The sequence below is a fragment of the Erithacus rubecula genome, assembly GCF_903797595.1.
Source record: "Erithacus rubecula genome assembly, contig: scaffold_191_arrow_ctg1, whole genome shotgun sequence".
NCBI classification, from domain to species: Eukaryota; Metazoa; Chordata; class Aves; order Passeriformes; family Muscicapidae; genus Erithacus; species Erithacus rubecula.
In genome coordinates, this window is record NW_027636122.1 from 1 (window position 1) to 228,594 (window position 228,594).

Sequence of the window (228,594 nt, forward strand, 5' to 3'; positions counted from 1 at the left end):
AGGACATTAATGTACACAGAGTGTAATCAAAAGGTATAGTCTTTTCAGGAGACTTTAATTTTTAACTTATAGAGATGTGTCGGCTCACAATGGTTGGAACTAAAATACTTTCTTAGACCCTAGCAGTATTCACAGAGATTTCTTGGCTATTTATTGAGAAATGAAAACCATTAATTTGCTAAATGACATGCATGTAGCTATTCACTTGCAGTGGCTCAAATGCTGAGTAGAAAAACAGTAAGTCATGGCAACTCATGCATATGCCCACTCATAGTGCAGTAAGTAAAGTCTGAGAGTGTATTGGATTTGTGTGGCAACGTTTTGGGGGTGGGGTAGCTATGGGGGTGTGAAAAACGAGGTTCACTTTCTTGGTAAATTTTAAATGTTTATTAAAGACAATAAGAGACAAACAATAAAGCAAAAGGTTATACAGCCAAGTGCCTGACATTCAGACAAGAGTCCACACTAATTTAGAAATCACTTCATTAAATGCATCAACATGTTGCATATTCATAGATCTTCATGCATTGTTCAGAATCGCTACTTCCCCCGTAAATCAACATTTTTTTAGCGGAAGATCAATAAATTCCTTCCCTGAGGGTCTGGTATCTGATAATCCAAGAATGTGAAGAGTTTCCTGATTATCTTTTTTACCATTCTCTAAGTTACGTGAACAAAAGCTTTTTACATCACCATGTTATAGTCCAAGAAAAATATATATTAATCACACTACTATTTCTAAGTTTTGTTAATAGTAGAACTAAAAGAAACTATATCCATACATGTGTTGGTTTCACGTGCTAGGGGGGAGGGGTGGATTCACCTCAGGGAAGGCTCCATGAGGCTGGGGAGTGGGAAGGATTCTCCCGTCTCTGGGAGCTTCCCTTGTGAGCTGCTGGCACTAGTCGGAGAGCTGATTTGGTGATGGACAGCTCAGGAAACCAATGAAAAGTTATTTTGCTTTCACAAATCACAGTAGATCAAGTTAACTAGATTCTCTTTCGGCTTCTGGCCCCTGGGAGGTGAGGTGGCTCTGGCTGGGGCACTGGCCCTGGCCTGGCTCCAGGCTCAGTGGGGGTGAGGGGGGGCCCGGCCCATCACCCCAGCCCCGGTTTGGTTGCGGGGGGAGGCCTGGCCCGTCCGCGTGGTCCTGACCCCTGGCCTCCCCAACCGCATGGCTCTGGGCAACCCCAGCCCTGGCCTGGTGGCCCCTGGCCCTGGCTGCATGGCTCTGGCCCCAGACACATGGCTCCGCCACCGGCTTCGGCCCTGCTGGCCCCCTGGCTCGGCTTGGCTCTCCATGTTGCAGAAGAGGCCTCCAGCTGCCCATGTGGCTTCTTCACGATCTGGATACAATTTTAACTCTTTTTAATGCCTGAATAAGATTCTCGATCTCCTGAACTCCCCTGAATGAGAAGAAATGAAGCATGGAGACTACGGAGGTCAGCGGAATGAAGATAAAGTTCCTCATGGGAAGAGATTGAAAAGATGCAACTGATAAGTAGCTGAAAATCTTTTTTTTTGGGCTAAGGGGATTGTGACTACACTAAAATTCCTTTAAACTGTGAAATATACTTGGGGAGGTTTGGGTGCTTGAGTAGAAGACTTTTTTGCCTTGGGGAAATGGAGCTCTCTCTGTTCGGGGACTGGAATATGAACAGAGACATTTGATAGAGAAGGAGATGAAGAGAATTTTGTTTTTCAGCAGCCTGCCTTTAAAAGTGGTACCCCAATTGTGTAACATAACCCATAGCACAGCTCTGGAAGGACTGTGAAAAATGAGAGGAAAGTCATAATCTGCAATATTTTCCTGGGCAGATGTAGCTTGTGAAGGTAAAGACACCCCCTAAGCCATAACCAAAAAAGGAACTTTTCTCTTTAGAGTGAACTGAAATGATTATTTGGGTGGATAACTGACTGAAGTGTTTTCTGTATGATGTTGTTAAAGAATGTGTAATGAAGGGAAGAGGGAACAATCTAGGAATCTTATTCTGAATTCTTTTTGTGTTATTAATAAATTTCTTCTTGTACCTTTTTAATTTTTAAGCCTGCCTTGTCTCTACTCCCAAATCCTATCTCTAAAAGAAATTAAATATATTAAAATTGGCAAAACCCACGTCACACCGTGACAATACAGCAAAGTTTTCCAACATTATACATATAACATTCATTTTAATATTTGCAAAAAGCCAATAATATAATATGTACTTATAACAGAGGGTGACTTCTTTGAAAAGTTGCTAGATGCTTCCCCTGTTTCCAATAAAGTCAATGCCAGCCGGCTCAAAGATAGACCCACTGCTGGCCAAGGCTGAGCCTATCAGTTACAGTGCACCTTTGTGAGAACATATTCAAGAATTAGGAAAAAAAACAAACCCTGGCAACTTCTGCTGGAGAGACAAGAAGGCCCCAAGATGGCACCCTCCACAGACAAATGTGTGTGGAGAGAAAAAACCAAATATGGCAGCAGCCTTCCCCCCTCTTCTGGCTACATGTGGAGAAAGAGAACAAAGAGAGAAAAAAGAAGACCCAATGCAGAAAACCAAACTTCTGCAAATACAAAAATCTCCCTCTTTCTCCAAGCAATAGCCAACAGGGAACGAGTACAAAACAAAAAGAAAACCTAGAGTCCAAAAACATTGAAATGCCCCTATTATCTCTGTGGTGGCAGCAGCTCTGTTGAGAAAGGCAGCAGAAACACCCTGGAAGCTGGAACTTGGTCAACAGCTAGAACTCATGGAGGGACTTTGTCTTCTCCTTGGGCAGAAGCAGCAGGCAGCTGGCTGGGACAACTCAGACTCTGTGCCTTCCCACTTTGACTTGGCACTGCTGGTGGGTTGAAACAACTGTATGGAGCAAGGCTGTTTGATTCTTCTCAGTAGAATATTGCATCTGTAGAGAGGTATTTGTGGCATTTACCTTGGAGCAGTCTAGGGCCTCTTGGAAAACCCACCTGAAGCAACCCCCTTGGGGAAAAAACAAAAGAAAACCAAGGCCAGCCTCTGCCTGTGCTGCCTCAGTTCTCTCTCTCTGCAAAACCAAAAGGAAAAGAGTAAGAGCCAAGAGCCCAATGCCTGAGCAGCCCTGATATTTAAGAGACCTTCACCTGCTGGTCCTGCAGTTCCGTTTCTTCCCACTGGGTCTTAAAAAGACAGTAACAATTTCAGGCACAGATACATATGGAATACAATAGCATTTTGGGTTACACAGGACATTGCTCTCTCATATTATATCATCTCCCTGATGCCCAAATTATTACCTTTCAGCTATATACATATAGCTATATACAAATGCAATTATTATTTCAGTAGCTACTGACCATTCCCCAGGACATGGATTAAGATAATTTGGTTTATGACTGGTATAATGGGAGCAGTCCATTCTCATTGTCTGTGGTATTTATGACATGCAGTGTGTAAGGTCCCGAAAACTGGCTTGATGACCCTCTTACAAGGGTTTGCAGTTTTTTATGCACCCTGAGTTAGACACATGGGAGAAATACCAACAAAATATTCTCAAGAGGTCAAAACAACAAAAAACCTTTGCTGGCAACTTCACAAAATCAGAGAATTTTGATAAAAGTTTAGACCGGCATTCAATCAACATAAAACATTTTACAAAGCATTATCTTAATCCATTCAATTTAGCAAACTCCAAGCACATCCAATTTTAAGTTACTCAAAACTCTGAGAACAGGGAATTAGAAGAAGGAGAAGAAAAAGAGAGAGAGAAAGAAAGAAAGAAAGAAAGAAAGAAAGAAAGAAAGAAAGAAAGAAAGAAAGAAAGAAAGAAAGAAAGAAAGAAAGAAAGAAAGAAAGAAAGAAAGAAAGAAAGAAAGAAAAAGAAAAAGAAAATATATGGAAAAGAAAAATGCAGCTAGGTTGCAGCAGTGTCTCACCTGATATATAATCCAAGGAAAGGTAGGGTCAAGACGTGCTCTCATGTTCTGGGTTATGTACCTTTGGGTTTCCTGGGCCCTTCCCCCAGGCAGGACTTCTGGTCATTTGGCCACTCTGGGGCTAGATTGGGGCTTCAGGGGTGGGGGGTGGAGTATTGCCTCCAGTGTGGCAGGGATTGGTGGCCAGGGCAGAAGCTGGGTTATAGGCCTGGGGGTTGGGGTGTGCAGAGCAGTGCATTGCCTCACCAGAGCAAGACCTGACCTGCCCCTTCCCCCACACATGCACTAGAAATGTTTCAAGCCAGCAATCCTTTCAGTCTCTCACAATGCCATTCAGCAACCAGTGTTACATATGTAATTCGCCATTACAGGCTGTTCTCACCCGAAGTCAAATCCCCCTGAGGTATGCAACGTTTCCCCTCCCTCTGCATTACCCACCAAGTGTAACCAGGTCCTTGAGCAAAAACAATCCCATGGATGAGTTTGCCTTTGCTTGAGGTGGGATTAATCCAAACCATCTTTCCTAAAACACCTCTCATATGCACCACAGGGACTTTGCTGTATGCAGGGGTTCAGATTGCGCAGGGCCAGCTCAGTTGGTAGAACCTCTGGAGTTGACTAACCAGGTAGCCTTTGCTAAGTGCAGATCCCACTACTTCAAAGTCCCACTACGCATTGCCTTCAGTGTGGCTTTTACCAGTCTGTTGCACTGTTCAAATTTCCCAGGGGCTGGTTCATGATAGGGAATATGATGCAGTCACTAAATGCCATGTTTTCTAGCCCAGGTGTTTATGAGGGTATTTTTGAAATGAATCCCATCGTCTGACTCAGTTCTTTCAAGGGTGATGTGTCACCACAGAATTTGTTTTTCAAGGCCCAAGGCAGTCTTCTGGGCAGTGGCATGAGGCACAGGTTATACCTCCAGCCATCCAGTGGTTGCTTCCACCACTGTAAGCACATAGCACTTGCCTTGGTGGATTTGAAAGAGTGTTATGTAATCTACCTGCCAGGTCTCCCTATACTTATATTTAGACAATTGCCCCCCATACCACAGGGGCATTACCTGGTTGGCTTGCTTGATCACAACACACGTTTCACAGTCATATATTGCCTGGGATATAATGTCCATAGTTAAGTCCACCCCTCAGTCACAAATCCATCTGTATATTGCATCTCTTCCCTGATGACCTGGGGCATCATGGGCCTACTGAGCTATAAATATCTCACCTTATGTTGCCAGTCCAGCTCTACCTGTGACACTTTGATTTTGGCAGCCTGATATGCCTGCTAGTTGTTATGGTGCTCCTCATTAGCCCAACTCTTAGGTACATGTGCATCTGTATGACAGACTTTCACAGTCAGCTTCTCTACTCGGGGAGCAATGTCTTGCCACACTTTGGCAGCCCATATGGGTTTTCCTCTGCACTGCCAATCAGTCTTTTTCTATGGTTCCAGCCATTCGGAGAAACCATTTGCTACCATCTATGAGTAAGTGTAGAGATAGAGTGTTGGTCACTTCTCTTGCTCACTGATGTCCAAAGCCAGCTAGACAGCTTTCAGCTCTGCAGTCAGACTTCATCCAAGTTGTCCCTCTGTAGCTTCCTCAACTGTCTATGTAGGGCTCCATATGGCTGCCTTCTATTTTCAATTTGTCCCTATGATACTACAAGAAGTTGTTATGAAAGGATATGGGGGTTTAGATAAGTCCTTGCCTTTTGGTCAGGCCTCCGGCAGCAGGCAGTAACTTTATTGAGGTGGCTAGCACCCCAGTCATGTTTGCAAGTTCTTTAATAATGACTGATTCAGTCTATTTTAGAATGAATTATTTATTTAATAGACAGAAAACTAACAGACATAAGACTTAAAACAAACTAATACTACATAGGAATAAGGTTTTGTACAAAAGAAAAGCTACTAGTAGATATATACAGTGCAAAGTTAAAGGTACCTATTAATGCTACAGCTAACGAAAAAATAATATAACTTAGGATTCAATGTATCTTACCATCCAATGTTTGGTGAGGCACACTGTTCTGGGTTGATGTTATGACTAGCTCCTCTCCCTGCCCCTGCCATGGAGCTGCTGGCTACCTCCTCCGGGCTGCTTTAGATAGGCTGCTGTTTCTGCTGGCCCTGCTGCTTTTGCTGCTGCTGCCCTCAGCTGCTTCTGCTTGCCCCCGGCTCGCTTCTGCTTGCCCCCGGCTGCCCGTCTCCCTCTCTCCCTTCTTCTCCTCATCTACAAGATTTGCACCGGCTCCAGAGGAGATGGATCTGAACCTCAGAGACTGTCTCTGGAAGTCTGCCAAAGAAGCTCTGCCGCCCTTCCCAGCGAGGATCAACCGAGGTCGTCCCTCTCTCTCTCTCGGTGAAATTTTTTGGTTATCTGGGTCTGTGCTGGGAAGTGTTTCTCTTGTGTTTTTGTCAATAAATAAGTTTTTTCCACTTTCCCTTGAAGAAAATTCTTTCTGAGCCCGGTGAAGGAAGGAATTGTGGGGGGAGAGGAGGGGGGGCTCCTTTGGAGGTCTTTCCCCAAATTTGTCCAAAACTTGGACACACACATTGAGATCCTTTCCCTCAGTTCCCAGGGAAGTAACCACAGAACCTGCGTCCAGACTCCGGGCAGAAGTCTTCTACACTTTCAGGGTGTTTGTGTAGAAGGCTTCTGCCTCTGTGATAACTTGTGTGTCTTTTATAGTTTGTAAAAGAGACTCTCAGTCAAGAATATTTCTTTTATCTCTTCCCACATCTGGTCTCCAGACTAAGATGTTGATTCTTAGCTGAGGTCTGAGCCTTTTTGGTGCCAGACATGACCCCTTGCTGGGCCTATCATCCAGGGTTATCTTTTCATGCACCATCTGTCTGGGGGGGGGGGGGGGGGGGGGGGGGTAGACATCCTGCCACAGAAGGGAGCGTATCACCTCTCACTTTCTGGTAGCTGGTTATGTGGTGGGGCCTTCTGGCACATGTCACCTGCTCTTCTGATGACAGTCCAAATTTTTCACAGTCAGACCAGTTCATGATGACTTCCAAGATCCCTATATGATTTGGATTTCCTATTCGAGTTCACTGTGGGATGAGAGCAATCCACTAATTCCACAGGGCATCAGTGGCATGATGTGTTGCAGGTACTTTCCCTTTGAACATCCAGCCCAGCACTAGCAATTAGGGTGCCAGAAGGAGCTGTGTTTAAGTACCAGTCACTTCTAAGGCAGCTCGACCTCCTTCATAAGTTGCTAGAATCTCTTTTTCATTTGAGGTGTAGTTGGCCTCAGATCCTCTGTATGCCCAACTCCAGAACCCTGGAGGTTGTTCTCGAGTCTCTTTAGGTACCTTTTGCCAAAGGCTCCAGGAAGGACCATTCTCTCTGGCTGCCATGTAGGGCATGTTCTTCACATCCTGTCCTGCCCTGACTGGTCCAAGGGTTACTACATGGTCAATCTCCTGTTTGATCTGTTCAAAGGCTTGCTGTTCTTCAGGTCCTCACTTGAAGTAATTTTTCTTTCATGTCACAAGGTAGAAAGGATTTTCAATCTGGTTCTACTTTGGGATGTGCATCCCCCAAAAATCCATGGCACCTAGGAAAGCCTATGTTTCTTCCTTACTGGTTGATGGGGGCATAGCTATCTTATTGATCACCTCTGTTGGAATCTGTCAGCCTCCATCTTGCCACTTCACTACTAGGAACTGAATTTCTTGGACAAGTCTCTTGACTTTAGTTTGTTTGATGGCAAAGCCTGCTTTCAGGAGAATCTGGATTATTTTTCTCCCCTTTCTCAAAAACTTTGTCTGTCATGTTCCCCCATAAGATGATGTCATCAATGTACTGCAAGTGTTCTGGAGCCTTACCCTTTTCCAGTGCAGTCTGAATTAGTCCATGGCAAACGATGAGGCTGTGCTTCCACTCCTGGGGCATCTGGTTCCACATGTACTGCACCCCCCTCCCAATGAATACCAACTGTGACCTGCACTCTGCTGCTAAAGGAATGGAGAGAAATGCAATAACAAGGACAAAGGTGGCACCACTTTGCTGCCTTGGACTCCAGTTCATAGTGAAGAGCCAGCATGTCCGACAGGGCAGCACTCGGTGATGATGACTTAATTCAGGCCACAGTAGTCCACTGTCAGTACCTACTCTCCATTCTACTTATACACAGGCAATATCGGGCTATTCAAGGGTGAGTGAGTCTTGCTGACCACTCCCTGGATCTCCAGTTAATGGATCATCTTATGGAAGGAGATAACAGAGTCTTGGTTCATGCTGTATTAACAACAATGCATTGTAGTGGTGGTGATCGGTACCTGTTGTTGTTCAACCCTCAGGAGTCCTATTGCAGAAAGGTCTTCTGAGAGAGTAGGCAAGGTGTTCAACTGTCTAATGCCTTCAGTCTCCACAGCAGTTATCTCTAAACCCCAGTGAAATAATTTTGGGTCTTTGGAACACTCACTCTTGAGGTGATATATGACAGGGTGTTTTTGCACCACTTAATTAGTGGTTTGTCTCAGTCTCTTCTGCCATCACTCAGAGCCAGGATTAAAAAATACATGAAGGCAATGGATTTTCTCATGTTTGGGCTTGGTTGTTTATTAAATGATATCAAAAAGTATAGAGCGTTCAGCAGCACTTCTAGCCACCTGCTAGAAGCAAGCAAAATGGAGACAGATCCAGCTGCTACAAGGTCTCTTAAAGTTGAACAGTCCAATAGGGAATGAACACCTATATTATTTATCCTTTTAGCCAAATAACTTCCCATGACCCTCAGTGTGACACTAACTGTCCAACCAGAAACTACTACCTGAAACCTGTGAAGAAGGAAGATGAACACAAAAAGAGACACCACCCAAAATCCTCCATCTTGTCCCATACCTATGTCTATATTATAAAAACCTCAAATTTAAAACCCTTCACCATGTGAAAGCACACACTTCTATTTAACTACACACCCGTGACTTTATCACTCAAATTTGGAAGCCTTCTACAAGGCCTCATGTCAAAAGCAGTGTTCTCCAGGGGGTCAGTGCCAGAAAGCACAGAAAGCTCAAAAACCCCAGGATTCTGTGATACAACAGGAAGAACCACAGGTCAGCTTGTGGGGTGTATCCCCTCACCCTAGCTGAGGGATGTCTGCTTCTGATAACAGGGTGTACTGGTTTTGCATGGCCTGGTTTTTGATAGCAGGGCAGCCACAAAGATGTCTCTTGTGGGAAGCTGCTGCAAACTTCCACCATGTCCAGCAGAGCCAATCCTTGATTGCCCTGAAGATGGAAATGCTACTTGTCCCAGTCTGAGGTTTCTCCTTAGACCTGATATCACCTCAGAAGGACACGCAGTGGTTTAAATCCTGTTTTTTTCCCAAAGCAGCCGAAGAGAGATTGCTGGAGATGGTTTTCAGAGGCTTCAAGGATTTTTTATTGTTTCTTATCTCCGGGACTTTTTGCCCGGCCAGCAGCGGTCTGCTCAGCTGGGCATCCAGGGTGGAATCTGCCTGGTGAAGGCAGGGCTTATCTTATTTAGTCTAAATTATGTGCTACATGTTTACAACAATTTTCCAATACAATACAATTTTGTTAAATGATCCAGTTCTGACCCCATCCAATCTAAATGTGCCAGCATGTCACCTAACATGGATGACATGGAGAAGAAGAAAGAAAAGGTATCCACCCCCCAAATTCTCCATCTTGGCCACATGTCCCTTATAAACATTCCCAAAAGTCTATTTATCTACGTTCTAACAATCTAATTTACACTTTACTAATTTTGGTGGCTTGTTTCCATTTTCTCTGGGTTTGTAATTTCCCCCAGGGGTTAGAATTCAGTGCCTGAGACACTAGGGTCTCACTCAGGGGTCTTTGAGACCTTTGCCAGGGGGGTTTTGAGACCCCCAAGGAGGCCAGGAGAACGCCCTGGGCTCTCACAGCTACTGGCCAAAACTGGGCCAACGAGAAAGGTTGGTAACACCTCTGTGATGACATATTTAAGAAGGAAATAAAGTCACTTGTTTAACTCCTAGTTAGAAAAGGGGAGGAGGTGAGAACATGTGAGGGAAAACAACATGGAGACACCAAAGTCAGTGAAGAAGGAGGGGGAGGAGGTGCTCCAGGCGCAGGAGCCAAGATTGCTCTGCAGGTCATGGTGAAGACCATGGTGAAGCAGGCTGTGCCCCTGCAGCACATGAGTCCACAGGGAATGCAGACATGCACCAGCAGCTCGTGGGGGAGGTACCCATACCAGAACAGGTGAATGCCTGGAGGAGGCTGTGATCCAGTGGGAGACACGGTGGAGATAGATCCTGCTTCCAGGATGGAGCAGCCTGTCCTGGGAGGACTGCACCCTGTGGAAAGAGAGGCACACATCACAGAAGTTTTGAGAGGACTGTTTGCATGTAGGGGAGTTCACGTTGCAGCAGGTGCAATAGGGCTGCTGCTCCTGAGAATGGACCCACTCTGGAGAAGTTAATAGAGAACTGTGTCTCGTGGGAGGGACCCCATGGTCTTACAGGGGAAGGACTCATCTCCCAGAGCAGTGGAAGAAAATCTCAGTGATGAACGGACCAAAACTCCCATTCCCTGTCTCCCTGTGCTGTTGGTGGGAAGAACAGAGGGGCTGGGGGAGAAATGATATTTTAAGGGCTTATTTTACTTCTCATTATCCTCCTCTGATTCTGTTAGTAATAATTTGACTTTGCAACTTTAAGTTGAGCCTGTTTTGACCTTGAAGTGTTTTCTTCTGGTCCTTATTTCACTCGTGAAGCCTTCGTTAATTTATTTTTTCCCTTCTTCACTGCCCAGCTGTTGCAGGGGAGGGTGAGCGAGCGACTCTCATGGGTGTCTGGTGTTGGACCAGTATCAAGCCATGGCACAGGGCCTCTGGTTTGTACTGGTAGAACTTGGAGAAAGTCCTCTTGAAGCTCCTTCCTGAGTTTCTTTGTTCTTTCCTCAATCATCTCTTCCAATTTCTGCATACACTCAGTCAAGTATTTTTTCACGGTGAAGACTTGGGTTCACACCAGGATGTGGGAAGTGTCTTCATATGTCCAGATCCTTCTTATTATAGAACCTACTGTTTCATTTCCCTCATTCCATTGCAGCACCTCTTGAAAGTGCAACTATACTTGTGTCCTGAATCATGCTAGTTTGAGCCACATCTGTATTGTACATTTTACCAGGTCTGGACTCTCAGTGGTTTGGTCATTAATTGAGAAAAGGATCTCTATCACAGCCAGTTCATGCAATTGTTGGATTCTTTACTCCATGGTCTTCCAAGGGCCTTGCTGCACCTGGACATCATCTTGGCAAAGGTATCTCTCCTTCACACTTGTTAAAAGTCGCATCCAGAAGCTGAGAGGTTTGAGCCTCCTCGCAATCCCCTGGTTGATTGTCATATAATGCGACACAGATCCCACGTGCCTCGCCTTAGTACGATCAAAAATTGTACCATCACCTGCAGTGTCTCTGTCTTGGGGTTATTTTATGATGACACCCTATTCCCTGATCATCTATTCTATGCCCAGAAATGATTGCTGTAACTTTAAGGTAGGTCCAGGGGAGGGGGGAACCTTGGGGCTCTTGTGCAGGCTTTTTCAAAGCCTCACTCTCAGGCATGCCTCAATGATGCAGTGTGGACATCATTACTTTGTTGCCTGGCTAGCTTGGGTTTTGTTAGCTTTGGCAAGAAGGGTTTTTTTTTCCCTTTCCCTGGCCTTGGAGACTGCGACAGCAATCCTTCAGCAGTCTTTTTTCCTAAACTGTTCAGTTTGGTTTTGGTCCAAGATCAGAGAGTCAACAGGAGAGTCATCAGCCGTGGACCAGCGGTGAGCCGAGGACCTGCTCTGTCCCAGCCCCAGACCTCGGAACAGCTGAGCCAACAAGAGAAAGGACACCCAAATCGACCAGCTCCATCTGCTGTGAAGAGGAAACCTGTGGGAGTTATTGTCGGGTGGACGGTCATCAGGACAGACTCAGGAGCTCTCTGTATTCTGGTCTTGGAGTTTGTAGTTTATTGTTAGGGCGTGGGTATAAGGGTCCTGCTAAGGGCTGCCAGCCACAACTCATAGCAGGACAGAGAGAGAAGTATGAGAGGGAGATAGTGTAAGAGAAAATAAGAGAGAGGAATAGAGAGAATAAGAGAGACATTTCCCATTTACAATACAATAAGTATTCTTCTATGTTGAATATTCTAATTTCCATTAACCAATCTACTACAAAATACTAATTTCCTAATATTTGCATGCAACCTATAGGAATCATTCTATTACCATGTTTTATGGCTTTTTTATCTATAAACCTTATCTCTAAACCTTTCCTGCCATACTTGGAACAGGATGTCTGTTAGCTCTTTGGTATTTGTGGCATTTGGCATTTATCTAAACAAAGGAAGAGGCCTCAAACCTTCACATGGTTGCTCTCAGCCCCACAGTCGAAAACTGCTATCATTTCTATTTCACTTAGGGTTTCAAAATCTTTGACTAAGCACTCATAAGGTTTTTCTATTTCCTCGTTCCCAACAGAAACCAACATCAGAGATTCACCAGGTTCCCATCTGTTTTTGCCCCAGCTTCTGTGTGAACCCTTTGTTTTTATCCTTCCCTGAGACAAAAGCTGGCACCATTTCTTTTCCCCTCTCCACCATTGTGGCCGTTGTGGTGTTGGTTTTTTTTTGTTGTTTGTTTGTTTGGGTTTTTTTTTTTTTTTTTTTTTTCTTTTTTTTTTTTTTTTTTTTTTGTTCCAGTGTGTGTGGGGGAGGGGGGGGGGGAGTAAGGTCTGACAGTTCAATACCTAGCATTTATTCACCATTTTTTCCTGTGTTGTGTTGGCACTCTTTGTTAATAAACAGCTGGGTTTTTTTCACTTTCATTTCACATACTAGTGTTAATCTCTCATTAGCAGAAAAAGATTGTTGGAACCCTCTTTTAGAGGAAACACTCCTTCCAGAGCGTTTTCTCCTAAACTTCTCTCTAAACTGAGACAGTCCCAGACTCAGATCAACTTGCTCAATATAGACTCATCTGTTTGTTGGGTGAGGTCTTTCCTCCAGTTGCGGAGACTTTCTAAGGATAAAGATTTGGTGCTTATTTGTGGTTCTGATTCCTCTGCTGGATGTGAGGGTCCTGCCTCCCCACTGTCATTCACTGGGCGAATGGATTTGGTCTCTGCCCAGGGATGACTCTTGTTGGCTCAGGCTGCCATTGTGGTTTAGCTGCAGTTTACTGAAAAACCCGGAGTGGTGGCAGAAAAGCAGCGGGGCTGGGCAGCAGCATCCCAGCCCCTCACCACCTGGCCAAAGAGAACCCCCCCAAGTAAAGAGAGTAACCAGCTGCACCCTTCCCCCTCCTCCTTCTCCTCCCCCGCATCTTTTGTTCTTTTAAGTATCAGTAGTTATTTTTTCTTAGCAACAGATGGGACAAAATTCCTTGAAAGAAACAAAAGGAAAAATCCTAAACCCCAGCAGGTGCTAATCTCTGTTATTAATTCCTTCGCTCCTGTTTTCCTTTGAGCAGCTTGAGAAAATACAAGCTGCATCTTTCCCTGAGTCTTCACCAGTATCCACATATGCCAATATATGCTTTATAATTTTAGCTGTGATTGAATTAGAAATTGTGCTTTAGTTGCAAGTTTGTCTCAGTGTACACAGATACTTGTCTATATTACTGGCATTTTCACTTATTAGGAAAATTTATAAAAACATCAAAACCACAGAGCCCCTTTTTTACCACTATTACTTGTTTTTCAGGCAATAATAAATAGCACTATCACCCCAAACATGACATTTACAAAAACATCCCAGAAGTTTGACCAATGGGCAGACAGCAGAGCAAATACAGTTTATGGTTTGGGATTTTCATCTGAAAATCACCTTTCAAAAGTAAGTATGACCAATTACAACTATTTGGCCAATCAAACAACTTAAGAATCAAATACTTTTGCTGGTTGTAACTAGACTCTGCTCACTACTCTTGTTTGAAAATAGTTTACAATAAATGTTCTGTATCCATTCTTATAATGTAAAAAGACAAGACAAAATTGTTATAACACTGTGGCCTATGAATTTTAACTGATTGAGGAGAGTAGGGAGATTCAAGTTATCAGAGTGTATGCTGTTAATTCTTTCTAAGTATTCAGTTGTTAGGTTTAGTTAAGTTTCTCTTTCCTAAAGTTGTTATTTCATTACAGTTTTTCATTATAGAATTTAAAGGATTAGACTATATAGTGTTTCTTCTGTGTTTAGATCTCCTAGAAAAAAAATGCTGATTGTTTTCCAATGCATTTTTTTCTTTTAAGACACATTAACTTTCACTTTTTTTCTGTGTAGTGCATCAAATTACAGATATTACAACATGTGCAAGGTTAAAGTAAAGCTAGTGGGAGAAATATTCAATGTAAAAGAAAACTACATTTTCTTGTTGGAATACAAAAGTCAGCAGTTTTACTAAAAAAACTCAGTTCCGTATGAGTTTTTTTTTTTTAGTCTGCTTGTGCAGGAGGGAAGTCCACCTTAATCCAAGGAAAGCAGTAACTCCTTTTACTTAAAGTCATGGTAGGGGTCCTGTGAGCGCCCTTTCTACAATCCCTATTGTTATTGATACCACTTTGGTAGATGAGTGCAGGAACTTGTAAAAATCAGTGCTGTTTTTCTCCACATGAGGAATTCCATTTTCAGTTTGAAAACGTTTCTACATTAAGCAGAGAATTTTCATCTTTGAAATATACAAAAGATTTCGAATGTATAATAAATGTTTGAGTAATGATTGGCTTTTTATTAAAAAAACAAAATAAACAAAAAAATCATACTGGCCCTTTTGAGAAAGTAATTGTTGCTGTCCAAGGATGAGCATAGGCCTGTCAAAAATCCATTAAAAAATAATCAGTAAATCTGCCTTATTTGGACAGCAAGATATAATTGTAAGACTTCTTCCTTTCATAATCAAATTGCTTTCACTTCTAAGAAGCATCACACACACAGGAAATTCTGAGTGATATGCAGGAAATTCTGAGTGATATTGAGTATATGCATGTGCATTTGTGCATGTCATTGCTTTAGTGAACCCAGAAACTTTGTCATTTATTTAAATTGATGTGTATGTCTCTATTGGCTTGGCACAGCCTGTTTTTTGGTAGTGGGGGGGGGGGGGGGGGGGGGGGGGCAAAGATGGCCCCTGTGAGAAGCTGCTGCAAGCTTTTACCATGTCTGGCAGAGTCAATGGCTGATGGCTCTGAGGATGGACATGATGCTGGCCAAAACTGGGCCAATGAGAGAGAGGTTGGTAACACCTCTGTAATTACATATTTCAGGAGAAAATCAAAAGAAAGTCACAAGGTTTTGCTTCTAGTCAGAGAAGAGAAGAAGGTGATAATGTGAAGGAAGCAACATGGAGACACCAAGGTGAGTGGAGAAGGAAGGGGAGGAGGTGCTCCAGGCACCAGAGCCAAGATTGCTCTGCAGGCCGTAGTGAAGACCATGGTGAAGCAGCTGTGCCCCTGCAGCTCAGAGGATCCATGGTGGATGCAGAGATCCACCAGCAGCCCGGGGGGGAGGTGCCCATGCCAGAGCAGGTAAATGCCTGGAGGAGGCTGTGATCCACTGGGAGACCCGGTAGAGAGAGAGGGCCCTTGCTTCCAGGATAGAGCAGCCTGTCCTGGGAGGATTGCACCCCGTGGAAAGAGAAACCCACATTGCAGCACTTTTAGGAGGACTGTCTGCCTATGGGAGGGGCTCACTTGGCAGCAGGTGCAGTAGGGCTGCTGCTCGTGAGAGTGGACCCATGCTGGAGAAGTTAATGAAGAACTGTGGGACCCTACAGTCTAACTGGGAAAGGACTCATCTCCCAGAGCAGTGGAAGAAAATCTCAGTGATGAACTGACCAAAACTCCCATTTCCTGTCTCCCTGCACTGTTGGTGGGAAGGACAGAGGGGCTGGGGGAGAAATGATATTTTAAGGGCTTATTTTACTTCTCATTATCTTCCTCTGATTCAGTTAGTAATAATTTCGCTTTGCAACTTTAAGTTGAGCCTGTTTCGACCTTAAAGTGTTTTCTCCTGGTCCTTATTTCACTCATAAAGTGTCTTTTTTTTTTCTTTGTCCCTCCTCTGCCCAGCTGTTGCAGGGGAGGGTGAGCGAGCGACTCTCATGGGTGTCTGGTGTTGGGCCAGTGTCAAAAAATGACAATATTCTAGATGCACTTGTTTGCCAACATGCTAATAACTTCTTCAGCATTTCAAAGGATTTGGTATTAATCCTAATTTAGTTTACCTCTCATATTAACTGTTCTTAGCCATTGAATGCTTCTTTGGCAGCAAAGTATCATGCTGTAGCCATGTATAGCCTGTGTTTACCTGCCTTTCAACACTGGGTTGCCCTTGTCAGTGAAAATATTTTGATTGTTTTCATCTGTCTTTTCTTTCACTCTCTCCTTGCTCTCTCCAAGATCTTACCTCCTTCTTAATTGCAGTTGTTTCAGTCTCAGTCTTTTGCTGCCCTCATTCTGATGTCTAGGAGTTTTCGCTATGTCCTTGGCTGAAAACTTTACATTGTTGTTGAAAAAATAATCTGAAAAGCTACAGTATTTTTTCTTAAGTACATGTTTGATTAGCAGTTACTTAGATGGCTGTGATTTATGAAAAATACACAGATTTGTTGAGAAAAATTCTGAGTCACGGGCCTTTTCAGAAGTTTATGGTGATGAATCTTCAGGACCTTTTCACCAAGCTGTTTCTCTTTGTCATGGTTTCGGTTCAACCAGGTAGAAGCACCAACTTCGTGTAATGGTTTTGGTTCACCAATTTGACATTTCCCCGCCAATGCACCACTTTATGTGGTGGATTTAGAGTTGGTTAAATTGCCAGTGTACCCACTATAATTATTTGCTCATTTCCTGCTGTGAGATAGGATTAGGAGGAAGGCAAAACAGGCTCAAACTTTATTACTAGAAACTATAAGAAAAAATAAGAATCAGAATAGAACTTTCAGAACACTTCTGCTCCTCCTAAACCTCTTCTTTTACACTGACAACATACAGAAACAAATTGGTCAGTTTACCATCTCTAAAAATAGTCTTTCTCCATTTTACTTAGGGAGAGGAGTTTCTCTCTTCAGCCAATGGAGAGTTCTCCACAAGAAACAGTTCTCTTGTGACTTCCATTTCCACAAATAGCAGCCACGCAGGAAATCTGCAATCATTAAATTCCTCCCATTTCTTCTGCCTTCCCACAGCTGAATTTATGGGCCATGTGACTTCCATTTCCACAAATAGCAGCCACGCAGGAAATCTGCAATCATTAAATTCCTCCCATTTCTTCTGCCTTCCCACAGCTGAATTTATGGGCCATGTCAACATATGGGGCACACTTTGAAGATTATAGCAGTTCAAACAAAGGCTCTCTTCATCTTTGAAAACAGAGATCTTTCTTCTCCTTCCCTGGAGAGCAACAGGGATCTTCATTCCTCTGTTCAAGCTTCTCATGGGATCACAGCTGCTTCAACATCTGCTTACTTTAGAAGAAATGCCTCTGCTCATGTCTACAGATGGAACATTTCATCCAACCCATAAGCATAAGTTATAGGGAAACAAGAGTATCTGATTTATCAATCCTAATCTTCTCCATATCTTAAGAAAAGAATTTCAGTCCAACGACTCTCCGCATTCCCTTAAGGACCTGATTCCTCCTTCTTATCTGGCTTCGGTGTCTCTATGCTGTTTTCTGTGCATGTCTTCATGTCTGTCCTTTTCTTTCACTTGAGAGAGAACAAAGTGTCTGCAAGTCTCATCTGGCAATGAAAGAGTTAATATCTTGCCCGAGCCTGCAGATGGTCATGTGATCTCTTCTGGGTGGCAGCTGGAGTTATTAATGATGGAGCATTCTTCGGTAGTCATGCTGGGGCTGGTCCAGCATAGCAGCAGCCCAGCCAGAAATGGCAATGGTTACTCTGGCTGCATTCCATTTTAGGGGGGGCATGGCTTGGACCCCTGGGCGCACTGGTCGGGGGAGGGAAGAAACCCAAGGGAGGAAAGAAACCCGACCTGGACTGTGCTACAGCAGAGTCAGGGTCCCCACTTTGCCCCCCTCCAGGTCCACGGGCTGCACGGGCCTAGGCCGGCCCTCCTGCCCGGCCTTGTTGCCTCTTACTCAGGCAGAAGAAAGAAAGAGAAACTTCCATGGCTTTTTGTCTTTACATGTATGTTCACAATGGCACCTTAACTTTTTAATTGATGTAACAGTGTGACAATATTAAAAACCAGATATTGTTTTTTGTCAGACATAAAGAAAGCTGCCAAGGTTCTCACAGGGAATTATTACAGGAAATTAATACAAACCACCACATTATATTATATGATATGTATTATATCTTAATTATAAAATGGTGATTTTCATGTGAATTAAATGTTGATAAACGCTACTAAAATTAATAAAGTAAAACTTTTTGCATTATTCTAAAATTAACAAGCATATTTCATGGAGGGAAAATAGACAATCTCTTCAATTGCTGGAGTTGGTAGATATATTCATTTTCAAATCAGAAAAACTGAATTATAAATCCAGGATTTGCTGTGTAGCTTCTGAGAAATCACATCTGTCTTCTCTTTATTGTCTTGTGTATCTGCTCATATTACTAAGTCTCATTTCTGTGCACTGGCACTATAGTCAGGTTTACCAGAATGCTCCTTAGTATACCTAGCATTGTAGGACATTAAATCAAATAAGGTACTACTGGATATTAGAATTATACTAGCAAAAAAATATATATTATTGGTTTTGTTCAGGAATAGGTTGCTTCTAGAAGTTGCCTTAAAAGTTGATTCTGGAACTTTTTCCTGTACTTGGTTTATCAAAGTCCCTAAGTGAACATCTGTGTTGTATATAATTTCTTTTGCAGCAGCCTCTCTAGGCCCCAATAAAATCTTTCAAGTTTCAGGGAAGGAAAGACAGCATGCAACCACAAAATATGTAGTCTAGTCTGTGTCTGAAATTAACAGGTTAATGAAGCAAACAATCAGAGCAGAGATAATTAGGCATGTCTTCTAATAAGCTTGATGGAAAGGCTGACCTGGAACAGAGACTAGACAGAGCAAAAGGAATAAAATCAGTATTTATTGAAAGGGTACACATTGGCCAGTGCAAAAGACTGGCCAGGGCTACACCCAAGTCAAATTCAAGATGGATCCCGGTCACAAGTTTTTACACTTCTATAAGTTTTGGTTCATTTACATATTGGGGTCAATTGTCCAACCACAGCTCCAGGTTATGAAGTCTCAAGCCCCCGGCTTGTCCCCTTCCCTTTGACGTTTATGCTTTTTTGGTAACGGGTATCCTTGATTCTCTAGCTGCAATGGGATTGTTTTGTATAACTACCCTGTGAAAAGAACTTACAAACACCTATTATGAAATTTCAGAGTTACACACCAAGCAGCAGAGAATCTGGAAAATATAAAAGCTAAAACCCAAGGCATCAGCTGGTTATTCTCAGATCATTGTCTGCTTAGCTATGCCACTCTAAACAAGCAGATGATTTCCAAAGCATATATCAAGTGTTTGAATTTTGGACTATTCCTCTTTGGTTCATGAGCCTTTGTCCCCCTAAACTGTTACTAGGTGTCCAAGTTTAGGACAAATTTGGGGAAAAGACCTCCAAAGGGCCCCCTCCCCCCTTTACAATTCCTTCCGTCACCTAGCTCAGAAAGAATTTTTCTTCAGGGGAAAGTGGAAAAAACTTTTTATTAACAAAAATACAAAAGAAACACTTCCCAGCACAGACCCAGATGAGATGAACTCGGCTGATCTTCACCGGGAAGGGCGGCAGAGCTTCTTTGGCAGACTTCCAGAGGTGGTCTCCGAAGTTCAGATCCGTCTCCTCTGGAGCCGGTGCAAATCTTAGGGATGAGGAGGAGGGAGAGAGAGAGAGGGGCAGCTTAAGCAGCCGGGAGGAAAGCAGCTGAAGCAGCGGGGGGGGGGGGGCGCAGCAGAAGCAGCAGCGAGCGGCAGCGAAAGCAGCAGCTAAAGCCCCCAAAGCAGAAAAACACCCGCCTAGATAAAACAGTCTGGGGGAGGGGCCAGCAGCTCCATGGTGGAGGGTAGGGAGAGGAGCTAGTCAAAACATAACCCATAACACTAGGGTAGAGTGAAACAGTGGTAACCTTTTTCTGGATGACTATTGGGACTGTGAGAATTAGTGGATCAAGATTATCCTGTATAAAGTCACTCTAATCAACTTCATAGGCAAACAGTATAGAAGAAAATTAATTAAGCGTTTGTTTATCTTCATTAGACCTTTTCTCAATGTCAGACCACAAATTCACCTCAAGATTGTTCTATCAGGGGTCAGGCAGAAGTCAGTGATACCTAAAAGATGATTCCTATGTTGAAGGATATTTTTTTCACAAGATGAGGATTTCCAAGCAGAATTCCTCTTGCTGCTGTAGTAGGAGAAACAGAATACCCCATGATATTTGGAGAAAACTGAGGCGAATTTCTGAAACAAAATATAAATCTGTGCTTTGGATAGTATCCAGCTGTATGGAAAGAAATACTCCTTATCAGGACTGCTATCTGTTTTATACCTTTGAATTAGTTGGCATGATTTATTCCAAATAACTTGAGTATGCTAGGTGTCAAAAGGACTAGCACAGGTACTAGTGAGATCCTCCTGTAGTCTCTCTCGACAATTTTTCCACCTTTTCCTTAAATCTTTAATCCTCCAGAGAACCCTTTCATTCATATATTGAGATATCATCTTTGTTATTTAGTAATTTTATCAAGAGATTGCCTCAAGGAATTCTAGTATTTTTAAAAAAAATATTTCCACTACATTAGACTTGCTGGCTCTTTCTTAGAATGTTATCTATTTATCTGTCTATTTGTGGTGGTTTGACCCTGGCTGGCTGCCAGACAACTACCAAAGCCACTTACTCATTCCCCTCTGCAACTGGACAGAGGAAAGAAAATATAACCAAGGGTTCATGAGTTGAGTGAAATAAGGACCAGGAGAGATCCCTCATCAAATACCATCACGGGCAAAACTTAGAGATATTACTTGAGTTTATTACTAACAAAATAAGAGCAGGATAATGAGAAGTATAAAAACACCCTTAGAAACACCATCCGCCCACCCCTCCCTCCTTCCCAGCTCTACCTCCTGTGCCTGCAGCTCAGGGAGACAGGGAATGGGGGTTATAGTCAGTTCATCACTCGTTGTTTCTCCCACTGCTCAGGGAGAGGAGTCCTTCCCCTTCCCCCCCATGGGGGCCCATCCCATAGGAGACTGTTCTCCACGAACTTCTCCAATGTGAATCCATCCCACTGCTCTAGTATGAGTCTTTCCCATGGGCTTTAGTTTTTCACAAACTGCTCCAACGTGGGTTCCTCTTCCATGAGGTGCAGTCCATCAAGGACAGGCTGCTCCAGCATGGGTCTCCCACTGGGTAACAAGTCCTACCAGGAAACCTGCTCCAGTGTGGACTTCTCTCCCTATGGGTCTGCAGGCCCCTGTCCAGGAACCTGCTCCAGTGCAGGCTTCCCATGAGTTCATAGCCCTCTCTCAGGCATCCACCTGCTCCAGGATGGATCTCCTCCACAGGCTGCAGGTGGATGTCTTTATCCCTATGGTCCTCCATGGGCTGCAGCAGCACAGCTGCTTCACCATGGTCTTCACCACAGGCTGCAGGAGAAGCTCAGCTCTAGCACCTAGAGCATCTCCTCCCCTTCCTCCACTGACCCTGGTGTCTACAGAGTTGTTCATCTCACATACTCTCAGTTCCCTCTTCTTTGAGTGCAATTACCTCCATGCAGTTACAATTTAAACTTCTTAAATATGTTATCACAGGGGCATTACCACCATTTCTGATTGGCTTGGCTCTGGCCAGCTCTGGGTCTGTCCTGGAGCCATCTGGCATTGGCTTTGAAAACTTGGCCATGAAAGCCTAATACACTAATAATATTTTTAAGTTTCTACTATTGTGATACAGAAGATTCTATTTACTGCCTTCTATGTCTTCAGGTCTTCTAAGTCTTAGCATCATGTTTGCTCACTCACCAATCATCTGGTCCTAAAGCTAATTTAAATAATAGGTTATTTGTTAAATTTTGTGCTCTATTGTTTTGGTTTGATTTGAGTTTGTTAATTTTTATAGACATGTTTTTTTGGAGATAGGATTTAGGAGTAAAAACAAGGCAGGTTTAAAATTTAAAAGGTATAAAGAAGAAATTTATTAATAACACTGAGAAAATAAGAAATTTGGAATAAGATTTCTGAATCACTCCCTCCTTCCCCCTCACTTTCTATATTTTTTTAACAACAACATATAGAGACACTTTAGTCAGTTTTTTACTTAAATAATTATTTCAGTTCACTTTAGAGAGAATTTTTTTTTTGTTTTAGCCACAGGGTGTGTTTTTATTTTTACAATTTGCATTTGCCTGGGAAAATCTGCAAATCGTGAAACTTTTACAGTTTTTTCAGAGCTCTGTTATGGGTTATGTCACAAAACTCTTGGAGTATTACTTTTAAGGCTAAGCTGTTCAAAGGCAAAAAGGTTATTTTATTTTTTTTTCTATCAAATGTCTCTGTTAATTTTTCTAGTCTCTAGGACAGAGACCCCCATTCCCTCGGGGCAAAGGATTTTTTTTCTTAAGCACTTTAACTTTTCTATGCTTTTTTCACAGTTTAAAGGAATTTTAGTGTAATCTAGTCTACTCTATAGCTTACAAAAAAAGTTTCAGCCAACCTATTCATGACGTCTTTTTAATCTTTTCTCATCTGAAAACTTGGCTTTTACTTACTGACTTTAATATACTTTCTGCTCTATTTTTCTCATTTAAAACAAGTTAAAAATCTGTAGTCTTATTTGAGCATTGGAAGGGTTAAAATTGCACACAGAAAGTAAAAGAAAGCCGAAAAAAGCCCTGCTGGAAAAGTGCCAAGGATTTTTAAGAGCAGCTAAAGAAAATTTTGCCTCCCACAGCTGCTTCGGGCTGGCAGCACAGGCTTTTTTGTCTTTCTCTCTCTCTCTGTCCCAGCCATCAGAGCCCCTAGTTAAAAACAAGAGGGGGCCTCAGTAACTCCCCCACCCCCCCCCCCCCCCCCCCCCGCATGGCCAGGCTGCATGAAGAAAAAGAAGGGCCAGGCTGGGCCAGGCTGGGCCAGGCTGGGTCAAAGTAGCTAGCCTTACCTCTTCAGAGGCCAAAAGTCAAAAAAAAAAAAAGTTTAACTTTATCGATGTAATTCATGAAAGGAAAGTAACTTTTTAATTAATTACTTAGGCCGTCAATCATTAAATCAGCCCTTCAATTAGTCTCAAGAACTTACAGAAAAAGTTCTCATAAAGCAAAATCCCTGTGTGTGTACATCTGTGCTCTGTGCTCCTTCTCCTTTCATGCAAAACTAGCACATCTATCTACAACTCTTAAATAAGTATCATCCAGTTCTGGTCATCTGTTCCCAATTTTATTATCTGTTTTGAGATCGTTTTTGATACTTAGAGTTTCTGGATGGCATATTTTGTCTCCTTCTATATTTAGGAAACATATGCTTTTAAATAACCTGACAGATAAAATATAGGATACCAGTGGTTAGAAATGATACTTCCTCAAAAGCTAATAGCCTACCAGAAGAAGTAGTTTAAATGCAATAAGGTTTTTTATATCTTGAATAGCAAGTGAAGTTCTGGTTGAAAATAGTTAAGGAGATTGAGTCGCACAAAGGTAGCCTTCATCCCTTTTGAATACATGCAGTGCAAAGCAATTTCTTTGTATGCTACTGCTGGAGATATTTAGAAAGTGTTGGTGAAGTTTCCAATGTTTTTGCAGAATAATTTCAGTCTTGAGCTTATCATAATAACATCATGCTATATATAAAAGCAGTAGAAGCCAAAAGGAATGTTTAGTTACTATAGCAGTTAGTGTAGTATCAAGCTGAGATCTATGAAGCCAAATTTTTCTTTATCCAGAGAATCTAGGCCCTGCTCTTAATAAATTGATTTAATTTATCAGTTTTAAGGGAGCATGTATTTCTAAATTGCTGCTTTAGCTATTTTCTGTAAGATGTATGCGTAGCAGAGATATCAAGCTTCATATGGCAGTTCAATGTGAAATTATTGAATTTAGTGTTTGGCATATTTGAGTGTTTATTTAAATGAATTTGTTAACTTGATTCATGTCAATGAAAAATCAAGACATGAACTTGACTCAATATTCCTACTGCTGCTTTCTAAATTAGCTACCAAAATTATAAATGCTGTTAAAATTTTGGAAGAAATTGGTATTATTTCAGTCGTGAAAGAATGAAGCCCATTAAGTGCTCTAGGCTAATAGTGACCATAGTGGATTTCAGAACCAGATCATTTGTTGTCAAGAAAACAGTAAAACCTGAATCTGAAAGTAGCTGTGCAAGGCAGCTTGTAATGATTGTACGCCATATATGAGGTGTTATTTTAACTATCAGCAACAAATTAAACTTTGTTGCATCATAAATTTCCTGTCATATAAACAGAGTACATTATGTCTGGAAGGTAAGTCACTCTGTAGCTATCTTAAATAAGTATCTAATAAGGAGAAAAAAATTTAAAATTCTACTGACAGAATTTGACTTTGAAAAATATTAAGTACAACATTCTGTTCTGCATGTAGTATAACTACTTTGCACCTACTCTTTCTCTTTTTTTTTTTTTTTGTCAAACATTTACCTTCAGTTTGCAGAAAAATTTCAGGAATTCAAAGATGCTGCACGACTAGCAAAGGAAAAATCCCAAGAGAAGATGGAGCTAACAAGTACACCCTCTCAAGTGAGTCTTATTGCCTGATTCAAGCCTAGTACCTCATAGTTTGTGCTGCTTACTATATCTTTCACATGTTGTATTAAAAAGGAACAGAGAACATCACAGTTTACTTGAATCCCTTCATCAGTCAGCTAGAAGTGTCAAGAAGTCAAAAAATGAATTTAATATACTTTGCAGAAGTGCCAAAGCGGCTTGCTTTAATATGAAATTGTCCTTTTGTTTATTCCCATCCCTTTATTTGAGCTTTCCTCAGAAAATATGAGTAAAGATGGTGCGCAGTTATGTAAGTCTGTAGTAAAGACCTTTTATGTTTTTTCTTATTGTATTTATGAAATCATAGGTGATGCACTCATTGCATCAAAAATTGAAGTTAAAACAGCAAATTATATTTACTTATTTCCTCCTGTTGCAATATTCATTTGTGAAATGTTTTGAAGGAAGATGGCAGATTCACATGTGGAATCTGGGGTTTTATTGTTAGCCATGTTGTAACAGAAGAGTTTATAAAAGACATATCAAAATATTAACTGAGTTAATATAGACCGAACAGGAAAATAAATTAATATAGTCAAATTTACATTAGTTATAACTAAAATTATTTTACTTAAAAATAGATGCTTTGAAATTACTTTGAACAAATAAATTTCATGAGGCTTTTATGCTCCTTCCCTCCAGTGTTTCTGGCTGCATGTGTAGCTATTTGCTTTATCTTAGGCAATATAAAATACAAAAATAGTTTATCCTCTTGGAGGATGAAGCAGCTTTAAAACTACAGCAGGGGTTCCTGAGATGAGTAGGATTATTACAGCTGAGTCTTTTTTTTTCTGGGGAGTTGTCTTGGTTTGATAGACAGGTGCCTACCAAAGAATGCAGGAACCTCCCTTAGAATGGAAAATATGACCCACTTCCCTCCAAATTATTAACACCTTGAAATTATGGGGCTTTCAGGCAAAGAAGGAGTAGCACTTCTTTACTAGGATATATATATATATATGTGTGTGTATATATATATATATATATATATATGTATATATACATCTGTAAAACAAAAAAGCAACAACAGCAGCAACAAGAAACAGGAAAAAACAGAGACCCAATAACAGCTTCTCTGGGCTGTCAAGCACTTTCCCCTTTGGTGTAGTTATGGTCCCAGCCAGCAGGGGCGCTGTTGGCTCCCAAACAGGCAGGGCAAGTGCAATGATTCCCCCATGGCTGCAGAGGGTGCTGTGGAGTAAGCTCGGCTGCCTTCTCCACACAGTTCATGGCGGCTCAGCTGGCAGAAGAGAGAAAAGTGGCTTCGTTTGCAAACCGACAGAGGCAGCTGGTCTTGGTGCCCATCCAAATGGCAAAATGGACTGTAGCAGGGACCTTGGAGCAGCAGGATGGAACAGCAGAGACGAGCACACCCGGGGTAGCAAAAAACGTGTAGCAAAAACTCTGAAGCCATAGTAGGAGCCACAGGAAGGCTGGGTGGACATGGGGTGTCAGGTTAAAATGTAGCAAAAACACTGGAAGCAGTGGCAGAGAACAGCAGGGCTGGGCAGTGGCAGCTGGGCTTCTGCAAGCAGTTGGAAGATGCACCCTCCAGAGGGGGTGGGGGTTGGGGTCCCCTTCTCAGTGAGGTTTTTTGTTAAAAAGGCTCCAGTTCAACAGGTGCTCTTACGAGCAAAGGCTCACCCACGATAAGGAGAAGCAGTGGGTGGACAAAAATGTCTGCAGTGGCAGCAAATCCTGTGGGCAGCAACAGTCCAGCACCAAAACCCCACCTGTCTCCACTCCGATCCTGAGAGAGAGCGCAAGGAGCTGAGCCCAGTCCCTCACCCCCCAGCCAAAATCTCGTGGTATCTCAGCCTTTCCTGAGAGAAAACCCCCCAGCTGAGAGATGGTAGCAAACTGCACCCCTTCCCTGGCCACATCTTTTGTCTCTCTTAAGTATCCATTTTACCCATCTCTTAGGCAACAAATGGGAGAAATATTCCATGACAGAAATAAAAAAAGGGAAAAATCCTCACCTCCAACAGGAGTGCATCTTTATTCATTGAATCAGTGCATCTCTTGAGTGCTTTGCACTGCAGTATGCTCATGGTCTTTGACGGAACAAGGATGGCAGGCACTTTGCAACATGCTATATGAATAGGTTTATTGCCACCAGAAAGCTGCATCAGGTGCATTTTCAAAAGAAGTCGGTGGAAATGACAAGAATACAAAATGAACCAACCGCATGTTTTCCTAATAGGCATTTTGCCCACGTCCTAGGTTGGCTTTTGCTGTTAAAGGGAAACTGCTTGATTTTCTGTAAAAGGAGAAAATAAGGCATAGCTTTTAATTAGTTTTCTTGACTGTCTCTAAACTTCTCATAACTTCCATTAATAAATACATAAATAATGGAAGCATTATAACCTAGTGTATGCTTGGACTTCAGAAACATTGAAATGCTTCAGCCAGGCATCTAGTTGCTCAATATTATGGGCAGAACAACGACTGTTTCTCTTTTAACATGATGATTAATAGTCTACACTCAGAAGTTAAATCTGTAACTGTTGAATGGAGTGGCTTATTTGGTTTGGACATAAATTCGAGCTACTCATTCAGAGACAAGATGCTTTTGTTTAGAAGTTGCCCAGGATTAAAGCTTTTTATTAATCTCTATGAGCTATTAATATTGTTTATTTTACAGATGCTCCTTTGTACTTGAAACCTAGCATTTTTTACTGTTGTCAGCTATAGAAATGTTATCTCAAGCAATTGTATAATACACATTGAGAACTGCAACTTATTTACTACGTGGTTAGGAATAATTTCATATTCAGGCCTTACTTTTCATCTCCTGGCTTTTAGCTGTTTTAATATGTTAGTGTGCTATTCTAAAAGATACAGTTAGCTCAAGTGCTGGAACATCAGCAGAGTAGTCTTCACATACTTAATGCTTTTCATTAGTTCTCCAGAAAGAAGAGAGTTTTGAGCAGATGAGAAGTGATGACTTCACAACAGACTGCAGGTCTTCCATAGAGCTGGGGCTTATTTGAAGAAATTTATGTCTAGGCGAAAGACAGGTGCTTCGTACTGGGGAGGGAAGATGGGACCCCAGAGACTTTTGAAGGAGCACTTGCTGTTATTTTGATTATGTGCCAAGACGTGGCTGCAGGGCACGTAATTCCAGTGTCGCCTTTCTCAATCATTTTACTTTTTTCCCTTTTATGTAGTGATCCTTTGCAGAGAGGGGAAGGAAAAAGAGGAAGAAGAGATATTTTCAGTGGCCACTCAAGACTTTGTAGAAGCCTGGCTTTTAACAGAAGTTTTGACAGGAAAGGTATTGGGAGGCAGCATGCGAGTAGTGAGCTCTATAACATTAGTTCAGTTAGCTACAAGTGTCGATCCCTCTGCTGTCTTGAACTTGTAGATATCATTCTGCATTAAATTATTAAAAGGTAGGTATGGCCACTGCGGGTGGGACCAAGCCAGCTGGGAAGTCTGTGGCATAAATATAGAGATAGACAGGGATGATGGAGTTGCCGAAAAACAAAGAACTTTTAATGTAAAAATAACAAATGTAGAAACTACATGGTACAAGGGCAACCTCCAAAGACCTCGAAACCCAGAAAGCACAGAGGTATATAGATGGGGTGGAGGGCATAGGATCCAATCAATAACGAGGATAAAGAACAAAACCATATATGTAGCTGGCAGCCAGCCATCCATATATCAAAACCAAGAACAACATCTTATTTGTCACAAACTGGTTAGCATATTAGTTCCCATGAGACAGCTCTTCTTTCTATTCTCTCACCATGATGTAAAGGATGTCCTTCCTCCTAGCTAGGTGTCTCCCAGGGTTTGAAGCTGAAGCTCTCAGCATCTGCAGGTGAAGCCAGCTCCCTGTCCACCTCAATTTTCACAGGTAGAAAGATACTCCATATCAAAACCTTAAAATATGCTTGTCCTGGTTTGAAAGGACAGGTGTCTGCCAGTAAGGGCAGAAGTTTCCCTTTTTGGAATAGAGACTTTGGTTCCACTCCCCTCCCCCAAGTATTACGATTGTTTGAATCAAGGACTCTGAGGCAGAGATAAGGGGGGTGGGAATAACAGCTCTTTTACTAATATATCTAACTATACAAACAGAAAACAATAACAGTTAAAATTGCTAACAGAACGAAATAGGTAACTCGGTGTCAGTCCCTTGAGATGCAAGCACGCTGTCTCTGTGCTTAGTCCAGAGCCCGGATTTGCCAGAGGGCAGACGGGAACGAACGCAGGAGGGAGGGGGGAGGGGCAGCAGCAGCCACGCCGGTCTCAGGCGGGAACGGGCTCACCCTCACCGAGGGCGGCGGCTCCTCGCTCACCGTGTGTGTCCAGGGAATCAGCTGTGTCCGCAGAGGCAGGAGGCTGGAACGGGGCAGATGCAGGGCAGGTAATCGCAGAGGGTCTGGCTCTGCTGTGCTCGGCCGCGTGGCCGAACGATCCCAGGCGTCCTCCTCCTGGCTCGCTGGAAACGCGAGTGCCCTCCCGGAAGCCTCAGAGGCCCCTCCGGGGGCCGTCCCCACCCACACCTTTGTCTGGACCCATCAGGGACCCTGGGTGTAGCCCGGCCAGCTCCATTGGCATGATAATGGGAAAAATTCTTTCAATTGACACAGTAACAGAAAAACACTCAACCCCGAACAATGCTTTTAAAACTTACATAAAATGTGTTACAGTTCTTATGGTACTGCTTTAGAAATGCATTATTTTGTTCATGTCAAAAACTGCATTTTGCAGTGATAAGCTACCTGTGGTCTATTTTCAGTTACCAACTTGCCTAAGTACTGATAGTGCAGCACTTTTATCTGGAGTAGCATGAATCAATAGGCTGAAAACTGTGTGTGTACCACCTTTTTTTTCCTCCTTTGTTTTTAAAAATAATGTTAATATGTTAATTAGGCTCAAGTACAGAACTCAATAGTGCAAGTTGAGGGGTTTGCACCCTCACCCCATCAGTCTTACAACCATCTGAAGAACTGGAGACTCAACCTCAGTTCTTTTTTTTTTCCTAAGCCAGAATCTTTCTTTAGGTATTACTTTTGACCCTGGTCATATCAGATTAAGAACTCTGTTAATTCCTGAAATCGTGTGGTGAGAAACTAAAATAGTCAAACAAATCAAAATAATTCATTTTTTTCTTCTATGGTTCTGAGATGCTCCTATAATATTAGGAATAGATATTGCCTGAAAAATTTTATTAACAAAGCATTTTTATAGTGCAAGGAAGGGGTATTTTTTGGCAAAATGGTCATGGTTTTATCATCTTTCAGCTTTTTCTTTGAAGTTCTCAATTTACTTCTGAGCCTTTCAGGAAAACATGGGATATTGTGTGAATTGCTATACTGGAACAAATGTTTCAGACATGGCATCTGAATTGCTAGCAGGCAGTCTTATACCATTGCCAGTCTATGAAGAAGAATGATGCCAGGAAAGTGTAAGGAATACTTAATCAGAAACCAATACAATACTTAATAAAAAAAGAAGCTTTAATTCTTTTGGTTTGCTTTGTGCTACAAACTGTAACTTCTTCCTATTGTATCAGTAAGAAGTAGCTAGGTCTAGCATATGAGACAAGCACGAGGATCAAAAGAGTGGCTCTTTGCCTTTTCTTTATTGCATGGTGGTAGCAGGGCAAAAGAGGAAGCGCATCTCAGGTCTTGGCTTTTTCTAGGAAAGGGTCAGGGAGGGGATTTCTGTCCGTCTGCCAATAGGATAGGGACCGGAGGGACAGGTAAGACATTCCTTATACCTCTAGTATCAGATTACAACATCTCACCGTTTTTTGTTTAATTAAGTGAGGGATGGATATTAAATTTCTTTTGATTGAAATTATGATTTTGACCAACATTTGTAATTGGTGGGAGAATTAGATTGTTCTATGTTTTGCATTTTTATGCGATTTACTTCAGAGGTAGAAGGAATGATACCATTAATAGCTTTGAACACTAAGTGACATAGGATTCCGAATGCCCTTATTACAAGGAAAATAATAACAAAGAATAACAAAATTGTTTTAACAATAGAAGTCCACCACCCTGAGAACCCCCAGCCTTTAAACAGTTCATTGAACCAATTTTCTGATTTTTGTTAACAAGAAGACAATTTTGAAGGGGTTCTTTCCGGGGTTGAGTGGAGGGTAGGTTTTCTCTAAAAGGAAAAACAAAACATTTTAAAAATACATTAAAGGTTTCTGTCTGCCGGAAGGTCCTTCTTTATGAAGAATTTTCCTCTTCTTTCTGGCGGAGTCTTCTTTTTGAAGCAATGGCAACTTGCTTCTCACCTTCTTCTGCTGGAGCTGTATTTTTTTGGAACAAAAAGTTTCACCCACTTTTGGGGGATTCACCAAGGGCCTGAGGGAGTGGATATGCACGCATAACCCCTTCCCCAGGTTACAAGCTTATAGGGACCTTTGGTTTGAACAGGGCTTTACAGAGCTTTTGCTGTGGAGACATCCACACAGTGGAACTGCTCTGTCTAGCCAGGACCTGTTTGAGTATCTGGTGAGCACGCTCAATCACAGCTTGACCTGTGGGGGAGTAGAGGATGCCAGTTTTATTTTCCACTCCCCACTGCTGGATAAACTCTAGGAACTCCTTGGGTATATATGCTGGGCCATTATCTGTTTTGATTTCCTTAGGGATCCCCAACACTGAAAAGGCTTGCACTAGGTGTTGTTTAACACGAACAGCCTTTTCTCCTGGAGCTGCAAGGGTGTCTGCCATACGGTTCCCTTCTGTGATCTCACCTGGCAAATCCGTGTGTGACCTCACATGCATCACTTAGAAGGGATGCTCTCTGTGTGAAACCAAATAGATTAGTTTTGACAGCAGCCTAAAGAGCTGCTCATTATTGATGTCTTTGAGCACTGCTTGCTCCACTCTGGACACTACCCCAGCAACATAAGCTGAATCTGTTACCAGATTAAGAGGCTCTGAGAACTTCTCAAAGGCTCTCACAACTGCAGCCAGTTCGGCTATTTGGGGTGACCCCTTCACAAACTCAACATCAGCTTCCCAATGCTGAGTCTGTGGGTTTCTCCAAGTCATCACCGACTTATGAGAGGCCCCTGATGCATCTGTGAACACTGTGAGTGCCTCGAGCGGTCTCCTGCTCCTCTTCTCATGAGGGATGAGGTGGAATTCCTCATTAAACAACTTATGTGCTGGGCTGTGAACAGATATCTGTCCACTGTAGCTATCCAGAGATATCTGGAGGCTGGCATTGCTTTGTAGCAAATGTTCAAACATCTCTTTTGTCAACCTCTCAGGAGAATTCCTCCCTTCCTCAGAAAGTTTAATTGGCAGGTGTATGCATGTGAAATCACAACCGGACAGTTCACGCAGCCTCATTCTTGCTTTTTGAATTAACTGAGCTATCAGCTCCTGTGGCTGAGTGATGGTTTTGAATCTTTGGTGGGAGAGGAAGACCCACTCCATGATTAAGAGTGAATCTTTCTGCCCCTCAATCCACTGGAATATTAGACCATGCAGGTGTGGAAGTTTTCCCAAAACAATGAATTTGAAAGGCAACTCAGGCTGATAGCGGTGAGCCTGCCTCTCTGCTAATGCACAAATAATTTCCAATTTCTGTGGGACAATAGTCCGTGCAATAATTTCCAAGCCCAGATACTTCCAAGGTGGCATCTTTTGAATTTTGTTTTCCTGCAATTGGAATCCAGCAGAGGTTAAAACTTTAAACACTAGGTCAAGTGTGTTTTGGAGTATTAAGTTGTTGGGAGCACACACTAATACATTCAATTTCTAAGGGTGTGTGTGCTGTGTCTCCCACAACAAATACTCACACTCCATTTCCATGTGAAATACTGTCATGTCTACTACGTTGCTTGACAGGTCCACTGTTAAAATTGTCCAGACAGTAGATCTGAAATGAAAACTTTTGGTATTCTCCAGCCTGACACGGCCACAAGGCTGCTGGACCTGGTTAATAGAACATTTGGCATTTAATTCGCTTTGTATACCCACACCTTTTATCCCATCGCCCCCCTTTGTTTTTAAGAGAGAGGCTTTTTCCACGGTAGTACTCGCTGCATTTGTGTCATAGCGCTGAATGTTAAAAGCGAGCTGGCGCTTTCTACTCAGTTTTTTTTTTTTTTGTTTTGTTTTCTTTTGTTTTGGTTTTTTTGGTTTTGGTTTTTTTTTTGTTTTTTTTTTTTTGTTTGTTTTTTTTTTTTTTTTTGGTTAAGAGGGCAGTCTCTAGCAAAATGTCCTTGTTTCTTACACTGGAAGCAGGTGACATTCTGCAGCTGTTCAGGTGACACTGGGTGCTTCCTCGCTTGTGGTGCTTCAGCTGCTGCAGGCTTGGATGGTGCTGGCCTGGGATTTCTGGATCATGGACTTGCCTCTCAATCTGTGAGCGAAGTCTGTCTATGAACTGCAAAAAAATCTCAGAAGCATATTTTTTAACATCAATATACCATTTTTTCTACCCATATAAACTACAGGAGCAATGGAGGGTACATAGTTTTTTAAGTTTTGAGCTTTAGGGATAGGTGTATCTTTATCAGCCTGGGAGGCAATGCAGTTGCTCCCTCCCAAGGGACAGAGTCCCTGCTGTTAAATGAATTTTTTTTTTCCTTGACTGTCGGTAGCCTCCGGGCAGTCAGTCTGGCACTCGCTGTAATCAGAAGGATTAGAAGCTGTAACTTGAGCCGGGAAGAAGCGACTAGCCAAACCTGTTGGTGTAGAGTTACACGGTAGCAGGAACGGGTCAGGAGGGTATGGGGTGTAATAAACGGAGCAGGGCCAAAGCCTTTATTAAATAGCAGCTCTTTTATTGAAGAATTTGGGGGGGTCGCCAGGGGCCGACACCTGCTGCTGCTTGCCTAGGCGATGCTGGAAGGAGGTTCCCGTGCAGTCCTGTCCGAGGGCAGGAATGGGAGTTCCAACCTCACAGGCACGTCCAGAACTCCATTGGGGCTCGTTGGTCCAGGGGTGCCACTCTTCTCAACAGCTCCTTAGTTCATGGGTAGTTAGGACTTCCACTGAAGAGGTGTTTCTTGGGAACTCTGGAAACTTTGCATATGGGGCAATGTCTTTTGATTGACAGGGGGCAGCAGCAGGCGGCCGGATGCGAAGTGAGGGACAGGGCAGAAGTAGGAAGTGATTGAACTAGAACTGGGATTGTTTGGGAAAATACAAACAGATGGCCAACTTGGGGACACAGAACATGCATATCAAGAACAGTAAGTTGCTTAACATTTTAACAGAGGGGACAACTTTTAAAACTATTTGTAACCCTTAATTTTATGGCTGCTGAACCTATTTACCTCAATCCTTCCTCTTTTTCTTTGATCGGGTCTTCAACCCACATCAAGTCACAATTTTTGGCTTCTTGGGAGTATAACTTTTGTAGTTCTAAATACAGGTTTCCACCTTATAATTGATTTTTTTATATTTAAGTACCTTTTTCTTGGCATAGTTCCTACAAATGTTTCATATGGGCTCCCAACTCTTCTAATACATTCTTCTCCAATAACTTTATATTTTAAGTTCCATTGTTCTTTTCTTCGCTTTTGCCCAGGTAATGGAGATGTTTGGTTAGTTTGCTTCCATTTTAGAATTTCTAAGGGGATTAAACTGATTCCTTCCCATGGCCAAATTTCGGACATTTGCGTATTACCGCATACCCAGCAATTTTTTATGTTCAATTCTTTACTAATTCTTTCAACTAAATCTATGAATAAGTTTTTTTCCCAAAGGTACTTCCAATTTGTTTTCTTTTTTGGTATTTATCACTAATTGTTTTTCTTTGATTAAATCTATTAATTTTCCTTGATTATTTTCGTGTTTAAAGCAAAACCAGGCTACCCCTATAGGACACTCTCCAAGTAACCGCTGCCGAAAGGTGGCAGTATTTTTAGCAATCCAATGTTTTTCCACTTTCATTACAGGTGAAAATTTGGGAATGATCAAAACAGCTGGGGTTCACATTAGTGTGAATTCTTATTAGGGACTCTTGGGTTTCTCCATCATATAGCGGATGGTAACACTTGTTGCATTTAGCCTCTTCGCTGCTAACTAGATTATTTGTTAGCAAGGCCAGCAACACTCCTCTCAAGAGTCCAGTATGAACTACTTTTAGTCTCACCCCGGCTTGCCTCTTGGAGGTGGGTATTCTCTTAGGTAAGATCTTACTTTCCCAGAGTTTTTTCATCCCTTTCATATATTAATTTAGGTGTCCTTGGAGAGTGTTCTGCAGGGAAATTAGTTTTTATATTTCGGCCAAATTCTAATTTGAGGATTTAGAAGGAAAATAGAGTGATACTTAAAATTGGAGAAGGATGTATGATACAAAACTGAATTTTTGTAACGACAAGGACTATAGTGAACTGGTGGGAATTTAACAAACTACAACAATTATGTAACAACAAGGTTATAACAACAACTAGAATTGGTATCAACTGCGTTAGAGTGACACTTTATCTTTAAACTGGAACTGTTCAAGTCCTTTAGCTGTCTTTTTCTTTTCGCTTAAAGGTAAGTCAGAGGTCTGTAGATCCTTTTGTAATGGTCCACTTAGGTGCCTTTGGCTGAGATTCTGTGGAGTCTGATTCATCAAAGGGAGGTGGAATTGGTCCTTTAACTTGAGATATGTGAGTCCAATCCCTTTCTTTTGTTCTTACGGCAGTGTGTGTAGTTAGGAGGACCTGGAAGGGGCCTTCGTACCTAGAAGATAGAGATGTGCGACTCAAGGATTTTATGAGAACCCAGTCCCCAGGGTTGATTTGATGAGCATTTGAGTCTAACGGAGAAGTTTGGGGAAGGTATCCTTTTTTTTTTAGTTGCTCTATTGTTCTTCCAATAACTCTTAAATACTCTTGGGTGGCAGCTTCTCCTTCTAGATAACTTGCAGAGCTAGAGGGGGTAATTAAAAAGGGAAGCCCAAACATCATTTCATAGGGTGAAACCCCTATATCTGCACGTGGTCTGGTCCTAATGCGTAATAGGGCAAGAGGTAGACATTTGAGCCAATTCATTTGAGTTTCTTCGATTAATTTTGTTAACACATTTTTCAAAGTTTTATTCATTCTTTCTACCCGGCCGGAGCTTTGAGGATGCCATGGAGTGTGCAACCTCCATTTCATCCCTAGTGCTCCGATGACTCCATGTAATATCTGTGACGTAAAATGGGGGCCTCTATTGGAGTCTATGCAGTTAATTAATCCATATCTGGGGATAATTTGTTCAAGGATTATTTTTATGACCACTTCTGAGGTTTCTTTAATGGTGGGGAAGGCTTCTACCCAATGGGTAAGATGGTCCACGATAACTAACAGATGTTTAAATTTTTGCACTGAGGGCATTTCTGTAAAATCAATTTGAACACTTTGGAATGGTCTTAAAGCTAACTCTCTTCCTCCATATTCGATTTTTCGCATAACTTTTTGGTTAGCTTTTTGGCAAATTAGACACCCTTTAGTTATTGATTTAGCTAGATTATATACCCCAATACAAAAATTTTCTCTGAGGAAGTGGTCACATAATCCCTGAACACCCCAGTGTGTCAATTCATGGATTTCTGCTAATAATTTTCTGGCTAGAGCTTTATTTAAAAACTTGCGCCCATCTTTCATTACCCACTCTCCTTGATCTCCTTGATGTATTGCTAACTTTTTTATAATTTTTAACTCTTTTTCACTAAAAGTGGGCTTTGTAATTTCTGATTTCTCTGGTGTTTCATTTAATTTAAAGACTTCTATAGGCCCTTTGGAACTTAATGAGACTTCTTTGGCTATTTTGTCAGCATACCGATTTCCTCTTTCTTCTAAGATATTTCCCTTTTGGTGCCCTCTTATGTGCACAACTGCGATTTCTGTTGGTTTGAGCAAGGATTCTAATACTGATTTTATTAAGTTTTTATGTACCAAATCTTTCCCCTTTGAGTTTAAATACCCGCATTCTGCCCAGATTTTTCCAAATGTGTGGACTATTCCAAATGCATATTTTGAATCAGTGTAAATGGTTCCTGGCTTCCCTTCTAGTGAGTCTAGCCCTCTTTTTAACGCATAGATTTTGCAACATTGTGCGGACCAATTGGATGGTAGCTTTCTTTTCTCTATTACTTCTAGATCTTTTCCTTTTGCCCCTTTTACTACAGCATACCTGGATGCTCTTTTTCCATCTACTACTCTAGATGAACCGTCAGTAAACAGTATCACTCCATATGGCAGTGGTGTACTCTCTAGATCTTCTCTTACTTTAGTTTGGAAATTTATGAGCTCCAGGCAATTGTGTTCTAGCTCTGGCAAGGGTTCCCCTGAGAGGAATTGAGCTGGATTTATACTTTTAAAGGTGGCTAATTCTATATTATTTGTATTCATTAATATGATTTCATATTTTAGTATTCTAGCTTATGTTAGCCATTGCTGGGCCCCTTGACTGAGGACAGTCTTAATATCATGTGGTGTATATACTTTAAGTTTTCCCTGCAATGTTAGTTTTTGTGCATCTTCTATTAAAATTGCTGCGGCAGCAATTGCCTGGAGACATAGTGGCCATCCTTTTGCTACTGGGTCTAATAATTTAGACAGGTATGCTATTGGCTTTCGACAACCCCCCCATTCTTGAGTCAATACACCATAAGCTACTCCCCTTTCGGTGTTGGTAAATAGTTCAAACTCTTTTTAAAGATCTGGTAAATTTAGAACTGGGGCCGAAGATAATTTCTCTTTTAATTCTTCTAATTGTTTCTCGTCTTGTGCAGTCCAATTTATAGGTTCAGGGTTCACTAATTTTTCATAAAGAAATTTTACACTTTGAGTATATTTGTCTAACCATAATTTACAGTACCCAAACAGGCCTAAAAGTTTCCGAATGTCATGTTTGGTTTTTGGGGTTGAAATGGATAGTATGCCTGAAATTCTTTCGGGGTTTAACTTTTTGTATCCATTTCCAATTATATGACCAAGGTATGTTACTTCTGGTTCAACAAATTGCAATTTGTTTCTGGATACTTTTAAACCTTTTTCTCCCAGGAAGTTAAGGAGTTTGATACTAGTTGTCCTGACTGACTGTTGCTCTTTCCCAGATATTAATAAATCGTCTACATATTGGAGGATTTGTGTCTCATTTTTGGGGGTGAACTGGTCTAATAGTTCTTCTAGAGCCTGTCCGAAAAGATTGGGGGACTCAGTAAATCCTTGAGGTAAACGGGTCCATCTTAATTGTTGTTTTCTCTTCCCTCCTGGGTGCACCCACTAAATGCAAACCAGTCACGGCATTCCTCCGCTAGCGGACATGCCCAAAAGGCATCTTTTAAGTCTATGGTGGTGAACCATGCATGTTCCCTGGGAATTTTATTCAACAGAGTATAAGGGTTAGACACTACAGGGTGTCTAATGATGGTCTTTTTATTAATTTCTCTTAGATCTTGGACTAATCTGTATTTTCTCTCTGCCTTTTTGACTGCTAAAATTGGGGTGTTATGGGGGACATGCATGGTTCTAGCACACCTTCCGCTATAAGGTGGTCTATAATTGGAGGTAGTCCTTCTTTACCTTTTTCTGATATTGGGTACTGCTTCACCTTGACTGGGGTAGTCCCTTCTTGCATTTGCACTTTTATTGGTGTAATGTTTAAAAAGCCAGTTTTTCCTTCCTCTGCCCATACTTGGGGATTGATTTCACTCATATCTTGTTCAGTCAATTTCATAATACGTACAGCCATTTTCCCATTTTCTGGGATAACTGCTATTCCTAACTTAATTTGCAAATCTCTCCCCAACAGATTCTTTTCCAAATGTGGTAAATAAATCATTTCTGCCACACACTGTTTAAAGTTTCCCTTCAATTCCACTCTTTCAATTACTGATGCTTTAAAAGGCATCCCTTCGGCTCCTATTACTTCACATGTTCGATTACTAATATGGACTCCTATTGGAAGATCTTTCAAACTGGACCGATCAGCTCCAGTGTCAACTAGGAATTCAAAACTTAAATTCTGGGGACCAACATTGAGGTTTATCAAGGGCTCATCTAGATGTTTCATTGGGTCCCCTAAGGAATAGAGCCCCTGACACCCCTAATCTTCCCCTTTGAGAATTTTTTCCAAATTTTCTTGTTCCCTTTCTATCTCTTTGTTATGGGTTATGTTTTGACTAGCTCCTCTCCCTACCCCCCACCATGGAGCTGCCGGCCCCTCCCTCGGGCTGTTTTATCTAGCCGGGTGTTTTTTCAGCTTTTGGGGCTTTTTGCTGCTGCTTTCGCTGCTGCTCGCTGCTGCTTTGGCTGCTGCTTCGGCTGCCCCCCTGCCCCCCTCCCCTCTGCTGCTTCAGCTGCTTTTCCCCCTCCCCGGCTGCCTAAACTGCCCCTCTCCCTTTCCCCCCCCATCCCTAAGATTTGCACCGGCTCCAGAGGAAACAGATCTGAACTTCGGAGACCACCTCTGGAAGTCTGCCAAAGAAGCTCTGCTGCCCTTCCCGGCGAAGATCTGCCGAGTTCATCTCAATCTGGGTCTGTGCTGGGAAGTGTTTCTTTTGTATTTTGTTAATAAAATGTTTTTTCCACTTTCCCCTGAAGAAAATTCTTTCCGAGCTTAGTGAAGGAAGGAATTGTAAGGGGGGGAGGGGACCCTTTGGAGGTCTTTTTCCTAAAATTTGTCCCAAACTTGGACACTCTTCATCAATTGCAATCTTTTTGCAGAACATCCTGAGGTGACCTATTTCACCACAGTAATAACACCTGCCTTGAAACTTCCCAGGCTTCTGCCAGGGGTTGGCATTAGGACCTCCTGCGTCTGGCGCAATCTTAGGCCCCTCTTCTCCTGATTCACATGGCTTCCCTGGCTTATTTTTACTTGCATTTATACATTCTTTGGCCACAGCTACCATCACTCGGGCTTTCGACTTTGCTTTTTCCTCTTCTCTCCTCAAATACACTCTTAGAGCCTCTTTAAGTAGATCATTTATTCCTTTCTCCTGTCAGTCCTCCATCTTTTCTAATTTTCTTCGGATGTCAGGCCAAGATTTGGTGACAAAATGTACTCTTAATACTGCTTGGCCATCCGGACTATCAGGATCTATAGTAGAGTACAGCTGAAAATTTTTCCTTAACCGATTTAACCACGCGGATGGAGTCTCATCTTTCTCTTGTACTGCACCAAAGGCCAATTTGGTGTTACTTTGGCGAGGAACAGACTCTCTTATTCCCCTAACTATTAGGGCTCGATAGTCAGTCATATTTCGCCTCCCCTCTTCTTGGTTTGGATTCCATCCTGGGTCTGCGAGAGGTAGTTTATGGTCATCTGGTGGTCCTTGCCTGTTTTTCCTCTCCCATATGCGTAGACCGGCTTCCCTGATCATCCTAACTTCTTCTGGGTTAAATAATATATTTATGACCGAATTAATTTCTTTCCAGGTATAAATGCTAGGTCCTAAGAACTGATGTAGTTGTTCTGCAATACCTACAGGATCTTCCACTAAATTCCCCATTTCTCTTTTAAATCCTCTCACTTCTGAGGCTGTTAATGGTACATCTACAAATCCAAATCCGCCCTCTCTTCCTCCCATAGGGACTTCCCTGAGTGGGAACATCCTTTCTGCCTTTGCTGCCCTTGACCTTGTATTATAATATGGTTCCTCTGTAAACTTACTACCTTGTGCTGGTGTAGGGTTCTGTAGATTACTGGAGGAAGCGCTACTGCTGGATGGAGATAGACTCAGTTCCCAATTGGAGGGAGGTGAAGGAACAGCTACTGGTGGAGGTGCCTGAACGAAGGCAGAAGGAATTGGGGCTTGTGGGGATACCAGGGGTGAAGGCAAGCTGGGAAGTGGAGACATAGGTAAAAGAGACTGGTTTGGAATAGGGGTACTAAAGGAAGGTGGTGATGAAAACTTATGCTAGATGGTTGAAGAGGAAAAGAAACTGGAAATGCTTGAGGAGATGTGGGACTTAGAAACGAGGGTTGGGAGTTGTGGCCAGCCGGAGGAGGAAGAGGAGGACCTTGGGCATTGGCAGACGGAGGAGAGAGGTGGGTTTCAATGGGAGTGACAGATGGAGCAGAAGAAGGAAGGTAATTGGAGGTGTAGGTGGGCGGAGAAGAGGTAGAAGGAGGATTGACAGATGGAGCAGAAGAAGGAAGGTAATTGGGGTTGTAGGTGGGGGGTTTAAAGGAAGTAGTGGGCGGAGGAGGGAGAGGAAGGGGTTGAAGGAGGTTGACAGCCGGAGGAGGAGGAAGTGGGGGATCAAGGGCATTGACAGGTGGGGGAGGAGGGGGAAGTTAATCAAGAGGGTCCCATTTACTTTCATTTTTCTCTTCTTTGTTACCTTGTCCCTTTTTCTCTGCTACTTTACATATCTTTACTGGTTTATCTTCTGCTATATTTTCTCTCCAACAAGCTGCATATTTTAGTTGTTCCACATTTGATTCCCCATAAGTTTTTAAATACTGATTTAGCGTTGAACACATCCATGGATCTTGGGTATCTAACCATGGCCATGTTTCTGGTAGGTTTAACTTTGGCCATACTTCAACACAATAGTGGATCATTTTTATTTTATCTAACTTTTTAGTAGCTTCACAAGTATCCCAGTTATTTAACATTATCGCTAAAGAGCTGTCAGGAGGGATGTTCTTTACCTTTTTGTTCTCTTTTGCTCTACTCTTTCGGCTAATGCAAGCTCCCATATTGATTACTAAAACAGTATGCTTGCTTACACGCAAGACTGCTACACTCACTCTACACAGTTCACTCACTTACACACACTGGTACAGCCAACCTTTGCTTTTACAAACAGAGAATTTACACACACACTCTACTGGAATAGAATGAGTTAGGTCCTAGCGAGGATCGCGGTCCCCTTCCCTAACCGGGTTAGTTAGGTCCTAGCGAGGATTGCGGTCCCCTTCCCCAGCTTTGGGCCTAAGCCCCAAGGAGACGCCTCTTTCACACTCTAGGCCTTAGTAGACGTCACTCGCTTCCCCCTTTTCCCAGCCGGCCCCCTCACAGGAGTCCGGAACCGCGGTACTCAGGGGTCCACACTCGCTTCGGGGTCTGAGCTGCCAGTCCCTGTCTCATTCACACCACACTCGCTGGCCTCCCGTGCCCGCCGCCGCTGTCCTTATCGGCGCTCCCAGCGTTGTCCTGGTCCCGTGCTGCTCCGGGTCCGGGGTGGCCAGCTGACCCAGATGGTCTCTTTGGGGTGGCGCCTTCCCCTCCGATGTCCTCTTCTGGGCATGGCTCATCCCGGACGAGCCCCCAAATAATTGCAATAAACGGAGCAGGGCCAAAGCCTTTATTAAATAGCAGCTCTTTTATTGAAGAATTGGGGGGGGTCGCCAGGGGCCGACACCTGCTGCTGCTTGCCTAGGCGACGCTGGAAGGAGGTTCCCGTGCAGTCCTGTCCGAGGGCAGGAAAGGGAGTTCCAACCTCACAGGCACGTCCAGAACTCCATTGGGGCTCGTTGGTCCAGGGGTGCCACTCTTCTCAACAGCTCCTTAGTTCATGGGTAGTTAGGACTTCCACTGAAGAGGTGTTTCTTGGGAACTCTGGAAACTTTGCATATGGGGCAGTGTCTTTTGATTGACAGGGGGCAGCAGCAGGTGGCCGGAAGCGAAGTGAGGGACAGGGCAGAAGTAGGAAGTGATTGAACTAGAACTGGGATTGTTTGGGAAAATACAAACAGATGGCCAACTTGGGGATACAGAACATGCATATCAAGAACAGTAAGTTGCTTAACATTTTAACAGAGAGGACAACTTTTAAAACTATTTGTAACCCTTAATTTTATGGCTGCTGAACCTATTTACCTCATGGGGAAAAGGGGACAGGGAAGGGGATTGAGGAGAAGAAAGGGTTAAGAGATGAAGAAATTGAAGCGTGGTTGCCACCATTAGGCATGCGGTCCCCCCCCGTGAGACAAAGGAAAGTTTCTTGCCAAACTCTTCTGAGGTAAACTGAGGGAAAGAGACGGGAACACAGAGAATCCTGTAGCAGGCTGTTCAAAATTTTCAGAACTTGGGTATATGCGGGGGGGGAGCTTAGAATTTTCCGGAGGTATTTCTGGTTTTTTCACTATTTCCAGGGACAGGGGATTTTGGAGGACAGGAGGGGGGATGGTTTAAAGAATTTGTTTTTGGCTGTCTTTTATTTTTGGTTTCCAATAAGCATTTGCGTACTTGTAAAAATATTGGAAGAAACACAGCAGTTTTAGAGTCAAATTTTTCTACTTTGGATGTTAATAATTTTCCCACATTATCCCAAAATGAAACTGAATTTATATTTTGTAATTTGCAGTCTGGAATTTTAGAAAACAGCCAGAAAACAAAATACTTTAACCGCTTTTTAGAAACTGTAATTTCTTCAGCATGCAAAATTCCTTGAATTTGAGAAAAAACACTCTTTTGATATGCAGTTAACTCAGCGCCCATTGTTGTTCCAAAGAGAGCTGCACAACGCCTCTCACTTCCACGCACCCCCACACAAACACACGACTCTGTTGTGACCCGAAACGCCACGTGTCCCGCGTCCTGCCGGCCGTGCCGAGCCTGGGGGAACCCTGCAGCCTTGCACTGCTTTCGGGGGGTTTCCCAGTCACTGCACAATGGCTGAGTTGTGAGCAGCTGTGCTCCGAACGGGTTTTTCTTGCGGTTTCCGCGGAAACTGCGGAGGAGACGCCCTGCTGAAATCGCAGGTGCTGCTGAGGCGCTCCAGGGTGCTAGCCTGTCCTGGCGCCGCGCCCGCCACCAGTCTGCATGGGGGAACCCCCCTTCCCCGGGAACCCCCCCTCCCCACTCCTAGGGGCACTGGGGTTCACGCCTCCCACGAGGGACTTTACCTGTCCTGCAGACCTGGCTGTTGTGTGGTTCGTGAAAGCTGCCTGTCTTCAAGCCGACTTACTTCGGCGCTAAAGCAAGCTACCGGCTCTGTCCTCCTGCCTGGGGCTGTATAAACACAGCTACCAAGCACGGAGGTAGTTGATTGAACGAACAAGCGGAAAATCCTGAAACTGGGATTCCAGCTACCTGTGGGTTCTTAATACAAGCCCCAACGTTGCAACGCCAACTGCTACAAACTGTAACTTCTTCCTATTGTATCAATAAGAAGTAGCTAGGTCTAGCATATGAGACAAGCACGAGGATCAAAAGAGTGTCTCTTTGCCTTTTCTTTATTGCATGGTGGTAGCAGGGCAAAAGAGGAAGAGGATCTCAGGTCTTGGCTTTTTCTAGGAAAGGGTCAGGGAGGGGATTTCTGTCCGTCTGCCAATAGGATAGGGACAGGAGGGACAGGTAAGACATTCCTTATACCTCTGGTATTGGATTACAACAGTTTTGTTCATGGTTTGTGAATCATCTAATTCTTCTTTTCTTTTATTCCACATTTAGTCGCTGTTGGGGATTAAAATAAGTTTACTTATTGAATATTACAAATCAGTTGTGTAGGTTTAATTGTAACTTATAGCTTTGCATGAGTGGGCCCTGCTTAAAAGTTACCATAGGTGAACTCTAAATTAACTCTGTCAGCATGAATGACTAAGCAGGGGAGGAAACAGAGAAAGACTGGATATCTTCAGAGAGAGATTGAGACGTTGGAGGGCCCCAAGGCTTCCTCAAATTGAAAGATTAGAGTAGTTAATGGCCTGCCCACATGGACATGGAGGAAGAATCCAATAAGGTGTTAGAAGACCCCAGACCAGAAACACCATAGGACTAAGAGGCATGTGCAGAGCATGTGAAGATCTGGTGCACAGACTGTAAGGGTGTGAAGGTCCCAAGATTTCTTTGTTCAAGGTCCTTCTGGAGACATCCAACTTGAGCTGAAATAAACTGACTGCTTCAGAACCTAGGGTCTGAACTCTTCTTTTACAGTCACCATTATAAGGCAGTTTGATCTGTGCTGTGGTGTCTGCTTGTTTTACTTTAGAGACTGTTTTATGAGTGCATGCATTTTGTTTATGAGATTTTGAATTTTGGGGCATCTTTTGATTGATTCCCCTTTATTGTGCTTAGTTTCTATATTGTAGACAGCTGTCATTCTTATACTGCTTGGCATCACTAGTCCTGGATATATATTAGTAGGGTCAGGGCTCCTTTATACAGTGCAAATGTGTTTTTTAGAACATCTAGTGTAGTTTGGGAAGAGGAGGAAATAACAAAGAAATTCTTGGGTTCAAAATGCCTTTCATTGAATTACAGTGAAAACTTTATCAAATTAGAGGATTAATAATAGACAAACACGTAATTTGTGTAAAATAATTCATGTGCTTAATTATCTTGCCATATCTGCTCTCCTTTGACACTTTAATTTCAATTTAAATCAGTTTCAGTTCAGTAAAATTGTTCTTGAAATATATTTAATTTTGACATCTAAAGTATTAACACAAAGTAATAGTTTTGTGTATAAAATAAGTACTTTCTTCCTGAAAGTAGGTAACAGTTTGCATTAATAAAATAAATAATTTACATTTATATTATAAATAAAACTTTGTGTAATAAATCAGTGTAAATGAATTATTTTTTGCTTTTTAATCAGTAGGAATTTTATAATAAGATGCAAAATGGAGACACTTGTGCACGTGCATTGTATAACTTGAGGAATGCTAAATATAATTGTGGTGGTTTTGGTTCAATGTAACTGGGTGGAATAATAGAACTTGAAGTCATTATTAAAGTTTTTTGCTATAACTCTGTATTACTCAATAATTCAAGTTGTAGAGTGAGATAATGTCTCTCATTATGTGAGAAATACAGTAGAATAAAAGCAAAATTTTGACAATTCTTGTGTTGCAAATGCTTAATATAATTTAAAATGTAATGACTATGTTGAAAAATATTGTTGGTTGTGACACCAGTGCTTTATAGAAGGTAATAATGACATTCAGATCCTATTTTCTTTTAAATAATTGAGTTTTTCCATCTGGTCAAGTCTCAAAGTCAGGACCAACATTTCTTATAGGATCAGATTCAGTATTGGCTTTTTAAAAGCCTTATCCTTGTAAACTAGTTGAAGGCTACAAATGGAGGCTTAAAATTAGACCCATATTTTGTAAGATCTTGATCATCTTCATATACTTGCAATTTCTTCTGAGATTGCTGTTCTTCTTCAGTTTTTTACACAGTGTCAAAGAACTGGGAAGAAGAGCTGCTGGCCTTCCAGACACTGTGCTTTTGCTCCAGTTTAATAACAGTAAATAGCAGTTTTATCATGTCTCCATGCAGGTGGTAAAAGGCTATGTGGCCATAGAAGGTGCTTAGCTTTTTGAAATACTGTAATTCAACCAGTTCTCTGCTGGATAGTCACCCCTCTATGACATCCACTGAACTCTATTAATGAAACTATATTATCTCAGACTTAAATGTTAACACTTGATTACTGAAAGCCTACTGAGACATTTTGAAATTGAAATAAGCTGCTTAGCTTATATGACACTATATAATAGGAAAGAAAATATAAAAATTAAACCACATAAAGGGACTGAAAATCCTATAATGTTCCAACTTAGAATTTGGGCTACACAATGTACTTTGTTTGTTTTTTGGGTTTTTTTTGCTTTCTTTTTTTTTTTTTTTTTTAAGAAGCACTTTTCAGTGATTAAAAATTTAAAAAGTATTTCTTGCCCAAAATATAAATGTATATGTTGACATTATGAGGGCTGATTAAAACTGCACCAGTGCCTTCTGCTAAGAAGAAAGCCAGTAAGTTTTTCAAGTGTAGTTGCCTGGATATAACTGGAGTATTCTCCTTCCCAGATGATACCATGACCAGTGAGAGCTAGGCGAGGCTAACGCCTATGAAAGTCTTGTGAGGACTGTGATGAACAAGTTTTCTTTACAGATGGCTTATAGGCAAAATTGTGAATGCACCATTGATGGCCTGATACAACTGTTCACTTTAGTTAATACATAAAATGGAAGCTAGATTTTGAAACAAATATCAGAATTGTTTGTTTTACCATGTTAGAATGTAAAACAAGAGATAAGAATCATTGGTATCAATAGTTGCCTGTTATGTAGCTGGCTGAGGGCTGCATAAAATATCAGGTAAGAGAGTGAGGTCTGTGATAAGCGTGAGGCTCGACACTTGCAAATAAATCATAGGTCAGTTGTGTTTTGTGCAAGATAATATGAATCCTATAGCAATACTCTTCTAAATTAAATTCACACAATGAAATATGCCCATGAGTGATGCAGGAAATTTGTGAGCCTCACATTATTACTGTCTAAAGTTCATATCTCATATAAGAATTAAAGATAGCACTTATATATACATGGCCTTCCTGAGCAGGTCACTTGATAATTCTAATGTCATTTGTTTGTTTTACTTAAGGAATCAGCTGGAGGGGATATTCAGTCTCCTTTAGCACCAGAAAGTGTTAATGGGACAGATGACGAGAGAGTGATGGCGGAAGTGACACTGAACTCAGAACCAAAGGCTGAGCCAACCCAGAACGCATTGCCATTTACCCATAGGTACAGATTCCATTACCACATCCTGATTAAGTGATACTTATCTCCTTCCTTGTTAAAGGGACCTTCTCCCATGTCATGGCTTCCAATTAGCAAAGACAAGGATTAAATTACGTAATTTAAAAAAAGAAAGGTTTGCAATAGGTTTACATTATAATCTTTGTTTTTTGCAAAAAAAACCATGGGGAAATCTCTTTGAGTAACATTTTGGTGGGCATTATTTTGTAGTTTAATCAGATAAATGCAAGCTCTTAAACAATGGTTAGTGCAAGTGTCCCTTTAACAGGAAGCATTATTTCAATGTTTGAGATCTTAGTAAAGTTGATTACTTCTTAGAATATTCAAATTTAATTATTTTTGCACACATTTTCTTTAAATGAATTATAGGATTGAATGCCAGTGTTTCATGGGTGAGTTGTAGGAAGAAAAGGGACTCTTGCAACACTTATGGATTATAAAATTTAAAGCAGTCTTAAATTAAACAGTTCTTTGAGAGTTGAAAACATTTTTCAACTTCTTTTTGAAGCATAAGATAAGTGTAGTTCTGCTTGAGACTGAATTTTAAATCACTGCATTAGGAATACTGTACTCTGTTCTTTAAGAAAACTATATATTTTAATGATACAAATAATGAGTTAGGATGGGTATATCTTGCCTGTGGGAACAGTTCCAAACACCTGGCATCTTAAACCAAGATTAGAACAAGAGAATGTTGACCCTAAAGACTCTGCTAATCTGTGTGTTTGCTGAGCACGCTGTGGGAAATCACTTCAGTGGAAAACCACTGTATGTGTGTGTGACTTCCTGTGGCCAAAGACAGTCACATGAATGGAAAGCTTGAGACATGTTTTGTGTTACAAAATTAGCAGAGATTCTAGGGTACAATTAGAGCATGGTTGTTTATCTGTAATGGACAATAATAAAGGGAGCTCGCATGAGGGTGTTATAGATGAGTAATGCGATGGTTGGCTCTCACAATTAAAGGAGGAATGTTGTGTCTATGTTAAAATAAATTTTGTGGATGTATAATTATATTATTGTAATATATCCTCCCATAGTTCTCTTTCCCTTCCCCATTGTATTGTTGTCACAAGATGGCTTGGGTAGTCAGGGCATTTGGGGAGGGCTGGCTTGTTACTACACCTGACCTCCAATCAAAATGTAAGAAAGTAGTCTCCACCAATGGACAGCAGAGAAGGAATCTACTGACAAGACTTTGGGCGGGCCTAGGGATATAAAAAGCAGAACATCCATTCTGTCGGTGAGCATATGGTGGTTTAGTTCTGTGCTCCCAGTGCCAATTTTTCTCCTTATTCAGTCTTTTGCTATATTTTTTGTTAAAGTTTAATAAACCTCTGAAATTTAAAAAGTGAGCATAGTTTCTCACAAGGAAAAAGGAAGGAAGGGAAAGAGAAAAAAACCCACCACCTATGGAACTAAAAAACTACACCACTATCATTGTGCTTTCATTGCTGACATCTTGATTTTTTACATTTAGATTTTTTTCTTTGCATTTGATTTCATTACCAATACTGACCTATCAGAAATGACTGTACATGGGACATGCAGTAAAACTCCTTATGTACTGAGATTATGGAGAGTAACTTAAATATTTAATAAACTTTGCTCTAAGTTAGAAATACTAGATTTATTTTTTAAAGTATGATCTGAATCAATTTAAATAGAGTTTAAGAGCTCTTGATCAAAGATTGGGGAACAGTAGGATGTCAGATATGTCATGCAAATAATTGAAAATGGACAGAGATATAATTGTTCAAAACTTCTCTTTTTTTTTTTAAAGAATAATACTATTAAGCATATCTGTAAAAAATAATTTGCATTTTCAAATGAGAAAAACCAAATACTTTTAGCTGAGTGATTGTGTTTATTTTTATACTTCATTTGCGACCAGTGCATCTATTGCATGTTTTACAAGAAATAGTGATTTGTAAGAAAACTCTGTGCATGTTGAAGTAGTATCAAAAATGCTACACATTAGTGTCCTATAATGAGTTAATTTAAACTTACTGTTTTTGCCTTAGAATTCTCTATCAATATTTTTGGGAAAAGGAGTTGTAATAAACTCCATATAAGAATGATGGTGTTTGCTGGGTTTTGTTTCTTAAATGAGATCTTCCCTCCCAGTTTGCAGATGTAAATATGTTTTCTGGTATGCCAGTATAGTAACTATGCTTTCCTATGCATTGACAGTGACTGAAGATATTTTTTGAAACTACCCAGGTGTAATTTTTGATGGTGTAGAATAGAGTTTACAAAATTTTTGCGTGCTTTGCATTTTTATATTTACTTCATGTATGCAGTATGGGTGCCTTGTTTTAGTTTATTGTCCTCTTAACTACCACTAGCTAGAATTCATCTTCCGACAATAACTGCCTTTGAAAGGTTACTTCCCATGATGATTCTGAGACAGGGAATTGAGGAGTAAGGAATAGTTCATCAAAATTAGCTAACCAAGGAAATGAGGAATGCCTGACATTTACTGTGCTTGCAAAATTGTGAGGAGAGGCAGACTGGTTCGCAATAAACAGTCAGAACTTGCAAACACGGTGAGGGGTGCAAGGCTACCAGTAATAAGTGATAAATCCAAAACCTTAAACCAGCAAGAACTAATCTCAAGGCCTGGAATGTGCCCAAAAAGTTAAGATACATGATCTGGAGACAAAGTAGAAAAGTTCAAGTCCCATGAATAATATGGAAGCCTTCATCAGAGACCCCCGATGACCCCTGAATTGGGAAGGCGCAAGCGCAAAAGTACTTTTAGTTCATTTTAATATGAAGTGAAGGTAGGGGGGACTAGGCGAGGCTAGGACATAAATATGTATTAGGCATATTGTGTAATCCTAGGCTTTTAGGGAATAAACAGAGCAGCAGTTTGAAGTTTCAGGGTGCATGCTTTGGGAGGAGTTATCCCCCATGCACCTCAGCACTGAATAAATGCATACCTACTTTATAACTCTCATTTCTCATGAGTTATAGAGTCTTTTTTGCATATCAATTCTGACAAGAATCATTCATCATGCCAATGGCAGCTTCAACTTTGTATGGTAATACAAAGAAACCCCACAAAAACAAGTTTGTTCAAACCCTTTGAAATTAATTCAATTTTAGACTAGATAAGGTTTTTATTAGAAATAAAAAAGACTCATATGGGTTATTTTGGGGTTTTTTGAATAATAAAAAGCTCAAGTGAGGACATTTATATATTATTATTCAATCCAGACAGAAAATGTTTCAGGTGCTTTCTGACTTTTTTTTTTTTTTTTTTAACAGAAATAAAGAATCCTTTTGTATGTCTCAGTGTCAAGGAACACTCAATCAGAAAGAAATTTCCATTTAAAGAAATGTATATTCTAAAGCATTCCAGTTATTTCCCAGGCACCATTGTTTTTAAAATTATGTCGAAATTTTGTTTGGCAATCAGTTGCTTTAATTGAATTTAATTGTTAGTTGTAATGTTTCTCTTTGTTCACTGACCTTTTCATGCTGCTATGTGTTGGTGACACTCTTAGGTTACAATGTAAGATGCAACCAAAAGTATGTATTCTACTACCATCTTCATAAGCTGTTAAAAATAGGTGGGGCTGGGTTCTTTATCTCTTCCATGACTGAGCCCTGATAACTCCCCCCAGGGACTATCTTCTGCTAATGGGCCATCAAGTCTCACTAAATGACTCATAAAATTACATCATCCCATTGTGAAATGCTCCACCCAGAGGGAGGAACAAAGCATTCCTACTTGAATATAATCTGAGGTTTGGAACACCACAAACAGCACTTAACATTGGATCCCCAGAGGAGAAGTGCTCCAGAACAACTACTGGAACTCCAGAAAAGCATCAGACTTCACTACAGAGTCACTGCTTTGACAGAATCACATTCATCACTCCAACATAACTGCAGCCACCATTTGATTGGACTGCTTCTATGTCCTGGTTTGAAAGGACAGGCGTCTGCCAGTAAGAGCAGAAGTTTCCCTTTGGAATAGAGACTTTGGTTCCACTCCCCCGCCAAGTATTATAATTGTTTGAATCAAGGACTCTGAGGCAGAGATAAGGGGGTGGGAATAACAGATCTTTTACTAATATATCTAACTGTACAAACAGAAAACAATAACAGTTAATATTGCTAACAGAACGAAATAGATAACTCGGTGTCAGTCCTTTTAGATGCAAGCACGCTGTTTCTGTGCTTAGTCCACAGCCTGGATCTGCTGAAGGGCAGACGGGAACGGAGGCAGGAAGGAGGGGGGGGAGGGGCGGCAGCAACCACGCCGGTCCCGGGCGGGAACGGGCTGGAGCGGCGGCTCCTCACTCACCGTGTGTGTCCAGGTGATCAGCTGTGTCCGCAGAGGCAGGAGGCTGGAACAGGGCAGATGCAGGGCAGGTGATCACAGAGGGTCTGGCTCTCCTGTGCTCCGCCGCGTGGCTGAAGATCCCGGGCGTCCTGCTCCCAGCTCGCCGGAAACCCCAGTACCCTCCCGGAAACCTCAGAGGCCCCTCCGGGAGCCATTCCCACCCACCCCTTTTGTCTGGACTCATCAGAGACCCTGGGTGTAGCCCGGCCAGCTCAATTGACATGATAATGGGAAAAATTCTTTCAATTGACACAGTAACAGAAAAACACTCAACCCCCAACATTATCCACCCCGAATTTTTTCCATGCCAACATGCTACATCATATTGAAACTTTTAAATTATATACATACATGTAGTTACAGGCACAGTATCATATATAGTTCACCCTAGAACAAGGTCCCCTTGGGGTATGCATCGGGTCTCTCCATCCTTTTGCATCACCCACCAAGTGCAACCTGGTCCTTGAGCGAAAACCACCCCATGAACAGGATTGTCTTTGCTGGAAGCAGAGTTCACCCAGACAGTTTTCCCTAACATGCCTCTCAGGTGTACCACTGGAACCTTATCTCCATCCGCTGCTCCCAAGTAAAATGACTGGGCAGGGCCTGCTCGGTTAGTGGAACCTCAGGTATTCACTAATCATGTGGCCTTTGGTAGATTGATCTCCCAGTTCTTGAAAGTCCCCCCACCAAGTGCCTTTAAGGTGGTTTTAAGCAGACCGTTGCACTGTTCGACTTTCCCAGCCGCTGGTGCATGGTAGGGAATATGGTACACCCACTCGATGCCATGTTCTTTAGCCCAGGTGTTTATAAGGCTATTTTTGAAATGAGTCCCATTGTCTGACTCAATTCTTTCAGGGGTACCATGCCTCCAGAGGACTTGTTTTTCCAGGCCCAGGATGGTGTTCCGAGCAGTGGCGTGAGGCACAGCGTAGGTCTCCAACCATCCGGTGGTGGCTTCTACCATGGTCAGCACATAGCGCTTGCATTGGTGGGTCTGAGGCAGTGTGATATAGTCAATCTGCCAGGCCTCTCCATACTTATATTTGGACCATCGCCCCCCATACCAGAGGGGCTTCACCCGCTTAGCCTGTTTGATGGCAGCGCAAGTGTCACAGTCATGAATAACCTGAGAAATGCTGTCCATGGTTAGATCCACCCCTCGGTCTCCTGCCCACTTATAGGTGGCGTCTCTGCCCTGATGGCCTGAGGCATCGTGGGCCCATCGAGCCAGGAACAGTTCTCACTTGTTTTCCCAATCTAAGTCTATCTTTGAGACCTCTATCTGTGCAGCCTGATCTACCTGCTTGTTGTGCCTATGTTCTTCATTAGCCCGACTCTTGGGAACATGGGCATCCACATGACGGACTTTCACGGGGAGCTTCTCTACCCGAGTGGCAATGTCTTTCCACTCATCAGCAGCCCAGATTGGTTTTCCTATATGTTGCTAGTCAGCCTTTTTCCACCTTAGAAGCCAACCCCACAGAGCATTGGCTACCATCCACGAATCAGTGTAAAGGTAGAGCTTTGGCCATTTCTCTCTCTCAGCAATGTTAAAGGCCAGCTGAACAGCTTTGAGTTCAGCAAGTTGACTCGATCCACTTTCTCCTTTGGTAGCTTGTGCAACCTGTCGTGTGGGGCTCTATACGGCAGCTTTCCACTTCCGGTTCATCCCCACAATGCGGCAGGAAGTGTCGGTGAAAAGGGCGTAGCATGTTTCATCTGCTGGCAGCTGGTTGTACGGTGGAGCTTCTTCAGCTCGGGTCACTTGCTTCTGCTCCTCTTCATCAGCGAGACCAAAATCTTCACCTTCTGGCCAGTTCGTAATTATCTCCAAAATCCCAGGGTGATTCGGGTTGCCAATACGGGCGTGCTGCGTGATGAGGGCAATCCACTTGCTCCATGTGGCGTCGGTGGCGTGGTGGGTAGAGGGAACCTTTCCTTTGAGCATCCACCCCAGCACTGGCAGTCGGGGTGCCAGGAGAAGCTGTGCTTCTGTGCCAATAACCTCTGAGGCAGCTTGAACTCCCTCATAGGCAGCCAAGATTTCCTTCTCTGTGGGAGTGTAGTTGGCTTCAGATCCTTTGTAGCTTCTGCTCCAGAATCCCAGGGGTCGGCCTCGGGTATCACCAGGCACCTTCTGCCAAAGGCTCCAGGACAGACCATGGTTCCCAGCTGCAGAGTAGAGCACATTCTTTACTTCTGGTCCTGTCCTGACTGGGCCGAAGGCCACTGCATGAGTGATTTCCTGTTTGATCTGAGTGAAGGATTGCTGTTGTTCAGGGCCCCAATGGAAATCGTTCTTCTTGCGAGTCACCAGGTAGAGAGGGCTCACAATCTGACTGTACTCAGGTACGTGCATTCTCCAAAAGCCGATAGCACCGAGAAAAGCTTGTGTCTTTTTCTTGCTTGTTGGTGGGGACATTGCAGTGATCTTATTGATGACTTCAGTGGGGATCTGGCGCATCCATCCTGCCACTTCACTCCCAGGAACTGGATCTCTCGGGCAGGTCCTTTGACTTTGCTCTTTTTAATGGTGAAACCGGCTCGCAGCAAAATCTGGATGATCTTCTCTCCTTTCTCAAATACCTCCACTGCTGTGTTCCCCCACACAATGATGTCATCGATGTACTGCAAATGTTCTGGAGCCTCACCCTTCTCCAGGGAAGCCTGGATCAGTCCGTAGCAGATGGTGGGGCTGTGCTTCCACCCCTGGGGCAGTCGGTTCCAGGTGTACTGCATGCCCCTCCAGGTGAAAGCAAATTGAGGCCTGCATTCTGCTGCCAAAGGAATGGAGAAGAATGCATTTGCAATGTCAATGGTGGCATACCACCTTGCTGCCTTGGACTCCAGCTCGTACTGGAGTTCCAGCATGTCCGGCATGGCAGCGCTCAGCGGTGGAGTCACTCCATTCAATGCACAATAGTCCACAGTCAGTCTCCATTCTCCATCAGATTTTTGCACAGGCCAGATAGGCCTGTTGTACGATGAGTGGCTCTTGCTGACCACCCCTTGGCTCTCGAGATCACGGATCATTTTGTGGATGGGGATCACAGCATCTCAATTTGTCCAGTACTGCCGGCGGTTCACTGTCATGGTGGCAATTGGCACCTGTTGCTCAGTCACTTTCAGGGGTTCTACTGCAGAGGGGTTTTCTGACAGTCCAGGCAAGGTGTTCAACTGCTTAATGCTCTCTGTCTCTACAGTAGCTATTCCAAAAGCCCACCTGAACCCCTTTGGGTCTTTGTAGTAGCCGTTCCTGAGGAAGTCTATGCCTAGAATGCACGGTGCCCCTGGGCCAGTTACAATTGGATGTTTCTGCCACCCTTTCCCTGTCAGGCTAATCTCAGCTTCCAGCAAAGTGAATTCCTGTGATCCCCCCGTCACCCCAACAATGGAAACAGGTACCTTCCCCACATGTTCTGATGGTATCAGGGTGCATTGTGAACCAGTATCAACTAACACTTTATGTTTCTGTGGCTTTGACGTGCCAGCACATCGCACCCACACTATCCAATAGATCCTGTCATCCCATGCCTCTCCCTGGCTAGAGGCAGGGCCCGTCTTGCCCTGGTTATTATTTCTTTCCTGGGCATACATAGTAGAGGTTCCTTCCTGGCGATCTGACAGAACATCCTCCTTGCTGTAATACCCTGCACCTTGCTTGTGGGACGTTGAGGCTACCTTCATTTTAGTGCGGTTCCCTCGGTTAGCATTTCCCTCCCTGAGCTGACGCACCCGTGCTGCCAGGACAGAAGTGGGTTTCCCATCCCATTTTCCCATGTCTTCCCCATGGTCTCGCAGGAAAAACCACAGGTCAGCTCATGAGGTGTAGCCTCTGTCCCTAGCTGGGGGGCGTGAAGCTCTGACTTGGGGGCCTGTGAGTCGTACTGGTGCTACGCTGATCTTCCTCACCTCCTCAATTCTCTCTATCATCTCCTCCTTCATATCCCTCATCCTATCTTCGACTTGTTGGAGATCCCTGGCCACGGCAGAGACATTAGCCTGCATTGGGCCATTCATCATGCTCTCAAAATTTCTGAGTTTGTTGGCAACAGAACACACTGTCTCTGGGTGGTTATCAGCATTAATCATTGCTATGTAGGTAGCATATTGAGATGGACCCAAGGTTGCCAGATTCCATAACATCTGCCCTGTGCACTTGACCTTGTCAGGGTCATTGTCATGCTGTCCATCCCTCCCAAAGAGTACCTCTAATACTGCTGTCTCTCTCAACTGCTGGATCCCTTCCTCAAGGGTCTTCCAGCGCATCCTACGGTGGTGCTCCTGCATTCTCTCTCTGTGTACAAACTTCTCTCTCACACTGATTTTAAGCCGGTCCCAGAGGGAAAGGAGGCCTTGCTCCCTTACGAATATCTGGTCCACACCTGAATCCTGAGCCAAGAAACCCAAATTCCTGGCCTCAGTTCGATCCAGTTGTACACCTGTTCCCGTAAGGTTCCAGACCCGGAGTAACCAAGTTTTAAATTCTCACGGCCCTGCCGAGCAATGTCTTTACGCAGGTTACGGAGACTATCGTATGCGAGGGACTCGGTGACAATCTCAACCTCTGGCTCCCTTGCTGGTTGTGAGGACCCTCCTTGCTGATCCCCATTATCTAGGTGCCTCGTTTTAATCTTAGATTTCCTAGTTTTCACAGGAGCAACTGCTGCTGGCTCTGGCTGCTCCTGTGCTCCAGCTGGAAACTGGACAGATACAACATCTACGGGTTCCACTGCAGCACCATCTGACTCTCCCTCTTTAGGGCAGGGGGTGGGTTTCTCACCAGCTGGAGAAAAATACTCCTTCATCATCTGGCTATGCTCCTTCAACATCTGACTCTGCTCTTTCAGCATTTGGCCTATATCCTTCACTAGAGCTTCCACCCACTCTGGGTGGCTCATTTCTGCGGTGGGCTGAGGGGCAGCATCAGGCTCTGGGGCAGCATCCCTAGTCCCTTGGGTAGAGGCAGGTTCTGGGGCAACATCCCTAGTCCCAGGGGCAGGTTCTGGGGAAACATCCCCAGCCTCTGCGGCAGAGGCAGGTTCTGGGGCAGCATCCCTAGTCCCTGGGGCAGGTATCAGAGTTGTCGTCCAAGCCCATATTCCCTTGTTTCTGAATGCTAAGTAAAACAGGCCTATCAGCAACACCAGCCACTGTATAATAGTACTGGCAATTAAAACAGATCTGAAATCCTTGAGAACCAGTGGGGTAGCCTCAAAAAACTGGGTGATGGGTTGGGAGAAAATTTCCCTTGCACTCGTTACCTCACAGTAAGTACCATTACTGAAATAGCCCCAGAAACACGCAGTTAGAGTATGATAGCTCCGGATCCATGCAACCGCTTCCCAGAAAAAATTAAAAACCCATGAATTCCTGACATAATCAATCCACCAAACTAATCGGATAATAGCTACAGTAACTTTGGTGAGGGGGCCCAAATTCAAATAAGGGCTTAGAAATAAGAGGGAGATGGCTGTGACCACATGGATCACAAACCAGATTAAACCAGACAGCATATTGCCAGTTAAGAGAGCTGTTATTCCTGTCTTAACTCTCAACTCAGTGCCCTCTGTCCCATGTCTGGGCACCAAAATCTGTCCTGGTTTGAAAAGACAGGTGTCTGCCAGTAAGGGCAGAAGTTTCCCTTTGAATCAGAGACTTTGGTTCCACTCCCCCCAAGTATTATAATTGTTTGAATCAAGGACTCTGAGGCAGAGATAAGGGGGGTAGGAATAACAGCTCTTTTACTAATATATCTAACTGTACAAACAGAAAACAATAACAGTTAATATTGCTAACAGAACGAAATAGATAACTCGGTGTCAGTCCCTTTAGATGCAAGCACGTTGTTTCTGTGCTTAGTCCACAGCCTGGATCTGCTAAAGGGCAGATGGGAACGGAGGCAGGAGGGAGGCGGGGGAGGGGCGGCAGCAGCCACGCTGGTCCCGGGCGGGAACGGGCTGGAGCGGCGGCGCCTCACTCACCGTGTGTGTCCGGGTGATCAGCTGTGTCCGCAGAGGCAGGAGGCTGGAACGGGGCAGATGCAGGGCAGGTGATCACAGAGGGTCTGGCTCTCCTGTGCTCCGCCACGTGGCTTAAGATTCGGGCGTCCTGCTCCCAGCTCGCCGGAAACACGAGTGCCCTCCTGGAAACCTCAGAGGCCCCTCCGGGAGCCGTTCCCACCCACCCCTTTTGTCTGGACTCATCAGAGACCCTGGGTGCAGCCCAGCCAGCTCAATTGACATGATAATGGGAAAAATTCTTTCAATTGACACAGTAACAGAAAAACACTCAACCCCCAACATTCTATCACCCTGACCAACAGGTTGTCAGGTTGTAGCCTGACTCAGTCAGTTTAAGCCAGTGTTTCTGTGTTATTGCCTTTATCATAATTATCCTATTAAATTGCAATTCTGACTTGGGATCTCCCACTGGTTTGCATTCAAACTAGTGCACACTTCGCATCCAAGTTGCCACACTGAAGTCTTCCTTGTGTGCCTTGGGAACTCCTGCCAATTGCTGAGCCTCTTCTGTGCCCTGTGTTTCAGCAAAAATAAAGTTTAACCAGTACTTCTGTGTGCGAAGGATAATGCTGGAAGGGCATGTGAGCATTTTTTTGTGGATGGTAATTCTTTTTACATATATTTGCTTTTTTTTGGAGTTCTTTATCAATTGCTAGGTGCTTTTCAAAAGATAAGATCATGGAATCATAAATCACTAAGGCTGGAAAAGACCTCTAAGATCATCAGATCCAATTCTTAAACTAACACCACTGTGTTCAGCACAAAATCATGTCACCAAGTACCACATCCACATGCATTTTAAACACTTCCAGGGACGGTGAGTCTCCCACTTCCCTGAGCAGCCTGTTCCAATACCTGATCATCGTTTCAATGATGATATTTTTCTTAATATCTAATCTAAAGCTCCCCTGATGCAACTTGAGACCTGTCACTTGTTACTTGGGAAAACAGACCGACCCCCAACTTGCTATAAACTGCTTTCACGTAGTTGTAGAGAGTAATAAGAATCACAAAACAAAATCACAGAATCATTTACGTTGGAAGAGACTTTTGATCCATCACCACCATGTCAACTAGACCATAGCACTAAATGCTACATCCAGTAATTTCTTGAATACTTCCAGGGATGGTGACTCTACCACCTCCCTGGGCAGCCCATTTCCAATGTTTAACAACCTTTCCATGAAGTAATTCTTCCTCATGTCCAACCTGAGCCTACTCTAGTGCATCTTGAGGTCTTGTCCTCTTGTTCTGCCACTGGGTGCCTGGGAGATAAGGCTAACCCCCACTTGGCTACAATCTCCTTTCAGGTAGTTATAGAGAGCGATGAGGTCTCTCCTGAGCGTCCTCTTCTTCAGGCTAAACACCCCCAGCTCCTTCAGCCACTCTTCATATGTCTTGTGCTGCAAACACTTCCCTAGATTGCTGTCCTTCTTTGGACAAGTTCCAGCACCTCAATATCTTTCTTGTAGTGAGGAGCCTAAAACTGAACACAGGATTCAACATGCAGCCTCACCAGATACAAGGGAACAATCACATCCCTGGTCCTGCTGGTCACACTGTTTCTGATACAAGCCAGGATGCCATTGGTTTTTTGGCCACCTAAGCACACTCTGGCTCATGTTCAGCTGGCTGTTGACCAGCACCCTCATCTTCTGTTCCACCTGGCAGCTTTCTAGCCATTCTTCCCCATTACTGTAGCATTGTATGGGGTTGTTTGTCGCTGCCTGGGGTGTCCCGTTAGGTATGGAATCACCTCCAGAAGGACAATCAGATGGTCTAAAATCCAGGTTTTTCCCAAAGCCGCCGATGAGATACTGCAGGAGACAATTTTTCTGAGGCTTCAATGATTATTATTTCTTATCTCAGGAATTCTTTGCCCAGTTAACAGCGATCTGTCCAGCTGGGCATCCAGAACGGAATGGACCCTGGCAGGGCAGGACTTATCTTTTATACTCTAAATTACGCACTAGATATTTATAATAACTTTCCAATACAATACAACCTTGTTAAACGGTCCAGCTTTGTCTCCATCCAATCTGAAAGTGCCAGCATGTCACCCAGCATGGATGACATGGAGGAGAAGGAGGAAGAGGTATACCACACCCCAAATTCTCCATGTTGGCCATGCGTCCCTTATCACAAGCATCCCCAAAAGTCTATTTATTTACATTCTAACAGTCTAATTTACACTTTACTAATTTTTGTGGCTTGCTTCTCTTCCTTCTGTGTTGGTAATTTTCCCCAAGCATTTGAATTCAGCGCCTGAGACACCTGGGTCTCATTCAGGGGTCTTTGAGACCCTAGACATGGGGGTTTTGAGACCCCCAAGGAAGCCAGGGGAATGCCCTGGACTCCCATAGTTTTGTGATCCAAGTGCAGGACCTGGCACTTCACCTTATTGAACCTCAAACAGTTGGCCTCCGCTCATTGATCCATCCTGTCCAGATCCCTCCTCAGAGCCTTCCTAACCTCCAGCAGATACACACTCTGTCATGGTTTGACTAGAGGGTTTGCCAATTTTAAATATTTAATTTCCTTTAGCGACAGGATTTAGGAGTAAAGACAACACAGGCTTAAAACTTTAAAGGGTACAAGAAGAAATTTATTAAAAACACAAAAAAAAATTCAGAATATGATTCCTCGATTATTCCCTCCCTTCATTCCACATTTCTTAACAACCACATACAGAGAACACTTCAGTCAGTTATCCACCCAAATAATCATTTCAGTTCACTTAAGAGAGAAAAGTTCCTTTTTCTGCTTTAGATTTAGGGGGTGTCTTCACCTTCACAGTCTGCATCCACCGGGGACTTTCAGAACAATGAATTTTCCTCTCATTCCCCACAGTCCTTCCAGAGCTGTGTTATGGTTACTATGCACACATAGGGTACTACTTTTAAAGGCAGGATGCTGAAAAACAAAATCCTCTTCATCTCCTTCTCTAGCAAATGTCTCTGTTCATATTCCAGTCCCCGAACAGAGAGCTCAATTTCCTGATGTGGGGGTCTCTTTGTCGCAGTGGACGGGTTTTTCTGGGACAAACTCAGTCACTCCGCATAGGCTGTTCTGTTACAGCTGCAGTTTATTGTGAGGGCGTGGGTATAGAGAATCTTGGTAAAGGCCGCCGCCAGCAGCTCAGAGCAAGATGGGGGGACAAAGAGAGAGAGTGGGGGCAAGAGAACAGGGAGAGGGGAGTAAGGGAGTAGGAGGGAGAGAGGTGAGACAGACGAGAGGGGGGTGAGGGGAGAAAGGAGGGTGAGGGGTAATAAGAAAGAAAGGAGAGGGGAAAGAAAGGGAGAGAGAGGGAGGGAGAGAGAGGAAGGAGAAAAGAAGAGAGGAAAGAAAATAAGTGAGGAGAGGAGAGGAGAGGAGAGGAGAGGAGAGGAGAGGAGAGGAGAGGAGAGGAGAGGAGAGGAGAGGAGAGGAGAGGAGAGGAGAGGAGAGGAGAGGAGAGGAGAGGAGAAGAAGAGAGTGATTTCCTGTTTACAATACAATAAATCTTCTATTATGAATATTCTAATTTCTGCTAACCAATCTAATACAAGATACAAATTCTATAACATTTACATACAGCCTATAGGAATTTTTGTATTATCATAGTGTGTTATATTTAAACTCTAACAAGATTTTTTCTTGACCTTTGGACCCGCTTCTAGCAGGGATCATTGTTTCATCAAGAGGGGATTGCTTCCAGCTAGCTATCCTATTGTCTTTTAGTTATTTAGTAACTGAGGCTTGGTGTCTCTAAAGTGGCTTTCATTTCAACCTAGCTCTCAGAATTTATGTATTCATATTTATAAGGTTTCACCATTTCATCCTCTCCAACATCTCGAGGCAAAAAAAAGTCTTCATCTCACCCATCCTCCCCAAGCATATTTCACGGTTTAAAGGAATTTTAGTGAAGTCACAATCCCCTCATAGCCCCACAAAAAATGGTTTTCAGCTACTTATCAGTTGCATCTTTTCCATCTCTTCCCATCAGGAACTTTATCTTCATTCCACTGACTTCTGTGGACTCCATGCTTTATTCCTTCTCATTAAGGGGGGTTCAGGAGATCAAGAATCTTATCCAGGCATTAAGAAGTTAAAATTGTATCCAGATTGTTAAGAAGAAAGCATGCGGCCGTTGCCAGGGCCATGCGGCCCTGCCGAGCCAAGCTGGGGCCGGACTAAGGGCTCCCTGCAGAGCCGGTGCAGGGCTGGGATGCAGGGCCGGGCCACAGACCGAGCCTGGAGCTGGGCCGGGGCCCCAGCTGGAGATCCCCCGCACCTCCCGAGGCCGGAAACCAAAAGACCCCCCCCCCCCCCCGCTCCTGATCCACTGTGATTTGTGAAAGCGAAATAACTTTTCATTGGTTTCCCGAGCTGTCCATCACCAAATCAGCTCTCTGATTAATTCCAGCAGCTTACAGGGGAAGCTCCCAGAGACAGGAGAGTCCCGCCCACTCCCCAGCCTCATGGTGCTTTCCCTGAGGGGAAATCCACCCCTCCCCCTGAGCACGTGAAACCATCACACACTTCCACCCAACTTGGTATCATCTGCAAACTTGCTGAGAGTTGTAATAAAGCCCCTCATCCAGATCATTGGTAAAAATACTAAACAGGACTGGCTCTAATACTGAACCCTGGGGACCAGCACTTGTGACTGGCCACCAACTGGATTTAATTTCATTCACCACCTTTCTCTGGGCCCAGCCATCCAGACAGTTTTTTGCCTAGTAAACAGTGTACCCATACATGAGCAGCCATTTTCTCCAGAGGAATGGTGTGGGAGACAGTGTCAAAGGCTTTAATTAAGTCTAGGTAAACATCCACAGCCTTTCTCTCATCCACTCAGTGGGCCACTGTCATAGATGGCAATCAGGTTGGTCAAGTAGGACCAGAGTTTCCTAAGCTCATGCTAGCTGGGCTTGATCCCCTTTTCTTGCACATGTCATATGATGGAACTCAAGATAATCTGCTCCCTGACCTTCCCTGGAAGCTCGGTTAGGCTGACAGACCTGTAGTTCCTCAGATCCTCCTTCCAACCCTTCTTATAGATGGGCATTCTATTTGCTCACTTCCAGTCAACTGGGCTCTCTCCAGTTTACCAGGGCTGCTGGGAAATGATTGGAAGATGCTTAGTGAGCTCTTCTGCCAGCTCCCTCAGTATCCTTGGATTGATCCCATCTGGTTCCCTGGACTTATGGGTGTCTAAATAAGTGGCATAGCAGGTCTCTGACCATTTTACTCCTGGAATATAGCAGTTTCATTCTCCTTCCCATCTATGTCTACCAGCTCATGATGCTGGGTACCCTGTGGACAACTGGTCTTTCTATTAAAGACTGAGGCAAAGATGGTTTTAAGTTCCTCAGTTTTTTTCTTAGCCTTTGCCATTATGTTTCCCTGTGCATCCAAGATTAAGACTGTCCGAGTCCTTCTTTTGCTGCTGATGTATGTGTAAAAACATTTTTATTGTCCTTTGTATTGGCTCTGACTGAGATAGAGTTCATTTTTCCTTAGCATCCCTCACAGTGCTTTGCTTTGCTTTGCATTCGTAGCTGGAAGGGTGTTGAGAACACACCAGCATTTTGGCTACTGCTGAGCAGTGCTGTCTCTCTCTAACATCCTCCCCCCTCCCTCATTAAGGGGCTGGGAGTGGGCAAGATCCTGAGAGGGGACAAAACCAGGCCAGCTGACCCAAATTAACCAAGGGGTTATTTCATGCCATATGATGCCAGCTCAGATATAAAAGCTAAGGGAGAGAGGAGGAATGGGGAGGGAGGAGGGAGGGGGAGGGGGAGGGAGAGGGAGAGGGAGAGGGAGAGGGAGAGGGAGAGGGAGAGGGAGAGGGAGAGGGAGGGGGAGGGGGAGGGGGAGGGGGAGAGGGAGAGGGAGGGGGAGGGGGAGGGAGGGAGGGAGGCAGGGAGGCAGGCAGGCAGGCAGGCAGGCATTTGTTATTCTACAATGTTTACCTTCCAGATGTCACAGTCCGCCCAATTCAAGAGTGAGTAGCGACTGGTTCTTTTATGGATCTTAGAGCGCAAAAGACACAGCAGGGGACAAAACCAGTTTACTTCTACAAAAATGCACTTTATTTAGTGACAACCAAAATGCGATAGTGGGACAGAGAGAGAGAGAGAGAGAAATGAGGGTCAGGATTATAGCTACCAAGACGGGCAGACGAATCCTCGTGGAGTCAGCTGGTAGATGTCTGTTGCCGTCTGGGGAGATCTCAGGGGTCTCCTCTGAGAAAGTCACTTTTATAGTCCTTTCCCAAGGCGAGTGGCTTCTGGCCAAAAGGTGGGAAGATTTATGGACTATTGTATGTGGAGCTCGTTACGCTGGGGAACAGGTGAAAACAGGATGCTTCAAGGCACATCAGACCATTTTTGTCGTCATGAACACACACAGGGCAGCCCATACTGACCAGTCCATTGTTCTTCCATCTGTGGGAGCTTGTTGAGTAAACGCCCCGTGACTAGTTGTCATGAGAAACCAGTCCTGGTAGGCATCACCTGCGGAACAGTCAGTTGGCGTTCCTCCCATCCCTGGCCAGCGCAGGCCTCAGGCGAGGGTCATTGGGCAGAAACAGACGAGAGGCTCAGACGGACTCTCACACCAGAGCAACAGCTACATATGCTGAAGCCCTGCTTCCCAGAAAGTGTCTGAACATTGCTCGCTGATGGGAAGTAGAGATTAACTTTACCCTTTGCTTATGTATGCACAAACTTTCACTTGTCTTATATTTTTTACGTGGAGAGGAAAAAAGGAAAAAGGTTATCACACACAAGGATGCACATAGTTATACTGCAAAGATACATCCAAAAATGTCTGTATGTTGAGCAAGTCTATACAGCACAAGCCAACTTGTGATAATGAAGAAAAATAGGCATGTCATCTCCTTCCAGTAATACCTATGCTGTCACTCCAGCTCCTTCAGCTAGAATTACTCCAGGCCTGGTAACTTGAGATGAGGTGATTGCCTACACAGATTGAAGAGGTTTTGTTTGTGCCCTTTCAGGCTGAGCTTCAACTTGCTGGGGGGTTCGTGGCACCAATAACAGAGTTCCAACTCTGTCCCCTTTAGACAAGGCCTCAGAATTTGCTGAAGATACTAGAAATACAAGAACTTGAGAATCTGGTATTAACAGAGCATGTAGCATATTTGGTTGTTTTAGCAAAGACCAATTCTGACACTGTATCCACAGCAGTGAATACATATCACCACTCCCCTGATGGGGAGAGAGGGCTAATGTAAGCAACTTGCCAAGTGGTCAAAGCCCACTGACCCCACTGTGCTTTCCCCCAGGGCCTATGTAATGCCCTTAAATGCAGCTATGTACAATTAGGCACACTCAATTAAAGCATTCTTGCAGGCATTAAACAACTTTCATCCCAGTCAATTTCTGCAGAGAGCACATCATTACTGCCACGTGTAATGAAAGTTCTCCAGTACCCTGAAAGCCTCAGAAAAGTTTGCAGTTGTGTCACTGTTATGAATGGAGATGAGAGCTTAGACAAGTCCTGCCTTTGACTCAGATTTCTGGCAGTAGCTCTGTTTGAGGTGGCCTGCACCCCATATGGTTCTCGCTCCTGAATTCTTAAGAATGGTCTATTAAAAAATTAATTATTTATTGAATAGACACATTATTAACAGACATAAGACTTTAAACAGACTACTTACTACACAGGATAAAACTAAAAGAACTACTAGTAGATAAAAATACAGTGCACGATAAAAGGCACCTATATTACAGCTAGTGAAGAAATAGTATATATTAGGAATCAATGTAACTTACCACCAAATTGATGATGGAGTACACATAAAGTCCTTTCACTCAATTCCTGGGTAAATATCCACGGAATTTGCATCCAAACTTCCGGGAAAAGCCCTACATTTTTCCAGGGTGTGTGTAGGAGACTTCTGCCTTTGTGAAAGTTTTGTGGAACATTTATAGTTTGCAAAGTGTCTTTCAGTCAGAAATTCCAGCTTATCTCCCCACATCTTGTTCTCAAAGCAAGCTGTTCCTTGTCAGCAGGGATGTTTATTGTATCTCATTTTTCTGGTGTTAGAGATAACTCCCTTACCAGATGCCTGGGTTATTTCATCCATTCATGTGAGGGGGAGAATGCCTAGAACCATCATGCCAGCTGATGGACAGAACAGATAAGCTCTTTTGTGGTTTGGAGGAAGTCCTGCTAGTCACTGTGTTCAGTAGAGGGAATTACTGCACTGTTTGCTGTACTTTGTTTGGTATTTCTCTAAACTGCCCATGCACAGCTACCCACAAAAAATGTCAGTAGTACCAGGGCCCTGTAGTTTCTTTGGACTAATTGCCCAGACTTGCTCCCCTAAGTTGACTTTCAGCAATTCAGCAGCTGCCTCAATTTCTTGTTGTGACTCTGCCATAATCAATAGATCATGAATATAATGGTGAACAGTGATAGCACCTGATCACAGCACTACATAAGTAGCCACCATTTGGTGCCAAATGGAGCAACTCTGGTTACATCCCCAAGACAATACCTGAAAGGTCTACTGCTTTTGTTGCCAGGTAAAGGCAAACTGTTCATGACTCTCTGAAACAACGGCTATTAAAAAAAAAAAAAAAAAATCAAGATCTATTGCCACCCTACAGGGATGTAAAGTTTTGCTGATTTTTCCCATGAGGGTAACCATGTCTGGTACTGAAACTGTGAGGGGGGTAAAGGAGGGAGACTTTATTCAATTGTCTCTAGTCAATAGTCACTCTACAAGCACCATCTTATTTTCAGACAGGTCAAATAGGGTTGTTAAAAGCTGTAGAGGTATTTCTAATGATTGCCACTCCTTGGAGTACCTGAATCATTTGAGTAATTTCCTTTTCTCCCCCCAGAATATGATAGTGCTTTATATTTACCAACTTGGCAGGTGCTGGCAGCACAGCAGGATCCCACTTTGGGAACCCATACAGAACAGTTACAGATCAAATGGCAAATCCCACTCTTGGAGTCCCAAAATGGCCATCCAGTGTTTCAACTTTTCACCCTGCCAGCACATCAATGCCCAAGATATATTCTTCAACTGGGGCAATTAACATCTGCGTGACAATTGGAGTAGCGTCTCCTATTGTTAAAGTAACCTTAGCTTGGAGGATGGGGGTGGAACCACTCTCACAAGCTGCAGGTCTGCAAAGTAGCTTCATTAGGAGCAATATCACCATGTAATATGGTCACTTCTGTGCCTGTATCCATCTGAGTTGAAGTACCTCCAAATTGTTACTTTATAGTCAGAGGAACATGGGGCATCGTCTCCCCCTGATGAGAGGCTACAGTGGCAGCAATTTTGTGGGACCCACCTGCTGTTTTGGCTTTGATGGCTTATCCTCTCTTCATGCCCCCACAGCTGGCTCTGAGGCCATAGCTCCAATGTCCCTCAGGACATCTGTTAAGGCACCTATATTATCAGTAGCATATGTGACTGCTGATATAACCATGGGTTTCAATTTATTAGGTGCCCCCTTCACAAACTGCATTTTAATACTTGTTACTGCTACTTCATCAGGATTAGTTCCTGTGATCATGGCATGTTGCCTCCATCTGCCACAGTAAGCCCATACCTTCTTCCATTGTACACCAGTTCTCAAGGGATTACACTGATCAGCAGGATCTTCATGTGCTGTACACAGCCACTGATACAGCTTAGGCGCAACAATATCCCATCCATCAGGACCTCTGATATTCCATAGCCAAGCATACCCCTGTTGGATTTATTATCGGTGGCTATAGGAGTTAATAGATCCTTTTCACCCACTAAAAAGTGAATAAACACAGCACCACCATTCCAAGCTCGTAAAATCTATGTCAGTATGCTCTCCCCACTCTTCTGCCGATAAGATTCTAAAAACTCCTGTAACTCCTGTGGAGTATAGGTTTGTGTGACCTGTACCCCTTCATCCAGCAGATCCTGCTGTGCCTCCATTTGCACGAGGGATCCTGCTTCTACCACCTCTTTATCTGCCGAGTCTGGCACAAACTCAATCTCGGAGTCCAAGGACCTCATCCAAATATATCCATTCCATTCCTTTGGATCCCATGAATGTTTCTTAATAAGAGCACAAACCTGGGAAGCCGAGACCTTACTTTTCCCATATTTTTGCCTATGCTCATTAGCAATATGTGCCACCAGCCATTCTACAGTGTGTTTCTGCTCACAGCACTACTCCTTTTGAGCAGTAAGTACTTCTTGCACAAATTCCTTTGCATTCCTTAAAGCAACCCTCTTTCAGCTCTCCCACTTGGCCACTAATGCTGTAATTTCATGGTCCAGTGACTAACAACCATCCCAATCTCCCTGGTAACTTGCGAGCAGACTAGCATGCTGCTTTTCACTTTCCACAGTAATTGACACATAGCCAATCTGATCTGCAGAGTAACTGCTGCTAGATCATCAGCTTCAAGCCATGCATCCAGCAAAGCCATTGTCACTAAGAAAGTGGCCACAGGAGTCCATCCCAAAATGCAGGAAGTCATTGTCATAGCCTCCTCAGTCCCCAGCTTTTTCCATAGCAATGGCATGGTCGTTCTCAGTGGTCCCTGACTATGCCAAATGTGTGAACAAAATATATGCAGGTAACACCAAGATGGCCACGATCTACAGCTGAAGTGTGAAGGAAAGATTTATTCCATTATTTCACTGGCAAAACAGGCACACACACTGCTAAGCTTATTTCATTTTAGCAGGGTGTTGGGGGTTGAGTGTTATACTATTACTGTGTCAATTTAGAGAAATTTTCCCATTATCATTCCAATGGAGCTGGCCGGGTTACACCCAGGATTTTTGATAAATCTAGACAAAAGGGGTAGGTGGGAGCGGCTTCTGGAGGGGCTACTCAGGCTTACGGGAGGTGGGGGGGGGGGGGACGGGGACCGGGATGCGGGGGGGGGGGGGGGACGGGACCGACTCGTGTTTCTGGCGAGCTTGGAGGAGGACGCCCCATCTCCAGCACACGCAGCTGAATGCAGGAGAACCAGACCCTCTGCGATCACCTGCCCTGCATCTGCCCTGTTCCAGCCTCCTGCCTCTGCAGACACAGCTGATCACCTGGACACAAACGGTGAGCGAGGAGCCGCCCGCTCCAGACCGTTCTCACCCGAGACCGGCGTGGCCACTGCCGCCCCCTCCTGCCTGCGCTCCCGCCTGCTCTCTACGGCTGCCGGGTTTTGCTCCATCGGCAGCACCGCGACCGAGCACAGAGAGAGTGTGCCTGCAGCTAAAGATGGTGACTTCCACCATGGTCAGCAGATAGCACTTTCCTTGGCAGGTCTGAGGCAGTGTGATATAGTCAATCTGCCAGGCCTCTCCCTACTTATATTTGAACCATCGCCCACCATACCAGAGGGGCTTCACCTGCTTGGCTTGCTTGATGGCAGCACACGTCTCACAGTCATGGATAACCTGAGAAATACTGTCCATGGTTAGATCCATCCCTTGGTCTCATGCCCACTTATAGATGGCATCTCTGCCCTGATGACCTGAGGCATCATGGGCCCATTGAGCTAGGAACAATTCTCCCTTGTGTTGCCAATCTAAGTCTATCTATGTCACCTCTCTCTGTGCAGCCTGATCTACCTGCTCATTGTGTTGGTGTTCCTCATTAGCCTGACTCTTGGGGACATGGGCATCCATATGACAGATTTTCATGGGTAGCCTCCCTACCTGAGTTGTAATGTCTTTGCACTCATCAGCAACCCAGACTGGTTTTCTGTTCGGTCTCTGAGGGTCTCTTTAGACATGAGACCTCCTCAGAGACGACATGCAGGTGGTTAGGAGTCTGGGTTCTCTCGGAGTCACCGGCAAGAAAGCTGCTCAAGACGACCTTGTGTTGTTTCAAGGCTGTTTATTTATCTTATCTTCCAAAATGTTTCAGCCAGCCTGACACAGGTCTGCTCTGCAAGGCAACCATTACAGAACTCCCCTCAGGCGGGCTGTGTCAAAACTTTTATACCTAAAACTACGTACTCAATATTTACAAATTCTTTCCAATGCCATGCAATCTCTTTAAAATGTCCAGTTCTTTCCCCATCCAATCTGTGGCTCCCAGGATGCAGCTCCAACATGGAGGGCATGAAGAAGAAGGAAGAAGAAGCCCACCATACCCAGGTTCCTCTATCTTGACCGCATGGCTCTTAATATAAACAATTAAAAAAGCTACTTATTCTCCATTCTAATATTCTAATTTATACTCTACTTGTTTTCATGTTTTGTGTTTCTTCCCTCAGTGTCGGTAAATTCTCCCAAGGAGCTAAATCCAACCCCTGCAGCTCTTGGCCACAACTTGGGGGTCTCAGAGGGGTCTGCCAGGGGGGTTTTTGCATCCCCAGATGAGCCAGGGAGGTACCCTGGACTCCCACAGTTTTCCTCTACGGTGCCATTTAGGCTTTTTCCACCTTTCCAGCCAACCCCACAGATCATTGGCTACCATCCATGAATCACTGTAAAGGTAGAGCTTTGGCCACTTCTCTCTCTCAGCAATGTCTAATGCCAGATGAACAGCTTTGAGTTCAGGAAGTTGACTCGATACAACTTTTCCTTCAGTAGCTTGTGCAACCTGTCGTGTGGGGCTCCATACGGCTGCTTTCCACTTCTGGTTCATCCCCACGATGCAGCAGGAATCATCGATGAAAAGAGTGTAGCATGTTTCATTGGCTGGCAGCTGGTTGTATGGTGGAGCTTTTTCGGCCCAGGTTACTTGTTCCTGCTCCTCTTCGTCAGCGAGACCAAAATCTTCACCTTCTGGCCAGTTTGTAATTATCTCCAAAATCACAGGGTGATTCGGGTTGCCAATACGGGCGCGCTGGGTGATGAGGGCAATCCACTTGCTCCTTGTGTCATTGGTGGCATGGTGGGTAAAGGGAACCTTTCCTTTGAACATCCACCCCAGCACTGGCAGTCAGGGTGCCAGGAGAAGCTGTGCTTCTGTGCCAATCACCTCTGAGGCAGCTTGAACTCCCTCATAGGCAGCCAAGATTTCATTCTCTGTGGGAGTGTAATTGGCTTCAGACCCTTTGTAACTTCTGGTCCAGAATCCCAGGGGTCGGCCTCGGGTCTCACCAGGCACCTTCTGCCAAAGACTCCAGGACAGACCATGGTTCCCAGCTGCAGAGTAGAGCACATTCTTTACCTCTGGTCCTGTCCTGACTGGGCCAAAGGCTACTGCATGAGCAATCTCCTGTTTGGTCTGGGCAAAGGCTTGCTGTTGTTCAGGGTCCCAGTGGAAATCGTTCTTCTTGCGAGTGACCTGGTAGAGAGGGCTCACAATCTGGCTGTACTCAGGGATGTGCTTTCTCCAAAAGCCTATGGCACCTAGGAAAGCTTGTGTTTCCTTCTTGCTGGTTGGTGGAGACATTGCAGTGATCTTATTGATGACCTCAGTGGGGATCTGGCACCGTCCATCCTGCCACTTCACTCCCAGGAACTGGATCTCTCGGGCAGGTGCTTCAACTTTGCTCTTTTTAATGGTGAAACCAGCTCCCAGCAAAATCTGGATGATCTTCTCTCCCTTCTCAAATACCTCCATTGCCGTGTTCCCCCACACGATGTCATCGATGTACTGCAAATGTTCTGGAGCCTCACCCTTCTCCAGGGAAGCCTGGATCAGTCCGTAGCAGATGGTGGGGCTGTGCTTCCACCCCTGGGGCAGTCGGTTCCAGGTGTACTGCACACCCCTCCAGGTGAAAGCAAACTGAGGGCTGCACTCTGCTGCCAAAGGAATGGAGAAAAATGCATTTGCAATGTCAATGGTGGCATACCACCTTGCTGCCTTGGACTCCAGCTCGTACTGGAGTTCCAGCATGTCCGGCACGGCAGCGCTCAGCGGTGGAGTCACTTCATTCAATGCACAATAGTCCACAGTCAGTCTCCATTCTCCATCACTTTTGCGCACAGGCCAGATAGGACTGTTGTACGGTGAGTGGCTTTTGCTGACCACCCCTTGGCTCTCGAGATCACGGATCATTTTGTGGATGGGGATCACAGCATCTCGATTTGTCTGGTACTGCCGGCAGTGCACTGTCATGGTGGCAATTGGTACCTGTTGCTCTGTCACTTTCAGGAGTCCTACTGCAGAGGGGTTTTCTGACAGTCCAGGCAAGGTGTTCAACTGCTTAATGCTCTCTGTCGCTACAGCAGCTATTCCAAAAGCCCACCTGAGTCCCTTTTGGTCTTTGTAGTAGCCGTTCCTGAGGAAGTTTATGCCTAGAATGCACGGTGCCCCTGGGCAATCCAGTTGGATTTTTCTGCCACCCCTTCCCTGTCAGGCTAATCTCAGCTTCCAGCAAAGTGAATTCCTGTGATCCCCCTGTCAACCCAACAATGGAAACAGGTACCTTCTCCACATGTTCTGATGGTATTATGGTAGACTGTGAAACAGTATCAACTAACACTTTATGTTTCTGTGGGTCTGATTTGCCAGGCCATCGGATCCACACCGTCCAATAGACTGTCATCCCATGCCTCTCCCTGGCTAGAGGCAGAGCCCCTGTTCTAATGGGCCATCAAGGACTCCCCAGAATGACTCATAGAATTATACCACCTCATTGTGAAATTCCCCACCCAGGTGGACCTACCAAACATTCCCGCCTGTATATAATCTGGGGTTTGGGACACCACAATACCACCACTGGATATCCAGAGATTTGACAACCACCAGTCAACCCCCAGAGAAGGACCAGACCTTTCTACAGGATCACCGTTTCAACAAGACCACATCCATCACTCCAACAGGACTGCAAACACCGTTTAATCAGACTGCTACCACCACCCTGACCAACAGGGTGTCAGGACATATTCTGACTTTGTCTGTTTAAGCCAGTGTTCCTGTACTATTGCCTTTTTTGCAATTTTCCTATTAAGCTGTAATTCTGACTTGGAATTTCTTGAAAGGTATTTGGAGATATTTCCTCTCACTGGTTTACCTTCAAGCCAGCACGGACAATCTGGTATATAAAGAAATTGATGGGCTTGCACCTGTTTTCCAATTCCACATTTTAATGGTTGAAAAAAAGGCTCGTGTTCCTTTTGCCCAGGAGCACTAACAACATTAATCTTTTCCTACCTAAATTTTCCTTTACACATATTTAAAAATTAATATACCACTCCAGTATCTAGTAAGAAATCCATTTTCTCACTCACTGGTGTTAATGTAACCAGAGATTCATCTGGGGATGACACCTCTGGTCCTCATCACACATCTTCTAACATTAGGAGTGGTACTGCCTGATCTGGAGCCTTAAGGGGAGTTCAGGTTCCATCAGCTCCTATTTGTCCCTTTCCCCCCAGACATTCCTGCTTCCCTTTACAAATAGCTCACCAGTCTCTGTGTCTGTCTCTACTAATTCCTCTGCAGTGCCCCCCCTTTTTGGGCTTCACTCCACTAACGGAGCTATGAGCTTTCACTCCTGATTATTGTACATTTTCCATGCTGCTTCTAATAACTTACTCAGATTCCTATCAACAACTTATCCAATACTACCAGCATCAAGTACCTTCACAACTTTCTTTGGGTCTTCCCTATAAGTCTGTCCTATTGGACTAAACCCTTTATCGATTTCCAAACCTTCTGCCCATCCATCGCCTCTCATCCCTCCATTCCCTCATGGCTTAACTTTTTTTACAGCAATTTTCCCCACTGCTCCCTAGGCTACTTTTAAAAGAAACATAACTTGCTCGTCAACAAAGACGCTTCAGCAAAATTAATTCATACTAATTCAAAGTGTGAATTTACAGTTAAATTGCTTTACATTCTTTTGTGCATGTTGAGGAATATATCTGGTGCAGGTAGCTGGGTCTGCAAGCTGAAGTTTGAGCTTGGGGTGCGACCCCAAGACAAGAGGCCATGAACTGCGACCCTTTGCATAACAAAAGGCATGAAGACTGGTGGCACCAGTCAGGTGGATGGACATAGAGAGACATAGCAGGAGACTTGGCAGGAAGAGCAAGACTTGTGGGTGCTTGGACTGTGAGGGTATAAAAGTCCAGGGATTCCTTTGTTCAGGCATCAGCTTGGGCTGTTTCTGTGTTACTGCACTGTGAATAAATTGCTTTATGGAATGAGACATCTGAGACTGCTATGGGAAACCTGGGGTTGAACCAGTAAGGAAACCTGGTGTGACTGCGTGTGAGTGAGGTGTGTAGGGAGTCAAGCGGGACACCCACTGCAAAGGGACTTTGGTCCCAGCAGTTAAAGTCTCTCACTCTTGGGAGTGTGACTGCCTGTGAACAGTCACCATTGTAAAGATAATTTTCCATGCAATTAATATAATCTAAGCCTCTGTTGTGAAAGTATTTTTTATATAGCATGATCAGCTGAACCAATAAAACTTGTATTTTGCTGTTATTCATTACAAGACTGTTGGGAGGAAAGGGTTAAAACGAGAAGATTTGTCAAGGAGGAGGGGGAAATAGTTTCCCTCAAAGTGACCTTAATCTGGGAATGCTAAAAATGTAGGTGTGGGGTGGGAAAATTCCCTTTATTATGCCTAGTGCTTTTCATCCTCTGCCAGTTTTGAGACATAGAATTCTTGTGTAGAGATAACACACTCTCTCAAACATGCTTGAGCCTCCTGCTGGGAGAGGGAAAGATCATAAAAGCACAGTCTTGTGATATACTGCATGTGTGTGAAGCCCTTTGATATATTGGGACTGTCAGTGGGCCCCTAGGCTGCCCACCAGGATGAGCTAAGCCTAATGGAGCCTGTGTGCCACATATCTGCCACCCATGCCACTCAGTGTTGCTTGTGAGGTAATGAAGTAAATCTACTCTTTGCATTTCAGCTGTGGCTTGGTAGTGGCCCTGGTTGCCTATATGTGTTGATTCAAACAAAGCCCATTGTTCCTCTTGTATTTGGCAGTAATGTAGTGATGTTCACAAAGCATCTTGTCATATTATTTTCAGATGTTAAGAATTTATGATATTATATTTTTTAAAGCTTAGTGGGGCTTTTTATGCTGAGAAACAGACAACAAGTAGGAGTGTTAAGGATGTTTTTTTTTTTTAAAAGACTGTCTTGAAACTTTGAGTGTGCCTGGCAGTCATTTAAGCAGTGACTTGGAAAAAAACACAGACCACTTCTTCTTCTAGCAGTATCCATCTTTATTGCACACAATTCATGATATATATGTTTTTTCTATGGGAAAGTTTTGGGAAAGTTTAGAAGAAAAGACAAAACAGCTACATCATTGAGCATTCATTAGAGTAGAGGTTTCTGCCCTTATCAGCCATTCACTCAAACATGCCACCTCCCAGCCTTTTATGTGGTAAAAGAAAAACATTCACACATTGTGTTTATGGCTGTAGTCATTCCTCTGGTATGCACCTTTCCCAAGAGAACAGAAAGCCTTTATCAAAGTCAGGATAAAGTGACAAGCTGCTCTTCTATGATGAGCTCTCAGCAATGTCAGTATGCCCTGAGCAGGCCGATGCCTCTTCAATTGATGTTAATTCTGACAGGGCTGAAGATATAACTATTAAAATTTTGACACTACCAGAAAAGGGATGGATAGCTTTCAGAACAAAATAAAATACATGTGCATGTTGCATTATTGCACTGCAGGACTGCAAACATGTATGTGCCTGTGTATATATATATGCCCCCCATGTATATGTACAGCTCTGTTCTTTGTGCCATGGTATAAAACTGAAAGGTGGTCTGGCAGAAGTTGCATTGCAGTTGGATCATTTTGATCACCAAATAAGTGTTGGTATTTCATGTACTTCCTAGAGAAAATAATCTAAGAAGACATGAAGAATAATTTGGGTTTTGTTTAGGTCTTTACAACTGTTAAAATAACCTGACAGAGCTGTGCATTTATTTCCTATGACATAATCCAATGCTTTGAGGGCAAAATCAATTCCTTTGAGCAAAAAACCTTTCAAACAGGAATTAAGTTCAAACAGGAATTTCTCTCTAAGGAGAGAAAGTTACATTCGACCCTCCTGTACCTATCCTGAGGAAGTGTAGTGCAGCTGCTTCAAGATCAAAATTTTGACCATGGGTTCTAGCAGCTGTTGGGAGTTCCTTTCATGGACCTTCAGCTTCTAGACCTGTGCATTTCCAGTCCTGTGTGTTAACCCCAGCATCTTCTCTTATGAGGGAGAATATTCATTTCATACCGAAACTGACTGGACAGAAACTTTCTAACACTATTTAGAATATTAGAAAACAGGCATTTTTTTTATTGCAGTGCTGGGAACTCAGGGGATCCTTCCTCCATTCAAGTGCACTGAGCATCGAGTGAACAGTTTTTATTGTGCACACTGATTACATATTCATTAGCTATCCCCACTTCCTTTGACTTCATTTGGCATAGTTGCACTCCTTATTGGAAGTCTTTATATGATTCTTTGGGGTCTTCTTCAGTGGTCTTCAATGCCCAGTGTCCTTTTTAGGTGGCTGTTCCTCGATCCTCCTTGCTTTTGAGTAAGCACAATATTGTTGTTTTGCATAATTTCTATTTGGCCAGACTTGCAGAGCTGAGCTGGCATCCTGCTTGTGTTTTGCACGACTTCTGTTTGCCCAAGTTAGATCCTTTATAACAGCTCTTTTACTAATATATCTAACTGTACAAACAGAAAACAATAACAGTTAAAATTGCTAACAGAACGAAATAGGTAACTCGGTGTCAGTCCCTTTAGATGCAAGCACGCTGTTTCTGTGCTTAGTCCAGAGCCCGGATCTGCCAAAAAGGCAAGCGGGAAACGGAGGCAGGAAGGAGGGGGGGGGGAGGGGCAGCAACGGCCACGCCGGTCCCAGGCGGGAACGGGCTGCAGCGGCGGCTCCTCGCTCACCGTTTGTGTCTGGGTGATCAGCTGTGTCCGCAGAGGCAGGAGGCTGGAACGGGGCAGATGCAGGGCAGGTGGTCGCAGAGGGTCTGGCTGAACGATCCCAGGCGTCCTCCTCCCAGCTCGCCGGAAGCCTCAGAGGCCCCTCCGGGGCCGTCCCCACCCACCCCTTTGTCTGGACCCATCAGGGACCCTGGGTGTAGCCCGGCCAGCTCCATTGGCATGATAATGGGAAAAATTCTTTCAATTGACACAGTAACAGAAAAACACTCAACCCCCAACAGGTCCTAAAATAATTGTCCTGTTCCACTGTAAGGAGAGTTGAGGATGATTTTTTTAAATAGATTTCTTGGACAAAAATAAAGGCAAATGCAGCAAATGTTATATCTGAAAACTGTTTATTAATGAAGAAAGGGTATTGTCCTGACCGGAGTGGGATAGAAAAGGGAGCAGAGATGGAAAAAGAGAGACAGAGAGATAAATAGAAGACAGGGACAGCATTACCACTAGAATCCCAGGGTGCCCTGTCAGCATCTGCTCGGCAGATGGAGTGTGTGTGCTGCCAGCCGCATCACATCTGTGTGGCTCCGTGGGGGGCTAGGCCCAATTTCCAACCAGCAGCAAGCTGTGTGACTCTTCCATTGGCGAAGAACAGGTGGCTGTGGTTACCGACAAATTTGTGGAGCAGCTGCAGGTTGTCAAGGTCGGGGCATGGCAGCTGCTCCATTGGGGAAACAGCAGAACACTAGATTGTCATGACGACGGGCTCCCTCGGGGACTGCGAACAGGAAAGACAGGCAGGGAAGAAGCAGGACTGCAGGGAGAAAAAGGTGAGCGGGGGAGGGGGGGCAAGCTGAACCTCTGGACGACCCCCCGCTCCTAAGAAATCAAAAACGGCAGGCTAAACTGTGGCGTAGTTAACTGCTTTTATGTGCTAAGACTCCTCCCATAGCCTGATTTCTCAGTCATTTTTTTCCCGGGCATCCGAGGTTCAGGATGCCTCCAGGGGGGCGTCACTTGCAGCTCAGTCATGGAAGTTTTCTCTCCCCTGATTGGCTGTCAGGTGAAGTTTCCCCAGAGACAAGACCCTCCCTCCATTTTCTCCTAGGCGCCTCCTTAACACATGGCATGTGTCAAGGCTCCCAGCATGTGTACAGCCCCTATAGTAATTTTTTACTCGATGTCAGAAAATGGATATATAACATATGTTTAGGCATAAATAAAAATTAAATTGATTCCTCACAATAATTAATTTGAATCCAAATACGTCCCATTTTAACAAAAACAATCCACAAAGCATAATTTTGTCTCGTTTTATGGTGTTGATTCCCAAAAGATAGACTGGAAATAAATCCCCATAGACCGATGTCTGCAAGGCAGGTATTTCTTTATTGCAGTGCTGGAAGTGAGGGGGATTTCTCCTCCTAACTCACCTACCCTTATCAAGTGCCGTGGTATATTTATACAGTAAGTATTGCTTAGTGTTACTATGTCACTACAACATCATCACATACATGCCTGAACTACTTTACATAGTATGATCTCAGTTATTAGATAGTTCTTTTGCACTGCTCTTGCATCTCCTCAATTCAGGGGTCATCAAGGGTCTTTGATGAAGGCTTCCAAGGTCTTCTTCACATCTGAACTTTTCAACTTTGTCTTCGGAGCATATGTGTTCCTTGCTCTATCTGGTCTTAATGGGCCTAAATTCTTTATTTTGTGGCTAATAGGCTTTGCTCTTGCCATTTTTTCATTAGTATTATACTTATCTATCTCTGGAGCTATCCACCTGGCAAGTTTTTTCTTTTTTTTTTTTTTTTTTTTTTTTGTCTATTCATCATTAAGCAACTAGTCAACCATATACTAGCCATTACATTGTATAGCAAGTTATTTCTATCAGCTTATATAGGTATAAAATTTATGATTCAGGTTATATAGGTACCAGGTTATATATATATATCAGGTTATATTGATATCTAGTAACTCAAGCTACATAAGCACCTTGTAACTTCGACCTAAGTTATATAGGCATCAGTGTGATATCCATCACATTATTGCGTTTATGTCAAGAGTGATGCCTTGAGAGTCTACTTAGAACAGAGGCTAGACAGTGTTAAAGGAATAAAGTAGGTATTTATTTAAAAGGCTTTCAAAGGATACACCTTGGGCAGTACAAGAGTCTGGCCATGGCTACAGCCAAGATGGACCCAAGATGGATGCTGGGTCATGAGTTTTCACACTTTTGTAAGTTTTGTTCCATTTACATATTGGGGTTAATTGTCCAATTACAACTTCATGTTATGAAGTCCCATCCTCTGAGATTGGTCTCCTCAATTCGCTGTTGTTTACACTTTTTGGGCCCAAAGCTGAAATGGTGTTCTTGGTTCTCAAGCTGGAAAAGGATTGTTTTGTTTAACTGAACTGTGAGGAGGACTTGCTAACCCTGTATATGAAGTTCTGAGTTATATACTAATGCAGTGCAGAATCTGGAAAATATGAAAGCTAAAACTTAAGGCATCAAGAGAATGTGCAGTTCTCTAAGAAGAAACAGGATAAGCCTAAATAGTTTGGAAGTCGTGCATTATCAGATACAAAACTAGACTAATTTGCATTATATATTTCAATTTAATGAAGTCATAGGAAAATCAGTAGAAAATACAGGAGAAATATTTGTAGAAAAAACCACGTGCTGCAAACAGATAACCTCTGCATTACAGTAGACATCTTCATGCCCACTATGTAGATGCCTTAGGGGTAAAAATATTATTGAGAAATACTACTGGTGCAATCCTATTGAAAACAACCAAAAACAACCAGCTTCAAAAAAACCTTCTAAACTTTTATCTCAGTTTGAGACTAATTAGGGGAAAATATCAATGTGATGAATGTGTCCTCTAATGGAAGGCAGGTTTCGGCAGCCACTCCCCCACAGGTTTGAAAGGAATTCTTTGGAGGAAAGTGAAAAAAGCCTGTTTATTTAAAAAGCAGAGTGCATGCAGGCAGAAGAAAAAAAAATATATTGTTAGATAATAAACCTTCTCATTGGGGGGGAAAATGATTGATTTTTTTAGAGTCCTGCTCAGATGTGGTGTCCCTGCATCCTCTTCCCACCAGGCCATGGCATGGGGTCCTGGTGTTGGTCTGTTTTTTTCGGACCGGAGCAAAGCTGAAGAGTTCCAGAAGAAGCCACAGTCCCAGGGAAACTTCTTGTTTCAGCTAACAAACGAGAAGCTAGCTAAAAGCAAATGTGTTGGTTTCAGTTTGAAACCGGGCAGAAACACCAATTAATGTTGTAGTTTAGATTTGCCAATTTCAATATACTCATTTTTTGCTGTGAGATAGATTTAGGAGCAAAAGGAAGGCAGGCCTGAAACTTATAGGGTGTAAAGAAAAACTTTATTAACAGCATAAATAAATAATAAATTCAGAATAAAACCTTCTAAAACCTTCAGATCGCCCCCTCCTTCCCTCTCTCACACTTTCTTCCCCTTCTTAACAACATACAGAAACACTTCAGGCAGTTACCAACTTAAATAATGTTTTTCAATTCACTTTAGGGAGAGGAGTCTCCTCTTGTCTAGCTATAGGATTTTTTCCACAAGAAGAAAAAAAAAGAGTTCTCTCGTGGCTTCACTCTCTACGAACTCCTCCCATCATCAAAGCTCTTCCAAAAAGATGGGCCATGCCAAACTCATGGGGTATTTACTTTTACAAATGAACTGTTCAACAAGCAAGAGTTCTCTTCATCTTTCTTTCTCTCTGTTCATACTTCATCCTCAGGAACAGAGATCCCCTTTTTTGCCCGGGGCAAAGGATCCAGAACACACGTGATTTTGCTCAATGATCTATTAAGTCAAACACTCCAACCCCCCTGTCTTTTTCCACGGTTTATAGGATTTTTTAGTTCAGTACAGTTCATCTTTATAGCTTACAAAAGTATTTTCAGCCCAAATTCATGGTGTCTCCTCATTCTCCTTCTATCTGGAACTTGACTCCTGCTTTACTGACTTTGGTGTATCCTCTCTGTTCTTCTTCTTCTTGCTCAAGGGAGGATTGAAGGTCTGCAAGTCTTATCTGAGCATTGGAAGGGTTAAAATCAATCATGGAGGATGCAGAAACTGCTGCCTGGCTATGCTGGAACTGCCAGGATCTCAGGACACTCAGGCCACCCTGGGGGGCTGAGTCCTCTGGCATCCGTTCTCCCTCCACCTTGCCCAGCAAGCAAGGGTGTGGAAGGGCTTTGCCAGAACTGGGCTCAGCATGGAAAGGGCCCGGGCCAGTGTTGCCTTGTGAGAGGCCGGAAACGAAAGAGACCTTTCCCGGGGTTTACTTGCTTCAAAATGTTAATTCATGGAGGAGGACTAAGTTCTCCAATTGGTTTCTCAGGCTGGAAACAACCAAACCAGCCTCCAATTGGTCCCATCAACTCTCAGAGGAAGTTCTCAAGGAGAAAGACCTCCATGTATGCCCTCCCCCCAGGTGCCAATCAATGCAAAACCAGCACAGCAAAGAATTTTAACTCTCCGTCTCTCTCCTGAGAAAAAGAGCTGAGAGCTGGGAAAAAAACAAGGGAGTTATATGTGTTTTGAACACAGATTGTGGAAAGAATTTCACCAACTTCCTCCCTCCCTCCTGGACCTCGCTTAAAGGTACAGGACTCATGCCTGGGCATAAAGCAGATGATAGGGGGCACAGTATCATACGTTCACTCCAGGATAGAACCAGGATAGACATAGTAGTAATAGAAAGCTCATGTTTTGTATTTTATTAATTTAATTAATCCTAAATTAGGATATTAACTGTCCTGGATATAAAGCTTTTTATCTGCTTCATTATATCAATATAAAATGTTTTTTCTGTGAGGAAAAATTAGCATTGAGGCACTTTTTGTAAACATGTATACATGTCATGCACACACAGCTACTGGTCATTATCACAGAACTATTAGATGGGATTGCTTGCTTTCATGAAATTGCTGGTGTGGATATTTGCTGGATCAGAACATCAATGAAGAATTGTGAGTATGATAATGAACTAGATTTTTTAGCATGTTCTTTTATGGAATTTTTTTATATGCTGTGTTACTATAAATGAAAAGTAAATCTGATCAGAAAAACAGAAGTTTACACTGTTACTGTCTTATTTTTCATATGTAAGTCAGTGTTCCTTGAAGAAATAGGATTATCATTATTTTTGTTTAGTCATTTAAGTTTTAAAATTTCCAGTGGTGAATGCAAAATTGCTTGAATAGATGATGAAATGTTAATGCAATTGGAAAGAACCCATATTCCTTTTCTGAAAGAATTTTTATTCCTGTTCAAAGGGATGAAATGTATTTGGAAGGAAATACTGGAGTGTAAAAGAATCAGAGGTGTTTTAGTGAAAGAGAAGATGTGATTTAAATTGGTAATGAATGTTCATCAGTGACCAGTTGGCTTTGAACACCTTAGGAGCTTTTATGGGAATCATGTTTTTGAAGTATGCTTTTATGGAATGGATTGTGCATGTGCATGAAGTGGACAAAAGAAACTCGGTGTACAAAATGGTGACATAATGTTTAATTGTTCATATGTACAAAATTCAAATAAACCTATAAACTTGAATACAAAATATTAATGATTAGTAATTAAATTAGGCAGAATAAAATAGATTTTATAATAAATAACTATATTAATTACTACTACACAAAAACCTATATACAAAATTATTTTGGCCATTGTTACAGATCACCATTTATGCCTTTAACAGTAAACTAATTAACAAAATTAATTATTTTTATATGTATTTTCCATATAGTTATGCACCTCACATGCTGTTGACATTGTTAGCCTAGAGACATAATCACAGGATGATTATATGCAGGTGATTTTATTGAAGAGCTCTGGGAATCAGGGGTACAAACCCAAATCTGACTCCATCATGGATTCATGATGGACATGTTTTTATACCCTTTTCGTTATATAACTGTATATAAATTATTAAACCCATATTGTTCTATTGTATACACTGATCTTATCCAAGCATGTATTCTTGTAATTTTCATCAGGGCCCCCCAAACATCCTTTTTTATGATTCTTGTTGCGATTACATCGTTTCTCATGATTCTTATTACAATTAAACAATAATTCTATTAAATTGCCAAACAATCATTATATTTAACAATCGTATTATTTATCATGATGATTACGGAGGTGCAGACAAAGCTCAACATTCGTTCCCAGGGCCTAGTTCCCTTTCCCAGGCCTACCAAACCCAACCTTTCTTTCCACCCCCTGAATCTATTGTATACAATTCCCATGTTTTAGAGACATTTTAACCCTACGCTATCATTATGCAAGTAAACATTTATGAACTATTTGCATACTAATTCATTCAACTGATGTGTCTAAGATGTTTTCCCTTGTATACTGACTGCAAGGATTGGGTCTTTGAATGATGGCAGACCAATTATCTGTGAAAAATATAGCCCCATGTTTCCTCAGAGAATAACTAAACTGTAGGCAAGGATTGTTCCTCCATAGGCTACTTCAAGCGACCCCACCATCAGCTTCCTGTTTGTATTAAAGCAATATCGCTGTAATCCTAAATCTTTGGTCTCTCTGTTGATATTACTGAAGAAAGGCCCATTAACAGTAATATGGTGTTGAAATTCAAGACTTTTGAATTTGTAAGTAGAAATTAAATATGGTGTTTAATAAAGAAAATATATTTCAGGCATAGAAGACTTGCATTTAGGAAACTAAGCTGTAGTTCCAAAAAAACTGCATTAGTTTTCTTTTATCAAGTTGGTGACATATCTTTATTTACAATACATTTCATAAAGTAATACATTAAAAAATACTTGGTCTCAATATGTATATATTAAAATCGTAACTTAGAATATACATATTCTACAATAACATGCTATTGCGTTTGGGAAGCTGATGTGGATTTCATTATCCTTAGCATTTTATTTAAAAATAGGACCCTGATGAACTGGTAGGGTAGAGGTTGTTTTCCACTAATGAATATATCTATATCCAAAAAATCTGTTCATTAATATTTTCTGAATTTAAAATTATGATTATTTGAGCACTTGGATTCTCAATTAGGCATTCAGTTATAGGATTTTTTCATAATTCAATTTTTCTTGGATATTTAAAAAAAGTTATAAGACAGTAAAAAAAGATAAAGAGGGCTCTGACCATTCTCTTTCTGTCTGTGCAGTTTGACAATCAGCAAACATTGGGAGGCAGAACTGGCCACACTCAAGGGTAATAATGCTAAGCTCACTGCAGCCCTGTTGGAGTCCACTGCTAATGTAAAACAATGGAAGCAACAGCTCGCTGCATATCAGGAGGAAGCAGAACGTCTTCATAAGCGAGTAAGTCAAAGCAAACAGAGAGGATCCTTAAAGTTGAAGTACTGGTGACTGTATTTGCTCTCTTTGAAGTAAAATAGCTTGTTGTTGAGGCTTTAGGTTAATTTTTAAGAGTGAAATTAATGATCAATTTAAAGCACACAGGGTTCTTCAGATGGAAAATTCTTTATTTTGTAGCAATTCCTTTTCTACAAAGGGTTTTATTGCAGGAAGAGTTATCTAATCTATTGTAATTAGGACATATCTGCAAGCTTTCACTCTTCATTTGCTGCCAGCTGCGTCATATGTTTTTCAGGACCTTTTCCATGGCATTGAGCTTTAGTCCCTCTTGCCTTTAAGCCCTGTGCTGGTTTGAAGGTAAAACAGTGGGAGGAATTATCTCCACACAAATACATTGCAAGAATTTCCAAGTCAGAATTACAGCTTAACAGGAAAAATACAATAAAGGCAACAGTACAGGAACACTGGCTTAAACAGACAAAGTCAGAATATGTCCTGACACCCTGTTGGTCAGGGTGGTGGTAGCAGTCTGATTAAACAGTGTTTGCAGTCCTGTTGGAGTGATGGATGTGGTCTTGTTGAAATGGTGATCCTGTAGAAAGGTCTGGTCCTTCTCTGGGGGTTGACTGGTGGTTGCCAAATCTCTGGATATCCAGTGGTGGTATTGTGGTGTCCCAAGCCCCAGATTATATACAGGCGGGAATGTTTGGTAGGTCCACCTGGGTGGGGAATTTCACAATGAGGTGGTATAATTCTATGAGTCATTCTGGGGAGTCCTTGATGGCCCATTAGCAGAGATGGCCCCCTCAGGATGGCTGCTGCTTCCCCCGAGGGAGTTATCACAGTTGAGTCATGGTGAAAATAAAGAAACACTGCTCCACCCATTTTAACAGCTCATGTAAATGGTGATAGAATGCATACTTTGGTTACACCTTACATTTTAACCCAAGACAAACACATAGAAACTTCATATCAGATCTGTAAATAAAAGGCACCCTGTTGTAGTTTCCACACATAACAAAGACCAATAGCTTTCTTTTGCCCTTGAACACTGAATGTAGAATCAAGTTAATTGAACATCTGCCACTGATTTAATACAGGAGGGGCAAGATCCGGTTCCCTTTGCTGTAAATTTTCTTTGCAGAGGTCATTTGACAAACCAGAAATTAGAGCACAATGGGGGCAAGAAGTGCCAGTGTTTGAGAGAGGAATAAAGTGTGTGCAAGTTTGAAGGCTGCATTATGAAAAAAGTTTTTAATATTTTTATTTCTTTTCTCTTTTCACGTGTAACTCTCTATATAGGGTAATTTATTCGTCTTTATATAAATTTTTCATAGTAGTTTAGAACAGTTTTAGACAAAGGAAAGGCAAGATTAGCATATGTATGGAGGGTAGATGTCTTTGATGGCATAGTATTAATATTGTTAATATAAGTTCATGTCATAGGGACAGTGGGAGCTTCAGGCAAAGTTTACTAAAGAAGGCCTGCAACTGAGTCTGAAGTGCAGAAAAGGTTCCCCTGGGTGTTTAAACTGCTTCATCGAAAGAGATTTAAATGAAGACAAATCCTTCCTTAGCCTCAGATTTTGGCAACAGTTTAAATTTAAGGAATCACTTTGTCCTTCAAGTTCTAATGCCGGTAAATCAGATATTTTTATATAAAAATGAATTATTTATTAAGACTAATGAACATACAATACATAATATATGAAAGATCTCAATCAGAATTACTTACTTCACAGTATAAAACTGAAGAACTACTTGTAGATTACAGCATAACATGAAGCAGTCCACTATATCAAGGTACCTAGATTAAAGCCAGCAAAATAATTAGTATTGATTAGGAGTCAAATTTAACTTACCACTGAAATGACAATAATGTACACAGATTCCTTCACTTAACCCCTGGGGAGTAACTGTGGAATAGGCATCCCTATTCATGGGAGAAATTCCACACATTTCCAGGAAAATGTTCAGAAGATTTCTGCTTTGTGAAAGTTTGGTGTGGCTTTTATAGCTGTAAAATGAGTGTCTGTCAGTCAGAAATTCAGCTTATCTTGTCAGACCTTACTTCAGCAGTAAGGTATTTATTGGCAGTTGGGAGATGCCAGTTGAGTGTTAACCCCATGGAGCCAAAATAATTCACTACAAGACAGCTTGTTCTGCTTGAGTTATCTGACTGGTAAACAAACAGACAAGCTCTTGTGGGGGATGAGATGTCCTGCTACAGTTAATTTTTAAAAATATCAAGGAGATGAACTTATTTAAGAAATAAAAGCAAACAAAAGCACTATAAGCTTTTTTGGGTGAAGATTGTTTTAATGAATATGCTGACAGGAGTGAAAGTCAAGTAGCAGACGTGTCAGACAATTTGGTTTTATATACCGTACTCCCTTAAATGAAATAACATATGGCAATAACAGTTAGCCAAATCCAGCAAATTAAGTGTTCTTTTAGACCTGTGCTGGATTGTAATACATGAAGAGATGCGACCCACCAGCAGAGAGTGTGTGATTCTAAGTGAACCTAAGGTTTATTCAGAAACATCAGTATATATATCTTTATTTCTATGAGCTTTTTTGGTTGCAGCTTACAGATGTGATCACAGTCCTCCAATAAATCTGTCCTCTTGATATTTTCCATTGTTCTCTCCAAAGGCATGGTAAAGGACCGTGAAGAGTGTGCGTCTATGTTGAGGTAGAAGTAGAAACTCATTCGTTCAGTTCTGTCTCAGATACGCGCTGTGTCAGAGAGACCTGCTGCTGGTGGTGCTGATTCTGCTGCTGTCATTCTCTGTTTGACTCTTTCCTTACACCAACACCTGTTAACCCAACAACTCCCCTGTTTCTATTTTTAGGAGTCATGGACAAAGTGAGTGCAACCATAGCTTGTTTTTCTGTGACTTTAATGGCTCTAATTATGTTGAAAAGGACAAGACAGAAATTTTAAAAAGATATCACTGTAAGACAACGTAATCCAATAAAAACCCAAACACATAAATTTATTCCTGAAAACCAATTTTTTTTTATTTCGCCAAGATCAGTTTTTAAGTCTGTCAATACTTTTTGATCCTCCACAGTTTGCAGATCTGAGTTGATCTTTTAATTGAGTTTAAAGTTAATGGATATCTTGTCTTAGGGCTTTATCAAAGGCTCTTTGGAGGTGGCTTTTGATTGTTTCCCAATTTTGTTCTATTTCATTCCATGAAAAAGGAGTGACACACAAAGAGTTATGTATGTATTCCCAATCGCAATATAGGGATATGTGGGTTTTTTGAGCCTCAGCTTTTTCACCAATCCACAAAATAACACTTTCTAAGGCGTCGTTATTTCTTTGTCAATTTGCTCTTGTGTTTGTAATTCTTTTTTAATACTGGTTAGAGCTTGACCCATGGTGTGGACAGTTAAAGCTGCAACAGCTGCAGAGGCTGTGGTTAAAACTATTAGAGCAGAAATTATGGCAAAGATCAACCAACTGAGAAATTTGCAAACTTGTCTCTTACTCTTTTGGATTTCCTCCTGCAATAGTCAAGCCAGTTGTGAGAGTCTGTCTTGTCCTTCCCGAATCCTAGTCAAATTTAAAGGTACCCAAATTTCCGGTCTTCCCTTAAATGGAAGAAGGACAGAAAAGTTATTAATGTCTTCATTGGTTACACATTATTTAAAAACAGAAGAATTAGCAGACAGAAAAGACAAGCCATTCCTATAATCAATTGAAAGATCATTAGCTAAAGCAAAAACATACAGGTGTGCAGTACAAGTCATTAGTCATTGTTTCTTTAACAATGTCAAATTTGCAATGATAATATTCTTATTCAAGTTCACTTGGTATACGGTATTACTGAAGGCAGGTAATAGCATTTTCCACAGATGCTTATGAACACGTGATTGATTATTATCTAGATAATATTGAATCGAGGGTCTGGCCATTCCACTATCATGTCAAACAATGCTGCAGTTTGCCTTTTGGAAGGGAAGAATTATTTTATTTGTCCCCTTTTCTCTAAGGATACTATGTGATCTCCAATCAATTATTTTCCCATATTGTAAGAATTGCTATGGTTGTTGTTCTATACATGATGTCCATCCAAACACTGTAACTTGGAAATGGACATAAAATAACATTTGGGATAATGAGGTGGGGTGGCATCTACAGAATTGTTGGATATAGACAGAATGGTCGGCAATGTAATAGCAGTCAAATTTTTTTCTAAGAATTCATATATCAAGTGCAATCGCATAGAAAAATTGGCACAAGGTAAAGCTGAAAAGGTACTCATTTGATTCTACATTAAGCAAATAGGTGGCAAATCAGTAACATAAGAAGCATTAGTAATATATATATATACAACATCCTGATCTAGGGGAGGAAGCCAAGTTCCTCCTACCCATTCCATTCCATTGTTGATGAGGGGAGGTTCTGGATCCCACCAGGTCAGAGGTCGAAACAGAGGTGGGTCGAAAATGTGTGCCAAATAGATTCTTTCTTCCACCATTTGATGGCAGTTATAGCAGAAGAAAGACGTCAAGGTTCATTTTTGTCGTCCTTGGCTGTGTTTGATGTCTTGCCAGGAGACAATATGGTCCTGTAGGTAAAGAAATAAATCCATAACTGCTCCCCCAAGCTAACAGTGGAACTGGACCTTTCCATTGACCACTGTATACATCCTTGTATGTAACTTCTGGGTGAACTCCTTTTCCATCACTTGTCTGACCCAGGTGTCTTTGATGTGCCGTGAGGTCATCCCCAGTGGAAAGATTAAAAAAATTTGAAAATAGGTTGCTTTATCAAGCTGCTCCTAAGGGAGCATACCTATCAGATTCCCCCTTTTCTTGTTTCTGTAGAAGGTTTTTCAATGTGTAATGTAGCCTCTTCACTATGGCTTGACCTGTTGGAGAATATGCAATACCTGTAACATGTTTGATCCCCCAAGTGTGGAAAAAACCTTGTGTTTTGCAAGATGTATATGCAGGTCCATTATCTGTTTTTATCTGTTGAGGAATGCCCATAGTAGTAAAGGCACGCAGCCAATGTTAGGTTGCATCTTGTGATTTCTCACCTTTGTGAGCTGTTGCTACTATTAAACCTGAAAAAGTATCAATAGAAACATGCACATATTTAAAAATCCCAAAACTTGATATGTGGGTAACATCTGTTTGCCAAATGTCATTAAGTTTTAACTCTCATGGGTTTGTACCTAACATTTGAAGTAAGGAAAAAGTTGTCTGGCATTATGAATCATCATTCACTGCATGTCGAGCTTGTGGCAAGGTTAAGCCAAATTGTTTTGCCCGTGCTTGGGCATTTTGATGATAGAAATAATGAGCAAGTTTTGCCTGCCCTAACTTTTTCAGCATAGTGACTGTCATGGCGAGAGCATCTGCATTAACTTCCATTATAGGTCTGGGCAGAGTGGTGTGTGACCTAAGGTGTAGGAAGTAATATTCATGAGACCTGTGAAGTAAAAGGTTATACAAAGTGGTTAGTTGACGACGGTGGTAATGAAGAGATGGGGTCTTCACGATATGCCATGAAGCTGTTTATTGATCCACAAAGCAAAGTTTATATACTTTTTTACCTATTACTAAAAATAGCGCACCAATCATATTAGTGTTACTAAGTTATATAACTAAATAACATTGCTCAATCTATGCCTCACAGGTTAAGCACTCCGTACCATCACTTTCTTATCTCTTACATTCCTTCTTCAAAATCCCGCTCAATCTTGCCAAGGCTTGCGGGCTTCTCTGGCTGAGGCTTGTGGTCTACTCTTGCCAAAGCTTACAGCCTACTATGGCTAACACATCCATGTTGGTTGTGACAAGCTGAGCAGTGCTTGCTGTCCTGCTCTCTAGTTGTATTCCCACATCTCCCCCTTTCTGTTCTACCAACAAGATCTTCTTTGCTGACTTGTCAATTCACTTCTGAACACATTGCAAGACACAAGGCAAACATATTACTAAAAGCAAAAGCATAGCTAATACATAAAATCCAGTTTTAACTAAATGCTTAAGCCAGCCACTAAGTCCCCATCCTCCGAGTATATTTCCAAGCCAGTCATTATCATCCATGACTCTTAGTTTGCTAACACTATTTTGGAGGGCCTGTATGTTTGCATGAATGGACTGAGAGTTGTCAGAACACAAATTTCAAAATAGCATAGTTACCAAAAGAGTATCATAAAGGATCACAAGTTGGACAATGGTGACGGGGGCAGCTTGCAACACTGTGCCACCTTTTCTGACACCTGTAACACTGGCACAAAGCCCACACCTGATGCCAATGTTCCTTGCAAATAAAGCAATGTATAGGGTTACATTCAAGTCCAAGTATCCACTTCAATTGTCCCAAATGCCATTCGCGACGATGCACCTGCACTTCAAGGATGTCTTCTACTGTGTCCAGAGTCAGACGACCATGGAATTTAAAGAGCGGTGCAAAGTCAATGAGTCCTTGCATATTAACAAGAAGCTGGTCAAGACAAATGTCCAATGGGATCTGGGACTGGAGCCGAGGATGGCTGGGTCAGGATCTCTGGTGAGATGCCAGGACTACAGCAGTCCTCTTTCTGAGGAGGTTCCAAGGATTCTCGGAATGGTCTCATGCTCTTGGCCGGAATCCACCTCAGGCCCTTCTCTGTGGAAACACAAGCATACCCTTTTCCCCAGGTGACAAGGGGATAGCGTCCCATGATCTTACCTGTTTCTGGATCCTTAATAAGGACTGGAGCTTTCTGTTTGACCTCTAACCGAGGATTGTTACCAAAACGCCTAACAATCAGAGGGTTAGGGTCCATCAGGAAGCAATTTAAAAAGTTAAAAACATACAATGCTTTCTGCAACCTTTTAGCTGGGGTGGCATTCCCCATTCCCCCTTTCTGTTGTAACAAAAGACGCTTAAGTGAAGCGTGTGCTCTTTTGGTGATAGCTTGGCCTGTGGGGGAATGAGGAATCCCTGTTTTGTGTGACACCCCCCAGAGAGCAATAAAATCTGCAACTCTCTGAGAAATGTATGCAGGACCGTTATCAGTTTTAATTTCAGAGGGAATTCCCAAGACCGCAAAAGCACTCGCAAAATTACGACATACATCCTTTGCAGATTGCCCAGTGTGACAACATGCAAACAAGGCACCTGAAAATGTGTCTATGGAAGAGTGAATATATTTAAGTTGGCTGAATTTAGGAAAATGAGTAACATTTGCTTGCCAAATTTGAAGGCTTTGAAGTCCTCTAGGGTTAACACCTCCTGCAAGAGAAGGAAAGGTGTGTCTCTGAAAATTTGGGCACATAGCCACAATACTGGAGGCTTGGCGAGTGGTCAAGCCAAAAGTGCGTGCAAGTGCAGCAGCATTTTGGTGAAAAAAATGAATGACTGAGTTTTGCTTGAGAAAAGCGGTCTGATAACACAGGCTGGGTTGTTTGAACTGGTAAAGTAAGCAAATCTGCTTGACGATTCCCTTCTGTAATAAAATCAGGTAATGTTGTGTGAGAACGAACATGCATTGCAAAATAGGGATGTTGTCTGATATCTAAAAGAAAAACAAGATGTTGTAACCACTGTAACAATTCTGCATTAGGTACTTTCTTAAGTGCTGCAGCTTCAGCTCGCTCCACGATTCCTGCAGCATAAGCCGAGTCAGTTACCAAGTTAAAATGAATAGCAAAGCATTGAAAGGCCCACACAACAGCTGCTAATTCACCAATTTGGGGAGAACCTGAAACAGTAGTAACATCTGAATTCCATCGGTTGAGGTCTTCATCCCACCAAAGTAACACTGATTTGTGGGTACGGCCTGACCTGTCTGTGAAAACAGTTAAGGCTTGCAATGGGACTTCACTCCTTTTGGGCTGCATTAGAAGATTAAAGCTTGTTGCCACAAGCTTGTGCTTCAGAGGATGTGAAGAAAGCAGTCTGGAAAAATTAGCAAGAGCCATTTGAAACACATCAGACTGTTGCAGTAGCCACTGCAAATAAACAGTAGTAACAGGTAAACAGATTAAACTGAAATCCACACCTGCAAGTGTGGTGAGCTTGTCATGAGCTTTGATAATAAGCAATGCTATAATTTCACGTTGAGTACTAATAGTTTTAGACATTTGGTGTGACAGAAAAATTCACTCAATGATTAACAGTGGGTCTGGTGCTTTAGGATCCCATTGAAAAATTAAAGCATGAGATTGCTTAGCTGGATTTAGGATAAGGGGCCCATCAGGCAGCTTGCCTGTTTGAAATAGCATTAGCTACTTTTTGCAGTGCTTGGCAAGCATCTGGCGTGAGCTGACGAGGGGACAGAAGATTGGAATTTCCTTTTAACAGATTAAACAAGGGGCTTAGGTCTGCATTTGAAATTCCTAATAAGGAACGAACCAAATTAATTGTCCCCAAAAGTTTTTGAGCATCATGCAGAGTTCAAATGTTTGTGTGGATTTGCAAAGGCTGAGGGGAAATAGACTGGGTCCTAATGGGCCAACTGAGGTATTTCCAAGGATGTAGTTGTTGTATTTTTTCTGAGGCAAGACTGAGTCCCGCCTGAGTTACAGCAGCAATGACAAGGGCTAAGGTTTTCTCCATTACCTCCCGATGTTCTGCTGCAATTAGGATGTCATCCATATAATGATACAGAAAAGCAGCAGGCATTTTTTGACGAATGGGACTAAGGACCTTCACAACAAACCACTGACAGATAGTGGGGCTGTTTTTCATTCCTTGAGGAAGCACAACCCAGTGGTATCGCTGTAAAGGGAGCTTGCATGTTAGTACTAGGTACAGAAAAGGCAAATTTAGGAGCATCATCAGGATGCAAAGGAATGTCAAAAAAGCAGTCTTTTAAATCAATCACTGTTAAATGCCAATCTCAAGGGATCATGGTAGGAGATGGGAGGCCAGGCTGTAAAGCCCCCATGTCCTCCATTACAGAATTAATTTTGTGGAGGTCTTGGAGCAAACACCACTTGCCTGGATTGTTTTTTAATTACAAACACAGGAGAATTCCAGGGACTGGTGGAGGGGACTATGTGACCCTTTTGAAGTTGTTCTTGGACAAGATCAGTGAGTGTGCGCAATTTAACCAGTGGCAGGAACCATTGATCCACCCAGACAGGTGTTGTGGTTTTCCAGGTTAGTTTTAGGGTGTCACACACCTCAATGGCGCCCACTAAAAATCCGATTGAATTTTGAAACCCCATTGAGAAAGTAAATCTCGTCCCCATAATACCATAGGTACAGACAAAACAAAAGACTTAACAGATGCTATGAGGCCTTCTGGTCCTGTGATTTGAATGAGATTTTGGCTTTGATAGCTTCGACTGCTCCCCCCGATTCTAGTGAGAGCTTGGGGTACCTCAGTGAGGGCCCAGTGAGAAGGCCATTTATCTTGAGACATGACAGTCACATCAGCCCCGATATCTATGATACTAGTGAGTGTTACTTTTTGTCCCTGTAGTGACAGGGTGCATTTGCAAGTGGGATGCTTATCAGAAATTGTCTGTACCCATAATATTTGTGGGGTCCCTGTAAGATCAAATTCTCCCACCCTCTCTTGTTGTTTCCCTGCAAAAGACACTGATTCTTTTGGGAAAGGGATTAACTGTGCAACATGGGTTCCCTCAGGGATGGTACAGGGGTGAAGGGGTGTCCATGCCATGATTTTTATTTCACCAATAAAGTCAGAGTCTATTACTGCAGGGAGGACAAAAGGTCCTGCAAGGTTATTTGAGGATTTCCCTATTAGCAAAGCACCTTTTCGTGGTCCTGGTGTTTCGAAGATTCCTGTAGGGAGTAAATGAATAAAAGAGTCAAATAACGTTACTGTGACTGAGGTTGCCAAGTCCATTCTGGCACTGCCTGTAGTTGCTGGGCGAGAACTTGAGGAGACGCAGCGTGGGACACCTGCAGTGGTGGCACTTGCGATGGCATCTGTGGAGGTGACCGGAGCATTTGTGTTGCAGCGCAGCATCACAGTCCCACGCTCTGGAACTGGTTTCCCTGGATCAGGTGCCCTTTGGAATGTGATCTCACCTGGCAAATCCGTGTGTGACCTCATATGCATCACTTAGAAGGGATGCTCTCTGTGTGAAACCAAATAGATTAGTTTTGACAGCAGCCTAAAGAGCTGCTCATTATTGATGTCTTTGAGCACTGCTTGCTCCACTCTGGACACTACCCAACAAAATAAGCTGAATCTGTTACCTGGTTAAGAGGCTCTAAGAACTTCTCAAAGGCTCTCACAGCTGCAGCCAGTTCGGCTATTTGGGGTGACCCCTTCACAAACTCAACATCAGCTTCCCAATGCTGAGTCTGTGGGTTTCTCCAAGTCATCACCGACTTATGAGAGGCCCCTGATGCATCTGTGAACACTGTGAGTGCCTTGAGTGGTCTCCTGCTCCTCTTCTCACGAGGGATGAGGTGGAATTCTTCATTGAAGAACTTATGGGCTGGGCCGTGGACTGATACCTGTCCACTGTAGCTATCCAGAGATATCTGGAGGCTGGCATTGCTTTGGTGGATGCATGCAAAGTCACAACCAGCCAGTTCATGCAACCTTATTCTTGCCTTTTGAATTAAGAGAGCCATTAGCTCTTGTGGCTGAGTGATGGTTTTGGATCTTTGGTGGGAGAGGAAGACCCACGCCATGATTAAGAGTGAATCTTTCTGCCCCTCATTCCACTGGAACATTAGACCATGCAGGTGTGGAAGTTTTCCCAAAACAATGAAGTTGAAAGGCAACTCAGGTTGATAACGGTGAGCCTGCCTCTCTGCTAATGCACAAATAATTTCCAATTTCTGTGGGACAATAGTCCGTGCAATAATTTCCAAGCCCAGGTACTTCCAAGGGGGCATCTTTTGAACATTGTTTTCCTGCAATTGAAATCCAGCAGAGGTTAAAACTTTAACCACTAGGTCAAGTGTGTTTTGGAGTATTAAGCTGTTAGGAGCACACACTAATACATCATCTAAATATTGCAAGATATTATGAGACAGGATATTTTTCCTTTTATAATCATAGGAGCTATTTCAATTTTTAAGGGTGTGTGTGTGCTGTGTCTCCCACAACAAATACTCACTCTCCATTTCCATGTGAAATACCGTCATGTCTAATACTCTGCTTGACAGGTCCACTGTTACAATTGTCCAGCCAGTAGATCTGAAATAAAACCCTTTGGTATTCTCCAGCCTGACACGGCCACAAGGTTGCTAGACCTGGTTAACAGAACATTTGACATTTAATTCGTTTTGTATATGTTATAAATGAACAAAATGGGCCATAAAGGATCGAATCAAAGTAAAAAATATTTATTAGTTACAGAAGACAAAAGCAAAATCCACAGAGCCGGGCGACAGGGGAGCCTCCAGCTCCGAAACTGCCGCGCCCCCCTCTCCCCGCTCACTCCTTTTAAGTTGTTCAGTTTCCGGGGTTTCATGCCCCTCCTCTAGCAGTTCTACGCATGCTCCTCGGGTTTCATGCCCCCCCTTCTAGTAGTTCCGCGCACGCTCCTTCAGTTGCTAGGGGGTCTTCTTCTGCCTTCTGGTGGTCGAGGGATGAAGGTGAGTAGTCTTCCTCACCCTTGTTTTACTGACCCTTACTAACACTTAAGGCGATAGTTAATTAACGCAAGCAAAGTGAAAATGACTATCAGCATCTTGGCAAGTAGAGCAAAACAATTAGACACATCTTGGCTCACTCTCAAGGTCTTTCAGACAAGCAAAGCAAAATAATTAACAGCATCCTTGCAAGTAAAGCAAAATAGCAAAATTATATCCCAGCCTCCAAGTCCTTGCAAATCCTTGCAAATCTTCTCAAGGTCTATCAGGCGAACAAGAGGTTTTCATCACAACTCCCCCCTTTTTCTATATTATTACTTTTGTTTGCTAAACCTTTGTAATTCTTTCTTACTTAATTCTAAATAGTCTTCTGTTTCTTCCCCATTTAAGGCTTCATATTTTTCTCGTATTAACATGAGGTGAGCTGCTTCTAACCTGTTCTTTACTATGCTAATGATTTTGTTAAAAATGCAAGGGCCAAAAGTGAGTGCTAAAATTAGCAAGATTAATGGTCCGGCTATGGTAGACAACAAGGTTGTTAACCAGGGAGAATAGTTAAACCAAGATTCATACCAACTTTGTTGGGCCTCTCTTTCTTTTTTACGTTTCTCCAGTTGTTTCTGGAGCTCAGCCATAGTGTCAATTACTATCCCAGTGTGGTCCGCATAGGTGCAACACTCCTCCCGCAAAGCCACACACAGCCCCCCTTGTTGTAAAAACAGCAGGTCTAATCCCCGTCTATTTTGCAATACAACTTCTGAAAGAGATCTTACTGATTTTACAAGACTGTCCATTGCCTTCTCTATTCTACTTAAATCCTCATCTACTGACATTCTGAGATTTTTAAATCTTTGCTGTTGGTTCACTAAGGAAGCCACTCCTGTTCCCACTCCAGCACTTCCTATGCCCAGTAATACAGCAACTGTGAGGGCTGTAAATGGTTCTCGTTTTTCTATGTGATGCTTTGAAGGGATTTGATGAGTATATACATAGTCTTTAGGGTAGTATACAATCCGGGGCATTACCATGACCTGAATGCAGTATTCAGATGTTTCATTGAAAATAGATATTGATATACACGGGGTTACCCCTAATGTATTACAAACCCACTTGGTGTTTGCAGCAGGGATTAGCCATTGGGCCAGTTCGTGGGAATCAGTTACGGCCATTTTTACCCGGCAGAGGTGGTCTTTATCTCGAGGTATATTGCCTATACACCTCCCCTTCCCCTTTACCCGAGCCATTGACACTCCTGGGGTGTTTTCTTTTCCCTTTTTCCAAAGGCACAAGGAGGGATTGGTCCCATTTACTCTTCTAGACTTTGCTACAGAACCTAAAGCTTCATAAAAGGGTGGATTAATACTGTAGCATAACCAACATTCCTTAGTCAAATTGGGGTATGTGTCATTCAACAGCCTAAAGGTGGCTTGTAGAATTTTCCATAGAGCTCCTCTACTTGATTGTGTCATGATTGTGGTTCCTATTAACTGTGATTTATTGTTGGCCTTTATGAAATTTTCTTGGGTCATGCTGTCTAAGTCACCCTGATCTATTATTGTGGCTTCTGAGTCTATTATTGCAGGATTTGGTCCAACAGGTTGAGGATCGTGGGGTACAATTTCCTTTTTTATAATAATATATCCTCCCTGGTCTTTCCCAGGTTTCCATATTCTAACTCCCCAGATTTTTCCTATTACCCATCCTGGGTCCTGGGGCTGCGTGACGTTAAGATAGATCCATTTGCAAGTGCCGCTTTTCATCACCCCCCCTAACAGATCTGTCCAAGGCTTTTTGCATCCATGTGGACCTCTTTCAACTCTTAAGTATTTATCTTGGATTTGGACCGGCCATCCCAGGGAAATTGTTTCACAGCCCCAATATCCACAGTAAAATTCTCCGGGGTAATTACAGTATGACCTTCTTGGGTTGGATGCTGGACACATGTAGAATACACTATAGGGGCTAGAACCCCTCCTATCAAGCAGGTCATCCAGGGTTATATTAAAGCTAGGACTTCCCGAAGTAATTTGTGTTTGAATTTCTCTCTGATCTTCCCATCTCATAAGTGACCATTTAAAGGGCTCGTGACTCGCATGCACCCCTTCTAAAACCATTAAACAAATTATTCCTAACTGGAGGTAGCAGCTTTCCCATTGTCCGCAACTTATTTGCCAATGATTTTTTTGATCATTCCAGTGTCTATTTTTCCTGCCCTGGGTTTTGATCTCTGATCTCCTCTTTGCACCTGGGTAACCCTCTCCACAATATTTTCCTCCTCTGCCTCGCCCATCAACTCGGTTGCAACGAGCTATGGGGGGTTCCATCTTCTCGGCAGCAGGAATATTCTTCAGGAGGGGTGCTTGTCCCATGGTTTTTGATTCGTTTTATGTACTTGCTCCACTTACGGGCTTTAATCAGAGGAGTGTAACAGCTGAGTTCAGGTACCCACCGTCTACACAGGGCAGCTACAATTTTGGCTACAAATGGGGTAGGTTCGTTAGAGTGATAACAGTAAAATTGAGGGTTCACTCCCTTTGAAAAGATTTTCCACCACACTTCAGAATCCACCGAAAGCCCACCAGCAGCCACTATGGTGGCTAGGACTTGAGAAGTGAGTTTCCTTTGACTCAAATAACAATTGCAACACACCCCGCTAGGGATGTAACCGTTGCGGCAATGGGTCCACCACTCCTCTTTACAAACTAAACAAACAAAACATACAAATGGATTACAATTTCCCCAACAATTTTCAGCATTACATTTGATTTTAACTTCAGCAGCCAGTAAGCTTTCCCTGCCCTCTAGTGGCGCTCCAGTTTTTCTGTTTTCTATTGTAAAAGAAAAGTATTGTGGGTCCCAAAGTTCAGCATCCATGTGATACAGGTCTCATATCCTAGAGAAAGGAGAAAAAAAAAAGGAAAAAAAGACTCTCAAGGCTGTATCTTCTTTTTCAGTGTTAGTTTCAAGTCTCCAGGTGTGCCTTTCACTTCCCACTCAGGATCGTTGGCAAACTTGAACGGATCTATTGGTCCTTTGATTCGACTTGCATGAGTCCACCCTTTCTCTGCAGTGCGCACCACTGTGTCAGTTGTAAGCAGCACCTGGTAAGGTCCTTCCCACTTAGGTGTTATTGGATTTTCCTTCCAACTTCGGATCAGTACCCAGTCTCCGGGCTGAACCTGGTGTAATACAAGATCTAAAGGTGGTCTCTGAGCCAACATTCCTTTTTCCCACAACTGTTTCCTGAATTTCATTAAGATTACTAAATACTTATTAACATACTGTTTATTAACATTTGGATTTGTCTGTGTCTTTTCCAGACTATAGGGCATGCCATATAACATTTCGAATGGGGAAATTCCTAAATCCGCTCGGGGTTGAGTCCGAATGTTTAACAAGGCCAGGGGAATGCACTTAACCCATGATAACTTTGTTTCTAATACCAATTTAGTAAGTTGTTTCTTTATTTCTCCATTCATCCTTTCTACTCGGCCTGAACTTTGAGGATGCCAACGGAGTATGCTGTTCCCATCTTATTCCCAATGCTACTGCTAACTCTTGAGTTACCTTCGAGGTAAAATGTGGCCCCTTATCGGAGTCAATTGTTTCTGGTACACCATATCTGGGAACTATTTCTTCCAGTAAAGCTTTTACTACTGTCTGTGCGGTTTCTCTGGATGTCGGGAAGGCTTCTACATAATGGGTAAGATGGTCTACTATTACTAAAAGATATTTAATCCTCCCCACCTTTGGCAATTCGGTAAAATCCACTTGAATATTTGCAAAGGGTCGTTTTGCTAAAGGCCTTCCCCCATGGGGTAATTTTCTGAGGTTGCTTCTATTTACCCGCAAGCAGGTAGGACATCCCTTTGTAATATGTTTAGCCATATCGTGGAGCCCGATGCTCATATATTTGGCAGCAAAGTGATCTACCAGCCCCTGGGCTCCCCAATGAGTTTTCTGATGTAATTTATACAGTATCCTTTGAGCTACTGCCTTTGGTAATACTTCCCGGCCGTCTGATAATATCCACTTCCCTGATTCCTCTTTAACCCCCATTCTCCTAAGTTTTCCTTTTTCCTCATTCGTAAAAATTGTATCAGTCTCTTCATCATTATTGACTCCATCCTCGTCCTTTTGCCCCCCTTTTTCTTTTAGGACCATTTCTTTCAGGGCTGCCCGTTTTGCCTCCTGGTCCGCAGCGTTCTTTCCCCTGCTTTTTAAATCTATTCCTCGTTGGTGTCCCTTTAAATGAACTACTGCTAATTTCTTCGGCCCTCTCAGAGCTTTTAATATTTCAACTATAAGTTTTTGGTGTATCAGATCCTTCCCCTGTGAGTTAATAAGACCCCTTTCTTCCCATAACTTTCCAAATGTATGGACTACCCCGAATCCATATCTAGAGTCAGTAAATATTGTCCCCTCCTTCCCTTCAAGAAGTTTTAAAGCTCTTAATATTGCATATAATTCACATGCTTGGGCAGACCATGATCTGTCTAGTGTGCCCGATTCTAACACCTGTAAGTTCGGACCCTGCACTATTGCATACCCTGATCTTCTCCTTCCTTCTATTACCCTGGAGGATCCATCCACAAAAAGTTTTTCACCACTTTCCAACTCTTCTTCCTCCAAATCCGGTCTAATCTTAGTCTGTTCTTCTATTGTAGCTATACAGTCATGGGTTAAAGATTCATGCTCTGGCTTCCCATATAAGAATGCAGCTGGGTTCTGTAGTGTAGTAGTTTCTAATGTCAAATTGGGTGCCTCTATCAGAATCCCTTCATACTTTAAAAGCCTAGCATCTGATATCCATTTTTCTGCTTTTTGCTGTAATACACCCCAGATATTATGAGGGGACATTACTTTAAGATTCCCATTAAAAGTAATTTTTCTAGCTTCTTCCACCAGTAAGGCACATCCGGCCACTATTTGTAAACAAGTTGGCCAGCCCCTACTCACAGGATCTAAAATTTTTGACAAGTAAGCAACAGGCTTCTTTTTCCCTGCCCAATCCTGGGTAGGTACCCCAAATGCAACACCCTCTTCTATGTTCACAAACAAGAAAAAAGGTCTTCTTAAATCTGGGAGGCTTAAGACCGGGGCATGGACCAGACTTTCTTTTAATTCCTGAAGTTTCTCTGTGTCCTGCTGTTTCCATTTCATTATTCCTTCCTGTGTTAATTTTTGGTAAAGAAATCTAGCTTTACTGCTATAATTCTCAATCCACTGTCTACAACACCCAGTAAGTCCTAAGATTTGACGAACTTGTCTCTTATTCTTTGGAATAGGTAGTGACATAATTGCTTGGATTCTTTCAGGGTCTATTCTTTTCTCCCCCTTCTTTAAATAGTGTCCCAAGTATTTTACCTCCTCTTCTACAAACTGAAGTTTAGCCTTAGAAACCTTTAATCCCTTAAGCCCCAAAAAGTTCAATAGCTTTATACTTTCTTTTCTCACATCCTCTTCATGTTCCCCTGCTAAAAGTAAATCATCTACATATTGGATCAAATTGACTCCCGGTCTTGTTTGGTAATCCTGTAAAATTTGTTCCAATGCTTGTCCAAACAGATTTGGAGATTCTGTGAACCCCTGGGGTAACACTGTCCACCTCAACTGTTGCCTCCTCCCTGTATCAGGATCTTCCCATTCAAATGCAAAGTAAAAGTAATTCCGGCTCGCCTCGTCGAGAGGGCAGGCCCAAAAGGCATCCTTCAAATCTATGACACTATACCATAAATTATTAGGCCCCAATTTACTCAAGAGTGTATATGGATTTGCCACCACGGGGAATCGAGCCACTGTGCGTTTATTGATTTCTCTTAAATCATGAACTAACCGATAAGTGCCATCTGATTTGCGCACAGGGAGTATCAGTGTGTTAAAGGGTGACATACATGGTTCTAGCAGCCCTTTGCTTAATAATCTATCTACCTCAGATTTCAATCCCCGTCGACCCTCAGGGGATATGAGATATTGCTTTATTTTTACCGGGACCTCCGGATTTCTAATAATCACTGAAAATGGGGTTATTTTTAGCTGTCCCACACTTTCTGGGTTATACCACACTTCGGGGTTTACCTTTTCTTCATCTTCCACCCTAAGAGAGCAGAGTTTAATTCGTAGTTCATTCTCTGCTACTTCTATCCTAATTCCTAGTTCTATAATCATATCTCTTCCTAATAAATTATATTCAGATTTTGATACTAACAAAAAGTCTCCCAATCCAATTTTTGATTCTGATTCAACTGTCACCCTTTTAATAACCCCCACTTCAAAAGGTTCTACTTTTGCTCCTACCACCGTGGCAGTTTCTTTAGATAAACTAAATCCTTTTGGCAAAAACTGAATAGTCGATCTTTCAGCTCCTGTGTCAACCAGAAAAATTATCTCCTGGCCATGGGGGCCCACCTTTAGTTTTATCAAGGGCTCCTTATGATGTTTCCGGGTCCCCAAAAGATAGAGCCCCTGACCCCTCTAATCTGTCTCAAACTCCTTCTCATCCTGAATCCTGACCCTGCACTCTTTCTTGAAATGTCTTTTTTTTCCACAATAAAAACACACCTTGGTGTCACGTCTCTCCCTAGGCTCCCTAGGCTCCCTAGGCTCCCTTACTGGCCGCTTCTGTGTCTCCCTCCGATCTTGTTCCCTACTTTCTCGTACCGCAGCAACCATCATTTTAACCTGTCGTTTGTGGCTCTCCTCTTCCCTCCGAACATACACTTTTTGGGCTTCTCTTAATAACTCATCTAAGCCTCTATCCTGCCAGTCTTCTAATTTTTGTATCTTCTTTTTTATATCCTCCCAAGATTTAGACACAAAATGTACTTTTAACACTGCCTGTCCCATTTGACCATCTGGATCCATCCCTGAGTAAAGATGGAAATTCTTTCTTAACCTTTCTAACCACTCTGTAGGAGTTTTATCCCTCTTTTGTCTCTCATTAAATGCTTTATTGATGTTCTGGCCTCTCGGGACTGCTTCCCTAATTCCCTGAACTATGATTGTCCTTAATCCTGCATGTGTGCTTGATGCACGGGATTCTGATGATCCCACTGAGGATTTTGAAGGGGCCATTTAATATTAGCTGCAGGACCCTGAGCGTGTTGGGCATCCCAGATACGCATCCCCTCTCTCCTAATAATATTTTTCTCTTCAGCAGTGACCTAAATATTCAGAATGGACTGTAATTCCTCCCAAGTGTACATATTGGGGCCCAAAAATTGGTCCACTCTTTCAGCAACTCCCAGTGGATCTTCTAATAAATGTCCCATTTCCTTCTTAAATTCCCTAACATCCCCTGAACTAAGGGGCACAGATATAAATCCTATTCCAGCCTGAGGTCCCCCCATGGGCATTTCTCTCAGTGGGAACAGGTCTTCCTGTTCTTTCCTTGTTGTACTTCTGGTGACTGGCCCTTGATAACTAGGTGAGTCTGAGTCCGAGTCTTCTGCTTGGGATGGTGCACTCGGAACTGGCACAAATGGTGGTGGGACAATCAAGCTTTCCTCCCTTTTATTTGCCTTCTGCTTTTTCCCTCTGCCCTCTGGTTTTTCAGTTAGTTTGTAAATAAAAGCTTTAGGATGAGCCACCCAAATTTTTGCATATTCACTCTCCTCTCTATTAGGGGGCTTCTTCATGTTGACCCAAAAATTTAACTTTTGTGTTATCCATTTTTCTGTTGATCCAAAAATTGGCCAGAACACATTTTTAAAAATTTCCTTGCCACCCCAAACCTTTACACAGTAATGTATCATCTTGGCCTTATCCTTATTCTCCGTCCCAGGGAAATAGTCCCAGTTTTCTAATATAAATCCCAAGGGACTATCTCTGGGTATGGGTGGGAGCTTAACTTCTGCAGGGGTTTTACTCTTCCCCTGCCCCATTCCTCCGGAGTACCTTCACTCACACCACAAATCACTTTCGTTTCCCCTGTTTCGTGGCCCACGCCCTTGCGGGTCAATGGGAACCGCACTACTGAGGGTCCGCACTCGCTTGGGGAGTCTGGCTGCCAGCCCCCCTCTCACTCACACACCACTCGTCGTACTCCGGGATCCCGACTCCAAACGGATCCCCTTTTATACTCACGCGTCCTGCGTCTTCGTCCGGACTTTGTGCACAAAATTTAAGGGGTCAGCCGGGCCCTCTTACCTTTGCTTTTGCCTTCTTAATTTGGGTTCGTCGGTCGAGGTTGGGATGGGGCCCCCGTCCCGGGGCCACTGAAATGAATCAGTGGAGCGCGCCTCCCCCGCAGGCGGGAAACCCACTCCGAATTCTCGATCCGAGTCACAACACCAAATTGTTATAAATGAACTAAATGGGCCATAAAGGATCGAATCAAAGTAAAAAATATTTATTAGTTACAGAAGACAAAAGCAAAATCCACAGAGCCGGGCGACAGGGGAGCCTCCAGCTCCGAAACTGCCGCGCCCCCCCCTCCCCACTCACTCCTTTTAAGTTGTTCAGTTTCCGGGGTTTCATGCCCCTCCTCTAGCAGTTCTACGCATGGACCTCGGGTTTCATGCCCCCCCTTCTAGTAGTTCCGCGCATGCTAATATTACTTTGTCTTTTTCCTAATTACTTAGGATCAGACAAAGTATCTGCGTGGGTTAGAAAAGGATACAAAAGAGGCTCTTTCAGGTCCCAGGTTTATTTCATGGCGATGGTGTGGCAGGAAAGAGGCAGATCCTCTCTGGGAGAGGGGTATTCAGGAGAAGGTAATGGGAGTGGCCTTGGATGGCAGCCAATGGGGTAAGGACACAGGGGGTAATACAGGAACTCCAGGTGGGCTACAAGGTCACAGGGGAAGGTCACAGGACAGGAAGAAGGACAGGGAGCCAGGGACCAACCGGAAGAGACGGACAGAGGTATGCTGAATCATTCTTTATACCTCATTACAACACGCGCACGCTCCTTCAGTTGCTAGGGGGTCTTCTTCTGCCTTCTGGTGGTCGAGGGATGAAGGTGAGTAGTCTTCCTCACCCTTGTTTTACTGACCCTTACTAACACTTAAGGCGATAGTTAATTAACGCAAGCAAAGTGAAAATGACTATCAGCATCTTGGCAAGTAGAGCAAAACAATTAGACACATCTTGGCTCACTCTCAAGGTCTTTCAGACAAGCAAAGCAAAATAATTAACAGCATCCTTGCAAGTAAAGCAAAATAGCAAAATTATATCCCAGCCTCCAAGTCCTTGCAAATCCTTGCAAATCTTCTCAAGGTCTATCAGGCGAACAAGAGGTTTTCATCACAGTATACCCACACCTTTTATCCCATCCCCCCTCCTTGTTTTTAAGAGAGAGGGTTTTTCCACAGTAGTACTCGCTGCATTTGTGTCATAGCACTGAATGTTAAAAGCGAGATGGCACTTTCTACTCAGTTTTTTTTTTTTGTTTTTTTTTTTTTTTGTTTTTTTTTTTGTTTTTTTGGTTTTTTTTTCTGGTTAAGAGGGCAGTCCCTAGAAAAATGTCCTTGCTTTTTACACTGGAAGCAGGTGACATTCTGCAGCTGTTCAAGTGACACTGGGTGCTTCCTCGCTTGTGATGCTTCAGCTGCTGCAGGCTTGGATGGTGCTGGCCTTGGATTACTGGATCGTGGACTTGCCTTTTAACTTGTGAGCGAAGACTATCTACGAACTGCAAAAAATTCTCAGAAGCATATTGTTTAACATCAATATAATCTTTGGAATTGTCAGGGCTTTGGGGAATTTCTGTTAAAAGAACCATTAAAGAACGTTTCCAAATATTAAACCATAAATCATATTCTGAGGGAGTTAGCTAGCACCTGAAAAGGTCCTTCAATTTATGGGGAACTAATTCATTTGAGGTAAAAGTTGCTTTCATCATGCCCTTAAAAATTTCACTCTCACGGCCAAAATTTTTCTATGATTTACAAATCTTTTTTTATCATGGTAAGACAAAGGTTGATAAACTCTATTACCATTTTTTTTTTTCTACCCATATAAACTACAGGAATAACGGAGGGTACATAATATTCCAAGTTTTGAGCTTTAGGGCTAAGTGTATCTTTATCTATCAGCCTGGGAGGCAATGCAGTTACTCGCTCCAGAGGGACAGAGTCCCTGCTGTTAACTGATTTTTTTTTTTTTTCCTTGACTGTCGGTAGCCTCCGGGCAGTCAGTCTGGCACTCGCTGTAATCAGAAGGATTAGAAACTGTAACTTGAGCCGGGAGAAGCGACTAACCAAACCTGTTGGTGTAGAGTTACACGGTAGCAGGAACGGGTCAGGAGGGTATGGGGGAAAGGGGGCAGGGAAGGGGATTGAGGAGAAGAAAAGGTTAAGAGATGAAGAAATCGAAGCGTGGTTGCCACCATTAGACACGCGGTCCCGCCCCCCCGTGAGACAAAGGGAAGTTTCTTGCCAAACTCTTCTGAGGTAAACTGAGGGAAAGAGACGGGAACACAGAGAATCCTGTAGCAGGCTGTTCAAAAGTTTTAGAACTTGGTTAGCTGGCGGGGGGGAAGCTTAGTATTTTCCTGAGGTATTTCTGGTTTTTCACTATTTCCAGGGACAGGGGATTTTGGAGGAGAGGAGTGGGGGTGGTTTAAAGAATTTGTTTGTGGCTGTCTTTTATTTTCAGTTTCTAATAAGCATTTGCGTACTTGTAAAAATATTGGAAGAAACGCAGCAGTTTTAGAGTCAAATTTTTCTACTTTGGATGTTAATAATTTTCCCACATTATCCCAAAATGAAACTGAATTTATATTTTGTAATTTGCAGTCTGGAATTTTAGAAAACAGCCAGAAAACAAAATACTTTAACCGCTTTTTAGAAACTGTAATTTCTTCAGCATGCAAAATTCCTTGAATTTGAGAAAAAACACTCTTTTGATATGCAGTTAACTCAGCGCCCATTGTTGTTCCAAAGAGAGCTGCACAACGCCTCTCACTTCCACGCACCCCCACACAAACACACGACTCTGTTGTGACCCGAAACGCCACGTGTCCCGCGTCCTGCCGGCCGTGCCGAGCCTGGGGGAACCCTGCAGCTTTGCACTGCTTTCGGGGGGTTTCCCAGTCACTGCACAATGGCTGAGTTGTGAGCAGTTGTGCTCCGAACGGGTTTTTCTTGCGGTTTCCGCGGAAACTGCGGAGGAGCCGCCCCGCTGAAATCGCGGCTGCTGCGGAGGCGCTCCAGGGTGCTAGCCTGTCCTGGCGCCGCGCCTGCCACCAGTCTGCATGGGGGAACCCCCTCTCCCCACTCCTAGGGGCACTGGGGTTCACGCCTCCCACGAGGGACTTTACCTGTCCTGCAGACCTGGCTGTTGTGTGGTTCGTGAAAGCTGCCTGTCTTCAAGCCGACTTACTTCGGCGCTAAAGCAAGCTACCGGCTCTGTCCTCCTGCCTGGGGCTGTATAAACACAGCTACCAAGCACGGAGGTAGTTGATCGAATGAACGAGCGGAAAATCCTGAAACTGGGATTCCAGCTATCTGTGGGTTCTTAATACAAGCCCCAACGTTGCAACGCCAACTGCTACAAACTGTAACTTCTTCCTATTGTATCAATAAGAAGTAGCTAGGTCTAGAATATGAGACAAGCACGAGGATCAAAAGAGTGGCTCTTTGCCTTTTCTTTATTGCATGGTGGTAGCAGGGCAAAAGAGGTAGCGCATCTCAGGTCTTGGCTTTTTCTAGGAAAGGGTCAGGGAGGGGATTTCTGGCCGTCTGCCAATAGGATAGGGACAGGAGGGATAGGTAAGACATTCCTTATACCTCTGGTATCGGATTACAACAACAGATGGTGATGAAAAGACAAATTTAGGTGCACTGTCAGGATGTAGATGTGTCGGGATTGTTGTTCTCTTTAAAAGACCTGAGCAGTTATTAGCTGCTATAAAGTTGTTTATTGTAAAGGCACATCAGTCTCAAAAGGCAAAAGGTCCTAAGTGTTAAAGTCCATGCTAAAAGCTTTCGGCATAGAGTCCCAAATAGATGTCAAGTCCCAAAGAGAAGTAGAAGCAGCTCCTGGTGCAAGGCCTCAAGAAGGTCGAAGTTGCAGCCTAGTACAGAGTCCTGAGCAGAGCCAGAGGCTGCGACCTGGTACAGTGTCTCAAGAGGCAGATGCTCCCCGGTCTTTTGTTCTTTTGTTCTTTTGTTCTTTTGTTCTTTTGTTGTTGTTGTGCTTCTTCTTCTTCTTCTTCTTCTTCTTCTTCTTCTTCTTCTTCTTCTTCATGTGGTGGTAGTGATGATGATGATGGTGGGGGAAGAGAGAACAAGAGAGAGTTCTCACTCCAATACACAGATTCTCCTTTACAAATTACCCAATGAGTTAAAAACACAAATCTAAACCATTTCTTCTAAACCTGTTAGAATTCTAGTTTTTTAGTATGATAGGCATATGGCCTATCTGTTCTACCTGAAAAATGTAAACTGTATTCTTACTATATTTTTATTATGTCTAAAACTATGTTTTTGAGCTCTCACTGAGACTTGTTTTTAAGACTTGTTTTTGTTTTTGGGCTCTCACTAAAACTTGTTTTTCTCACTAAATTCTAAGGCTTTTACTTCTTAAGGCACTTAAAACATTCTTACTTAAACTTGCTTACTTAAAACTTAAACTTACACCTCTATTTCATGTCTGTGTGGCTAAATATATTTTAATTTCTTTAAAAGCTTTCATTCAAACCCTGAATTTTGATCTCTCTCTGAGGAACTCAGAGAGGCCTCTGTTTTTAGACTCTAACATGGAGGAATTGTGAAAAAAGTCTTTTAAATCAATTATCGCAAATTGCCAATGTTCGGGAATCATTGTGGCATTAGGTATTCCTGGTTGTAATGACTCCACAGGTGACATGACTGCATTGACTGCCCTGAGATCCTGTATAAGTCTCCACTTTCTCCATTTTTTAGGAATAACAAAAATAGGTGTATTCTACGGGCTGGTGGAGGGGACTATGTGACCCAATTGTAGTTGTTCCTGTACAAGGATTTGGGCTTGTTGAAGCCACTCATCTCTTAAGGGCCACTGGTCTCTCCATACAGGCTTATCAGTAAGCCAGGTAAGTTTCAGGAGTGGCATTTTGTCAGTGGCCCTTATCAAAAATGTGTTGAAATGATCAAGCCTCATTGAGTCAGTAGATTTCACCCCCACAGAGTGCCCAGGATCGGGACTACATATGGTTACATGGTGGCTGTCGTGCCTTCTGGTCCAACAATGTGTAGTTCTTTGGCTGGTTGCCACAGCATCTGATGTACGCTGACTCCAGCAACAATTGCTGTAGAGGGTGCCAAGGGCCATTCAGGAGGCCACTCCTTCTGCGCTATGCATACATTGGGTCCTGCATCAACTAATCCAGTAAAAGACTTAGAGTCTATTTGGCAGGTGAGTAGTGGTTATTGTGTTCCAATTACCTTGGACCAAATGATCTGAGGAATACCTGTGCTCCCAAAGCTCCCATTGTTTCCTTGCTGCTGCAGTATTGGCACTGAACAAGGAATTGCTGGCAGTGGCATGAGTTGTGCCAAGCGTGTCCCTTCAGGCACAGTGCAAGGGAGGAGTCCAAGCCATAATTTTGATTTTCCCTTTATAATCTGCATCAATAATTCCCAGTAAAACAAACAGTCCAGTTTGAGTAGTAGAAGAGTGACCCAATAATAAAGCATAAGTTTGAAATGGTAGTAGACCAAAACCAGCAGTAGATAGTAGATTAAAAGTCTTTTAAGACTGCTGTAGAGTAGATGGCCACATCAAGGCCAGCAGAACCTGGGGTGCCCCTTTCCAAATCTGAGTTTGTGTTGGTGGATGTCTGAATTGGGTCCCGTTGGAGTGTGGGGCACGGGGCCACTCATCCCTTTTCAAGTTTCCTTGCTTTTCGACTGGGTTGCTATCCTTGTCAAACTTAGAGTGGCATTGGCTACTCCAAGGAAAACTTTTTATGCAGAGAGGACAGGGTTTATTTGTCTTTTTATTATTTTTCTGTCCCTTTGGGCATTGTTTCTGAACATGCTCATCATCTCCACATGCAAAGCACTTAATATTTGCTTTAGCTGCTTGCATTTGCTGGGCGATTGTGGTAGAAAATAGTTCTGCTTTATATTGTTCTTAGCTAATATCAGCACATGCTTTGATGTAATCAGCAAGTTCAACATAGGGCACGGTTGCGTATTGAATCTAAGGCTTTTTTATAGTCATTATTAGCATTTTCATAATGAGGGATTTTAAAACAGCATTGGCTGCTGCTTGCATTTCAATTTGCCATCTGACCGCTGATTGCATTGGTCAATGAAGGTGATATATGGCTCCTGGGCACCTTGACGAATAGCAGCAAATTTTGGCTCTATTGTTTTTGTATCAGGTATTTTCCTTAGAGCATGCAGTGCAATAGTTGTGCTTTGGTCCCAAGCCTGGGGTTGTAATTGCAGCTGGGGATGGGCAGTGGCATACATGCGAGTCCTTGAGATCTGGGGTGCTGTAATATTAAGTGGCAGATTTTGATTACCATTATTCAATGCCTGTGTTTGAGCCAAATCTACAAATTCCATCCACCACACAGAGTATTTCTCCCTGCTAAAACTGATTTAAAAAGAGATTTCCAGTTCACTGGTAGCATGGTATGCAATTCAGCTATAGCATCTATTAAATTCACAGTAAAGGAGGAAGGCAAGCCTTTTTCCTTCACTGACTTGCTTAGTTCTTTAACCATTTGTCCTGGTTTGAAGGACAGGTGTCTGCCAGTCAAGGCAGAGGTTTTCCTTTGAAATAGAGACTTTAATTCCACTCCCCCCAAGTATTATAATTGTTTGAATCAAGGACTCTGAGGCAAAGATAAGAGGGTAGGAATAACAGCTTTTTTACTAATATATCTAACCATACAAGCAGAAACAACAGCAGTTGTTAAAATTACCAACGAAACAAAACAGATAACTCGGTTCCAGTCTTTTCTCAAGCTACAGGAACGCACTCTCTGTGCTCGGTCCCGGTGCCGCAGCTGGAACAAAGCCCAACAGCAGCAGAGAGGCGGGCAAGAGTGGAGGCGGGAGGGGTGGCAGCAGCCACACCGGTCTCGGGTGGGAACGGGCTGGAGTGGGCAGCTCCTCGCTCATCGTTTCTGTCCAGGTGATCAGCTGTGTCCGCAGAGGCAGGAGGCTGGAACGGGGCAGATGCAGGGCAGGTGATCACAGAGGGTCTGTCTCTCCTGTGTTCGGCTGCATGGGCTGGAGACGGGGCATCCTCCTCCGAGCTCGCCGGAAAACACGAGTCTCCTCTGGAAGCACGAGAGGCCCCTCTGGAAGCTGCTCCCACCTACCCCTTTTGTCTAGAGTCATCAAAGATCCTGGGTGTAACCCAGCCAGTTCCATTGGCATGATAATGGGAAAAATTTTTTAAATTGACACAGTAATAGTAAAATACTCAACCCCCAACACCATTTCATAGGACGACTGTTCATGATGTGGGTTTTGATTGCGATATATTACAAGCATAGCTCTTGTAATGCCCTTCTGCAGCAGTTAAGTATGTACCTTTCTGCCTCAGGTTCAGTGGGTAACGTCCTCATCATCATTATCAAAGAGAGATGTGGCATAGGGAGGTGAAAGTGTTGCAGCTTCCTTTCAGCGTGCTCTCTGTAATATTTCTTCCATTTCTGCCTGTCCAAGTTTAGGAAAAATTTGGGGAAAAAACCCCCAAATGGCCCCCCTCCCCCCCCCTTACAATTCCTTCCTTCACCGAGCTCGGAAAGAATTTTTCTTAAGGGGAAAGTGGAAAAAACTTTTTTATTAACAAAAATATAAAAGAAACACTTCCCAGCACAGACCCAGATGAGATGAACTCGGCTGATCTTCGCCGGGATGGGCAGCAGAGCTTCTTGGGCAGACTTCCAGAGGTGGTCTCCGAAGTTCAAATCCGTCTCGTCTGGAGCCTGTGCAAATCTTAGGGATGAGGAAGAGGGAGAGAGGGAGAGGGGCAGCTGGGAGCAAGCTAAAGCACGCCCAGGGCAAGCAAAAGCAAGCCCAGGGCAAGCTAAAGCAGGGGGGCAGCTAAAGCAGCGGGGGGGCGCAGCTAAAGCAGTGAGGGGGCAGCAGCTAAAGCAGTGGAGGCAGGCAGCAGCAGCAGCAAGCAGCAGCGAGCAGCAGCAAAAGCAGCAGCAATCAGCAAAACCGGCCAGCAGAAAACACCTGCCTAGATAAAACAGCCCGGGGGAGGGGCCGGCAGCTCCATGGTGGGGGGCAGGGAGAGGAGCTAGTCACAACATCAACCCATAAAATTCCACCCCTTATTCCATATCGTGATCATTGACACACGATTGGGATACACACTCACTAAACACAATATGAAAACTTCCTCTGACTTGTTCAAACATTCAACACTTACACATTTCCTCCTCACTTGCTCAGGCCTTTGTCACACATTTCTATCTATTCATAAAATCTAGCATACAATGGTGGTAACACTCAACAATAATATTTGTGTATAATTTATCCTATAATCAGATCTCCCTGAGGTACACAGCGGGTTGTTCCATCCTTCTGCATTATCCACCAAGTACATCCTGGTCCTTGAGCAAAGGCAATCCCACGAATGGGTTTGCCTGTACTCGAGGCAGGATGGATCCATACTGTCTTCCCTAGCAACCCTCTGACATGGGCCACTGAGACTCTGTCTCCATCTATTACATTAAGGCCCTCAGACTGGGCGGGACCTGCTCGGTTGGTGGAACCTCAAGTGTTGACTAACCAAGTGGCTTTTGCCAGGTGCTGCTCCCAGTTCTTGAGAGATCCCCCACCCAATGCCTTTAAGGTGGTCTTCAACAATCCATTGTACCTCTCCATTTTACCTGCAGCTGGTGCATGGTAAGGGATACGGTACACCCACTCAATACCATGTTCCCTAGCCCAGGTGTTGACAAGGTTATTCTTAAATTAATCCCATTGTCTGACTCAATTCTCTCAGGGGTACCATGCCTCCAAAGGACCTGCTTTTCCAGGCCCAGGATGGTGTTGCGGACAGTGGCATGGGACACAGGGTAGGTCTCCAACCATCCGGTGGTGGCTTCCACCATGGTCAGCACGTAATGTTTTCCCTGGCGGGTTTGAGGCAGTGTGATGTAGTCAATCTGCCAGGCCTCCCCATACTTGTACTTGGACCACCGTCCACCATACCAGAGGGGTTTTACCCGCTTGGCCAGCTTGATGGCAGCGCAAGTGTCACAGTCATGGATAACTTGGGTAATGCTGTCCATGGTAAGATCCACCCCTCGGTCTCGTGCCCACTTATAGGTGGCGTCTCTGCCCTGATGGCCTGAGGCATCATGGGCCCATCGAGCCAGGAACAACTCTCCCTTATGTTCCCAATCTAAGTCTATCTTTGAGACCTCTATCTGTGCAGCCTGATCTACCTGCTCGTTGTGCCTGTGTTCTTCATTAGCCCGACTCTTGGGAACATGGGCATCCACATGACGGACTTTCACGGGGAGCTTCTCTACCCGAGTGGCAATGTCTTTCCACTCATCAGCAGCCCAAATTGGTTTTCCTCTACGTTGCCAGTCAGCCTTTTTCCACCTTTCCAGCCAACCCCACAGAGCATTGGCTACCATCCACGAATCAGTGTAAAGGTAAAGCTTTGGCCATTTCTCTCTCTCAGCAATGTCCAAGGCCAGCTGAACAGCTTTGAGTTCAGCAAGTTGACTCGATCCACCTTCTCCTTCGGTAGCTTGTGCAACCTGTCGTGTGGGGCTCCATACGTCAGCTTTCCACTTCCGGTTCATCCCCACAATGCGGCAGGAACCGTCGGTGAAAAGGGCGTAGTGTGTTTCATCTGCTGGCAGCTGGTTGTACGGTGGAGCTTCTTCAGCCCGGGTCATTGCTTCTGTTCCTCTTCATCAGCGAAACCAAAATCTTCACCTTCTGGCCAGTTTGTAATTATCTCTAAAATCCCAGGGCGATTCAGGTTGCCAATACGGGCGGGCTGCGTGATGAGGACAATCCACTTGCTCCATGTGGCGTTGGTGGCGTGGTGGGTAGAGGGAACCTTTCCTTTAAACATCCACCCCAGCACTGGCAGTCGGGGTGCCAGGAGAAGCTGTGCTTCCGTGCCAATCACCTCTGAGGCAGCTTGAACTCCTTCATAGGCAGCCAAGATTTCCTTCTCTGTGGGAGTGTAGTTGGCTTCAGACCCTCTGTAGCTTCTGCTCCAGAATCCCAGGGGTCGGCCTCGGGTCTCGTCCGGCACCTTCTGCCACAGGCTCCAAGACAAACCATGGCTCCCAGCTGCTGAGTAAAGTACATTCTTCACATCTGGTCCCCTCCTAACTGGGCCAAGGGCTACTGCATGGGCAATCTCCTGTTTAATCTGAGCAAAGGCTTGCTGCTGTTCAGGGCCCCAGTGGAAATCATTCTTCTTGCGGGTAATAAGGTAAAGAGGGCTCACAATCTGGCTGTACTCAGGAATGTGCATTCTCCAAAAACCGATGGCACCTAGAAAAGCTTGTGTCTCCTTCTTGTTAGTAGGTGGGGACATAGCTGTAATCTTGTTAATAACATCAGTAGGAATCTGACGCCGTCCATCTTGCCACTTCACTCCCAGGAACTGAATCTCCCGAGCAGGTCCTTTAACTTTACTCTGCTTGATGGCGAAGCCGGCTTCCAGGAGAATTTGAATAATTTTTTCTCCTTTCTCAAACACTTCCGCTGCTGTGTTTCCCCATACGATGATATCATCAATATATTGTAGATGTTCCTGAGCTTCACCCTTTTCCAGTGCAGCCTGGGTCAGTCCATGACAGATGGTAGGACTGTGCTTCCACCCCTGGGGCAGTCGGTTCCAGGTGTATTGCACGCCCCTCCAGGTGAAAGCAAACTGAGGCCTGCACTCTGCTGCCAAAGGAATGGAGAAAAATGCATTTGCTATGTCAATGGTGGCATACCACCTTGCTGCCTTGGACTCCAACTCATACTGGAGTTCCAGCATGTCCGGCACGGCAGCGCTCAGCGGTGGAGTCACTTCATTCAATGCCCGATAGTCCACAGTCAGTCTCCATTCCCCATCAGATTTACGCACAGGCCAAATGGGGCTGTTAAAGGGTGAGTGGGTTTTACTAACCACCCCTTGGCGCTCCAGCTCTCGGATCATCTTATGAATAGGAATCACAGCATCTCACGTTGTTCTGTACTGCCAGCGGTGTACTATTGAAGTGGCAATTGGTACTCGTTGTTCTTCTCCCTGCAGAAGTCCTACTGTAATTGGATTCTCAAATAGTCCAGGCAAGGTGTTCAATTGTCGGATACGCTCTGCCATCACAGCTGCAATTCCAAATGCCCATCTTAGTCCTTTTGGGTCCTTAAAATACCCACTCCGAAGGTAATCTACGCCCAAAATACATGGGGCCTCTGGACCAGTCACAATAAGATGTTTCTTCCAATCCTTTCCAGTTAAACTCACTTCTGCTTCCACCAGGGTGAAATCCTGTGATCCACCTGTCACACCAGCAATTGAAACAGATTCTGCTCCCATGTGTCTTGATGGAAGTATCGTACACTGTGCACCTGTGTCCACTAAAGCTTTATATTTCCGTGGTTTTCAAGTGCCAGGCCATCGAATCCACACAGTCCAAAAAACACGATTTTCCCTCGCCTCATCCTGGCTAGAATCAGGGCCCCTCTAAGCCTGTTTCTCCTTCTTTTCTGGAGCATACATCTTAGAAGTTCCCTCGAGATGATCAGACATGTCATTATCAGTATCACGTTCAGCATTTTGGCTGCGAGAGACAGGAGCGGCTTTCCTTCTGGTGGAACTTCCTCTTTCAATCTTTCCTTCCTTCAAATCCCGCACTCATTTTGCCAGAGCAGCCGTAGGCTTCCCATCCCATCTTCTCATGTTCTCTCCAGAATCTCGCAAGAAAAACCACAATTCAGCTTGGGGAGTGTACCTCCTCTCCCAACTGGGGGAACGTCTGCGTTGGGTACCAGGGTTTCTAATCTGTACAGCTGAAATTTGGAGGAGGTCCTCCTTAATCTCCTCCCTGAGTTTCCGATGATTTTTCTCTATTTTATCTTCTAAGTCTCGCAAGCGTGTTTCCACAGCTGCAATTCTAGCATGAGTCGGGCCATGTACTGCATCCGCATATGCACGAAGCTTCTTTGCCATATCGAGTACTGTCTCATACACCTCATCTCTCTTCATTATCGCTAGGGCAGACGCATATTCAGGTGGCCCAAGCCGCACAAGTTTTCTCCACATCACCGGTGTGCATGGTACCAGGTCTGGATTTCTAGTTGTTATGTCATCCGAAAAAATAATTTCTGCTTCTGCCATTTCCCTGAGGTGTTGGACCCCCTGCTCTATAGTTTTCCATCGGGTCTGCTGCATATACAGGTCATCTGCACACAGATATCTTTTTGCCACGCTATCCAGGACCCATGCCTAGAGGCTTTGAGGGTTAGCCTCCCTCATCACGCCTTGGTCAATAACAGGATCGTGGGACAGAGACCCCAAATGTCTCGCTTCCGTGCCATCCAAAACTGTGGCCTCACCTGCTGCATCCCAGAGATGAACTAGCCAGCGGATTATAGATTCATCAGGTCTCCGGGTGTAATCTTTTCTTAAACCACGAAGATCCTTTAGGGAAAGAGATTCATTATTGGTATCTGCTCTCCCACTAGTTGTTTTGATTCCTGATTTTACATCAAGAGGTGTTGAGGGTCCCTCTCCAGCATCATCATCATCATCTTCCACTAGCCTATCAGTCTTCTTGGTGCACTTCCCACTTCTTGTACTGGTAGCCACAGCCATTGGTTGGGGCTTATTATCCAGTTTAGCTGCTGTGTTTTGGCCTAGGGGGTTGGCTGCAACCTGAGTAACTGGGATAGGAGATAATTTATCTCCCTGTTCCCTTTCCTCTGTCTTCTGCTCTATAGTGCCTAGCAGGGTGCGATATGCATGTGCCAGGGCCCAGCTCACTTCAATAATCCTTTTCTCTTTAGAACCATCCTGGCATTTCCCCTTTAAGTACCTTGCAACCTCAATCGGATTTTGAATCTGTTCTGATGGGAATTCCCAAATTATGGGGTCAGAAAATTCCTTTAAAATCTGGCCCATTTTGTCCCATTTGCCATTCCACTCACGATTCCTCCTGCTTAGCTTGACTCCTAAATCAGGAGTCTTCCCAGCCCCTTTAGAAATCTCATCCTTTATTCTATATAAACTGCAAACGGTGTAACAAAGACTTACTAAATTAATTGCCAGAAGGATGATTTCCTTAATATTCAGGGAGATCTGAATGTTTTCTAATAAAGATGTAACTGATTCAGAGGAGAGGAAAGGAAATAAATGCAGGAAATCCTCTTTGCCTGCTTCTCCTCTAAGAAATAACACAAACCATGATTTATACATTATTGAAGCAGATTCCAACATTTTTATAAATCTCCTGTATGCCATTACCACCAAGCCTAGCCTGATGAGTATTTTTGTTAATACCCCTTTAATACAAAAACTTCGTATTAAAGACAGCACCGGAGCTATCTCCGGATAAGTAAACAAACCCAAGGATTACAATGGTATTAACACTTCAAAGAAACCTAACGACCACACATACAGACAGGCTGCCACAACAAAAGACATTCTGGATTCAATCAACATACCAATACCAACAGTTGAAAACAAAATATTATTAGAATAAAGTTTTTTCCACTTTTTCTGGTTTCCCCGTACGGGCCACCAAAATAATTTGTCCAAGTTTAGGACAAATTTGGGGAAAAAGACCTCCAAATTGCCCCCTCCCCCCCTTACAATTCCTTCCTTCACCAAGCTCGGAAAGAATTTTTCTTCAGGGGAAAGTAAAAAAAAATTATTTATTAACAAAAATACAAAAGAAACACTTTCCAGCACAGACCCAAATGAGATGAACTCGGCTGATCTTCGCCGGGATGGGCAGCAGAGCTTCTTGGGCAGACTTCCAGAGGTGGTCTCCAAAGTTCAGATCCGTGTCCTCTGGAGCCGGTGCAAATCTTAGGGATGAGGAGGAGGGAGAGAGGGAGAGGGGTCAACTGGGAGCAAGCTAAAGCAAGCCCAGGGCAAGCAAAAGCGAGCCCAGGGCAAGCTAAAGCAGGGAGGCAGCTAAAGCAGCCGGGGGGGCGCAGCTAAAGCAGTGGGGGGGACAGCAGCTAAAGCAGCGGGGGGGGGGGGGGGGGGGGGGCAGAAGCAGCAGCAAGCAGCAGCGAGCAGCAGCAAAAGCAGCAGCAAGCTGCAAAATCGGCCAGCAGAAAACACCAGCCTAGATAAAACAGCCCGGGGGAGGGGCCAGCAGCTCCATGGTGGGGGGCAGGGAGAGGAGCTAGTCATAACATCAACCCATAACACTGCCATAACATGTATTGGGGTCAAAGGAGGGTATAAATCTGGTTCTTGACCAGGATCGACTGGCCCTGGAATAAATGGATCTTGGCTTGCCGGATCATGCTCCTTAGGAGGAAAGGATAGTGCATCATTCAAGGGGATGTGGTCCAGTTCCTTAAATTGTTGCAAGGCAGAATAGATGACACACCAAATTCACAATATCATTGGGGTGAACATGATGTTGAGTAACCTGGTGAGTTTGTATGCATTCTCCAACTTTTTTTGCCAATGACTAAGTTTATAAAAACCATTAGGGGGTGCCAGGGGCAGTTTTGTCAAATCCATATGAGTAAGGATATAAGTTTCTGAGGTATTACTTAAAATCCTTGCTCCCTGGTAATGTGCAACAGAGAGTTGTTATGGAGTCTTTGAGACTTGGTTGCGCTTTGCCCCATAATCAAAGAAATGTGCTGACCAGTCGCTCGCTTTTTTGCTAACCTGGTTCTATAGCCGCGACAAGAGGAGCTTTTTGGTGATCTTGCAGGCCCAACACAGTGGTTCAGCTGGTGCGTATCACAGGACTGGATCACCATAGCAGTTGTTAGCCCACATTGTAGGGCATCATTTGTGATACATGAAGAGACAAGGCCCACCAGCAGAGAGTGTGTGATTCTGAGTGAATCTAAAGTGTATTCAGAAACATCAACATATATATATTTACTTCTAAAAGTAAAAGGTTACAGCTTACAGATGTGATCGCAGTCCTCCAATAAATCTGTCCTCTTGACATTTTCCATTGTTCTCTCCAAAGGCATGGTAAAGGAGCGTGAAGAGTTTGCGTCTATGTTGAGGTAGAAGTAGAAACTCATTCATTCACTTCTGTTTCAGGTATATGCTGTGTCAGAGACCTGCTGCTGGTGCTGTTGGCACTGCTGCCATCATTTTCTGTTGAACTCTTTCCTTACATCAACATCTGTTAACTCAACACTGCATCTGTCCGATTGGAGGCTAGTAGTCCCAGGAACAAGGACCATATTAATCTGAGGAGGAGAAATTAATCAGACTTCATCTAAACTGGAGGTCTGGAAGAATAGCAAAAATTCCATTGAGCTTGAGAAACCTGGAGAAATGGGTAGTTGATGGGTCTGTCCTATACCTAGACTGACTTGCAGATGAGGATCTTGAAGCCCCAGCCAAATGAGTTCATAGGGAAAAATGACAATTCCCATTAAACTGTAACATATCCCATAGCTGTCTGGAAAAAATACATGAAGTGTAATTAAACTGCTGCTTTTTGCAAAGTGCTGTAATTTAAAAAAATTGCCTGTTGCTGCCAAGATTACTTTGCTTTAGAAATTTTCCAGTCAGAAACAAGTTTGTTATGGGTGTTTGTACAGAGAGAAATTTTCACTTTATCATCTAATTTAAGCTTTTCATATGGAAGGGTGGAAATTCTAACCTGTGCTCCAGATTTGTGAATAGAAAATAAAAGTAATTATTGATAAAATTATTAAAAGTATAACCTCATATCATAATTACTGTAGTGCAGAAGCTAAGGTGAATTTGATCACCAAATTCAGCTTTTACACTGAAGAGCTAAACATGGACATAATGAGGTAACATTCTTCATACCAAAATGTATTAACAGTTTTTGTTGTAAAACTGAAACAATACAGCAGCAGGATTATTTACCTAAAAAACTGAGTTGGGGAAATGTGGGTTTGTTGCTCCCACAACGTTCTGCAGAGATTCTTTCTTTTTCAGAATGAGACAGAGAGACGGGACTTCTAGTTGCTTAAGAAAGTGCAGTTTATTTTTCTTATCTTCTACAGAAAATGTGAGTTCTTGTTACAGGTGTTGAGAGTGTTACCAGAAGTCACAAGACTTAGGGTTACAAAGTCTTTTAAGGATTTATTAACCAATAAAACACTGCCAACAAAGATGTTTATGTTTCTAATCCAATACTAAGAAATTTCATCTAATTACAGTGTGACCTTTCTCAGCCAATCCTGTTCTGACACACAGATCTATTCTAAGACTTTTGTCACCTTTGCAACTACCTTTACTCTTTCTATATCTTAAACTCTATACCTAAACTTTTCTCTATTTAACATGTCTCTGCTTTAAGCTTTAAATCTACATTCTTGCTTCTAGCACCTAAGCTTGGAAGCTTTTCCCAAGGCCTCAGGTCAAATCCTGTGTTCTTTTCTAGACTTTGATTTACAGGCCCATTGTTCTGAGAATTCCTTACATTTTGAATTCCAACAGGGGAAACCCAGTCAGACAAGATGGGAAAGACACTGGTAGAAGATCCCTTTTTTCTGATGTTGCTCTCACTCTTAGTAAAATCTTATTTAAAGTCAGTTATTGGAAAATATATTTAAGGAATATATAAAATCTTAGCATGTCACTTTCCTTGTACTTGATATTACAGTTAATAGAAGTAGTAGCTGAGTCTTTGTAGCTATATTTATTAATAGCTGATTATTTTCTTTAACCTTTGCCCAACAAATTTCCTGCAATTATTTTTTATTGCTGAGGGAACGCATAATCTAATAACATGGGATTATCTTTACTATGCTCTTTTGGTCACCTTTTATGTGCCTTTATTAAATGCTTCTGTGACCTTGGGGATTGCTGATATCATATAATTATAGAATCATAGAATGGGTTGGGTTGGAAGAGATCTTCAAGATCATCTAGTTCAAACTTCCCTACCGTGGGCAGGGGCACCTTCCACTAGACCAGGTTGCTCAGAGCCCCATCCAATCTGGTCTTGAACGCTTCCAGGGATGAGGCATCCACAACTCTAGGCAACCTGTTCCAGTGTCTCAACTCCCTCACAGTAAAGAATTTGTTTCTAATATCTGATCTAAACCTACTCTCAGTATGAAGTCATTGCCCCTTGTCTTGTCACTACATACCCTTGTGAAAAGTCCCTTTCTGTCTGTCTTGTAGCCCCGTTTTAGGTATTGAAAGGTCTCAATGAAGTCACCCTAAAGTCTTCTCTTTTCCAGGCTGAACAAGCAATTCTTTCTCAGCGGTTCCCCACAGAAGAGGTGCTCCATCCCTGTAATCATCTTCATGGCCCTCCTCTGGATTCCTTCCAACAGGTCTATGTCCTTCTTGTGCTGAGAACCCTAGAGATGAATGCAGTACTCCAGGTAGGGTCTTACGAGAGTGGACTAGATGGGGAAGAGCAGAGTTAATGGGGAATATGTCACATAGAACCCCAAATATTATTTCATAGAATCAGAAAACAACTTATCATGGAGGGGAATTTTGGAGGTTATCTGGTCCAATTCCCCACTGAAATCAAGGCCAGCTTTAAAGTTACATCCAACTCCAGTGTTGGATGAGGTTACCTAGGGCTGCGAATCAACTCTTGAAAAATGGCGATCTGACAGTGTTTGTGAAAAATCTGTTCCAATGTGTTGTGGGTTGATGCTAGCCAGATGCCAGGCACCCACCAAAGCTGCTCACTCACTCCTCTCTGCAGCTGAACAGGGGAGAGAAAATTTAAAGAAGGGTTCATGAGTTGAGATAATGGCGAGGAGATATCACTCATCAAATACCATCACGGGCAAAACGGGCTCAACTTAGGGATATGAAGTGAATTTATTACTAACAAAATCAGAGCAGGATAATAAGAAGCAAAATAAGAGCCTTAGAAACACCTTCCCCCACCCCTCCCTCCTTCCCAGCTCTACATCCTCCTCCAGTGGTGCAAGGAGACTGGGAATGTGGGTTATAGTCAGTTCATCACTCGTCGTTTCTCCCGCTGCTCAGGGAGAGGAGTCCTTTCCCTGCTGCACTGTGGGGTCCCTCCCACATATCACAGTTCTCCATGAACTTTTCCAACGTGAGTCCATCCCATGGGCAACAGTCCCCCTCAAACTGCTGCAGTGTGGGTCGCTCTTCCACAGGGTGTAGTCCTTCAAGGACAGGCTGCTCCAGCATGGGAGCAGGGCCCCTCTCCCCACAGGCCTCCCACAGGGTCACAGCCTCCTCTCAGGCATCCAACTGCTATAGCTTGGGGCCTCCTCCACAGGCTGCAGGTGGATCTCTTCATCCACATGGACCTCCATGGGCTGCAGTGGGACAGCCTGCTGCACCATGGGCTTTACAATAGGCTGTAGGGGAATCTTGGCTGTGATGCCTGAAGCATTCCTCCCCCTCCTTCTCCACTGACCTTGGCATCTGCATAGTTGTTTTCACATGTTCTCACTCTGCTCTTCTCTGACCACAATTACAACTGTATCCCAACTTTTTGGTTTTATTTCTTCTTAAAAATGTTGCCACAGAGGTGTTACCACCATTTCTAACTGGCCCAGGCTTGGCCAGCGGCACATCCATCATGGATTTGCTCTGCTGGACATGGAGAAAGCATCCAGCAGCTTCTCACAAAAGCTACCCCTGTAGCCCCCCACTACCGAAAACAGGCCATGCAAACCCAATACACAATGTTAGACCATCTTTCTTGTCAAATTAATTTTTTTCTAATTTATAATTTCATTTTGCCATGCTGCAATTCACATCTATTGCCAGTTAAGAAGAAAAATGTGGCTTGATCCAAAAGAAACTTTATTGAGAATAGCTGAATAGAAATGCTCCTAATAACATTTATTTCAAGGAGAAACAAAAGTTTGGAAATTAATTTTCATGTTCAGTTTTGATGTTGTTGTTGCTTTATGGGGAAAAAATTGACTGTCACAGCATCTTGTCCACGGAAAAAGAAGAATGTGTGTAGGTATGCATGCATTGGAGAGTTACTTACATGAACATAGTCTTTTAGAAAATAGACCAGCCTCCAAAATGAATAAATATACTGGCAATACTATCTGCTGTATTTAGTTCAATTTAATAATTGATTGTATTTTCACTCCTGTTAAAATAAAAATTTAAAGTGGATACTTTTTTAAAGTGCAGTAACATGCAGAAATAAACCATGCTCATTTTACTGGGTGTTTCCTGTGCTACTTAAAAAAATAAATTATAGAAACAGTTATTAAAGAAAAGTCTTTGACACTGTCTCCCGGAGCATACTCCAGGAAAAGCTGGCAGCCCACAGCTTTGATAGGTGCACTCTTCACTGGGTTGAGAACCGGGTGGATGCCTGTGCCCTGAGAGTGGTGATGAATGGTGTTGCATTCAGTTGGCAGCCAGACACCAGTGGTGTTCCCCAGGGATCTGTGTTGGGCCCAGTCCTGTTTAATACCTTTATCAATTATCTTGATGAGGGGATTGAGTCCACTATCAGCAAATTTGCAGATGACACCAAGTTGGGTGTGAGTGTCGATCTACTGGAGGGTAGGAGGGCTCTGCAGAAAGACCTGGACAGGCTGGATTGATGGGCCGAATCCAATGATATGAGGTTTAACAAGTCCAAGTGCCGAGTCCTGCACTTTGGCCAAAACAACCCCATGCAGTACTACAGGTTGGGAACAGAGTGGCTGGACAATGGCCAGCCAGAAAGGGACCTGGGAGTACTGACTGACAGCTGGCTGAACATGAGCCAGCAGTGCATCCATGTGGACAAGAAGGCAAATGGCATGCTGGCCTGGATCAGGAATACTGTGGCCAGCAGGACCAGGGAGGTCACTCTTCCCCTGAGTTGGAGTCAGTAAGCCAGGAATCTCTCTGAATTCTTCAGAGAGAAATCAGAGTTCAGGGATTGAATTAAAGCCTTTGGATGGATTGAAGTATGTTAAGCCGCTCACACATAAAGTAGAAGTTTAAGTGTAAGTTTTAGTTGTAGGATAAGTAAGTAAGTCAGTAAGTTTTAGTATGAGCTCTAATGCTTTTAGTAAGTGAAAGGTTTAGATGCCAGAGTATAAGTGCAAGTTCTAGTGAAGGTTGAAACACATACTAGTGTTTTCAGTGGAGGTTCTAGGAACATAGCTTTAGATATAATAGAGCTATAGTAAGAATACTGCTTACATTTTTCAGATAAAACAAGATAGACTGTATGCGTAGTTTATACATAACCTGGCGTGCTAAGAAACCAGAATTATAATAGGTTAAGAAGTAACTTGTTGGGAAGATTCTATATAAGAGCATGTATTGGGGAGAGCTGGTGCTTTTTGACATTGCTTTTATTATTTTGCTTCTGCTTTGCTTTGCTGGAAACCATCATCAACACCCAAGAAGAATATAGGAGCTACCACAGTAACATTGGCCCCACCAGGACCTCTGGGAGCACCTTGTGCTTCTATCTGGGACTTTTTACCAAAACTTAGCATGGACTTTAATGTCTGTGACTGTGCCTTTTGAGACTGATGTGCTTCTACAATAAACAACTTTTTAGCAACTATTAGCTGCTTTGCTCATTTAAGAAGATAACCTGACAAAGTTAGTGCCCAGAGCACCAGAAGTTTATACTCACACCCCTGTACTCAGCACTACTGAGGGCACACCTTGAGTACTGTGTCCATTTCTGGGCCCCTCAATTTAGGAATGACATTGAGATACTGAAGCATGTCCAGAGAAGAGCAACAAGGCTGGTGAAGGGTCTGGAACACAAGTCCTATGAGGAGCAGCTGAGGGAGCTGAAGGTGTTTAGCCGGGAGAAGAGAAGGCTCAGTGTCATGGTGTGACTGGATTTGCCAATTTTAATATATTTAATTTCTTTTAGAAATAGGATTTAGGAGTAGAGACAACTCAGGTTTAAAACTTAAAAAAGTACAAGAAGAAATTTATTAATAACACACCCCCCCCCAAAAAAAAGAATTCAGAATAAGATTCCTAGATTATTCCCTTCTCCCTTCATTCTACATTTCTTACCAACAACATACAGAGAACACTTCAGTCAGTTATCTACCCAAATAATCAGTTCAGTTCACTTAAGACAGAAAAGTTCCTTTTTTAGTTATGGCTTAGGGGGTGTCTTCACCTTCACAGTCTGCATTCGCCCAGGACCTACAGAACCATGAATTTTCCTCCCATTTACACATCTTTCCAGAGTCGTGTTATGGGTTACGATGCACACATGGGGTACTACTTTTAAAGGCAGGCTGCTGAAAAAACCAAAATTCTTTTCATCTCCTTCTCTTTCAAATGTCTCTGTTCATATTCCAGTCCCAAAACAGAGAGCTCAATTTCCCGAGAAAAAAAGTCTTCATCTCAAGCACCCATCCTCCCCAAGTATATTTCACAGTTTAAAGGAATTTTAGTGAAGTCACAATCCCCTCATAACCCCACAAAAAATGGTTTTCAGCTACTTATCAGTTGCATCTTTTCAATCTCTTCCCATCAGGAACTTTATCTTCATTCCGCTGACTTCTGTGGAATCCATGCTTTATTCCTTCTCATTCAGGGGAGCTCAGGAGATTAAGAATCTTATCCAGGCATTAAGAAGTTAAAATTATATCCAGATAATGAAGAAACAACATGCGGTCGGTGCTGGGGCCATGCGGAGCCAGGGGCCACCAGGCCAGGGCCGGGGCTGCCCGTAGCCATGCGGTCGGGGGGAGGCCATGTGGCCATGCGGCTGAGCCATGGCCCCGCAGAGCCAAGCCGGGGCCAGGCTGGGTCCCAGACCAAGCCCGGAGCTGGGCGGGGGCCCTGGCCAAAGACCCCCTGCACCTCCGGAGGCCGGAAGCCGAAAGAGAGGGTAGTTAACTTGGTCCACTGTGATTTGTGAAAGCGAAATAATTTTTCATTGGTTTCCTGAGCTGTCCATCACCAAATCAGCTCTCTGATTGGTGCCAGCAGCTCACAGGGGAAACTCCCAGAGACGGGAGAGTCCCTCCCACTCCCCAGCCTCATGGAGCCTTCCCTGAGGGGAATCCACCCCTCCCCCTGAGCACGTGAAACCAACACACTCAGGGAAGACCTTATTACTCTCTGCACATACCTGAAAGAAGGTTGTAGGCAGGTGAGAGTTGTCATGATCTGGTTTTAACGTTATTAGAAATGCCTCCACCTGAATTAAGGTGCAAAGGAGACCATAAGCCAATGTCAGTAGTATGGGTTTTAATTTGACAATAAATATAAGAGAGAGAGAGAGAAAAAAAAAGACAAAAGAAGAGAAAAAAATAGAAAATAGGTGGGGGGGACAGAAAGGGAGTGACAGAGACAGAATAAAGGAAATATCATCACTTTGTGGATCCCAACAATGTTCTGTTAAGCCTCTCCAGCTGGTCTCCTTGGTGGTTAAGGTCCCCCTGAAAAGCACAGAATCCAATGGGCTAATATACACTCAGGCCAGGTGGGAATGTTCAGGTACTTCCCCCCCCCCCCCCCCCCACCAGTCCCCGAGGTGGGGGGAGGGGCATCCTGTTGCAGCAGACTCTGAACTCTGGATCTGTTGCATTATGTGCAATCCTGTGGTGCAAAGCCTCTGGGGAGCACTCTGATGGATTACAAAACCCCTCAGCTGCCTCTCACATGAAGGTCCTGTGGATGTGGCATCTGGGGTTAGGGGTTCCACAGATAAGCCAGTTTGTGTAAGGGAGGATGGGTGTTTACTGCCTCTGAGCAGAGGTTACACCACACACCAAAAACCTCCAGCCTCCCCTCATTTCGGGAGGAGTAAAGCTGGTTTCTGTGGGCCATGGTCTCCCCCAGCCCAAACCCAGCCAGGGAAGAATCTCTGCTGCATTTGGCTCTCATGTGGTTGCATTACTTTCCCTTAGCCTTGCTTGTTTGTCTCTAGGCCTGAGATGATTGAACAATAGCGTCCTTTTTATCTTATCTGGGTGGCGTAACTTACAGTCCAAAGTTCCAGTCAGGTATCTTCAGGAAGGCTTCTTTGATTGTAGCTTCTTTATACAGTACTTTTTATAATGGGTAAAACTCTTTCATAACAATGTTTAAGGCATGAATCATTTCAGTCCCTGACTAGGGTTGTTCTCCTAGCAACTAGCAAAAGGACAAGAGAGCACAGACTTAAACTGCACTGGGGAGGTTTAGGTTCGACATTAGGAAGAAGTTCTTCAAAAAAAGGGTGATTGGGCATTGAAATGGGCTGCCCAGGGAGGTGGTGTAGTCGACATCCCTGGAGGTGTTTAAGAAAAGACTGGATGTGGCACTTTGTGCCATGGTCTAGTTGACAAGATGGTATTAGGGTATAGATTAGACTCGATGATCTCAAAGGTCTCTTCCAACCTAGTTGATTCTGTGATTCTGTTATTCTGTGATTGAGTGAAAGCCCATAGGAATAATGAGATGCCATCTGCTAAGATTATCCAAAAAATATATATAGAAAATCTTTGCAGATCCCTTGGCAGTCACCTCCACATTTCCAACAGCTGCATTAATAATCTAATAACCAAAATTTAATTTTGAACATGCAGATGTGTGATAAAATAGTTTTCAGAATCAGAGCCCACAATATGGGCTCCCTACTTGCTGAGAAAATGCTAATTGAACAACTTATTAGATGCATTTTGGGACTACTGTGAATAACTGCTTTTATACGATCAAGGAAGGATATTTTCTAAAAGTGGACTTATGAAATAAGGTGACAGAAAGTTTGGTAAAATAAAATTCTAATTGGTGTCTTGATCCAAAAATGTATTGGCAGTGCACCTTTCACCTATTTTGTTTGATACCTATCTCTTGTCATCCTCACTTTAAAACTATGTCTCTCTTACCCCCACTGAAAAAAATCTTGACTTATGTTTAAATTTCGTTTAAATCATTCAAGAGAGTTATCCAAGTATAACTTCCTTTTTAAGATATTGCAATTAGCATGTGTCTAGATAGTAGTTCAGTACCATTAGATTAATAAAGAAAACAGATGAGCATTTTCCAGGGTAAATACAGTTAGTGTGACAATTTAATCTTAACAGTGGGATTATCATTTTGCTTGCATTTGTCTATGCATTTATTGAAACAAATGTTTATGCCAATGGAGCAATCCTGAGTGCACAAAAAAACTGGACGATTAAATCCTTATTTTTACATATGCAATCCTTTCCCCTGTGTCCTGGTTTAGGGCAAATTTGGGAGAAAACCTCCAAAGGGGTTCCTCTAGAAAGCAGATTCAAGCAGCCCCTGCCCCAACTGGTTCAGGAAAAGATTCCCTTGGAGAAAAGTGGAAAAAAATCTGTTTATTTAACAGGCAAAGCACTCCCCAGCACAAAAATTGAATATTATTAAACAACAAAACGTCTCACTGCTCTGAAGAGATGACAAATTCAGAAAGTCCTTTTTGTGGGTTGTAGCTTGGCTCACTCAGTCTGTTATTGATGCCTAGAGGAGATGGAACAGAAGCTAGACAGAGTTAAGAGGAATAAAAAGGGTATTTATTGAGGGGCCTTCAAAGGCCACACCCTGGCAGTACCAGTGGCACAGTTGTGGCCCTGCCTGGATGGCTCCAAGATGGAAGCAAAAGAGGGCTTGGTCACGAGATCTCACATTTTTTATAGGTTTTAGTCCATTTGCATACAGAATTCAGCCGTCCAATTAATAGCCTCAAATCATGAAGTTTCATCCTCCTTGCTTGCTAGCTTACTTGCTGGTCCTCCTCTTTTCACGTTGTTTATGCTTAGGGCCTGAAGTTTGAAGAGATTGTCCTTGAGTTCCCTGCTGGAATAGGACTGTTTTGTCTTCACCACCCTGTGAAAAGATCCAAGTAACCCTTAATATAAAACTAAAAGCTGCAAACCCAAGCAGAACAGAAAAACTTAAAACTTAAGGCATCATTATCAGTCCCTGTGGCACTGGAAAATGCCGCAGCCTAGGCAAGGCCCCAGTGGGCCACAGGTGCAAACTCCCAGTGCTCCTCTGGGTCCCCAGTCCAAAGCAGATCCAAACAGTTCCAAGAAAAAAACAAAACAGCGTCCAAAGAAATTCTCTGCCTCAGCTAGCTAGAAACTACCTAAAAAGCAAATGAGAGCTCTCTCCCGCTGTCCACTGCAGACAACACTGTCTCTGAGAAGGATGCGGGGAGGCAAGTGCAGTCTCTGATAACAAGCTCTGTGCTTTCTCTCTCTCCCTTCGCTCCCGGAACCAGTCTCAAAGCTGCAAAACTTAATATCCAGCACAAACAGAACAGGCGATTGGGCATACAAGCTATAGTCACCCTAGGACACCCTGGAATTGCAAGTAAATTCTCATTGCTCTAGAGACTCCTGGAAAGGCAAAAAAAAAGCAGTTCATGCCCAAATGAGGTTATAATGTTAAATACTGAACAAATGTGAAGACAGATGTTCTGGAAAGAATTAGGGTTTTCTATATCACAGTAAGATTTGGAAAGGCTAAGTGTTTTAATTGTAATAGTTGAGTTTTTAGAAGATGTGGGAATATAGTGATATTGTTTTCTATTTTTCAAATTACAGTCTCGCCTTTTAAAAGGGTTGATGTTTTAGAGTAGGCTGCAATTATCTGCATGAGGTCTGTTATCCTTCTTACAGTGGAACTAATTTCTAATAAAAAGAAAAGAAACCTAGGGTAATATTTTAAAAATCCTTGAGAAGATAAGCTATTGCAGAGTCTGACTACCTTCTTTGCATGAAATTAAGGGATACCTAAGAAAAAAAATTAGCATTTTATTTCAGGGAATATGTATTTTTCTCTCATAAGTACATTTTTGCTCCTCTAATATCCATGTCAGTTATTCTAAGATCCATATTAATTTTGAAATAGTATATGTTGTCAGTCCTGACATTAGGATATCAGAGCATTTCCTAGAACAGGATTTTTGAAAACTACCATGTATTCTCAGCTCCCTTTCTATGTGTGATTCCTAATATAAATAATACACATCTAGCCTTTATCAAGATTCAACCATGTCAGAGACTAGATAAGTTTGATGTCTTGAAACAATGTATATGTGTGTGTGTGTGTGTGTGTGTGTGCATATGGTTGGGAGTGGTTCAAGCCTTTGCTGCTAGTGAGACAGTGCCCTGCCCCCAGTTCCCCCAGCCTGGCAGAACTGTCAGTCAATCACACACCAGGAGTAGTGCTTACTCAGCCCTGCATAGGCCGAGCAACACGAAGTCCCACCTGAGGTGTGGGCCCACTGAGGTCTCGGGGCTTAAAAGCCCCCATGAAGGAATCATGTGCTGTTGGACCTTGCTAGGACTTTTTGAGTTTTCATTTCACTCATTGTCAGAAAAATTAATCCACAAACACCAGAGGTTTATGTTCAAAAAGAAGGCAGAGGAGTCCTGTAACTTTATTCGAATAAAGGGAGAAGCCATGGGGCATTTCCCTTGGGGTATCTCAAATTTTTAGAGGATGCAGCCTCCTTTTTATCCTAATTTCCTGACCATGTCCCTCTCTCTTTCCCCACTGGCTGAGGTACTTGAGAGGTACAGACTTCCCAAAATGCCTAATACCTATGACCCCCTTCTACTGTATACCCTCTCCCATTTTTCTTTTCCTTATGTCTATCAGTAGAATTCCTACCAAATTTATGGTTCTTCCCATTGTTTTTTTCATCTCTCAGTATCCAACTTTATTTATCAGTAGACCTACAGTTTGTTTGTAAAGACAAATCTCTCTCATTCCATTTCTCAATCAGTGGAACTCATTCTCCCCATTGTTTCTTGTAACAGCACAGCCAGTCTGTAGCTGGGCAAATAATTCAGCCATAAAAAAGAAACCCAGTTTGGCTTGTCTGGTTCAATAAACAGGTCCCTGGGTAAACAAAGAGAGGATATATTCAAACCTAAACAGAGACTTCACCCAGTCACGTTCCATCCTAAGCTGCAGGCTTCTCACTGGTCAGAGAGCTGGGCGGTCCACGATCCCAACCAATCAGCTGTCTAAGCCTGGGAAATTCAACCCCCCTATAAAAAGGGGTGGCCATTATAAACTCAGTGCTGTTTGTTGAGGACCTTTGGTAAATTCTGTCTCCAACCAACGACCCCATCATAACATGTGGTGACCCTGACGTGATTCAACTCAGCCATTTCCTGTGAGCAGAAACACGTGGACCTTCTCCCCTAGGTTAGCAAATCAGCTAGGCCTTGCCACTGCACACCCAAATGTAAACTTTTAGAAATTGGTTCCACACATGCAAATCTTCAGAGCAGTATTTCTCTGACAGGGATCAAATGTGATGATTTGCTTTAAACAATTCTAGTGTAAATATTTCATTATCTAAATGTTCTTGAGGAGCCACATTCCCCCTTTGTTTGTTTTGGTTTTTTTTTTGACAACATGCGTCTCTCTCACTATGAACATGAAGACAACATAAAAATAAGACAATACACGTGGAATAAACTCACACCGAGAAGAAATAAGCAAGGTAATACATGTAATCAGGAGCACACAACAAAAGGATAGTGATTTAAAGCAATGCATCATCAATTGCCTAAATACTGTACCATCACCCAGAGTCAACAATAGCTAGCAAGCCTGCAAAGGCGGTATTATTTGAACTGCTGCCAGCTGCGCAGTTTGTGCTGAGTGGGGTTCGGGTCTCCCTGATTCAGGGCTGTTTCCCAGGGATTTTAGAGGTCCCTTTTCTGTCAGGAGTTGTGCTGCAGGAACAGAAATCACCCTGTCCCCTGGCTGAGTTTTTTTCTGTGATTTTTTAGGTTTTGTCCCCACTTGCGCTGGATCGGGAGGGGGGAGGGATGTTCCCTGCACTCCACCTGCTCTCTTTGTTCCCCGCATCGCTTGTAGCTGTGTGGGCTGCATTTTGAGGATTTCAGTCATGGGAATCATCTCTTTGCTTTCTGCTTGTGCTTGTGATTTGCATTTGCTTGCGATAACTTCATATACTACTCTGCAAGGAGAAAGAAGTTTTGCAGCTGCTGGACTTCTGAGCGTGGCTGCATTGTACAATCTGAGATTCAGAGCGTCCCAGAGAAACAGATTAAACAGATTTTTTGGGTCCTCATTCGGAAATTGTTCCTGGGCCCATTTTAAAAGATCCTTTAATTGGTCTCTAGGGACACGAATTGGATGATCTTTTATCATTAACCCTATTTGTTCTAGAGCATCTTTTTGGGATCTGGACATTACGTTCCCCATTTTATAGATTGCCCTGAAAATAATAAGTTCCTACCTGACTCCTGCAGTCAGCTTCTTCCTTGGATACCTCTGTTCCCACGAATGATCAGCACCACGGGCTCCTGGTTCACCTTTCACAACAATCTAGGGATTCTCCTAGCTCCTTTTCACCCCGGGGACTTTTTCAGCTTCCGGCTACTTACTTTATCTCTTTTTCTTCTGGAAGGTCCTGACTCTGACTCTTAACGGGTGTTTTCCATCCTTACACGGGTTCACCACTTGCAAATGGTGGTTTTGCACCACTTAATTAGTGGCTTGTCTGCAGTTTCTTCTGTCTTCACTCAGAGCCAGGATTAAAAACAGGAAGGAGACTAATTTTATCGTGTTCAGGCTTGGCTACTTATTAAATCTTATCTAAAGTATGGAGAGTTCTGCAGCACTTCTAGCTACCAGCTAAAAGCGAGCAAAATGGAGGCCTGAATCTAGCTAGTTACGAGGTGTCTTAAAGCTAAACAATCCAATAGAGAATTAACACCCATATTATTTGCACTTTTGACCCAATAACCAAACTCCTGTGACCCTCAGTGCAGCACTAACTTTCCAACCAGAAATTACCATCTGAAATCATGAAGAAGGAAGATGAACACTGAAAGGAAACAACACCCAAAATCCTCCATCTTGTCCTGTACCTATTACTATATTATAAAAACCTCAAATTTAAAACCCTTCACCATGTGAAATCACACACTTCTATTTTAACTACACATCCCCCGACTTTAACTCCATCACTCAAATTTGGAAGCCTTCTCAAAGGCCTCAGGTCAAAAGCAGTTTTCTCCAGGGCTCAGTGCCAGAAAGCACAGAAAGCTCAAAAATTCCAGGTTTCTGGGATCCAACACAAGCCCTGTTTCACAATGAGGACCTGGAGAACCATTTCTGGGAAAGGTTTCCAAGTTTGCTGCGAAAGGGGGTCCAGCTTTTATAAGCACAAATCGGCAAGTCAAAGTGAGCTGAGTACATTCTTAGTGCAGAAACACCTAGATCTGTTGGCAGACGTCTGACCAGCTAGGGCCAGTGCTACAAACTGTAACTTCTTCCTATGTATCCATAAGAAAGAGCTAGGCTTAGCATAGAGACAAGCATGAGGATTCAAAAGAGTGGCTCCTTGCCTTTTTTTATTGCATGGTGGTGGCAGGGCAAAAGAGAGAGAACATCTCAGGTCTTGAGTTTTTCTAGGAAAGGGTCAGGGAGGGGATTTCTGGCTCTCTGCAATTAGGATGGGGACAGTAGGGGAAGAGGTAAGACCTTCCTTATACCTCTGGTATCAGATTACAACAATTTTCTGTTTAATTAATGAGGGCAAGATATTAAATTTATTTTGATTGGAATTATGATTTTGTCCACCATTTGTAATTGGTGGGGGAATTAGATTGTTCTATGATTTTCATTTCTATGTGGTTGACTTCAGAGGTAGAAGGAATGATACCATTAATAGCTTTGAAAACTAAGTGACGTAGGATCCCGAATGCCATTATTACAAGGAAAATAATAACAAAGAATAGCAAAATTGTTTTCACAATAGAAGTCCACCACCCTGAGAACCCCCAGCCTTTGAACAGTTCATTGAACCAATCTTCTGATTCTTGTTAACAAGAAGACAACTTGGAAGGGGTTCTTTCCGGGGTTGAATGGAGGGTAGGTTTTCTCTAAAAAGGAAAAACAAACATTTTAAAACACATTAAAAGCCTCTGTCTGCCAGAAGATCCTTCTTTATGAAGATTTTTCCTCTTCTTTCTGGCGGTGTCTTCTTTTTGAAGCAATGGCAACTTGCTTCTCACCTTCTTCTGCTGGAGCTGGATTTTTTGGAACAAAAGGTTTCACCCACTTTTCGGGAATCCACCGAGGGCCTTAGGGAATGGATACGCACACATAACCACGTCCTCGGGTAACAAGCTCATAGGGACCTTTGGTTTCCCAGGTTTCTGGGTCCCTAATGCAAACTGGTGGATGCTGAGACAATTTGAACTGTTTACTGCTGTTAAAGTGACATACCACAGGAGGACTCATATTTTCAAATGAACAATTTAAGAAATTGACAGTGAACAGGGCTTTACAGAGCTTTTGCTGTGGAGACATCCACACAGTGGAACTGCTCTGTCTATCCAGGACCTGTTTGAGCGTCTGGTGGGCACGCTCAATCACAGCTTGACCTGTGGGGGAGTAGGGGATGCCAGTTTTATGTTCCACTCCCCGCTGCTGGATAAACTCAAGGAATTTCTTGGATATGTGTGCTGGGCCATTATCTGTTTTGATTTCCCTAGGGATCCCCAGCACTGAAAAGGCTTGCACTAGGTGTTGTTTGGCATGAACAGCCTTTTCTCCTGCATGAGCAGAAGCATAAATTGCTCCTGAATATGTGTCAATACTCACATGGACATATTTGAGGCAACCAAAACTGGGAATGTGTGTAATGTCTGTTTGCCAAACTTCACAGCTGCCAAGGCCTTGGGGATTTACCCAGTGATGGCATCGCCTGGAGCTGGCAGCTGGGGCAGGTGGCCACAATAGCTCGAGCCTGACTCCATGTTAGCTGGAACTGATGGACCAAACCTGGAGCATTCTGGTGGTATTGCTGGTGGCTCAGTTTTGCCTGTTGGAAGAAGTCAGGGAGGCGTGCTTTCTCAGCTGGGGCTGCAAGGGAGTCTGCCATTTGATTCCCTTCTGCAATTTCTCCTGGCAGCTCTGTATGTGACCTTACATGCATCACATAGAAGGAATGCTCTCTGTGTGAAACCAAATAGATTAGTTTTGAGACCAGCCTGAAGAGCTGCTCATTAACAATATCTTTGAGAACTGCCTGCTCTGCTCTAGACACTACCCCAGCAACATAAGCTGAGTCAGTTACCAAGTTAAATGGTTCAAAAAACTTCTCAAAAGCTCTTACAACTGCAGCCAGCTCGGCTATTTGGGGCGAACCCTCCACAAATTCAACATGAGCTTCCCAATGCTGAGACTGTGGGTTTCTCCAAGTCATCACTGACTTGTGAGAGGCCCCTGATGCATCTGTGAACACTGTGCGAGCTTCGAGTGGTCTCTGACTCCTCTTTTTATGAGGAATGAGCTGGAATTCCTCATTGAACAACCGATGAGCTGGGCCGTGGACTGATATTTGTCCACTGTAGCTGTCCAGAGATATTTAGAGGCTGGCATTGCTCTGGAGCAAGTGGTCAAACATTTCTTAAATTAGCCTCTTAGGAGAGTTCCTTCCTTCCTCAGAAAGTTTGACCGGAAGGTGGATGCATTCAAAGTCACAACCAGCCAGCTCACGCAGCCTCATCCTTGCCTTTTGAATCAGCTGAGCCATCAGCTCTTGTGGCTGAGTGATGGTTTTAAATCTTTGATGAGAAAGGAAGACCCACTCTATGATTAAGAGTGAATCTTTGTGCTCCTCAATCCACTGGAATATTAGACCATGCAGGTGTGGAAGTTTCCCCAAAACAATGAATTTCAAAGGAAACTCAGGCTGATAGTGGTGAGCCTGCCTCTCTGCTAAGGCTTTCTGTACCTTTACAATTGCAGTTTTTGCCTCTGGGGTCAGTTCCCTGGGAGAAACCAACTCCCTTTCCCCCTTTAATAAATTAAAAAGGGGTTGCAAGTCCTCATTTGTGAGGCCTAGCCACGGTCTTACCTAATTCAAAGACCCACACAGTGAGTGGACATCTGCTAGGGTTTTGGGGTTACAAATAATTTCCAATTTCTGTGGGACAATAGTCCGTGCAGTAATTTTCAAGCCCAGAAACTTCCAAGGTGGCAGCTTTTGAACCTTGTCTTCCTGCAATTGAAATCCAGCAGAGGTTAAAACTTTAACCACTAGGTCAAGTGTGCGTTGGAGTATTAAGTTATTGGGAGCACACACTAATACATCGTCTAAATACTACAAGATCATTGCTTCCCTTCTCTGTGCACGCACCAGGGACAGTAATGAGGCTACATACCACTGGCAGATGGAAGGACTGCACCTCATACCTTGTGGAAGCACTTTCCAGTGGTACCGCTTCATTGGGACTTCTTGATTCATGGAGGGAACTGAGAATGCAAACCTTGGGGCGCCCTCAGGGAGTAGGGGAATGTTGGGGGTTGAGTGTTTTTCTGTTACTGTGTCAATTGAAAGAATTTTTCCCATTATCATGCCAATGGAGCTGGCCGGGTTACACCCAGGATCTCTGATGAGTCCAGACAAAAGGCGTGGGTGGGAACGACTCCCTAAGGGGCCTCTGAGGCTTCTGGGAGGAAACTCGGGTTTCCGGCGAGCTCGAAGGAGGATGCCCGGGATCGTCAGCCCACGCAGCCGGAGCGCCAGGAGAGCCAGACCCTCTGTGATCACCTGCCTGCATCTGCCCCGTTCCAGCCTCCTGCCTCTGCGGACACAGCTGATCACCCGGACACACACGGTGAGCGAGGAGCCGCCGCTCCAGCTCGTTCCCACCGAGACCGGCGTGGCCGCTGCCGCCCCACCCTCCTCCCTCATGCTTCCGTTTCCGTCTGCCCTCGGCAGATCCGGACTGGGACTAAGCACAGAGACAGCGTGCTTGCATCTAAAGGGACTGACACCAAGTTATCTATTTCGTTCTGTTAGCAATTTTAACTGTTATTGTTTCCTGCTTGTACAGTTAGATATATTAGTAAAAGAGCTGTTATTCCCACCTCCTTATCTCTGCCTCAGAGTCCTTGATTCAAACATTCATAATACTTGGGGGGGGGGGGGGGGGGGGGAGTGGAACCAAAGTCTCTATTCCAAAGGGAAACATCTGCCCTTAGTGGCAGACACCTGTCCTTTCAAACCAGGACAGATTTTGGCGCCCAGATGTGGGACTGAGGGCACTGAGTTGAGAGTTAAGACAGGAATAACAGCTCTCTTAACTGGCAATATGTTGTCTGGTTTAATCTGGTTTGTGATCCATGTGGTCACAGCCATCTCCCTCCCATTTGCAAGCCCTTATTTGAATTTGGGCCCCCTCACCAAAGTTACTGTAGCTATTATCCGATTAGTTTGGTGGATTGATTATGTCAGGAATTCATGGGTTTTCAATTTTTTCTGGGAAGCGGTTGCATGGATCCGGAGCTATCGTACTCTAACTGCGTGTTTCTGGGGCTATTTCAGTAATGGTACTTACTGTGAGAGAACGAGTGCAAGGGAAATTTTCTCCCAACCCATCACCCAGGTTTTTTGAGGCTACCCCACCGGTTCTCAAGGATTTCAGACCTGTTTTAATTGCCACTGTTATTATACAGTGGCTGGTGTTGCTGATAGGCTTGTTCTACTTAGTATTCAGAAACAAGGGAATATTGGCTTGGACAACAACTCTGATACCTGCCCCAGGGACTAGGGATGTTGCCCCAGAATCTGCCTCTGCCGCAGGGACTAGGGATGTTGTCCCAGAACCTGCCTCTGCCACAGAGACTAGGGATGTTGCCCCAGAACCTGCCTCTGCCACAGGGACTAGGAATGCTGCCCCAGAGCCTGCCCCTGGGACTAGGGATGCTGCCCCAGAACCTGCCTCTGCCCCAGGGACTAGGGATGCTGCCCCAGAGCCTAACCCTGCCCCACAGCCCACTGCAGAAATGAGCCACCCAGAGTGGGTGGGGGCTCTAGTGAAGGATATAAACCAAATGTTGAAGGAGCAAAGCCAGATGTTGAAGGAACATAGCCAGATATTTAAGGAGCACAGCCAGATTATGAAGGAGCATTTTTCTCCAGCTGGTGAGAAACCCTCCCCCTGCCCTAAAGAGGGAGAGTCAGATGGTGCTGCAGTGGAACCCATAGATGTTGTATCTGTCCAGGTTCCAGCTGGATCACAAGAACAGCCACAGCCAGCAGCAGTTGCTCCTGTGGAAACAAAGAAATCTAAGATTAAAATGAGGCAACTAGATAATGGGGATCAGCAAGGAGGGTCCTCACAACCAGCAAGGGAGCCAGAGATTGAGATTTTCACCAAGTCCCTCTCATACGATAGTCTCCATAACCTGCGTAAAGACATTGCTCGGCGGGGCCGTGAGCCTTTTACAACTTGGTTACTCCGGGTCTGGGACCTTACGGGAACAGGTGTACAACTGGATGGAACTGAGGCCAGGAATTTGGGATCCTTAGCCCAGGATTCAGGTGTGGACCAGATATTCGTAAGGGAGCAAGGCCTCCTTTCTCTCTGGGACCGGCTTTTTAATGAGTGTGAGAGAGAAGTTTGTACACAGAGAGAAAATGCAGGAGAACCACCGTAGGATGCGCTGGAAAACCCTTGAAAAAGGGATCCAGCAGCTGAGAGAGACAGCAGTATTAGAGGTACTCTTTGGGAGGGATGGACAGCATGACAATGACCCTGACAAGGTCAAGTGCACATAGCAGATGTTATGGAATCTGGCTGTCCCAGTCTGGGGTTCCTCCTCTGCCCCGAGATCACCCCAGAGGGACACGAAGGTGGTTCAAAACCTGGTTTTCCCCGAAGCCGCCGAAGAGAGACTGCCGGAGACAGTTTTCTCTTTTTCCAAGGACAGTTTATTGTTTCTTATCTCTGGGACACTTTGCCTGGCCAGCAGCGGTCTGCTCAGCCTGGCATCCATGGTGGAATCTGCCTGGTCAAGGCAGGGCTTATCTTATATGGTTAGCACTACGTATTACATGTTTACAAAATTTTACCAATACAATACAATTTTATTAAATGGTCCAGCCCTGACCCCAACCAATCCAAGAGGCCAACGTGTCATCCAACATGGATGACATGGAGAAGAAGGAGGAAAAGGTGTCCACCCCCCAAATTCTCCATCTTGGCCACGTGTCCCTTATCATAAACATTCAAGAAAACCTATTTATCTACGTTCTAACATTCTAATTTAAACTCTACTCATCATTATTTTCTGTGTCTCTTCTCTCAATGTGGGCAGATTCTCCCAAGGAGCCAAATCCAGCCCCTGCAGCTCCTGGGCAGCACTCAGGGGTCTCTGAGGGGTCTGCCAGGGGGGTTTTTGCACCCCCAAAGGAGCCAGGGAAAAACCCTGGACTCCCACATCGCCCCCCTCTGTTTGCACCAAAAAGACCTCCTTCATGGTTTTGTCCAGAGCCCTTTTCACAGCTTTGTTCAAGGCATGCCGAGTGCATGGGATGATGCATGGCAAAGCAATGAGAATAGTAACAAGCTCCACTAATATATAAAAACCTACTTTCAAAATTTCTTTTTACAAAGGTAAAAGATCAAAAAGGTCAAACAGACCATCCAGGCACAATAACTGTGCTAGAACTCGGAAGGATGGTTTGTTTGAGACTACAATATAATTGCTATATGCATTCTAATTCGGAGTAACATCCATTGTTTGGTTCTTTTTCACCCCTAAAACATCACATACAATTCTAAAATCCATTGTTGAACCAAAAATTTCTAATTCTTTTTGTTTGAAAACAGCCACAGGGAGAAATTGAACCCACACATGCCATCCATTCACAGGAGTTGTCACAACTCACATCACCCATGAAGGGATGTTCTCCGGAATGGACCATTCTTTCACTGTCAATCCCACCAGACATGTTGAAAATGGCTTTTTTGCCTGGAATGCCTCAAACAAATTGTTTCCAACCCCACTGTCCATGCTAAACTTTCCCAAACACTCTCCCTTGGCTGCATCACTGGTAAATCCTCTTTTTCACCTAATACAGTTGACAAAAAATAAGATACAACAGCATATCAACAATCATTTTTCACTGTCAGTCCTTAAGTCTTTTAAATCTTGTTTGAAGAGAAGTTCACATCCTTTTTCCTTGATGTCTGCCAACACTCCCCTTGGAATCTTGGCGGCTTGTTGTACTGGATCGTTGTGAGGAGGGTCTCCTGCTAATTCTGCCATGGCGAGGTTAGCATGAGCACCACCTTGGTATTTCTTTCGCAGCTCCTTCAAGGCTCTTCTCCATCTGCGCTCCCATATAAGTCCTTGTGTGTCAGTAAGTATCAATGACACAAGAGATTTCATGTCACATGAAGTCAAGTCATATTCATTGAGAATACCTTTTAAAAACGGTTTAAAATATGAAGATCCCAGTCCATAATCTCTAATTGCCTTAATAAAATTTTTAACTAAATCATGATTTAATTTTTGCCATCTTTGGTTTTGTCCTTGTGGGTCATAATTCACTGGCATGGCTATTTCACCAGTCCCAATTGCAGGACATTTTCTGCTTCTTGTCAAGTCCATTCGAATATTTGTCCAATCAACTAAAGTATCTTGAGCTGCTGTTGCAGGTCTGTGTGTCTCTGTAGGAATTTGTCTGCTCAAATGTATTACTTGTTGAGATTGAGGCCAAGCTGCTGCCTCATCCATTTTTTGATTCATTGGTATTGTAGAAATCTGTGGTCCTTGCCGCATTGTTCATTGAAAAGTCCTTGCCCATTATTGTCATCAACCTTGTTCTTCCCTTTATTATCACTTGTACTGTCATTTCTAAGTCTGTAAGAATTGTCCTTGGAGATCTGTAAGATAGGAAAACCCATTCTATAATTAAAAGAGTGTCTTTTTTGTGTTCATCCCAATGAAAAATCAAACCATATAGCTGTGTTTCTTCTCCCAACACTACTAAATGGAATGGTAAAGAGTCCACGTATCGGTGTGGAGTGGCGAGTGCCACAGTAAGTCCTACTAAAAATCCATTGTCAGGTACATGTTCCACTGTGAAAGGAGATCTCTTCCCCATACAGTGAATGGCTTTTACACGAGTAATAGCTGTCTTCTGTTCGGGTCCTGTGAATGTCATTGAATTTTCGCTTTGGAGGCATACAGAACTTCCTCCAATGCCTGTGATTTGATCCAAAAGTACAATCAAGTTCCATTCTCGAGGTCAGAAAATATATGAAATCACTGTCACGTCCGGTGTTCACCATCCCTGTGATGGTTGTTTTCCTGTTATGGTATATCAAGTCCCAAGTAATAGTTGGCTGTTCACGGGTTATGTACTTCAACCATAACGTGTGTACTTCGACACGGTCATTGTAGTGTGGATGCCCTTCGCCCATCACTGGCATTGCTTGATGCTCCAATGGATGCGATGGCAGAGCTATCGCTTTTGCCAGTTGAGTATTTTGTGCAATTGTCAATGGGGGTCGAAGAGCCCTTGCTAAAATTGTCATCTCTTCGAAGCAGTCTGCTGAAACAACAGTAGGATACATTGTCAGTCCAAAATTGCTGCACCGGTCTCTGCCTATTATCAAAAAATCTTGTCTCTTTCGGCACGGTGCTTTCAGTCCTGTACGTATAGATGCAGATTCTTCATTCAAAAAAACAAGTCACTTTTGAAGCTGACAGGATGTACTGCGTTCCTGGGCAGCAAATCCCTGTCACAGGGGATGTCCCCTAACACCCTGCTGAGGGAGTCAGATTGACGCTCCCCGACAACTGTATTGTCTGTGCCGGTGTTGTTGCTGTTCCTTGTTGCACTGCCATCATTTCTGTCGTAGCACAAGATGGTCCTGCACTTCGTGTTTTTTGGCAGTGGCAATGGTTTTCTGTCCACATCCGTCAGAGAATAACATTCACTTGCCAGATGTCTTCCTTTGCGACATCTAGGGTAAAGTTCTGGTGGCTTGGAAGTCTTTGTGGATTGAGGACAATTTTTCCCAAAATGTCCAAAAATTCCACAGTCATAGCATTGTCCTTTAGATGGATTCTTTTTCTTCTTAAAATTTGCAAAAATCTTTTCATGTTGTTCTTGAAGAACTTCCGTCACTTGCTCCTTGACAACTGAAGCTATATGTTGTGGTGTTCCAATCTTGCTGCAGGCTTCAACCATCTCCGTTCTCTCTCTGTGGAGACACAAACAGAACCCTTCCCCCAAATGCTTACTTTGTAAGCTTTTCAACTTTCTCTATTGTAAATTTTCGATCAAAACTGGAAAATTTTCCCTCAACTATTATTTCAACTATTATCTAACAAAGAAAACAAACCCAATGTTTACAATCTTCTGCAAGTAAACATAATACAATAATTAACAATACTTTAAACAACAGGCATACATTTACAAGATTAGATAATTATCAATTTAAAAAAAACCCAAAAAACTGTGTCATCACCTCAGGGTCTGCAGACAGCTGACAAACCTTGATTAAACGAGGAATTAGATAGTCATCTCCGGAAAATGAACACCAAATTCACTTCAAAGTCAGCTTCAGCTGTTATATTGATAAGTCAAATTGTCAGTCCAAACGATTGGAATATTATTTTGATGCAGAAAACACCTGGGTTTACACAATTTCTCTTTCAGTCAGAATTAAGGCTTGGCCAGAGCCTAAACTCTAATTGGAAGAGAACTCCCTGACATCTTCTTATTAAAGAAATAAACCACAACTCTTAACAACAAAGTTACAATTAAACATTTCAAAAAGAAATCAAACTTCTCTAGCAACTCATTTTCTCTAAAATTCATCTTTAGAGTAAGATACTTTGAACATGGCAAGACACTGCAGTGCTTCTATGATAACAACTCAGGAAAACCATAACATTAAAATTTTTTTTCTGAGAATGAAGCTCAAATAATTTTCTGGAATTCTGCAAAATATTCAAAACCATAAGATATCAAAGTGTCAGGTCACAAAAGACCTGCCAAAATAAAAGAGAGAATTAATAAAAGGAAAATATAGAAACATTAAGTTCACAACTTAGCTGATTATCTTCATACATTTGATTCTAGGACATATCTGGAGGCTTTCCAAAACTTACTTAAAGTATTGAAAGATTTCAAATTAAACAATGAAACAGAAAACAAAATCATTCTGTAATATAGAATTCATACAATCTTATTACAGTGTTTTTAAAATTAAATACAGAAACTAAATTTAAATTTTAAAATCCAACTCAAAATCTATTGATTTATATTGACAATATTGCAAATACTTATAAACTGGCTTTTCTAAAACCATTAACTATAGGAAAATTAAAACTCAATGTTGACATTTAAATAAATGTCCACTCATATCTGACCAATAACAAATCACTAAATATAGGTGATATATATTCAAATAAAATACAAAATACCTTATTATACCTTCAATTATTAAAATACCTAATACTATTAAAATACCTTTACCATTCTTAAAGTTTCAGCTATTTTTTAACAAAAATGCAAAAACAAACACCTTTAGTTTAACATACAAGAACTGAAAATAAAACTGACTCTCTTGTCCTGTTCCCTTGTTCTGTTTGTTCTCCACAGTATAGATAAAAAGCAGCTCTTGGCATCTCTCCACCCCCCATTCCCCTCCCATCTGCAGCACTGGGCCTGTGCAGGCACAGGGGGAGCAGTGGGGGTGCTGCTGGAGCCTCTGGAGCATGGTGGCTGTGCCTCCCCCCCCTCTCTCGGTGAGCCACAGGCTGGTGACCTCACGCTGCTGTGCCTGGGTTTGCTCTGTCCGGCTCTGTCCGGGCAGCTGCCTGCAATTGCTTAAAAGTTGTTAATTTTTTCACCTTTGACTTAAAAAGCATAAATTTCTCTCCCCATTAGAATCTGCCAGTTCTAATGTGGATAACTCAGGTTTCCCTGAAACAGGGCATTCATCTCCTCCCCCAGCATTTCTGACAGCTGGAGACAGGTCTGTCTGTGTCTTTTCACAATTCTCGATTTTCTGCATCCCGGCCATTGCCGCAGGTTGCCCCTCACTGGACATCCCTTGCAGCTAAATGCACCGAATCCGCGCTTTTTTCCTGTTTTTGTCCCGGTTAGTGTGAAGGCTGCCGCTCCCTTCCCCCTTTGGGCTGAGAGCCGCCCACATGGTCCTGTCCTTCTGCGTCCCAGTCCCCGAAGGTTGCCCCTCCCTGGACATCCCTGCGGCACCGAGCCCGCATTTTTTCGTGGTCCCGTCCCCCTCCCCTCTGTCCCCCACGGCCTGGGGAGTCTCCTGTAGCGCCCTCCCGCCTTCTGGGGTCAGGGTTTCTGAAGGGGTGAAATAGCAAAAATGTATGTCCTGCAACTCACTTGGAAATATTTCTAACTTAATTTTTCCCCTGGCCTTGCTGATGGCAAGGCCCTTGCTGATGGCAAGGCCCTTGCTGAACCACCTGCTGCTGGCAAGGCAGTCATAAACTTCCCTCCCCCAGCTCATAGCTAGGTGAGAATCCTTCCCCAGTCTCTGAGGAACTTTAATTGTTTTCTCCGCCTGCTGATAGCAAGGCAGCCGTAAATTTCCCACCCCCTGCTCATGGCTAGGTGGGAATCCTATGATGTGTCTGATTCTGAACCATCTTACCCAAAAGCAATCCGTCCAAAATCGATTCGGAGGTTCCTGAAATCGACCAGCAGTGCACAGGAGCGAGGCTTCCCGGGACACCTCCTCTCCGACTCGCGTCTGGAACTCGGCTTTTCTTGGCAGAGGGCCAGAAATCTCCTCCACAGTCCACCTCAACAGCTTGCCTCTTCTGAAGTTCTGTCTTTTGGGGGTCTGTACCTGCCTTTGCAGGCTACAAGGATCCACCAGGGTCCGTGCCAAATGTCTCTGCCTGGCGGGGGGTCTCCTCCATCTCGGTGCGTCTTCTTGACCTTGCCCTTCTGGGGGTCCGAACCCACCTTTGTGGGCTGTGGTGCATCCAGAGACGTCAGATGTCACTGCCCAGCCAGGGGGATGCCAGATGTCAATGCTCAGCCAGAGACGCCAGGTGTCCCAGTCTGGGGTTCCTCCTCTGCCCCGAGATCACCCCAGAGGGACACGAAGGTGGTTCAAAACCTGGTTTTCCCCAAAGCCGCCGAAGAGAGACTGCCGGAGACAGTTTTCTCTTTTTCCAAGGACAGTTTATTGTTTCTTATCTCTGGGACACTTTGCCTGGCCAGCAGCGGTCTGCTCAGCCTGGCATCCATGGTGGAATCTGCCTGGTCAAGGCAGGGCTTATCTTATATGGTTAGCACTACGTATTACATGTTTACAAAATTTTACCAATACAATACAATTTTATTAAATGGTCCAGCCCTGACCCCAACCAATCCAAGAGGCCAACGTGTCATCCAACATGGATGACATGGAGAAGAAGGAGGAAAAGGTGTCCACCCCCCAAATTCTCCATCTTGGCCACGTGTCCCTTATCATAAACATTCAAGAAAACCTATTTATCTACGTTCTAACATTCTAATTTAAACTCTACTCATCATTATTTTCTGTGTCTCTTCTCTCAATGTGGGCAGATTCTCCCAAGGAGCCAAATCCAGCCCCTGCAGCTCCTGGGCAGCACTCAGGGGTCTCTGAGGGGTCTGCCAGGGGGGTTTTTGCACCCCCAAAGGAGCCAGGGAAAAACCCTGGACTCCCACATCTGGCACCCTTGGGTCCATCTCAATATACCACCTACATAGCAATGATTAATGCTGATAACCACCCAGAGACAGTGTGTTCTGTTGCCGACAAACTCAGAAACTTTGAGAGCATGATGAATGGCCCAATGCAGGCTAATGACTCTGCCGTGGCCAGGGACCTCCAACAGGTCGAAGATAGGATGAGGGATATGAGGGAGGAGATGATGGAGAGAATTGAGGAGGTGAGGAAAATCAGCGTAGCACCAGTACGTGTCACAGGCCCCCAAGTCAGAGCTTCACGTCCCCCAGCTAGGGAGAGAGGGTACACCTCACGAGCTGACCTGTGGTTTTTCCTGCGAGACCATGGGGAAGACATGGGAAAATGGGATGGGAAACCCACTTCTGTCCTGGCAGCACGGGTGCGTCAGCTCAGGGAGGGAAATGCTAACCGAGGGAACCGCACTAAAATGAAGGTAGCCTCAACCTCCACAAGCAAGGTGCAGGGTATTACAGCAAGGAGGATGTTCTGTCAGACCCCCTGGAACCAGGGCTAGAAGGGCCCTGCCTTCAGCCAGGGAGAGGCATGGGATGACAGGATTTATTGGATGGTGTGGGTGCGATGGCCTGGCACATCAAAGCCACAGAAACATAAAGTGCTTGTTGATACGGGTTCACAATGCACCCTGATACCATCAGAACATGTGGGGAAGGTACCGGTTTCCATTGTTGGGGTGACGGGGGGATCACAGGAATTCACTTTGCTGGAAGCTGAGATTAGCCTGACAGGGAAGGGGTGGCAGAAACATCCAATTGTAACTGGCCCAGGGGCACCGTGCATTCTAGGCATAGACTTCCTCAGGAACGGCTACTACAAAGACCCAAAGGGGTTCAGGTGGGCTTTTGGAATAGCTGCTGTAGCGACAGAGAGCATTAAGCAGTTTAACGCTTTGCCTGGACTCTCAGAAAACCCCTCTGCAGTAGGACTCCAGAAAGTGACTGAGCAACAGGTGCCAATTGCCACCATGACAGTGCAGCGCTGGCAGTACCGGACAAATCGAGATGCTGTGATCCCCATCCACAAAATGATCCATGATCTCGAGAGCCAAGGGGTGGTCAGCAAGAGCCACTCACCCTTCAACAGTCCTATCTGGCCTGTGCAGAAATCTGATGGAGAATGGAGACTGACTGTGGACTATCGGGCATTGAATGAAGTGACTCCACGCCTGAGTGCTGCCGTGCTAGACATGCTGGAACTCCAATACAAGCTGGAGTCCAAGGCAGCAAGGTGGTATGCCACCATTGACATTGCAAATGCATTCTTCTCCATTCGTTTGGCAGCAGAGTGCAGGCCTCAGTTTGCTTTCATCTGAAGGGGCGTGCAGTACACCTGGAACCGACTACCCCAGGGGTGGAAGCACAGCCCCACCATCTGCCACGGACTGATCCAGGCTGAACTGGAGAAGGGTGAGGCTCCAGAACATTTGCAGTACATCGATGACATCATTGTGTGGGGGAACACAGCAATGGAGGACTTTGAGAAAGGAGAGAAGATCATCCAGATTTTCCTGGGAACCGGTTTCGCCATTAAAAAGAGCAAAGTCAAAGGACCTGCCAGAGAGATCCAGTTCCTGGGAGTGAAGTGGCTGGATGGACGGCGCCAGATCCCACTGAGGTCATCAATAAGATCACTGCAATGTCTCCACCAACAAGCAAGAAGGAGACACAAGCTTTTCTAGGTGCCATCGGTTTTTGGAGAATGCACATTCCTGAGTACAGCAAGATTGTGGGCCCTCTTTACCTTATTACCTGCAGGAAGAATGATTTCCATTGGGGCCCTGAACAGCAGCAAGCCTTTGCTCAGATTAAACAGGAGATTGCCCATGCAGTAGCCCTTGGCCCAGTTAGGAGGGGACCAGATGTGAAGAATGTACTTTACTCAGCAGCTGGGAGCCATGGTTTGTCTTGGAGCCTGTGGCAGAAGGTGCCGAACGAGACCCGAGGCCGACCCCTGGGATTCTGGAGCAGAAGCTACAGAGGGTCTGAAGCCAACTACACTCCCACAGAGAAGGAAATCTTGGCTGCCTATGAAGGAGTTCAAGCTGCCTCAGAGGTGATTGGCACAGAAGCACAGCTTCTCCTGGCACCCCGACTGCCAGTGCTGGGGTGGATGTTTAAAGGAAAGGTTCCCTCTACCCACCACGCCACCGACGCCACATGGAGCAAGTGGCTTGTCCTCATCACGCAGCCCGCCCGTATTGGCAACCTGAATCGCCCTGGGATTTTAGAGATAATTACAAACTGGCCAGAAGGTGAAGATTTTGGTCTCGCTGATGAAGAGTAGCAGAAGCAATGACCCGGGCTGAAGAAGCTCCACCGTACAACCAGCTGCCAGCAGATGAAACACGCTACGCCCTTTTCACCGACGGTTCCTGCCGCATTGTGGGGATGAACCGGAAGTGGAAAGCTGCCGTATGGAGCCCCACACGACAGGTTGCACAAGCTACTGAAGGAGAAGGTGGATCGAGTCAACTTGCTGAACTCAAAGCTGTTCAGCTGGCCTTGGACATTGCTGAGAGAGAGAAATGGCCAAAGCTTTACCTTTACACTGATTCGTGGATGGTAGCCAATGCTCTGTGGGGTTGGCTGGAAAGGTGGAAAAAGGCTGACTGGCAACGTAGAGGAAAACCACTCTGGGCTGCTGATGAGTGGAAAGACATTGCCACTCGGGTAGAGAAGCTCCCCGTGAAAGTCCGTCATGTGGATGCCCATGTTCCCAAGAGTCGGGCTAATGAAGAACACAGGCACAACGAGCAGGTAGATCAGGCTGCACAGATAGAGGTCTCAAAGATAGACTTAGATTGGGAACATAAGGGAGAGTTGCTCCTGGCTCGATGGGCCCATGATGCCTCAGGCCATCAGGGTAGGGATGCCACCTATAAGTGGGCACGAGACCGAGGGGTGGATCTTACCATGGACAGCATTACCCAAGTTATCCATGACTGTGACACTTGCGCTGCCATCAAGCTGGCCAAGCGGGTAAAACCCCTCTGGTATGGTGGACGGTGGTCCAAGTACAAGTATGGGGAGGCCTGGCAGATTGACTACATCACACTGCCTCAAACCCGCCAGGGAAAACATTACGTGCTGACCATGGTGGAAGCCACCACCGGATGGTTGGAGACCTACCCTGTGTCCCATGCCACTGTCCGCAACACCATCCTGGGCCTGGAAAAGCAGGTCCTTTGGAGGCATGGTACCCCTGAGAGAATTGAGTCAGACAATGGGATTAATTTAAGAATAACCTTGTCAACACCTGGGCTAGGGAACATGGTATTGAGTGGGTGTACCGTATCCCTTACCATGCACCAGCTGCAGGTAAAATGGAGAGGTACAACGGATTGTTGAAGACCACCTTAAAGGCATTGGGTGGGGGATCTCTCAAGAACTGGGAGCAGCACCTGGCAAAAGCCACTTGGTTAGTCAACACTCGAGGTTCTACCAACCGAGCAGGTCCCGCCCAGTCTGAGGGCCTTAATGTAATAGATGGAGACAGAGTCTCAGTGGCCCATGTCAGAGGGTTGCTAGGGAAGACAGTATGGATCCATCCTGCCTCGAGTACAGGCAAACCCATTCGTGGGATTGCCTTTGCTCAAGGACCAGGATGTACTTGGTGGATAATGCAGAAGGATGGAACAACCCGCTGTGTACCTCAGGGAGATCTGATTATAGGATAAATTATACACAAATATTATTGTTGAGTGTCACCACCATTGTATGCTAGGTTTTATGAATAGAAGGAAATGTGTACGTGACAAAGGCCTGAGTAAGTGAGGAGGAAATGTGTAAGTGTTGAATGTTTGATCAAGTCAGAGGAAGTTTTCATATTTTGTTTAGTGAGTGTGTATCCCAATCGTGTGTCAATGATCACGATATGGAATAAGGGGTGGAATTTTATGGGTTATGTTGTGACTAGCTCCTCTCCCTGCCCCCCACCATGGAGCTGCCGGCCCCTCCCCCAGGCTGTTTTATCTAGGCAGGTGTTTTTCTGCTTTTGCTGCTTTAGCTGCTGGTTGCTGCTGGTCGCTGCTGCTTCTGCTGCTTCTGCTGCTTCTGCTGCCCACCCCCCCCCTCCCCTCCACTGCTTCAGCTGCTTTCCTCTCGGCTGCTTAAGCTGCCCCTCTCCCTCTCTCCCTCTTTCTCATCCCGAAGATTTGCACAGGCTCCAGACGAGACGGATCTGAACTTCGGACACCACCTCTGGAAGTCTGCCAAAGAAGCTCTGCCGCCATTCCCAGCGAAGATCAGCCGAGTTCATCTCATCTGGTGTTGTAATGAGGTATAAAGAATGATTCAGCATACCTCTGTTCGTCTCTTCCGGTTGGTCCCTGGCTCCCTGTCCCTCTTCCTGTCCTGTGACCTTCCCCTGTGACCTTGTAGCCCACCTGGAGTTCCTGTATTACCCCCTGTGTCCTTACCCCATTGGCTGCCATCCAAGGCCACTCCCATTACCTTCTCCTGAATACCCCGCTCCCAGAGAGGATCTGCCTCTTTCCTGCCACACCATCGCCATGAAATAAACCTGGGACCTGAAAGAGCCTCTTTTGTATCTTTTTCTAACCCATGCGGATACTTTGTCTGATCCTAAGTAATTAGGAAAAAGACACAGTAATCATAGCAGGTGGCGCCTGACGAGGGCTTACTTTTAAGACCCTACTAGCCTGAAAGTCCCAGGTTTTTTTGGACTTTAAAAGGCCGTCTGTGCTGCTCATCTACCTCTGTGACTTCGGAGCTGCTTTTACCAGCCCCGAGCACACGAGGAGGGGACGGGGAACTCCTCTGAGGTACTAGAGGAGCCGTTTCTGGGTTAGAACTTTCACTGAGTTACTGGTGGGACCGCGCCTCGTCTGAGAGAGGTAAGTGAACCCCAATTTAGCCCCTAGGTACAGCGGGGGGTTTAGACGGGGTGGCTCCAGGCCCGTGGGGGGGGTGTACCCCGCGGGGTGGTAGCGGCGGCGGCAGTTACAGTGCGGAGCAGGGAGCACGTGCGCGGTGTTGCGCAACCCGCCGGCATTACACGTGCTCGGCCAAGCTCTGCCTGGCGTGTCCTGCCTTATTGCTGTGAGCACAGGCGCGGGGCATTCCTTGAGGAGGGTTTCCCCGGGAACGGCTGTGTGGCCATAACGGCAGCCACGTGTTGTGACAAAGCCCAGTACCCCCACACAGAAACATCACCTGGGTTTGCGACTAACTGCTATTGTGTAACTTTTTGCGAGAGTACGGGACCTGTGCATTTTGTTTTTATAACATCGGAATGGGGGGGAATTTCTCTGCACAGCAAAAGAGTATTATTTCTCAGCTTAAAGAAATGTTAGATGCACAGGATGTTGTAATTTCTAAGAAACAGATTGGAAAGTTTGTTAGCTGGTTGTCTCAAGAAATTATAGAATTTCAGAAGCAAAATATCAATTCGATTTTATTTTGGGACACTTGGAAATTTATTAACTTCTAAAATACAGAAAGGTGATACCACTGCTGCTTTATTTTTCCCTATATTTTTAAATGTTCACAAACAATTATCACAATTAGAAAACAATGATCAACCACAGGAAAATTCTTTAAAGCCCCCTATACCTAATTTGGAACCTTCTGTCCCTAAATTAAAAAGTAAATTAGAAATACCTCAAGAAACTACTAATGCTAAAGATCCCCCAAAATATACAGACTTAAAAACTTCTGAACAGCCTGCTACAAACTTGCCACTGTATCCATCTCGGTCAGCCTTGCCTTCTGAGCATGCTAATTTAGAAAATCACCCTTCTCTAGTGCAGACAGAGAAACCTGTAGAACCTTCTTACAATATGCCTTTTTCTCCAAATAATCCGCTCCTGCATCCAGCGCCCATACCTCAGTATTTTTCTGGCTGTTTTAACCCATTCTTCCAACCCTGTAACCCTACACTGTCTCCTAACCCTTCTATTCACACCGGGAGGGAGGAGCCACACCCAGGAGCAAGAGCGGGAGGGGGAGGGGAAGCATGTGTCTCAGTTACACAGCCTCAGACTGCAGAGGCGCAGAATCAATTAACCCCTAACGTACCAGTTAACCCTGAACCTGACCGTATTTTGGATTCAGCCCCGGTTCATTATGTAGGTAAAAATAATGGTAAAAGAAGCTACCAACCATTATCATACCAAGACCGGAAAGAGATTTGTAAATTACAACAAAAGATTGGGAGACAAAGTGAAATATTTAAAGGCATTTTAAAAGCAACTTTTACATCAAATGAACTTGTTCCGCATGATTTAAAGGACCTTTTCAGGTGTTTGTTAATCCCATCTGAATATGAATTATGGTCTAATATTTGGAAACGTTCCTTAAGCAGTCTTTTAATAGAGCTTCACCAAAATCCTGAACATTCTAAGGATTCTGATAATAATGAACTTACATTAAATCATTTATGTGGGGAGGGGGAAATACACTGCCCTGAAAAGCAAACTAAATTGTTGTCTAAATTTATTTTGGATAAGGTTTGTAATGCTGCTGAAAACGCCTTTATCAAATTGCCAACAGTTGAAGTAACTAGTAGTTATGTTAATATTAAACAATATTCTTCTGAGACTTTTTTAAGCTTTGTAGATCGCTTAAAGGCACAGGTGGAATGACAGGTGCATAATCCAGCCATGCAGGCAGAACTGATTAGAGAATTAGCAGAGAAAAACGCCAATCAAGCTTGTCGGAGAGTCATCCTCAGTCTGCCACTATACCCAGAACCAACCCTAGCACAGATGATAGAAGCCTGCACACACAGAGCAAAGATGTTCAGTTCTCCAGAGAGGACCCCGAGTCCAGCACCACCTGAGCCTTCAGCACCTGAACCACCACAGATGAAGAAGCCGCAGATGTCATCACAGCAGCTGAAAAACATCACCTGTTTCCAGTGTCAGCAGCAAGGACATATGGCTAGAGACTGTCCTCAGAACAGGAAACAGAATAAATTCAACAAACAAAAAAACTAGAAATGAGGCGCGGGCCTGTTATAAACACCATAACGCGCCAGGATATAAATTCTGCAGGCTACACTCTAGCAAAAGACTCTCCCTTAAAAATAAAGGGGGAGGAGGGGATGGGCAATGTGGGTATAACAGATAATGTAAATGTTAAATGTTCTCTTGACCAGGTCAGGCAGTCTTGTGGCCGTGTTAGGCTCCAGACTACCAAAGGTTTTCATTTCAGATCTGCTGAGTGGACTATCATCCTGGTGGACGTTTCGAGCCCCCTAATTGATAGGATGGTTTGCCACACAGAGCGTGAGTATTTTGTTGTGGGAGACACAGCACACACACCTTTAGAACTTGAGATAGCACCTATGATCATAAAGGGAAAAATATCCAGTGTTATCATATTAGCACGATGCTCTCAGCCACCTTTCTATTTGCGTGAGGGGCAAGTTCTGGCCCAAGCTTTTCCTATTCCAGGAGATATTACAGCAGATGATAAGTCACCAGAGGTTTACTGGGCAGAGACGGTACGTGAAGAAAAGCCTTCCCTAGCATGCAACCTGACACATAAATCAGACCATCTACATGTGCAAGGTGTTCTGGACACAGGATCAGATGTAACCATTATACCTGAAAGGATGTGGCCTTCACAGTGGGAATTGCAGCCTGTGGCTGGGCAAATTCAGGGTATAGGAGGAGTTAAATTGGCTAAAATAGCAAAAAGCATTGTGAAGATTGAGGGACCGGACAGCAAATTGGCCAGTGTTTGTCCGTTTGTAATTGATTACAAGTGTCTCTTGTGGGGAAGCGATGCCATGTCACAATGGGGAATTAAAATGATAATTCCAAAAACTCCTCAGGATTTTTAGAAGCGGCCACTGTGCAGTGCCGGGTCCAGAAGCTAACATGGCTAAATGATACACCTATCTGGACCACTCAGTGGCCATTAAGAAAAGAAAAGTTACAGGCACTGGAAAAACTTGTAGAGGAGCAATTAGCAAAAAATCACATAGAGGAAACAACAAGCCCCTGGAATTCTCCAATCTTTGTAATAAAAAAACCAGGGAAAGACAAATGGAGATTATTACATGACCTTAGAGAAATAAATAAAGTAATTCAAGACATGGGATCTCCCCAACCTGGGATGCCTTCTCCAACTATGTTACCTAGAGATTGGCAATTGGCAGTATTAGACATTAAAGATTGTTTTTTCCAAATCCCATTACACCCTGAAGATGCTCCCAGGTTTGCATTCTCAGTACCATCATTGAACAGAGAGGCTCCAATGAAGAGATACCACTGGAAAGTGCTTCCACAGGGTATGAAGTGCAGTCCTGCTATTTGCCAGTGGTATGTAGCTTCATTGTTGTCTCCTGTGTGTGCACAGAGAAAAGAAGCAATCATATTATATTATATGGATGATGTCCTGGTGTGTGCTCCTGATAACTTCATACTCCAAAACACGCTTGACCTAGTAGTTAAAGTTTTAATCTCTGCTGGATTTCAATTACAGGATGACAAGGTTCAAAGGATGCCGCCTTGGAAGTATCTGGGCCTAGAGATCACTGCCAGGACCATTGTTCCACAGAAATTAGAAATTAATTGTAATCCCAAAACTCTAGCAGATCTCCACTCTTTGTGTGGTTCATTGAACTGGGTAAGACCTTGGTTAGGCCTCACTACTGAGGACTTACAACCCCTTTTTAATTTATTGAAAGGGGAGAGAGAGCTGGTTTCTCCCAGGGAACTGACACGTGAGGCAAAAGCTGCAATTGAAAAGGTACAGAAAGCTCTGTCTGAGAGGCAGGCTCACCGCTATCAGCCTGAACTGCCTTTCAATTTCATTGTTTTGGGGAAACTGCCACACTTACATGGTTTAATATTTCAGTGGGTTGAGGGGCAGAGCGACTCACTCCTAATCATAGAATGGGTCTTCCTCTCCCACCAAAGATCCAAAACTATTACACAACCACAGGAGCTTATGGCTCAGTTGATTCAAAAAGCAAGAATGAGGCTGCGTGAACTGTCCGGTTGTGATTTCACATGCATACACCTGCCAGTTAAACTTTCTGGGGAGGGAAAGAATTCTCCTGAAAGGCTGACAAAAGAAATGTTTGAACATCTGCTACAAAGCAATGCCAGCCTCCAGATATCTCTGGATAGCTACAGTGGACAGATATCTGTTCACAGCCCAGCACATAAGTTGTTTAATGAGGAATTCCATCTCATCCCTTGTGAGAAGAGGAGCAGGAGACCGCTCGAGGCACTCACAGTGTTCACAGATGCATCAGGGGTCTCTCATAAGTCGGTGATGACTTGGAGAAACCCACAGATTCAGCATTGGGAAGCTGATGTTGAGTTTGTGGAGGGATCACCCCAAATTGCAGAACTGGCTGCAGCTGTGAGAGCCTTTGAGAAGTTCTCAGAGCCTCTTAATCTGGTAACAGATTCAGCTTATGTTGCTGGGGTAGTGTCTAGAGCGGAGCAGGCAGTGCTTAAAGACATTGATAATGAGCAGCTCTTTAGGCTGCTGTCAAAACTAATCTATTTGGTTTCACACAGAGAACATCCCTTCTATGTGATGCATGTGAGGTCACACATGGATTTGCCAGGTGAAATCACAGAAGGGAACTGTATGGCAGACACTCTTGCAGCTCCAGCTGAAAAGGCATGCCTTCCTGACATCTTCCAACAGGCAAAGCTGAGCCACCAGCAATATCACCAGAATGTACCAGGTTTGGTCCGTCAGTTCCAGCTAACACGGAGTCAGGCTAGAGCCATTGTGGCCACCTGTCCCAGCTGCCAGCTCCAGGCCATGCCATCGCTGGGTACAGGGGTTAACCCTCGGGGCCTTGGCAGCTGTGAGGTGTGGCAAACAGACATCACACACATTCCTAGCTTTGGACGCCTCAAATATGTTCATGTGAGTATTGACACATATTCAGGTGCAGTTTATGCCTCTGCTCACGCAGGGGAAAAGGCAGCACATGCGAAACAACACCTAGTACAAGCCTTCTCAGTTCTGGGAATCCCTAGAGAAATAAAAACAGACAATGGCCCAGCATACATATCCAAGGAGTTCCTGGAATTCACCCAGCAGTGGGGAGTAAATCATAAAACAGGCATCCCATACTCCCCTACAGGCCAAGCTGTGACTGAACGCACACACCAGACACTCAAACAAGTTTTAGCTAGGCAAAGCAGTTCAACTGTGTGGATGTCTCCCCAGCAAAAGCTCTGTAAAGCTCTGTACACAATCAATTTCTTGAATTGTTCATTTGAAAATATGGGTCCTCCTGTGGTCCGTCATTTTAACAGCAGTAAACAGTTTAAATTGTCTCAGCACCCACCCGTGTTGATTAGGGATCCAGAAACATGGAAAACCAAGGGTCCCTATGAGCTAATAACCTGGGGAAGGGGTTATGCATGTGTATCCACTCCCTCAGGCCCTCGGTGGATTCCCCAAAAGTGGGTTAAACCTTTTGTTCCCAAAACTCCAGCTACAGCAGAAGAGGATGAGAAGCAAGTAACAGTTGCTTCGAAAAGAAGACGCCGCAGAGGAAAAGAAAACAAAAGTTTCATGAAGGAATACCCTTCAACAGAAAGAGACTTATAACATGTTTTAAAATATTTGTTTTTCTTTTTAGAAAAACTACCCTCCAGTTAACCCTGTGAAGAACCTCATCAAAGTTGTCTTCTTGTTAACAAAAAATCAGAAAATTGACTCAATGAACTGTTTAGAAGCTGGGGGTTCTCAGGGTGGTGGACTTCTATAGTCAAAACCATTATGTTGTTCATTATTATTCTTTTCCTTGTAGTAATGGCATTTGGGATCTTACGTCATTTAATTTTTAAGGCCATTAATGGTATCATTCCTTCTACCTCAGTAGACAATCATATAGAGATGACAAATATAGAACAATCTAACCCTCCTTCTTATTACAAATGGTGGGCAAAAAAAATAATTCGGACTAGAATTAGTTTAATATCACCCCCTACTTAAAAAAACAAAAAACGGGGAGATGTTGTAATGAGGTATAAAGAATGATTCAGCATACCTCTGTTCGTCTCTTCCGGTTGGTCCCTGGCTCCCTGTCCCTCTTCCTGTCCTGTGACCTTCCCCTGTGACCTTGTAGCCCACCTGGAGTTCCTGTATTACCCCCTGTGTCCTTACCCCATTGGCTGCCATCCAAGGCCACTCCCATTACCTTCTCCTGAATACCCCGCTCCCAGAGAGGATCTGCCTCTTTCCTGCCACACCATCGCCATGAAATAAACCTGGGACCTGAAAGAGCCTCTTTTGTATCCTTTTCTAACCCATGCGGATACTTTGTCTGATCCTAAGTAATTAGGAAAAAGACACAGTAATCATAGCAATCTGGTTCTGTGCTGGGAAGTGTTTCTTTTGTATTTTTGTTAATAAAAAGTTTTTTCCACTTTCCCCTGAAGAAAATTCTTTCCGAGCTTGGTGAAGGAAGGAATTGTAAGGGCAGGGAGGGGGCCCTTTGGAGGTCTTTTTCCCCAAATTTGTCCTAAACTTGGACAGTGCCCCAAACAGAGCTACTGCCAGAAATCTGAGTCAAAGGCAGGACTTGTCTAACCTATTCTCTCCCATTCGTAGCACTAACCCTGTATATGTTCTCATATATGCACTATGTGCTGATCATGGAGCTCTTTTTCAGAGTAGCGAGAGGGATCAGAGTTGATTTGTTGCTGTACTGTGTGATATCAGTTTATGACATGGTAACATCAAGGTCAAGGAGGGTCATTTGGGATGTGTATTCATAGTTGCTCTCCTGCCCTGGCCTTGTGTGCTACCTCTGGGAATTCATTAATAATTGTATGCAACCTGTGGTGGGCAGAACTGGGGAAGATGGTTTTCTCCAGCCTTTTACCCCCTTTTCCTCCTTCAGACCTGGTAGAACAGCTTTTGAGAATTTTGAATTCCCTTTAGATTTTAAGGAAAGCATGTTCTTGTTGCTAAGTCTGCCAGGTCTCCTCAGTGTGGTCCACACCATGTTTAGAGTCAAAGAAGAGATTTCTAGGAAGGTCATTCAAAGATCTGCCCCAAGGGTAGATAATCATGACTGGCATGGTATGTGGGAGAAACTGGGCCACCTTTAAAGGACTATTCTGCTCCAAGGGCTTCGGAGTTCACCCTTGAACAGCTACAGGACCCTGATGAAGTGGCAGAATATTTGAAAAAAAAAATGCTGTGGAGACAGAGGAAAGTAGGCAGCTGAATACCTTGCCTGGTCTCTCAGAGAACTCTTCTGCTCTTGGACTGCTCAGGGTTGAAGAACAACACATTCAAATCACTATCACAGTGTTGCTACCAGGCTATGGGAGCAGCAAAAAGAATGTAGCGACAACACTTCCTTCATGCAGAAGGGAAGTAAAAAGCCCCTTTATTAAAGAAACAAATCATTCTTATATAGAGTAGATTGTGGAACTAAGGATAGAAGTGATTTCATTGGTGCAAGGCAGGTAACACCCTTGGTAAACATGCTTTCATGAAAGCATCATGTTTCTCACACATCCGGCAGGTGCTTAATCATTGTTATAATTCTTTCTGTCATGTTTTCCTTGAGCAGCTTGAGAAAATCCAAGCCTGATTTTTCCCTGACTTTCACCAGTATCCCACACCACAGTGCACTGTTGACAATACCACACAACCGGGACTATGTGACCCCCTTCCATGAGATGATTCATGGAACTGGAGAGCCAGGGAGTGGTGAAAAAGACTCACTCATCCCTTAAGAACCTATATGGCCATCTCCTAAGTCCAATGGAGAGTAAAGACTAACAGCAGATTATCGTGACCTGAACAATATGTCACATCATCACTGAATGCTGTTGTGCTGGAGATGCTGGAACTTCAGACATAATGATGAAGCACTTTTTGAAGTCCCTCTCTTATTATTAGGTTCTTACATGACCCAGAAGAAGAATGATTTTAAGTGGGGTCCTGAACAAAATAAACTTTTGAAAAAAAGAAACAGGACTTCACACAGTAGCCCTTGGGCCAGTCAGGACAGGACAAGATGTGGAATGGGAGAAAATGGTCCTTCCTGGAGCCTGTAGCAAAAAGTACATGGGGAGACTTGAGGACGACCCCTGGGGTTGTGGAGTCAGGGATACAAAGGATTCGAGCCCTGTTACACCTCAGCTGAAAAAGAGATGCTAGCAGGTTATGAAAGTGTTCAAGCCACTTCAGAAGTGATTGACAGTGAAGCAGAGCTCCTCCTGGCACCTCAATTGACAGTGGTGGGCTGGATATTTAAAGGGAAAGTCCCTGCCACACATAATGCCACTGATGCTAGGTGGAGTAAGTGGGTCACGCTGATCACACAGCAAGCTCAGATAGAAAACCTTTCCCTCCCAGGGATCTTGGAAGTCATCACGAACTGGCCTGAAGGCAAAAATTTCGGATTATCATCATCATCAGAGGAGAAAAAGGTGATGTGTTGAGGAGGCTCCACCATATAATCAGCTACTTGAAAATGAAAAGCAACATGCTCTCTTCACTGACAGTTCCTGACATACCATAGGGATACATCAGAAATGGAAAGCTTCTGTATGGAGTCCTACATGGCGAGTCACAGAAGCTATTGAGGGACAAGGAGAATCAATTCTGGTTGCAGAGCTGAAAGCCATCCATCTGGCTTTAGATATTGCTGAATGAGAGAAATGGCCAGTCTACACAGACTTGTGGATTAGAGCAAATGCTCTGTGGGGGTGGCTGAAACGATGGAAAAAGACTGATTGGCAGTGTAGAGGGAAACCCATCTGGGCTGCTGAATTGCAGCAAGATATTGCTGCCCAGGTAGAGAAGTTGTCTGTAAAGGTTCATCATGTAGACGCACATGTTCCGAAGAGTCAGGCTACTGAAGAACATTGCAACAACAGACAGGTGGATTGGGCTGCCAAGATGTCTTGGGGTGACTTTATGATGCTTGTATCCCAAAATTATCTGTTCTGTTCTGTTGGTGTTGAATACTGAGTTTGCAAATTTAAGACTGGTTTCAAGAGTGAAAAGGGGAGAGAAGTAGCACAGAGTATCAGAGACGGCACTTGCTCCCCCACATTCTTCATACAGACCAGTTGTCTGCAGTGGACAGTGGGACAAAGTGACCTCTTTTGGATTTTTAGTTGCTTTTTTTCTGGCTAGCTGAGGCAAAGGAGTTCCCCTGGACTGTTTTTTTTTTTTCCCTTTTTCTTGGAATTGTATGAACCTGCTCTGGACTGAAAACCCAGAAGAGCACCGGGAGCTCACACCTGTGGCCCAGCAGGCCTGGCCTGGGCCGTGGCATTTCCCAGGCCAGAGGGACTGAGAACTGTCGAGATCCCCGTGAAATACAACATCAAATAGCCTGAGTGAGCCGGGCTGCAACCCACGGAAGGGACTCTTCTGAGTTTTTCGACTCCTTCGGAGTGATGAGAGATTTTGCTGTTTGGTATTGTTCAATTTTGTACTGGGAAGTGCTTTGTGTGTTAAATAAACAGGGTTTTTTTCCACTTTTCTCTGAGAAAATATTTTTTCCCCAAACCAGTTGTAGGAGAGACTGCTTGAATCTGTTCCCTGGAGGGCCCTCATTTGGAGGTTTCCTCCCAAATTTGCCCTAAACCAGGACAAATATTTATTGGTGCTCAATGTGGGGCTCAAACCCACGACCCTGAGATTAAGAGTCTCATGCTCGGCTATCAGGATGGCCGAGTGGTCTCAGGCGTCAGACTCGAGGATTCACCTTCCTTTGGGAATTCTGGTCTTTTCAAGAAATAAATGCCGCGGCCCCTTGAGTGAGAGGGAAAAAAGAAAAGAGGGAAGACACCAAGGTCAGTGAAGCAGGAATCAGGTTCCAGATGGAAGGAGAATGAGGAGACACTGTGAATTTAGGCTGAAAATCTTTTTGTAAGCTATGGGGATGGACTGTAATGCACTAAAGATCCCTATAAACCGTGGAGAAAGACATGGGGGGGGTGTTCAACTTGTAAATCATGAGCAAAGGCACCTGTGCTGGAGACCCTTTGCCCTGAGGGAAGAAGATCTTTGTTCCTAGAGATGAAGCATGAATAGAGAGAAAGATGAAGAGAACCTTTGCTTTTGAACAGCTCATCCTTAAAAGTAATACCCCATGAGTTTGACATGGCCCATAAGCACAGCTCTGAGAAGGCTGTGAAGATGGGAAGAGTTTCATGATTGCTATTTGTAAAAAGTGAAGCCACAAGATAACTGTTTTTTCCTCTTGTGGAAAAATCCCTATAGTCTGACAAGGGGAGACTTCTCTCCCTAGAGTGAACTGAAAAGGACTATTTTCAAGTAGGTAACTGACTGAAGTGTTTCTGTATGTTATCACTGAGAAAGAAAAGGGGATGTGGGAGAAGGGAGGAGAGGTGGTCTGAAGGTCTTATTCTGAATCCTATTGTTCTTTTAGGTTGTTATGCTTTTAGGTTGTTAATAATAAAGGTTTTTCTTTACACCCTTTAAGTTTTAAGCCTGCCTTGCTTTTGCTTCTAATCCTATCTCACAGTGGGAAATGAGTATATTGAAATTGGTGAATCAAAACCACTACACTTAAATTGGTGTTTCTGCCCGGTTTCGAACTGAAACCAGGACAGATGCAAATGAGACCAGACGCCAAAGTCAATAGTACAGAATTTATTTAATAGTAAATATGGGGAGGGAGGGGAGAAAGAGAGAGAAACACATTTAATAGAAAGATAGTCAACGTCACATTGGTCCCTGTGCAATCCTACTGGCCCTTCTTCTGGTTTTCTTGGTGGTAGGGGATTCGGAGCGTTCTTCTGGAGGTGCCACTTGTATACAGCCCAAGTCCTGGGTATTCATGGGGTGTAAATGGCCTTCCTACCACTTGGGCTGGCATATGTATAAGGACTTGCTTCCTTTCTCACGGTTTTCCATGATGTGAATTTTTGTCAGGGTAGGTTATACAGATCTGCCTCCATCTGCACCTATCACAAATTTCCGCAGTGGAATTTTGTCTGGTGTGCTAATTCCAGAACTTCACCTCCATTAAGGCCTGGAATAACGTCTTCCTGTTTGTCAACTGTGCCTGTTGTGGTGGTTTATCCTAAAAGGATTTCCTTTTTTGACTGTGTTTTGAGACATTTCACTGCATTCTTTAAGTCCTGACAGAATCAAGCAGGCCAAGTGGGTAAAGCCTCTGAGATATGGAAGATGATGGTTGAAACAGAAATATAAGGAGGCCTCTGGGAAAATTGAACAGTACAAATGGACTGTTAAATACCACATTGAAAGCAATGGGTGGTGGGACCTTCAGACATTGGGACCTACATTTAGCAAAGGCCACCTGGTTAGTTAACACCCAAGGCTCTCAGTGGAGCTGTCCCTGCCCATTTAAAATCTCCGCATACTGTAGAAGGGCATCAAGTCCCTATGGTGCACATGAGGAATATGTTAAGGAAGACAGTTTGGATTGGTCCTGCTTTGATGCCTGGAAAGGCTGACCTGGAACAGAGACTTGACAGAGCAAAAGGAATAAAATAGGTATTTATTAAAAGGATATACCTTGGGCAGTGCAAGAGCCTGGCTGGGGCTACACCCAAGTTGAATCCAAGATGGATCCCGGTCACGAGTCTTTACACTTTTATAAGTTTTGGTTCATCTACATATTGGGGTCAATTGTCCAACCACAGCCCCAGGTTATGAAGTCTCAGCATCCTGGATTGCCCCCTTCCCTTCAACGTTGTTTATACTTTTTGGGTAACGGGTGTCCTTGATTCTCGAGCCAGGATGGGATTGTTTTGTCTAACTACCCTGTAACAAGAATTTATTAATACCTAATATGAAGTTTCAGAGTTACACACCAAGTAGCAGAGAATCTGAAAAATGCAAAAGCTAAAACCCAAAGCATGAGCCTCATCTGGGGGATTGTTTTTGCTTACAAGTCAGGGTGCACTTGGTGGGTAATGCAGAGGGATGGGAAAACACAATGTGTACCTCAAGGGGATTTGAGTTTTGGGTGAGAAGAGTCTGCAATATTGAACTGTACAATATTGGCTGCTGAATGAAATTGCTACTGTATGCCATAACTACCATGGATAATGAGTATGGACTGCTCCAGATGCACCAGTTGTGAGTTCCTGATGCAGCTTGCAACCAGCTGACAGCACACCTGCCCTCCTGCCCTGGAAGGCATCTAGGATGAATAGAACCCAAAGTCATGAACTAAATGAATCCCACAGACATCTTGGAGGGATGGTCATTGACTACAGAAATTATACTCATGCTTGTATATATATATATGCATATAGTTGGAGGGTGTACAATCTGGGCATGAGGTAGATGGTATAGAAATAGAACAAGGGGTGAATAATATCCTGGTTCCAGACAGGACAGGGTTAAGTTTTTGCAATAGTCAAGAGGGGATATGGCTGAGTATATGTGGCCAGACTCTAAAGTTATTCAATACTATGTCATGTAATTGTCAGGGAAGGTGGGGGAGGGAAGGGACTCTTTCTCAATTCAGAGGAGAAGGATATTCCTTCCAGTGGGAGAAATGGTGGGGGATCGTGGGGGACTGATCCATCTGGTATTTGAGACTTTTCCAGGGTTTTTCCATGTAATTTGTTTCTTTGTCTTATACCTTTTGTTATTAATATTGTTGCTCTTACTGTTCTCTTATCCCATTTCTGTTTTCAGTAAATTGTTCTTATCCCAACCTGTGATCTGTGCCTTTTGTGCTTCCCATCAGAGGGGACAGGGGGCGAGGGAGGACATGGTTTTAGAGGAACTACTAAATTGGAGATTACCATTCCCAAACCACAACACTAAGTCAGAAATTCAGGCTGTGAAATCTTAATTAGCTTGCTAGGAAGTTGTTATGGGCTGATGTTTGGACTGGCTCCTCTCCTTGCTTCCCCCGTGCAGCTGCCGGTCCCTCCCTCGGACTGTTTTATCTAGGCTGGTGTTTTCCGGCTCTCTCTCTTGCCGCGCTTTGGTTGTGGGCTGTGTCTTGCTCTCTGCCGTCTGCTCAGCTGTAACCCCCTCCCCTGGCTGCTTTGGCCGTTTTTTTCCTTTTTCCCCCAGCTGTTTTGTCTGTGCCCCTGTGTTAGCTTGTCTTGGGTTTGCTTTTGCTTGTCTTGGGCTCGCTTTAGCTTGTCTTGGGCTTGCTTTGGCCCTGCTCCCGGCTGCCCCTCCCCCTCTCTCCCTTCTCCCTGCCCCAGGGATTTGCACCGACTCCGGAGGACGAGGATCTGAACTTCGGGGGCCGCTGCTGGAGGTCGGCTTGGGAGGCTCTGCCACTCTCCTCGACGAGGACCGGCTGGGTTCGTCTCATCTGGGTTTGGGTTGGGGAGTGTTTCTTTTGTATTTTTGTTAATAAAAAAGTTTTTTCCATTTTCACCAGAACAATTCTTTCTGAGCTCAGTGAAGGAAGGAATTGTAAAAAAAAAAAAGGGGGGGGGGGCCTTTGGAGCTCTTTTTCCCCACATTTGTCCTAAACTTAGACATACTTTTTGGTGCCCCGTGTGAGGAACTCACGACCTTCAAATTATCAGCACCAAAAAAAAAGTGGAAAAAAATTTATCTAATACTATGCTAGTTTCAGCTGTCGGCATGGCTAAGTTTCTTAAATCCATAATGTCTTTCATTGTGGGGGCCTGTTTGTATGTCGGCTCGTTAAGTTTCTTTAATGTTTTAATACCTTTGTGGTCAATGAGTCTGTTTACTCATCCAAAGATAGCTCCGGTGTTGTCTTTAATGCATAGTTTTTGTATGAAAGGAATATTAACAAAAATGCTCGTCGGGCTAGGCTTAGTTGCAATGGCTTACAAGAAATTTATGAAAATGTTGAAATCTGCTTCAAGAATGCATAAATCATAGTTTGTGTTATTTATTAAAGGAGAAGCAAGCAAAGAAAATTTCCTACCTTTATTTCCTTTCCTCTCCTCTAAATCGGTTACATCTTTATTAGAAAACATTCAGATCTCGCTGAGTATTAAGGAAATCATCTTTATGGCAATTAATTTAGTAAGTCTTTGTTGCACCATTTGCAGCCTATATAGAATAAAGGCTGAAATTTCTAAAGGGGCTGGGAAGACTCCTGATTTAAGAGTCAAGCTCGGCAAAAGAAATCTTAAGTAAAATGGCAAATGGGAGAAAATGGGCCAGATTTTAAAAGAATTTTCTAACCCCATAATCTGGAAATTCCCAACTAAAAAAATTCAAGATCCAATCAAGGTTGCAAGCTACTTAAAAGGAAAGTGCCAGGATAGTTCTAAAGAGAAAAGGATTATTACAGTAAGCTGGGCCCTGGCACATGCATATCGCACCCTGCTAGGCACTATAAAGCAAGAAACAGAAGAAAGGGAACAGGAAAATAAATTGTCTCCTATCCCAGTTACGCAGGTTGTTGCCAACACCCTAGGCCGAAACCCAGCAGCTAAACTAAATAATAAGCCCCAACCAATGGCTGTGGCTACCAGTACAAGAAGTAGGAAACGCACCAAGAAGACCAATCGGCCGGTAAATAATAATGATAATGATAATGCTAAAAAGAAACCCTCGACACCTCCTAATGTAAAATTAGGAGTCAAGACAACTGGTGGGAGAGCAGAGACTAATAATAAGTCCTTTTCCCTGAAAAATCTTCGGAAATTAAAAAAAGATTACACCCGGAAACCTAATGAATCTATTATCAGCTGGCTAGTTTGTCTCTAAGATGCGGCAGGTAAGGCTACAATTTTAAATAGCACAGAAGCGAAACATTTGGAGTCTCTGTGTCATGATCCTGTTATCAAACAGAGCGTAATGAGAGGGGCTAACCCTCAAAGTCTCTGAAAACGGGTCCTGGATAGTGTAGCACAAAAATATCTGTGTGCAAATAACCTGTATGTGCAGCAAACCAAATGGAAAACCATAGAGCAGGGGGTCCAACGCCTCAAGGAAATGGCAGTAACGAAAATTATTTTTTCAAATGATGTAACAACTAAAAATCCAGATCTGGTACCATGCACACCAGTAATGTGAAAAAAGCTCGTGCGGCTTGGGCCACCTAAGTATGCATCTGCCCTAGCAATAATAAAGAAAAATAAAGTGTATAAAACAGTACTCAATATGGCAAAGAAGCTTCGTGCATATGCGAATGCAGTACATGGCCCGACCCATGCTAAAATTGCAGCAGTGGAAACACGCTTGCAAGACTTAAAAAATAAGATACAAAAAAATCATTAAAAACTCAGGGAAAAAATTAAGGAAAACCTCCTCCAAATCTCAGCTGTACAAATGAAAAACCCTGATATCCAACGCAAACGTTCCCCTAGTTAAAAGAAAGGGTACACTCCCCGAGCTAAGTTGTAGTTCTTCTTGCGAAATTCTAAAGAAAACATAAAAAAATGGAATGGAAAGCCTACTGCTATTCTGGCACAACGAGTGCGAAATTTAAAAAAAGAAAAAATTTCCCAAAAAAAAGCCGCTCCTGTTTCTCGCAGCCAAAGTGCCAAATGTAATACTAATAATAACATGTCTGACCCTCTTAAGGGAACTTCTAGAATGTATATCTCAGAAAAAAAAAAAAGCAACAAGCTTAAAGGGGCCCTGCCTCTAGCCAAAAAGAGGCAAGGGAGAACCATGTTTTTTAAACCGTGTAAATTCAATAGCCTAGCACTTCAAAACCACAGAAATATAAAGCTTTAGTAAACACAGGTGCACAGTGTACAATACTTCCATCAAAACACGTAAAAGCAAAATCTGTTTCAATTGCTGGTGTAACAAGTAAATCGCAGAACTTCACCCTGGTAAAAGCAAAAGTAAGTTTAACTAAAAAAAATTTAAAAAAACATTTTATTGCGACTAGTCCAAAAGCCCCATGTATTTTAAGCATAAATTACCTTCAGAATAAATATTTTAAAAATCCAAAGAAACTAAAATGGGCATTTAAAATTGCAACTGTAATGGCAAAGCGCATCCAGCAATTAAACACCTTGCCTGAACTATCTGAAAATCCAATTACAGTAAAACTTCTGCAGAGAAAAAAACAACAAGTACCAATTGCCACTTCAATAGTGCACCGTCGGCAGTACAAAACAACAAGAGATGTCGTAATTCCTATTCATAAGATAATACAAGAGCTGGAAAGCCAAGGAGTAGTCAGTAAAACCCACTCACCCTTTAACAGCCCCATTTAGCCTGTGCGTAAATCTAATAAAAAATAGAAACTAACTGTAGACTATCGGACATTGAATGAAGTAACTCCACCGCTGAGCGCTGCCGTGCCAGACATGCTAGAACTCCAGTATAAGCTAAAGTCCAAGGCAGCAAGGTAGTATGCCACCATTAACATAGCAAATGCATTTTTCTCCATTCCTTTAGCAGCAAAATGCATGCCTCAGTTTGCTTTTACCTAAAGGGGCGTGCAGTACACCTAAAACCAACTACCCCAGGGGTGGAAGCATAATCCTACCATCTGCCATAAACTAATCCAGGCTGCACTGAAAAAGAGTAAAGCTCCAAAACATCTACAATATATTAATAATATCATCATATAGAAAAACACAGCAGCGAAAGTGCTTAAAAAAGAAAAAAAATTATTCAAATTCTCCTGAAAGCCGGCTTCACCATCAAAAATGTAAAGTTAAAAAACCTGCTCAAGAAATTCAGTTCCTGGAAATAAAATAGCAAGATAAACAGCGTCAAATTCCTACTGATGTTATTAACAAAATTACAGCTATGTCCCCACCTACTAACAAAAAAAACCCACAAACTTTTCTAGGTGCCATCAGTTTTTAGAAAATGCACATTCCTAAGTACAGCCAAATTGTAAGCCCTCTTTACTTTATTACCCGCAAGAAAAATAATTTTCACTAGGGCCCTGAACAGCAGCAAGCCTTTGCTCAAATTAAACAAGAAATTACCCATGCAGTAGCCCTTGGCCCAGTCAGGAGGGGACCAAATGTAAAAAACGTACTTTACTCAGCAGCTAAAAGCCATAGTTTGTCTTAAAGCCTGTGGCAAAAAGTGCCAGACAAAACCCGAAGCCAACCTCTAAAATTTTAAAGCAAAAGCTACAAAGAGTCCAAAGGTAATTACACTCCCACAAAGAAAAAAATCTTAGCTGCCTATAAAAAAGTTCAAGCTGCCTCAGAGGTAATTGGCACAAAAGCACAGCTTCTCCTGGCACCCCGACTGCCAGTGCTGGGGTAAATGTTCAAAAAAAAAAGTTCCCTCTACTCACCATGCCACCAACGCCACATAAAGCAAGTAAATTGCCCTCATCACGCAGCGCGCCCGTATTAGTAACCTAAATCGCCCTAAAATTTTAAAAATAATTACAAACTAGCCAAAAAGTAAAAATTTTAGTCTCTCTAATAAAAAAAAGCAAAAGCAAGTAACCCGGGCTAAAGAAGCTCCACCGTACAACCAGCTGCCAGCAAATAAAACACGCTACGCCCTTTTCACCAATAGTTCCTGCCGCATTGTAAAAATAAACCGGAAGTAAAAAGCTGCCGTATGAAGCCCCACACGACAAGTTGCACAAGCTACCAAAAAAAAAAAGTAAATCAAATCAACTTGCAAAACTCAAAGCTGTTCAGCTGGCCTTAAACATTGCTAAAAAAGAAAAATAGCCAAAGCTCTACCTTTACACTAATTCGTAAATAGTAGCCAATGCTCTGTAAAGTTAGCTAAAAAAGTAAAAAAAAGCTAACTAGCAACGTAAAGAAAAACCAATCTGGGCTGCTAATAAGTAAAAAAACATTACCACTCAAGTAAAGAAGCTCCCCGTAAAAGTCCGTCATGTAAATGCCCATGTTCCCAAGAGTCGGGCTAATAAAAAACACAGGCACAACAAGCAAGTAAATCAAGCTGCACAAATAAAAGTCTCAAAGATAAACTTAAATTGAAAACATAAAAAAAAGTTGTTCCTAGCTCAATAAGCCCATGATGCCTCAAGCCATCAAGGTAAAGATGCCACCTATAAGTAAGCACGAAACCAAAAAAATAAATCATACCATAAACAGCATTACCCAAGTCATCCAAGACTGTAACACTTGCGCTGCCATCAAGCAAGCCAAGCGGGTAAAACCCCTCTAGTATAGTAAACAGTGGTCCAAGTACAAGTATAGAAAAGCCTAGCAAATTAACTACATCACACTGCCTCAAACCCGCCAGGGAAAACGTTATGTGCTAACCATAGTAAAAGCCACCACTAAATAGTTAAAGACCTACCCTGTGTCCCATGCTACTGCCCGCAACACCATCCTGAGCCTAAAAAAGCAAGTCCTTTAAAGGCATAGTACCCCTAAAAAAATTAAGTCAAACAATAAAACGCATTTTAAAAATAAGCTTGTCAACACCTAGGCTAGAAAACATAATATTAAGTAAGTGTACCATATCCCTTACCATGCACCAGCTGCAAGTAAAGTAAAAAAGTACAATAAATTGTTAAAAACCACATTAAAAGCATTGGGTGGGAGATCTCTAAAAAACTGGGAGCAGCACCTAGCAAAAGCCACTTAGTTAGTCAACACTCAAAGTTCCACCAACCGAGCAGGTCCCGCCCAGTCTAAAAGCTTTAATGTAGTAAACAAAAACAAAGTCTCAGTGGCTCATGTCAGAAAGTTGCTAAAAAAAAACAATATAAATTCATCCTGCCTCAAGTACAGGCAAACCCATTCATAAAATTACCTTTGCTCAAAAACCAAAATGTACTTAGTAAATAATGCAAAAAAATAAAACAACCCGCTGTGTACCTCAAAAAAATCTAACTATAAAATAAAGTATAAACAAATGTTATTGTTAAGTGTTGCCACCATTGTATACTAAATTCTATAAATAAAAAAAAAAATGTGTAAGTATTAAAAGTTTAAGCAAGTCAAAAAAAATTTTCATATCGTGTTTAGTAAGTGTGTATCCCAATCGTGTGTCAATAATCACAATGTAAAATAAGAAATAAAATGTTATGGGCTAATGTTTAAACTGGCTCCTCTCCTTGCTTCCCCCGTGCAGCTGCCGGTCCCTCCCTCAAACTGTTTTATCTAGGCTGGTGTTTTCCGGCTCTCTCTCTTGCCGCGCTTTGGTTGTGGGCTGTGTCTTGCTCTCTGCCGTCTGCTCAGCTGTAACCCCCTCCCCTGGCTGCTTTGGCCATTTTTTTCCTTTTTCCCCCAGCTGTTTTGTTTGTGCCCCTGTGTTAGCTTGTCTTGGGTTTGCTTTTGCTTGTCTTAGGCTCGCTTTAGCTTGTCTTGAGCTTGCTTTGGGCCTGCTCCCGGCTGCCCCTCCCCCTCTCTCCCTTCTCCCTGCCCCAGGGATTTGCACCAACTCCGAAAGACAAAAATCTAAACTTCGGGGGCCGCTGCTGGAAGTCAGCTTGAAAAGCTCTGCCACTCTCCTCGGCAAAAACCAGCTGGGTTCGTCTCATCTGGGTTTAGGTTGAGGAGTGTTTCTTTTGTATTTTTGTTAATAAAAAAGTTTTTTCCATTTTCACCAAAAAAACAATTCTTTCTAAGCTCAGTGAAAGAAGGAATTGTAAAAAAAAAAAAGGGGGGGAGGAAGGGGGCCTTTTAGAGCTCTTTTTCCCCAAATTTGTCCTCAACTTAAACAGAAGTAGATGAGCGAGCATTGTGACTTAGTTGATTAAGATAGTGCAACATTAGAAAGTGTCAGATGAAGAGGTTAGTTAGACAGATCTGTTTAATCATCTAGAGATTACTATTTCTGAAGTGGTAATTCAGCTTCTTTCATAAATTTTTCAATAATTAGTAAGCATAACTTTTCATTAACTTTTTTTTCAGCTGGTAACATACTACATTTAACATTTCCAAGATATTACAGTAAACATTAAAAGCCATAGCAACCATTTTATGCAAAACAATTTTTAAAGTAATTTTATGCTAACTTCCTAAGAACACCTTCACCATTTTAATCAACACAAGTTGCCCAGCACTAAGGGTATATTTTAAATTCAAAGTTTGAATTTGTTGCAATAAATTCTGCATATATTGCTTCTACTTATTTCAACAGGTCACTGAGCTAGAGTGTGTGAGCAGTCAAGCCAATGAAGTCCACACTCATAAAACAGAATTAAACCAGACAATGCAGGAGTTAGAGTCTACACTGAAGAAAAAAGAAGAGGTACCTGCTAACATTTATTCTTGGCTTTTGTGCTACATAATTTCTAAAGACTTTCAATATTAAATTTGTGATGGCTGGTAAATACTGTGTTATTTCATATAGATGTTACAAAGTAAAATCCATTTTGCAGATTATTTGAAAATATTAATATTTTTCCTGTGTATTATGATTACATTAGTCCAGTATAGAGCTAAGTATTTGAACAACAAGAAAAAAAAGTATAATTTTTTTCATGTTTGCTTTTACCAAGTATCTCTCTCTGCAAAATTAAGTCTGTAATTAAAGCATGTGTAGTTTCTACAGAGCAATCAGCACATTGATGCAGTCCAAATTCACTTAGAAAGGAAGCAGTCATTGCACACATTACTTTTTCTGGATAGCAGGGTTTGGAGCAAGTAATTGATAAATGTATTTTCAGGCCAATCTGTTTTCCAGGCTATGTTAATATAGATGAATTTTATTATACCTAGGATCAGCCCTTTTCTTAAATGCATGCAAAAAACACCAGCCTGTAACTTAATAGTAATTGGGCCATCTGCCTTGAGTTGGACCAGCAGCATGGAAATACAAGGAATTTGAGTAACACCTGCTCTGGCATGGGTCTCAAAGGAAAGCATATTTGTGCTGCAGAATGATCAAGACTCACCCCTTTATGTATGGGAACAAGAAGATACAAGGAGCCATGTATGAAGGATTGCTTGCCCTCTGTAGGACCAGACCCCTTGAGCCCTCCGAAAAGACACAATGTTCACTGGTGCGCATGTTCAGAGGAGCAGTGCATCTTGCAGGGTATTGCCTCCTGTGGCGCTGTTGATAGGTGTTTCTGAGTAGGATGCATGAGAGGATGCAACAGTTACAGAATATCCTATCAAAATGGAACAAAGTCTTTTCCAAACTTTCTCATACTTAAGAGATTAGGTTCAGCTTGGTAATGTTTCCCATTTCGGTGTCTGTGCGCTTTTGAATTATGCTGAGCTGTTGGATGCAAACAGATCTTTCTGAAGAAAGTTCTGTGAGGTGACTATGTCCTTTTTGGTAAAAGTATTTACTAGTTTTAAATTTGATACCTTTTAGCTTAATTAACTATTTTTATTCTTGTGTGTTGAAAGCAAGCTAAGAACAGCCTTCTTTTCCATTCATTATTTTACCTATATTTGTTATTTTTATACTTTATTTTCTTCTTGCTAAATTAAAGAAACCTTTCCTTTTAGATTCTTTTTTTACAGAAATCAATGGTTAAAGCAGGCAGTCTTTTGATGCTCAGCCCTCCTGTTAGTGACATAATAAGCAGCTCATAGATGAAAACTGAATTTTTCTCTTGAAAAAATTGAGAATAGTTTATAATAGAATTTAAAGTAAAAAATTGTTTCTCTAATTACAAGGACACAATTTTCTAGGAAAACATTATTTCAGATCTTTTTTGTGGGAGAGAATGACATGGACTTTTATAGCAAAGAAAATACTTATCTATATTGTTTATTCAGAATAGAATTGCTGTTTTGGGACTGTGATTTAGGAATATTGGAAGCAAGGCTTAAACTTCATGCACTATGATGGGCAGTATCTAACTGCCAGTTTTTACATCATTGAAATAGCTTGCTCAGGAGAAGTAGTAGCCAGTTTATCTGCACTGAGGCCAAGTTAGATAATGTGTTGCTGGCAAGGTTGTTTCTTCTCCATTAGGAAATAGAAAGATTGAAACAAGAAATCGACAGTGCCAGAGAGGTCCAGGCACAGAGGAATTCTCTGACCCAAAAGTTGCAGGTGAGCTATAGTGTATCATCTTAATTTAGACAGAAAGGAAAAATTATCATCAAGTGAGCAGTTCACATTTGCAACTTGTCCTGTATTCACCGAAGGTACCAAATAAATATGTAAGTTATATTGTGTTGCAAAGTGGTGGGTCAGCATGCTCCTTGGGAATTTCTACCAAAATTTCCACCTGTTGTAAGTCATAATTTTTTTTCTGAGGGAACGGATCCAAATTTCATTTGCAAGTCCATAGAATATGCTCAGTGTGCTTCATTGCTACATATTCTAGGCCATTCTGGTCTCATTTTCACTGCAGTGTCTTCCCATAGGTCTTGTGTGCCACTGAACTATCAGGCTGTGCATCATCATGTTGAGATGGGTTGTATTCAGCTTTTAAATGTGCTTTGAGAAAGTAAAGGTTAAAAAATTCTTATATAGTAAAGACTTCAGAAACACACTCTAATATTTTCTTGGAATTAGAATAACTGTGATTTTATTGTTTTTTCTGGATTGTTTCTATACTGTGCATAAAGCCAGATACCTCAGTCTACTAAAAGCAGTATGCCCCCTTTGGCATGCTCTCACTTGCTACATCTGAGGTCCTGTCCTTCTGTCACTGGGTTGACCAGCCAGCACAGACGCACCTCCCTTGTGAAACCTGTGTTCTGGACAAGGCTGACCCAAAGCTTAACTGGGTGTAGACTCTGAATTCGGAAGCTTTGATAGGACTGGAAACTCAGGCCTTAAATAGCTCAAAATCCAAAGTGCTGAAAGGTGACCCTTGCTGTTCTGCTGCTTGTCCTAAATCACACTGAAAACAAGACCTGTCAGATTATCCAAAGCTTAAAAATTGTTAAGCAGATATTCTTTGAAATGTATTGCATGAATTGGAACTTCCTTGAAACTCATTTTCTCATTTTATCTACAGAATAAACAACATAAGAACAAAATTAGTTTATTCATTTTTCCCCATTCTTAAGTCAAATTACTTGGGAAAAGTATGTTATTACAGTGGTGTTATGGGTTATGTTTTGACTAACTCCTCTCCCTACCCCCCACCATGGAGCTGCCGGCCCCTCCCCCGGGCTGTTTTATCTAGCCGGGTGTTTTTTCAGCTTTTGGGGGCTTTTTGCCGCTGCTTCCGCTGCTCGCTGCTTTGGCTGCTGCTTGCCGCTGCTTCTGCTGCCCCCCTGCCCCCCTCCCCTCAGCTGCTCAGCTGCTTTTCCCCCCCCCGGCTGCCTAAACTGCCCTTCTCCCTTTCCCCCCCCATCCCTAAGATTTGCACCGGCTCCAGAGGACACAAATCTGAACTTCGGAGACCACCTCTGGAAGTCTGCCAAAGAAGCTCTGCTGCCCTTCCCGGCGAAGATCTGCCGAGTTCATCTCAATCTGGGTCTGTGCTGGGAAGTGTTTCTTTTGTATTTTGTTAATAAAAAGTTTTTTCCACTTTCCCCTAAAGAAAATTCTTTCCGAGCTTAGTGAAGGAAGGAATTGTAAGGGGGGAGGGGACCCTTTGGAGGTCTTTTTCCTAAAATTTGTCCCAAACTTGGACAGGTGGGTTTTTTAAGAATGTTTTGATTACACGCGAGCTTGCCTAATCCACTATTCCAAAAATTGTTTGCTGGCTTTAGACTAAACATGGGAGGTTTCAGATGAAAAAGAACTCATCTGAGATACTCAAAAGGAAGATTATAATGAAAGTCGTGAATTATTTTAGCAGTAGCATATGCAATAATTTCAGTGTAAGACTACATGAAAAGTAATAATGAGTTGAGAAGTAGCTATCCTTAGAGCTACGAGAGATTAATAAGAGATGAAAGATGTTTTAGAATTAGAAAATGCTAAGGGTTTATCATAAATTACGTCATTTGAAAGACAGGTGCCTTCTAGGGAAGGCAGGGTGTCCTGGTTTGAAAGGACAGGTGTCTGCCAGTAAGGGAAGACGTTTCCCTTTGGAACAGAGACTTTGGTTCCACTCCCCCCCCAAGTATTATAATTGTTTGAATCAAGGACTCTGAGGCAGAGATAAGGGGGTGGGAATAACAGCTCTTTTGCTAATATATCTAACTGTACAAGCAGAAAACAATAACAGTTAAAATTGCTAACAGAACGAAATAGATAACTCGGTGTCAGTCCCTTTAGATGCAAGCACGCTGTTTCTGTGCTTAGTCCACAGCCCGGATCTGCCGAGGGCAGGCGGAGGGTGCAGGAGGGGGTGGGGCGGCAGCGGCCACGCCGGTCTCGGTGGGAACGGGCTGGAGCGGAGGCTCCTCGATCACCGTGTGTGTCCGGGTGATCAGCTGTGTCCGCAGAGGCAGGAGGCTGGAACGAGGCAGATGCAGGGCAGGTGATCACAGAGGGTCTGGCTCTCCTGGTGCTCCGGCCGCGTGGGCTGACGATCCCGGGCATCCTCCTTCGAGCTCGCCGGAAACCCCAGTGCCCTCCCGGAAGCCTCAGAGGCCCCTCCGGGGGCCGTTCCCACCCACCCCTTTTGTCTGGACTCATCAGAGGCCCTGGGTGTAACCCGGCCAGCTCCATTGGCATGATAATGGGAAAAATTCTTTCAATTGACACAGTAATATAAAAGCGCTCAACCCCCAACACAGGGGCCTCCCTTGGAATGAAAAATGCAAACCTCCTCCCTCCAAATTATTATAATTTTGAAATTAAGAGGGTCTCAGGCAAATATATGAGGATAGGAATAGCACTTCTTTACTAGTATATATAACAAGGCAAGCAAAACAACAACTATGGCATTAACAACAAACAGAACCAGGGATCCAGTAACAGTCCTCTCGGCCGCAGGCACTTTTCCCTTTGGTGCCGTTACCGTCACAGCTGGCAGGAATGAGCAAAAATCCCAGGGCGGTGGACGAGATGTATCAAGAGTTCCGTGATGGTAGCTGCGGAACGTCCCAGGAAGGCAGGTGGGTGTGGGCTACCTCGTGGAGAAATACAGAGCAATACCGAAGAAACAGCGGTGGCAGGCCGGAAGCGGCCCGGCTCTGAGCAGGGCAAGGAAGAGGAGAAGTTCAGGATTCCCAGGACACGGGAGTAGATGGTGATAGGTCCCTCAAGTGCCAGTGAATTCTCCCAGTAATAAGCAACATTCTGGCCGTCCCTCTCTGATGCCAAAGAGCGAAAGAAAAAGATCCTCAACTGCACCAGCCTCCGTCCTTTACTTTCTTCTAATCTCGAGGTATCTCTTTCCCTCCAAAAGAAACTCACAAAAACCAGAGGAGTTCCCCCTCCCTGCCCTCTCAAGCACCCAGCCATCAGTGCTTCTTAGCAACTCAATGGGAAAAATTACACAAGTAACAAGGAAAGAAAAGGAAAGAAAAGGAAAGAAAACCCAACCCCCAACAGGAAAATAAAACAGAATGATGTATGTGAGAAAATATATCTGAGGAAGCATTTGGGGAAGGTAAAGGTATATGGATTAGGAAAGAGATATCAGGAATGGAATATAAGTACACAAGCTGAAAGTTTAAACCAAGTAAGGGAACTCTTCTGATTTGAAGAGAGGACTAGCAATGGAGAGTTAAAGGGAAACACCTTATGCTGAATATGGGTAGAAGTTCATAAATCTTATATAAAGCTTTTGGTTTTACCTGAGTGCTCCCACCTAACAGCTCACTGCAAAACAATTACTCAGTTTAAGAGCATCTGAGGAGGGCCTAAATGATAATGTTCAGTGCTAGGTACAGGCCAATGGGCTACTCTTCAGTCACAGATCTCATGAAACAAAATCATACAGAATCATAGAATGGTTTTGGTTGGAAGGGATCTTAAATATCAGCTAGTTCCAACTTCCCTACCATGGGCAGGGTCACCTTCCACTAGATCAGGTTGTTCAGAGCCAACCAACCTGGCCTTCAACACCTACAGGGATGGGGCATCCACAACTTCTCTGGGCAACTTGTTCCAGTGCCTCACCACCCTCCCAGCAAAGAATTTATTCCTGATATCTAATCTAATGTAACCCTACCCTCTGTCAGTTTAAAGCCATTCCCCCTTGTCCCACACATGCCCTTGCGAAAAGTCCCTCTCCAGTTTTCTTGTAGGCCCTCTTTAGGTACCAGAAGGCTGCTAGAAGGTCTCCCTGGAGAGAGGAGACAATGGGGTTTTTTTCCAAAGTGATCCCTTCCATCGCTGGCTTGCCTACCTACAAAACTTAGTTATTTCTGGGGTAAGAGCAGGGTCAAGGAGACTTCCTAGAGCACATGCATTTAGTGAGTAGAGGAGGAGTAGTTACAGGAGAAGCTGGAAGCATGAACTAATGGGGAAAAACAGCATTCGGTTTGGTGTGAGCTAAAGAAACAACTGTGTCGTTCCTGCAAAGCTGAGAGGACCCTGAATTTCCCTTTTCTTCCTGTACCGTAGTCACTCAGTCTCAGAGGGTCTTGAACCAGTCATTCATACTGGGTAGTACTTGTCAGTATTATTTTGAGGGCAGGAGTAAATAATGAAGGAGAGTGCAGAGTATATGGACTGGGTTATGATTAGTTAGCTTATTCATCTATAACAGCAGTGGGGTAGTTAGTCCTTACATAAGCTGTTGGGGGTTGGTTTATCCTTTCCTCTTTGTCTGTGGAATTTTTTCCTCTTGACATGCTAAGAAGCACCACGAGATTAGAAGCAGGTAAAGGAGGGTGAGGGGCAGTTGCTGGTTCTCACTCACTCTTGGCTTTGGAGGAGAAAGGTCGCTTCTAACGCCACCATTCCAATGCTGGGAGCTGCTTCCTTCTTCTGCTGTTGGATCCTGGCACCTCTGCCCTGGCGCTTCAGCTAGCTCTTTTCTCAGTATCCTGCCTCTCCTCTAGCCCTTCCCATGTGGGACACAGCTGCCATCACCCCAGCAGCCACAGGGATCATTGTACCTGCCCATCAGGAGCCTGCCAGCGCTCACTGCCAACTGTGATGGTAACTGCACTAAAGAGAAAAGGTGCCCGTGGTTGAGATGACTGGAACTGGGTTCCTGTTCCGTTTGTCGTTTATTCCACAGTTGTTATTGTTTTGTTTGCCTTATTATACATACTAATAAAGAACTGTTATTCCTATCCCCATATCTTTGCCTGAGAGCCCCCTTAATGTCAAAATTATACTAGTTCAGAGGGAGAGGATTTACTTTCTCTGTTTCAAGGGAAGGCCCTGCTTTCTCTAGCAGACACCTGTCTTTCAAACCAGGACATAAGCATGTATGTATTTTAATTTATATTGTTTCTACAAATGTTCTTTTCAGTTACCTTCCTTTAATTCTTTGGCACCCATATTACTCAGTGTTAAATAGATTAAACTAATTCTTCTCTTGATCCTGGCAGCAAGGGATGATTCCTGCTCTCATCTGCGCTGTCCAAGATAAGTGGCCAAAAATCTGTATTTTTTGGCTATTTGCTTATTTCCAAACAAGAAGTAAGGGAGGTATTCCATTTGAGCTTGAATGTAACCCTTGATTGCAGAAGCAACTGCAGCTGTGAGGAGATCAGGTCCCTGAAGCTCTTCCTTCTCCACTGGCTGTTTCCCCTTCGGAGACAGGGAGCTGATACCCATCCATCCTCTGGCCAGGGGTGCAGCTGCCATCACACACTTGACAGGTGGAAAGGCCACAGACTTTGTCACAAAGCTGCCATTTTATACCTGTTACCCTTGACTGCCCAAATACTTATTCTATATGGCTCAGGTTGTTTCTTATGGTTAGCTGAGATCTCCTCAATGTAAGCATGAATGTATTCATTAGCTTTGAGGGAGACAGAAAAATAATTAACAAAATAGTGGGAGGGCAGAAAGAAAGCTCATGCTGGAGGAATGACTGCTGCCAAATTGTTCAACCTATGGCTATATGAAACTAGTTGCTGTAAAAACTCAGAGCAGGCCCGTTAAAGCTTTGTGACTCAAAGCCACCGTAAAGGTAAGTGGTATTTAAAAATGTTAATGTATGTAAATATAAATTCACTATGCATATTTCCAGACAATGACTGTGGAGGGTGCATGATGCACTAAATATACTGTCCCTATGAAAGTTTTTCATAACTGAAATTATGAAATTCAGCATGAATTTAAGACATGCAATGAATAAGACAAATAACAATATGCTATTCCAGACCCACATGGCTACTACATTAATAATTTGATAAAAGACTGTTTTGCACAAAACAGAGAGAAGTTTTGACCTCCCTCCCATCATGTGCAAGCCAAAGTAGTTGAGTCCCTGGAGGCAGCTGTCCCTTGGTACTGGCTGATGCAAGCTGGCTTTTCGTCCTTATTAATGAGAGCTGAGATTGCTTAAGGTCAGATCCCCTCAGCTGTGTGTAACATGATACTACTTTGCCTTTCCACACACTGAATGGGAACAGCTTGTCTGTACAGCCCTGGTGGCTTGTGTGCTTTCCCTGCTCCCACAGATGCACTACTACAGAGCTTACACACGGAAGCTCTGAGGCACAGTGCAATGAGACAAGACATTCAGCATGCACTTGCTGCTTTAAATTTGTTACAATCGATTTCACTTAGGCATCAGAATTGCTAGTTTATGTTTCTGCCTTAATTTTCATAGTAAAAAGGCCTGTATTGTGGGACAGGAGTAAGGTAGTATTCCTGCATCTCTAAAGCGGTATTCTTCATGAGCTTCTATATGAAACCATTTAATGAGGACTGTGTACTTGAGCAATTAATGTAGTCTAAATAAGGGAATACTTGAATTTAGGTAAACATTTGAGAAGCTTTTTTTAGTAGGTGGTATAATTCTGGATCATAGAATTGATAGCTTAGCTGAATATCATCACATATATTTTGCATTGACTAAATTTTATCCCTGTTTAAAAGTTTCTGTCCTTCTGATGAATTCCGGAAAAAATGGAGAAAATAATAGCACATATACAATCGTAATAACAATTTAGATTCTGATTTTGTCTTAGTGAAACTGTATAGGGTCACAGTCACAAATTGTTTCAAAAACCAGTTGACAAAAATAACACATGAATACCAGCAGAAGGTTATACTATTTTCTGTTTGCAAACAACACATTAACTTTTTATGCATTTTCTCTGAAGGAAGTAGAAATTTGAAACAAAGACCTGGAAGGCCAGCTGTCTGATCTAGAGCGTCTGGAGAAAAGTCAGAATGAGCAAGAAGCTTTTCGCAATAACTTGAAGACACTTTTAGAAATTCTTCATGGAAAAAGATTTGAATTTACAGAATTACGAGATAATTTGGCCAAACTAACAGAATGTAGCTAAAGGAAATGGGATTTCAGTGCTGTTGGGGGTTGAGTGTTTTTTCTATTACTGTGTCAATTGAAAGAATTTTTCCCATTATCATGCCAATGGAGCTGGCCGGGTTACACCCCGAACCTTTGACGACTCTAGACAACAGGGGTAGGTGGGAACGGCTTCCAGAGGGGCTACTTGGACTTCTGGAGGGGGACTCGTGTTTCCAGTGAGCTCGGAGGAGGACGCCCTGTCTGCAGCCACGCGGCTGAACACAGGAGAGCCAGACCCTCTGCGATCACCTGCCCTGCATCTCCCCCGCTACGGCCTCCTGCCTCTGTGGACACAGCTGATCACCCAGACACAAATGGTGAGCAAGGAGCTGCCCTCCCCAGCCCTCTTTTTGCCTGAGACCAGCGTGGCCGCTGCCGCCCCCTCCCACCTCCGCTCCCACCGCTTCTCTGCAGCTGTCGGGCTTTGCTCTCTCTGCAGCACCAGGACCGAGCGCAGAGAGAGTGTGCCTGCAGCTTGAGAAAAAACTGGAACCGAGTTATCTGTTCTGTTTTGTTGGTAATTTTAACAACTGCTGTTGTTTCTGCTTGTACGGTTAGATATATTAGTAAAATAGCTGTTATTTCTACCCCCTTATCTCTGCCTCAGAGTCCTTGATTCAAACAATTATAATACTTGGGGGGAGTGGAATTAAAGTCTCTATTTCAAAAGAAAATTTCTGCCTCTATCGGCAGGCACCTGTCCTTCAAACCAGGACAAGTGCCAATCAGGTTAAAGATGCACTGTCTCTCTTCATAAAACTCCGATGCGCTCTGCATCATAATTGCACAAAATTAGAAAATGCTCCTCTGAGAGGGCTTCTTTTAAATTTGAGTCTTATTTCAATGTAAGATTTAGAACCCAATTTGTAGTTACTTGAAGAAGAAAACAAGAAACGAACTTGGATTGCAAATTACCTCCTTGAACATTATTTGTGATTGATAAAAAGTACTAGCAGTAAGTGAATGCTATCCTTTTCTAATTATCAGTGATGGAAGAATTATCAGTGTACTAGGTCACACCTCCATTTTGTGATATGTTCAATATAGGTTATCTGTTGTTTTATTTATATAAGATATTTAATTGCTGTGTTTTGTGGAAGAACTTAGTGTTGACACCCTGTATTTTATTCTTCTTAATAATTTCTCAGGATAGTTTTCACTATGGATCAGCAATGGCGTTACCAATTTATTCTTGCCAGGAGTGAGTGAGAGTTGCATCTTTAATTGAAAAAAAAATTACTATGACTGGATGTATAAAGTTCTTTTTTGGGGGGTTTTTTGGTTAGCTGGTTGGTTGTTCGGTTTGTTTTCTTCTTGGGTTTTCTTGTTTATATACTTTTTTATATATATGCTGGAAGATATTGTATTCCTTTACGGAGCTTACTTTGGTGTTTGGTATTATCCAATGTAAGGTTTACTTTCTCATATGAATTCTATGTAATTGCAATGAGATACTATGTTTTACTTAACTATATTTTGAAGCCAACCAATGAGGCAGGTGAGGCCCCCCAGGAAAAAAAAAAAAGTCAAAAAAACCCTGAGAATTCTAAATATAAAATTTGACATGCACAGATAACAAGAAATAGTCAGTTGTTTGTTTTCTCCAAGAGACTTTTTCAGCATGTCACATGAATTTCAGGTTTTGTGAAGAATAACTTATAGGGAGCATTGTTTATTACACATTGCATTAAGGGCACAGATCTATTGCAAGGGATTACTCATATACTGACCTTATCCAGACAAGAAAACTGTTTCTAGAAATTTTGTTGTCATAACAAATTGAAATGGAGATGCATTAACTCTTTTATGGACCTTCATATCACATCTTTATTGAAACTACACCAGTGAATATTCTGAACTATTATCCAAATGGTTAAAGCAGGAAATAAATTTTCCTCAGTGGGCAGGTTTTAAAGGTGTTTTGATGTAATTTGAACAGTTTTGACCAACATACATTTCTTTACATAATAGATTTCTTAAAATAAACTCAAACCAACAATTTGAAAGGCAAGCCAGGCGTCATGTTCCTTGCATCAAAATACTTTCTTGCCATAAATTGCTTGTCATGTTGAAGAGGGCTTTTAAAAATGTATGAATGACTGTCAAGCTTCAAAGATGAAAGATGCAGTGACCTTTGTTTGCTCCCTAATGTCCTGGTTTGAAGGACAGATATTTTGCCAAGAAAGGCAGGAAGTCTTCCCGAGATGGAGAATATAAGCCCTCTCCCTCCCAATTATGATTTTTGAATCAGGGACTCTCAGGCAGAGATATGGGGGTAGGAATAACAACTCTTTACTAATATATCTAATCAGACAAACAGAAACAACAGCAGCTATGAAAATTAACAACAAAGTGAACAATAATTTAGTTCCAGTCCCTTTTTGGCCACAGACATTCTCTGCCTGCATTCGGTCCCGGTGGTGGAAGGCGGGGCAGGTAGCAGGAGGTAGCAGGCTGGAGCAGTTGCGGGGGGGAAGGTGTCAGCGAAGTGTCCCAGGTTGGAGAAGGGTGGAGGAAGGGCTCCCCGCTCACTGTATGTGTCCTGGTGCTTGGCTGTGTGCTCAGAGGTATGAGGCTGGAGTGGAGAAGATGGCAGTGCAGTGTTCCACAGCAGAGAACCTGGCTCCCGGTGTGGGACTGGTGTGCAGGCTAGCAGCGAGCAGCCCCTGGACTACCCCTCAGACCCCATTGGTGAGTGAAAGAGGGAGGCAGCTCCCCCCATCCCTTTGTCTTTGGCCATCACATGCTAGGGTGCAGTCTGGCAGCCTTCCTTAGCATAATAATGGGAAAAATTCTCCAGACAGGAAAAAAAAGTAAGGGAACAAACCCCAACCCTCAACAACTAAATTAATTTGAAAGTTAAACATGGAATCTAGTTGCTTATTAAATTTGTACAACACAATTTTCTCCACGTAGAGATTGGTACTCAAAACTAGAAAAGATATGTTTGTTTTTATGTATGTACTGTGTGTATATACCATTTAATGCACACAAGTTCTTATTTATATCAGAAATACATGTTTTATTTCTAAAATAGCAGGGTTTTTTCTTTACCAGTAATTTATCAAGTGTCCTCTGACTAATCAGGAAAATGGTTTAATGCTGTGATTCTCCCCCCACTCTCTGACCTGTCTTGGCTAGCTCTGGGTCAGAGATGGAGGGAGTTCAGCATGGACAAAGCAAAAGATCAAGGAGGCTCCTTTTCCCAGGATGAGCCAAGCTTTATTTCTGAAGGGTTCCAGGGGAAAAAGAGAGCAAGCATGGGGAACGCAGGGAATTTCAAACCTAGGGTGAAGGATGGAGGAAACCCAGATCAAAGCCAATCAGGTCCGTCTGGGGGGAAAAGGGGAGGGGGGATGCAGTGGTTATCTAGACCTCCTCCTCACTAGTTCAGTACCAGGAGGATGCCCAGAGCCCTGCACTTATAAGATAAAATACCCAAAAGAGACTCCCTTCCCTGGAGTGTTCCGAGCTATATAATCGAAGGATTCAAGGGAAAAGAGAGAGCAGAACTGGGGGCCTGGTCTTTGTCAAAACCTGTGTTAGGGGCGGAGGGAACCCAGACCTCAGAAAATCAGGTCTGGCTGGAGGGAAAGAGGGAGGGGAAAGGATTAAACTATGAGACAGGCTATAGGGGGATCCAAGGAAAAACCATCTTCAGAGCAACATTGTCCCATCTCTGAGGGTCTCTTCAGGCGTGAGACCTCCCCAGAGAGGGCAAGCAGGTGGTCAGAAGTCTGGTTCTCTCGGAGGCACTGGCATGAAAGCAGCTTGAGACAACCTTGTGTTTTTTCAGGGCTGTTTATTTATCTTATCTTTAAAAATGCTTTTGCCAGCCTAACACAGGTCCGCTCTGCAGGTCGACCATTGCAGAACTCTCCTGGGCGGGTTGTGCCAAGGTCTTTGTACTCTAAACTACGTATACAATATTTGCAAATTTTCCCCAATGCCATGCAACCTCTTTACAATGTCCAGTTCTTTCCCCATTCAATCTGTGGTTCCCAGGGTGCAACTTCAACATGGAGTACACGAAGAAGAAGGAGGAAGAAGCCCACCACATCCAGGTTCCTCCATCTTGACCACATGGCCCTTAATATAAACAATCTAAAAACCTACATATACTACATTCTAATATTCTAATTTACACTCTACTCATCATTATTTTCTGTGTCTCTTCTCTCAACGTTGGCAAATTCTCCCAAGGAGCCAAATCCAGCCCCTGCAACTCCTGGACAGCACTCAAGGGTCTCTGAGGGGTGTGCCAGGGGGGTCTTTGCATCCCCAGAGGAGCCAGGGAGATACCCTGGACCCCCACACAACATAAACCACATTAGTGAAATACAACATCTCCCCATTTTTTGTTGAACAAAGTTAAAGGAAAGGCATCAAATTCATTTTGATTCGGAATATGGATTTGCCCACCACTTACAGTTTGCGGGAAAATTAGACTGTTTTTGGTTTGTCAACTCTATGTGGTTGACTACTGAGGTAGAAGGGATGAGACCATTAATAGCTTTGAAAATCAATCAACGAAGGATCCTGAACGCCATTATTATAAGGAAAAGAACAACAAAAAATAACAAAATTTTTTAAACTATGGAATCCACCACCCTGTGAGTCCCATCCTTTGAACAGTTCATTGAGCCAATCCTCGGATTCTTGCTTCACTTGTCCGATCAAGCTTTTCATGTCTTGGAGGGCTGCATAAATGTTTGGCGCTTTCAAGGTGAGGTTCATGCAGCAAAGTTTTTCAAATTCCTGGCACTCATGCCCATGCAGTAGCAGGAGGAAGTCTATGGCAGCCTGATTTTGGAGTGTGGCCTGCCTGGTAATTTCCGCGTCTTCTAGGAGGGTGCTGATGGTGGTGGATGTTAAGTTTGCCTGTTTGACCACCCAGCACTCTAGGTGGCCCAATTCACCTAGAGCTTTTGCTGCTGTGACCCATGGAAGGAACAGAGACACAGCAACTCTTTTTGACTTGGTCCAATGAAAAATTTCAGAATCACAGTTTGGGTCCAATTTGTCAGCACTTCTCTTTTGGATTTTGTTGGCCGATTTGTTTTTGTGAGTCCATTCTCCAATTAGGGTTTGGTTGGGTGCCAACAGAGACAACCACCTGAAGGTACATGTCTCGCCTAATAGCCAAGAAGGGATCCCTGCCCATGCCCGATCTCAACAAATCAAGAACAATCCCTTAGGGAGGCTTTTGGGACTTGAATGAGATGGGTTGTCTGCTGCAACATGGTATAGGGTCTAACACCACCTTTTTGCAGTGAATTCCCCACGATATTGCAGTATGTTGTGGAACTCTTGGGTGCTAGAAGGTTTTGGGATGACAGTAAAATGAATGCGGTATGGTGCAGGGGAGGAACCCAATAGCTCTAATTCTTGGGGTTCCTGGGCTGCTTTGGGCACATTTGGCAGTCAGTCCTCTAAGGGGGTCTTAATCATTACAGCTCGCTGCGAATGATTTTTGTGTGGTTGGCTGCTGTGCGACTCGGGAACTTTGCTGTGGAGACATCCATACAGTTGAACTGCTCTGTCTAGCAAGGACCTGCTTGAGCATCTGGTGGGTAGGCTCGATCACAGCTTGGCCTGTGGGGGAGGGGGGGATGCAAGTTTTATGTTCCACTCCCCACTGTTGGACAAACTCTAGGAACTCCTTGGATGTATACGCTGGGCCATTATTGGTTTTGATTTCCCTAGGGATCCCCAGCACTGAAAAGGCTTGCACTAGGTGTTGTTTGACATGCACAGCTTTTCTCCTGCATGGGAAGAAGCATAAACCGCACCTGAATACATATCAATGCTTATATGAACATATTTGAGGTGACCGAAACTGGGAATGTGTGTGATTTCTGTCTACCACACTTCACATCTGCCAAGGCCCCAGAGGTTAACCCTAATACCCAGCGATGGCATGGCCTGTAGCTGCCAGCTGGGGCAGGTGGCCACAATGGTTCGAGCCTGATTCCATGTTAGCTGGAACTGACAGATCAGACCTGGCACATTCTGATGATATTGCTGGTGGCTCAGCTTTGAGGGAGGCGTGCTTTTTCAGCTGGGGCTGCAAGTGAGTCTGCCACTCGATTGCCTTCTGCAATCTCAGCTGGCACATCGATATGTGACCTCACATACATCACATAGAACAGATGCTCTCAATGTGAAACTCAATAAATTAATTTTGAGAGCAACTTGAAGAGATGCTCGTTCTTGATGTCTTTGAGAACTGCCTGCTCCACCCTGGACACTGCCTCTGCTACATAGGCTGAGTTGGTTACCAAATTAATTGGCTCCAAGAACTTCTCAAAGACTCTCACGACTGCGGCCAGTTCAGCAACCTGGAGCGACTCCTCAACAAACTCAACATCAGCTTCCCAATGCTGAGTCTGAGGATTTCTTCAAGTCATCACCAACTTGTGGGACGCCCCTGACATGTCTGTGAACACTGTGAGAGCTTTGAGTGGACTACTGCTTCTCTTCTCACAAGGAATGAGGTGGAACTATTCATTATACAGTTTGTGAGATAGGGTGTGGACTGATATTTGTCCACTGTAGCTGTCCAGAGATAATTGGAGGCTGGCATTGCTCCAGAGCAAGTTGTCAAACATCTCTTTGGTCAGCCTTTCAAGGGAGTTCCTTCCCTCCTCAGAAAGTTTGACTGGGAGGTGAATACATGAAAAGTCACAACCAGCCAGCTCACGCAGTCTCATCCTTGCCTTCTGAATCAGCTGAGCCATCAGCTCTTGTGGCTTGGTGATGATCTTACATCTTTGGTGGGAGAGGAAGACCCACTCTGTGATTAAGAGTGAATCTTTCTGCCCCTCAATCCATTGGAATATCAAACCATGCAAGTGTGGCAGTTTTCCCAGGACAATGAATTTGAAAGGCAGCTCAGGCTGATAACGGTGAGCCTGCCTCTCGGCCAAAGCCTTCTGTGCTTTTTTGATTGCAGCTTTTGCCTCTGGGGTCAGTTCCCTGGGAGAAACCAGCTCTCTCCCCCTTCAATAAATTGAGGAGGGGGTCTATGTCCTCATTGGTGAGGCCTAGCCAGGGCCTGACCCAGTACAAAGACCCACACAAGGAATGGAGATCTCCTAGAGTTTTGGTATCACTATAGATTTCCAATTGGTGCAGAACAACAGTCCACACAGTGATCTCCAAGCCCAGATACTTCCAAGGTGACACCCTTTGGACTTTGTCTTCCTGCAATTGAAATCAAGCAGAGGTTAAAATTTTAACCACTAGGTGAGGTGTGTGATGGAGTATAGAGTCATTGGGGGTGCACACAAGCACATCATCCATATAGTGTAAGATGACGGCCTCCCTTTTTTTGCATGCGCACAGGAGACAGCATTGAGGCCACATACCACTGGCAGATGGAAGGACTACACTTCATCCCCTTCGGGAGTACTTTCCAGAGGTACCACTTCTTTGGGGCTTCTTGATTGATCGAAGGAACCAAGAAGGCAAACCGTGGGGCATCTTGTGGGTGTAGGGGAATTTGGAAGAAACAGTCCTTGATGTCCAGGACAGCCAATTGCCAGTTTTGGGGGAGCATTGTTGGGGAGGGCATCCAAGGTTGGAGTGACCCCATGTACCCACTTACCTTGTTTATTTCCCAGAGGTCGTGGAGCAGCCTCCACTTGTCCTTCCCTGGTTTCTTTATTACAAAGACTGGAGAATTCCAATGGCTTGTTGTCTCTTCTATATGGTTTTTAGCCAATTTTTCCTCCACAAGCTCCTCGAGTCCCTTAAGCATCTCTTTACTAAATGGCCACTGTGCTACCCATTTAGGGGTGTCATCCAGTCACATTAATTTTTGGGTAGGGCACTCTACAATGGCTGCCTCTAAAAATCCTGGGGAGTCTTAGGGATAATCAATTTGACTCTCCACTGAGACATGGTGTCTCTTCCCCATAGGGGGCACTTGTAGTCTGTAACAAATGGATGGACACTAGCCAATTTTCCATCCATCCCCTCGATTTGCTTATTGAGATCTTTGCCAATTTGATCCCTCCTACACCTTGGATTTTGCCAGCCATGGGTTGCAACTCCCATTGCGACGGCCACATCCTCTCGGGTATCATCGTCACATCTGCCCCTGTGTCAAGCACCCCTTCCACGTGGAGATAGTCTGATCCACGGGTTAAGTTGCATGCCAGAGAGGGTTTTTCCTCACCCACCACTTCTGCCCAGTAGACTTCAGGTGATTTTCCATCTACTGTGACCTCTGCTGGAATGGGAATGGCCTGGGCGATGATTTGCCCCTCAACCACATAGAAGGGTGGCTGAGGGTAGCATGCCAGAAGAGTGAGGTGAGTTATATCTCTCTTGATGGTCATGGGAGCCACCTCAATCTCCAGGGGTGTGTATGCTATGTCCCAAATAACAAAATACTCACTGTCCAGTTCCATGTAGTTTATCGTCACATCCAGTAAGTTGTCTGGCAGGTCCACTGCAATGATTGTCCAGTCAGTAGGTCTGAAATGAAAGCCTTTGGTAGTCATGAGCCTAAAATAGCCACAAAGCTGCCAAACCTCATTAATCAGACATTTGATATTTTTATTTTCCTGCTGTCTTGCACCTCGCTTCCCTTCCTCCCCCTTTTTTAATAAGAGAGAGGCTTTTGCTGATGTGGAACCTGCTGCATTTATATCTTTATGTGTGTCCTGGTTTAGGACAAAATTAAGGGAAAAATTTCCCAAAGGAGCCCCCTAAGAAACAAACCCCCAGATCTCCTCCCCCCCTCCCACTACTGGGTTCGGGAAGAACTTCCTCTGAGGGAAAAGTGGAAAAAACTTGTTTATTTAGCAAACACACACACACACAAAAAAAAAAAAACCCACTCTCCAACACAAGGAAAAACAGCCACGGATGCCAAAGGAATTTGTCACCCGTCTGAGTAGGTGTACAGCCTCAGAGCATCTCCAATTTCGAGGAGGGCAGAAACACGTATTTCTGGTCACAAACAGAGTCTGGGATTTGTTGATGTTCCAGATCAGAAGTCCGAATCAGGTTCAAATGGTATTCTTAGCTAATAAGGGAAGGAAAAATAAAGCAAAGCAATGCAAAAGCCATGCAAAAGGCATGCAGCTTGCAAGCAGCCAAGCAAGCGCGGGGGGGGGGGGGAGCAGGAAGCAGAAACTGCTTGCAAAGTGCCGAGGCAGCATCCTGCCGATGGGGGAGGGCACTGGCAAATTACTAGTCAAAACAAACCTTCCAAGCATAAACAGCACACGATTTGGGGATACAAAGTGTTGTAACATCAACCCAGGACAACACGTAATTATTTTAATGGCGTGTACGCGCTGTGGCCTCAGTTTTTTTGTTTGCTGATCTTGTTATAAATGAGAAACAAAAGTCTCAATATTCAGCAGAATTTAGATTGCTTTATTTTATATAGACAGAGCAACGCAGCACTGGGGATACGGGGGGGGTCACTGCCCACTCCATCCTCCACCGAACTTTGGTTTGCAGCTCCTTTTTATAGTATGGTTTCCTTGTAGTAATCAATAATTGAGTTTATTTTGTTGTCATAACTTTTCCAGGTAAGCAGTGGTGGTCAAAAAGCATCCATGGGAGCTCTGGACAACATGAAGTCTTATAGATAACCATCCGATCTTGGTAGATAAGGAATGGATGAAGTCACGAAGTCTGGTCTCAGTAGATAGACTGCGGTTGATTACACAAAGGCAGGAAAACTGATTTTGCAAAATCTATTGGTCTGTGTGAAAGTCTTGTTTTGCAAACTGTTAGTAGATACAACTTATTTAGAAAACATAATATTCATAACAGGGATTTTAAACAGAATGATTTAATCATATATTTTCCTTTCTTTAGCACCATGCTTCATTTCAGACATATGTATTCTGGTTTATAAAAACCCCAATAGTTTTATGATTAACACGAATCTTTTATCAATTATCACAATCTTCTTCTGTTGCTGGCTTTGTGGTCAGTCTCTGGCAAATTGTCCTGGCTTTTAGCACTGGAAGCAGAGGACATGTTGCAGCTGCTCTGGTGACATTGGTTGCCTCCTCGCTCCTGGTGTTACAGCAGCAGCAGTTTTTGGGTGTGCCAGTCCCATATTCCTCTCATGTGCACTGAACAGTTCTGCTTTTCTGGTGCAGGCTTCTATCATCTGTGCAAGACTAGGCGAAGGCTCAAGGGGAAGGCTCAGAATGACCCTGCGGCAGGCTTCATTAGCATTCCTCTGAGCCATCTCCTTAATCAATTCTGCCTGTATTACAGGGTCTTGTACTTGCCTTTCCACTTGCTTTTGAAGACGGTCCACAAACTGCAAGAAATTCTCTGAGGCAAGCTGTTTAATGTTAACATAACTACCCTTGACTTCAACCGTTGGTAACTGGTTAAAAGCCTTTTTTGCAACATTGCAGATTTTATCCAAAACAGAATTGGACAACACCTGAGTTTTTCTCTCAGGGCAGTGCCAATTTCCTTCACCACATAAATGTTCATAGGTAATGTCTTTCCCATCACTATCTTTTGCATCATCAGAGCTTTGCTGAAGCTCCTGTAGGGGTATCCTTAGAGACCTTTTCCACATGCTCTCCCATAGATCATGCTCTGAGGGGTTAGCAGCCACCAGAAAAGATCTTTGATATCACTTAGCATTAACACATTTGAATTAAAGGTGGCTCTCATAATTCCTTTAAAAATTTCACTGCTTCTGCCAAATTCCCTTTGGAATTTACAAATTTCTTTTTTATCTTGATAGGAAAAAGGCTGATAACTTCTCTTGCCATTTTTCCTACCAATATAAATGACAGGAGCAACTGAGGATATGTTTTCCTCTTCCTGGTTCCGACCTCCAGGGGATCCTCCCATGCTTCCACTCCCCTGGGAGCTGGGAGGCAATCCATCCTCCACCCTGCAGGGTCTGGGAAGGGGCTGGTCCCTCTCCCTTCCCTGGGGTCATGGAAGGAGCTGGCTGCCTCCTCCCCCTGGGGTTCCGGGAGGGGCTGGGCACACTTTCTCCACCGGGCCCAGTAGGCTGCTCACCCCTCCCTGCTGCGGGGACTGGGCAGGGGCTCACCCTCCCTGCTTGGGAATCAGGAGGGAGAATCCCCCCTTCCCTCCCCCAGCCTCTCAGGGACTAAAAGGCAAGCCACCCCCTCCCCCGCCTCCACCTTCATGGGGAACGGGGCTTGGGGTACCGCCTCCTGCACAGGGGCTGTGAGGTAGGACATCCCCACCCCCATCCACACCAGTGCTGGAGCCCACAGGGGGTCTACTCCCCTCCCCGCTCCCATGGCAGCTCAGAAGGCGGGCCCCTTCTCCCCCGCCCCCAGTCCAGCAGCAACCCTGAAGGCAGGCATGGGGAACAGGACCAGAGGAGGGGGCAGAGCCGCTCGGGTGGGAGGGGCAACTGTGGGAACCAGGATTGCAACACGGGGGGAAGTTGCCAGGTGATGTCATGCAGGACGGGCACTTGGAGGAGGGAGGGGGTGGGGCAGCCAAGGGCAGAAATGTGTTGTGGGAGGGGAAGGGGTTGGGGGCAGGGGTGAGAGAGTAGAAAGGGTTGTTGAATGAAGAAAAGCAACCCAGGGGACCAAACACATGGCCGCCGTCATTGTAGACCCCCACCACACAGCCTGTGACTCCCAGGGGATCAGCCACATGGCTAGCGCCATCTTGGATCTTAGCTACATGGCCCCCAGCCCCCTCAGGCTTGGCCAAGTGGCTGGTGCCCAGAGGGGGGGGGAAGTCACCTTTAAAGCCACCAGAACACTGTTCTTTGGGGGAAACAGCTGGGATAGAGTGATACAGGGAAGGTTCTCTCACAACCTATGGAAAATTGTCAGAGCCAGGGTACTGGGGGAGACTCAGGGGCCCAGAACAGCTATGGCCAAGCCGGATGCTCTGTGTCTCTAGGGGTGGCCCAGGCATCTCCTCCAGTTCAAGGGTAGAGGGGCTTGGAGAAAGGGGAAAGGAAGTTGGGGTACTTTGCTCTGGTTGTCTGCTGTGCTCTGTCTTAAGTAATTGTTTGCAAATTTGCAAGAACATCTGAAGAAGCATAGAGGCTGCTTCATCCCCATTTTCCGCTTTTAATGTTAATAATTCTATTTGGTTCCAGAACAGTATTGAATCTAGATTTTGCATGTTAAAGTTTGAAATTTCAACAAACAACCAGCAAAGTATTTCAATAGTTTTTTAGAAACTATAACATCTCCACCACTTAATATTTCCCTAAGTCGGAAAAACATTATCGTTTGCTGAGCAGAAAGCTGCGCGCCCATGATGTTTAGAAGCAACTCTGCATGGTTAATCCACCTTCTTCTGCAGTAACAACACAAACAAAAATGGCTTTTCCTGCCCCCCCGACTCAGAGTCAGGAAGAAGGAAATGCGGTGGTTGCACTGCTGGGGTTGCGCCACCACAGATCACTTGTGCCGCTGGGGAAGCCCTACTGCCCTGCTACCGCTTCTGCCCCCCCCCCCCCCCCCCCCCCCCCCCGTACTGCGCCCACCTCGGGAACGCCTACTCCGCCGGTTGGAGCAGTGCTGTTTGCACGAATCGCTGCTTTCGCCGCCGGAGTTGCGCTGCCCACGCCGTTCTGCCCCTGCGGCGCCACAGAGTCCTAGTGCCCCCGCAGCCAAGCAGTCACCGATCCACTTGGGAACCCTCTCCCCTGTAACTAAAGGCTATTTTGGGGTCCCCCCAAAGACGAGGGTATCTTACACTTCTCCCATGGACCTTGGCTGTCTGTGAAGTTGCGTAAGAAATTCTTGTTCCAAAGTCGACCCACCTTGGCACTGAGGCAAGCTCTTGGCTTCTTCCTCAGTCACCGTAGCTGTGCAGAAAGCAGCTCTGAGTGACTAAGGTAGCTGAAGAGTACAAAAGGCTTCATGAATCCCTTAAATGGGACTCCAGCCACGCGTGGGGTCTCACCTCGTGGGAGGCCCTTCACAGTGGACATCAACCTCCGTGATTCTCCCTCCACTCTCTGACCTGTCTCAGCTAGCTCTGGATCAGAGATGGAGGGAGTTCAGCATGGACAAAGCAAAAGATCATGGAGGCTCCTTTTCCCAGGATCATCCAAGCTTTATTCCTGAAGGGTTCCGGGGGAAAAAGAGAGCAAGCATGGGGAACACGGGGAATTTTAAACCTAGGGTGAGGGGCGGAGGAACCCCAGATCACAGCCAATCAGGTCTGGCTGGGGGAAAAAGGGGAGGGGGGAAGGGTTAAACCATATAACAGACCATGGGGGAATCACAGGAGAAACCATTTCAGTGCAAAATTTAAACCAAATCAGTGAAATACAACAGTTTAAGGCAAATGCTTAACCATGATGTATTATACTCTATGTAATGTACACAATCTTTAGGTTTTCTCCATATTTTTAGGGTATTTTCTCAACTACTTTATTTATTAATGGGGTGGGGGAGCTTGGTTCATTGTTGAAAACTTTGTGGGGAGCTACATGTTTTTTATTTGATGGATTTTAGATGATGGTACAGATGAGCAGATACAACCAGTTTTTAATTTAAATGGGGATGTTTGGGCCTGATTCTCCTGTCACTTGCGCTACTGTAAAACAGATGTATACTTGAAGTGATATCAGCAACATTCAGTTGGCATAACAGCCATGGAAGTACAAGAAGAAATAGTCCTGTTAATTCTCAGTGGACATAATAAGAATGAAGAATGAATAAAACCAAAGAAAGTTGATGACAGAATAAATGTAATTTTATTTTTAATATTATTGTTTCAATTGTTAAATATATGTTGTCATTTACATGGGGGAAATACTGGACAGAAATATTTCACTTAAATTTTGTGAATATGTGTGATGCATTAGTATTTCCATGTATATGTACACATGTATGTATATACAGAATATGGAAAAGTTTGCATGTCCACATTTTTAATATTTTCCTAATGAAATTAAATTTAAAATTGGAAATTGATATTTGAGAATTTATTTTCCCAGTAGATATTCTTCCTTTTCTTTTCTAAAATAATACAGTTACCGAGGACTGCACCTTTGAATTCCCAAATAGTTGTCAAACATAAACATGGGATAAGGTGGACATACGTGCACATATAAATAAAATCCTATTGCTAAGGATATTTTTAATGTTTATTTACAGTAGGTGAGTACTTAGAAGTTGCAACCCAAAGTTCGTACTGAGGTGGCTATACCTACTGTATCCTCTCTACTTTTAGTTTAAGATAAAAGTTTGCCTGTTTGAAACATTTCCCAGAGATGTGTATTGTGCATTTTATCTACTTTTGCTGAAATTATGGAAATATGTATACTAGAAAACAGTATTGAGTGCTATAGCCTGAAAATATGACTGTGAACTTGCACAGTATGGAAAAGCAGTCGCATCATGTGTAACTTGTTAAGTGGCAACTACAGTCATGCAAAAATAAAATAATTACTAAAAAACTAACAGAAATAAAAAATCCATAAGAAAAATCAGAAATGCACTTTTAATCTTGCTGTTCTCTGGAGAATGTATTTTTACTCTTTATTGTTATTTATTCATAATCCATATGCCTCAAAGATCCAGAAATTGTATTTTTCTATGTGGAGTAAAATGTGTTGACTATTCTTCTTTTCTTAAAAACTGGAAAATCCTTTTCCTGCCTAATATATCCAGGAAAGAGGAGAACAAAATGGACTGATAATGTAGAAATGTTGTTATAATATCTTTTAGAAAATAATTTTTCAGGTATAATAAATATATTAAGGGCTAAACTAGATCCAACACAAGTATTGTTTAATGCTATTGGTAGCATCCCCAGGATAATCCCTCTAAAGAAAACCCTGCAACAATGTGTCAAAATGATCATTTTTCTGCTGATTAAGGACTAACTTCATATTTATCTTCAGTAACAGGGTAAGCCTCAATTTGTTTTATCATCTTTTGTATTCTGTACTGAAGTGGCTACTGAACAATGCTCTCTAAACATTGCATTCATTAGGAGGTTCATTTCAAAGCCAACATCAAAGCCTTTTTCAGAAATACTGCATCGAAAAAGGAATGGAAAACTGCAGCAGACTTTAACTCTGCAGAACTGTGGATGTTGATCAAACCACTTAATTTAGTTGATTACAGAAATCTTGGATCTTGAGGCCGAATATAAATCTGATTAGAGATTAGGTTTGAATGTTGAAAGACAATTAAAAAACCCACAACCAGCCATCAAGAAACTCCATCCAAATGCATGTAGTTCAGTTTCAGTAACTGGCCATGCCATTTAAGTGCACAGCTGTACATTGGGTTTTTTTTTAGGGAATGAACTTGACTCTGCAAAGCAATGTTTATATTATCTTGCTCACATTTTCTAAATAATGCTGCATATGTGCACTACCTCTGGTGCTAAGCAGAGAGCTTATAATGGAATAATAGCATGTTTTTTTAAATTCTCTATTTTTGCTTAGTAGCATTAGTTCCTTGTTATACTCTACTTACTTCAGAAAAGTAGGAATAATTTTCCCCATTATGTTAAATGTTTGTGAATGATAAACAGAGTTTTGTGTTAGATCCTGGAGTCAGTTCAACTCATCTCTACTGTTCAGGCTATGTAACACAGCCAGAAAGCAGGTGTGAGTGTTCATATTAAAAGACCTTCAATGCCTCTAGATAGTATGGGTTCTCCCATCATATGGGATCTTGCAGGTTGCCTACCACAACCTCTCAGGTACTTGTAGCTGCTGGTACTGCCTTTGCACTGTTGGCAGCTCATCCTAGGACCAAAGAAACACAAGTGTAATTTATACCCACTTTCTTCCTCATTGTCTGGTCTTGGACAAGCAAAGCTCAGCTGCAACCATACACCTGGCAGTTTCTGTCATTTTCAAATGAAGGCATGGAGGGAGTAGTAACCAGCAAAGATATTTTAGATTTATTGGGAAAAATGTAGACTTGTCAAAAATATATCCTTACATGGACCTTCACAAACAATACATGAATCCAGATGCTAAGGGGAGAGGAAGACCTATACTGGCATGTATGGATTTCCCACTTTTGGGTTAAATAAAACTTTGTCATGTAGATATTTGCAAGATAAGTTTTTCAGAGAGGCAACAAGACCTTTGAAATTCTCTGAGTCTGGATTGTATTTTGTCAAATGATGACAGGATTTTTCTCTAAATAAAACAAAACAAATGGGAAGCAAAATGATCTTGTACTTTCCAGCAAGATATCACAGCCTTTAACTGTGGATGGAAATGTCAAAATTAAATCTACTTTCTCTGCATATGAATATATGGTTCTTTTTTTATAATTCTAGCAGTGTTTCTCAGGAACCAGAAATATTACTTAAAAAGCAGTGAAAGGCACAGCTGTCTCTTCTACTTGCACTTAGTGAGAAAAGACATAACAGTAATGTGCAGTTGAGCAACTCAAGTAGTATCTAGCATGAGGATCCTGCAACAAAGTCCCTACTGCTCAGTGTTGGGGATTGAGTGTTTTTCTATTACTGTGTCAATTTAAAGAATTTTTCCCATTGTCATGCCAATGGATCTGGCCGGGTTACACCCCGAACCTTTGACGACTCTAGACAACAGGGGTAGGTGGGAGCGGCTTCCGGAGGGGCTACTTGGACTTCTGGAGGGGAACTCGTGTTTCCAGTGAGCTCGGAGGAGGACGCCCTGTCTGCAGCCACGCGGCTGAACGCAGGAGAGCCTGACGGTCAGCAATCACCTGCCCTGCATCTGCCCCGTTCCAGCCTCCTGCCTCTGCGGACACAGCTGATCACCCGGACACAAACGGTGAGCGAGGAGCTGCCCGCTCCAGCCCATTCCCATCCGAGACTGGCGTGGCTGCTGCTGCCCCCTCCCGCCTCCACTCCCGCCTGCTCTCTGCGGCTGTCGGACTTTTGTTCCAGCTGCAGGACCGGGACCGAACACAAAGAGAGCATGCTTTCATCTAAAGAAGGGACTGAAACCGAGTTATCTATTCTGTTCTGTTAGTAATTTTAACAACTGCTGTTGTTTTCTGCTTGTACGGTTAGATATATTAGTAAAAGAGCTGTTATTCCTACCTCCTTATCTCTGCCTCAGAGTCCTTGATTCAAACAATTTTAATACTTGGGGGGAGTGGAATTAAAGTCTCTATTCCAAAGGAAAACTTCTGCCTTTCCTGGCAGACACCTGTCCTTTCCAACCAGGACACTCAGCCTCACTGCTACATCCTGCTAGCTGTGTGGAAGCTAGTCCAAATATGGTTGCACTTGTTCCCTGTTCCAGGGGCATCCCCAGAGGGTTTGTTGTTTGTTCAGAAGCTGCTGGTTCATGTTGTAGCTCCTTTGCTCCAGAGCATTCTGCACATTTGCCGATTTACATGCAGGGGGCGAAATCAAAGGGGAAATTTTGTTCAACAGATCTGAGAAAAGCAGAATAATATGTTGGTTTGATATAAGCACCTTTTCCCCACCTCTTTGAAAGAAAAATAAATCATTAAAGCATTTTTGGGGTGGTTGTTTTTATCATTTGAACCTACATAGTCAAAACTTTTTAATCTTATTTTTCTTGTAATTTTCCTTTTTTGTGTCTAAGTTCTTTTCTCCTACATAACATGGAACATCTAAACACATGTTTACAATAAATGTAAGAAAGCTCTAAACTGGTTATGGAACTAGATACATAAAAATCTGGTACCCTGCTCACCAGGCAGGCATATCAGCATCAACAATGTAAAGCACATAAAAGATAGCTGTAAGTACGGAGTGCTGCCTGTTGTGTCTGAACATTTCTTAGCCTCAGCAAAGGAGTCAGACAGCCAAAAGAACTGAGAGAAGGGGCAACAAGGAAGCATCAGGAAGTATTTTGAATCTAAGCTGGCTAAAACAGTAAGCAATGCAATTATTTTCAGAACACAGGAGTCTGTATGCTCTTTATTGTTAATGATTGCATTTCAGAAATTGAAAGTTCCTAGAACGTGTGTTTAACTCCTCAAGTCAAAATACAGTAATGTGAAAGGATTGGCAGGCTGATCTCCAAAAAAACTGAGATGATTTTTTTGCTAAAACAAAGGGATCATATATCAGGCAGAAAAACTTCCCATCAAGCCAGAGGATTTTAGTCATCACCTAGGATAGGAGAGAGAGTTTTTTCAGAGCAATGTCTTGGTTGCAAAGACAGCTATTTGCTAGAGAATGTAGGACTTTTTTTGGAATGGAGAATGTAAACTCCTTCTTTCTGAATTATTATAATTTTGAAATTAAAGGGCTTTTAGGCAATGATATGAGGATAGGAATAACAGTTATTTATTTGTATGTATAATAAGGCAAACGAAAATAAAAACAACTATGGAATTAATAATAAATAGATCTAGGAACTTTGTGACAGGTTTTTTTGCCAGGACAGGAAAGGTTGGAGGAGAGGTCTTGCTTCACAAAGCCCTGGGGCAGTTGATTCTGGTGCCTTTGCGGGACTCTGAAAGAGCACTAAGCTGGAATGGTAGGAATGAGCAAAATATTTTGGGTTGGTGGACGAGATGTATCAGAAATTCTGTGGCAGTAGTTAGAACTGTTGAACGCCCCGGCAGGGCAGGGGGTGCGGGGCTTTAGCGTAGAGAAAGCCAGAGCAGTGCCGAAGATGAGGCAGGGGTGCGACAGCAAAGGCCAGCTCCAAGCAGGGCAGAGAGAGGTGGGCTCAGGATTCTCGGGCACACGAGCAGATGGTGATAGGTCCCTCTTTTAGTGAGATAGGTGTTAAATAAGGTCCCAGGTCAGTGGCTGCTCTCACGAGTAGAGGCTCACTCCACAGAAGATGTAGAAACTCAAAGTTGGGTTATGGGGAATTTTTTTTCTCAAGCAACAGCAGCTTGAGCATCCTTCCTGAAGCCGCAGAGTGAGAGCAAAAAGATCTGCAACTACCCCAGCCCCCGTCTTTTGCTTGCTTCTAATTTTGCAGTGTCTCTGTCTCTCCGAGAGAAACTCCAAAAAACTAGAGGAGTTCCTCCTTCTTGATGTCTCAAGCACCCAGCTATCAGTCCCTCTTAGCAACTCAATGGAAAAAAAAAATCCACAAGTAACAAGGAAAGAAAAGAAAATCCAACCCTCAACAAGGAATTAAAGCAATATTTGGAAATTTCCCTTAGAGAACCTAAACAAAGATGAGAGCAGAGTTCTGTGCAGCAACTGCAGTCTGCTGGAGTCAGACTGGGAAATCTAGCTACAAGACTTCCAGTCTGGAATGACAGGATGGGTGTGTAACAAAGTGTGCTGTACATTCAAAGGTTCACAGAATCATAGAATACCAGGTTGGAAGGGACCTCAAGGATCTCTCAAGTCCAACCTTTCTTGGCAAAAGCACAGTCTAGAAAAGATAACCCATCACCCTGTCCAGCTGATTTTTAAGTGTGTTTAATGGGGAATCCATCACTTGCCTGGGGATTATTCTAAAGGCTGATTATTTTTATTGTGAAAATTTTTCCTTTTGTGTTCAGTGCAAATATCCCCAGTAGTAACTTGCACCCAGTACACCCCTCGTATTCTCCATGTGACTTCTTGTGAAAAGGGAATCTCCATCTTCTTTATAGCCCCTCTAAATACTGGAACAAGGTGATAAAGTGTCCACTCAGCTTTCTTTCCTCAAAGCTGAACACACCCAGTTCTCTCAGCCTTTCTTCAGATGGCAGGATTCACAGCCCTTAGATCATCTTTGCAGCCCTTCTCTGGACCCTTTCCAGCCTGTCCACATCATTTTTGCATAGTGGGGACCAAAATTTAACACAGCATTCCAAGTGTGGCCTGACAAATGATGAGTGGGATAATGACTTTTTTATTACTGCTGGTGATGCTCTTGTTGCTGCAACCCAGCATCCTGTTGACTCTCTACCACAGCAGCTCACTGTTCACTCATACTGAGCTCATCGCCCACCAGGATTCTATTGCGGGTTGTTGCTGGCCAGGTGCCAGGCACCTATGAAAGCTGCTCTTTCACTCCCCTCTGCAGCTGGATAGGGGAGAGAAAATTTTAAAAAGGGTTCATGGGTTGAGATAAGGATCAGGAGAGATCACTCATCAAATATCATCACAGGCAAAACAGGTTGAACTTAGAGATATGAAGTGAATTTATTACTAACAAAATCAGAGCAGGATAATGAGAAGTAAAATAAGAGCCTTACAAACACCTTTGCCCCATCCCTCCCTCCTTCCCAGCTCTACCTCCTCCTACAGCACCTTGAGGAGACAGGGAATGGATGTTATGGTCAGTTCATCACCTGTTGTTTCTCCCACTGCTCAGAGAGAGGAGTCCTTCCCCTGCTGCACCATGGGGTTCCTCCCACAGGAGACAGTTCCCCACGAACTTCTCCAACACGAGTCCATCTCACGAGCAGCAGATCTCTGCAACCTGATGCAAGGTGAGTCCATTCCATGGGCAACAGTATCCCCTCAAACTGCTGCAGTGTGGGTCACTCTTCCACAGGGTGCAGTCCTTCAAGGACAGGCTGCTCCAGCATGGGAGCAGGGCCCCTCTCCCCACAAGCCTCCCACAGGGTCACAGCCTCCTCTAGGCATCCACCTGCACTGGCATGGAGCTCCTCCACAGGGTGTAGGTGGATCTCTGCATTCCCATGGACCTCCATAGGTTGCAGAGGAATAGCTGCTTCACCATGGTCTTCACCATGGCCTGCAGAGGAATCTCAGCTCCAGTGCCTGCAGCACCTCCTCCCCCTCCTTCTTCACTGACCTTGATATCTGCATAGTTGTTCTTTTCACATGTTCTCACCTCCTCTGATTAAAGCAAAACCATGTGACTTTGTTTTGATTTCCTTCTTAAAAATGTTATCACAGAGGCGTTACCACAATTTCTAATTGGTCCATACTTGCCCAGAGGCACATCCATCTTTGGAGCCACTAGGGATTGGCTCTGCTGGACATGGAAGAAGCTTCTAGCAGCTTCTCACAGAAGCCATCTCTGTAGCCCCCAGCTACCAAAACCAGGCTGTACAAAAACAGGTCCCTTCCCACAAATCTGTTCCCCAGCTGGGTAGATCTCAGCCAGTGCTGGATTATATTTTCATAGGTGCAATATCTTACATTTGTCCTTGTTGAATTTCATAAGGTTCTTTTAGTCCACTCTTGCAGCCTATTTAAATCTTCCTTCAGGCTGAGTGTCCCTTCTGAAGTGCCCACTTCCCCACTCAATTTGGTATCATAGGGAAACTTCATCAGGGTACACTTGATCACATCTGCCAGATTACTTATGAAGATATTAAAAAGCATTGGGCCCAATATCAATCCGTGATGGACTCCACTCTTGACAGATTGGCAGTTTGAAAAGGAGCTATTCACTACCACCCTCTGGATGTAGCCTGTCAGACCACCTACTCCACAGACCACTTGTCGAGATCATAACACATCAGTTTCAGATTAAAATCTAAAAACTTGAAAGGTATTTTTTTCTGCGAAATGGGACAAAGTATTGACTTGGGACTGTAACTGCTTTTGAGTATTTAAATGTGTTTTAGAAGTAATGGATGTTAGGTTGTATAGAAAGCTAAGCAAAGCATATAATGGGAAGCAACCTGCAGCAAATATTTTTCCTGAAAGTATAGCCTGAGTAGAATACATTATTTTAGAAAAGTGACAAACTCTTCTGAGCAGAAATTTGCTCTATCAATCAAGCATGTTTAACCTTCGACTGAGTTGACAAGTTATGAGTGTCACTTGCTAGCATTCAGCTTTTCTTGATCCTGTCTACTGCCCATGAGAACAAGTAGAAGTGGCCAAGTGGCCAGACCCTGCAAAGGCAGCTTCAATAGTGCAGCCCAGCTCAGCATGGCTTGTGCCAGACTGACCCACTGGGTACAGTTTAATTTAAAGATGAGTGACAGAACAGGGCAGGGTGAGGCGAAGTATGATGGAATACAAAAAATGTTGTTGCAGAGAGGGTGAAAATAATTTGTTCACAGTGGCAGTAGGCTGGACAAGAACCTTATGTTTCAGATATTAGGAGAAACCTTCAGACAGTAGACATTGCAATGGATCACTTAGAGAGGCTGTGACCTTCCAACAGTGGAAGCTTTCAGGGGACTATTATGGAAATTACATACCTGCTCCTGCAAGATAGGCAGATCAACTATGTGATTTTTTTTATTTTTTAATGTCTATTCAAGACATTATTTTTTAACATGTCATTAGAAACCAAGAGCAGAGTGCAATAGCTTCTTTGCCAAATTATTTTTGCAGGACTCTGTCCACTCCAGCAATGGGAGGGCGGGGGGGGGGGGGGGGGACATTGGGGCATTGGGGCATTGCTTTATGATTCATCTAACATCTGTTGTGCTCTTTAAATTGTGCTGTTAACATGCATAGCAATTTGTCCAAGTTTAGGACAAATTTGGGGAAAAGACGTCCAAAGGAGGCCTCCTCTCCCCCCCCCCCCCCCCCTTACAATTCCTTCCTTCACCGGGCTCGGAAAGACTTTTTCTTCAGGGGAAAGTGGAAAAAACTTATTTATTAACAAAAATACAAAAGAAACACTTCCCAGCACAGACCCAGATGACCAAAAAATTTCACCCAGAGAGAGAGACGAACTTGGCTGATCTTCACTGGGAAGGGTGGCAGAGCTTCTTGGGCAGACTTCCAGAGGTGGTCTCTGAAGTTCAGATCCGTATCCTCTGGAGCCAGTGCAAATCTTGGGGATGAGGAGGAGAGAGAGAGGGAGAGGGGAAGCCGGGAGCAAGCAAAAGCAAGCCAAGGGCAAGCAAAGCGAGCCCAGGGCAAGCAAAAGCAAGCAGGGGGCAGCAGCAGCAGCAGGGGGCAGCTAAAGCAGTGGGGGGGCAGCAGCAGCAGCAGCAGCAGCAGCAGCAGCAGCAGCAGCAGCAGCAACGGCAGGCCAGCCAAAACAGCCTAGATAAAACAGCCCAGGGGAGAGGCCGGCAGCTCCATGGTGGGGGCAGGGAGAGGAGCTAGTCACAACATCAACCCATAACACAGTTTGATCATGCACTGATGATTTTTGTATGCTGAGAGCTCAGTTACATTTCTGATGAAATTTAATGGGATTAAAATAAAATACTGGGGAAGAAAAATTATAGTTAGTATAAATGCTTTGTATTAATTGCACAAGTCTTCTATTTTTTCTTATTCTTGTGACTTTCAAATATTGTGATGTAAATTAGTAAAGTTTAAGATAAAAGAATTATGTAAACACTGAGTTATGTTTGAAAGACCATGAATGTGCTTGACCTTATATAAGCAATGTGGGCAACAGTGAGATGTCTCATAAAAGTCATCTGCTGCCTTCTGTGGTGAGGAGAAAGTGAAGATAATACAGGTGATAGTCTGTGGCACAAGTCTCTGACAGCACACAAATATAGTAAGAACAAAGGGAAAGGGCAGCAGATACAGGGACTGACCTTGAATGTGAGTTTTGTTTTGTTTAACCAGAGTTTTGGTTGATTAATGATGAGAGAATGAACCCCAGCACAAACGCATACAGGCAACATCTGTAACAGCACAGATAAGAATCTCTGTTTTTATTCACCAGCCCTTCCTGTTGTAACAAAATTTTGAGGGAGATGTGCTGTCTTTTTCTAAGTTAATGAAAGTCTGAACAGTCAGAATGATAGTGGTGAAGACTTGCATAAAGTTTAGAAAAAGTTACAGAACTTAGAATCTCAGTGCGAAGGTGGAATGGGCAAGAAGGCATCTCAGTGGAAACAAGTCGGGTCTACAGCTCTGCAGAATGAAAAGTTGTATGGAAACTTGCAGCACTTCTGTGAACAAGACAGTTATGTGGCAATGATGCTATAGCTACTTGGTGAAATGTTTGGAATAGTTGACTGTTATAGTCCAATTTGTATCAGCAAAGTGATGCTTTTAACAGTTTAACAGTCTACATGATACATCTAAACTTTGCAGAGGCTATTTTATAGGAACTAGAAAAACTGAGCCAGACAGGCCTCATATTTTGGCAAGATACCTCGCAGCATAGGTTTGCACTGCAAATGCAACCTGAGTTTCACATTGCTATCAGAAATATCATATATTTTTCTTATTTTCTCAGGATTATAATTGCACTGAGAACTTCTTGTTCCATAAAATACACAATTTTGGGGGGTATCAACTGGGCATAGAACATGCCTACACTGAATTACATGCAGTGTAGTTGTACCAGAAACACAGAAGTGAAAGGAATAAGATACATAGTACAGACATACCTCTGCACACCATTAATATTTTCATAAGTTTTATACCTAGATAAATAACAACACAAAAAGGCTATAGGAGAAATAAGCAAAACAAACCAGCTGGCAACTCTAGTCTGGGAAATAATTGGTAGTGTATTTTGAGGTATTCTTCCTTCCACCCAAAAGATAAAATTCTTCAAAACACTCATAAAGGTAATTCTAAAATGTCTGAGTTCTTCATGTAAAATTGTCTTGGTTCCAGCCAGGACAGGGTTAATTCTTGCAGTAGCCAGGAGGGGGCATGGCCAGGACCCAGAGGTTATTCTATACCACCTCAAGTCATTGCTAGGGCTGGTGGGAAGGGAGTCTCTTCCAGGGAGAAGGGGTTCTTTCCGGGTGGCAAAACATGGTGGAGGGAGCCATCCGGTATTGTCTTTTACCAGGGAATTTTTCTGTGGGAATAATTTTTTATACCTTTTGTCATTAGTATTGTTGCTCGTTACTGTGTTTTCTTATCTCATTGATGTTTCCAGTAAATTGTTCTTATCTCAACCCGTGACCTTTGCCTTTTGTGCCTCCAATTCTCCTCTCCAGCCCACTGCAGGGGAGAAGGGGTGGGGAAAAGCAGGGGAGCGAGAGAGAGCAGCGTGTGGTTTGGCGAGTCTTGGTGGGGGCACTGAACTGGGGAGTACCGCTCCTAAACCATGACAACCAATAATGTAGTTCATTTTTTAAAATACTATATTGTAAACATAACAAAAAATAAAATAGTGGCGAAGTCACATGTTTTTGTTTTGAGCTTTTCCATTAACAATACTTGTCTTTTTAGGTGATTGTAGATGAAGGCTTGTTCTCTCCATGTAATGGTATTGGCACTAGCTAGCACTAAAAGGGTGTAATCGTGAAGCTAAGCTCTTATTATTTATGGGTTTAAATTTCTACTCTTTCTATAGAGTGTTTTTGTCTTTTGTTTAAGAGATGGAATGTGGATTTGGTTTGAGTTTAAGTTCACCTATCCTGTACTATTTAAGAGTAAGATTCTTCTATAGTACCTAAATAATTTGTGACTTAGTTTACAATGATGTTACCTAAATATAATTTATTCCATCCTGCAACACAGCTTAGGCACAACCACTTGCCATTAAGCAATGGCAGTCAGGGAGCTTGAAGAGTTAAAAGAATAAGAATATACAAATAACTTGTTTTTGTGGGAGCCAAACTGTACTAAAAACATGTTTTTCAACATTGGTGCATATTTAAAGCTAAAACAAGACATCGATCAAATAAATATTTTTTTACTAGCAATAAATTTAAAGCACCAAAACTCTATGATGTTACATCATGTCAGGAAAATTAACTCATGATGTCAGAGGTTTATGTCCAAAAAGGAGACAGGGGAGTCCTGTAACTTTATTTGAATAAAGGGAGAGGTCATGGGCATTCCCCATGGGGTCTCTCAAATTTTTAGAGGATGCAGGCTCCTTTTTATCCTAATTTCCTGGTCACATTTCCATCTCTCCCCATTGGCTGAGGTACTTGAGCAGTTCAGACTTCCTGAATTGCCTAATACAGACCCCCTTTTAATGTGTACCCCCTGCCCCTTCTATTTCCTTGTGTCTGTTTTTTTTCCTCTAAGTCCAGGAATTTAGCATGACCGTGAGTGATTAACAGTCTGTGTCAATTTATGGTTCCCTCCATTGCTTCTTTCACCAATCAGTATCTGGCTTTATCTACCAGCAGGCCCACAGTTTGTTTGTAAAAACACCTCCCTGTCATTTCTTTTAATCACATCTACAAGAAGGTGAGATCAGTACATTATGTGCAGATTTAAGCTTTTGAGTCATTATATTATATGGGAGGTAAGACAGAGAGTACTGTGGATTTAATTAGCATAAGCAGTTTGATAACCAAGATGACTTGGCAAGAACAAACAGAGCTTTGAAGATTGCAAGAAGATTGGATCAAGACTGGCAACAGGAAAGAAGACTGAATCAAGTAGAAATGTTGCAAAAAGGAAAAATTTGTTTGTGTGGTGTTTAACCCAATCAATGTAGTAAAAATGACTAGCCTTCCTAGAATGGCATAGAAGCATATGTAGCTCACAGTAAATTTGGATTCTGATCACCATTCAGTAGTCCCCATCTCTCTCTCAATCTTCAATAATATTAGTAAACATGGAATACACAGCAATAAACTTGCATTGCAGAAAAGCTGCACTTAAAAGGCAGTCTTTTTTTTTTTTTTTTTTAGTTTTTCAGTATTGCTAAAAATGTTTGCTTAGGATTTTTTTACTTGTTGCTCAATACTTAAGAACCTTGAGCATTTACTTAAAGCCAAGCACAATGTTCTAGTATTTAAGTCTACCAATAATATTGAGTAAAGCCAGTGAATGGAGAATTGATTTTCTTTTTATTATTTCTCATTTATTCAGCAGGCTTAAAAATGAAGATTGTTTCATTAACCTTTACTGGCCTCATTCATGCAAGACAATCTGCAGCCACCTGTATTTCTTGAGGTTTCATCCTATGATGCTGTTTTGTACATATGGAAGATGAAATCCAAACAGCTTTAATCTGAACAAAGAAAGCAAGTTTCTAAAGATGGAATAAGCCCTAAAACCCTGATGAGCTGCTTAAGAAAAAAGATTAGAAACAAACCAACATAGCTACCACAATGAAGCCCAGACACAATGAAAATTATCAATAAGTAGAAAGGTAATTTTTATAGAGGTTTTCTTTCATTGCATATGTTTAAGTGCTTTTTCTGTAGTGATTTCTCGAGGACCAGAACAAATACGAGAGGTTTTCTCAGCTATGGATCTCAATGCAGGATTGTCATAATTTCCCTAAGTTTCTTGCAAATATATTTAACCCTTCTGCATTTGGTGCTCCAACCATCTCACTGAAAAATTTCACATTACAGAGGTTGAGAAGTTTTATGCATTAGCCTGTACATTACTGTAATAGGGTTTGCATGATAAGGTTTTGGTAGCAGGGGGACTACAGGGGTGGCAGGGTGTTTCTGCTGCATCTTATGGAGGACCTCATGCCAGAGCAGGTGGATGTGTCCAAAGGAGGCTGGGACCCTGTGGGAAGCCCATGGTGGAGTAGACTCCTGGCAGGGACCTGCAGATATGTGGAGAGGAGCCCAGGTTGAAACACGTCTTCTGACAGGACTTGTGGCCCCAAGGGGGACCCACGCTGGAGCAGTCCGTGAAGAACTGCGGCCTGTGGGAAGGACTCGCATTGGAGAAGTTCATGGAGCACTGAGGAGCAGCAGAGATATATGATGAACTGACTACAACCCACATTTCCTGTCCCCCTGTGCTGCTCGGGGTGGGGGTGGGTGGGGGGAGGAAGGAGGCAGAGAAAATTGTGAATGAAGCTGAGCCAAGGAAGAAGGGAGGGGTGGGGGGAAGGTGATTTTAAGATTCTGTTTTATTTCTCATTACCCTACTCTGATTTGATTGATAATAAATTAAACTAATTTCCTCAAGTTATGTCTGGTTTGCCCATGATGGTAATTGGTGATTGACCTGTCTCTGTCCTTACCTTGACCCAGGACCTGTTCATGATATTTTTTCTCCCCTGTCCAGCTGTGGAGGGGAGTGATAGAATGGCTTTGATGGGCACCTAGCATCTAACTAGGGTCGACCCACCACAACTATATAGCCACAATTTTAATAGGAAAGTCGAGAATTATGTGAAATTGTGACATCTAGTGACTTATGGAAAACTAAAATTTAGGATTTGTTTTAGCAGTATGTTGAAAAAAAATGACATTTACTTTCCACATTGAAGATGGCAGTTTTGAACAGATATAAACTGCTTTGATCAGCACAAATACTTTTTGTGTGCATATAAAATACACGTTCCTGTGAGAACTCCTTTTCTATAAACTAAACTATTACAGGAATCTAAGATTTCACCTAAATATAGAACATATTAAGGAGAGGAATTTTTCACAATCATGCACAAGTTTTTAAGGCAAAGCTGTCATATCACATGGGAAACAAATCTGAAAACCCTGCAGTACATTACAGCATGGAGCTATTTAGATAAATCACAGTACAGTGGTAAACTGTAGACACAAACATTGAGAAAGGGGACAATTACATTTATATTTTAAAATTACACTATTTTTCCTTGGCTTGGAAATTTGCTAGTGTCCCATTGTTACTGTAAAAGGGGTTACGGAGCGGCAAAAGGACAAAGTAACGACTCCCTCTTGCATGCAGTAAGGAAGAGCAAGAAAGAGAGAGCGATTTATTGAAGGAAGCCATGGCTTTAAATAAGACAGTTCATGAAAAACAAAATACAGACAATTAATTGGTCAGAGGAGACATCTCTTGTCCCAGGATTTCCCACAGATCCAGCAGGTGTTTATCTTTTGTTATAATTCTTTCTCTTATGTTTACAGTAGAGAAAAGTCTCTAGCTTGGGAAAAATCCTAGCTGAGCCTGAGAAAGATAGACTGGAAAAATCCTTTAAGATTCTCCCTGGGCCTGTAATGGCCACATTCCATATGCATACTGTAAGGAATAAAAATATAGGCTAGAAAATAATAGACATAAAAGTTATTCAATCACCACTGTTAATTTAGCACTAAGTTGCAGATTGTATAATCTGAATTACTGTTCAACATCATAGTTCTGTTTTGTGCTACAGCCAAAAATATGTGATGAATTCTGCTTAAAAGTGTGGTGTGACTGCAAGTACAGACAAAAGTAGAGCAAAAATATACCACAGCTTATGGTACAGGTAATGTCAAATGATTATGATAAACTCTGAAATTGCTGTTATGGATTCATGAACACACTATTAGCTTGCAACCACACCATGTAACTGGGTTCAGAGAAGTGGTTTAAGAAAAAAGCCAACCAAACAACAAATATTGTGCAGTTTTAGGTGTGGGCTTCATTGAAGCCACAGGCTGAAAATTGCAAGGGCCTGAGGCCTTTTTCTCCTTTCTCATGCTAAGGAAAATTTCTCTCGGGTCTGCTGCCGTTTGCCTGTTCCTCCCTGGATCTTCCCAAGGTGATAAACCTCGGGAAAAACAGGAAGGAATTCACAATAAGATTAAGCACCTGCTGTTTTTCAGAAAGTAAGGAAAAACAGTTCTCACGATCCGTGAGAACGTTCTGTTTTCTTCTACTATCCAATGGACGGCCGTTCCTCTCTTCTTCAGCGATCCACACTATAAAAGTGGTTCACCTTCACAATAAAGTTGCTTCTCTTTGCTGCTAGCTGCAGGAGTCATTGTCGTTATTCTCCGCGGCCGTATCGCGAATAACGACAATTGGAGGTTCCACCGAGATTGTCCTTCACGGGAGCCGAGACCGTCTTTCGCCAGGACAGCGCGAACTGGGACCGCGGAGCCCCGGCAACCCCGGACTGCGAGCGCCCTAGCGACCGTTCCTCTTTCCGCGGAGAGAAGGTACTGTGTTTCCCCCCCCCTCCCTCCTCCAAACTAGCGGCTAGGCGAAAAATTCTAAAATGGGGAACAATCTATCCAAACAAGAGGAGATTATTATCTCATTATGGAGGGATGTTCTAGAGGACTTAGACACCCAAATCCCAGATAAAGATTTGATTGCCTTGCTAGCTTGGGCAAAGGAGCGTGGTTTTTCAGAGGAGGAAGGAGAAGTTTTTTCAATGGAAGTTTGGAAAGAGCTGGGGAATCCGTTGTGTGCAGCTCTCCATAAAGGAGATGTTTCAGTGTGCCCGCTGCTTACTACCTGGGGGACTATTCATCAGAGTTTTGTGGAGGATGAGGCGAGATTTGAACGGAGCGAGGGCGAGTCCGATGACTGCTCCGAGAACCCCCCGAAGTCAGGACAGCCCCTCCCGCTCGCACCCCAAGATAGCGCGGCGTCCTTTCCCCGGAGGGCGGTAACGGCAGAGACAGTGCAAAAGCCAGCTATTACACTGGAGGTAGTGGAGCAAGTCACGTTCGCGATCGCGACGGCCATCTGGGAGGCGTTTGTGCCCTATGTCACCATCCCCGATGAACCGCGGCGCATCGCGAATGGCCCGGCAGCGAGAATGGGTCCCTGGCTGCCGGCGGGCCCCCCCCCAGACCAAAGACGGCAGGGGCAGCCGGCTGCAGGGGCGGGGCTATCGCTACCCCCTGCGCGACGCTTGACGTCACGGCCCACGATCCCGGAAGCTTCGGGTCCCCCCACCAACCCTCCCGGGACGCCGCCGGGATCCTCCTCATCTCTAGGGGCGTGTCCTGCCGCGCGGGCCCCAAACAAGGTCGCCGCTCCTGCCTCCGCGGCCGGCCCTGTCTCAACGGGATCGGAGACCGCCGCAACATCCTCCGTGGGGCAGGAGTCGCCGCCTTCGTCATCCCACTCCAGCGCCACAGACGCCGACGAACCACAACACCCCCGCCGGAGGCGTGGTGTCCCTTCGGCCAGCAATCGCGGCAGAAACCCCCGCGTAATTTGGGAGGCTGTCAGGTTGCGGGCATTGCAAAACGGGGATTGGGACCTCTTAGAGAAGGTGGGAATGCCAAGAAAAGGAGTTTTCCAGATGGAGGGAAGCGTCCAGGGTGACCCCGCGGGGCCCTACCCGGCCCCCGGGGATGACCTGTCGCAAAGCAGTGATGGGGACACCCGGGGGACGGAAGGGGCTCAGGCTTTTCCCGTCTTCAAAGGGGCGCAAGGTCAACTCGACCAGCATGACCCAATTGCTTGGCATGTTGTCCAAGATATACAAGATAAGGTAGCACGCTTTGGACTCGGTTCCACCCAGGTCATGCAGATTCTTAGAGTATTAAATACAGACCTGTTAGCACCTTATGATATAAGGCATATAGCACAGGTGCTATTTCAGCCAGTGCAGTTCAGAGTGTTTGAGGACACCTGGGCGCAAATGGCTGATAGGGCTGCTGCAGACAATATGGGGCTGCCCCAGGATGACCCTAGGTATGCAATAGGCCGAGAGGTTTTGATGGGTACGTTTCGTTTCTCTAACCCTGACCTCCAAGCATCTTGGCCCCCTCCCATTCTTGAGCAATGCCAAAAAATAGGGTTCGCAGCAATTATAAAAACAATAGAAGCTGCAGCTCCTAAAACAAAATATGTGAAGATTACTCAGGGTCCTAACGAACCATTCCTACAATTTGTAGAAAAGGTGGCTGCAGCCCTAGAGAAACAGGTCGAAGATGATGCTCTCAGGCAGATGTTGTGTAAACAGCTAGCCAAAGATAATGCCAATGCTGACTGTGCAAAAATTATACAGTCTCTACCAGGAGATCCCTCACTAACTGACATGATACAGGCATGTTCAAAAGTGGGGACTATAGATCATCAGATCTCTGCCCTGGCAGCTGCCATGTGGCAGCATCAAAAGATGTCAGGAGGTGGATATTATAAACAGGGAAAACCTAAAGGCAAGAAGCAAAAACAGCAACAGGCTAAAATGCCTACCTTTTTGTGTGCCAAGTGCAAAAAGCCAGGACACTATGCAAACCAATGCAGATCAAAAAACCCTCCTCCTGGCCAGGGAAACGGGCAGGGGAGCGCTTGGGGGTACAGCGCTCAGATAGAAACAGTACCCCAGGCTTCCTCAGCCAGCACTCAGCCAGCACCCGGGGGTCAGCCGGAGTGGATGTATACACCGCAGCCACAGTCATCTTAGACTCGACTGGTGTACACAAGATCCCTCTGGATGCCACTGGACCTTTGGGCAAAGGCCTGAGTGCCCTGCTCATAGGGCGGTCCAGTGCCACCCTCCAGGGAATCTTTGTCCACCCCGGGGTCATTGATGCTGATTTCACAGGTCAAATCTATGCCATGGTTTCTACGCCTTCTCCTCCTGTCACTATCCCAAAGGGAACTCGAATTGCCCAATTGGTGCCTTTCTATTCGTCTGTTCTCAGGGTTGATCAGCGAAATCGCAAAGACGGTAACCACGGTGTTTGAGTTGTTTGCTCGACTAATACTCAAATGCCGACAGCGATGCGTGCAATTGATTGCAGCAGATCCCGCAAGAATTGTAATACCTGTGGAGCGGGACTTCTTTGAGGGAGGTTTTATCAACAGCATCCCCTTGCAAAGTGCATTGCTGGATTTTACAGGGCAAATCACCTATCATTTGCCCAGCCATAAGCTATTACATATGGCAAAGACACTTAGGTTATCTCTAAGACCCAAAAATAGTCGGGGACCAGTGCAAGGCCCCACCGTCTTCACAGATGGATCGGGCAAGACAGGGAAGGCCGTTGTCACCTGGAAGGACGAGTCTGGTTGGCAGTCATTGGAAAGCCATGAGACAGGTTCTGCTCAGATAATCGAATTAAAAGCAGTCACAATGGCATTCCAACGATTTTCCCAGGTACCTTTGAATTTGGTCACCGACTCCGCTTATGTTGCAGACATCACCCAGCGTCTGGATTGCTCACTCCTGAAGGAGGTCGACAATGCCGACTTGTTCCGGCTGTTGAAGGTCCTGTGGTGCGCAATCCAAGACCGAACTCATCCATATTACGTGCTGCACATACGGAGCCACATGGATCTACCAGGTTCTTTAACAGAGGGTAATGCCAGGGCTGACAGGCTGGCCAACCCTGCGTGGGTGGCACCTCAGCCTGACAAGATCGCACAGGCCCGGGCATCACACGAGTTTTTTCATCAAAATGCACATACCCTGCAAAAACAATTCCATTTAACAGCCAATGAAGCTCGTGACATTGTCACCTCTTGCGATGCTTGTCATGGCCTTGCTGCACCTTTACCTGCAGGGGTGAACCCCAGGGGCCTAAGAGCCCTGCAGCTTTGGCAGACAGATGTTACTCACATCGCTGAATTTGGCAGATTTAAGTATGTGCATGTGTCTGTTGACACCTTTTCTTCTGCCATGTGGGCATCTGCTCACACAGGGGAAAAAGGCCGCGATGTGATTGCTCATTGGAGAAAGGCTTTTGCGACCTTGGGCATACCCTCTGCAGTGAAAACTGACAATGGCCCTGCTTACATCTCTCAAAAGACGAGGCAGTTTCTGCAGATGTGGGGAGTCTCACACAGGCTGGGCACCCCACATTCTCCAACAGGTCAAGCCATTGTCGAACGCGCTCATGGTACTCTGAAACGCGTTCTCGAAAAACAAAAAAGGGGAATGGCTGGTGAAACACCACACAGCCGACTAGAAAAAGCTTTATATACCATCAATCACCTCACTGTGCCACAAGATTCCAATAATCCTGTTATTGTGAATCACTTTACTTCTTTACAGGCTGCAGATGAGATACGCTTGCCCCGAGCGAAGGTGTTCATACGGAACTTGACCACGAACAAGTGGGAAGGCCCGCATGAACTCATCGTTTGGGGCCGTGGGTATGCTTGCGTCTCAACAGATAACGGGGTACGCTGGCTGCCTGCGAGATGTGTCCGCCCTGACCTGCGACATCAGAGACAGAATGCAGCCGAGGCAAAGCCTTTGGATGCTGACCAACAGGCCGACCGCCAGCCAGATGGTCCCTCTACCAGCAGAGGATGAACTCTTTTGTTTCTTTGGAACTGTTTTCAGTCTTTGGACATTGTTAGATAAATTTTATATTGGAAATCACGGGTCTGGCGAATGGTGGCGGGTTTCTTTCCTATTGTATTAGAAGTAAGTTGCTGGGAAGCATCAGGTGCGAAGGTTTCCCTGGATGCTTCAAGCGTCCACGGATCTCCAGGGATGTGTTTGCTCCCCTCCGACAAGGATCCTAAGGAGGACAGCAAACACCTCCTTTTTTCTTTTAAAACTAAAAGGGGGACTTGTGGGCTTCATTGAAGCCACAGGCTGAAAATTGCAAGGGCCTGAGGCCTTTTTCTCCTTTCTCATGCTAAGGAAAATTTCTCTCGGGTCTGCTGCAGTTTGCCTGTTCCTCCCTGGATCTTCCCAAGGTGATAAACCTCGGGAAAAACAGGAAGGAATTCACAATAAGATTAAGCACCTGCTGTTTTTCAGAAAGTAAGGAAAAACAGTTCTCATGATCCGTGAGAACGTTCTGTTTTCTTCTACTATCCAATGGACGGCCGTTCCTCTCTTCTTCAGCGATCCACACTATAAAAGTGGTTCGCCTTCACAATAAAGTTGCTTCTCTTTGCTGCTAGCTGCAGGAGTCATTGTCGTTATTCTCCGCGGCCGTATCGCGAATAACGACATTTAGGTCCTTGGAAAACCACTATCATGTGTTTCATAAAGCTAATCTTCTCAGGACAGAGGAATACAGACCTGACAACTAATACACACAGAAAAATCAATATGACGCTGCAATAACATTGTTCACAGGTACTTTGAAAATTAATATTAATTTACTTTATAAATAAGACAATGTTAAGAAAATGCCTGTCAATAGCAACGGTAAAGTGACATACTTTTAAGATGTTTGATAGAGCTTTAATTTCACGGCAGTCACAACTGAAGGTGTAATAGGTGAAGTATCTTTAGGTTACATAGGCTACTGCTAAGCTAAGTTTTACTGCTCCTATTTATAAAAGTAAATGGTAAGGCACAAAATCTTACAAGAGTGTCAGGGGTTAGGTTTCTTTCCTTTTGTTCCTTTTTACTTATAGAATTTTTTCCCATAAGTTGCTAGGTGTGAGAAACCATCCTCACTCTTTAAAATTTTGAAAGTTTAATAAGGGAAAAAAGGGACAAAAATAATAACAGCGCTGGGTGCTTGACCACGGCCAAAGGCACACTGGTTAACTATAACAACTCTTATTGTATACCTTTTCATTGCATTGGTCAAATACATATTCATAAAGATTATGCATATTCAAACATTCCTTTGAGGTCTTATACATGTTCCAGGAATTCTTTAGCTTGGTTCGACCCCTGACCCATCTTCTTAGAGTACATGCAATAGTGTAGATGCGATTTTTGGGAGTCTTGCATGCCGTTTCCTCAAAACGTGTATGACATTTCCTCACCAGGACTCCCTGTTCAGTGATTTCAGTGATTGATGGTTGAAGGGTAGGTGGTACGGGTCTTTTACATCCATTTCTCAAATGTTATCTAACCATACAGATGGTTTTAGCTATTTCCACATGTACTTTAAATCAACATCAGGTATTTCACAAATTTATCTGAGTTGTTCTCACTATTGACAGTCACAAAAATAAAGGCATTAGTTATTATTTCACAACTACAGTTACTTCTGCAAAAGTTAACACATGACATCCATCTTAATATTTCGTGAAAGCCTTAACTACAATATATGTTTATCAGACTAAAATATACAAGCTACACAGGGCCCAGGGCATTAGCCAAAAAGCTCACAAATTACACTACATCAAAAGCAGTTCAAAATGATTACAAACTGTATTATATCAAAATCGTTTTGATTAATAATAATTTGCAAAAGCCAATATATAATAGTGAAAGCCAACAACTACATAGTTATTTATAACACTAGGAAACACTAACAACTGGGCACTTAAGAAAAACAAAAGAAGTGGCCAAGCTCAGGAGAGGAGGGCATCTGGCTGCACTTCTCTTGGAGTTTCTCTCTGTCTCCCTGAGGGGCAGAGATACCCCTAGAATAGGGCAGCTAAAAGATGGGGCTGGGGCACCTGCTAGCTCTCTCTGGGCTTCAGAGGACGGTCAGAACTGCTGCTTGGGGAAGGGAATTTGCTGCTTCTGCCAGATCCCAGCCCAGAGCTCCTTCTTCTGCCATGGTGTGAGCCTCTGCTTGTAAGAGCAGCCACTGAACTGGGACCTTATTGACGCCTACCTCACTAAAAGAGGGACTTATCACCATCTGCTGGGGTGCCCAGGATCCTGAGCTTGCCTCTCCCGCTTCTTCTTCGGCACTGCTCCGAGTTTTCATTGCACTGTAGCCCCACACCCCTGCCTGGTGGGACGTCCTGGCGTTCCAGCTTGCTGCTTCTGAGAGTCCTGCTGGGGCACCGGGATTGGATGCCCCAGGGGGTTTGCAAAGCAAAGCCTCTCTTCCATCTCTTCCTCTTGGTCAAGCTACCACTACCATGTGCTCCCCTGAAATAGAGAAACTGAGACTTAAGAATCAAGCATCAAGAAATGCTTTGACTAAAAAGGGGACTGACAAAACTGTATTGTTTGCTATAATTTATGGTGCTTACAAGAACAGGAGGAGAGCAAGGCTACAAGGTGGAGTCAAGGGCTAGAATGCGCAAAGAGGATGCAAGGACAAAGACACCGCATGATAAGGGGGTCCTCAGACACCTGAGACCAGGAAAATTGATATCAAAGTATGGAAAATGACCAAAGGATTAAAAAAGAGACCATGCGCAAGGACGCAAGCTGAAAAGTTCAACTGAGACGAAGACTATTTCCTTCATCCCAAAGACCCCCAGACGACCACCTAATGGAACAATGCCCAGTCGAAAAGAGGTGTGAAACTAATTTCCACATGAAGTGGGGATAGGCAATGAATATGTATGAGGCAAATGGTGTATTCCTAATTTATAGAGAATAAAAGGAGAGGCGCAGGTGGCCGAAGGTGTGCATGTTTTTGGAGGAGCTGTCCTCCATGCACCTCAGCGCTGAATAAATACATACCTACTCTTATAAATTATTTTTGTGGGTTATAGAGTGTTTTTACGTGCTTCAGACTGGGGAGCCAGCCAGGAGGGAGTCTGTCTGGCCGTGGAAGTGGCCGAGGAGCGGATTCCATGGCGCGCCCCGGGACCTTCCCTAGAGGGACCCCGAACCTCAGCTCGCTCACCACGGGGACAAACAAAGACCTGCTGGCATTGTCGATAAAATGGTATGTATTAAATATCAATAACAGGGCTGCCGGTAAGTCGTACAGAGATGTCTGATTCACAGTGCAGTCCCGGCGGGCTTGCATGCAGCCTCCGGGGGGGCGGAGACAGAGGGAGAGGAATAGATCCCTGACCAATAGCGCGGCCGACAGAGGCATGTCACTGAGCTGACAGAGCAGCCCGCTAGTGAATCTGGGGGTGGGTCAAGTGAAACCTTGTTTTTGCTGCTCTTTTGTGTGAGTGCTAAATCCGGACATGTTGAGTCGTTGAGTGTGTCAATGAGTGAATGAATGAGTGAGACATACCTCTGGTACGGAGTGAGTGCGGAACACTATCCATGTTTCGGACCTCAGACAACTGAGGGGGCCGGAGAAAAGCAAAGCGACTGGGATCAGTATAGGGCGAGTGCAAGTGTGCACAGAAGAGTGTTGTGCTTGAACACGGAGTCGTTAGCATTCGCTTTAATCGCAGATAGACAAATCGCTCCTCAGCAGTGGTTTGGACTTGATCCCTGGGAATTTATTGATTCAATAAATAATTGGATAGAAAGAGGGAATGAACGGGTCTATCTAGAAGGGATATACGAAACCTCTACAGGAAGGTTGCTAGTCTTAGACTGGGAACAACCTGCAGTAGAGACTCTGGGTATTCCAGAGGGGGTGAACGGGATAGCTTGTTTTTGTGAGAGATTTAGAGCCATCAGAAGATCAAGGAGTTGGCATCTGGTGTGGGTTTTATTACAGTGTAGAGATTGTGAAATACATTGGTATTGCTCTAGTAATGAGCAGGGCACATGTCCCAAGTGTAAATTGAAAAACTATCCCAATCAAGTCAATGTTGAACCTAAAATTCTGAAGCTAGTGTGTGCAAAGTCACATTGGGTACCCATGAATTTGGGTTGTGTGTGGGAAGAAAACTGGGAAAGAACAGTGAAACTGTGAGGAAAAGTTTGTGTGGAAACGAGACAAGACAAGAAGATAATGGGAACTGGGCAAAGTAAAGAGATCCCTAAGGCCAGTCCTTCAGGCTGTATTACTGCACAATGGAAAGACGTTTCTGGACAAGGAGGCACAGAAAACAAAAGAGACCTTATTAGATTCTGTAAAAACTGGTGGCCTTTATATAAATTGGACGATGGAGCGAAGTGGCCACCTAGTGGAACTTTGGATTATAACATGCTATTACAGCTCATGCTATTTCTTAGGAGGGAAGGGAAGTGGACAAAGGTAGCATATGCTGATATGTTTTTCTCTCTTAGAAACCACCCCGAATGGCAGAGGGATTGTGGGCTCAGGGCTCCATCTGACCCTCTGGTATTGGCCCTAGAGAAGAAGAATAAGACTAAGAGAGGAAAGCTTAAGCGTGTTGTTCAGCGTGTAGTATAGGGCAAAGATGCACAAAATCTGATAAGGTTTACCAGACTGTGTCCCATGAACAAGATCTGGCAGACGATTTGCTCAGGTCTCCCCACATAAGACAGGAAAGGGATGAGGATGAAGACTCAGAGGTACCATCAGCCCCAGTCCATTCATCCCCTCCGATCTCACACCAGACTAGACAGCAGACACACATATTACAGGCACCTCTGCGAAAGGCAGTGGGACCAGAGGGAGAAAGGGTATTGGTTAAGCTCCCTTCTCCTCAATCGATTTGGAGGCATGGGAAAAGATTGATAAATTACCCTAGTGATCCAGTTAACATGACTAACTGTCTATAATATATAATAAAACAACATAATCCAGACTGGAATGATATGCAATTATTATTGGATGCACTGACCGAGACAGAAAGACAATTAATTATAAAAACAGCAGGTGATTTGGCAGAAGATTATTATAAAATCCAACAATTGGATGTGAAAGATTATTTCCCACTCCAAAATCCACAGTGGGACCCAAACAGATCAGTAGAATTGAGAAAGTTGGAAAGCTATCAGGAGTGAATCACAAAGGGGATGGAAAAGGCCATTCCCAAAACTATAAATTGGTCAGCATTGTATGAAATTAAGCAGACCCCCTCTGAGTCACCATCCAAATTCCTCGATCGATTAAGGGATGCAATGCACAGCCAAAAAACACTGGACCCTGGGTATGACATAGGGATACAGCAGCTAGTCAGTTTATTCCTGGGACAATCTATGGGTGACATAAGACGTAAACTGCAAAAGATACAGGGGGCGGAAGGAAGGATCTTAGAGACTCTGGTGGATGAGGCGTGGAGAGTAGTAATCGGGAAGAAGGAAAGATGGGGTTGGTAGCTCTCATGAGTGAGAGGGAGAGAGTAAGATGTGGACAGGGACCACCTAGACAAGGCACGTCCCCGTTGGGCAGAGACCAGTGAGCAATCTGTAAGAAATATGGTCACTGGGAAAAAACAATGCCCAGAATGAAGATGCTGTGGCTCTCAGGAAAAGGAAAAAATAATTGCACATGTGAAAGAAGACTGAGGAGGACTGGTAGATCTCACCCCAGGAGATCCACTGGTTATAAAATTGAAGCTGGGGGGAAAAGGGAAAGAGGGGGAAGTTTTGGTTGACACGAGGGCAACGTGTTCAGCTTTAAATAAGACTCTAGCACCTGTAGGGAAGGTTTATGTTACAGTAATAGTAGCAACTGGCCAACCTGAAAAAGCATATCTTTGCAAACCAATTAAGTATTGACTTGGAAAGCAATGGGGTATTCATAAATTTCTATACCTGCCCAGTTCCCTGAGACATCTTTTGGGGAGAGACCTGTTAGAACAATTACAAGTGACCATTAAACTTAAAAATGGGGCGGTTATTCTGGAGGGAAATGAGGAATGGTACATAGAGGCATTAAGTTTAATGTTAACAGCCATTCAAATGGAGGGACAAATTAGTGAAGAAATAATAAATCAAGTGTTTTCTGGAGTGTGGGCTTCTAATGTACCAGGGAGGGTTAAAAATGTACCTCCTATAGTAATTAAACTGAAGGAAGGAAAACAAGCAGTTAGAATTAAACAGTACCCCTTGAGAAGGGAGGACAGGGAAGGAATTAGCCAGATAGTTGAAAACTTTTTGCAATTAGGGTTGCTAAAAGAATGTCAATCTGAGTTCAATACTCCCATCTTACCGGTCTGAAAATCTGATGGGTCATATCGAATAGTACAGGATCTAAGGGCTGTTAACAAAATACCTGAAAATCTCTATCCCGTGGCAGCAAATCCATAGACTTTGCTAACATGCCTAACACAAGAGCTAATTTGATTTACCATTTTAGACTTGAAAGATGCCTTCTTTTGCCTTCCTCTCCATAAGGACAGCCAGAAAATGTTTGCATTTGAATGGTAAAACGCTAAAAGTGGGCGCAAATCCCAGATCGCATGGACGGTGTGGCCTCAGGGATTTAAAAACTCTCCTACCCTGTTTGGAGAACAACTTGCCAAAGATCTGGAATCCTGGGAGGCTCCCTCAGAAGAAGGAAAGCTATTGCCGTACGTGAACGATATTGTCATAGCCACCTGGACGAAAGAGGCATGGGTAGCCTGGACAGTAAGCCTCCTAAACTTTCTAGGACTTCAGGGATACAGGGTATCAAAGCAAAAGGCCCTGATAGTGAAGCAAAAGGTAATTTATCTGGGTTATGAAGTTAGTGTGGGACAACGGACTCTAGGGTAAGATCGCAAGGAAGCGATCTGCCAAACCCTGAAACCTCAGACAGTAAAGGAACTATGGACACTATTAGGAATGATCGGGTGGTGTAGGCTGTGGATACACAACTATGGGTTGCTTGTAAAACCTCTGTATGCACTCATTACAAATAGAAACAGAGCCCTCCAGTGGACAAAAGAGGCCACACGGGCCTTTCACCAGATGAAAAATGCTCTAATGTCAACTCCGGCTCTCCAACTCCCAGACATGAGTAAACCATTCTTTCTGTTTTCCCATGAGAAGCAGGGAATTGTCCTGGGGATACTGGCCCAGGATCTGGGTCCGTACCAGAGACCAGTTGCTTACTTCTCTAAGCAACTGGATGCAACAGCCAAGGGATGGCCAGGATGCCTCAGAGTGTGGCAGCAGTGGTGCTGAATACTCAAGAGCGAAGCAAAATCACATTGGGCTAGAAAATGACTGTATTGGTGTCTCACACAGTGTCTGCAGTCCTGGAACTAAAGGGTGGGCACTGGCTTTCCCCACAAAGGTTCCTGAAATACCAAGCCATCTTGGTAGAACAAGACCCTTTGAAATGCTTTATGGGACACCATATGGAGTGCAAAAGGGATTGTATACCCAAGTGGGGGAAGAGAGGCTGACTGCCTATGTGATAGCCTTAAGTAAGCAACTCAGAAAAATTGAGAAATGTGGCTGGAACTCAGGGCAGAAGGCTGGATGGACCAGTGCATGACATATAGCCTGGAGATTATGTATATGTTAAGTCTCTTACAGAAAAAACTTTGGAGCCACAGTGAGAAGGACCGTTCCAGGTGCTCCTCACCACCTTCACTGCAGTTAAGATCAAGGAACAGAGTGCCTGGATTCACCACTCTCGAGTGAAAAAGGCTCCAGAAGCCCCTTGGAAAGTGACAATGAAGTGAAATTAAAACTTACTCTAGCAAAATTACTACATTGTGATTGGGAATATTCAGTAATTTAGCTTGCCAAAATCTAGTCAATAGAATTGTTTTATTTGTTTTGCTTGTAATCATAATGTGATCCAAGAATTGGAAAATACCTCTAGCCAGAATAATGCTGAATGGCCTCGGTTCCAAGCTTTCATTCAGTACACTGGATCCATGGGAAACCATTCTGATATAAAAGATTTCAACCTATCGACTGTGGTCATGCACGAAAACCAGGTATATGAAAGGCAAGAATGGCAAAAACAAAGGTGGTGGTCCCTTCGAGGGCCTATAGGAGAAGTAATCAGAGTAGGATGCCGGATGATTAATGGGACTAGCCATGAGAAAGCAATTCAAATTAGTGTTTCAACTTCTCCTACAGACAAGCACTGGGAAGTTTGTAATCGTCTAAGTAAATTAGGTTGTTGGTATAATTTTACGTTAGTACAAACTGTAGATGTGGTTTGCCTTTGGAGCCATGATACTATTGGGCTCACATTCAAATTTAAAATAAATGTCATAATATTAGAACAACTGAATCAGCTGTAACCCAAGCCCAGACCACGCCACCTAAGATTGAACCTAAAATTTATGAAGTTGGCCCCTATGTAATAAGGAATACAGGCCAACAACAACTGCTATTTAACCCAGAGTGGTCTCTCAAGTGTGTTGAATTGCAAATGCAAACTAACATCTCTGAAATTCAGCAAGCCTGCTCCTCTTTCCTAAAGACATCCTTTGTGGGCTAGTCAACATGGGTACAAAAGCAAGTACACTTTAGGAGCAGAATGTGAAGAAATTTAACAGGAATATTAGGAACATAATTGGGAGTCTTAAACGGAATAAATTTGGAAATATTAATGAATAAGTTAGCCACTGCAACAAGTGATTTGACAAAACTAAAACAGCCCCGACAATCCTCTTTATTAACACAAATTACAAATTGTCCAATTACCTTAAAATTCTAAGTAAGAAAAGACCAATCACTTAACAACTTTAGAAACCAATAGGAATCCTAAGAGATAACAAAAGTTTTGATAAGGAGAAGGGGGGCATGCTCTAAGGGGTTTCTTTGTCTTCAGGGAACCAGATCCCAGGGGCCCTGGTTGGGGGAACTAACATCATCCACAATTCCTCTCTCTGTATTTACAAAGACAGTATTTTTAACAGTTTTCTTGAAACATTGAACCAAACATGAAAACATAGCTAACACAATGAGAATGACAATGAAAATCCACAAAAATCCGTTAACCAAGGAAGAAGCCCATCCCTTCAGTCCCCATTGACCAAAGAGGTTGTTGACCCAGTCTGGAGTGGTTTCAGTCTTCAAGTCTTTCACAATGGTTTTCAGCTTCTGGATGTGTTCATGGATGGATGTGGAACAGGAAGAAAGGTTGAAACAGCACATTCCTTCAAAGTCTTTGCAGCCGTGTCCGTGGGAGAGCAGCAGGAAATAAATTGCTGCCCAATATTGCAGAGATGCATGTCTTATGGTTTCTTCATCCTTCAAAAGATCACTCAGAGCAGCAGATATAGCGTTGTCTTGCTTATTAAGCCAGCACCCTAAATGGTTAATTTCACCAAGGGCTTTTGCTGCTGCTACCCATGGTAAAAACAGGGAGGCAGAAATTCTTTAGGGCTTGTTCCAAATGTACAATTTGGGGTCACAACTCTCATCAAATTCAGTGTAAGATCTTTTTTCATGTTTTGATTTGCTTTCTTTTCTTCAATTATGTAACAAGGTAATATTGGGGGTGAGGGCAGAAAGCTTGCCGAGGCTATAAGGTCCCCCCTGGAGACAAGAGGGGATCCCGGCCCAAACTTGACCATCACAGATGAGAAACATTCCCCTGGGCAGTGTCTTGGGGTGGAGAGAGGACTCTGAAATTATGGGAGCAGTGTAGTTACACCAATCTGTATAATTGTATGCTTTATTGATGGGTGATATGTCTTTCCTGTACATGTTTTTGTGCAGATCCACTACATGTAGATTTTGCCTTGAGTGTTTAAAGTAAATTTTGACACAGTATGTGGCTTTGGAGGACCCCAGCAAATCTAATTCTTGGGGTTCCTCTAGGGCGTTTGGCAAAATTTTTGTCCAATCATCCCAAGTGTCCAGGGGTTGGGTCTCTTACCTGTGGTGTGAAGGAGTTCTGAGTTTTGAACGGGCCATTCATCTGCTACAAATGGAATTCCCACTAAACATGTGGAAAGAGGGTTGTCAAGGCTGCCCAGGGATAAACATAAGTTATCTTGTTTTAATGTCTTTGCTAAGGTCACCCAAACATTGTGGTTGGGTTGTGGGCTTATCCAGCCAAAGGCATGTGGTATGGTGAAGGACATCCAGGCAGCAGTGAGAACAGCATCGACAGAGATAATTTTCATCTCTGAACAAGGATGAAGCTTCTGATAGGGAATACAAGCAAAATTTGTTATCTTGGGGAGATGAGGGATAGGGTTTTGTCCTTTCCTTTTCCCCCCTTTTTAACACCAAAACTAGGAGATTTGGTATAGGGTTAGGGGTTTTAACAAAGGTAATAAGAAGGGATGGGAAAAGGGGTTTTCTCAGCGGAGGTTAACAACATTTAAACTAAAAACTACTTTATAAACAAACTAAATTCAGCTTAAGGCTTGACTGAGGCAGCTAAGTGCTGCTTGGTTTTCTGTTTCATCTGCTGTCTAGTGACAGGATGATCTTTCCTTTGGTATGTGGGTGCTCTTCGATGCCTGCGTCTCCATGCAGAGCTGGTTTGGTTTTGAGGAGGTTTTGTGTTGGATTCAGGAGAATTTTTGCTGGTGCTTGAAGGGGTGGGTTTTGCAGTGCCCAGATACAGTTTTATGTTTTTTCCTGGGAACCATCTCAGACCAGATGGCAGAGATACGCAAGTGTATCCCCTTCCCTAGGTGATTAATTGAAAGGGCCCAGAAATTTGGTGTGTTTCTGGGTCTTTCACTATCACTGGTGGTTTTTCAGTGAGCTTGGCTTGGGTGGAGTTTCAGAAGTGACAAAGAATTGGCAGATCGGGTTCTGATGCTGTACAATTCAGGAAATTGATGATGTAGAGAGATTTGCAAAGTCTTTCAACTGGAGATAAGATTTCTGTGTCTCTTTGTTGCTGGTTGAGGACTCTTTCAAGGGTTTGATGAGCTCTTTCTATGATGGATTGTCCTGTGGGGTTTGAAGCAATGCCAGTGATGTGTTCAATTCCCCATTCACTGAGAAACCTTTTCAAATCTCGAGATTTGTAAGCGGGTCCGTTGTCAGTCTTGACCTTTTTTGGAACTCCTAGAGTGGCAAAAGCCAGGAGAAAATGCTTGATAGTGTGAGTGGCTTTTTCTCCTGCGTGAGCTGATGCAAAAACTGCTCCAGAAAATGTGTCAAATGACACGTGCATGTATTTGGACTTCCCAAAAGATGGGAAGTGGGTTGCATCGGTCTGCCACAGCTGGCAGCTGTTCAAGCCTCTGAGATTGACTCCTGTACCCATGGAGGGTATTTAGTAATTTTGACAGCTGGGGCATGTTGCCACGATGGCTTTTGCTTGGTCTTTTGAGAGTTTAAACATTCGCATGAGAACGAGAACATTTTGATGAAAAAAATGCATGTGACAGCTTTGCCTGAGCAAAGATGTCAGGTGCATTTGCAGTTTCTATAGACATGGCCAGTGCATCTGCTCTTCTGTTTCCTTCTGTAATGAAACCTGGAAGATCAGTGTGCAATCTCACATGGACAATGTGGTAGGGCTGTTTTCTATGAGAAATTGAATGTGTCAATGTAAAAATCAATTGGTGTAACTTTGGGTTGGAAACATCTTTTAAAAAGGCGTGTTCTGCCCTCATAGCTGTACCAGCTGAGTCTGTGACCAGATTAAAGGGTTCATCTTTGAATTTCTCAAAGGCTCTAGCAACAGTTGCTACCTCTGCCATTTGTGGAGATCCCTCCACTATTTGAACATCTGATTCCCAATTTTGGGTTTTGGGGTCATGACTTGTGAGAAGAGCCTGAGCTGTCAGTAAAAACAGTTAGAGCTTTGAGGGAAGTCCTGGTTTGGACTAATTTTGGAATTAAATGAAAAACTGCATCTTTATTGAAAAGCTTGTGCTTTGGTAAATGAATTGAAATTTGGCCAGTATAGCTATCTAGAGCAATTTGGAGGCTTTCATTGGTCTGGATTTCCAGTGGTCAGTGGCAGGTAAATGCATGTGAACTCACACCCTGCAAGAGAGCAGAGGGGAGTTCTGGCTTTCCTTATGAGATGTGCCATAATTTCTTGAAATGTGGTAATTGTCTTTGTGGGCTGATTGCTTGTGAAGACCCATTCAAGGATCAGCAAAGGCTCTGTGAGTTGAGAGTCCCATTGGAAAATCAGTCCATGAAAGTGAGGGGCTTTTCCCAGGACAACAAATTGGAAGGGCAGATCAGGTTCAAATTGTTGAGCTTGGCGTGAGGAGAGGGCTTCTTGGACCTTGAGGATGGCACCTTGGGATTCTGATGTGATGGTGCATGGGGAGTCAAGATTTTCTTTGCCACGGAGAAGGTTGAACAGCGAGGGCGATGTCTTTTGTTGTGATTCCCAGATGGGGGCGTATCCAGTTGATGGATCCACACAGACTGTGTAAGTATCTTAAGGTTTTTGGATTGTCCTTGATGGAAAACTGCTGGGATACGATGGTTCTTTCATGAATTTGGAGTCCAAGGTAATTCTACGGGCTGGTGTACTGTACTTCATCTTCGCGAATTTCAAATCCTGCATTTTCGATGGTTTCAATGGTTGTTTTCACTTCTTTGTCTAAGTAAATATTTTCTGAAGCACAAACTTGAATGTCGTTCATGTAGTGGTAGATGATTGCATCTGGGAATGAGCTTCAAACTGGAGAGAGAGCGTGAGCCACATACCATTGGCATATAGTGGAAGAGTTTTTGAGTCCTTGGAGGAGGAAAAGCCAGTGATATCTTTTGAGGGGAGCCTCCCTGTTTAGAGAAGGGATGGAGAAAGCAAACCATGGGGCATCTTGGGGGTGCAGTGGAATGCTAAAGAAGCAATCTTTGATGTCAATGACAGCAAGCGTCCAATTTCGAGGCAGCATTGATGAAGAAGGCAGACCAGGCTGAAGAGGTCCCATGTCTTCGATGACATCGTTGATTTTGCGAAGGTCTTGGAGAAGCCTCCATCAGTTTGTTCCTGGTTTTTACAGCACGAAAACTGGAGTGTTCCAGGGCCTTGTGGTTTCAGTGATGTCACCTTTGGTGAGTTGCTCTTACACCAGGGCATGCAATGCGCGCAGTTTGACTTTTGAAAGGGACCAGTGCTCGAGCCCAGATGGGATCTTTACTTTTCCAGGTGAGCTGAGGGGTAGGTGGAAAAGCGTGCTCTTCAGTGGCCCCAATCAGAAATCCCAGCTTTGGATTCGGAGGGAAACTCCCCATGGGATAGGACATCCCTACCCCACAAGGTGATGGGGGCTCTGACCACGAACGGGCGGATGGTTGCCAACTTGCTTTCAGGTCCATTGACGACGACATTGTTCCTGCTTTGCATGGATACGGTGACGCCACCAATTCCAGAAATCATGCCAGCTACTTGTTGCAGTTCCCAGTTGGATGGCCATTCTGAGCGAGCGATGATGGTGACATCCTCTCTGGTGTCGATCATCCCTGGTCTGAGGATTCTCTCACCTTTGCAGAGAATGTTGCATTCAATGATGGGTTTCTGAGATCCCATGATTTGCACCCACAGTACGGTAGGGTTGAGGGGGATCTGTTCGTTGTAAATTTTTGGGAGCAGGAAGGCTTGTGCAATTGGTGTGTCCTTTGAAAGGAAAAAAGATGTGTCTTTGCAGCGAAGCTGGACAAAGATTTCTCGTCCAGCTTGTACAGTTTGAATTTCTGGCAAAACAGAAATTTGTTTTGGGCTGTGTAAAGTGCCGCCGAGTGTAAAAATGTCCCAAGGACTGCCTGGGTGTCCACGTTTGACTGTGGGAACACAGTAGAAATTGCCATCTGTAAAGTTCAAAGACAACGAGTTCGCCAGCTGCCTATTGGTTCCCAGTGAAACCTCGGCGTATGTTGGATCGTCTTGATACGTTCTGGAATTTGACTGATTTTCATGGGCGGGACAGTGTGGGACATGGCTTTTGATTTGTTGTCATAGCACAGTGCCATTTCCGCACTGCGGTGGAAGTTTTTTGACTGCTGTGGGTACCTTTGCTGTTTCTGGGGTTTATGATGATTGGTGGGAGGCTGTTGGATTTGTGGCTTTTCTGGGCAATTTTTTACAAAATGTCCAAGTTCCCCACAGTAGAAGCATCGGGCATTCTCTTTGGAGGTCACTGCTGCAAAGGCTCCTGTGACTTCTTTAGCAATGCCTTTGGCAGCTGCCTGGGCTACTGTGTTCTCAGTGGACATATAACGTGTGAAGGTTTCCACCATCTGTTCAAGGGTGGGTTCTGTGTCGAGAGGCAAAGACCTTAAGATAGTTTTACATTGTTCATTTGCATTGCTCGTAGCAAGTTTGCATAACAGTTCTTTTCGTGCCTCTGCGCTCTCTATTTGTTTTTCCAGAGCATCTTTCAATCTGTCTACAAATTTGATAAAGCTCTCATCTATTTTTTGTTAAACACTGGAGAAATGCAGGGTGGGTGTGGAGTCATCAGGTGTGAGGAGCAGGGATGTCTTTGCTGCATTTGCTATGTCTTGTAATGTGTTGTTGGGCAAAGCGTTAGCTTGTTCTGAAGGGTTTGATAGATCGCCTTCTCCAGCTATTTGTTCTACTGTGAAATTTGGGTGATTTGCATCTTTTGCATAATTATCAGATAATGTTTTAATTTTTTTTTCCAATACCGTTCAAATAACATATATTCAGCAGGAGTTAAAAGACATTGTGCCAGATTTTTTACATCATGTGGTACTAAAACATATGCAGAAAAAAATGCCTCTAAAAAGTTTTTAAAAATCTGTGTGTTTCTCCCATTTTCCTTTCCAATCTTGGATAATTCTGTCAATTGTTTTGCATAAAATGCTTCCCACTGAGCTGTATTTGTGGCACCTCCTGTTCTACCTGTTTTATATGTTACAGGAAAGACAGAAATTTTTTGAGCTATTTGACAATGTCCATTTTGCGTGGCTAATAGCTTGACATTCACCCACGGATCTTGTTCATTGTCTGAATCATAAGAATCTGTGTCGTTTGAGATGGTAGAATGTCCGTGTTGGCTGCGGTGCTTTTTAGAACGAAAAGGGAGGCTTTTGGAAAAAACCTCAGAGGCAGGCATGGAAGCACAGGGCTGGGAGGTGGGGCCGGGGTTTAGAGGGGATGCAGAAGGGTGGGGCTGGCTTGACTGGGTGCCTGAGATGGTTTGGCCACAGGGTGGCAGTGGCGCAGCAGGGATTGGAGAATTTGTAAAGGGTGGGGGGGACAGGCACGCTAGCAGTGGGAAAGGAATTTGGGAGGGTGTTGTTGTGATAAGGATTATGGTCAGTTTGTGTAGGGTAGTAAGTACTGGAACGCGGAAGGAAGGTCGTTTCGTTGGCAGCTGTAGGGAGTGAGGGATTGCAAGGGGCCGTCACGGGCAGGGAGGGGGAGGTGGTTTTGAGTGGGCTGCGGGTAAGGGTAAAGTAGAGTGGGGCTGCAGCTGGTTACTCATGAGAGGCAGCACAGGAAAAACAGGAAGGGGGGAAGGGAAGGTAGCATTAAGGGACAGAGGCTGAGCGGCGGGGTTGGAGGGTGGTAACACGGAGTAAAGGGAGGCCACACCACTCTCAGGCGGCAAAGCAGGGGCGAATGTCGCAGACGATGGCAAGCTGCGCGGAGATCGTGGCCATCGGGGTGTGCACATCGTTGCTAGGGGTATGAGGGGGCGCAGCAGGGATCGGTGAAGAGCATGGTTACCGGGGGGTAACTGCTGAAGGCAGCTGAGGGTGAATGGGCAGCGGTTGCAAGGGGGAGACAGTGCCGGTGGCTGGGAACAAAGCGCTTGGGGGAGGAGCGCACACCACTCAGTGGGATGCAGCGGGGGTGGTGGCGCTGATGGTGAGAGGGGTGGTTGAAGTGAGGGGGGGGAGGGGGAGCAGAGCCGCTGCTGACGGGGCAGCGACCGAGATGATGAGAGGAATGTTACATTTGTCTTTACAAACAAGTTGTAGATCTGTTGGTAGACAAAGTTAGCACCTAGAGATAAAAGAAACAATGGAAGGGATTACACTGATTGATGAATGGAAAAAGAGATTTGCCTTTACAAACAAACTGTAGGTTTTCTTGTAAATGAAATTGGGTAACAGAAGATGAAAGAAGCAACGGGGGGGGGGGGGGGGGGGGGGGGGGGGGGG

General features: G+C 43.7%; 1 protein-coding gene and 1 pseudogene across 2 annotated transcripts; one reads left to right on the top strand and one right to left on the bottom strand.

Moving 5' to 3' along the window:
* The first annotated feature begins 13,625 nt into the window (after positions 1-13,625).
* LOC306815697 (homer protein homolog 1-like) lies at positions 13,626-178,800 on the top strand (annotated as a pseudogene). The gene is made up of 7 exons: positions 13,626-13,757; positions 24,572-24,664; positions 46,959-47,101; positions 83,512-83,668; positions 169,703-169,813; positions 171,497-171,577; positions 178,615-178,800. The product of its transcript is annotated as a homer protein homolog 1-like (transcript).
* A 46,172-nt stretch (positions 178,801-224,972) lies between these two features.
* Positions 224,973-225,922, bottom strand: LOC306815698 (endogenous retrovirus group K member 104 Pro protein-like; the record flags this gene model as incomplete). The annotated part of the gene is made up of 2 exons (XM_079332258.1): positions 224,973-225,121; positions 225,715-225,922. The coding sequence occupies 2 exons, from the start codon at positions 225,920-225,922 to the stop codon at positions 224,973-224,975; spliced, it is 357 nt and encodes a 118-aa protein (XP_079188384.1).
* Positions 225,923-228,594: the final 2,672 nt, after the last annotated feature.